Source organism: Anguilla rostrata, chromosome 2 (assembly GCF_018555375.3).
Source record: "Anguilla rostrata isolate EN2019 chromosome 2, ASM1855537v3, whole genome shotgun sequence".
In the NCBI taxonomy this organism is placed as follows: Eukaryota; Metazoa; Chordata; class Actinopteri; order Anguilliformes; family Anguillidae; genus Anguilla; species Anguilla rostrata.
The window spans coordinates 18497614-18785971 of NC_057934.1; the positions used below are offsets into that span (position 1 = coordinate 18497614).

At 44.2% G+C, this 288358-nt stretch overlaps 8 protein-coding genes and 2 long non-coding RNA genes across 22 annotated transcripts in view; 4 read left to right on the forward strand and 6 right to left on the reverse strand.

The window, feature by feature from the left end:
- LOC135247489 (PH and SEC7 domain-containing protein 1-like) overlaps positions 1-42035 on the forward strand; it is a 63773-nt gene extending 21738 nt beyond the window's left edge. For 2 of the 3 annotated variants that reach the window (XM_064320983.1, XM_064320984.1), the window contains 12 exons: positions 2273-2464; positions 2870-2950; positions 3466-3578; positions 5164-5222; positions 6248-6337; positions 21031-21074; positions 29365-29555; positions 31024-31094; positions 33501-33658; positions 35404-35548; positions 35901-36044; positions 36843-42035. In XM_064320983.1, the coding sequence (XP_064177053.1) occupies positions 2273-2464; positions 2870-2950; positions 3466-3578; positions 5164-5222; positions 6248-6337; positions 21031-21074; positions 29365-29555; positions 31024-31094; positions 33501-33658; positions 35404-35548; positions 35901-36044; positions 36843-37073 (1519 nt within the window). In that variant the 3' untranslated portion in view covers positions 37074-42035. Of the gene's footprint in view, positions 1-2272; positions 2465-2869; positions 2951-3465; positions 3579-5163; positions 5223-6247; positions 6338-13809; positions 15762-21030; positions 21075-29364; positions 29556-31023; positions 31095-33500; positions 33659-35403; positions 35549-35900; positions 36045-36842 lie in introns of those variants that run through there. The other variant, XM_064320985.1, reaches the window with a different exon arrangement.
- A 1926-nt stretch (positions 42036-43961) lies between these two features.
- On the reverse strand, positions 43962-64395 carry LOC135247490 (nuclear factor NF-kappa-B p100 subunit-like). 2 transcript variants are annotated; one of them, XM_064320987.1, is made up of 24 exons: positions 64115-64395; positions 63495-63548; positions 59702-59738; positions 59038-59119; positions 58511-58551; positions 57318-57416; positions 56680-56831; positions 56447-56553; positions 55278-55436; positions 55033-55137; positions 54267-54358; positions 53963-54101; positions 53072-53191; positions 52369-52560; positions 51590-51731; positions 51124-51238; positions 50507-50714; positions 49647-49816; positions 49238-49340; positions 48667-48893; positions 47412-47487; positions 46055-46218; positions 45433-45544; positions 43962-45169 (listed from the first exon to the last, which is right to left on the reverse strand). In XM_064320987.1, exons 2-24 carry the CDS (start codon positions 63509-63511, stop codon positions 45063-45065), a joined length of 2766 nt encoding a protein of 921 aa, XP_064177057.1. In that variant the 5' UTR covers positions 63512-63548; positions 64115-64395; the 3' UTR covers positions 43962-45062. The 2 variants fall into 2 exon arrangements, with proteins under 2 accessions (XP_064177057.1, XP_064177056.1); XM_064320986.1 differs by lacking the exon at positions 64115-64395 and adding an exon at positions 63631-64031.
- Positions 64396-78034: 13639 nt separating this feature from the next.
- Positions 78035-104851, forward strand: glud1b (glutamate dehydrogenase 1b). The gene is made up of 13 exons (XM_064320988.1): positions 78035-78618; positions 84796-84876; positions 85422-85477; positions 87033-87096; positions 88103-88197; positions 93847-94026; positions 96394-96531; positions 97091-97228; positions 98186-98266; positions 99708-99831; positions 100540-100631; positions 102643-102705; positions 103599-104851. Exons 1-13 carry the CDS (start codon positions 78219-78221, stop codon positions 103716-103718), a joined length of 1632 nt encoding a protein of 543 aa, XP_064177058.1. The 5' UTR covers positions 78035-78218; the 3' UTR covers positions 103719-104851.
- Positions 104852-106463: 1612 nt separating this feature from the next.
- LOC135247493 (uncharacterized) lies at positions 106464-108427 on the reverse strand. The gene is made up of 2 exons (XR_010328224.1): positions 108077-108427; positions 106464-107060 (listed from the first exon to the last, which is right to left on the reverse strand). It is a non-coding gene; the product is annotated as an uncharacterized LOC135247493 (long non-coding RNA).
- A 6184-nt stretch (positions 108428-114611) lies between these two features.
- sncgb (synuclein, gamma b (breast cancer-specific protein 1)) lies at positions 114612-131403 on the reverse strand. 4 transcript variants are annotated; one of them, XM_064320989.1, is made up of 7 exons: positions 131342-131403; positions 130003-130181; positions 122000-122041; positions 121407-121534; positions 120506-120523; positions 117541-117591; positions 114612-117215 (listed from the first exon to the last, which is right to left on the reverse strand). In XM_064320989.1, the coding sequence occupies exons 2-7, from the start codon at positions 130154-130156 to the stop codon at positions 117207-117209; spliced, it is 402 nt and encodes a 133-aa protein (XP_064177059.1). In that variant the 5' UTR covers positions 130157-130181; positions 131342-131403; the 3' UTR covers positions 114612-117206. The 4 variants fall into 4 exon arrangements, with proteins under 4 accessions (XP_064177059.1, XP_064177061.1, XP_064177062.1 ...); XM_064320991.1 differs by lacking the exon at positions 120506-120523 and having other exon boundaries at positions 131342-131358; XM_064320992.1 differs by lacking the exons at positions 130003-130181; positions 131342-131403 and adding an exon at positions 127700-128124.
- Positions 131404-136683: 5280 nt separating this feature from the next.
- LOC135247495 (multimerin-2-like) lies at positions 136684-153262 on the forward strand. Of its 4 annotated transcripts, none has more exons than XM_064320994.1 (8): positions 136684-136998; positions 141579-141701; positions 142314-142420; positions 144243-144323; positions 145835-145960; positions 147033-147457; positions 147979-149440; positions 150347-153262. In XM_064320994.1, the coding sequence occupies exons 1-8, from the start codon at positions 136739-136741 to the stop codon at positions 150748-150750; spliced, it is 2988 nt and encodes a 995-aa protein (XP_064177064.1). In that variant the 5' UTR covers positions 136684-136738; the 3' UTR covers positions 150751-153262. The 4 variants fall into 4 exon arrangements, with proteins under 4 accessions (XP_064177064.1, XP_064177066.1, XP_064177065.1 ...); XM_064320996.1 differs by having other exon boundaries at positions 145862-145960; XM_064320995.1 differs by having other exon boundaries at positions 144243-144321; positions 145845-145960.
- Positions 152366-191737, reverse strand: LOC135247496 (bone morphogenetic protein receptor type-1A-like). 2 transcript variants are annotated; one of them, XM_064320999.1, is made up of 14 exons: positions 191383-191737; positions 180448-180569; positions 171570-171675; positions 170552-170756; positions 163431-163605; positions 162551-162653; positions 162250-162349; positions 161394-161490; positions 160190-160325; positions 158779-158971; positions 158003-158300; positions 155431-155606; positions 154733-154863; positions 152366-154500 (listed from the first exon to the last, which is right to left on the reverse strand). In XM_064320999.1, the coding sequence occupies exons 4-14, from the start codon at positions 170616-170618 to the stop codon at positions 154375-154377; spliced, it is 1602 nt and encodes a 533-aa protein (XP_064177069.1). In that variant the 5' UTR covers positions 170619-170756; positions 171570-171675; positions 180448-180569; positions 191383-191737; the 3' UTR covers positions 152366-154374. The 2 variants fall into 2 exon arrangements, with proteins under 2 accessions (XP_064177069.1, XP_064177068.1); XM_064320998.1 differs by lacking the exon at positions 171570-171675.
- A 3494-nt stretch (positions 191738-195231) lies between these two features.
- Positions 195232-222531, reverse strand: ldb3b (LIM domain binding 3b). Of its 3 annotated transcripts, XM_064321001.1 has the most exons (10): positions 222429-222531; positions 221945-222168; positions 212203-212354; positions 205954-206029; positions 201549-201571; positions 200023-200226; positions 198844-198873; positions 196786-196952; positions 196071-196107; positions 195232-195800 (listed from the first exon to the last, which is right to left on the reverse strand). In XM_064321001.1, the coding sequence occupies exons 2-10, from the start codon at positions 222038-222040 to the stop codon at positions 195704-195706; spliced, it is 882 nt and encodes a 293-aa protein (XP_064177071.1). In that variant the 5' UTR covers positions 222041-222168; positions 222429-222531; the 3' UTR covers positions 195232-195703. The 3 variants fall into 3 exon arrangements, with proteins under 3 accessions (XP_064177071.1, XP_064177070.1, XP_064177072.1); XM_064321000.1 differs by lacking the exon at positions 222429-222531 and having other exon boundaries at positions 221945-222374; XM_064321002.1 differs by lacking the exons at positions 198844-198873; positions 200023-200226; positions 201549-201571; positions 222429-222531 and adding an exon at positions 204407-204621 and having other exon boundaries at positions 221945-222379.
- Positions 222532-237916: 15385 nt separating this feature from the next.
- LOC135247499 (melanopsin-A-like) lies at positions 237917-274650 on the reverse strand. The gene is made up of 12 exons (XM_064321003.1): positions 274576-274650; positions 274166-274328; positions 258326-258468; positions 257188-257321; positions 253014-253217; positions 251862-252033; positions 251229-251390; positions 250009-250116; positions 249151-249331; positions 247609-247773; positions 244655-244723; positions 237917-242603 (listed from the first exon to the last, which is right to left on the reverse strand). Exons 2-12 carry the CDS (start codon positions 274310-274312, stop codon positions 242382-242384), a joined length of 1707 nt encoding a protein of 568 aa, XP_064177073.1. The 5' UTR covers positions 274313-274328; positions 274576-274650; the 3' UTR covers positions 237917-242381.
- On the forward strand, positions 273316-276713 carry LOC135247500 (uncharacterized). The gene is made up of 3 exons (XR_010328225.1): positions 273316-273660; positions 273822-274461; positions 275487-276713. It is a non-coding gene; the product is annotated as an uncharacterized LOC135247500 (long non-coding RNA).
- Positions 276714-288358: the final 11645 nt, after the last annotated feature.

Here is a 288358-nt window from a genome sequence, read left to right on the forward strand (position 1 = left end):
TATATTCGTTTTCTTCTCAGTGGTTAATTTTTCTTTTTCGATGTAATGAATAACTCAGGAGCTGGTAATTAACAGAGGGTTTTTTTCTAAATTTTGTTTTATTGATGAATATTCAAAATAACCCCATGTACTGTATATGCCAAGACAAGCTTCTGTAAATTACCTGCTATTTTGGTTAAGAAGCACCATGTTAAATTTGGTAGCTATGTCTTTAGTTTTGTTCAGGAAATACGTAATTTAGAGAAAATGGCTGTTAAAGCTCATTTTGTCCTTCGTTATACTTGATGCGTCTGGTATAAACACATCTAAATGAACTATTTGAAGTTGTTCTGATAATTGTTTCTGGTATTATATGAGACTACGGTAGTTGTAGATGCTAAATATCATAATATTTTAAAATGCATCTATCCAGCCGAAATGATCCTTTTCACCTGTGGTGTCTCCCCTTAATTCCGATCCCCACACCTAGTAGCTGGGCGAATGTCTTGTTTGCGCAGGAAATGTACATCTGTCAATATGGAAATTATGAGGCTTTGTCCAGCATTGGGCCCCTCCTGGTGTTTTTGCCTGAGTGTGTTTTCATTATCGATTTATTGAGCTATTTATTGAGTCAGGCAGAGCACCTGCTGTTGGTGGAAGTCTTTAATGTGCTGTGGGCTGGAGCAGAAGATTGTTTCATTACTGTAAATGTTTGCCATAGGAATGTAATCATGTGTGATAAATGGGTCATCCAGTGTATTGAATAGCTTTGGCTAGTCTAAAGAGCATCCAACACTGTGGCCATGCTTGGTCTTGAACACCCCAAGGCTGTCCACAATAAGGAAATAAGGAAAGGCTATAATTAGTTTATAGTCCCAACTCCTTAAAAGATAACAAATCACAGTAATGGCACTACAAATCAGTACGCTAATCATCTCAATACAAGAATAATGATGTGATAAGCAGCGATGATATGGTATGTAAGGCTGTAATTCCTGCACGGATCACCCATTATGGATGTGAAAGCCCTCAGGTTAGAGCTGATAGTCTGCACATTAACCTCATATTCATTGTTTCATTTCAAATCCAATGTGCTGGAGTACAGAACCAAAACCAACAAAAATTGTGCCACTGTCCAAATACTTACAGGCAGCACTGTATATAAGATTTTGTTTTGAAATTGCGGAGAAAAAGAAAAACAGCATTTTAAAAAACCACTGAGAAAGTATTGATTTTTTAAGACATGACTCTGTTTATGCATTGTGTTGTTCTGCTGTGGCATACATTATGAATACACTGCCAAAATGTGGACTATTAAACAGCACATTAATAAGGAGTATACATTAGTGTCCTATAGACCGAACAGATTTATTAAGTTTTAAAGCACAGCTGAGCTTTTACCGCCTGTGGAACTGCGACATGTGGTGTCTGCTAATGTTCACATTTCCCATGTGTGTGTATTTTCGTTTGAGGAGTTCCAAATTTAGTACCGCAAAAAAAAAGAAAAAAAAGAAAAGATGTGTATATCAGTGAATAATTGTGATTTACTATCCGCATACTTAGTAGCTAGTAAATACCTCCATAAATGGAAATGAAGTGATGCATCCTGGGGCTAATTATATATCTAACTGTCTAACTATCCTTAGTAAATCTATCCCCTAATTTTCTTATTTACCAATATGAACACACAAACTTAAATGCTGTTATTATGATAATGATGCACGTGACTGTAATAAGTAGATTTTAAATGCGTTTTTAGAGGAACTTTGGCTCTCATTGTGTCATCTCTCTCTCAACTCATTGCTAGATAGAGACTCCTTTGTTTAGTCAGCTTCTGTTTGTCCTGAGCTGGTGGACTGCAGGGCAGAGAGAAGCCAGCAGCAGACTGCAAAGCTTTGAGAGGGCGTGCGAGCGCGCGTGTGACCCTCCTGAATGTTGCACTGATGGGTCAGGCCTACAGTTGCAACTGGGCCTGCCAAACTGGGGGAGAGAAAAGGGGAAGGAAACATTGTTTACCAAAAATGAACTAACTAGCTAGCTAGTTAGCTAACTAACTAAATAAAAAAGTAAACAAATAAAAACATACAGAAGCATTTCATCAGAGTTTAATACTAAAATACTGTGAAAAGTAAATCCCCCTCCCTCTAAAATTCAAATTCAAAGATGTGTTTTCCCAAGGTAAAACAAAGAAAATACATTTTAAACTATGCCAGCTTTTTAATAATAATAATAATAAAATAATAATAATAATAATGTTGCATATTCTCTGTCCTTGTCTTCCCCCCTCCCTCAGAGAGAGGCCCCCCCGTGCAGCGGTGGACTCTGACCTGGATCGGGACCTCAGCGAGCTGCTGGGCCTGGGGAGCACTGACACCCTGACCAATGGCAGCAAGGCTGACCTGGAAGCCGCTAAACGATTGGCCAAACGCCTCTTCACCCGGGACGGGTTCAGGAAGTCCGACGTGGCCAAACAGCTGAGCAGGAAGTGAGGACTCTGATACCATTCCCCCCCCCCCCCAAATCTGTTCTGCCTCTCAGCACACAGTATTCTATCTCTACTCATGCACAGGCCTGTACTGATGCCCCCCTTAAAGCCTGACCTAGTTTCTAATGGCAATGCCCTTCCCATCTCCCTGTTAGCAGTGTCCTGGGAGGGACCCTGATAAAAGTAATGGTTCTGTGATGGTGTAAATGAAACAGAATATGGATTTCTTGATTTGATGATGGACACACTCTAAGGAATCTCTGTCTGGGCCTCTGCTGTTTTCCCCTGCTGGAGATGCCTGAGCTGATTAGCAGGCGATCGAGTGGCGGGAGTGGCTTTGTAAATGGGGGGCGTGGTCAAAAACTGACGCCGTCTTTCTCCCTGCCTGTGCTGTTCTGCTTCCAGCAATGACTTCAGCCGCATGGTTGCCGAGGAGTACCTGCGCTTCTTCAGCTTCACGGGCATGACCCTGGACCGGGCGCTGCGGTCAGTGTTTAAACACAGTGTCATGGCTCATCTTTTGAGGCACGACATAAAAAAAACATTTATCCTGGTTTTTTTTTTTTTGCATCCAAAACAAGGTTGGGTTTCTGGCGAAGTCTATGCATGTGTATAATTTATTTCATTTTTTTCTCAACTTTTTAGCTCATTCGAATCATAGCACTTTAAATCTAGGAATGATTATTCTGTGGTTGGACTGCCATTGAGTCGTATTCCTACTCAGTGCCCTCTGGTGGTAGGCAAGCATAGGATTATACCTAGCTTGCCCAGTGGAGGGCACAAAAATATGTGAAGAACCACGTTTTGGATGGAGCGGAAGTGATCACTCTCCCTGTTTCAGGGTCTTTGGGTGTGTTTTGTTCAGTGAGAGTGAACTCTTCATCCCTGCCTCCCTCCCTCCCTGTCCCCTCCCTGTTTCAGGGTCTTTGGGTGTGTTTTGTTCAGTGAGAGTGAACTCTTCATCCCTGCCTCCCTCCCTCCCTGTCCCCTCTCTGTTTCAGGGCCTTCCTGAGTGAGTTTGCCCTGATGGGGGAGACACAGGAGCGAGAGCGTGTGCTGGCTCACTTCTCCCGAAGGTACATCTACTGCAACCCCAGCTGCACCCTGTCTGAAGGTGAGAGGGTGCCGTGTGTGTGTCTGTGTGTGTGTGTGCGTGCGCATGTGCGTGCGTGCGTATGTGCGTGTGTGCATATGTGCGTGCGTGCATACATGTGATAGAGGAAGGAGAAAGAATGGTAGAGAGAAGGTGATTTGTATTTTCAATCATTTATACATATATTTATCATTGCTAAACACTAACGTGTTTCTCACTTCAGCTACTTTTTTCCACACCACTCAATAGACCCATAACATTATATATTCTGATGGAGGATCAGTTGTTTTGTTTCCTTTAAGTGGAAATGGGATTTTCCATATGATCCTCTTACGGTATTACATTGCATCGTGCATTTGCTTGGGGAATGACCTTATCCAATGGGGGTTTAAACAGCTTATGGCTCTACACATGATCCATTTATATAGCTGGATATTTACCGTAGCAATATGTGTTAAGTACTGTGCTCAGAGGTAATATGACCCCATTTGGATCACATACTGCGACCCCCCATTCCAGCCCTTTCATATTAGCTCTGCCTCCACGACTGCCAATTTCCAATTTCAATTCGATTTCGTCATTATCCGACATTTTCTATTCTGTTAGCAAATAGCAAATACAGGGCTAATTTGATGTACTGCAAATAATGTTTTGTTTGACCTCCTAGTAACAAAATACTTTTGTCTTCACATGGACTCTTCCCTTATTGATGGTAGCAGTGTTACTGTGAGCTGTATAAATGATTTAGAGCTGATTTTGGGTGGATTCATTTCCCTCTGTGCGACCAAGTCCCTTAACGAGCGTCAGGCTTTGACAAGCTGTCATGTAGTGGGCAGCTAATGATCTCTAATCTCAGCTGCCACGGTTTCCTGTGTTTGCCTGTCTTAGAGGCCAGACTGTGGTAATTGAGTCTATATTTGGTTAGCATTCATCAGAGCTTTTGCTTCTGTCTGTGCAGACATAATTGTATAGTCTGTTTAGGAGCAGTTAGCTTGCAGAGTGGGCTAGCCTATTACTGAGGAAACTCAGGAATTTACATTTTCAAATTTTGTTATACTGCCACGTTTGGCCTTTTTGAATATTAACTCTCAATTATGTAATGTTTCATTGAAATATATTCTCTTAGATTTAACCTGATTGCTTTAGTGTTTCTTTTCTCACTAGAGTTCAACATGAGAGAATTCTGGGTGCTTGCTACAGGAATTATGATTTAATGGGCTCTTTGCTTCCCTTTCAAACATTAAAATGGGTTTTGATGGTGAAAGAACTGGCACCAGGTTTTGACTGGTATATTTTTGTGGAATGTCTTTTTATAGTGCAAAGCATTTGAAATAAACCAATTTTAATACATTATTTTCATAATGAAACTTCCACATTTCACCAATGCTTGATTGAAGCAGGCATAATTGTGCACTAGCACTACCAGACAGCATTGTTGTTTATTGTGAGAGGTGGCATTATTAATTGCCAATTTCTGACAGTATAGAATAAAATACTTTTTTGAAGGTAGTTAAAATTCCTGAAGATGCACATTTTTGTTTCATGGCCATTTTCTATATTTATTTAGATATTTATTGCTCTTTTTATCTCTTTATTTTGTTTTCAGACAGTGTCCACACCCTGACCTGTGCCCTGATGCTGCTCAACACTGATCTTCATGGGCGTGTGAGTGTCTAAAAGGGAGAGATCTAGAGGGGTGGCGGGGGGGTGGGGGGGTGAGGGATGAGATGCTTAATCAGACAGGAAGCGTTCTAGTCATGCATCATGCTACAAAATGGGGCAGCGAGGACTAATACCACAAAGGGAACTGTCATTTCTAGACGTAACATACAGTTAAATTATGAAAACAACCAACAACAAACCAATACCAGTCAATTACGAATGACGAATCCCTAATTTGCAGATTTTGATAGCTGTTCCAGTTGCAATGCGGTACTGTGATTTAGGGGTTTAAACTGCAGCTGAGCACGATGCAACTGACCCTAGATGTGCTGCTGTGGTAGACGGTAGGGAAAATTAGCCTCTAACAAATCTGTGGCCGGGCCTGGATGCAGTCTCTGGGCTCAGTCAAGGCTCACACTGTTGGTTGTGCAGACATAAATCCAGTATCCCCATTAAAACTCATGCATGTGAAGGACTATGGGTCCCCCCTCTTTCCCCCCTTTCTTCAGTGCAAAAATCTAGGGCATTCTCAGGCGCTCAGTAAGATGTGATGGAAGGTAGATGATTAATTGAGATGTTGAGCAGCTGGTCAGATGGAAAACCCGGCCCTTGAGGACTGGAGTTGGATTGGATCTGGGTGTGGAATCCAGCATCATTCCATGTGAACAGTACAAGTTGAACGGTACATGCTGAACGTTTTTTGCCTGGAGAAAGTATGCCCACACAACAGTGAGAGGGTACAAATGGGGTGCCCAATCCTATTCCTGGAGATCTACCCTCGTGTAGGTTTTCATTTCAACCCTAATTTGGCACACCCTACTAATTAGCAGCTCAACGAGATGTCGAGCTGTTGAATGAGGTGTGCCTTGTTAGGGTTGGAAAGAAAACCTACAGGATGGTGGATCTCCAGGAACAGGATTGGGAAGCCTGGACCTGAACTATGGCTGCTGTGGGATGGGAACGGAAGGAGCGGGTATGGGGTAAACTGGAGGTGCAGTGCTGGTGACCCTCTGGGCTCCCCCCACCAGAACACTGGCAAGAGGATGTCCTGCCTGCAGTTCATTGGGAACCTGGAAGGGCTGAATGATGGGCAGGAGTACCCTAAGGATCTCCTCAAGGTGAGCCAGCCACACACACACACACACATTCACAAACATACTAAGACACATACATGAATTTACAGACACACAAACGTGCATGCGCACACTCTAACACACACATGCACACACATACAAACAGATACACACACGAACGCACGCACACACATAGCCACACACACACACACACACACACACACACACACACACAGACACACACACACACACACACACACACATGCTCTGCTCTGAAACCCATGACGTCCAGCCAGCAGCTGCTTCTGTTCACTCTGCAGTCCACATTTTAATCATGCACAGACACTGGCCTGAACAGGAAACGTCATGTGTAGCTTGTGCCGATAGGCTGTTGCTGCCTGATTGGCCGGAGGGAGCCTCAGGTGCATGATGAAATGTGTACTAAAATCCCTCCCCTTTCCTAGGCAGTCATATTGAAGTAATGTGCTGCAATGGGGCGTATCCACACTCAAGAACTGTGCTTTAACAGGATGAGCCACCCAGCAGGCCACACTAATGTGATTCTTACTCATCATTGCGTGTTGATTAATCATTGACTGAGTTTCAGAAATTACGATGCGGAGCGTCTCTCTGGGCTTTTGTTACAGGCTGTAATTTCCCTCTCAGTTAATCTCTTCTGAGCTCTTGGATACTAATGGCATATTCCACCTGATTGCAGGTGCACCGCTGTGGTGCGGCTCACACTCTCCCCCGATAAACTTCACGCTGCTTGTTGATTCGATTTCGGCAACTGTAATGTGCAGTCGTGCTGCAGAGGAGCTGTGCCTTCTGGTTTGATCAAAGCGAGATCAGCTATGGGGAGCTGCTAGTGTTTCATAAAAAAACCCGAATGTCTGTGTGTGTGTATGTGCACTTGTACTGTGTGTGGTTGTGTGTGTCTGTGTTCGGGTGGGTTTGTGTGTCTTTGCGATTGTGTCGGTTTGTGTGCCTGTGTGTGTGTGTTTGTGATTGTATGTGTGCAAGTATGTGAATTATGTGTGTCTCTATGTTTGTGCGGGTTTGCGTTTGTATGCCTGGGAGTATTTGTGATTGTGCGCGTGCACGAGTATGTGCGTTTTGTGTGTGTGTAAGGGGTGTGTCTGTATGTTTGCGTGGGCTTGTGTTTGTGTGCCCGTATGTGCTTTTGTGCGAGTATGTGCTTTTGCGAGTGTGTGTGTGTGTGTCCGTTTATCTGTGTGTCAGTTACAGCTGAATGGTTTGTGCTGGCATGCATTGCTGTGCCCAGTATGGTTACCGGAATGCAATGCCAGCTGGCGGGCACAGCTGTCCCTCTGTGACTTTGCTCACACCACTGCAGCCAAGCAGGCCTTGGCCCCAGCAGCTTTTGGACTGCTTTCCAGGGATAAACAAGAGACCCTGTGGCACTGGCAGACCAGTAGGTGGTGCTGTTCCCTCAGCTGCATATACTAGAGCTCTTCATACTTTGTACCTTTAAAGAAACAGAGGCACATTTATAGTAATATTTAAATCCAACGGTTTTCCATCACATGTGATCTGAGTTGGGGCACTTTGGGCTTTCTCTTTTGTGGAGGGTAATCCAGCGAGTTCTTAAAGTGTGCGTGTACCTCTGCCTTGTAAAGAGCAGAAGGATTATGACCGGTCCTGTCGGTGCATGCTCAGAGAACTCATCGACGTTGCTGTATAATTCTCATTACTTAACATATGCAGATATCATCAGCCTACTGCTTAACTGTGGGATTAGGCTGTACTGAGAACTTTAGAATGAGCCCTTTAGCCTAGGGTTGGCATTTTATTTGCACAAAAATATAAATTATTATTATTAATAATAATAATAATAATAATAATAATAATATGGCAGCATGGAGGAGCAGTGCGTAGGACTGTTGCCTCACAGCACGACGGTAGCACATTCGAATCTCGGTCAGGGCCTTTGTGTGGGTTTCCTCTATAGTAGCTCTCCTCTTAACTCCCACAGTCCAAAGGCATGCAGGTTAGGTTAACTGGACAGTTGAAATCATCCTGGGGGTAGGAATGTGTTGTGTGGGCTCTGCGAATGATTGAGGTCCTGTCTGGGGTGTATTCCTGCCTTTCTCCCGATGTCTGCTGGGATAGGCTCCAGCTCCGAGACCGCGACAAGGAGTAAGCGGTTTAGAAAATGGATAGATAGATAGATGGATGGATGGATGGATGGATGGATAATAGCGCATGAAGGATATTTTAAAGCATTCTCACCTCTGCCTCTCTCTCTTTATCTCCCTCTCGCTCTCTCTCTCTCCCTCCCCCTCCTCCCTCCAGGCACCCATTCTTTTTTCTGTCCCTCGCATGGCGCCTCTAAAGATTTTCACCTCCCACTCTCACCTTCTCTCTCTCCTTCCGCCCATTTTGTACAATACTCTCGTCACTTCCCACTCGTTTATCATCCTTTTTGTTATCTCTCCATTTGCTTTTTCAGCCGTTTCCCGCTTTCTTTGTCATTCTCACACCCCCCCCACCCCCACCCCCTGCCCTCGTCTTTTTCTCCCTTCTTCCTCTCTTTCTCACTTCTCTGGTAATCCACCAGTTAAACGGCGACTGCTTTATCTAACTGTGCTGCTGCTCCCAGGAATCTCTGCCTATTTATCCTGCAGGCACTTTCAGTAAAGTAGTCATAGCACAATGGAACCTGCTGTTCTCTCTCTCTGTGCCTTCATCAAGAGCAGTCTCTCTCTCTCCCCCCCTCTCTCTCTCTCTCTCCCCCTCTCTCTCTCTCTCTCTCCTCTCTCTCTCTCTCTCTCCTCTTTATCTCTTTCAATACAAATTGAATTTAGATGCATGCTTTATGAGCAGGACAGTGACAAAGTAAAAGAGACAACAATCAGTAACGTTGCATAAAATAAAAATTGTGTTTCACAAGTGAGTATTTATTTACAGTGCTAATAATTACCACAAGGAAAATATGTATACCTTGACCCAAATATTGGGTCCGTTACTGCATACAATTTATATCATGTCGGTTGTGGAGCTGCAAGAAGTGTATACACACAAACACACACACACACACACACACACAAAGAATGTTTATTTCAACATACATATATGTAAGTACGCAGCATGCACTGCCAATTTGTAGATTATGTCCACCTACATAGTATATGTCGTTTTTTGCATGCATTGGTGAATATATTTTACAGTACATGTTTTTAAAAATATGGTGTGCTAAAATGCATTTTTTAAATAGAATTGAATGGTATATTATATATGAATAAATGTGCATTATGTACTATATGCATATAATATACAATATATTGAATATATCTACAGAAATTGAAGTGATATTTGTCAATTTACTGATTCTCAGTTATATTCTGCACATTTTGTCATTCTGAAAATGAAAAATTCCTTGTCTTTGCGTGGATGTTATAAATCTTCAGAGGAAAATAAACCACAGTGTGCAGAATGTTTGTTCGTTATGCATATGAAGACAAAAGGCACATCTTTGTGACATTTAGCATGTTCTGCACATGATTCAGTGATAGCATGAATCCATATAGTTACATTAGAGATTTGGCTTAGAGATGTTCAGAATTGCACGACCAAGCATACAAATTAGGAAGGTCCTGCTGTGGTTGGCAATAAATGGGTGTTGACTTTTATTTTATTAAGTCAACCAAGCATCAGGAGCATCTCTGTATGAGTTCAACTGTGTGTGCAGTCTGATTTTTATGCCCCCTCATGTGTCTTTGTGCCTGTGTGTAATTGCATATTTGTGTGTGTGTGTTTGTGTGTGTGTGTGTGAGTGTGTGTGTGTGTGTGCTTGTACGTGGTGTATGTATGTGTGTGCATGCGAGCGTGTGCATGTGTGTGTAGGTGTGCGTGTGTGTGTGTGTGTGTGTGTGTGAGTGTGTGTGAGTGTGTGTGTGTGTGTGTGTGTGTGCATGTGTGCATGTGTGTGCTACAGCTCTGCCGACGTGTGTGTTTATGTAGGTGTCTGATCATATGGCCAGTGAACCGAGTGTACAGAGGTTTTGTAGATGATTGGCTGAGTGGGTTCTAGGAGTGTAGATCAGAATACCTCAGCTGTATTTTGGTATTTATGTATGTATGTATGTATGCATGTATGTATGTATGTACAGTATGTATGCATGTATGTATGTACTGTATGCATGTATGTATGTATACTGTATGTATGTGTATGTATGTATGTTTGTTGTATGTATGTATATCAATTGTGAAGTGAAATAAAGAAACCAGACTGTTGTAACATTTGTTATCTTTTTGTGAAAGGAGTTATTTTGTGTCTGCTCAGAAGTCTTTCTCTGGGGGGTGTTCACTTTACGCAGCTTATCCTGACCTCTTGTGCTCCTGCTTGTCTGGAGTAAGTGTACCCCCTGTAGCTGCATTTTCCATTAGTCCGCCAGAGGTCTTCAGAAGATGGAGTGTGTGTGTGTGTGTGTGAGAGAGAGAGAGAGAGAGAGAGAGAGAGAGAGAGAGAGAGAGAGAGAGAGCGCAGTTAGAGTAGGGTCGTATTTGAATGAGATGAGTACAGGACTCGCTGCTTACGTCAGTAGCACTGTGCAGTCAGAGCTAGCCTCTGCACCCTGGTCCGTCTCACTACTGAAGGAGCCAAAGGGTGAAGGAAGCACTGAAATCATTTCCTTTCTTCCCTCTGAGCTGAATACCTCTTACCAGCCTCACTGGAAATGCACTTTTGGGTGGGGATTTTTGAAATGATGATTTTTGGTTTACTGCCTGCTGCAAACGTGTTGGAGACATCAGCCTGCATGGACGATGTGCTACCTGAGCAAAACTGAATGGTCCCAGTTAGTTTTGACTCCACAGAGAGCAAGACCACAGCCTTGCAGTAGATGGACCCACTTTCTGGTCCTCAACTTGCCACTCACTATGTGCCATGAATCACCTGTGTGGTTCAGACCCACAATACGATGACGAGGGCGGTGGTGGCCAAATGCGTCCTTTAAAGAGAACCGCATGAAGAATGAAATTAAAATGAAGTACGAACATTGTGTGTCCAGCCGCGTTTGTGACAATCATGGCCATCGTGAGTGCCAGCCACTTTTCTTCACCTTGGATTCAACTCGGGCAGCACAGTGGTGAAGTGGGTAGCACTGTCGCCTCACAGAAGGTGCTGGGTTCAAATCCCGGCCTGGGCCATTTTTGTGTGTTTGCGTATTCTCCCCGTGTCCGAGTGGGTTTCCTCCCACAGTCTAAATACATGCAGGTAGGCTATTTGGAGACTCTAAATTGCCCATAGGTATGAGTGTGTGAGTAAATGATGGGTGAATGGAGTGTGTAAGCTCTGCAATGGATTGGCGACCTGTCCAGGGTGTATTCCTGTCTCTCATCCAATGCACCCTGGGATAGGCTCCAGCACCCCCTGTGACCCTGAACAGGAATAAGTGGGAACAGATAATGGATGTTTTCTTCCAAAAAAAAAAAAAAACTCTGTACCCGTGTCACCATAGGCATCAATCTATGGAAGGAGGGGCATGAGTTATGGGTGATAATGACTGACCGTTAAATTTCAAAAGTGTGTGTTTTTGTGTGAAAACTGACCTCTGTAGACCATGTTTTCTCAAAGTGCAGGGCAGTAAGTATGACTGGTTTACTCGTGGTTATGAGAAAGCAACATCGCGTACGATAAAAAAAAATCCCTTTAATACTGACATTCCTCTTGAACCCTTGACTGTAACTACTTCAGCGGAAAACTCCAGCTGAATAACCGGATTAAAAATGGAAGCTTTTTCACTTTCCCCGGATAAGTATGTCCACCCGGCAGGTAGAAATACAGCAGCGTGACATGGAGCGGAGTGTGCCTGCCTCCGGCGGACAACAGCGCAAGTCTGTAGGTGGTTTTCAACGACGTAGATATAGAATCGCTCGATTGGGCGCGGACCTAGAATGGCTCGGCTGGATAATCACTTTAGCTGGGCGGTCTGTTCTTTCCTGTCCACTCTACTGCTGGTCGTGAGCGGCGTAACGTTGGAAACTGCGGGAGGGCTGCAGAAAATAGCCAGACGGTGTCCTTGGGCCGAGCAGCCTGGAGAAGAGCAGCTGTTGAGTGACGGTTGATTGAGTTCGTGCGCGCGTTTGAGGGGGGGGGGGGGCGGGCCGGCCGTGTTGAGCAGCTTTTGAGTGCGTTCACGTGATGGGAGGCCGCGCTGAGGACAGTTGGTCCCGAATCAGATCATTTTTGCATGGATTTTAACTGACCCTTTGTCTGTGGAGGAAGTGACTGTGAATGGCAGAGCTCCGGCACAGCTTGGATGCAAATGGGCCCGGGTGATGTGTGTGTGTGTTTGTGTGTGTGTGTGCCTGTATGTGTATGTGTTTGTGTGCGCACGTGTGTGCCTGTATGTGTATGTGTTTGTGTGTGTGCCTGTATGTATTTGTGTGTGTGCATGTGTATGTGTGTGTGTGTGCGCACATGCATGCGTATGTGCCTGTACATGTATGTATTTGTGTGTTTGCGTGTGCATGTGTGAGTAAGTATGTGTGTGTGAGCGTGTGTGTGTGCACATGTGCATGTATGTGTGTGTTTGTGTGTGTGTGCTTGTAGGTGTGTGTGTGTGTGTGTGTGCATGTAGGTGTGTGTTTGTGTGTGTGAGTGCACGTGTGTGTATGAGTATGTGTGTGCATGTTAGTATGCGTGTATGTGTGTGTGTGTGTGTGTGTGTGTGTGTGTGCGTTTGTTAGTGCTTGCTCTATGTGGTTATGCTTTATTCATGTGTAAATCCTCCCAGAACAGCATTTATATATATATATTTCTATTCCCATGTTATTCACATTTGTGCGTTCTCCTCTCTGTCTCCTACTTGGCTCTGCTCCTGTGGATCAGCCCCTCGAATTTCTGCCCTACATGTGTAATGCATAGGGGGACGCAGCCGGGGGATAAGGATAGATCACACTGCCCTGTCTCAAAATGTGCAGAATATGTGCGGACGTGGAGTACCTTTAGTCCTGGCAGTCTGGCCTGCTGTCGGTCTGTCACTTTCCTCCCCGAAAACCTCATTAAACTAGCCCACCTAGCTCTAGCGCTAGCTTCTGGTTCTTGAATTCTTAACCTCTTTTTTTTAATTTTATTGAATATATCTGCTGTGTATTCTCATCAGAACTGGAGTTGCTAATGACAGACTTCAAACAATGATGTGTCTTTTTTAATGGATTTTTTGTCATAATAGTCACATTAAACCTATGCATATGCACTGTTTTTTAAGATAGTTGGTCAGTTTCTTTCACACACACAAATACTGTACACACACACACACACCCACACACACACACACACACACACACACGCGCACATACCGTTCTACTGGTTTCTCCTCTCTCCCTTATTCTCTTCCTCGTCGTACCTCTCCTACCTATCTAGAGACAAGCGCTGAATGCTAATTGGCATCTCTAGGAAGGGGGGGGGGGGGTGCAAAGCTGGGAAGCTGTGATTCGCTGCTCACAGACGGAGAGAGGGGGAGAGAGATACGCATGGAGGGAGTGAGGTAGAGAGAGGGAGAGAGAGAGAGAGAGAGAGAGGGAGCGATCGCCCTCCCATCAGGTCTCTTTCTCGCTGTGATTCAAACGCTTCTCATCCGCAGAAGGGAGGACAAAAAAAAGGGAGACGGCATTTTAAAAGGACCGAGCGACGAGGACGGAAGGACTCTCAGCTCGCCCCGCGGAACACGGGATTGGGAAAGGGGAAAACCGTGTCGACGCATTAGGAGCACAAACAAGTGGATGTCCCAAAAAAAATAAAAAATTCTGGAATATTTTTTCCACCTCCTGAAAAAAAAAACCCAAAAATGAGGATCGGACAGCATTTGAAGAACCCTGCCAGATAAGAAGAGGATATACGTGTTTTGGACAGGGGTGCCGAGTAGCCTCCTTACTTCCATGGAGAGGGTCCATTTTGAACGGGTGCAACAGGATATACTCTCCCCCGTGGACAAAACCGCCAGCCTTCCTCTGGACCTGCATCCTTAGCCGGACCGTTCACTCCTCACCCGGAACTCCCTTAAGCTCACCGTGGGTTTTTAGTGGGGCTTATTTTTTGGTTTGTTTGTTTTTGTCCTTTGTGTGTGTGTGTGTGTGTTCTTTTCTGGGAGACATGACGCAACACCGAGAGGGATTTGGGAATCTCTGCTTGTGAGTGGGCGGAAGCCTCTCTCTCTCCTTCTGTCCAAGTGGTGTGTTTGCGTGGTGTGTGTATGTGCGTGCGCGTGTGCGCGCGTATTTGCGTGGTTGTGTGTGCGTGAACTTGCCTTTCCAGCTGTTTGTTTCTAGAAATTTCCATTTCCTTTCATTTGTCCAGATGCCACCACAGGTGTAACTGCCCATCTGTGTGAGTGTGTGTGTGTGTGTGTACCTGCGTGTTTGTGTTTTAGTTCTGTTCTGTGCCTGCAGGAAGTCCACAGGTGTATACAGGAGGAGCTGTGGTGCACCTGCACTTAGGACTTGGCTGTAGGGCTTACAGAGTCAAGCTGGGAAGTCACTGTGTCTTTTGGGGGTGTGAAGAATCAGTTTGCACCCTTTGGTAAACACACCTTTTGGCCCTCAGGACCAGAAAGGGGCTGTGGACACTAGAAGGCGCCCCCACACCGAGCAGCTCTGCCTGGACCTGTCCCGACAGGTCAAAGGGACACCGCCTCTCAGAATCCAGCCACAGTTCATTTAGACCCCGTGGATAAAACTGTGAAGGACCTTCAGCTGTACTAGCGTCCGTGTCTCTGCATGTATAATAAATCAATCAACGCCTAAATCAATATTTCATGTCCAGCCACTCTGCCCACAGGAGTCTTTGAGTACCGTGTGGCATTCTCTTTTTCTCAGGACCTCCCAAAGCTTCCCTGTGACTCTGGAAACAACAACTGTGGCCTAGCGCGTCTGACATCACCGTGCGCGCCCGACTAACCAAGAGCAGGCCTTCTTCTGCCTGACCGAAGGAGTACACCCCTGTCTTTGCGAATCACATCGCTTACCTGCCCCGGCTGCCGGCACTGAATCTGAGTCTTGGGAGCTGACAGGAAGAGAGATAGAGAGATAGAGAGATAGAGAGATCGGGAGAGACAGAAGGAACGAAGAAGAGTCGTCTGCCCGATCCCCGGAAGACCGGACGCCAGCTGCGAGAACCGTCAGGAAAGCGCGAGAGCGAGAGGACCCGAATTCCGCCAACCTCTCGGGGGTTCTGAGTGCCGCCTCCGCCCCAGGGCCCTGACCCGCCGCCGTCACCGCCACCGCCACCGTCGCCATGATCGGGGTGAACAGCCTGCACTCGGCGGGGCGCCTGCGGTCCCGCTCCCTCTGCTCCGTGCGCTACGGGCGTGACTTTCGGGTGATGGACCCCTTTCGCTTCCCCCGGACCCCCCGCTCGCGCTCGCTCAAGCCTCTGGTGTTCCCCGACCTGCTGGGCAAGGCCCAGGACGGCCAGAACCACCCGCAGGCCCGCAAGAGGAAAAAGGTATGGCTCTGCTCCCTAAAACGCCACGGGCTGACCCCTCACCTCACCTCTTACCTATTGTACGCACACCTGGTGAGGACAATACTGCAGCTTACATTTAACTTATAACTGTGGCTACACACACCTGATATTGATAATGTCATTTATACTCATCTTCTGGGCCATATCACCACTACACACACCTGGAGTGGAAAACTTAGGTAACGCTCACCTGTCTCACTTACTTTCTCTCTCTCTCTCTCTCTCACTCTCTCTCACACACACACATTCACACTCAGTTGGTATTGTGGTTTTGGAACACTTACAGCTTCCACCTGCGTTTGGGGTCTTATTTTGGGGCCCTTTAGGGATTTCTATTACACACACACACCTCAAAATTAACTGGAGTGCACATCCACTCACCTGTTGGTGTCTTGAGGGTCATGTATCCTGTGAGCAGCTCACTCCTGTAGTGAAACCTGCATTAGTGTGGAGGGCTGAAGCAGAGATGGCGTTGGGGGATAGCCCACTCCTAATTATCCTTTATTGTCCTACCTTTAACCTTTTGACCTTTTTAAAAAAACCAGTGTCCTCATTGACTTGGGCACTTTTAATCTTCTATGAGTGCAGTCAGCACGCTGAGTGTACCTGCCAACACAATTTGCACAGGGTTTTCAGTGAGTCTAAAAGAGGAAGATCTACATCACTGCCGTCTGGAGAAAATACTAAAATCCAATCGATTAAACCTGGTTGCCTTTCCAAAGATTACATCCCCAAATGCTGATTATGTCTGGTTTATTTATTTTTTTATTTATTTTTTTACAGTACTTGTCCTGCCTCAGAGACCGCCGTGTTGGCCTAACCCTTTCAGCGTCATTCAGGAACTTGAAACCTTTTCATCATTACTTATCGGGCTGTCAGTCACAGCTGTGTGGCATGGATGCCCACTTCAGAATTCATGGCTCAACCATATGTGGTTCTTAGATGAAGTGGACAAGGTGAAATCTGTGTGCACAGTTTCTTAACAGGTGCTTGACTCCTGCCTGTATGGCCTACTGCTCTTATAATAACTGTGTGGTCATGAGAGACCCATTTTTCCCAGCTTAAGAACGCTTTCCTCGCCAAGTCACCATTGCATGTCGATGCTGAAGTGATAATGGCTTCCTGTTGATAATCTCAAATAAATAGCTGGTTTATTGGCTGCGGGTTTTATTAGGTACATGCATTTATCTGAGATTTGAAGCAATTCGTGCTGTTTTAGTGGTTTTACATGAAAAGAAAGAATTCAATATTTGCAAGTGATTCTTTTAGCCATCTAGTGCACTTGCTGACTTAAAGGCGCAGTATGTAAGTTCTGAGAAACGAACAAGAGTGAGCTAGATTTTGAAAAAAATGTTCCACCCCCTCCCCTCTGCTCTCCCTTCAAAGCCCCTACTTCCAAACACATGCACTTTCACTGCCTGGCATCTGGGTACTGGAGAGAGAGGGCAAGAGCATTGAAAAGTAGGGAGAGAAGTGCAGCATGCCTCATTCACAGGTAGGAAAGAAAACACAACGTCATCATAATGGACATAAACAATGAACGTAGCTATAGCTTTTACTTACAGCTATGGTCTACAGCAAGCATGGTATTATCGGCAGAAATGATTGAGCTTGATGCCTGATTGATGCACAGCCAAACTTCATTTTGAATTGAACATTATTTTTGCTACAGCAAATTTCACCTACAATGTTTGTTGATAAAGTAGCTAAGTCGGCTGCACAGTTCAGGGGGATAATAAATCCCAACAGAAATTAAACAAGCAAGATAATTATCTGTCCAGCAGCAATAAAGCAAGCTCAGCATCACTTTTGAAGCCCTTCAAATCTCGGAGCTCTCACCATCACTGAAATGCCAAACTGATGTTCACTCTTATCTTGTCTCTCGCTAGGTTCAAGTCCTTTTTGGTAAAAATCTTTTATTCTTCTGTCATTTTTTTTTTCTTTCTGATTTTATCAGTATATGCTGTTGTAGGCAAAGCAGAACTGGTCATTTTGGCAAATTTTTCCCCTGGAGTTCTTATTTCATTTTGTACTAGCTTGCTATATCTATCTATTGCACTGCCTCTGCAATATCTCTGCTCTGGTCTTATCTGTGTAATCCTGCCCTGCCTGCTTTGACAGTGCTGTGAACACATAAGATGATTGACTGGCAGGTAGGGCAGCCTCCATGCAGAGAGCTGTCCTGATTGGTTGTTAAGATTCAGGCACTGTGAAATTTGGAGTGGCTGATTTCAGAGCTTGGGGCAGTCAGAGAGATGAGATATTTTTCCTAGAGATTTTAATTTATTGATATCTATAGGGATGTGAAAGAAATTTAACCAAATATACACAAACGTTTTCTAATACAAACTTACATACTGCACAATGAAGTTTCAGTAGTTCTGGTTGAGGGAAAAATGTGAAATGGATGAATGAAATGAAATATCTTGAAGAGACAAGACTATTTGATGAAGAGAACATAATATTTGGTTAGTCTGGTCATTTACCTACACACATTTTTAACAGGTTTATTTTGGTCAGAAGATCTACTTACAGTAACAAAAAATGTTTTTTTTTGGTTCATAAAAAATGTAATTGTTTTGTACAGAGCAGGTTCAAATATATGGGATCTCAGAAATGCACCGTGAGTAGAATTGGTTTAGATACTGCTATTTATAATTATTTTGCATCCCGTACTGTCCCCAAAATAGCTTGCATGGTAGTACCACTTTAAAGGAGGTTACTTCACTGCTCCTGGAGTAAGTGGTGATTCTCCACTATGGCTGTTCTGTGCTTAGGTGTGCAGTGCTTCCCCTGACCTCCTTGTGTCTTTCAGCTCACCTACTGCTGTATATCTAATGAGGACAATGTGTGTGTGCATGTACACGTGTGTGTGTGTCTGTGTGTATGTATGTGTGTGAGTGTGTGTGTGTCGGTGTGTGTTACTATGTGTTTGTATATGTGTGTGTGTGTGTGCGTGTGTGTGTATGTGTGTGTGTGTTACTATGTGTTTGTATGTGTGTGTGAGTGTATGTGTGTGTGTTTGGGGTGTTTATTTGTGTATACGTGTATGCCTGCATGCATTTATGTTTGTGTGTGGATTGGGAAAGCAGGGGATAAGTCAGTACAGCCACATCCCCCCCACCCCCCCCCCATCTCTCTCCTCATGACAAGCAATCCTCATTCCTCTCACTTATCGCTCGATTACTGTCCACTCCTACTCCTGGGACTGCTGGCTGTCAGGCCTTGCCCGATCAGTTGAGACCAGAGGCTCTCACTGGTCATCATCCCACAGGTCCTGAAAAACAGCACGGACAGTGACCAGAATCGCTGTCTAATTTAATCTCAGTAAATAGATTAGTGAGTACGTGTGTGTGTGTGTGTGTGTGTGTGTGTGTGATTGGGGGGGGTGACTCCCTCTTCCTTCCCTTTTGTTACCATTAATTGATTTGCTTTGCAGCCGCGCGTAACCAGGGCACCTTGCACAGTGTTCATTTTGATGCACTGTGTTACCCATTCATACAGCTGGATGTTTTACCAAAGCGATTCATGCCTGTGAAGTGCTGCACTCTTTGTGCCCTCAAAATGTGCTCTCTCTCGGGCAGCGAACCAACCAGCACGACCACGTCATTCGTATAACGCCGTCGCTCTTCCGCTAACTGCTCCTCTCTGTTCCTCTGTGTTCCTCTCCTTTGTGCTTGTTGTGTGTTGTTACATACACTCCTGATGTAATTACAGTTCTGTTACACTGCTGTAGATTCAGTATAACATTTTGTGCTATTTAAAACCATTGGCCCTGTTTTGTCAGTATTTTTGTATTGTAGAAGGGTTCCATTTTTGTTCATTTGTTCATTGTCCAATTCTCACAGTTGGTGGGCACAAAAAAGTGGGTATTGATTAGTATTCAAATTGTATGACTAATCATAATGAGTATTTTTATTGTGGTGGTTGTTGTTGTAGTATAAGAATAATATAGCACTATGAAATGAATTACAAGCATATCACTAAAGCTGTGTTCCTGAACAACAATAGCATAAGTACAAAGAATTAGATTAAACAGGCAACAACTGAAGCAAATGTTTTTGGAGGATGGAAATGTAGTGTGACAGCTTGGGGACAGCGTTCGAATCGGGCGAGCGCTACAGCGTCTGGTTTAGCAGACAGGGCGTCTGGTCTGCGGTCCCCCTGAATGAGCAGAGGGAGGACGTGGAAGGTGAACGGGGCGGAGGGAGAGCGGCAGAGGAGGAGGAGCGGGGAGGAGGGACGGGGAGGAGTCGCTGGTGGCGGCGGCGCTCGCGGCCGACCGGGACGCGATTGGCCGTCGTCTCGGAGACGCGCTGTCTAACGGAGCGCAGACGCGACGGCGGCGCGCCGCCCCGCGCCGGGCTAGCGGGTTTACTCGAAGCGCGGTGGATAAATCTCCCCCCGCTGTCGGGGCTGGATGTAGTCACCGGCGCGGGATGGCAGCCCCCGCTCAGGTCTTCCCCTTTTTATCGAGGGCGAGACATCGAGATGCAGCGCACGGCGCCGAGAGGAGGCCATGAATCAAAGCTACGTTTTCCTGAGCGCGTGGATGTTTTATGAATGGGTATTTATATAAATGAGATGCAGTGGCTGTTTAGAGGGCCAATTTCTCCGCTGGAATGAAATAATCAATACTTTGTATTAATGTGCTGTTATCGAGTAGCCCGTAGGCATTCTGTAGTTTGTCGGGAGGTCACGCTGCTTTATTCAGTTCTCTGAACAAAGACAAAGTTTTATCATTTCGCCTCATTATGCAATTTTCAAGGACACCTCCTTGAAATAATTAAATCAAGTGTGGGCACATTTGACAGCCCATAAGAGCCCGACTGATAAACACTTATTTGCGCAGCATTGTGGGACGTTCGGGAGGTTGTCTGTTGCATTTGCGGAGATACAGTTTGATTGATTGATTTACATCCCCTTACTCAGCCTGCTTGAAGTGTACTGCAGCAGCAGCAGTTCATAAATTCAGCTGAGGATGAGGCAGTCAGGTGTGACAGTAATTGCGACCATAGCTTGTTCTTCTCTAACACTCACACGCACACACATGCACACACACATGCGCGCATGTACTGTACACACACACACACACACATGCACGCATGCATGCACACACGCACGCTCACTCTCACACCTACCTGTGCGTGCACACACACACACACATACACCTACGTTTCGATGCACACACGCACAGGCACCTGCACACATGTGCTCACTCATTTCTGACTCTTTGTTCTTCCCACAGGCACTGTACAACTCCATTAAGAATGAGAAGCTGCAGTGGACGATGTGAGTTCCAGTGTTTATTTCTTGCTCCTGTGTCTGTGCTTGTGCGTGTGTATTTGAATCAGTCGTGGCGTCAAAGCAAACATGTATGTACGTGAATGCCTTGGTGGGGAGATGTGGTCGGTGTGTATATCTGCATACGGTAGAGTGCACTAAAATTCCAGCTTACATGCTTATGCCTGTGCTGATTATGCCTGCCTGCTTGTATGCACTTATACATTCCCTGACAACATGTGCAGATGAAATGATTCAGTGGCGAAAGTAGTTAAGCAGTGTCACTCTCAGTCCAGTACATCTTGTTCAGCAATTAAAGATCACATCCAGTACATTAAACCACATATATCACACACAGTACAGCACACCCCATATATCACACACAATGCAACACACCCCATATATCACACACAATACAACACACCCCATATATCACACACAATACAGCACACCCCATATATCACACACAATACAGCACACCCCATATATCACACACAATACAACACACCCCATATATCACTCACAATACAACACACCCCATATATCACTCACAATGCAACACACCCCATATATTTCAACCAGTACAACATACCCCATACATCAGTAATTCAGTATATCACACACACTAGATCACTCTCAGTACAGTATATTTCACTCAGTACAATACATCACACCTAGTATATCACATGCAGTGCAGTACATTACACCTAATACTGTATCACACTCAGTGTATCACACTTAGTATATTACACTGAGTATAGTACATGAAACCTAGTATATCACACTTAGTACTCTGCATTACCCATAGTATATCGCACTCTGTGCTGTACATCAAACCCAGCTGGCCGGCCGCTGGCCGCCCGTAACTGAGACGGAGCAGCCTGACGGATCAGCAGCTAGCCGCTGGCCGCCCGTGGCTGAGACGGAGCAGCCTGACGGATCAGCGGCGGCGGCAGCGCAGCTCCGGGGCACGGCGCGTTCTCCTCAGGCTCCGCTCATCCGTCACGCTCAGGCGCGCATCGATCCCCGGCGTGCGGCGTCCCGCACGCGCCCGGCCTGCGAGGTATCGATTGATGCGGATTAACAGATGCAGGTGAAAAGATGGGGAGATGAATCGAGGGAGAGAGAGAGAGGGTGAGGGAGAGCGCTGAAGAGTGAGTGAGATAGCAAGAGAGAGAGAGATAGAGCTAGAGAGAGAGACAGCCTGGCTTGTTAGGCTGATCATCACCACCACCGCTCCATGCCCTCTTCAGTGCTGTTGTAGGAGTTTGGGGGGGTAAGGGATAATGGAAATGGCCGGCCTTGGGGCCTACAGTCCATGTGGGATGTGACACAATGGGCCTGCATCCTCCTCTGCGGGTCCTATTGCCTGAAACTAAAAACTATATTAACCCAGTAACAAAGGAGCAGATGGGCAACAGCAAAAATTTTCCCTTTGATTGGTGCAACACACACACACAAACAGGATGGTTGCATTTATGTGTGCATGGGTATGGGGTCAGTGGCTTGTCTTGGAGGATTTACTTACAGTCTTTTTGTTTCCAATGTGTTTATTGATGAGGCTCCGTCAGCACTGCTGCCTGCTCTGAAGCTTGTGTGTCAAGGGCTGCTATTCTGGATTGGCTTCTGTGATGTTCAGAGCAGCAAATGAAGACTCCAGTTTTGCAGGCTTTGTTGCCATAGCTACAGTTCCATGGCTACAGTACCATAGCTACAGCTCCCCTCTCTGCAATTACCTCTCCGTAGTCAGGGCTGAAAACTGAAGGCACGCACACACACACACACACACACACACACACACACACACACCTCAATAATAAGCCCCACTTAATTGCTGTACAGCCTCCCCCCCCCCCCCCAGCATAAAAAGAGATGATATAAAAAAGTAAGATATTCACTGCTGTGCCCTTGTGTTTTAGCACTGGGTTCCCTGCAGCCTATGATGTTGATTCTGCTCTTAATGAAGCTGCTTATATATATATATATATATATTTATAGTGGTGCTGTGTTAGCCATCATAATTTGTTGTGGATGAGGTTTTCTGGCAAATTATATCAGTTTAAATGATTTTTGGGAAAAAAAAAAAAAACACGTGTAGGCATCTCTCTCACACTCGTTGCCACATGAGCAGTGTGCACTCCCTCCCCAGTTCCATTGAAAGGGGGGGGGGGGGGAGGGACAGGGAGAGATTCTCCTTCCTCTTTTCCCTGAAAGAGAAAAAGAGAGGGAGGGGGAGAGAGGGGGGAGCTCGGAGACTCGTTGCTCTTCTGTTATTCCCTTTCATTCGGTGCCTATCTTCTGCCGCCTGCTTTAATCACCCACTGTTTCCGGCCACTGTACCCCCTTCCCCCTCTCTCTCTCTCTGCTTATGATGACACAGAGCTGCAGGGAGGGAGGGTGGGTTAGAGAGAAAGTGTGAGAGATAGCAAGCGAGAGAATGTAGCGTGATGTTGATGTTATCTGTACTTTTAAAAAAAAATAATTTGTATAACGTGACAGATTTCCAGGTGGCTAATCCTGCAAAGCTTATGGGTTCCAGTGTAGGCACATGCCTCACCGTGTGGTTGGAATATCGATTGTGCTTTAAAGTAGCTCTGCATAACTAGCAGCAGCATGCCCAAGGGGGGAGGCTTTCAGTTGGCAGGATATTCCCAGTCTCTTTGCATGAGATGGGTTGGCCAGGTGCCTACAGCCCGCCTGTGCCCCCGGTGAGCAAACTGCTCTCCTGCAATTCTGCGACTGCGCAGCTCGGGCGGGGGTACTGCAGAGTGAGAAGCAGCGCACTGTCCTGCACTGTCCCCACAGACATGGGGAAAGCTGCAGCGCAGTGAAAAAGCTTGGGATAAGAAACTGTCACATGACGGTGTGTTTTCTTGAGCGATTCTGCGTCGAAACGCGAGGCAGCGTTGGGACGCTGCGTTCAGCTGCGTTCTGCCGCCCGTCAGCTGAGGCGCAGTTTGAGTGACGGGGCGGCTCTGCCCCCGCTAACCGCTGGCGTTGCCGTGACGCGGGTTCCCCGCCCGGCGTCCTCAGACCCGCTTTAATCACTCTGACGGTGCCTTAATTACACGGGACAGCCGCCCGTCTTCCACCCCTCCTCTCCTCCTCTCCTCTCCCTGTTTCCTCGTTTCCTTTCCTTCCCCTGTATCTGCTTTCCTGTTCTCTCATTTTCCCTCTCTTTATCCTCTCTTCTCTCACTTGCTTCCTTTTTTCTCCTCTTTTGCTTCTCTCCTACTCTTCCATTCTGTTTTTTTCTCCTCTCCTTTCCTGTTCCCCTCCTGTCCTCTTCTCTCCTGTCCTCTCCTCAACCCTCCTGTCCTCTGTCCTTTCCTCTCCTCTCTTGTCCTCTCCTTTACTGTCCTCCCTCTCCTCTTCTCTCCTCGTCTGCATGTGTTGGGGGTTTCAGGCCAGTCTGCAGTTACCAGGCAACAGGCAAGAACTGTACCGCACACAGTGTTCTCCAGCGCTCCTCACTGGCATGTTAGGGGTTAACTGCATTTGTGTACCATTGGCTCTTCGTAACACAGTTGAATGAGAGGGGAAGGAACCATTTTGATATTCCCTGCTCCTATTTTCAGATTCTCTTCTCTGGTGGTATTAGGCAGTCTTCGCTGCCTGTAAAATAGATTCTGTTTTATTTATTTTTAGTACAAACAAACAAAACAATGTAATGAAGAGAATTTGGGCAGAGCTGAAACAAGCTGATGTCATTATTGTGATATTTCGTTGAAGGGAGAACCAGGATGTTTTCTTCCCTTTTTTTCCCCCCCTTTCCGTTACTAAGAGCTGGGGCCGTTGCTAAGCGGAAGTCGAGTGCCTCATCGTCAGGGCGATCTCGTCTGAGAACCTCCGCTGTTACGTTGGGTTTCGCGGAACGCTGCTTGAATGGTGTTGTGCTGAAAGCCTCCCTTGTAGGGATGAAGCAGGCCATTAGCCGGGCATTAGCCGGGCATTAGCCGGCTAACCGTGTGAAGGCGCACCTAATCGCCCGCCTAATCGCAAAGCTCTTTCCACCGCTCTGTAGATTCTGCCTCTCCGCACTGATCCTAGGTCAGTGCCCGATTCCACTGATAATGTTCTCTGCTCTGGAGCAGGGGGTGGGCAGACCGAGCCTAGGTCAGATATTTGGGGAGGGTGAAAGGCACCTGGGTGCCGCGTGGCTCTGTGGTGGGACGGGAGGGGGCGGGTGCATGGCGCTCTAATTAACCGCTGCCTGAGGGTGTTGGCCGCGGCTGCCTAATTAATGGCTCGTTTAGATAAGCAGCTGCCTCTCGCTCCGCCGTGGGGCCCTGGGCGTTGGAGGAGAGCCGGGCAGGGACAGCCTCTGTTGTTTCGCACCCTTTAGACTACGCGGGGGGGCCTCCTGCACACCCGGGCGCGTCGTCGCAAACGCCCTTCGACGCGCGCCGCTACACGCGGCCTCTTTAGAACGCTCACGTGCAAAATTACACGCACCCTCCAGCGCGTTAAGACACCTCATTACCCAAGCCCTCCAGCACACTGAGGTACATCGTTACAAACGGCAATCAAAACGGAAAGAGCTTCATTAGGGACATGACAAATAGCCTTTAATTCTTATCTCATATGCCATACATTCTGAAAGGCATGCTGCTCTGTCAACTAAGAAACCAGAAGCTCTGCCTCTGAATTACATTTTTTTTAAATTTTTGGGTGAGGTTTATGCAGTGCTATTACTTTCATTTAAATCCACTGTTCTTCTTCTGGGGCCAGGATTCAATGATTTGTCCTTTGAATTACAATTAAAAGCTAGTGCTGCATCTTTTTAGAAACAAACACATTTTGACAGGTTCAGCGATGCTAAACGAAAACATTGCACATTACAAATAAAAAGCGTGGCAAAATGTAATAGCGTTGAAGGTAACAAGATCCTCCGAGATGCAGTTTAACACAAGGAACAAAGGCAGTTTCTGTGATAAAGTAGAGCATCACAAACTCGCTGCAGTAAAAAAGATTTTTTTTTTCCCCCCACCGGTCTCTGCTGTGCTTTCATTGCCCAGAGCTGCTCACAGTAAGGGATTGTGTGAAAGAGCTTCGCAGCGGGGAGGCGGGGGAGCCGGCGAAGCCGCTTGACGCTGCTCGGGGACCAGGAAGACATCAGAGCGCCTTTCAGATGAGAGCAGTCCCACATCTGAGAGGGACGCTCGCATTTCTGACCTCAAAGTGGGGGGATCGATACCGCCGAAGCCAAGCTGTGACACCCTTTTATCAGGAAACAGGACTGTTCCACAAGAGCAAAATGCTGGGGGGAAGGTGGGGGGGTGTGGGGGGGGGTTGGAGAAGACAGGATTTTTTTCAGTTAACTGAGATTTTTCGTGCCAAAAGGGAGACATTATCAACCAGAAGCTGGAAAACAAGGAACTCGAACGCAAAGATACTATCAGCCTCAGTATTGTAAGGCCAGTTTGGAGATTCACACTGAAATGAATTAAGGTTTGAATGCAGTACATTTGGTAAGATTGTATCAAGGAGAATGAGATTACTTTCTTCAGCTCCAGTTAGATTTTTTCCATGCTTTTTCCAGTGCTTTTTCACTTCCACCAAGGAGAAACAAGAAATCAGGATATCAGTGGCTATGCTTCCATTTAGTTAAGTCTCAATCGTCAATGTGGGAAAACAGACTCAAGGAGAAGGCTATTTGTTTTAATTCCATGCGTTGCTAGAAGTATAGGAGACATTGATCTGAATGCACATGTAAGACATACTCCTAAATTCAATCAAACACACACAAACAAGGGTTCATTGTTTTTTCAGCTTCTGTTAAACTAAGCAATATGTTCATAAACATTTGCCATATACCCATAAGGCTAGAATATCCAAGAAAAAACAAATAACTCCAAAAACAGTTTGTGCAGAACTGTTGTATGTGGGCCGTATATGTAAAAATATATTTTATGCTATAATGCATAGTGCAACATTGGTAAGTCAAAATACATTTTCCAGAGTAAAGACTATGTCAGCTAATAACAGCAAAGCACACAGCAAATTAATATATCAGGTATTAGGTGGCTATTTGTATTCTGCTGTGATTAATGGTGATTAAAGAGCTGAGCATTTTGACAGGTGCCATAAATACTGTATGTGTAGCTGTAGCGTGCGTTGTTGGCGTTCAGTCCTTTAGGCTTCCACCACCTACTGGCTGCAGAAGACCACCTGGTCAAAATGCTGCTAGCTAGGCTACTGTGACTGTAGCCTTTCTTTCCATGGACGTCTATGGAACACTACCGGCTCACATAGGCAGTCATGCCTAGTGCCACATAATTAATGATTAACCAGCCACGTCTTTTTTTGTTGTTGTAGAATACAGGTTGCTTGACTCGTTTTTAAAGGTTTTTAAAGAATTCATTAACAGTAAAGCACGGCAGGCCACAAAATTGACCTTGCACTGGTAATTATGAGAAGACTAGTTTTCACACAATACCACAAACGGATGACACCCTCAAGAGACAGGGGGAATCCACTAACCTTTGCAACGCACGCAACTGCTCTACCAAAGAAACAGTGACACAGTGCCCTATCTGGGTCATGCATATTTCAATTCCATTGTCTGCACACACTTCAGAGCAAAAATGACTAATTTTTATGCAAATGGTGTTCATTACCTGGTGTGCATGGTTCAAAAGATGATTGTGAGCTACAACTTTCCATAACTGTGGATTTTGTTTCGATGACCTGAAACCTGCCCATATTAGGGCACGGTCTATTTAAAAGCTCTACATTGTGTAAACTTGGTCACCGTGGAAGCTGTCATAGTAACAAGAGGAAGCTACCGCTAACCTGATGTTGTGCAAAGTTGCGGATCTTCCACATAAGGATATCCCTCTTTCTGATACAGAAATGATGTGTTGTTACAGAATTGCTTGGTGACATAGATGATGTTGAACCTGCCACGTGCTCTACCAGGTTTTTTCATTGGATGGAGACAAATATTTAGATCAACCATGCTGCTATTCCTGCACCATTATTTGTGGGCCAAATCAAAATGAATCCTTTGTAAAAGGACAAGCAGGTTTCCAAAGAATGTAATTGAATCAACGCTTACTCCGCTTCAAAAATAGTTGCGAACGAAACTAGCCTTTTATTCTTGCACATTTGGACATAAAGTAACTTCACACCAAGATCCTTCTTTGAGTTTAAAAAATTGTGCCTGGATGACTGTAACAAGGTACAGCCTCAAATGCAAGCTAGTGGAGCGGACAAGATGCAACCTGGCACAAGCCTTGCTCAAAAAATATTTTATGAAAGCTGAATTAAATGGATTGGTAAATGAATTAATGTCAAAAACACCATGTTTCACAACTGAGAAAAATAACATAATTGTACTCGTAAGTTGTGCTTATTTGATTTGCATCCATACTTCAGTGAATCAGTCATTAATATGGTATGGATAACTTTTTCAGCTTTTCTGCAATTAAGAGCTTAAGTGGAGCTACTCCATTGTGTTTTTTTTCTGGCAATTTAATGAGTTTAAGAAATTACTGCAGCTGTTGCAACAGAGGAAATGTATTTAAATATATTATCCAAACGTTTCGATGGGTGTCCGCTCATACTTGTGCATTGACATCAGCAATAAGCAGAAGAACAGATTCGTGAAGTGTCTCATTATTCCATTTGTCATTCATTAGCTTGTTTATTTTGTACTGCAGTCCCAAAATAGTAGCATTTCATTTTACAGAAGCAAAAGTCTGCTTTCTCATGGTGTGATATCTTCCTATTGCCGTGCAGCAGAGAAACAAACATTGAGCTGGATCTAGCATGCTGGGAGGTGTGACCCAAACAGAGACACGCTCGAGAAGGCAGGTGTATTTACTGCTGCCTGACTAGCCAGACATAACCCATGGTGTCAGTCACTCAGCGAGAACTGATTTTCATTTGCAACAAAATCTCACTTCCGTGGCTGTATATTTTTAACAGTAAGTAAAGCAAATCTGTTCAGCGGAGCTGGATTATTACTGGATGGTTTGCTTTGGTGTGACTGAATTGCATATGCCCTCAGCCAGTCTTTTAATATGCAGTAGATTTCTCACCATAGAATTACACTGGTCATCTGACTGAAGATGGATCCTACACAGCTAAACCAACCATTATATTACATGGATGGGGTTTTCTCATTCACTGTGGTTGCTCTGATATACCCATCCAGGTAGTATTAGGATCAATGGAACTTTCGTTGAACAGATCCCCGTGCAAACGTGGGCGATGTTTGCTTTTGGAACAATTATTGACAGCTGCATGAGGGTTTGGCTGCGTGACTCTTCTCTTTTCGTCCCTGTCTCCATAGCGATGAGGAGGAGCTACGCAAGTCGTTCTCGGAGCTGGCCGACGGGCGCTCTGACTCCGCCTCCCGCAGCATGAAGCGAGTGGACAGCGGGGGGAACGCCTTTACGGGCGTGTCCTCGCAGTCGGGCACCCTCGTCTACAAGGCGGGCTTCCTGGTCCGCAAAGTCCACGCTGATTCTGACGGAAAGAGAAGTACGTGCCTTCCCTGCTCCTAATCCACCAGTTACCTCTCCTCCTGCCCCAGTCCTTCCCTCAACCCTCCCACCCCTTCCATCCCTGCATCCTCCCAAATCCCTTTTTTTATTGATTGGAAACATTTCTTGAAAGACTTTTGCTCTTCACCTTAACAACAGTGGATCTGTAGGCACTGCAGTTATATATTTCATAATCTCAAAGCACTTTAAATTGAAGGGGGAAATCTAACCACTGTGTGTGGCCCCACCTGGGTGATGCACTGCAACCATTATTCTCTACGCTCAGCACACATCAGCTGAGGTGGAAATAGGGCAAACAAAATTAGATGGATAAAATGTAATACTTTTATTCTGCCTAGTGCCAGATTGTGGTATTTTTGTATTTTTTGTACTCTGTATATTCATCAGTGTGATTAAAAGCAAATTTGTAAGGAGCTTTAAAATACAGTACCTTGCATTCAGTTGGCCATACAATCGCCCATAGCACCAATACAAAAACAACTACAGATCAAAATACAGTTAAATTGATCTGAAAGAAAATATGAGGATGGTTAAAGCCAAATAAACTTACAGTACATATAGTACATTGAGCATATAACAAGAAACAGTGTCTCAGTGATTCTTCCAATGGGATCCAGCAGAGTTTACTGTATGTCTCTTTCAAAAATGGCGGACACGGGAAGACGCTGTTTTCATGCTTAGTTTTACATTCTAAGTTCCTTTGGCATATTCAGAACATTCACACAACAGGCAGTTATAGAAAAACAAACACATCACTTCAGTAAAGACCAATGGGAGAAACAGACTACTAAGTGTTACAAACATGGTACTGCTTACAGGTAGACACAGGTATTTGCCTTTCTCTGTAAGACTGCGTAAGACTGATATGTTTGACTGATTTGACTGCATAGGACATTAACATGATTGTGTATGAGGTTAGCATAATAATGATTGTGGTTAAGGAATAAAAGGAAACATGCAGAATGTGCTGGACAGCTGTGTCCTCTGCCTCAACCTGCCTTCTGTATGGTAGTAACCTTATAAGATAACCATGAGAGTGACCTTTGATCCTGACTTACGGTATAATGAAAGTGACCTTTAACTATGATCTTGTGTGCTGTGATAGTGAACTTTAATCATAACCATGTTTAGCATGAGAGAGATCTTTCATCATAGCCGTGCTTAGTGTGAGTGATTTTAATCGTGACTGTATGTGCCATGAAAGTGACCTTCAATCATGAACATGTGTGATATGAGTGATTTTTAATCATGATTGTATGTTCATTACATTATATGGTCGTTTAATTTGTCCCTGTGGTTCACAGAATCACAGAGCGAGGTCAAATCATATATAATCTTTTTTTATATATTGTCAAAACCACAGAGTTTGCAGTATCAGAGAGAGGTTCAATCATGTTCACAAGCATTATTGTGAGATTTGATGGGGGCTGTGTGGTGGTTTACAGCACCGAGGGGGAAGAGAGGATGGAAGACCTTTTATGCTGTGCTGAAGGGGCTGATTCTCTACCTACAGAAGGTACGTGGATGCGTCTCATGCAGGGTTGGGTGCGAGCTGTTCATGCTGCTAAAACTGTTCTTAGTGCAATCATGTGTCTTCCAGTCCAGGTAAAACCTGGAAGTGTCTATATGGACTGGTTATAATGTGGCCAGTTATACGAGACTGGTGTTTATTTTGACATATAATTTAGCCATGGTTTTAGTCTGTCTATTAATGCAGGAAACAGTTGTTGCACTCAGTCACAACTGACTGCTGGGCTGTCCGCTCAATGCAAGTGCATGTTCTTTGATATAAAAATATATTTTATTTTTATTTATATTGCTATAATGGAAAAATAAATGTTCAAAGTTCAGCATCTTGGATGTAAATTGCACTTGCACTTTTTATGCATAACTTTTAATTTTTTAAACTCTTTTCTATTCTTATTTTTATTTACTTATTTTGTTTTGTTTTTTTGTGTTTTTAAGTCTAAAACTGTCTTGAAAGTGTGTGTTTTTTTTAACTGTGTCAGTGTCTGCACTATGCTTTTATGTTGCACCAGAGAGACTGGCGAACAAGACTTTTTGCTATACTGGAATGGTATAATGACAATAAATTGAGTTGAATTGAAATTGTAGTATACTACAAGTTTTAAGTCATGCCACGTGTCTTCAATGTCTCAGACCCCAGTTGTTATGTATTCAGTGTCTTTTTTTCTCAATAGAACTTAATTCCTAATCACAATGGTGCTGACTGATTAATTGTTCTATAATGAGTGAGTCATTCGATTGGCTGCGCAACCTGTATCCATACTATTCAGTATTCAAGAGCTCAGCTTCCAGAGTGGGTGTTTTGATTCTTGCCTTATATACAAGCCAAGTGTTAATAGAAAACCATGCAAGTATGAATGAACAAATTGCAAGTTGAGTCATATTTTAAAAAAAGACTACATGTGAAAAGCAACGGAACTGAATAACATCTTTTATAAATGATATACACATTCTGTAGCTATTCATTAAGTTTACAGACAACAAATCTGTATTATTGTAGAAATTAAAAATTTTAGGGAACTTGCCATTGCTTAAGTTTCCAGATTGGTTTCCACTTGATTGCAACATAACATTACAGCAGGATCTTTCCAGAATGATCCGCCGTGGTACAGGCTCGGGGGCTGGCACGGCCCCGACGGCCCATATGGGTCTGCGATCCTGTTGCGGGCCCGTGCCAGAGCCTGGGGCTCGGTTTCAGATAAGGCTGGGCCCTTGGACAGAAACCAGCATGAAACCCGCAGGGTCCGCGTGGGTCCAGAGTTACCCACAAACGTACGGTTCGGGCCAGTCTAGTTCTGTCTTTCATACCCCTGATTTCATCCATACCTCTGTGTTTCCCTCCTGCTCTGCCCGTTAGCAAAACAACTGCGTCACAAGCACTGCGGTTCACCGCAGAAGTTATTCATCACTGCAAAATTTTATCTTATGAGAAGAATGTCAAGGATTCATTCACTCCTGTGCTTTTTCTGAATTATGATACTCGACTGGATATTATCTGTTTAGCTAACTCTGGCACTCAATGCATTGATGCACCTACTGACCTGGTGATTAATGTGCATTGTCCCTTTTAACTAAAAAAATATATATATATAAAAAAATAACAGTACTGTATATGAAGCACTCAACAACAGTAATCAGTGAATGGTTGCTTTTGAATTTGACAAGCAAGCAAGCAAGCAAACAAGATTTGTCTCTTATTTCTACACATTTAATTAAATGTTTCTTATTCTTATTAAATTTCACATCCAAGGTTTCTGTGTTCTGACATTTCATTGATCCTAAGAGGAATTCTCTTTTTCATAAAAAGTAATGATACCATTGCGTGGTGTACTTGTATAAGCCAATGTCATGGTGGAATAATCAAAGAAATGCACAACTGGCGCTGGAATGAGAGAGATGACGCATCACTAGGCATTCCTGTGCTCTGAACAAAAATTTGAGTTGATACATTTTAAACCATGTTTTTATGGCGGTTCGATTTCTTGCTGGTCACTCTCACACCCTTGTTTGCCAGAGAACATCTCAAATGTGAAAAATAGCTGCTCTGCTGTGTTAGCATCCTAAAGTGTGCAGGCAATTTTTGTGACAGTAAACTCTGCATATATTTATAAGATGCAAAGTAGGATCTCCTGCTGACGAGCCAACATTATTTTAGTGCCATCTTGAAGCTCTACCAAGGTGCATAAAAAAAGACAGCCAATCAAAGAATTCCAGCTGGTGGAAAAAAAATCTTTTTAACTCCTCATTATTAAACATTATTTTAAAAACTAACATTGCTGTGCCTGTAAGCCTTCATCAGGTACATTTTGAGACAGGCAACCGGCTCGTCTGAGAAGGGCTTGAAGATTTGTGGCCGTTAAACTTGTCTCTTCCTGCACTTTTCCGTGGGACGCAGGGTGAGTTCAGGCCGGAGAAGCAGCTCTCCCACGAGGACCTGAAAAACGCTGTGTCCATCCACCACTCCCTGGCCATGCGGGCGGCCGACTACAGCAAGAGGCCCAACGTCTTCTACCTGCGCACCGCCGACTGGAGAGTGTACCTCTTCCAGGCCCCGTGAGTCTCCGCCTCCCTGCCTTCCTCTCGGGTTTCTCGCTCTCTGGTCCATAATTACCGCTCGTAGTTTTCGCCCGGGTGAACTTTCAAGCGCACTCATCACTTTAGTGTCCTGCGGAGTATCAAAAAAAAATGTAGAAGTTAAATCACAAGGGGGATGTGGCTCCTACAAGCTCCCGGAATTGTTGTTTCCTCTGTTGAAAATGGACAAAATATTACAACTGTAGAGCTCTGTTGGGTCTCATTATAGGAGGTCCTGAGGGTAAGACCTCATGTTGCGCACGTCCAGGGTGTGAAATGATGCGAAAACAAAGAATAGGAAGGAGAGCGGTGTTGACTCCTCCCCCTTCTCACACCCGTCTTTTTTTTCTAATTTAGCAAAAAAAAAAAAACCCACTGGTACCTCTCTGACCCCCTCACACCCCCATTCTGTCATCCCCCTGCCTCTTTCATGGAGTTCAGCCAATCACATCCTCCCTGAGATGCAGCAGCCCCTCTGGGAGAAGTGAGGATGCAGGAGAAAGACCATACGCTCCTCCTGGAGAGAGATGCTCTTCTCCAACTGTGCTATTCACAGCGTACACTGTCCCAGATAATCTGTCATGTGCTGTAATCTGCGCTAGCTGTACGTGTCCAAGACGTCTCAAATATTATAGTATAGTGTAGCGTAGTACGGTATACATGGGAATGTCTGGTTGTTCACATTCACAATATTCTTTCATTTGTGAGCAATGATGGCGGTTGAATATTGGTACTTATATGAATGGATATTCACTGCATCTTGTCTGTGATATGTGAGCAGGTGACCTGCTTCATGATTGGCTTTTGGCCAGTGCGTGGTCAACCCACATGTTCTTAGTGTGATTAACTGTAAATGTGTGGGTGACCTAGATCATCAGGCATTCATAAAATTGAACAGATGCTCTTAGCCAGAGGCACTAACAGAAGTGCATACACTAAGGTTAGGCAGAGATGACACCAAGGCATTTATTAAATTCCCAACATAACATAAACTGCCATTGTAGGTCCAAGAGGAAGAGCTTTAAAGTGGCAATCCTTAATTCTTTTTTATTAAAAAGCCATGTATGATGCCTTTTCACTGGAATTTTTGTTGCAATATCAATTCAAAGTGTTTTTGGCTTCTGAAATTTCTCCTTTATATACCATTTTTCACTGCCGGTGTCTGGTGTGACAATCCCGCCAAGCATTCAAATATGACGTGAGCGCTAGAACCGTCTTTAAAAAGCGTCTTTAAATTAGATTTGGCATGTAGCTCAATATTACCGTGTTAGACAGGATTTTTAGTTGTCACTTGGCAGTCTTCTCTCTCCAAAATACACTGCTGTTGGATTATCTACTGAAAAAAATATGCACCCAGTGTTATCCTAGTAGCTTAATAGCTTAGTTTTCAGTTGAACTGGTATTTTGAGCGAGAAACTTTTGCGACCACTAGTCACCACAAATGTTGGCAAATCCCCCAAAACTAAAAAATTAAGGGTTGCTTCTTTTAGTAGCCAATGGATTTGCCTGCATAAGTAAGGGTGTTCAGCCCAGAATAAGTTCAGGATTCGAGAAGCAGTTTGAAGAGGTGAGTTTTCAGCCTGTGGCAGAAGATAGGGCTGTCCTGGCTGGTGTGGGGAGCTCATTTCACCACAGGGGGTAAAGAAGAGAAGAGTCATGGCCAGAGGTTGTAGAGTGGAGTGGTCTGTGGCCTGTGGTTAACGTGTATTCAATTCCTCTCGAAGGAACGCGGAGCAGATGCAGTCCTGGATCACTCGCATCAACACTGTGGCGGCCATGTTCTCGGCCCCGCCCTTCCCCGCGGCCATCGGCTCCCAGAAGAAGTTCAGTCGGCCGCTGCTGCCCGAGACCAGGTCCAAGCTCTCTGAGGTGCCTGCCTACACTTTCTTATACAGACCTGTGACCCTTGACCCTTGCCCCAGACCATACAGCATGGAGAAACTGTACATTTTCAATTGAGCATAGCTGGTGGTTACAGAAACAATTCAGCATTCTCTGTATTCAGTATAACTGGAATCGGGAGCAATCAGAAATCATGTTTCAGTTGCTGATGAATATTTATAGGCACCTGCTTTTTAAAAGTCAGGTTGAACATTACAGAGAGCATCAAATATCACATGCTCACAAACTCTGAGGTACTGATCCTTTGGCCCCTCCCTCAACTAACCCACATGACTCGGAGGTGGGCCATGTTATGAGCCTGCGTTTGCTTTTTTTTTAGGAGGAGCAAGTGCAATCCCATGAGGCGCGTTTTCGCACCACCTCTTCAGAGCTGGCCGAGCTGCGCTCGTACCCCCCAGACCGCAAGGTCAAAGGTCGTGAGCTGGAAGAGTACCGTCATCGAGACGAATACCTGGAGTTTGAGGTAAGAGGGGGCATTGAGTGGTCAAAGCTAAAAGAAAACATTGTTTGTATTCTCTGCTTGGAGCTTGAAAATATCATGTCTTTTTGTGGGGATTTGGTACTATTGATCCATTGTTCCAAATGGGAGATATTGATTTGAACTCGTAATTTGGTTAAACTTTAATTGGTTTCACTGCTGTGAAGCAGTGCTGACCTGAAGCTGGGTTGTGTCACAGTGTGTTAGTTTCAGTCTGCAGAGGTTTAAAGATGGATGACTGGCACATTTATCGGCTGTGCTCTTTTGTTTGTAGAGCTTTGTGCTGTTTGGACTTATTTTTAGATGCTCTGTAAAATTCAGCACCCTTTTCTGGATTCAATGAATGCATTGACTATCAGAAAATGCTCCCTAATGCACTTAATTTTCAGTCTGAGGTAATGATTGCTTATCGCAAGTTATTGAATGGTGCCTTGAATACCAGTTTCTCTGAGATCTGGACATTTATTGGGAGACCTAGTACTGAGTTCTGACAGTACTGCATATATCCAGCTGATCCTGTGTTGTGTTGCTGTAACCCTTATTCAGACAGCAGAACCAAGTCATTGGTAGAGAGTATTATTGCACGGAGCAGGATAAGCTGCATGCATTGTAAAAAATCAATGAAGTGCGGTGTTTTGGAAGAAAGGTAATCTGTTTCTCTTCCTCTGCCTTTCTTTTCTCTCCTGCACCGGCTGTCTCTCATTGCCTTTTCTTTCTCATTCTTCCTTCTTTTCTTCCCTGTATCCCTCTTGTTTTTTCCCCTTGTTTGACCCCCCCCTGCAGAAGACACGCTACGGGACGTACGCCATGCTGCTGAGGGCTAAGATCCGCTGCGGGGATGACGACCTGTCGGTGCTGGAGTCCCAGATCCTGGAGGACAGCGGGCTGCAGAGGGCTCAGTCCAGCCCCACGCTGGACCGGGACAGCAGCGTGGCCAGCAACTCCAAGAGCAGCAGCAGCAACAAGCGCAACGAGGGCCAGAGACACAGCTACAGGCAGGCCGTCAAGAAGTGAGAGGGACCGGGGGGGGGTTGGGGGGGAGGGTGCTGTTTCCCCACCCAAATTTTTCTTTGAGGTCCGAGAGGTGGGATGGCTGGGGGCCAGGACATCCGCGTGGATGTTCCCCCCCCATTCCTCCGTCTCCCGAGTCTCCTTGGCCAATAGGAGAGAGGCGGAGGTCATGTGACTGGCAGGCGTCAGCGGCGCGGATGCGGCCGTTGGCGGGAAGAGGGCCAGAGGTTTCAGGGATGTAGCTTTTGCAAGGAGGCGCTCGTAGACGGGGGACCACTTCTGATTGGACGTTCACTCACTCAGACAGCAGAAAAAAACACCCGGCTTCTCATTTCTCAACACAAAGTCTTTCTTTCATCCACCAGACAGCCCCTGACCTCTCTTTCTGCCACTCCCTTACTACACATAACTCACAATTAAGCATATATGTATGCTTATATGCTTATATGCTTATATATATATATATATATATGCTTCTATATAGATATATATACATATACATATATATATATATATATATATATACTTTTTGTTTCAAATCTTTTAAAAATGTAATCCACTTCTGTGACTTATTCCTTCTTCAAATTTAACAAAACAGTCTCTGCCTTGGAGTAGGTATGTGGACATAATAGATTGTTTTATTATTTCTTCTAAAGGCCTCGATGTTCAGGGCCCATTTTTAATTTTTTTTGCCATGGGCTCCGTTTGATGGGTGTCAGGGTGTACCTCTCGGCCTCCCCCCCCCGTCAGACCGAGGCTCTGTCTTGCCCGCAGTGGCTGGGGGAGGGGGGTCCTCTTGCTGATTAGGGCAACGAAGAGGACCCTTGGGCTGGTTCAGTGGTTAGAAGGGGCACTATGACAGCCAGGAGGACCGCGGTGCGTTTCTGCCCGACGGAACGGAGGCCAGATTGGGGGGAAATCCGCCAGAGGGGGGATTTTTTGCTGGATCGGTGTTGAGAGACGGGAGATGGTGGCTGGGCCGACTGACGCAGACTCCTGCATGCGCAACCGTCATTTCTCAGCTTCCCTCCTTCTCGTCCTTTTATCCGTCTCTCTGAGGGATAGAAGTGCTCTGTCACATCCTGGGGAGGGGAGGGGGGGGCGAGGCGGTTTGTGCCATGTGACGCAGTGGGCAGTGATGAACAAACCTGCGTTATTCTTCTCTCCTTTGCAGTGAGAGAGCTGTTTTTAAACCTTTTAACTGTCTCATTTTTGATTTCTTTCTTAAAGCATAATTGCTTGAGCTGCTTTGTTCTACTGTGAGCTTTTCACGAGTAACACTGGATATGTGCTTTTATTCTTGGCTGTTGTCTAAACAGATTGGCTTGCTTGCTTTGATGTCAGATGCTTTTTATTTAGTTATTTTTTTAAGCTTTTTACCCCCTTGATTTTCTAAAAAAAAAAAAAAAAAAAGAGAACAACGAGGAATTCTGTGCTTGATGGCTTAGCGGTTTATCTATTTTATTTATGGTTATTTGATGGCACTGTCCCCTTGGGTGAGCTGTTTATTTCTAAAAGACATGTGCGCACGTGTGTGTGTGTGTGTGTGTGTGCGCGCGCGTATGTGCGTGCGCGTGCGTGTACACGTGCGTTTAATTCCCTTGTTTATGCAGCCTGTTCTAACACTCACCAGGCAGAACCTGAATGTCTTGTTTAATCCGTTGAGCAGTTGGTTCTCGTTTGTGCCGTGAAAAGTGTGATCTTTGAAGTAGGTTTTTTAGAATCCTGTCATGTTCTTTTCAGTCAGAATGTTCAGGGGCGCTGAAATATTAGATGTACTTTGTATTTTCATTTTGTACCCCCACATAGAGGAAGACAAAGGCAACTGTCTGTGCACCTGACAGGTTTACAGACATATACAGGAATAAGTTCCTTTAAATCAGTTTCCAGGCCATTTATTTGGACATGCTTTCAGATTTTGTTGTTTTAAAATAAGACACACTATAAAACCTTTGTGGTGATTCCCTGAGGGGGATTTAAAACTTTTGACTGAATATGAAAGGAAATGTTTCACACTATTTATACATACACGTTTTTAGAAGAAAAAAACTGTGTGTGATTTTGGATATTACTATTCACTGCTTTTGGCATCGGTTTGCTTGATCATTGAACCTGGCTGTGATACAGCACACTTGTGCGATTCTTGCCTGTTGCATAAGAGCCACGTCACGTCAATGAAGCGGAGAGGCGGTAGGGCAAACGCTAGGCGGTGAGGTTATTTCAACTGCTGAATGAAAAGCCAAGTAAATAAAAGCTACCGCCGAAAAACAGGAAGAAACTATTATTGAGAGGATAATACTTTAGTGCCAGCTTAGATCACCTTGCTGTCTATGTTAACAATCAGTGTCAAATATTCACCCCCCCCCTTCCCAAATCAAAAGAAAGAAAGAAATAATATAAAAACAAATATTCAAAATCCACAGGCTGTATTTTTCTAGGAACATGCATGTTTAAGTAAAGTGATGTTAATTTTAATGCACAATATAATTATTGTTGATGCTGCAGATTTTTCTTCTATCTTTAACTTAACGTGAAAAAGTATGTGCTTTGCCTTCAGTATAATTTGCCCCTTTAAATGAAAAAGGTATTCAATGATGTAAATCTGGTAACAATCTAAATCAAGTTCATTGCACAACAACTTTACATGTGCAAGAAAATAATGTACCATTCTCTCTAATATAACATGTGAGTGTTATGAACAATGAGAAATGAAAAAGATGTTTTCGTTTTGAAATGTAACTGTTGGTGTTGTTTATTTGAAGATGTATTTATGAATGTAACAAAAATATCCAATAATAAGTAAGCATACTCAAAGCGGGTTGTATAGTCCCACAATGAGCTATTTAAGCCATGTACTACTCAGGCTCTTACTGTTCAATCATGAAATCATGTGCAGTGATGCCAACATTCTACCAGCAGAGAGCGCTGTTCTGTGGGACATTCAAACAGCCTCAGCCATACACTGCACAGCTCTGCACTGCACAAGTTTGGGGTGATCCACCAATTGGGCTGAAACTACGCGGACTGCAGCTTATTGGCCATTGACGAGGAGCACGTTGTCTGCATCATGCTGTTCAATGCATATGACGGTCCAGGACCAGTGTGTTACGCTAATGTTGAGTGGATTTGTATGGGTGACTGTGTGCGTTTTGTGTATGTGTGCATCGTGACTACTGAAAGTCTTACTTGTACTTCTTTCTTGTGAAACAGTCCAGGAATGTAATCGATTTTATTTAACCTTTTTTCTGGGTGACACAGATTATATTTGACTTTTTTCTTGGTGACACAGCTTCTATGATTCAGTCCAGGGCATGAGAATTTCAGTCAGTGCAGTAGCTATTGTACACTTGTTTCATTAGCTACTGTAAAGCTGGCTAATGCTACATTAACGGTACAACAGCTGCACTCCTGCTGGATCAAGTCTTCTGCATTTTAAGAGAAATGGGTAGTTTCACTGACACAGATTAAGCCTAGTCCTAGACTAAATTCAATTTTGAATGGAGATTCTCCATACAAAACCCTGTTGAGTCCTAGACTAACCATAATCTGTGTCTGTGACACTGGCCCTAAAGGTCTAGAATAGAGGTATGGAGGCTGCTCCAGAAGGCTGATCCTACTAACCATGTTCCCCTTCCACAACTTTTTCAGTCTTCTTCTCCTTTATCCTTCCTTTTGCTCTGCTTGCGTTTCTCCTCGCAGTTTTACTTTCCCCATCAATCTTTTTCTAACCCTTTCTTATCTGCCCAAACCCCCAAAATCTCTCTCTCTTTCTCTGTCTCTCTCTCTGCTGTGCATGGTGGCCACTGGGTCAGGATAAAGACCCTGGAACTGATGCAGTATTTCCTCTCAATGTGGACATTTTAAAGCATTTTCACTGAGCCCATGCACTGCACAGCATGCTTATGCCATTACTGGTGTGGGGAGTACTATGACTATGATTACTATGATTGTATTATGTGTAATGAGTATTATTTCTAGGGGCCCATTATTTTTTGAAAGAAAGGAACTCTTTGTAATCACTCCAACTCTGTCATCACACAAAACAGCCATGTCGAACACTGACATGATCTCGATATTTGGGGATTGTAGGAAAACGTGTTAAATGTCTTTAGAAACGTATTGTGCCCCACGGGGAAAGTGTTCCATGTAGTACCAAGCACACAGACCACCTTTATATGCCTGAATCATAAATGTGCTTGGCTACTCGTTTGCCCACAGGATATCATTGGGTGCTCGTTGAATGAACATTTCTGTGAAGGGCTGTCTGCCGAGAAACATCTACAGTATGTCTAGAAAAGTCTGCGGCGTAGTTTGTCCTTGCCGTCTGTCCGTCTGTCTCGTGGGAGGGAAAGGATGTGGCCAGGGACCATGCGCTTCGCCTTTCACGCCACCCACGCCATGACATCACAGAGCAGCCGCAGGATCTTCTCGCCGCCGGTCTCCGTGGAAACCTTTCCGACCACAGTCGCCGTGCGCTTCAATGCTCACTGCTAGTAAAATATCATTTCGCCCCCCCCCACACAGGTCCTCGATCTGCACTGAATTTAAGTAAATTTATGTAGATGTAAATACAGCACAAGATCTATCGTAGTCTCCTTTCCACTGTCATGTTTTGTGTGTTTTCAGCTAAAAAAAGGTTAATGGTATATTTTTCGGTCCATATGTTAACCATCTCTTGAATGATATTGTATTTGAATGCTGCTTTATATACAGGTGTTCTGCAGAAAATGCTCAGACAGCGCACTCAAAACTGTCAAGTAGGGTTGTTTTTTTTCCTCAGTGTTTTTAGATCGCTACGAACGTGGCTTTATTGAAAGGTTTTTACGCGGTTTGTTGGACTCACTTTAGCTGTACACTTGTCGACAGCCTGTAAAGTTTAAACTATCTGAAAAAAAAAAAGTGTTTGTATATGAGCTTTTTTGGAGGCATAAAGGAAAAAAAATAAACGAGCTTTTGAAAAAGAAACAGAGGTGCTGGTGGTTCTGCATGTAACATTTCATACTAACTTCAAGTCGGCTTGACAGGTCATATTTGTAAGCCGGCCATGCTAGCAAAGGTCATTTTGCTTTTGAGAGCAAAAGCAAAATAGCCAGCGACTCCTTGCGTTCACTCTGCAGCCATCATGTGAGCACACTTCATGTGTATTCAATGGAAGCACAGGCAGGTATGTGCCACTTAGATGGGCCAGGAGGCTCATTTGGCAATAGCGTGGTCAAGATTCAATACCAGATTGTGAGGAACATCACACCACCCACAACCTAGTGTCTTAAAGTGCAATCACTTTCTTTTTCATTAAGCCATAAGAAAAATATGAAAACTTGCATTTTCCAAACTTTTTAACAGGAAAATAATTAAATTCCCGTTTGAGGTGAAATAATGTCTGAACAGAAGAGCTAGATGACTGAGGGGTTGTGTTCCTTAACATATTCAGCTTTTCACAGACAGCCCGTACAATGGAAACACACTAGCTTTTATATAACTAGCTATCAGAACATTCAGAAATGAATTAAAAATGGCACCAACTCTAACATTGATGACACTGAAACCAAGCTGACGGCGTACATTGGGCCAATGTTGGCCAAACATAGACACTTTGATTGGCTCAATGCTGGCAAATGAGGTTGGGAGTTGGGACAACGTCATTTTGGTCATTGGACCTATGTTGGTTTGACATTGGCCTCCCTCAATGAATGAGTGAATGAATGAATGAACGAAGGAACAAATTAATGAATGAATGAAACCTGAAGTCCTTCTGGGAAAAAATAAGTTATTCTATTCTATTCCAACCCATCAGCAGCAGCCATAGATGGACCACTGTAAGCTGGCCAAAATAAGACATTTATGTCGTTTCTGAATGTATTATGTATTATGAATTGTATTAATGCTATAATGGAACGTAGATATAATTTGTAGCTTATTTAATTACTTTGCTCATTTTTTTACCGTCAAAAGTAAACATTTTTACATTTTAATGACATGTTCTTAGAAATTTCATCAATCTGATTTACATAAAAGGTTTTTTTTCCACTAGCGTTAATGGAAAACCCTGATTATACAAATAGGGTGAATGTACCTGTTGTCACTTTACCATTAGTGACTGTACCATCAGGAATGAGCGGGCACTATGGCTTGTTGTGTAAGTGACTGTGTGGGCAGGTAATTTAAGGGTTTAAGGGCAATGTAAAAATAAAGCCTAGCTGTTGAGGGAGGAACACATTATTGCTCAGATGGCATTACAAGCTAAGTTAGCAGGCTAATGTTAGGCTGTGTCGATATAGGGCGAGTTGCGAAATACCACCACCCCCCGAGTGGGATCGGGCCAATCAGAACGATGACTAACGTTAAGTGTTTGGATGGGTAACGAGCTATCGCAGTAAGCACGCCATTGGCCGCACGGTTCGTCATCAGTCGTTCGGCCAAAATTTTCAGTGTCAAAAAAAGTTAGCTTTCTAGTTAGAAAATTTTATTTCTTTTATCTGATATATAACAAACCATACCATGTCATCTTTTTGAAACCTTGATGACATTAATTTGGCGTTCACTCTGTATTGACGCCATAACTTCGCTAATTATTCCAGCTGAGCAACATCTGTGTTCCCCCTGCACTGCGATATTTTCCTTTTTAATTTCTATGAAATTGTTTTACTAAACTTGCAGCTGCTTAACCATGTTTATGCCAGAATGCCCATCTGTACCTATGGTACTATGAGTACTGGTAAGCCGGTTTGCTATCACTGATTGTTGAAAAGAACACTTAATTTGCATTGCTTTGCTAATGTTGTCAACATCCATCACCAAATCTTACAGCAGAAAGAAAGATAAGAATTGTTTGCTTTCAAGAAAAAAAACATGTAATCAAGGTCTCAAAAAGCCAAGTTCTTAATATCAGAGTACTTGTTTTCTTTGGTTCTTTATTTCTAACTATTAAAACGGATAATTTTATCTCACGGGGTCACAATGAGCCACCATACAAGTCCAGAATAAGACAAAATGTACATGCAAAATGCTAGATGCTCCAGAGAAACAGCGGACATAGATAACAGGACGTACAAATATTCTGAAAACAAATAGGACTTTAAATGCAAAAAACAAAAAAAAACAAAAAATAGAATAAAAAAATATTTAAAAAGACAAAGCAACTCTATGGACTGAAATAACTGTCTTATATGTCATATGCTCCTTACAGTATTTGCTAGAAAATAAGCATTAGTACTTATTTTAGAAGTATTTTATTCTTGTTTTGCCAATTATTTTTCACCTATTCTGACTTTTTGTTTCACTTCATTTTGATTTTGTGCTAACTATTGCACATTATAAGGTACATCAGGAAAGTACTTAAACGTGCTTTACTTATTATTATAAACATATTATTATTGTTATTGATATTATTATTATTATTATTATTATTATTATTATTATTATTATTAATGTTATTATTATTAGCCTGTAATATTAGCCTGCACTGCAAAAAGTCTTTTCTATCCTTTTGATGGTTTTAATTCTGTGATAAGACAGCAGGTACTACCTTCTACACCTAATATATTCAGTTAGCATGCACACACGTTTACCCACCATTTCCAGCACAGCCCCCGACCACTCAATATTCTCAATATGCAGTTTATACACTTCCCCCACCCTACCCAAACAAACATTTTTCTGGTTCCGAGCAGCCCTGGAGATGCTTATTCGAAACAAGCAGCCAGTTCAAATGGATCTTTCCTCTTCAGCGATCTCTGTCTCTCTAAAAATGTCACAGACTTCAGCCATACCCTAACAATGTCATCTGGTATCTACGGCAATCGCTGCTATGGCAACGCAAAATCCTCAGTCCCTCTCTCTGACAGCTCAAAACTGCGAGCTTTCACAGCAGGGGAGAGCGAGGGGCTGCTGCTGCTGTGCGGCGTCATGTGATCTCTGAAAAGGACCCAGTCCTCCTGGGGCTGCCTGAGCTGGTGCCCGATTCCTTCCCTCGCTGAGATGAAAATGGGACTGTTAGGCAAGGTGGGCCTCGACCTGGCCAAAATGCGCCTCTCTGTCTCCTTTTCCCTTGGCCAGTTCTTCTATTGACTGGCTGCCAAAGCCACTGTCCACTGTGCAATCTGAGAGAAGGAGAGCAGGAGAGAGGGAGAAAGGTAAGCAGAAGAAAGGGAGGATAGATAGTTAGTGTGGTGTTGTAGTGCAGACAAATATCATGATGTCTCAGTCTGGTGTTGTAATGCAGCAAGAAAATGTGGTGGTTTCATGGTGCAGAGAGGAAGAGTGATGTCATAGAAAGACCGGCAATGTGGTGTCATAATGCTGACAAGGCAGAGTGACATCACAGTGCAGCGAGGCACTGTGTTATCAGACTGCACAGTCATACCTGTTGTCTGTGTCTTGTCTTTCAGTTCTTTCTGACTCAACAGCTGCACCCCTTCATTCAGGCCGAGTGACTGCAGTGCCTCCACCAGCCCGTCAACACGCCCCCCACCGAACTGCAGAAACACCGTCAGACCATATAAATACAGGACAAGCGCACCCCACCCTGTACACAGTTCACACTGGGGGAATCGCCACAAGTCTATACACAAACGCCACAGAACGCATAGGGATTTTATACATCAAATGGCTGCAGGGATGTTGGTGCTCGCTGTATAAGCCTCCCAAAGAAAAGCGTACTGCTGATCTACAGTGGAGGTTTGTTCATGGGGCCATCACAACGAAGAGGCGCATTGCACAGCTTGATCTCACTAGGGGTAGTGAGGTGCTAGTGTACAGGATGGGTGAGAGAGAGAGAGAGAGAGCGATAGAGAGAGATAGATGGAGGGAGGAGAGAGAGAGAGAGAGAGAGAGGGAGGGAGGAGAGAGAGGAGAGAGAGAGAAAGAGAGAGAGAGCGAGAGAGAGAGATAGATGGAGGGAGGAGAGAGAGAGAGAGGGAGGGAGGAAGGGAGGAAGGGAGGAGAGAGAGGAGAGAGAGAGAGAAAGAGAGAGCGATAGAGCTCACCTGGTAGTTCTCCAGCAGGCTCTTGCAGGGAGACGCGCTCTCCTGGAACAGGTGCGCCAGCGTGAGCAGGCCCAGCTCCTCGGCCAGCCGCCTCCAGCACACGCCCTGCTGGCTGAGGATCTCACACAGCTGACCCAGGGTCTCGTCGTCCAGCTGGGGCACATCTGGGAAGGTCCAGCATACGCACGGTTAATATAACATGCAGCCGTATGTCCATAGCAGCAGTCAGCATGTACGGTAACTAATGTACAATATTTAATTTCGCTTACCTGCATAGGTCTGGTTTTTATAGGCTTTGCACCGAATACTTAATGTGTTACAGTTCGCTCATAGCTATCCTGACGACGTGCACTTTCTCTGCTTTGGCACAGTGGCCTTTGGAAGCTGTGTGGACATTTTTATAGCATTTGGCTAAATAAATGTACATTTCTTTGTCAGTAAAAATGACATCATGTAATTTAGCAAGCCCCACATTTTGTCTTAAGTACTGACTCGATTAATTATTCACATGCAAGAATGGTTTATTAAATGCAGCCAAGTCAAAGGATTAGTTTTGAGCCATTTAAAATGGTTTCTACTTGCCTGAATGCACAATTAGCCAAGTTATTTAGCATTTTCTAACTGCTGATTTAAGAAAAGGACTACGATGAGGTGTTTTTACAAAACTGATAAACCGCTGGTGTAAGAAATAAATGTATAAACCACAACACATTAAAAATGTATCATTAAAATTACACATAATACATAATCAGTTGATATACATGACATGAACTGCAAACAAAATAATATTGCAGTCCAACAAATCTGCAAGATGGGGGAATACTCTTAAATGGTTTTTGTGAATCCTGTTGGTGCAGTTTGATGGGATATTCAGCTTAGAAAAAGGATTAACTAAAATGGATGACTCATGTCTGAGCTGAGCACACAGGTCTTCAGGTCTTCAGGCAGTACTTAGGAGAGGGGTGTGGCTATTGCCAGGGGCGAGATAGCTCTAATAAGAGGGGTGTGGCTACTTCCAGGGGGCAGGATAGCTCTAAAGAGAGGGGTGTGGCTACTGCTAGGGGGCGGGATAGCTCTAAAGAGAGGGGTGTGGCTACTGCTAGGGGGCGGGATAGCTCTAAAGAGAGGGGTGTGGCTACTGCTAGGAGGTGGGATAGCTCTAAAGAGACGGGTGTGGCTTCTGCCAGGGGGCAGGACAGCTTTATGGAGAGGGGTGTGGCTACTGCTAGCGGGCAGGACAGCTTTATGGAGAGGGGTGTGGCTACTGCTAGGGGGCAGGACAGCTTTATGGAGAGGGGTGTGGCTACTGCCAGGAAGTGGGACAAGGGTATGTGATTAGAGGTGGGGCAACTCTTACCCTCCTCCTGTTTCTTGGGGGCCTGGGTGGGGCTTCTCGGGGCAGGAATCTGTCTGCAGTTCAGCTTATCTCTCACCTGTGGGATACAGCGTGTTACTGACACATATGCAGCTGCACTCTGACACGTTTCGTTGCCTGGTGAAGGCTTTGTTGAAATGTGTCTGATTTTTCACAGATTCACCCAGAACTTGTCATGTAATAAAATACTTTATTATTTTAACAGCCATGGAGTGCCTTCAGTTTTTAATTTCTAGTCAGTGTTTTCTTTAGACATTTATTTTTTGAATCCTTCACACTATCATCTCAAAGTAAACTAATTAAATTAGTTTCTTCCTTAAAACCATCCACCTACCTCCAGACACTATACCCAAGACACCACTGAAGGAGTTATCTTGGTAAACTGATTTTGGACATGATAATTCCTCACTATCATCAGGCTAAGCCCCAAACTGTAAAAAGGCACAAAAATCCAGCCACTACTTCAACTAAATTTGGATTCTGTACAAACTGCAGATGTATTCCAAACCTTCCATTTCCATCAAAGCTTCTTGATAAACGAGTATCTCATCAGCTTTCTTCGTTTCCACAGGCAAATTACACGTAAAACTTTTCAGTCCGAGACTAGGAAGCATCACAGTAGTGAGGCAGCCCTTGCCTCAGTAATGAATGATTTGCTTCTCTCCTGGTCCTACTTGACTAAAGTGTGTGACATTTAGAATAATATCTCTTTGTACATTTGGGCTTCAGACACACTGTTTTAAGTGTAGGCTCAAGGCTCACCTTTTTAATCAGTCCTATTGTAAAAGACGTGTGGGAAGAGTGGCTAAGGACAATAGGGCAGACAGGTGTGCTGGCTAGACAGTGCCGTCACCCTGTTACTGCATGCGAGCGCTCTGCTATCTGAGCCTGTCCCTTCCCCTCAGTTCACAGTCCACTCCAGCCCGACCCTCTCCTGGTTCAAGCCAATGCTATGACGCAACCTGGGGGCACAGATGCGTCCCCTAGCTGTTCTATCCTGCGTATTAATATACACTTCTTTGCTTGGACTGTCTATTTTACCAGTAAATTTAACACCTCCATAGTCAGCCACTATGATCATACACACACAAACACACACACGCACATACACACACACACACAGGCATGCAGTAGCCACACGTAGCCTCTCGTGCATAAAAACATACCTGCATGCACAGTCCATCTCACACTCAGGCTCACATACACAAACAAAGTTTAAACGGTAAAGGCCCCTCACCTTCTGTGACTTTGCCAGGTCGAAGGGGGTGTGGCCATGCCCCACCCTGCGGGCTTCGATTGGCTCAGAGCCGGGCGACGCCACGCGACTGCGGTCCGTGCGACGGCTTGCTGGCGGGCACGCGTCTGTCTCTCCCTCCACCCCCTCATCCTCTCCCTCGGAAGAAGACGACGAAGAGGAGGAGCTGAGGAAGAGCGGCTCATCGTTCTCCAGGTGCGTTTGGGCTCCTAAGGGAAAAACGCAGTGAACGCGCTGACGACACACTAACGACTACACATCAAGCCACCTTGCACTGTGAAACTACACACCTACACGCCAATCTCAGGTGCTCACTGGAATTTACGACAAAACAATAACCCAACATAATGTAACATTTGTAATAGCTGACCTCTACACTAAAACCACCTACACACTGTCACCGTCAACAAGTAGGTAGCCTTCCTACACACGGAAAGGACACAATTATACACCGAGCCTGCATACACACTGAATCTAGACACGGAACCCGCCTGCACACCGAATGGAGCCTGCTTCAGAAACACGCTGATCTCAGGACTGGGGATGGCCTTACCGGCGGCTACGAGCATGGAGCAGAAGGTGGGCAAGCCCTGACAGGCGGCCAGGTGCAGCGGAGTGTTCCCCCCGAATGTGCGGGCGTTCACATCCGCCTTCAGCTGCGGGGGGAGAAGGAGGAGGAGGACACTTAGCCACAGTGCGAATGTGAGATGAGAGAGGAGCAGTAAGGAGGGGAAAGACACAGGGAGCTAGTGATTAAGATTAAAGCTTAGACAGATGAACACAGATATGGAGACAAAACGCGACACACACAAACACAGACAGCCATGCAGATATGGATATACAGTCTGGCTCTCAGACACGGATGAACACAGTCATAAAAACACACCGTGAGAGACGGACGCACAGACAGACGGACGGACGGACACCTGCCGATGGACAGAAAGGGGCGGTCTGAGGCGTACCTCTGAGACGAGCAGGCAGGCCACCCTGAGGAGGTTCTCCCTCACGGCGAAGTGCAGGGCGGTGCTGCCGCTCTTCAAGTCGACGCCGTTGATCTTGGCTCCGCCGTGCACTAGCGCCCGCAGGCAACGCTCGCCCCCCTTCCGCACAGCCAAGTGCAGAGGGTAAAGTCCTGACAGGAGATAACAGCATAGCATACAGGTCAGTGACAATAGAAATCGTGCATATACAACACACAGATTCGAGAGACATTAGACATCATACGTATAGAACTTACAGACCACAGCGACATTAGAAATCATACATATATAACATACAGGGCAGGGAAACTTTTGAAAGCATTCATATATGACATACAGGAGAGCGAAACATACGAAATCATTCACATGTGGCATACAGGACAGCGAAACATTATAAATTATTCATATATAACATACAGGTCAGAGAAACATTATAAATCATACACATAAAACATACAGGTAAGAGAAACATGAGAAATCGTTCAGATATAACACGCAGGACAGAAAAACATTAGAAATTCGACATATTTAACATACATATCAGAGAAACAATAGAAATCATACATATATAACATACATGTCTTAAATCATATATACTGTATATATGAGTCTATGCCTCTCTCACTGCTAACCACAGTTTTGTGTAAATTACATGGTAACTTGCATAGCTGTGTTACAAACACATGGTTAACTCCTTAAGCCTGTGTTAGATTCTCGTGATATCTTTACAGGCCTGTGTTACACACGTATGCTGACTTTGTGACCCTGCGCCTCCCTCGCTGCGCTAACTCCGCGCTCCCGCGTCCGTCTCTGGATATCTCCGGGCACGTCTCCTTTCTCACCGTGGTAGTCGGCCGTGTTGAACAGGTGGGCGTGACGCTCTCCCAGGCGGGTCAGCAGGACGCGGAGCACGACCTCGTCCCCCAGGGCGGCCGCCAGGTGCACGACCGACCTGCCGTCGCGGTCCACGAGGGCGGGGTCTGCCCCTGCCCTCAGCAGGAAGTCCACCACCTTGTGCTGCCTCGTTATGACTGCCAAGTGCAGAGGAGTCTGGGAAAATGGAAACGCGTCCCTTCGTCAGTCCCTGAGAGACCATGCACCTTAGCAACACATCAACATGGTAGCATTTTTATGTCGGTTAGACGTCTAATCAACGTCGGCCACGGAGGTGGATATGACGTCAATTAGTGTGGCAGAAAGTTCATTTGATGCCAGTAATTCGACGAGTACAAAACACTCTTCTCTTATCGGTAGAGAAGTGGTTGTGTCATGACTCGACATCGTTCAGCCTTGCAGACATAATGCAGGTTGATCCATTTTTTGGGGGGAATACTCTACAGCGGGTCCCTCCGAAACTAGGGACCCTGAAGAAGCATGCTAAGTGGAAATATCTCTAGCCTATATCATGCTTATCTCAGACTGTCTCAGAGGAGCCTTGTCCGGTTTACATGGTGCTTACCTGGCCCAGGTGGTTGCGGGTGTCCAGGACCCTCTGCTCGGGGAAGCGGATGATGGTGTGGACCACCTGCTCCACCACCGCCGGCTGCTGGTGGATTACAGCCAGATGCAGAGGCCTGGGAGAGGCAGGAGCACAGGTGAGGCTGTGTGTGTGTGTGTGTGTGTGTGTGTGTACCTGGGCCTTGACTACAGAGAGGCTCTTACAGAGTATGAAGCTGTACTGATTATACTGTAAACATGGAACTGTAGCTATGGCACGTCTCCTTTACGACATTTTCCATGTGAGCCATTTGCCGATTTGCGGCTGTGTTGTAGCTGACTTCAACAGGCTAAATGCACATTCCCAAATCACCCTGGAGCTCACATAATCTCAAAAAGAAGCAGTCGTTTCTTGACCACCGGTCCAGGATCGACTGAGACCAGCGACCGGGGGAACGGGGGAACGGGGGAATGAGGAGCGGACTCACGTGTCTCCGTTCTCGTCCCGGGCGGGGCACAGGCGTCTCTGGACGGCCAGCAGGAGGCGCACGTCCCCGGTGCGGCAGTAGCTGAGCAGAGCTGCGGCCGTCTGCCGGGCCGCCTGATGGGCCTGAGCCTGCAGCGCAGAGGCTGAACATGGGGCGGAGGCAGAGTCACCAGTCAATATACCCGCTCAACAACATCGTACAATTTACTCCTGGGTTTAGATTCTCTTTCACTCAGGTTTTCTTTTTATCCTAATCTACGAGGTTCCAAGCACTTTTTTTAGGCTTGTCCCACGGTTGTCATTCAGGGGAACATTGACAGGCAGCTCTATCCACTGCTCGCTTTTGCAAAAGCGTCCACCAGCTGGGCCACTCAATCACTTCATCGAAGCAGTACGCCAGAAGCACAAATCAACGGATCTGGTTTGCGCTGGCGGGCGACCAGACATGGCCGATTCTGCAGACTGAAATGGCTCCCCAGCCGGGTGCTACGACCCACGTCACCCTGCGGAGCTGCTGACCACAGCCGGTAGTGACGCGGTCCAGATTTGATACCAGGCCAGAAGGCACAAACTCGACCCCAAAGTCTCAGGCTGGGTGGGTAAACTAGCCCCCCCTGCCTCTGAGTTTTTAATTTACACAGAGCCGAGTATTTCACATGAGCTTCAACCCCACAGCACTTCCTGTACAAGCACCTTCCCACGTATCGCCCTGCAGACCCACACTTCCTCCTACCCACCAACCCCTCCCACTCCCAGCAGCTCTCGGCCGGACCGCCATACCGATTCGAAGAAATGGGTGCTGCATCGGTGACCTCGTCTGCGGCGTGCCATCGGCCTGCTGCTGATTGGCCAGGGACTCCTGAGGTGGGGGCGTTCCTGACATCTGAGGCCCGCCCCCTCCAAACCCGTTTCCTAACGACCCAAAGTAACTTCCTCCATCCATGGGCGGGTTGAAATGGAAGCCCGGGTTATCTATCAGAACAAGAAGTGGATCAGCTCTATTTTGGCATTTTGCCATTTCAGGGGATTTGTCGTGCCCACACCATCAACAGCTTGTACTATAGACTTATGAAGAACCCTGAAAATAATATGGACCTAGATTCAGTCAAATTTGATCTTAACAACGTACTACTATTACTACTACTATGCTCACTCGTTTATTAGTGTATTGTACACAAGCGCACACAAAAAGCACAGTTCACAAGACCATGTAAACAGTATTTTTGGAGAGTTCATAAGAGATATGTGGATACAACATATCTGTGGTTATACTGTGAAGCTTTGCATTGTGGGATAGCAAGGAGTTTAATGAAACAAGAGCCTGAACAGATGACAGCAGTGGACGTAAAGTAATGGGAGTTTTCTGCCCAGTTCACTATTATCTGTGCTGTGGAATAAACCATTGTTAAATTTGGGTTGGTGATATCTGAATCTATTACGAGCTGCATTTCAATGACACAACACTGATTTGATAATGCCTTACCTCCTCCCCCCATGCCTCCTGGTCCTCTTCCCTGGCCACTAGCGCCCCCAGGTGGCCCCCGCCAGGGGTCGTACATGGGAGGGAGGGGCTTCTGCCTCTTGCGCAAAACTTCCTCCTTATCTAAGCAACCAATGAGGAAAAAAAAAAAAGAAACACTCAGAGACAGAAAAGGTTTCGGGTGAGAGGCAGTCACACACCCTCTGACATCATGACACTTCTGGAAGAAACCTACTCATTCCAATAACAGAAACATGTTTAATTTCTCCGTCTGCCTACACGTGTCTACACGCTTTCCGTATCAAAAACGGTATCTCTCACCATCTCACCGAAGTGGCACATTTCGAAGGTAAATAAAAACCATAATGTATTGTAGAAGAGTATGATGAACGTACACACGTCCAGAAGAGGGGGTACAGGGTAAAAAAAAGAACAGCTGAGAAAGAAGAATGTTTGTTCACACTGTTTCAATGCTATGCAAGTGTATTCTTTTTTCTTCTAACACAGTAATGAACAATAGCCAGTGCGGAACATGCAGAATTTGTGTTCGTCTTTGCAGCTAAGACTGCGGGAGGGAGGTGTGTGTTATCCTCCTGCAGGAGCTATACAGTTACCAGGCTAGTTGACAGCCCCTGCACAAGTTACAAAAATCTGGCCAACGAATCACAGAAAACATACTGAATGCAACAGGTAGCAAAATAAAAAGCTCATCTGACATTTTAAATGTACAGTTTTTAAGTAGTTTTGGACAAGAGATTCTAATTGGATCCTATGAAATACAACCAACACTGTCCACTGCGAACACGCCGCCCTGGATTTCGATTGGCTCAGTCAATTTAGTCATGAAATGCTCCTTCGCGCCTCGGTCTGGCCGTACCGGAGGAATGAGCTCACCTCGATCGTGTGGCACGTAGGTGAACTGCTTGGGTTCGCTGCAGTCGCCCCCGTTCTTCCGCCGGAGCTGCAGGAAGACGGTGACGGAGTGATCGATCTCCGTGCTGTGGTACCCGGGGGTCTTAAACACGATGGCGTACTGCAGGAAGAGAGGGGCGGGGACGTCATCGAGATGGGACAGAAGATTCGTCTACAACTGCAGTTCTGATCTCGCTAAATTTCACACACACCACTGTAGGTACATCCACGTGACGCGTGGCGTGCACACACACACACACACACACGCACACAGACAAACACACACCTGCTTATGAACGTCAGTGGGAGAGAAATCTCCAAAGGCCTCCCAGCAATCCTCTTCCTCCTCACCCTCATAGAAGCGAATCTCAATATCATCTGAGAGACACAGATAAATTGTTTCAGATAAAAAAGAACGCAATACGAAATGCAACCAAATACAAGAGAAGTCCCCATAAAACAGGCTTTAATTTTGATCATCAGGAAATAAATAAGATCAATATGAGGCACAAACTTTCTTTTGGATTCCTAAAGGGTATTGCCACCTAATGGTAAAAGCCAGACACTGCCATTACGTTGGGGGAGCTACTCATTGAGTGAGTGAGTGAGTAAGCAAGCGAGTGAGTGAATAATGCACGCGCAGTACCACTTTTTAGCTGCTTAGTCCCAGACAAAAGACACCCCTCTTTCAAAAAATTAAAACAATATTCTGCTGCCCCCTGCTGGTGTTTATGAGAGATTCTTCCATTTCCAATGGTAGTATGAAAGGTAGACATGCTCTCCAGACCAAGAAGTACATTTGTTTTACTAGGTTTTTATAAAATTTTAAAGTAATGCAGCCATTTCCCATTAAATTCAATGGCATCATCTTTCTCACTGTTCACCTTTGGGTGTTCTGCTCACTCATTTAAACTGCAACACAGATTAACACAGGAATGGTACTCTACCCAGGCATTCGGCAGCACACGTCCTATTGGCTGAAACCCTTGACCGGTAAGCCAATGGGTGTGCTCCACAGTTATTTTCTTCATGATAGCAGGCCGGTCTCTTACCCTTCTGCACCTTGTCACAGAGCAGGAAGATCTCATCACCCCCGAGCACCGAGCCGCACGTCTTATCCATGCGCGTGATCTTCAGGTTTGAGGCGTTGGGCGACTCTGTGGGGGAGACCCCAGCCAGTGTTAGCATGGCTAAACCGTACAGTGATGAACGGTCACTTAGGTGCACTGGCGCCAGGATTATGGTCAAGGCAAACAAACACGTTCAGACCGTTTAAATAGTGTCAGTCACAACTCACTGCTGTCATAGATGGGACAGGAGAAGACCGGCTTTAGGGAGAGGGTGTACCCGCCGTGGCTGTCCTGCAGGTAGGCGGTGAACTTTAACCTCACCACGTTCAGGTCCATCGACTTCCCAAGCTCTTTCGCCTCCTTCAGCACCTCCCTCTGCTCTGCGTCTGCAAAATGGGTCACGACCACGTACAAGTTAGTCATGTGCTATTGATTTCAGGAGGAAGAAGGAGCCATTGGCGCCTGTCTGCATCCAGGGTACTGATGTAGAGCTGGTGCACTCTTACAAGCAGTGTACACCTGGATGTCAAATTAGGCTGGAGTGTGAACTCTGATGCCACGTATAAAAAAGGCTGATCCGCGTAATTTTTCCTGAAGAAACCCAGGGCTTCTAACATCTGCAGCAAAACGCCGCTAATGTTTTGTGAAAGTGACGTGACTAGTGCTGTTTTTTTATGCCACATAAAACATCAGAGAGATCTGTGCGCTTTGGTGAAAAGGATCACAGAAGCTCACTGGAGTTTCCACTGCGCAGTGAACAGCTATGTGAAAATGAGCGCTTCATGTGGTGAGAGTCCCGACACAAAATGGTCGCCACGCTTTTCCCATGTGGCTGTGACACAGTCGTTTAGATTGTGGTAAACCCCCGAAACTGTAAAACCTTTTTAAGGTTGAAAGCTGCCGCACCAACACGCCCATGTCTTCCCTAGAACGCTGCCGTGTTCATGGAATAGACTAATATGTGTTGGTGTCTGTGACAGTTTCGGAGCTCTGAAGAAAGCATTTTATCGAAACGTTGAAACATTATTCTGCTCCTCTGCTGTTGCAAGTGAATACACTATATTACATTACATTACATTTCTTTGGCAAACGCTTTTATCCAAAGCGACGTACAATAAGTGCATACCAAAGGTCATTGGAACAACTACAAAACACAGGTCCGATAAGGTACAATACTCAATTTGTACAGTTATTCATTGCCATGAACACATTAAATCCAGTTCACACAGTGAACATTACTCCGACCTAACCCATGCTAAGTCAAGCTAGGAGGCATTACAAGCTACAACATCAAGACAATGATACAAGGCACAATAAGTGAATAAATAGATGTATGTGACTTTTTGCAGTCTTACTGTTGTGTGTTCGCCATTTACTTCGGTATAAGAGCTCTTACCAGTGAGCTGGCTACTGCCTCGTTTCAGTCTCTCCTTCCCCAGTCTCTCCGTCAGAACCTCCACCACCCCTTTCTTGGTGACGTGGAGAACACCCAGGTTGTTGAACCTTGACAGAGATTAGTGGGACGGGGATGGGGATGGGGATTGGGGGAAAGGGGAAGAGGGGTTGGTTAGATCAGGAATAGGGGAGAGAGGGACTGCAAGCACACTGCATCTCTGAGGCGTCTCTCACTGTGCCGTGAGGTCCTTGGGGCCCACTACGACGCCGCAGGTCCCATTCTCGTCGCAGTGCTTGCCCACCAGGCTGTGCGCGTGGACACGCGGGGGGTCAGTGTGGGTCACCAGCTGTACCTCTATCCGGGCTTGGCCCACATGGTTATTCACCTGGGCAGAGGGACAGGGGTACGACCAGTAACCACACTGCACAGTCAGTCTACCACACATAGTCACCTCATTGTGTCAAATTTCCTAACTGAGTACTAGCCCTTTAAGGCGTGAGATCACACATATGTGATTTGAATGTTCTTAAATGAGCATTCTAATGCTGATGCAACAATCACTGCTGGTAAATTGAAAACAATGGAGTTCTAGAACACAGCTTGAAGGGTATACAGTATGTTGTGTGTGCTAAAGCCTCCATGGTGTCAAAGTAGCCAATAAAGTTTATTTGCTCAGCAGATGACCTTATATGGGGGGAATTACATGCTCCCCATTACATGCATTTTAGATTTTACAACCTTCTGTTCTAGACTTCAGCACCATGTACATCATACAGAGCACAATGTGAGGACTTGTGACAGACAAAAATACAGACATGCCAGCAGGTACGCTGACAGAAGACAAGGGGGTACAGAAGTGGTTCCAGCTCACCTTCACGGTGGGGTACGTCTTCTTGTTCTTTTCGCTGGAAGCTCCGGGCAGACCTCCGTGAGAGGGGCCTTCGCACTTGTACCGAAAGCGAAACCCTCTCTGTACAACGGGGGAGAAGCCAGTGTGATTGGTGGAGACAGGTAAAGCATGGGACAAATCCCTCCCCATTTAAAACATACAGCCAGAACTCACTACCCACAGAACCAAGCCTAGAGCTTCATGTGTTTGGCAATACCAGAAGAGGGGGAGAGAAGCTCTGGGGCCTCATTTGTAAAAATGTTCTTAGGTTTATACTTGAACTTAGCCTTAAGATAATTTCCGACCGTGTGCTTACGTTCGAGTCATAAAAGATACTGAGCATAAAAAACCTTGCTTACGCAGGTTCTAAGAAGCCCATTTGTAACTTATGCACCTGTCATCTGTAAATCTCAAATTAATTAAAAATTGACGGCACCTGAACGTGCCTTACAATCAGCGATTTCCCCTTATATAATGCTAGCACAAATGAGGGTTTAGTCAGGAATAACCACGGACCAAAAGAGAAAAGCAAACTTTTTGGAAGATCATCATGCACAAAAAGGTCATTCCGGTCTCTGAAAACTCTCTCCCTTCTAAAAGCACGGTTTTCAATGTCTTCCAATAACGCAAGAACCGCCATGGTTACTTTTCTCTAATTTGACACACTATTTATAGATCGCATCCTGTTTTTAATTCAAAACACCTTTCGTCTGGCAATTAATTCCTCACACCTTTAATTGATAATTCCTATCAAATTTTTCATAAAGCTAATGCAAAGTTCACCACAGGCTTGGACGCATATGCGTCCCAAACTGCAATACCCCTACATAACCAGCAGGAAAATCACTTACGTCAAGTCTAGACTTTGCGTAGAGATAAGATCATTTCCATGTCAAAGTAAGGTTTTATAAATAACTACTTATACGTGATTTTCTGCATATGTCATACTTAAGATCTAAACAGATCGTAAGTCCATTCTATAAATGAGGCCCCAGGACATTGCTAACAGTTTTAAATGCATCACTGGTTAAATAGATTGATCCCAGACTTTGCAGGAGAAGCAGGCTACAATATATCCCATTTAACAGTTGAAACCCTTAATATTCCCTATTAAAATATGAAATTCTATGAATGCACTTCGATAACGCAATGGCAGAGAAGTGAGCAGCACTCACCTGCTTCGGCTCCTCAATGATCTGAATGTAGGGCCCATTTTCTGAAATAATAATAATAATAATAATAACAATAATAATAATAATAGCACATTGTATTTATAAAGAGCCTCACCATAAAGCACAAAAGCTCAGAGCAGTTTTGTTGTTCTAATCGAACTCTGCGTACCGCAAATGTGTCAAAATTCAAAACCAAACTAAGCTATAATGCAGTGTTGGTAAATGGAACACAGTAGCAATTAACTGATGTTCAAGAGAATTTCCTTTTTGGGGGCAAGAGTTTTGTGTCACTGATGATTTGCATTTTAAAATGCATTTCTTGGTATTTGAAGTATTTCCGAATACACTGGCCCAAAAAACACTTTGCTGTATTTGTTTTGAATGTTGAATCTTGCACAAGGCTGAGGCAAAATGTATGAGAAAATGTTCTGAAAAAATATTTGAAATAAATAGTTGAATGCATCTTTCAACCAAGCCTGAAATCTAGCCATAACAGTGCAGTGTAGTGAGAGGGTCCATAGAACTCTCACCTGTCTCCAGGTAAGGCTCAATCTTCACACTGGCTGGGTTGATTTGCTCATACAGTATGTCATCCATGTCTGACATCATCATCTGCGGGAAGGGGGACAATTACGAGAACCAATGATAAGGAGTAATTAGCCTCAGGCCCAGGTTTCTGCCCTAATATTACTCAGCATAACAGAGTGCTCTCTGGTCTACCATTCAAATCTCTCTGTTCTTACCAATCAATCAGGAATTTACACATTTTATAGAATACCTTTCTGAAGGTTGCCACAGCCTGTTTACATTTTCATTATTTCATTATTTTTGAGAATGTAGGAAGCAATAAATAAAGTTATCCTTACTCAAAATAAAAATTTTTGCCTATTAGAACAGAAACAAGAACACTGATGAGAGCAGGCTGCTCAGCAAATATTAGCATTCATTAGTTTTCATTAGGCCATGTCTGAAAACTCACCATAACATTTCACACACCAATCAGCGGTCACATTGAAATTATATTTTAAAAAACTATACAGAAATATAACTCAGCACACCTTTTCTTCTGTGAATGATAATACAGTCACTTTAGAAAATCTGAGGTAAGAAGTGTGGCCACATAGTGCTGATAGATTCTTCATAATTTTATGGTCCTTTAAATTACAGTATAGCTATATAAAAAAAAGATCTTACCTCAGGGTCTATAAAACCATAACCAGCATCTTCCATTCTAAGGGAGAAATATATGTAAATATATAAAAACCTAGCCAACAAATACAAAATAGTGTCACAAGTTTTCAACAATTATATGAAAAAGCAAATAAGAAAAATTGCATTCTCACAAAAAAATAAAAAAAACTTTATGAAAAGATCACAGGCACCACCATGAAAACAAAACAAAGTATACTTTCTGTACAGTGGAAATGCCGGTACTATAACTTGCATATGCTATGTTTGTTTCACAGTCAACAATTCAAACCCAACTATGCAATTCAAAGAAAATCTAAATGATTTCCATTAACTGATAAATACATTTCTGCAGTGGAGGAACATGTGCAGTTTGCTGCACGCTTTTCAGCATTTGTTTAAACATAACATTGCAATCATTTAGCATACACTCTTATCCAGAGACACTTAAAAGTAAATATGTGCTGCTACAGAGGAGAAAATACAATTGACATGCTCAGAATCAGTGACCATGAACAAAGTGCTAAGCTCCATTGGTTAGGCTAAGCTAAGCTGTTTATATGTGCAGTTTTCTTGATTAACCTATTCAGGCTACTCAGAGGACTAGAATGGGTTTGTGCTGAGAATTTATCTTTCGCTTTGCATTGCGCAGCACTGCACGCAGCTCTCCAGGAAGCAGGCCAGAAAGAGGAAAGCCCCAAGAATACCAGCAAAAGCCTCACATGCACTCACACACAGGTTCAAACACAGACACACGCATTCACTCACACGCAGGTACAAACACAAAAATAGTACATGCACTCTCAGGTAGAAACACAAACATGCACGCAGACAAAATCAAACTGACACACATTCACACACAAAGGTACACACGCACACAAACACACATGCACACACACAAATACAGGCTGACACAATAACGCACACATTCTAAGGCTGACACATGGACATACAGTAAACACACACACACACACACACGTAAACATATGCACAAATAAATGTAAGCACATGCCACATCACATGCATGCAGATGTTGCGCACATGTTGCTCACTTTGCCACACATTTGACTGCAATACATTGCTTGGCCGAAGGATAAAAAGGAGTATGCACTGGCATGGCCCAGTCAAAGCCTTAACCTCAAAACCACCAAGATTCTGTGGCACAACGTAAAATGTAGCCCATAACTGATAAACTTAAGAGAGCTGAAGCAAATCTGCCAAGAGGAACGGATGAAAATCACCCCCAATCAGTGTGGAAAAAACTTATGGAGACTTTCACTTTCACTAAATATTAAAGTGAAAAGTGGGACCTGAATAAGAATACAAGCATCCATCATGCTTTAGTTTTTCACCTTTTTTGCCCACTTTGGAGTAACCTATCGTCTTCATCAGCACTCACTGCTTCAACCTACTGGCTATTACTTTGGGTGTAAACAAGCACATTCTCTCCTCTGAAGCATGGGATGTCTTCTACTACAACTGCACGGCAGTTCATATGTCCAGCTGACACAGACATGAGTTAAAACCAATACCAATTCACTTGAGAGCTGTACTCTCATATTACTTAAAAAGATGACTATTTTTGAATAAATATCAGCTGAAATAAGATCAAAGATGTTATTTTCCTCCAAGGTAAGAGTTATTTGTTCTATGCACGTAGACGTAGGCTAGTTTGCAGCTTTTTACGAAAGGCATTTCAAGTCACAGGATGTAGAGTTGTTTTCGGGAGTAGGCTACATGTGGGGCCATAAGGTTTGGTAGAATTTATGCATTTATGAATTTAAGCGCTGGATGGAATTGGTAACCTGTAAAAACAGGCGGTTAGGGGAGCCACCTCTAATCCAGTCATCTCCTGAGGAAATGCAATTTTAATTTTCCGGATTTACCAGAAAAATCTGCGAGATAGCAATCTGACCTACATAATCAGAAAAGAACCTTGAGAAACAGAAAACGAGAGAGAAAAAGAGAGGTGTCGGGGAGCAGACGTACACAACCGAGAAAGGTGCAAACCGTAAAGGTGCGTGAGGAGGCGTCTATCGGAAAATCAGCTACGCTTTGCTTCCTTACTTCAGGAGGATGATGTTTGCCACTCCGTGACTCAGAGCACCAACAGGGATTTTTCTATGGGATTTTTTTTTCTCACTCTGTGCCATTGACACAGTATTGACAATAGAATTTCCAAAACTAAAATGACCCAAGCAACCACGCTCTGCATACCCCCACCCACCCACAAAAATATTACATTTGACAGCAAGGAGGTAGAGGCGTGCTTCCTTTTTTCTTAAAAATCACCTGCTAACCCTAATGCAGGTTGCCCTGTGGTTTTCTGTTGTGAGGCAACAGCTGACACTATATATTGACCTATATCCCAGGCCTTACTACCTCATCAAATGTTGTTCAGACCATCTCCTCAAAATTAGTTACCTGCTATTGAAACAACTTTGAGTCAGCTGCAGACTAAAACAACCTAATTAACTACCACCTGCCTCCAAAATCATGTCAAAAGCAATCATAACGTACAATATAGGCTACACTAATGCCTGCATTACACGTTCGTAAATCATACACAAGCATTCCTGCAATACTTTATGTAGGATGAATTGACTCATTTTGAGTAAAATTGTGTTTTTATATTTGCACATGATGTAAGTAAGGATGTCCTTTCTCTGCAGTTCAGTTGAAGCCTGGAATACATTTTTAAAACCAAAATATACCTCTAGCCACTCCAGCTGAAAGCAAAACATAGCAATTGCCTGTTATTCATGACAATAACAGAAACGAGTCACAATGAGTTTGGTGTGATCCAACAAATTGGTCTCTGGATTCCAACAATCCCAATGTTGCAGAGCAATCTTTGATAGAACAAATTTGTGTTTCAGTGCCCACCTGGTGTAATGTACACTGAAGGGTACAGGAAATTTTGCATGGTTTTAAACAATGTGGATGCTTAAGTTCATGGCCCAAATATAATACTGTACACTGACTCACTTGGGCTAAAAATAAATAAATAAATAAATAAATAAACAAACAGATTTAGTGCATTATTTTCTGTGGATTATTATTTTCACATGATTAATTAATATGATTTAGGTGACTGATGATGTGATGATTTTTAATGTTTGCTCAAATTTTGGTTTCAGGAACAAGCTGAATCTGAATTCTTTATCTGAGGGTTAAATCTGAACAAGTACTGTCACTTTACTCTTTAGTCAACAGATTCACACACAATAATGCATGCAGATACAGTTCATTATTTAAAAAACAAAAACTGATTATATATAATTTAGCTGGACATACATTATGTTCTGTTAACACAAATAAAAATTAAATATTTACAATCAGACCTCTGCCAAAGCTTCAGAAAAATTTCCCCACAACAAACAGACAACAAATGTGAACTAAATGCTCCACATACTGTTATGTGGTAAAACGAATAGAAAATCTACCTGATAATAAGGAAAATAAATGTGTTTCAGGCTAATTTAAAGGGTAGGCGTCCAATCAACATTGCTCAAACCAATGGTCTAAATATACACGATAACTAATTGCACATAAAAAGTATGATCTTACATATCGTGCATAGTCCACCAATGTGGCAAATTCCCTGAATCCCTATTATATATCGCACTGTGTATGTGTGTATTTGCAAAAAGATGACACAAGTAACTGATTATGGTCACTGTTGTATTCTGTCACATTGTCAGAATGTTTCCAAAAAGAAAGATAAAGTTTCAGAAAGGTTAGTCGGAAAATGCAAATTGGCTACATTTATCGCAACAAGATAATATATCGCACATACCCCTGTGGTCCAGACATGGTCGGAGAGATTTTCACGTCCAGTGCCTGCTTTCTCCTACAAAGCAAGCAGCAAATGACGGTCAGTGTTCGTTAAAGAATGTTTTACGATTTATGTACACATATCCCTGTATACCCACGCGGTAAGCACAGTCAAGTCAGCGATGTTTCCGGTCCAAAGTGCATAGCCCATTACAATACGTACGCCTGAATAGGCTACTCCCTGGGGACTTATTGATAGGTTTCTTAGATCCGATTGTATCATTTTTTATTTTAGATGTCCAATTTTGAAACTTTATAAATGTAACATTTCATGCAACAGACTACAATCCTACCTTACCTAGCCATCTAATTACACAATGTTCGCGCATATTGTAAATAAACACCGTAGATTTAGGTAGCTATAAGCATGCCCGACCGAATGTTAATGGTTTTCATGAAGCCCTAGTCCTACTTTCTACATCTGCGGAAAATTAATAACCATTTTCTCCTGATATTTGTTCGCCAGCTAAGTTCATTGCGTAGCCGACTTCAGCAATATTGAACTTCCAGTAATGACAGCTCCAGCTGGGCAGTTTCGTCAGCAAAAAATATTAGGCCTACGTGCCTCTTAAAATACATTACCTTCCGAAGGCTTTCCGATCAATCGAAATTATGTGTCCTTTGAAATATTACGGCTCCAATATTTCCTCAGCGTACGCACACACAGATAACTCAATCACCGTTTTGTCCCATCAGTAAAGCCTTTTTGACTGCAATGCTTTGTTGATTTTCTGTATACAACAGACCAGTCCAACGGTTGCTTGCTTATCCCTAATATTATTGACTACACTGGGGTAAAAACAAAACGGAAAGTCCCCCGGATCAGAGGGGAATTCCGGAGACACCAACGTCAATTTCCCTACCAGCCTATCGACTGTTGAGGGAACAATATCTGCATTTTCTACACCCGCCTTCCGCACAAGATACATTCGCAGGAGCTTCTTGGGCAGGGTGGGAACTTACATGTGAAGTGTTATGCCTCTACAAAATTTCCCAGGTACTCTATATTTCATCGTTAAATCCTACGTATGTACTTGCCCATAAATGTTTTTTTTTCAATGAAAGTTTTGATTTCGGTTTAGGTGGTGTAATATCGAATGCTTCCGAATATACGTTATATACAGGTTATGAACATAATCTAATTAAAACGTTATATACACTAAAACGTAAACCTTTATGTAACCCTGCAGAGACAAGTGGACAGTCCTAAAATAGAGCAACCAATAATATTGGTATTGGTATTTATTAGTAAATAACAGGTTCTGCTGTATTTGCATCAAGTGTTTTTTACACAATGAGAGAAAACAAATCAGGAATACATAGACAGTGATACAGTCAATTAAGTATCCAGTGAGTCAACTAAAAATGCAGCTCTATCACATGTGAGTCAGAATTTCATAAATGTACATATCTATATCTTGTTATCATTTACTTGAACATTCATTTATAGGCAGACATATCATGGCAGATTATGGGAATCATAATATAAACACTATCGCTTCCTAGAAACCACACGTCAGAAATGGTAAAATCAGTAATCAGTAATCAGTAACACTTAATCACTGCTCAGAGGCTATGACCCCTTGGGTGGATCCCTTTGTTTATATTAATGTAATCTCACTGTATGGGTGTGTGTGTGTGTGCATGCGTGCGTGCGCGTGTGTGCGTGCGTGCATGTGTGTGTGTGTGTGTGTGGTTGTGTGCTCTGTGTGACTTCTGCTCTCTGTCTGCGGTATTTCTGGGGGGATGAGATATTGAGAATAACGGCAGCATCCAGAGCACGGTGGCTTTACGGTGACACACAAGCACGTAAGCGGCTGCAACACCCGCTGAGCACAGCATGCCACTGTGTGAGCACAGCACACACTAGTTCACACACAGGCTCAGCCCCAAGCCATTGCCCTGTGAAGCTCTCTCTAATCGCTTGCTTCCATGGCTACACTGAGGATTAGGCAGCTATTTGTTCAGCTGCGAGTGAGAGCAATTAAGACTGTGGCTTGTCAACAGTGGCAAGATTCTGGGGATTTCAAGCCAAATTTCAAAGTTGATGTACCTCCCATAAGTATATAAATATATAACTGCAAATGTAAAAATGAGTATCCATATATAAAGTATTGCCTTTTTAGGTTAGGTGTGTAGATACACATGTGCAGTGTTTGTGATTGAATTTCAGGTGTTCTAAATATTTATTTTATATGTAACTCTGGAAAATGTTTCACTTTTTTTTAAGGAGAGAAGCTTTTTAAGGGGAAAGCAGAAGAGGTTACAGATAGAGATGAGATCACACTGAGTTGATGTTTTTGTTCTGCCAGTCTAGGCAGGGGAAAAAGTGAAAGTGAAACTCTAGTTCCTGAACCTGAACTTCCAACATGCAATGCTTCTGTCCAACAGCAGGGGCAGCAGTGACATAGTCTTGTATTTTTATTCCCAGGGAGATGGTTAGCATTCACAAGAAATCGCTCGTCAGCTAATTCTTGCTGCAGTGGCTATGGCTGCCAAGGGTCGGATCTTGTCATGTCTGCCACAATGGGCGGAGACTCTGAAAATGTTCACTGGTTCAGGTGTGGATCAAATTAATACACAAACAATAAGAAATGAAACATTTTTGTCTGCATTGGGAATATAATCTATAATTATAATCTATAATCTATATAATATAAGATATCTCATATCTGATATCATGGAATATAGTCACCTCTTTGCATCACTGGTTGTATTGTTTGGCAATAGTACAAAATCCAAAAAGAGATACTTATTTGAAGTAATGAAAAGGAACCAGCAGAGGTCAGTGTTGCTCAACAAGTTTCAAGACCACCCATTTCCTCAGAGGAACGTTTCCTTTTTTAAAACCATCCAATGGCACTGCTGCCTCTTGAGGAATCACAGCCCCCACCCCCGGCACCTGTGCTTGGGCCCTAGCCCCCTGGATCCCAGCACCCCCTACCTGCCCCCACTCTCACCCTCACCTCCACCAGTCAGAAAGCTGGTCAGATCACAACAGCACTGCTGTGTTGCACAAGTCCCAGATTCTCTGGAATTTCTAGCTACTTTGAGGAAAAACAGGAAAAACAAGTCTAGATTTCACACACACATACACACACTCACTCATTCACTCACTCACTCACTTACCTGTGGTCATTGGTAAAATATTTCAATGGCCAGTGTCATTGAAATGAGCAATTAAAAGCAAAAAAAGTTGTCTGTCAAAATTTGTGTACATTTGTGTCTTTATTAGTAGTTGTATTAATACGCTTTATCTCTGGGAGTTGTTTTTATCTGGTAAATTTAGTTTCCCCCCACGAGAGGTCTGTGACTGTGTAAAACATACTGTAGTTCAGTTATGGACACACAGTGAAAAAAGCACACATTTTTATGTCAGCATTATGAAATCCTGGTCCTAGTTGTCAAGTATCACAGTGTCCACATTCCTTGAATTTAACGGGTCTTCTTTCCAGGAAGAGAGAGGCAGTTTAATTTTTAAGCCTTACCCCTTGCCCCTCACCCATCTCCCGTCATCATCCAGGCAGTGGGTGTTGTCTGCCAGTGAACCAATGACAGGGCAGCACCGGTCCTTTGAAACATGACCATGATTGATCACGATATGCGGCAGCAGTCAGAGAAAACAGGACTGTGAGCAAGAGAGAGAGAGAGAGAGAGAACACACAGGCACACACATACGAACACACAGCCTTATACACATACAGGCTCACATACAGGCACGCATTTACACAACACATAGACCAACAGACATACACACACACACACAAAGTGCAAGTCAGTCCTTTCTGCACTGTTGAGACTCTCAAGTGAAAAGGTTCACATCTTAATCATTTTTTAATTTTAATTAAATACAATTACTGTATCCACCCGATCACATGGCTCAAATCCAGTCAATGGAGAGTATGTTATGATCAATTTATTGGCATCCACTCATTGACAAATTTCTAAGGAAGGACTTGCATATTAAATAGTTCCTGGAATAGCAGGAGAAATGAGGAACCAAACATTCATTGCAGCATTAATTGCTATATTAATATATTTAAATTGTATGAATATCTCAGAACGTGGATGTATTAATACAAATGTTCAAGCTCGAAGTTCAAGTATGATATTGAAATGCTATCTCTGGAAAATGCTAAGTCCAATTGTGCATCTGCCCATGGTCCTCCCAATCGCAATTTTTGCTGTGTCTAGATTATATCCAGGCAAGTGGGCACACCATTGCCCTTTAATGGCAGGAGTTGCTTGGGAGCCCCAATTTAATATTGTGTTATATGTATTTCCATTTGTGTAATAGCAGGTATGAGCAGTATTCCCCCTCTACACTTCTCAACATTTGACAGCTCATCCCTCTGGGCTGACTATAAGATCTATGCCGTCTTCCCCCTGACAGGTATAATCCCTAGTATCTGACATCCGCCCCTCCCCTACACCTGAGCACGCCTTCACGTGTGCGCCAGCAATTTCCAAATCGACAAGTGACCTGAATGTGCAGCCATAAAAATAGCAGACTGCAGCAGAGAACACGGAGCTGGAGCTGGAAGACACGGGGAATCTTATCGTTTACGACTCTTTGGCCTGATGAACGGACAAGGGACTGGAAACCTTCAACTTAAAGCCTCTGTACAAAAAAAAAAGGCTTCCTTTCTGTTAGCAGGACAGTCTCCACAGTACAACGTGTTGTCATGTTGGTGGTCTGGCCCAATCGACATGGAATCGTGGAATGTGTTTCTGTTTTTATTCTGTGATTTGCTCTCACTGTGATTTTACCTGCCTGTACAGCACTTTGGTCAATGTGGGTTGTATTTAAACGTGCTTTATAAATAAATTTGATTTGATTGATTTGAACAAGTGGCCTGATTATGGCCAAACCCTGCTTTTAACTGGGTAAACAGCAGTGTATGCAGTAATGCAAGCATAGAAATAAACTGGGCCTTATCTTTCATGACTACCCCTGCCTCTTCCCTGTGCGGAGACAATGAATGAACAGATACAGTCCTCTGTGTGGACTGTGACTCCACAAAGGGAGTTAAAACATTCCTCCCCCCTCCACACGTCTGATCGCTAACTTGACGCTGACCGACTTCTTAAACTCACTAATCATTAAAAGCTTATCTTCAGACCATAATTAAAACACGAAATATTTTTTAAAAATAAATATTAGCAATAAAAGCAACCACTCCCCTTCAGAGGATTAAGAAAGTTATCAAAGGATTCCGTGATATGATAATGATAAGGAATGAATGAGTGCCGAGCTGTATCTAAACACTGTATTCATGAAAGAGGTAGCAGACGCCTCCATTTCTCTTGGCTGTAGCAGCTATTCCCTGGTTTTACTTATTGAGGGCTTTATTACTGCTGTAATAAAGGTGAAGCATTAGTGAATAAATAAATGATAAGATGGGGCTTTGCACAAGATGGCTGAAAAAGAGCTATCAAAGACAATACAAGTCATTGTCAAAAACTACTGTACACTCATGTTTTACCCAGATTATAGAGGGCTTACAGCACTGTAGGCAAGTCTGTTTTTAAGCGCCCCAAAGGGCTCTGCTTCACAAAGGTTTGGTTAGCCGTGAAAAAACACACCATGAACCATTTTCAACCTATGACCCCAAGTTCTGTCAGCAGAGCTCACTTGACGTGAGCTTCAGTAATCTCCCTCATTAACCCCTTTTTCCTTTTTTCTTTTTTTTTTTTGGACGTTTTCCTTATCTTCAATCAAATAGCCAATATCAGTACAGTGACTGTGTGCTCTGCAAATGGCTTGCTTAGAAGACTATATTGCGAAAAGTTGCCGTTCTCTCCCTGGTTCCAGCACAGGGGAAGTTCTGGGTTTAATAATTATGAGATTTCTCAATAAGAGCGGCGTAAAATCTTTTGTACCAGAATCTGCAGACCTCAGATCTCGTATCTTATCTCCTCACCTGAGCATAGTCCGAGGACAGGGGCCCAGGCTACTCGTTCACTCAGAATCAGCAGGTTTTGCGGAGCAGAACCGTGGAAAAAACAGAGGTGATTCATTTCAGGACATGAAGGTCATTCCAGGCCTCCAGGTCCCCACCAAACGCCACCCCTCCTACTGTCAACAATACAAAAATGAACTTATGGTACAAAGGAATATTATGCCATATATGCTTAAACTGCCACCTACATGTTATACATAAAAATAGTAGGGGTTATTAGATTTAAAAAAATCTTTTTTCCTCCCTGCCTTTTTCTTCTTTCCTCTCCTCAACTCCCTTTCTACTTCTATCCTCCCTCCATTCTCTCTCTCTCTCTCTCTCTCACACTGCCCTTTCCTCACTCCTGTGCACAGAATGTGAGTGCTATCAGTGACAGTGACCTTTCCTTTCTAAAGGCTGTTGCATGCTGGGTAGTGCCCTTGAATGTTAGGGGCAATAAATAAAAAAACAGGTATGACATAGGTGCAACGCATGGACTCAGGTGCAGTGGATAAGGTTCATAGTGACTGTCCACACAAACAAGGGCCTGGTTAAAGGTCCTGACAGCCAGCTAGAAATAAATTATCAACCCATGCAGAAAAACTTGCACAAAAAATAACACAGGCCAGGAAATTAAATGCTCTGATTTGTTTTCATAGGAAATTAAGCAGGTGTTTATCTATTTTTTTTTACCAGTGGTGTCCTGCAAACTGCAAATATGGGAGAAGATAGCCTTTATTCCTGAAAACTTATTGTAGTGTTATTGGCTAGCATACTGGGATAACACATCTTCTTGCTATTCCTTTATACAAAAAGGATTCTTCAAAAACATCCAAAATTGTATCCAAATAAATATTTTAAAATAAAGCATTTGGTTTAAGTTTAATCTCAGAAATGAGTTGCTGATCTCTTTCTGAGAGACAGAAATGTCTGTTGCCTAAAAGCGTCTGCCAAATAAATAAATGTAACCTTATGTTTTATTACATTTGATATGATATCAGTGGTAAATATTCGGGCATGGTAGCAGAAATCTGACGAGGAGAGTTTCACGATTAAAATATTTTAAGTGGACTCCTTGGGCTAACAACAGGTTTAGGGTTAATTAAGTGCTGGAGTTGAGGAAAAATTAAGATTGGGGTTAATTATATTTAATAATTTTATTAATTTCATAATCATTTTTAGTTTTTTAAATAATTACATTCTTTCAAAAAAATTTTGTGCTTTTTAAATGTAAAAATTCTATATTTTTTAAAGATTAGGGTTACGGTTGGGTTGGAAGGTGGACATTCCAGGGTTCAGAAAGTAAAAGTCCTGCCATGTATTTCATCCACCCCTGAACTCAGCTAGCTGATTTAGCTCTACCTCCTGGCTGAAGAATGGTGCTCATTAGCAAATCCAGGTGACTGGAACAAAATCCTGGGATGAACTTTTACTTTCAGAACCTGGATTGTCCACCTCTGGGTTCAGGTTTGGGTTGGGCCAGGGGTAGGGTTAGGGTTAGTTTTAGTTTTAGGGTTCAGGAGAAATTAAGGATAGGGATAGGGTTATCATTTTTACATTTTATTTTTTAATTAAATTTTAGGATTGGGGTTAGGAGCACCTTATCAATTCACTCGGCTGAACAACGGCCTATGATTTATACCTACAGTAAATGTCCACAACCTCAGCAGAGTAGAGCGCCAAGCTCTGCAACAGTTGGCAAACAGCAATCTGTTATTAGATAATAATCTAATAACAGATTATTATTAAACCAGCAGATAAGGAGTGTGCCAAAATTACCATGGACAGAACATAATACACACACAAGGCATACATACAAATTCTTTTTAAATTGACAAATTCTTTTTATTTATGTTTAAAAACATTTTTTAAAGATTTAGTTGTTGACTTTAGACCAAATTATTATTATTTTTTATTATTAAAATAATTTTTTATTATTTTTATTATTGCGATATAAGGTCTTATATAGCCAGGCCTATTGTGAATTATTTTCAGTGAAATACATTTCAATTTCATTGAATTGAGCGTTTTCTTTTAAATTTTCACATTCTGCTGACAGAACTTGGGGTCATAGGTTGAAAATGGTTCATGGTGTGTTTTTTCACGGCTAACCAAACCTTTGTGAAGCAGAGCCCTTTGGGGTGCTTAAAAACAGACTTTCCTACAGTGCTGTAGAAAAATCCAATTTCAGTGGACTGCAAGGCCTAGCAATTAAGTTTACAGTTAGAATTGGTGTTAATGTTAGGGAAACAATAAGTGCTAGGCTGAAGGCTGGATTGGGGTTATCTTTGGAGCGAGGGACAGGTTTACTGGAAGTAATTTGTACTGGCAGACCGCAGGCAGACTATGGCACTCAATTCACCGGGGAAGGGGGGGCTGAGCTGCACCACGGCCAAGCATGGACTGGACTGTAAGGCTGCCAGTCACAATCAGCGCTGGCATGGTCTAGCATTTGGTATGTTTGTGTTCCTTCTCACTGGCGAGTATAAAAAAATACATTTTTTACCTCAATTCATCATCTATTTTTGGATGTTTTGGAGGCCTAGTTTATTTGTCAAATTTGTTTTGAATTTCCACTGTAAAACATCTTTGTGAGAGTGACTCTGTAGAAAGTTATACAAATCAAAATGAACTGAACTGACTTTCACTGAATACCAGACTGTGGGGCTCATTCACATGCTGAAATAATATCTGAAGAGGATGTGAAACAGAACAACCCCATTGCTCATTGCTGTAGTTTTCATTTTTGTCAACTTAGCAAAAGTGGGTTTTCTCATTTTAAACAGAATGATTATCCCTGAGCAGAAATAATCATATTTTGTCTCTTTCATGATGAGCACAATGTAAGAATTTAGTTTCCAGTTTTTACACTATTTGAAAGTTGTCATTTTTTATTTTGCCAATGTGAAGTTGTGATTTTAGCCTCTCAGGCTAACAAATGAGCTCATGCTGGCTTTGGATTTTGGAATCTAGTCTGGAAACCAGTTCTGTTTATGACCAATTTTCCAAAAACTGCCCACAACTGACTGCTCCCATTCTGGATAGCACTGTTAGTGTGTACGAAACCATGGCGACGACACAGAGAGGCAGTGGGCGGAGCCAAGGAGTGGGTGACAGAGCACCCCTGGCAGAGGGATCTGAGGCGGCAACGTTGACCCAGGATGCGTCATCTCTCCAGCGCGACAGCTTCCTCGGACGTCACCGCTGCCCTGGTTTACAAAAACAGTTACGCTGTCGCCATCCGTGTCCGCATTTTCCACCAACCCCCATCGTCAGTAAAAGAGCAGCAGTCCAAACATACGTTATCATATACAGATATTGTCCGACCATTGACTGGTCAGGCTTAGAGGATTGTGAAAGGATTGTAAGAAGAGGTGAACCAATGGTCTCTTTAAAAGAAAAGTTGTTATCTCCCTTGGCCCCCCACACAGGTACTATACTGTATGTCAGGGACAGTAGACCAAACTCTTGAACAACCCCTTCCCTTTCTGTTGCAAACACATTCTCTTCCTATCTTAAATAGGTGAAAAGGACAGTATCTCCACTTAGGGACAGAGTGGTATTTTTTTTCATATGGATATGGGACAGTACAAAGCAGTCACCACACACCTGTCTTTTTGTTGACCTAACTTTGAATTTACCATTTACCATGAGGCTAAGTGCATCCGCTGCTAGGTCACTGGGGTTCAGCGATACGCATCAGGCGCTGCAGAGCTTTGGACAGGCAAGCCAGTACAGGCAGTGGGAATGGTCTGCCAACTTCAGTGGACTCTATTCAGTCTCAGGAAGAAGAGTTTCCGTCATGTCAGTCATGAACATCCTACTCTTTCTGTCTTTCATCAGTCATCTGAGAGGGCACTAGGGACCCTTCATCCACCTGATTTATTATTGATTCTATATAATAGTAACCAGTGAACAAAAGTATAACTGTGAGCAATTAAGGGCCTTTGTGGATAACAGAGCAATGAATGCCATGAACAAATAGAATTGATACTGTGTGTGTGTGTGTGTGTGTGTGTGAGAGAGGAAGAGGGACAGTGGTTAGAGGGAGTAAATTGTGTGTGAAAGGGTTGACTGGTGCTAACTCAAATTAACAGGTAAGACTTCTGTAACTTTTTACAAGGATGATTAAAACTGCTGACACACTGAACAGTGTGCATGATTTTGACTGTACTGGAGAAACGGCAATAATAATAATAATAATAATCATAATAATAATAATACATGTGATTGTTGATTTCAAATAGGTTTATTCATTTTTTCCATTAATTGAATTCCTCTGGAAACTATTAAATGAACATTAAATATTAATATAAATATTCCAATGCTAGCTGTAGGACTGCTTCTAAGCCCCAATCCTCAGTCATGTCAGTTGATAGGCCATTTCAAGCAATCCAGACTTGCAGTTTGGCAAATGAGTTGGCAAATGCTTGTCTTTGTATTGCACTCAGAGCTGTTGACTTGAAACATTGTCATTTGCTAGCTAACGGTAGCTATGAAAGGAAGTCTTGCTTGCAGGTAATACTGTAAACTAGTCACAGTACCCTCATCCGAAAAGCTGTGTTTACAAAGCAGACAGAACTTTTGAACATTTTACGGTCACATTTTCCTTAGAACAAAAATGTTAATGCAATCAGATTTAATGACCCATATTTCTTCAAGCAGTTATTAGCACATAGTTAATTAATCAGACCAATTAATTAGTAGGTATAGAAGCCATATTCAGATGGCATATCTATCCAAACAAATATGCTAGTTTTCAGTGCTTTGATATGGCCCATGATTTAGACACCAGTTATAAAGGTCAGGAGGGCCTGCTATAACAATGGTAACAAGTAGAAAAACTTGTTTATCAAGGGACAGAAATAGCCCCAACAGTTTACTTCTTTGAGTCAAGTTATTCCTTTTTCAAGAAACAGACAGATCTGGTCACAGCTTGTCTTATCATAGCACACTGACCTTTTTCTGTGCAGGCCTTAAACTAGCACGCACAAACTTCCTACAAACAGTGATTAGATTTCCCTGGTATTGTAAATATTCAGTATTGCATTTTACTACAGTTTTTTTTCCACGTCAGTATATCCTCCTGAGGAACAGCACAAAAAATATGTTGTAAGTATTTGAGTATTTAAGTATCTTGGATGACAGAAACATGTTGCTGTAAAAATATTTTCAAATATATTATTCATTTTATTTTTTATTGAACGTATAGTAGAATGCATAGTAGAATATATGGTTCCTGATATTACAACCAGAAACTCATGTCCCCAAAAAATGAATATCCAGGTGGATATGGGTCATAAATGGATTATACAAACAAAATGCATGAATTTAAAAAATCTTTGCATGCCTCCCATGATACAGTATGTGTTCATATCCATCGGTATGGTACATAAATCCAAAGTTGCATTCAAAGGTGTATAGAAAGCTGTTTTCCAAGTTGTAAATGCCATTTATTTTTTTGCAATTCTTTGCTTGTAATTATTTTGCATCCCTTAGCCCTGAAATTGTATCCACCCCATTCATGCCACAAACACAAAAACAAACCCACCAGAGGGCCGCATGTGAAGTAAAAAAATGAATAAACATCCACCATGATTGAAACCAGCTGCATCTGATGGTGTCCACTGTAGAATCCTGTCTCCTGTTCAGCCCACGAGCCACATGCTTTATATGTGCTAGAACAACATGGAGAGCAACCAAAAAGCAAAATTTCTTTCTTTCTTTCTTTCTTTCTTTCTTTCTTTCTTTCTTTCTTTCTTTCTTTCTTTCTGTGGAGGCAGGTGATGTTCTGAGGGGGCTGGTGGCAGCAAGGCTCAGGGTGGAATTTGCGTACTTTTCACTTGCGCATGATTCACCAAAGTTTTTGTTATTGTGGGGGACTGATGCGGCCCTGTGTCATGTTGCTGGGGGAGGGGAGCGGAGGCGGGGCCTTCATTTTTAGTGCTTTCATTTTTAGTGCTTGCACAGTCGTGTTGCGTTTTGTTGTGATTTGTTTCTCCTTGCAGGAGTGCCAGATGATCTTGTGATTATATTTTGATCTTCACTTGTATATGTGGTGGAATAAAGATTTTTACATTTTCATTTTCTTTGTTTTCATTATATATAAAAGTAAATCATTGATTTTTTTGTGTTAATATGCAGACCACAGCACTTGCAGGAAAGGCATGACAGCTACAAGATCTGCTCTGTATTTCATTTTGACCTTTAATTATTAAGTGCCTTTCTATGATAGTGTTTTCTGCACTGCAGCAGACACACAGATAAGTGGCCAAAGTTAATGACATGGAAAACTGCAATAAGAGCAGGGCAATGGAAAAGCCTGGTGCCCCATGCCAGTGTCAGCAAACCCACTGACTTTTATGGCTATTTTATGAGAGAAAGTTAGGATTTACTCAAGAGGATTTACTGCGTGATAAGCTCAGCTCTTCCTTCACCAAGCGAGAAAGCAACAACATCCCAGGTCTGAAAAGGTAGATTTCCGCTTCCACCAGGTTCCACACAGCGAGCCCAAAATGATCCACACTGAACCTCCAGCTGTTTCACAGCTCATTCTGTCCGCAAATCCTGGATCTGTTTCTAGGGTTAATGTCCTTCGCGAGCACCACCTGTACCTGGACAGTCGTGAAAGCAGCCCCACGGTGTTTCCGCTGCAGTGAGCCAAAGGTTTTCCAGAGCAGAGCTGCTGTATGACAGGCGGCTTCAGCAGTCATTAAAGGTGTATTATTGCTTTCAAAGAATTCTATAAATAGGCGGCTGCATTTCTAAACCAGGAAGGGAAGCTAGATATGTAAATTCAGTGTGAGTTGTTTGCTTATTCTTTGGTTGTACAAAACCAGGCAAAGACATACACAACACACACACACACACACACACACAACAGCAACAACACATATACTGTACATCATGCATTCTTTACACTCCAGGATTCCTCAGCTTCTAATAGAACCAATAGATTTCATAAGGATTCCTACTGAAGGTACACCCTTCATATACCATTTACATGCCTACTGACAGGAGGAAGTGCAAACAGAGCTATAGGAAAGGATATAACTCGGTGGTGTCAATTTACCTCCTTCCTTATGCTCTCATTGTAATGACCTAATCCGTATCAAACACAATTACATTACAATTACATTATCTGCCTCTATCCGAAGAAACACATACAAAGCACTCAGTGACAAATAGTGAGTGATGTAGTGGCACAATCTAGCTTGATGTGTTCTGTCCCCTCCCTAAATGGCCCTGCTCTCTTCCTATCCTGGCCCCCTAGTGGTGAATGGGCTCCCAACAGCATTCAGGATAGCAGAAGCACTGCCCAATTTATGCTACAGATTGCAAATTCATCTAGTTACAGTAAATGGCATCTTGGCTCACTGCTGAACTCTTCGTGGATTTTGCACTTTGTGGGTTTACAAGCCATTCCAATACTAAATCTAAAACTATATGCCCTAATCCATTTGCTTCCTAATAACATGATATTTTCAATTGCCCTCTTTCACTATGGCTTTCAACATTACGTTGTAAGATTGGGTATCGACTATACCAGTACACAGTTGTGACCCTGATTACTAAAGAATTAGCACTGTTTGCTGCCTAAATCTGTATGCATGGACTCATGTTAGCTGTTAGCTAAATGCCTAAATGTAAATGTAATGATTACCATAAATATTCATCTAAGAGTTAGTCTCACATGTTTCCATTTGTTTTCTGTCAGATGACCACATGAGCACAAGGACTGTTGAACAATAAAACTAAGTAGCGACCATAGAGACTACATATAGCGACAAAGAATTGATTAAAATGTAGTTCTTAATCCTCTTCCTTTGTCTGATTTTTATTTTTCAAAACTGAAAGTTTAAGGGTTTTGTTATTGTTGTTGGTTTTCATTTGTGATTTAAGGTCTTGCTAGAAAACAAATGTTCTCCTGTCCTGGCTGTCTTTCACCTTGCATGTAAAAGTATCTGGCTTAATGTAGGCTAATGCATGCAGAAAACGTGTGTTCATTTGACTGAGTATCCTGTAAATGGAGGAAGCATCTCGACTCAGAATTGTTTAATTGACACGACGCTGATATTACTGCATCGACGGTGCATAACCCATCAAGTTTTATCCATGAAACTGTCTTTTCCCTAAATACTAAGTTAGACTATTCAGTATCATATATCTCAATGCTAATAAAAGCTATTTTTCAGGGTAGGTAGCTAGGTTTGTGGGCTATGTAAGATTATCATCATTGCAAACACCAATAAATAGAATATGTTTGGAGCTGGATTTTAGCGCAAACACGCCTGAAGTGTGGCATTTCAGAACAATTACGTAGGATATTTTCGCAGTATTGTTCTGGAGAACGGATTGAAAGAAACAAAATATACATTTCTTGGTTATTTTACCTTAAAATGTTCATTTTTGAGTTTTAATGAATCTTGAATAATTATGTTTATTTTAGTCTAATGTTACATTGTAGCCGGTTACATTTTCTGTATGAAAAAGCAGGGAGAGCTTGTCTTCTTTGACCTGCCCTCTGCTTGCTGCGAGAGCATTGCACTAGATCACGCTGCATTTTAAAGCAGGGGACGGCATGAACGCTGTCAGTTTGACACTAGACGGGACGCGAAGAGGAGGTGCTGTCTCGTTCGATTTTTCTTTTCTTCCATTCCCCCCTTGGACCCACATTGCTGTCATCTACATTATTTTTTTCTTTAGGTTTTAAATAGCACGCTAGTTACCTCATCTAGATTAAAATGTACAGGTATCTGGGGGACCTGCTCACTCGTGGAGCTAGCAGCGCTCTGGCCTCGGGATGCGTCGACTCCGTTTTACCGGCTTCCGCGTCCTTGATGCGGGTTCGCCACTACAGCGAAGCCGTAGGGGAAAAAGAAGACGACCCCAACTTCTTCAAAATGGTCGAGGGCTTCTTTGATAAAGGTGCCGCCATAGTAGAAAATAAACTGGTGGAAGACCTCAAGACCAGAGAATCGCCGGAACAGAAGAGGCATCGGGTCCGGGGAATTCTCAAGATTATCAAGCCTTGCAACCATGTTCTGAGCGTATCTTTCCCTATCAAGCGAGACAACGGCGAATGGGAAGTGGTCGAGGGCTACCGCGCCCAGCACAGTCAACACAGAACGCCCTGCAAAGGAGGTGAGTTGAACAAGCAATTCGCGGCGAGTGAAGCGACAGGCGGTGCAGTGGTTGACAGCCTACATTTAACTGGGGACTGGGGTCTTTCACTTGGACCCCGAGGGTCTCCTTAATATGCAGCCTGTCGATACGACTCCTGTGATTTTAACAGCCTCCCACTGTAACATAAAGAACGTAATGGATTTCAGCAATCGGTTTTTGTCGCATTCCCCCATTGTTTTGATAAAAATTACTCTTTTAAAAATAAAAATCATATGAATCTTAAAGAATTTCAAAGAATATGAAGTAATAGGTTGACCTTTTCCCGCACAGCCATCGCTAACCTTTATAACTACAGCAACAAAAATCAAAGAATTCTCTTGTCGCAAGTAGGGGAATTCTGCCGCTAATAAACACATTTTGGTAGCTTATATTTTGCAAGCCATCCAGTTAAGCAGTTTAGACAAATCTTGCATGTATGTGGTTAACGTAAAAATACTACTGTAATCTAAACACGATCATAACAGTCATTTTTAAATTGTATCAATTTTTGGCAAGTTTGATGCTCTTAACTTTTCTGCAAAACTTCTCAATGGCAGGTGTGCTACAACATGACAAACGCAGTAGCCTAATGTTTCTCGCCGTCAGAGTAACACTTGTGGCTCGTTTGTTGAGACTCGGATGTCCGATTTTTAATTCCATTTTGAATGGTTATAGATTTAGCATATAGGTTTTTTTCTGTTTACATTTTTTCAGGAGGAGTATGATACATTTTCTTGCCATGGCACACCCCATTCCAGACAGATCTGGTTTCAGAATGCGTGGTTGTACAGTATGTACTGTAATCAGTGAATCTAGCGATATTCGATTCCTTGGTAACATTGCTCGGTGTTGGTAGTTGCGGTAGCCTACAGAGGGTAAGGGAGCTATGACGGAACCGGGCCGGGGATCATCCTGTGCAAAATTTGTTCGGGGCTGGCCGGGATCTCATTCCAGTTTCAGGCCTGTGGCGTGACCATGCTGACTCAATCGTGCAGATGTTAATGTGATAGCCCAGCACGCTCCAGCGTGCTGGAAAAAGGGGCTCAAATATGTACGGACCAGGTGGTGTTTCCAGGAAAATGCAACATTGCCTGCGCAGTTCCGAATAGTTTTCTGCCCTGTTAACCTCCTGCTTCACGCATCTCGGATTATGACACACACTCTTCTCGGGTACATCTGATGCCAAAAACCTGCTTTTTATTTTTGGTTCGCAGGCTAATCTGTGAATGCAGGGCGCATAATTGCTGTTATTGTTCCAGAAGATAAAATAAATTTGGCCTGTTGTTGGAGCTGTCCTCATTATGTGGGTTGTTTTTCTCTCTTGGCAGCACAGCTTGAAATGCTCTCAAAAGGTAGAGGCTAATGGGCACTGTTGAAATGTGAGGGGAACAAACAGTAGTGCTTTGTTGCGGTCTGACAGTGCCGTTTGTACCCCTGAGTACATTATTTACATCATGCATCTTGCGATGGCTACCTTACACCCTCCTGGTAATGTATTTAACATACGTCCTTGTGTTTGCAATACAGGGACAAAATGTGAAGCATGTGTGCATACCTAAGAAGTGTTCTGTAAGTCCTACTGTCTGTAGACTTGGGCTGGAGAAAACCAGTTCTGAGTGAAAAATAGGCCTTGGAGGCAGTGGGCACACAGGGTGGGGGGATGGAGCACTGTATGCTGGGTAACTGAGAGGAGGGAGGGGGGGTTTTGAGGGGTGGGAGGGTGGGGCTGTAGCACAGCCAGGGTCGACTGTAATGGTGATACTGCCAGTGGGAGGGCAGTCCCAGACGCTTCTGTTCCTGTTTGTCAGTCGTACCCAGAAGCCCAGACTGAACTTTGGAGCTTGTCGAGTAATTGCCCCACTCCTCCTCCCACAGACAGCTTCGCGTGAGCTGCTCCTGAATAGCGAGCGTCGCTCTTCTGTAGTGTCGCCCGTCAGGCACGATGGAGCCATTGGAAAAGGGGCGTGGACACCTGGGAATCTCTTATCATACACGAGGGCAACGTTAATTCTCCTATGCTCAACCTTGACCTCCTACTGCCCATTTTGAGAAGCCAGGAATGATTGAGTTTGTTCAGTCACTTCAGTAGCCAGAACCATAATGTAGCTCTCCCATTGTGTGGACTGCATTTGCCCCCATGTAATGTGCTGATATTGGTGGGTCTTTCAATTTAGAGTCCAGAGCATAATATGCACATCTATGCTGGTCACAACTAAGATAAATTTTAGTACATCAGCGAGCTGCACCAGCAGCAGGTGAATTCGATTAACCGGTTTTGTTGTTTCCCCTGCACTGTTTTTCTTCTAATATATCTTTAATGTTGTTGTAGTATGTCATGAATCTAGGCTATGGTAAAAGGGCGTCTTTGAATTGCTGACTGGTATGCCATGCCCAGCGGGATTTGCTGGAAGGTGGGTCGGTTGGAACCTGGCAAATCCAGTTCCCGCAGGGACAAAAGAACCTTCCCAGAGTTCATTGTTGTGACGGGGAGCTGTGCAGTCTGCCTGCTGTCATATGGGTAGGTTTATGCAGCGATGGTAAAGATGTCTGTATTACGTACATCATACTGCATTAAATAAAAAATTTTCCTACCCCCCATTTTCCGATTCGGATTGCCCAGTTGTGTCCGTTAGCCCATCCATTCATCCAGTTGTCAGGCCCAGGACCAGGACCAGGACTAGCACGTCGTTTGAATTGAGCTAAATCAGCTGACGGCATCTAAAATCACCTGGTTAAGCTGCAGAAGCTGTGGTCCTGCAGGACCCCACGCCTGGTGCAGGTAGATCGCACACAGGTGCAGTTCAGTGAGAGGGGCATCAGTTGCTGTGCAGTGAGACAGGAAGCACCCTGTTGACCGAAACTCTCTCTCCCCGGGAAACCTTTCAGCCACGGGATAAAATGGACTGGAAGGAGGTGGAATGGTATTACCTAATCAGCCCTAGCATTTTGTGTAGCCAATTAACTCATTTAGTCAGGGTAATTGGTGGAAACAAAAACCTACACACACTTCAGCCCCCCAGGACCAAAATTTCCCACCCTGGTGCTAGAGTATCTTAGGTCTCTCATGGTTTCTTTGTTAATAACCACATTGCATTTGAACAACCCTGTAAACATTTGTCCATGAACTAAACATTTATTAATTTAGCAAGTTTAGAAACAAAGAATATTGGTTAGCTAGCTAGCTCTGTGACTTGTGGCAGGCAAGCTGGCTTTGTGTGTGTATGTACAAATCTAGACCTGCTTTTCCACAAGGTGACCCTGACTGTCAGTGAATTTGGGACTTGTGTGACACACCAGTGCCGTTGTGACCTGTCCAGTTATCTGACCAGTGGGGCAAGGAGAGGGTGCTGTGATCCAGGGGGCTAGGGTTTAAGCCCAGCTGTGGGGGGTGGGGGCTGTGACTCCTCAAGAGGCAGCGGTGCCATTGGGCGATCATAAAAAAAAATGGAAACCCTCTGTGTAGCTGTGTTTTAAATGTGTGAGTCACCGTTTCACTCTAGGTAACTTCCATTAGGGGAATGACAGTGATGGTGATGGCAAAGACGCAGTGTAATTACATAAATGCACCCTGGCTTTTACTCTGCGTCTCTCTAACTGGATTACCGCATTTCATCTTTGTTGATGCAGAGTGCGGTGGGTATCTGATTAGGTTAATTTGGGGATTATGTCTAGCTGACCTGCTGGTGTACACACCAGTGTGCCCTCCAGCTGTCTGATTTCATTAGCAGTCTGATTGCATTTATTACATTTGTGCTATAAATTGATAGAAATGGAAAAATCCTCCATTCTGGAGATATAAAGCTGTTCTTACCTAAATCTCACACGGCATACTCTGTACTGATAGCATACTAGTAGCTATTTCAATGAAAACAGTTCTATTTAAAAAATGCATTCATAAAGGATTTTAAAGCCAGAGCTTCTGTCTCGCTGTTCCTCTCCCCTCTTCCTCCTCACTCTTCCTCCTCCTCGAGGCTGCAGAGAGAGGTGCGCAGAGGGAGGATGCGGTTCTTAAGACGCCGTTTCCCGGCTGCGATGCCGCCGCTGCTGGGGCTTTTATTAATAACTGCGGTCCTCGTGGGGATTAAGAGGTCATGGCTTCTGTGTGGGGGGACTTGATTGAAACTGATCTCGGCCTGCTGCTGCAGGCACGATTTGTAATGCAGAGGCCAGCGCACGTGACCATGCGGAGTGGGAGGGGGGCGGGGTGTCCAGAGCATGAAGTCAGTTCGCTCGGTCTCTGGAGGCCCCTCTGTGATTGGCCAGGATCGTTGGCAAACCCGGTGATCCCATCGGTGGACCGAAGCAGTGCTCCTGCTGTAACATCATGCTCTGTTATGCACCCCGTGTCTCTCCACCAAAAGAAAACGAGTAAAATCTTTTTCATGTTGTCCTCCTCCCCACAGCCCTCTTCTTTTCTTTTTTTTTTATTTATTTTTTTTACTCGCCCTCTCCTGTCCACAAATGGGACACGCTCCTCTGCCTTGCGATTCGCGACGAGCCATTAGACCATCGATCCGCTCGCAGATTCGCGGCATTGGCGGTTATCCTTTTCTCTCACCCCGTAGAAGGATGGCCGAAATGACCAGTGTGCTGGTCTGACATCGCTTTAGGTGTGGTTTGATGCCAGTATGATCGTGTACCGCGTCATTTGGAATATTCTCACGTTGTCCTGTCACCTGAGGACTCTTGGCCAGTCCGCTCTCCAAATAGTCTTCGTTCCCATCTCTTACCCAGTCTGGTTAGACGTGTACATGTCACAGGGCACGTCTGCGTTCCCCTCCCCAAAATAAGGATGTCCCTCTGGAAGTTCCAGAGCTTGTTGTGGAGGGGCGCATGCTTTCTGGGCTGGATTTAGATCTGGCAGTGTAAACAGATACGAGTTAAAGGGCCTGGTGCTTGGACCGAGACAAAACTGCACACAACAGTCCATCAGCAGTCAGAGGGAAAGTGTATGATTCCTGACATATCTGAAGTAAGCTTCTGGACATACGTAAAGCTAGCTTTAACATGATTCTGGCCATGCACCAAGTTAGCTTTAACATGGTTTTAGACAAGATTAAAGCTAGCTTTAACATGATTCCAGCCATGCGCCAAGTTAGCTTTAACATGCTTTTAGACATGCATAAAGCTAGCTTTAACATGATTTTAGACCTGCGTAAAGCTAGCTTTAACATGATTCCACCCATGCGCCAAGTTAGCTTTAATGTGGTTTTAGACATGTGTAAAGCTAGTATTACCATGCTTCTGGCCATGCGTAAAACTAGCATTAACATGGTTCTCAGCATGCGTAAAGCTAGCTTTATTATGATTCTGGAGATACATAAGGCTAGCTTTAACATAATTCTAGACATGTGTAAAGGTAGCTTTAACATGATTTTGGACATGATTTTGTAAAGTTCATAAATATGCATGAGCTAGCATTGCAGATTAATCCAGTTTCGGTTCATAATACAACATCAAAGGTCATCAGAAAACCACTATCTATCCTACATTATGGTACTGGAATTCTGTAATGTGCAATACTGTATATATCAGTCAGCTTGAAACAAATATTTTAAATACAGCAAATACCTATTGAATGGGTCTAAGTGGTTGTCGTAAACATGTACAGAGAAAAGACTGAATTATGTTCTGCCTTCCATTTAGCCATTAAAGAAGCTGATCTTGGCATGAGGGGGATTTGCGTAGTTTGGCAGAACTCCACATTAGCTTGACTTAAATCACTTGTCAACTGGCAATGATGTTTTTCGCTTATCCCACAGTTTTGAACAATCAGTTGTGATTGTTGGCCAATCGCATCGCTGTTAGTTCAGGAAGGAAGGGCGAGTGCAGTTTTCTAATCTGGGCCGCGCCATGGCACAGGCAGATCCCAGGTGCTCTTCGTCCACCGAGGCGGAGAGACCTCCACGACTAGTTACGCGCCGCCTCGTCGGTCTTCTGGCCGCAGCTGTCAGGATCCGATTTGTGACCCGCGGAATGCCATGCAGCACCGAGGGCACGCGCTTCAGCTGCATGTGCTACCCAAGAGCCTGCAGCCTTGCGTAGCTTTGAGTTGAGGTTTCGCAGTGGGAGTTCACTGGTGGCAGTGTAGCGTTTTTGCCTCATGCTCCAGAGTCTCATTGACCTGTTCTCTCTCCTCCTCCTCCTCCTCCTCAGGTATCCGGTACAGCACAGAGGTGTCTGTGGATGAGGTGAAAGCCTTGGCCTCCCTGATGACCTATAAGTGCGCTGTAGTGGGTAAGTGGTCCAATGGCTCTGAGGCTTAGCACAGCCACCGGCTAAGCGAGAGAAAATGTATTTAATTTCCAAAGTTTTATTTACTTGTTCTTTTAACTCCAATTTAAAAATGAAAACGTGGACATTTCTTCTGAAAGCCAGCTTTGACATTGTGGTCAATTTTTTATTATTTTTTTGTTGCTATGATTTTTTTGTGTGGATAATTATTTGATGCAACTTGTGAACTTGTGTTCTTCATGCTCCCAAGCAGGTTAAAGTTAAAAAAGCAGCCATTTTAGTTTTCATAAACCACACCTTTCCATTTCTTACTTTGGATTGCCTTTTTCACATATTTTTTACCTGTATTATTATTATTATTGTCGTCCTGATATGCCATGACCATTATTTGCTTTGCACCAGTCAGAGAGGTTTGAGTTTGCATTGTGTTGGATTTCGGAACACCATTACTCTGTGAATGTCAGTGAGGTGTGTTGAGCCATTGCCCCAGTGACGCCGCATTGGCCGTGCTTCTGAACACCCTCATGTCGGGTCCGTTTGTTTTCCAGACGTGCCGTTCGGTGGAGCCAAGGCCGGAGTGAAAATCAACCCCAGGAACTACTCTGTAAGTGGCTCGTTGTGAGCTCTGATAAACACAGAGCCCTCATATCAGGGCATCCCCATATCAGAGCCAGACGCGGACTTCCTGTCCTCCTGTACCTCTGATCGATCTTGTACACATTACTGCACTGGCTCACAAGCGCTTGGCTAAACACCTGAGCTTAGTCATGCCCATTGCTTATTTTATTATTTTTCATATGTATGGGGGCCTGGGGCCATATAGGGTTCGTGTCAGCCATTTCGCTGATGTGGACCAATCCGATGTGAGCAAATTCCTATCTGTCGATTGGCTTGATGAAGTGTAGTGAGCGCACAGTAGCCCCGTCCACTGCGCTGCTGCCGTGTAGCCTCCCGCCCCCATCCCTGCAGTTCAGAGCGAAGGGGCCGCATTCTCTCCCTGCCGGAGGATGGCTTCTGCTGCTGCCCGCTGCCTAATGCTTCCCATATTTCCCTGCTTTTAAAATAGCTTTGGCTGTTCCGCTGCGCAGCGCACCGAGGGAAAATGGCTCGCGTCCGGAGGCGGTTGCTGTCAGTTCCATGAGCGCCGACTGTGAAAGGGAACCCCAGAAGTGAATCAAATTAATTTTCTCGAGCGAATTGGATGAATATTGAAACGACTTTGCCTCCACCCCCACAGCTTACACACTACGCTAGACTAAGATATTCGCTTGTTGTTGTTTTTTGTATGATAGATTAAGTGTGATTAAACGATGCGAGGTCTTCCCTCCCCCTTGGCTCTGTAATCCATGCATGATCCCTTATCCCGCTAATGGGACAGACATGCAGGCTACGGTTAGCCCAGATAAGAAGAGGTCCTTCTTTTCTTTTCTGCCTATTTCTTTGTTCCATCCTCCCATCTTTTCCCCTTTCTCTCCTTTTTTTTCTTTCTGGTGGCATATTCAGTCTGCCCCGGGCAAGCTCAACTCAGGCGTTGTGTTAATAACCAAGGCCAAAGGGGCGAACGGCTAAAAGACTGAAAATAGCTGGCAGGAGAGAGCACAACATTTACTTCACCCTCTAGACGTTCTCGGGCGGTCTTAGGTATTTACGAGGGATAACAATAGCAGAGCGTTGGTGTGTGAAGAGACCCTAACCCAACGGAAGTTCTCGAACTCGACATTTCGAAAGCTGAATATGCCGTTCGCCCGCCACGCACCGGAGGTGGGTAATCACCTCTCGGGCTCGCCACTTCCTGTCCCTGACGCCGCTGCGTGCTCGCTGCAGACTGCTGCCCTCGAGAGGAGCGTTTCTGAGCTTTCAGCTGGCGGTAGGATGGGAGGCTATTGGCTGAGTCAGTTCTTTTCCAGTTCGCTGCGTGTGAGCATGTCCAGAGCTGGAATGCTCTAACCTTCAGTTTTAGGAGAAAAGCTACAGTTATTAGGGAAAAAAACATATTTCTGTATTTATTTATGAATAAATCCATGCACCACTCTGCCTTCCAGAATTCTACACCACATGACAATGTCAGTGTTCTAGGCAATGGCCAGTGTGTGTCCAAGTGTGTATTCAAGCCTGTGAGCACAGTAACATAATGTTCCATGTCTTGCTCTACCGCACAGGACAATGAGCTGGAGAAGATTACTAGAAGGTTCACCATCGAGCTGGCGAAGAAGGGCTTCATTGGTGAGTTTTTGCTTCTGCTGACGCTGTTACTAATGTAACGTTTATGCAAACTTAAGATGGCTGGTTGCGTTAGGTAAGAAGTCAAAGGTCATTGAAAGTTTGTGAACACACGTTTTCCAACAACTTACAATCTCCACCTTTCCTCGCATAGCATAGCATTCATGTGAGTAAGGCTGAGAAGCCACTGAAACCAAAGTGATTTGGGTGCTGTACTTGCTTTACCAGTAAAGCTCAATGGGCATTTGAGTAGCCAAGTTTGTAACCTAGGTCAGCTGCAGGCACTGGAAGGGCTTACTGTACTGCCCCATGAATTTAGTGACAGGCCCCACAAATCCCTTTCCCCTGCTGTTTTCAGCACACGCACACACACGCACACACGCACACACACACACACACACACACACACACACACACACACACACACTCATTCTCATAGCCTGTGTGTAGAAGTGAGTGAGGCCGCCCTGTATTCAGGAAGCAGGTCCCCTCCTTTCACGTGACATTTCTTTACTGTAGTCCCCAGTCGAGCTCTGAGGGAGAGAAAGATCACGGGCTGGAATGTTGGGACTGTCCCATTGCTCAAAGCTATAAATACAGAGACAGCTCCACCCCCACCACCCTAACACTCTGCACACAGGTAGGCGTTCCGTCCTCCGAGAGAGTCACAAACAACCCCCTTCCTCCTCCCTCCCCCTTTCTCACCGCCTTCTGGCCCAGCTCCTCCAGGGATGCTGTTTTTGAAACATAAACACAGTACAAGGCAGGCAGCGGTCACGCACATGGCTGTTTGTTCAGATGCCGTGATGTTTACTTCAGACAGCAGGCCTGGCATGGGTTGAGGGTGGAGCAGGCAGGGATGGGGGATGGAGGAAGAGGAGGGCAGTGTGCTAGTGGTTTGTGAGGGCATCTGCTTGTGGTGTACGGTTGCACAGGCAGTTTCGTAAATGGCGTGACTGTGCACTGGACTGGAACAAAACTAATCCGCCCCCCCTTCCCACGCTCTCAGGACCTGGCATCGATGTCCCTGCCCCTGATATGAGCACAGGGGAGAGAGAGATGTCCTGGATCGCCGACACCTACGCCAACACTATTGCCCACAGCGTAAGTACCCATAAACACTCTTGCCTACACCAACACTATTGGCCACTGTGTAAGTACCCATAAACACTCATGGCAACCCCAACACTATTGTCCACAGCGTAAGTACCCATAAACACTCTGGCCTACGCCATCACTATTGGCCACTGTGTAAGTACCCATAAACACTCATGGCAACACCAACATTATTGTCCACAGCGTAAGTACCCATAAACACTCATGGCAACCCCAACACTATTGTCCACAGCGTAAGTACCCATAAACACTCATGGCAACCCCAACACTATTGCCCACAGCGTAAGTACCCATAAACACTCATGGCAACCCCAACACTATTGCCCACAGCGTAAGTACCCATAAACACTCATGGCAACCCCAACACTATTGCCCACAGCGTAAGTACCCATAAACACTCATGGCAACCCCAACACTATTGCCCACAGCGTAAGTACCCATAAACACTCATGGGAACACCAAAACTATTGGCCACTGTGTAAATGACTGTAATAACTCTAAGCTATGCTAATGCCATTGCCCACAGTGCTAGTTCTAAGAATATGTGATTTGAACATGTTTTTAATTTTTTTTATTTCCAGAAAACAAAAATGACCAAAAATGCATGATAAGAATTAGTAATATAAGAAATATAAGAAATTTCTGAAACAAAAAAACCAAACCAAAACAAACAAAAAAAAAAAAACAAGTGCACCCTTTACGAATGCTCAGTACAGAAACGTTTTGAAGCTAAGTGCTCATTACTTACTGAATTGAAAGCTTTTACAAAATGTATCTTCCGGAGATAAAAAACTTGTCCCATCTAGGCTTTATGAGAAATTAGGAGAAGAACAAGTTAAATGCACAGTAATGTAGAGCTAGCTTTTATATAGCGGCTCCAGAGCTATGCTAATCACATTAAAAATAAGCACAAAAAATGATCTGCATGCCCTACGATGGGTGACACTACCCTAACAGACTGCTAGCTAACTTGGATAACTGTCTATGTGGACCTTTTTTCATTCATGTTCTGAAACTGTGTGCACCAGTTGTCTGGTTTAAATAAGGAATTCAAATTCTGTTGCAACATTATGCAAGGTTATTTTTAGGATGTTTCATCGAAGACATCAAAGCTAACCGTCAATTAGGCTACGTTAAGTTGGATCATACTTCCGCTGCCGCATATTATTTAAAATTCAGTTAATTGGCCAAATTTATGTTCAGAAGTTTTAGTAGTTAACCAAGTTAATGGACCAACTAACTAATAAGCATGTTTTAGCAATGTGGACTTCCATAACAAGTCTCCATAACAACCAAAAGCTATGACTACTGCAGAATGGGCAGTGTTTCAAGTGCATGCGTTTTTAATTATGTATTTTTCATGCGTATGCAAATACTGATGGCTCACCTTTTCTTGTCAAACGGGTCACTTGCCTGTAAGAAGCTACCTATGCCACTGTCATGTTTTAGTGTACCCCTGACTGATATGGTATGCCTGTACTATTGCTCACACTGTAAGTAACCCTGATGACTGTATCTTATGAATACCTAGCAGTCATTTCCTACTGTTTGAGTAACATTTGACACAATGATGTACTTGTAGCATGGAAAAGTAGTTTCACTTTCCGGTATTAAATACGTTCATGTGTCTACACGTTTTACATACACACTTATATTCTTAGTTGTGACAGTTAAGTGGAAAGTTGAGTTGTGCTTTTTCATGCAAACTACTGTGGAAAGAAGGGGAAGGCTCGTCTAACCCCTCCGCTCAAAATGAGCGGCCCCTCTGTGGTGAAGTCACATGGAAAAATATGCAAAAAATCTTACTATGGAGTTTTTTTATGGAAAAAAGGCTTAGTCATATCCTCCTGCCATTTTAGCTCAGTGTTCTGGTTATTTTTTGCTTACTGCTTTCCTGCTAGTCTTTGGAACTGACCCATGGCAAGACCAGTTTTTTATTTTTTTTGTTCATCTATATATAGGCCATAGTATTTTATGTAAATATGTTTGCAGTGTATGTTCACTTGTTTTGTGTTCTTTTCTGTATGAACATGAAGAATTTCCGGGCATCATATTTGTGTTTTGGGGTACACGCAGGCACAGCGCCAAGTGCTAGTTTGCCGTATTTAATTTCTCTCCTTTAAAAATAATAATAATAATAATAATAATAATTGTGAATGTGTGAGATCACATTTGCCATATTTGCCAGGTTTTGTTGTTTTGGCCCATCACATTCAATGATCTGGGCTGGCCTTTTGGGAGTATTACATTGGGCTTGAAACTGCTAGAAAGCAATCCATCGCTATGGCGACCTGTGATGGCACTGGAATGTGAATATAAAACACTGCAGATATGCTGTATGCTGAACTGCTGTGCTCGTGACCACAGGGCCTACATGGGCTTAGGCATGAACTTTTTTTGTTACATCTTTAGATTTGGACTGGTCTATTATTTATTGTACTCTATTCAATTTTAATATGCTGATTATTTTTTATAATTATATGAATATAACCTTTTTTTTTTGTTTGTTCATGGTTTGACATTCAAACTATGACTACTACTATTCAGATTCATTTCTTGGTTCAAAGTTCTTCTCCTTGCTGAGGCCGCAGGGGTTTATGGGTAAACAGAGCTGTTGAGGGCAGAAGTTAAAAAGGCCCTTGCCTGTTCTCCGGCCCTTTGTACTGGGGATAGATGTACCACCCCAACCCCCACCCCCTTCCGTGTAGCTGTCTTACAGATCCCAGTGTGCCCCAGACCTGAGTTTCAAGCTCATGTTCACAGTGTCACCACTGACTGAGCCTGAATGATGAGGGATGCAGTTTCCCTTCCCGTTTTGCTGCTACTTTTCGTTTTAATGGTTTAATATGTGTAGCTGGCACTTTTTTTTTTTGCTCTATCTTTTTGTGAGAGGGTGTTTTTAAAGGAAGAACTGCATTTGGCAGGGTGCCCCCCCTCCCCTCCCCTCCCCAATAATGCTCATTACCAGAATTTCATTGCTTTTCGTTTTGCCCTGCCCCCTGGCTGCCCCTTCCAGTGTTGTCGCCATGGCAGCACAGGAAGTCCACTCAAGATTGCGCTGGACTGATCGTTCCCTGCATTGTATCCATAGTCTGCGGCAGGGTGGGGAGGTTGGGAGGGGTGGAGGGGGGCGGTGGGTGGTTATTGATATTCAGTACAAGATTTATTTTACGGGCGAGAGGGTGCACTAATGAGCATTTATTCTTTAGTAGCCGTGCGCTCCGCTACGCTTCACTGGCTGTCCTCTCTTACAACCATGGCTTTTAGGTGAGGTGAATTTGGCTAACAAACTGCCACGTTTGTTGTCATGAAAATGTTTTGAGTCTTGCATTTCAAATGATCAAATAGACATCTGGTTTTGGTTACTTCTACTGGCTTTAAAGGAAAATGTCCTGTAGTCTTCAGTGCTGAGAATATATGTGCACAGTTGTTTAGGGAAAAAAGTTCCTGAACTAGATTAATCTGCTTTCATATTACGTAAGACAAGAACCTTTGCTTCCTCATTTCATTGGCCTGTGGCTTGCAGATAACTTGCAGCAAATAGGATACTTTTCCTGTGTTCACTTTTAGGATGTTTAAACATTAATGTGGCCTTCCTTAACAGAACAGAAACTTGCTTTGGTCACTGGGCGTTCCTTTGGGCGCTGATGCATCAAGTTCCGCGCAAATGCACATCATAAAAGCCTTTGTGGGAATCACTGCGTCTGTGGGAAAACTTGCTGACAAAAAGGGAGTGATGTTTATTGAAGATCTCATAGATGTCTGATGTTACATTTCCCAAGCTGAAAAGAATTTCTGATATGCGAAGTCAAAATAATGCTGCCCGAAATGTTTTTATTTATTTATGTCTTTTTACTATGGCAACGGCAACTCTGGTGAATATGTTACCCAACGGAAAGCAATTGTCTGACTACAATGTGCGGTGAATGCGCATGCATATATAATTAGGAAATGTCTGGCAGAAAGCTTAAGATGACTAAGGCTTGTTGGAACAGAATATCCTATTTTCTTTAAATATAGGTTTGAGTGCCATTTCCTTCTTTGGCAGCAAGTCCTGTGTTCTGTTTAATCGAGCTTCCCAGCACCCTCTTCTGGTGAACAAGATGTCCTGCAGATTTACTAACGCTAACTGATAAATTAGCCTTGGTCTGTCAAGTGACAGGATTTTTCCCCCATTAGTGATGATTGGTTTCATGCTTTCCCTGCACTTCCTGTGGTGACTGGTGGGGATATTGCGTCAGTTTTGAAAGTGATTAATATAAAAAAGGAAGAAAAATGGGCATATCCCCCTCCCTGAATTCCCACACTTCCCTCCTGTGCCAGAGAAGGGGGGTAAACAACATACGTTTATGAAATCCATTTCTGTAACTCTATGACAGATCAGCTGTGACAAAGCAGTGTGCTACTGTGTAACTGAGCTGATTTGAGTTCAGCATGTACAGAATTAACTGGGATCAATCTGTCAATCAGTACTTTTTTTGTATAGCTCATTTCGTACAACTGAATGCAATGCAGTGCGCTTTACTTTGGTGAAAAATCAATAAAAACAATAAAAGCAAAAAAAACTATAAAAATCAAAAGTAAAAGAAAAATCTAATAATGTGTGAATAAAATAAAAAAGTAAATGAACTGTCAATGAATGTTGTCAGTGAAGGCTAAAATGGTGGGCAAGGCTTGAGCTGACAATGAAAAATCTCCACCATTTCAGAAAGACTGTTACTGGCTTAACTGACTGTTACTGGCTCAACTGGTTGGTGGGGCATTAGGTGTGTCAGGACTAGCTCTCAGGATGAGACGTTGACGTGACTATCCTCTATGGTGTTTAAGTGCACAAGGTTGTTCTCCCAGTTCTGTCTCTGAACATTCTAAGTGGGTTTTCCTCTGATAAAACAAGCAGACCTATGCCGGTCTGACCCTATGTCCCAATGAATGGGTGCTTGAAAATAAGCCGTGCATACTTCTGCTACCTAACCCTGCCAGTTTGGCTCTTCCTGCTACAGTGAGTCACGAGTGAGTACCTCCATTCTTACTCTCTCAGCCCCCCATCTCTCTGGCTCCGTGTAGAGCCGCAGTGACGCAAGGTCACATTGGCGAACACCTGCCACGAGCTTGCACGCGACACCATTTCGTCACTTCCACCTCACCCCAAAAATAAGTCTGCCCGCCCCACTCGCACCCCTGCCCACCCCTTCACGCGCACATGTTCGTAGCAGTGGCTGAAGGTCGATTCGCTTGTAAAACCCACCGTAGCCGTGCGGCTCCAGACAGGGAGCGCCTCCGCATGGCGAGACTTCGATTTTCCACACGTGCTTCGCCGTCCCCTCCGCCGTGAATCTTCACGTGTGGTTCGCGAAGGTCTTCGAGGTTGGACTGTACAGTTAATCAGTGGTACAGTGCATGCAAATGCGTAATTCATTTAGTTTCACTTGGTGTGCGATGGTGTCTCTTTCCTGGTCTTAATCATTCACTTCTCACCCATGTGAAGACATCGGACTCTGTTACAGAGGAACTTGAAAACTCACCCTTTACATTGACGATCTTTTGAAATGGATTTATGGACTACCACCCGCCCCCTGGAAGGTTTCGTAACCTAATCTGTTTTTTTTGCCCCGTGTGCGTGTTTGTCTGTCTTCACAGGATATCAATGCCCACGCCTGTGTGACGGGTAAGCCCATCAGCCAGGGAGGGATCCACGGCAGGATCTCTGCCACCGGTCGCGGGGTTTTCCACGGCATCGAGAACTTCATCAACGAGGCGTCTTACATGAGCCAGCTGGGCCTCACCCCCGGCTTCGCGGACAAGACTTTTGTCATTCAGGTATGGAACGCGGCGGGCACTGTGACTTCACAATAGGCAGAGGGAGGCCACTGACACCACAGGGGCTATCTTTATTGGCTGTGAGTGCAGCTGGTCCAGAGGCGCCCTTATATGGAATTTTGTCGTGTTTTGGTTGAACCCAGTTGGTTCTCAGGCCTGTGTTAGTCATGGCTTGGAAAGAATCCTCAAGGTTCCTTCAAGGATTCTTTTAAGTGGTCATGATTGCCTAAAGATTGAACATCAAACAGAAAATAGACAAAACTGTCTGAGCCCCATCTTAATGAAAGACACGTTTGGGTACCTGGTGGTAATTGTGCGTTTGTGCGTGCGTACAAACCTATCTTCACCTATTTTTGTGAATACAGAATATTTTCTTGATTTAATAAGATTGACAGCAAGCAACAAAATTTTACAGAGCAGTCTGAATCAAACGCTTGCAGCAAACATATGAGTAGCTCAGAGGGTGAAGGCAACATATTTTGTCTGTGAGAATCTCCCTCAGTCAGTGTGCTGCTGTACTGAAGCTCCCCCTGGGAAAAATAGTTTCTCTACTCTGCTGTATTACATTCTACTCTCCTCTATTCTGTTTTACTCTTCTCTATTCTACTCTCCTCTATTCTGTTTTACTCTTCTCTATTCTGCTCTACTCTGCTCTGTTCTTCTCTACTCTAGAGTAGAATAGAGAAGAGAGAAACAAAATACTCTATTCTGTTGTACTCTCCTCTGCTCTACTGTCTATTCTACTCTACTGTATTCTATTATATTCTATTTTGCTGTAATGTTCTAATCTACGCCACTGTATTCTGTTCTATTCTATTCTTTTCTATTCTGTTCTTCTCTACTCTACTCTAATCTGTTCTGTTCTACTCTCCTCTAATCTAATCTATTCTGTTCTTTTCTAATCTATTCAGTTGTGCTGTACTCTATTACTATAGACAGGCCTTTGTACTGATGCTGTAACTGGTCCTGGCAACAGAAGTCCTGCGACTGAAACATTCTTGTCTCTGCTTAACTCTGGCATCCCGGGCAGTGTTAATCGGGAGGGGGAGTTTGGAAACCCCACCGGTCACAGGCCTGAGGGATTCACCCTGCTCGGTTGCCCGGCAACTGGGCGTCACATCCTTTATGTATAACCGTGCGCGGCACCAGCTGCTCCAGACCACATCCCCTGCCAGGGTTGCCCTTGCTGGAACTCCATCAGATCATCCCAGTGGCAGATTTGCGTGACTCACGCATGTGAAGCGTGCCAGTGATGTCACTGCTGGGATTAGAGTCCTGCTTGTTTGACCCTGCCTCAGCAAATGATGCCCTTCGTTTTCTGACGCAAAGCTTTAATCTCTGGGCAGAGGTTGCGATGGTGTCTCCTGGTGTGAGTCTTTAATCTCAGGGCAGAAATCACTTGCAGATGCCTTTGCAGAAGGGCTGTTTTTATTTTTTTATTTATTTTTTTATAAGAAAACAGATGTAGGGAATTTTACACTTCAAAACAGGTGCCTCTGTAATTTTTTACTAAATAGTCATTTTCTTAGATGAAGATTCACTGATTTGCTGCAGTTGGACCAAATGGCAAAGGAGATGGTGGGTTCTTTTTGTCTTATAACAGTGAGCCAAAATGAATATATGGCCACCTGTTTAAACCGCCTCGAAGTGGTTTGATCCAGTTTAGGCCGGAACCCTCACTGGGGCACGAATGACGTCTTCTGAAGCGCAATTACAGAAGTGAAACAGCAGAGGTCCTGAGGGAAATCAGCCACAGGTCTCCTGTGTGATGACGCCAGGCTTTCAGATGTAATGAAAAGCTGTTGAACAGGGAGGAATGGCTTCAAAGAATGGGTGAACAGTTACTCTGTTTTCCCACAGGGTGGCAATATTTTTTTTTCCTGTGGTCTATGGTATGCAACCAAAAGAAATGTCCTGCCATTTATTGTAATGTATTGTATTTCCTTTTTTATTTACTTACTTGCTTACTTATTTTTTGCTTTGCTGTGTTCAGAAATTGTATGTGACATGCACACTTGGCACCAGTTATGTATATTTCCTCTGTTGCATGCACTTTTAGCAGCTTCTGAAAATATACAAGGTAGAAAAAAATAACTGCTGCAAATGTAACAGAACTGAACTGCCTCTTGCCCAATCAGCAGCAATGCTTTTTCAAACCAGGAAGAGTAAAACAGAAAAAAGAACTCATGGTGATGGTAATTGAACCATCGTCCAACGGCTCTGAAAACCTTTGTGTAGTTGTGTTCTGGGGGGCGGGGCTTGCGGCCGGTATGTTGCATGTTCAGTTCCCAGCCGGAATGCATTGAGACCCTGCAGAGAGGTCCCGTGATTATCCTGACCTGTTGCCCTACTGTCGTCCCGCTGCAGGGCTTCGGTAATGTGGGCCTGCACTCCATGCGTTACCTGCACCGCTACGGCGCCAAGTGCGTGGGCATCGGGGAGGTGGACGGAAACATCTGGAACCCCAACGGCATCGACCCCAAAGAGCTGGAGGACTACAAGCTGGTGAGAGCCCAGGCTTCTTATTTCTCTGTTCCTCCTTTTGTTCTCTTTCACTCTCACGCTATCTGTTCCCCTTCCTGGATCAGGCCCAGCTTCATGTAATTCTGAGTGGGTCGGCCAGACCGTTGTTTAGCACCGTTGTCTTGCGAGAAGGAGGTTCTGGGTTCAAGTCCCATTTGGGCTCGAGTCCCATGTTCTCCCCGTGTTCGTGTGGGTTTCCTCCGGGTGCTCCGGTTCCCCCCCCCCCACAGCTCTGGGACTACAGATTAAAAATTAGCCTCCCTGGCTAATTCTGCCACAGATGCATCACTTTTATTGATGTGCATTGCTCCTGTCAAATAAACTGATAAGTTAAATAAATAATTTGAAGTCCGCTTGCGAGTCGGTGATAAGCCTAAAAATCTGTAAACCTTAAAAGGGGTTTTGCTTGGACAGTGCTGCCTTTAGGCACTAGGAAACAATGCCACCTGTTTACTGGCCAGCGACTCAACTGATGGAAGTTAAATGCTTTATACATTGAGTTACGCATGTTTATAAACATATGCACGTTTTAACCCTGCAGCAACACGGCACGATCGTGGGCTTCCCCAACGCCACGCCGTACGAGGGCAACATCCTGGAGGCCGAGTGCAACATCCTGATCCCGGCGGCCAGCGAGAAGCAGCTGACCAGGAAGAACGCGCACAACATCAAGGCCAAGGTGAGAGGTCCCCCACGCTCACCAGTTAAACCAGTTTAGCTCAGCCTTTCTTTTCCTGTCTGCATTCCTGTGGGTGTTCCCTCTGACTGCATCCCGGCTCCTCCCCAACTATGACTATTCATCTCAAGTCAGCAAATCAGAACGCTTCTAGGTTCAACAATGACAATGACAGACGGAAGTACAAAGAGCTGAATGTCTGTTGAGTAGGTGGATTGCCACTTATTTAACTGCAGTTCTGTTCTTCTTAGGTTACATACACCCACCTTCATGAAATTTGCAATGGATACGTTAATGATCCTGTTGTTCTTTGCATTTGATTGAGGACATTGCTAAGAGGCTTGAACCATTTCAGCGGGCACAAGCCTGAATCTAGACTGAATCTAGATGTCTAGAATGGTGGAGATCTAGATTGAGAGATGTTTTAAAATAAGCGGATTAGGTTAGCTCAATTTAGCTAGATTCCCGGTAGATTTGGTTGAAATGTGAGTTTTCTAACTGTTTAGGACATTGTCAGGCTATATCCAGAAAAACCTGAGCTATATTGCAGCTACCCTGAGCAAACCTAGTTTGTTTGTCAAAACATCTATCGTCCTAGATTTCTACCCCTCTAGACGTCTAGATTACATTTAGATTCAGGCTTGTGCTCACTGGGATACAGCTCCTGTGTCATCCAGTTTCATGTCGGCCTACATACTACACGCCTACGTACTCGTAAAAGTAATTATTCTGTGGAATGTGACCGAAACCAACCATGTCACATTTGTTTTATTTGATCATACGCCAGGCTAAATGCACAGTCTAAACGGGTTCCTGTGCGTTCTATGTAATGACACACCTTGGATCCGTGGTGAGCTCCAGGCGTATTTCTGCATATCTGCCGGCTCACTGAAAGGAAGCCTGTGACGCCAGCTATGTTGAATGTAAACGCGCCCTCCCTTTACCGTGTGCCATTCGCAGATTATCGCTGAAGGCGCCAACGGACCCACCACGCCAGATGCTGACAAGATCTTCCTGGAGAGGAACATCATGGTTATCCCGGTAAGGCCCAACGACACCGAAGAACAAAATTTTAAAGTGTGCCCTGTGTGTCGGTCAATTCAGAAAAGGTACCAGAGGCCCTCCCTTTCCTCTCCAGAGTGTAATCTCCAGTCGCGCTTCTCGAGTCACCGCTGTGCGGTTGCCCACACGCTGATCTGACTCGCTTGCTTTCGCGCCAGTGTCACGTTTACGGCCCGAAGGACTCGCAGTCCTGTAGGGGGATAGCCTGTGCCATTTTAGGTCAAGGTTTATGGGCGGTAGCCTGGGGAACCTAGAACAGAAAAGTTACCCAGAGGAGGCGATCTGGCCGTAGCTTCAGGAACGCTTCCCGGTTGCGTCGGTTGTCACTGGATGGCCACCCTAGGAAGGACTGAAGTCCCGCCCTGTTGACAACATGCGATGTGTCAATCCTACCACTCAAGGGAGCATTATGACCAATAGGATTCCTGTGCCCGTCCTTTCTAGGGTGGCCTTCTAGTGACAGCCAATCGCATGAGACCCACCGGCATAGAGGGCTAAAGCGAGGGCCTAGACGATGGTCTGAAAACACCTTGCCGTGCTATGCCGGCACTGAACAGCATCAGCCACTCGCAGGCTCGCTCTCCGGGGGTTCACAGAAACTGGCGGGGGGCCCTGTTGAGCTGACGAGGCCTTCACCCTCCACCCCCCCGTCACCAAGGCGATAAGCGCGGCCGCGACGTGGCGTGCGGGCGCCTTCCTTCTCGTTCCGCCTCGTGCAGTCGGTCCAACCGCGGACGAGCGCTTCTGTACGCTTCGGCACGCTGCAGACGTCCTCCGGCCGCCCGGATTGAGCGCTCGATGACCGAAGCCTTTGTTTTCGTTCCGCTCTTCGCGTCCTCCCACGCAGCGTATGAGACCGCGTGTAAACAATGACTCACTGCTAGCACAGCTGCGCTCGCTCAGTCTTTCAAAATCAATATTTTTCCAATGGTTTCTCTCTCGTTTTATGCTTGGTTCTGAGGCATAAATATTTGGTGGGACGGAATGACATAGAAAAACGTGTTTTTAATGATAATTTTTCACTTAATTGGCAGGCGATCCGATACTAATCCGAGAATCGCGTCGTGATCGCGTGGTTGAGTAGTCATTCTCCTCCTTCGCATTCACTGCTGTCTGAAATAGGTCAGGGCATCTTACGGTGTTATAGGATTGGCTGAATTAACTGTTTATAAAAACAATTGTTCAACACTCTTAATAACATAATGTTTAGTAGTTTGGGGATATTCAGATTTTAATAAAGCTCATTTACCACAGGAAAGGCAGCAAATGAGTTTAAGCAATAATGGCGGAGAATGTGTAGTCACACTATACAAGTGTTACATTACCACGTGCACAATCATTCAGCATAGTTTAGAGGGTTAAACATTTGGTCCAGTTGCACTGACCGCGTAATTGAACGCTGAGCCTTTTCGCCTGATAGGACATGTACCTGAACGCTGGCGGCGTGACCGTGTCCTACTTCGAGTGGCTGAAGAACCTGAACCACGTCAGCTACGGCCGCCTGACCTTCAAGTACGAGAGGGATTCCAACTACCACCTGCTGAGTAAGTATGGTTCCCTCCCCACCACCCACCATCTATCTAACCCTCCCTCCAGCCCAGATGGTCACTGTTCACAGTACAGTAGTTCTCTGCCTACTTCAGTCACCAATGCCTTGCAGTTACAGCAGCCTGCCACTAGAGGTGGCTCTATACCTGATCTAAACATCTCATACACTGTTTGGCATTCACAGGCACAACTGTCTTCCTTATGCCTCAATGAAGCTTTTTTTCCCCAAATTAACTGTAAATGCCTCACCTTTATATTTGGGCACGATGTAACTCTGAGCCCTTTCCTCTATTTGACTGTATGTTAAGATGTTTAAAATGTTATTTAAAAGTTTTTATTTCTTCCAATTCTGAGGAATGTGTGACCTAACTGCAGAAGTGCTGTTACCCAGTGCACATGTTATCAGCTAAAATGCATGTCTGTTGCAAAACCATGGATCTGTGTAGCAGTGAACAGACACACATGTGTAAATGAGGAACTCCCAAGTACTGCATATGCAAAGCAGAAACTACCACATACGCACGGACCCTCCATTGATTAAGGAAATGACATCACAGAATGCACAGTGTCTTGTACTGTATAAATGTTTGTATGCAATTTTTTGCCATTTAATACTGGGTATTAACTGACAGAACTGTGCGTACTTTGTAACGGGGGGGGGGAGAATGCTGCATAAAATGACGTTCCACTCTTCCGCCTGCCAGTGTCCGTACAGGAGAGTCTGGAGAGGAAGTTTGGGAAGCAGGGCGGACCCATTCCGGTGGTCCCCACCGCCGACTTCCAGGCCAGAGTAGCTGTGAGTGACCTCCTCCTCTGCTTACCGCTGCATCCCCGTCAGCATCCCCGCCTCCGTCACCTCCTCAGCTTACCGCTGCATCCCCTCCAGCCTCCCCGCCTCCGTCACCTCCGTCACCTCTCTGTTACTGCAGATGGATAGGGAATTATGTGTGTGTGTGCGTGTGTGTGTGTGTGTGTGTGTGCGTGTGCGTGTGTGCGTGTGTGCGTGTGTGTGTGTGCGTGTGTGTGTGTGCGTGTGTGTGTGTGTGTGGGTGTGCGTGTCTGTGTGTGGGTGTGCCTGTGTGCGGGCGTGTCAGTGTGCCCGCGTGTCTGTGTGCGGGCGTGCCTGTCTGTGAGCATGCCTGTCTGTGGGCGTGTCTGTGTGCGGGTGTGTCTGCGTGTGCGTGTGCGTGTACAAGTGTGTGTCTGCGTGTGCGTGTGCGTGTGCATGTGTGTGGGTATGTAAGTAGTTCCGTCTTTAATTCATAAGTGCTTGAATGACCCCCTCATTCGTCTGAAATAGTCTGAAGTTGTTCTACCTGGTTTAGAGCTGTCGGTGCTGTGCTGTGGGACAGACGCGTCCTCTTCTTTAAGCATAAGGACATGACTAGACGCAGTAGAATGCAACTGTGCTGCTCCCCAACAGTAATTGGCTAGCCTCAGGCTGAACATGTTTTACAAAACCTGTTTCTGTTCTTGTTTGGGTGAAAGTGTTATGGCGGTAAAAGTATGCTGCCCCACCTGTTGAGCCTAATTCGTTCTTCGTCTCGTAACGCTGTCGCTGTTGTTTTGTCACGTGACAAAAACGAAGGCGTCATTTGCCGTTTGCGCTTCAGCGAATACGTTCGAGTTGAGAGCCGAAATGCTGGATGACGACTAGGCTGTTTTAGGATGTCGACCAACCGGTTCTTTGACTTTGATCAAAATCATCCGTCCCTGCGTCGTACACGTGACACTATTTCTCTTTCTTATTACTTTCTTCTGATGGTTTTTCCTCTGTCCCCCTCCATGTTTACCGACACCTGTCAACAGCAAAATAACGAAGTCGACTATGAATTTTTGTCCAATCGCGCTGCGTCAGTGTATGATGCCCAGCAGCCTTTAGTCATGTAGTTACAATCACAGACCTGAGTGAAACCTTTGGTGAATTTGCTTTTAGTGCTGCTGGTTCCCAGCTTCAGCAAGGCTCACACAAATTAAATGACTTTGTCGCCACAGGCTGATTTTTTCTAATTTGATTTTGAGGGTCAGGTTTGTGCATGGTGTTATTTCTTTTAAAGTTGTCAAGCAGGTTTTTTTTTTGTTCCTTCAATTGTCCTAAATCTGTCATCTGTCAGTTTACCTCATTTACTCTTTCTAACGCATATTGATTGACATCTTTCATGGCTTTCGTAGTTATATTTGCCTGCTTCCAATGCAGAAAAGAACGTGCCCTTAAATATGGCATCTTTTAAAAATGCCAATGCATGCACATCCAATACCAGTGAAGCTAAAGCAATTGGGTCTGAACCCTGCAGTGTATAAATACATTCTCTAATGAGGGGTGCAGACTCCATTGCCTTTACCTTCAGTGTTTATTACCGATCAGAATGGGCAAGAGCTTTGTGTGGACAGACACCGGTAATGCTAATGTTAATATGCAGTTCTTTACTTGTGCTGCAAAGCGATTTGGATGCAGCGCTAACCCTCATATAGCCCGAACGTGACCTTTGTCCAGGCCTAATTTAGCCTGCCGTGTGCCCCAGTTTAGCCATGTTTAGCCCCAATTGAGTCTATTGGGAACTGATGACACTGATCCATTGCTGGTGTTTTCATATGATAATTTAAAAAAATAATAATTTGGTCTTCAATTCCCAAGTATAAGTGTAAATGTGTCATTAGTTTTCACTCTGGTGTGCAGTTATGGCATCTGGTTGGGAGGTGAGGTGCATTTATGAGGGCATGACTCCCCACAGATAATGTTTACACTTCAACGGTGACCACCACAGATGGTAAACTCTCACTCTCTCCCTCCTCCTCCTCTCTCCTAGGGAGCCTCAGAGAAGGATATTGTGCACTCTGGTCTTGCCTACACCATGGAGAGATCTGCCAGGGTAAGTGTGAGGGGCCAAACTTGAACATCCCTAAAACGAAAGACAGCCGTTTCTTTAAGTCTGTGTTTCACTTGCTCAGTGTTCCCGCTCTCCTTGAAAAATGGCCAGTAGCTCAAATTTCAAACCAAAAAAAAACATGTTGAATTTCATATTGCTACAGGAGGTACTTGGTCAGGTGGTTTAGTTTTTGAGAGTGACATTTCGACAATCATTTTGACAGTCATGAAGAAGGATGGAATACATGTTGCACACATTATTGCATACCCTTAGTTGTGTAAACCACTTCAAAATTGTGACGTGTACGAGGGAGATTCATATACCGTGCCGAGCAGCAAGTTGAGGACGTAGCCCGCTTTATATCGGCGACCTCTGCATTTCAAGGGGTCATCACCAAAGGAACTGTCCTTTGGTGATGACCCCTTGCCTCTGGCTCGAGTGGGTCTCTCTACGCATGCCTAATGTACTCAGATCCTGTAGCGGGGCAGCCTGACATTTGCGACTCACTTCTGTTTTTCATAATTGACCTTACTGATATTTTTTATCATTCATCCTATCGATATTTTTCATTATTCATCTTATTGATATTTTTTATTATTTATCTTGGCGTTTACATGATAAGCGTGTCAAAAGAAATGAAGTGGCCACATTCCAACTTGAAAGTATAAACATACGCATTACTTAGACTAGTAAAGATGAGTTGAATTGGAATCATGCCTTTCATGGATGTTCAGAATTTTATAGTTAGGTGGGTGGAGGGGTTTGACTTTAACCATAACTAAATAAATACTGCCCCCACCTGGGCTATGCTGACCCGCCATTTTGGGCCAGAATTATCACACGTAAATGCCCGTTCTTACAGTTACCTCATTTTCTTTTGCTTCTGTTTTTTGTAGCAAATCATGCGCACAGCTCAGAAGTACAACCTGGGTCTGGACCTGAGGACGGCAGCCTACGTCAACGCCATCGAGAAGGTCTTCAAGGTGTACAACGAGGCTGGCCTGACCTTCACATAAACGAGCTGCCCCCCCTACGACCGCCACCTTCCCCCACCCAACCCCCCCCACCCAACCCCCACCCCACCCAAAATAAAATCCGCCTTCCCTCCGTCCAAGTTCCCAGCGACCCAATCCAGCCTTCGTGACATATCAAGCGTTTACATATGAAACCTCGTGCTGTCTGTACCTCGCCATAAAGAGTAGCCCACCCGCCGTGCACCCCCCCTCCACATGTGTTCCAGTGAGCGATGCCCCGCCCTCTTTCTGTAGGCCCGCCCCCGGGGGCTGACACGCTGCAGGGCTGTAGCCTCCCTTGTAGCGGCCTAGCAGCGACAGCGCAGCCTCACTGTGATTCCCAGCTGCTCCTGCGCCGCTTCCTCCCGACGCCCGACCACCGTCGGACTGTAACGCACCGCGACCGCGCCCGCTGTCCGCACGGCTTTGCCACCATTTAGCCCCGCCCCCCATCCGAGCGGCTCGAGCCAGCTGTACCACGCGCTAGTTACAGCATCTGTACGTCGTCGCCCTTGCTGTTCTATGGTTGTTATTACCGTTTTCCTTTTTCCTCATCTTTTTTTTTTTTTTAAACGTTTTTTTTCTACATCAAGCAGGCAAAAATCTAGACAACCAAAAGAGATTTTAAAGATATGGGTCCTGACAAACAGACTCCAATATCGTGGCTGAACCGCGGCCGCAGCATTCTCCATTTACAGCGCATTTTGTCACCCTGTGGGCAAAGCCATGAATCCTGAAGGACACTACTGAAGATGCCTTAGTCATAGAGGCGGGGAATTCTGTTTTTATCAGAAATATTTTCACTTATTTTAGTAAATAGCTTCAAAACCACTTGGAAAACATTTTTATTTACCCTTGACGCACACATCACCTATTGGCTCCACACCTTCATAAGTTTTCCAGTGAGGGCTAAATGGTTATGTCATCAAGCCTTATTGGCAGATATGGATAGCAAAGCCTTTTTTGGTTGCTAAATTTCATCTGGGGGTTTGTGGAAACGGTTTATTGAGCTGAGATGCATTTGGGAACAAGAGTTGTAGATCTTTTTTTTTTGGCCATGTGAGCCTTGATTTGGAAGCTGCTTTGGGGAAATTTGTATTGCCTTTTTTTGTTGACTATTAAAACTACAACAAAAACCCTGTCTGGTGTGATTCTTTGCGCAGTAGGTCTCGTTGCACATTAATCTACAACGGGTGCACAACAAGGGTCGATCCGTTTCAGGATTTTGGGCCAACTTCTCTTCTTAATTATTCAATTAGCTCAATCATATCTTGATCTGAAAATTTCATAAGCACCAGCTACAGCTGCACGCCTCAAGTGTATCCTAAAGAGTTTACTGTGCTCGGAGACGGATTGTAGCACAGTGGGTAAGGAACTGGGCTTGTAACCGAAAGGTCGCGGGTTCGATTCCCGGGTAAGGACACTGCCGTTGTACCCTTGAGCAAGGTACTTAACCTGCATTGCTTCAGTATATATCCAGCTGTATAAATGGATACAATGTAAAATGCTATGTAAAAGTTGGGTAAGTCGCTCTGGATAAGAGCGTCTGCTAAATGCCTGTAATGCTCAAGTCCAGGAGTTAACCAGCCTAGTTTACAGAGCTGTCAAAAAACAAAAACTAAGGTAATTGTTTGGAACAAAAACCAGCATGCACACCGGCCCCACCCGGGACTGGAGTTGTGCACCCCTGATCTATAAGCAATAGAGATTTTCTCTAACTAGGGCATACCTCTGCAAACAGCATTCCCCCTCGTCATTGTACAGATTGTATGCCAGCTATAACCACAGCACATTCTGTATGACTCTGTCTGGTCTTTTCCAAAGTCTTAACATGAATAGACAATCCCCTCTATTGCAGAATCCTCTATAGCAATGTCCTCATTGGGACTGTCTCCTCACTTAGATGCCAGGAGCCATTACAGTTGCATTACAGAGCCATTACTGCACACATATATGATTAGTAAACCTGGATCGAGTATTCTGGGTTTGATTTCACACCTGACTGGCTGACAGAGGAAGCTTGCATGATATTTTAAAGTGCATGAAATTATGAAGTTCGGTTCCCTAGAAATAAATAAAACATAGTAAACACTTTTATGGTTTACTTCTGATACAATTCTAGAAGAGGCTTGCCTAACTCAACATTTCCCAACCTTTTTCCTTCCGTGGCACACTTTCCAAATTTACAGAATCTCATGGCACACCACTCTCAAAAGCATAAAAAATGAATACCCTACAGCGTCAGATGTGACGTGCCAACAGTAGGCCTCAATGTTCTTTTGGGGTTTTAATTAAGCAATATGCATTTTAATGACTTTTTTTTTTTTTGCTTTTTGAATGGGATTTGTTCATTTAAGTTTTTTTAATTCATTTCAACGTTAAAATTTTTTTAAAGGATTTTCACACGGCACACCTGACCTCGCCTGACAGCACACAGAGTGTGCGGCACACCGGTTGGGAAACACTGGCCTAACTCATCTGCCAACTGCTTTGAGCGTTTTCAAACAAGAATGATTGGTGCCGATGCAGCTTGCTTGAGGTCAAATTTGCTGCATTATTGAAATGGAAAAATACTTAAATGTTTGTACCAAGAGATTTTGTGACCGAATAAAAAAATATCTAATCCCATTCACATGTGAAAATTAAAAGTTTGGAAAAACTGGAGAAATAATTAGTTGAAAATGCATCTTCGCTCTAGTCCAATAAGGTTAGCAACATTTGGCACAAACCTCACCTCACAAATATATAAATATTAAAAGAGTTTTATTTTTCAATTTATGTTAATTATGCACATTGCAGATCATACTGCGTAACATTCATTCCTGGCATGCAGCTCCTTGAGACTCCAAACATGGGTGAGGGGACGTGGTGGTGGTGGTGGTGGTCCGGACATGTTGTCATGAGTCTTTATCAGGGAGGGAGGGAGGGAGGGAGTGGTCACTTGAACAGATCCCCTCCAAATTTGGTGACTTCGTCCATGACGGAGTCTTTGGCGGCGTCGGCGGCGATGTTCCCCACCGCTCCGCTCACCATGTCACCGATGCCTGAGGGTGCACCACGGGTCAGTCAGAGGAACGCACGCTTTCCAGCCCTGGTTTTGCAACTATTTGTCATTCATTAGCAGTAAATGAACAGTAAATTAAAATGCATAAAACTGATGTGTGGGAACTGTGGTGCTGGTGTGTAATTAGTCTTAACTGTGCAATTAGTCTTAACTATGGGAGTTTCCGGTGGACAAAGAAAGACGCTGATTGGAATGGTTGAGATTACCTCCTTTTGCTGCCGGCTCTCCTGCCTGCTTTTTTCCTCCCATCATAGATCCAATTTGTTCTTTGGCTTTGACAGCTGTAGGGAAACATGAGCAAAAAATTGATTGTATGCATGCACAATATAGTGTGCGTAATATAACATATTGTTTTATCATGATTAATTGCCTATATTCAAATATATTGCAGGGATCTAGTGGTAGTACGAAGGTGCATATAATACAGGGAAACAACATTTTCTGGCATATTTTACAGAGAAGTTCACATTTTCCATTGTTAGGGTTTACTGCTGGTGCAGATTCAATTCAATTCAAAGAGCTGTATTGGCATGAAAGAAATAATGCCAAAAGCCAAAGAGTTGATATACATCAATAAAATAAGTTATAACATTTGATTGGTTACACTTGTGAGATGTATGAAGTGAGGATAGACTCTGTTGCTCCAAGACATATCTTGCCACAAAAGGGCAATTTTCAACTTTTCTTCAGGGTTTAGGTGAAGAAATCACTGTCAGCCTATAGTCAGGGACTCTCAACACTGCAATGCTACTTTAATGTGGTATTTCATTAATACGATCATATATCTCCATGTTGTAAGTTAATAATAAAAAAAACCCCAGCAAAACCCGAAAATCCAGACATAGTGAAGGCAGTGGCTGATTGTTCATTTAAAATTCATAGAAACAATTAAAATTGACCTGATGCGACTTCTCAATTCAATCTGTCAATCAATGTCACTGCTGTGGAGTTCCAGGTAAACAGGGCAGACAAGCTATAAGGGAAACGTTAACTCTTCCCACCACAAGGACAAACAGAGCAGGCTACATCCACTTTACCTGCTGTTTCTTCCTGCCAGTGCAATTTAATGAGTGGGCTTGCTTCAGCAGGCCCACTCTTGCTATCTTTCATATATCTTTTTTAAATTATCTGCACTTTCCGCCCAGTTGTTCTAGCTCTAACTAGTCCTACAGTTTTTGCACCACATTCAAACGTTTTACACCAAAATGACAGGCTAGTTCCAGACATTGTTGCTTGTATTCAGATTTTTTCAAATCCCCTGTACCTCCCTACCGTTTGCAGTCAATTAACAACTCACCTGCAGTGTCGATCACTTTATCGACCATGTTGCCACTGCCCTTGCCCTTGCTGCCGGTGAGATTTCCAATGAGGTCCATGTCTGCTGTGGTGCTCTGCTGTGGTGCTCTTTGCCTGTGTACGTCTCCTGTGATAAGGTTCAGTGTGTGAAGGTGTGTGGCAGGCTGAGAGTCTTATAGGAGTTTGTGGCCTCCTCACACCCCCCCACCCCCCCTCCCACCTCACCCCTCTTCTTGGTTCAGCCCATACCTCTGTGGGTCAGGCTGCGTAAGTAGGGTGTGATACACAGAAGCATACAAAGAGAATTACGTATGGAGACAAACACAATCGCACGAATGCCAAAACAGATGCACAATTATGCACGCGGGCATACACCGACACATGCACCCCCATAACAAAAGAATTTACTCACAGGCACAAACACACACAAAGGTGAGGGCGGGTCCTCTTCTTCAAAGTTTCAATACTGTTTGGACTTGTTTTGAATTTTAATTTAAAAACGCCCCTCAATGAAAGGCAACAGATTCCAAAAGAGGGAGTCTTTCTAATGCATTAATAGTTGTTCATCAGGAGACAGTGACCCATTCATAAACACGACTGTTTCATCATGTGCAAATGCAATAACAGACTATAGCGTAGCTAACCAGGAACAGGGAACAAAAAATAAAACAATTTGACGAGACTGTCATGTCATGCAATTTTTTTTTCTAGTTTTATCAACATATCAACTCGCTTTCATATGTGAGTTGATATGTTGGATGGATTTTGAAAGCATTTGGCCTAATTTGATATTGCTGAGCATGTAAAATAAAACAATAAACATAGGCAGACTAGAGTCCCTGTTTCTCCCTGTCCCAAAGGCAAATCAGACAAACAGAGGTAGATCACGGTACAAATTTTTTGAAAAATGCCTTGCCTCTTGCCCGCTTGAATGTCGTTGCCTGTTTTGAAGTGGAACACATTGGATTCACTGTGCTCGCCGGTGCAGTACCAACTGTTCTATCATCAACCCGGAACTCCAGGTTATATGAGAACAACTTGAAATTAATCTAAGTCAGATTAGACGGGAGGTGAAATTCATGCCAAAAAATCCGACAAGACTCTCATGTCATGCAATTTTTTTTCTGTTATCACACAACCCACCTACCCAACTTGACACAGTGACAAACGCAAACGACACAATTTATTTGCAACTAACTGATGTGTTGGGGCAGGTATAACCAATAGGACAAAAGAAAGATTCATATTTTTTCTTTTTCTGCATCATAGTTAAAATACTTCTGAATATTTCTGTTTGTCTGGCGTGTGCTACATTTACAGTGTCCAGGCTTCAGTCTGCTGTTTGGTGTGTGTGTGAGCGCATTGAATGTTCTGACGTGTGTGCTTGGATGTGTGCGAATGTGTGTGTGTTTGTGTCTGTCTGTCGTCTGCCTGCTCTGTCTGTCTGTCTGTCTGTCTATGTCTACGTCTAACAATAAACTAGTTAATCAATCAGTCTGACAGACTGATAGGTGTTACGCGTGACTCATGAAATACTGGAGATCATGGCAAAAATCAATACAACATTTGACAGACCAGCCTATATTCTTCCACAGCAGAAAGGGTGAATGGTTTAGTACGAAAACAAAATGTGGGCACAACGAGACCATAATCCACAGAAGAGCCAAAAAAGGTAGACTGGATTTTACAGCAGGCTGGGAGTTGATATGGGGTTAGGATTTCATTTACTCTAGCCAAATCAGGCACAGTGAAGACCTTGTCTGAAAAACATAGACTGAACAAAGACTGCCATCTATTTGGAGGCCCTGTTCACCTTTAATAACAATGTCCATGACAGCCCATATAAGGCATTATCACCTTCAATTCCTATATTCCTTGCTAGCATTGTAGCGCATGTGCTACAAGCACATATGTACATGAACATTATTTTTTTTTTTTTACCTTCTGTACCTTCTACTACCCTTTACTCTTCCCCTCACCCAAATTAATCCACCCTGCATCACACTCTGCTATTGTCTACCCTCCTTCTACATCCTCTTTACTGCCCTCACACAGACTCCACTGCCCTCAGCAAAATATCTATATCTATATCAACATCTATACCTATATCTATATCTACATCTACATTTATATCTATATCTATATCTACATCTACATCTACATCTACATCTACATCTACATCTACATCTACATCTACATCTATATCTATATCTATATCTATATATAATACTGTGTTATCTTCTTTGACTGTTTTCCACCCTCTGTTGTTCTGCTCCATTCTCTGCACACTCTCTCAGAGGAGCCCAGCTGCTTCTCATGTCAGTAGGGACCTGTGTACTGCTCTGTCCCCACCTAGATTATTCCCCACAGCATTGGTGCCAGGAGCCACATCAAACCATTGTCCACACCAAGCACACAGACATTCACACACTTGTACAGTGAACATGACATGAACATGACTCTCTCTCTCTCTCTCTCTCTCTCTCTCTCTCTCTCTCTCTCTCACACACACACACACACCAGGAATCAAACCCATGCACCAAGAATCAAACCCCTTCGTAAACTGGTTGTCGGGTAGCTGGATTTCATTGATGTCAGTCATTTTTGTGTTTACTTTTTTTACTGTATGTATTTTCCAGAAACAAACAATGCTCTAGATCTAGAATCTATGAATCTATAATTTTGTTTGAAGAAATTTGGAGAAACCTTAAAGTCATGTCTATCAGACTTATCCATCAGTTTTAAGCTTGTCACTTTGCTTATGTAAGCCAATGAGTCGAGTTTAATGGGATGTAGCCTAGTGTAGTTAATGTGAGGGCATTTATATCCATATTGGGTGATCCATGTAGGAAATACACCCCATTTTGAGGAACCAAAAGTGATGCAACAAATTAATATAATCTGAAATAAAGTCATTATATTTGGTACTTAATTGCAGAAATGGCTGCCTGAAGTCTGGGACCCATAGATATTACCAGATGTTGAGTATGTTCCATGATGATGCTTTGCCAGGCCTGTACTCAGCCATCTTCAGTTCCTATTTGTACGCATGTTCAATTGGATTCAGGATGGCCAATTGACTTAGTCAGTCAAGAGCATTTCACTTTTTGGCCCTGAAAAACTCCTTGTTTGCTTTAGCGGTGTGTTTGGGCTCATTGTCCTGCTGCAAAGTGGTGTCGACCAAATGAGTTTTGAGGCATTTGGTTGGACCTGAGCAGATGAAATGTTTATTTGCACTTATTTACACTATCTACACAGAATGCATCCTGCTGCCATTAGCAACCTCATCATCCATAAAGAGAGGTAAGCCAGTTCTCATAGCAGCCATACATGCCCAAGCCATAATACTACCTCCATCATGTTTCGCAGATGGGGGGTGGGGGATGTGCTTTCTTTTTCAGTTCCTTTCTTTCTTCACACTTTCCTCTTTCCATCACTTTGTACAGGTTAACTCATCTCAGCTGCCCATAAGACTTTGTTCCAGGACTCAGATTCTACTCTGGCTGTTCTGTTCATAAGGCTTACCAGTGGTTTGCGTCTTACCAGAGGTCATGCTGGCGTAGTCTTCTCTTTAAGGTTGTCTTTAACACATCCATGTTTACATCTTGGATAGTGTTTTTGATTTATTAGACAGTTCAAAACTTGTTTCTTTTTTGTCAAAATTGAAAGAATTTTTCGGTCATCCAACACAGTGGTCTTCAGTGGTCTGTCAGGTTGTTTGCTATTGCTGAGCTCACCAGTGCGTTCTTGCTTCTTAACGATGTTGTATCAAACAGCTGATTTTGACCACACACAGATCACGCAGTTGGCCAAGAAATAGCTGAGCAGCCAACTGTCCAATTACTTTCGGTCACCTAAAATTGGGCGACCACATATAAAAAAGGGCGTAATTCTTATAAGGATCACCCAATATTGCAGTAAATACCCTTAAATTAGAACTGACCTTATATTTGCTGTACTGGATGTATAAATGTACAGGAAATACAGAGTCAAAACAGAAATATTGTATCACGGCCCAAACTACTTATGAACAGCACTGTATGTGAACATATGTACTGTTTAATGTCTACCAATAAAAGTACCCATATCATACTCTGATGATGTGTCCCTGGGTACGTCACAGAGAAATACCTTTATCGGTGTTCATCTGTGCTGCCTGTCAGGTTTTGCTTCGGTTGGTTTTTTTATTCGTTTCCCTGACTCGCCTGCCATCGGTATGGGCTGTTCTTCCCTTCGCTGTGTGCGGGATCACAATTGTTGGCACATTCACCAGTATTCCAGGACCGGAGGCTTGGGCAGGGTCGTAAATTCGAAGAAAAAAAAACCGCCCTTCCAAACGAGTAAATCCACTCTGATTGTGTGCTGCGTGTACTGTACTGCGTTTTGTGTGTTTGTCGCTGCATTGTTACCATAGTTCAAAGTTCATGTATTAGCCCTATTGTACATCCCAAACTGAGTTGAACTCATAATGAATGTGAATCTGCTTATTTCCAATATTCTCATCAGAAGCAGAAACTTGGTGAAAATTAAGCCTGGAATAAAGACTTCAATGCACAGGTGTCACTGCATAATAAACAGACTGATGTAGGCCTTAATATCCCCGTTTGACAAAATTCCAAAGCTTGTGATGCTTTGGGTCATTACTCATTACCAGGGGTGTAGCACAAAATTCTGGGCCCTATGCATAAGCAGTCTCCGTGGGCCCCCTTCCTCTCTTGGTCCATGTCTCTCACGCATCATTCCAGGCTTTTCGAGGGCCCTCCCCCCATTCGGGCCCTGGGTACTCAGCCCCACTTTTCCCCCCACTACGACGCCCCTGCTCATTACCGAAATGTGGTGATTTCTGGTATAGCAGACTATGGGTATTTCACGCAAAAGGCACTGATTCCTTCAGTATCTTCTTTTTTATTGGCCCAGTTTTGTGCGTGATGAACGATATTTTACGCGCTTGCAAAAGTTTCTGGTGACATACAGACTCTTTGTTCTCTCTTGTGAGTTTAGCAGATATTTTTCCTCCCACATAAATAATACACACAAAATGAAATAAAAATATTGTTACAGTAAGGAGCAGGCCTGGTAACCTAAAGGTCACAGGTTGGATTTCCAGGTAAGACACTGCTGTTGTACCCTTGAGCAAGGTACTTAACCCTCATTGCTTCAGTATATATCTAGCTGTATAAATGGATGCAATGTCAAAGGTTTTCTGAGTCGCTCTAGACAAGAGTGTCTGCTAAATGCCTGTAATGTAATGTAATGTTAAAAATTAGAGGAAGACTCATTCCTGGAACAGAAATTTTATGGCCTGGGTTGGACAGGGTTTGTACAGGATCTGTAACATTCTGGGAATGCCGATACTCCAGGGAGGGGCTTTTTTGGGGAGGAGTGGCCTTTGGTCTAAATATGTATCTCTCTATTGTTAGAGATGTGTTTAATGACAGGTGGAAATGTACAGTAACATAGCAACGCAAATAGCTATTAAAAAAAAAACAATGCATATAATGGGTATGTGCACTGCACCCATTAATAACAACACAAATACATTTAGTTTCGTTCTAGTTTTATCTGTAAACTTGTTTTCATATGTGAGTTGATATGTTGGATGGATTTTGAATGCATTTGGCCTAACTTTATATTGCTGAGCATGTAAAATAAAATTATAAAAACAGGCAGACAGTAGACCCTGTTTCTCCCTGTCCCAAAGGCAAATCAGACACACGAAAAAGAGAGGTAGATCGCGGTGCACATTTTTTTGTAAAGGTTTTGCCTCTTGCCTGCTTTGAGTGTCGTTGCCTGTTTTGAAGTGGAATACATAATATTCACTGTGCTCGCCAGTGCAGCGCCAACTGTTGTATCAGCAACCCAGAACTCAAGGTTATATGAGAACAACCTGAACTTAATCTAAAGTCAGATTAGACAGGAAGTGAAATTCATGCACAAAAATTGTTACACAGCTGCCTCGTAAAGAAGGATTACTGTATACAATACTGAGCAGCAAGACTATAACAGGCCACTCCGCTAAAGTTTGGCCATAGGTTTAATGTGAGTATATGGTGAAAAATGTATGCATCGTTTCATTAAAATGAACAACAGAAGCAAATTTAAGTAATTATTTTATTGAAGAGCACATACTCCAAGCATCGACAAAAAAAAAAAAAAGATCTGATTTAGTTCCTCAACAATTACGTTATTGCTCAAGCTAGGCTATCACAACAAGGGGGAAAGGTGTCTGGAGCAGCCTCGTGCCTTAAGTACTTTTCTTATTGCATTGCATTGGATGGAAAATGCAATGTCTATCAATGTCTAGGGAAGAGTCTCCCTGCTGGCCCATTAATGCAACTACGTCCAGCCATCTATTTTTCTACAAGGAGTGAAAACCCAAGCCCAGCGCTACAGCATCTCTGCTTTATGAATGAAAAACCTATATAGCTTCTGTTCAGTTTGGGCAAGCACACAGCTGCTATCACTCAAAGATAAGCGTGTTCCCTGGCTTACTGTGCAGAAACGCGGACAAAGGAAGAAATAACCCCGACACGTAGTCTGGATTTCACCAAAACTGCCTTTATTTCACTTTTACAGTTTATAAAATCAGCTTGTCTGCTTCGATGCCAACTCAAACATGGTGCACATCTGTGAATGAGTGAATGCGTGTGTGTACGTATTTGCACGTGTTTGTGTGTGTGTGTGTGTGTGTATGTGTGTGTGTGTGCTGCGCCTATGCTTGATTCTGCAGATGCATGGCTAGGTAAATCAGCATGTCTTGCTACATTCGACATTAAACATTGGCTAGTTGGCTACTGCTCATAGTTTAGCCACACTTGTACAGAATGCTTAGGATAACTGCCTTATTCACACTGACAAAACAATAGGCAAAGGTGAACCATGGGCAAGTATCCAAAGGATGCGACAATGTTTTAGAAGATCCCTGGGAGGGAATGGAGCTTGTTCAAAACAAAATGCTTCTGTCCCTCACCATTTATGCAGGACACTGAGAAAACAGACACGCAAAGAGATATATTGGGTATGATAATTGGTGATGGAAATATTTGGAGGCACCATAATTTGTAAGTTGGTGCAGAGAAAAGGGGTTGTTTCCTGCAGGTTTGCTGCTGGAACTGAAATGACTGGGTCAAGGATTAACTTAAAAGGGGAGGTCCAAAAGAAGGATGCTGATCTGAGTGTTCCCCAACTCGGTTTTACAGATTTACCAAAGGTGAGACACAGGCCCTTGTCTACATCTTAATTTTCACCTCCTTGCTTAAGAGACCCCCAGAGTACCTGCCTAATCCTGCCCTGCTGGAACCTGCTGATACAAAAATAACAAGGCATATGTGTAATTAAAGCTTGTCCTATAACTGCAATTTCTGTAACTACCGTTAGACCATATGGGGGCAGTACAAATCCCAAATTATCTATAAACACACCTTTGGCAATTACAAGACTAAGAACTTTACAGCTTCGTACTGTAATCCTGATGGGAAGTGAGGCATAAACAATATCATTATTGCTGTTTTTTTCCCCCGATGTATTTTCTTTAGGAGGATGCTTCATTTATGCCCGGGATAGATAAGCTGATATTCAGCCATGACCCAGGCTCAGGCGACAGCACACGTGCAAATGAAGGAGTGTTTGTGTTCATGTGAGCGTGTGAGCGTGTGTTTGTACGTGTTATGTGAGCGCTGACACTGTAAGGCAACATGCAGTCTTTAGTTTCCAATGGTTTCAACAAAACAACTCTGCAATGTTCAAAAAGACCTGTTCTAGTCACCTAAAGCAAACACAAGACTGGGTGAGGGGCGGAACACAGTGTTGAGTGACAGGGGTCACGGGGGTCACAGGGAGGACGGGAGGGTGGGGAGGTGGCTGAGATGGCAGTTAGACATTGGGATGGAAAAGGTCTTTCTTCTGTAGGGTCAAACATACAGCCATCCCAGCATACCCCCTTGGCAGCTTACATCACCACCTCATCATAGACCCTTCTGCTCAGTTACTTCATGGATCCCGAATGGTTATTGGAGCAATGCTGTTTTTTTAAATTTTGTTTCTAAAGACGCTATTGGTTGTAATGGACCCATGTCAATGTCAGTCCTTTCCTTCCTCTCTCATTCTCCGTCAGATGGACAGGCACAACCCTGCTACGCAGAACACGTCATTTCTTCTGAGTATTCCTCTTATGAGTAACAGGGTAACAGCATTGGTGGGGTAAAATACCTGCCTCTGACAAGAGTTACCCTCTCATCTGCTACGAGGAGCAAAACTGAGATGCACACAGGTTACCTACTCGACTGACCTCCTTGCTCCTCGGCCCCTGAACGGGATTTAATTTGGGGGTCGTGTGGGAGGTGTGAGAGGGGTGACGGTTGGATTGCTGGGGGATGGTATTTTGGGCATTGAGGGTGCAGACATCAGTTAAGGAGCTCTCAATCAGTACAGTTATGCAAACGAATACACAGTAATTACAACTATTATTACTGGATAAGTCAAATATTAGTTGTCATGAATGTACATCAGCCTTCTTATCACTAAATACGGAAGCCCCTGCTTTTCGCCTGACTCAACTCACTGCTCAGTGACTCCTGTACAGTACCATTGTCACTATTCTCTTTATTTCCCAGCTGTCTCAAAACAAGTGGAGTTATTCCCTGCCAAGGGGAAAGTTTGTATGGGTGTGTGTGTCCATGTACTGTACAGAATTGTGTGTGTTTGTGTATGTGTTTGTTTGTGTGTGTGTGTGTGTGTGTCTGGATGTGTGTGTTTGAGCATGTGTGCACGTGTGCATGTCCGTGTGTGCACATGTGCGTCTGCGTGTGTCTGTGTGTGTGTGTGTATCTGTGTGAGTGTGCGTGTATTTAGGCATGTACGTGTGTGTGCGTGCACGTGAGGGGGTAAGTGTGATGTTGACATTGGTGTGTGCAGTAAATGAGGCGTTGAGACATCAATATCAGAAGACGTGGGTGGGAAAGCTACATGACGCTGAGCAGGAATATGTGGGGACTGGGATCTTTTCCATAATATCACAAAAAAATATTAGTAACATCTGTTGTCTTGGAGGGGTGAGGCAAGGTGGGAGGGGACTCCTGCTGGCGAAGGGCGGGGGACGTGGGGGTCAATGCAATTGATCCCTGGACGCAGGACTAATACCCCTATGAGAGAAAGAGAGATAGAGATAGATAGATACATAGATAGATAGATAGATAGATAGATAGATAGATAGATAGATATGAGTTAATCAAGCTACAGCAATATTATCATATCGTAAAAACTTAGAAACTGTTCATCAGTCGAAAAATGCAGTGTGTTGTATATAAAATAATAATTTCCACAGAAACAAAAATTATCCCCATTGTTCTCTAATGGCAAGAAAATAAATTTGTGAATGCATGTGTGTGTATATATGTGCGTGTGTGTGTGTGTGTGTATTCCTATATATCCCTTCACTACCGTGCGTGCCCCCCCTGCCCCACTCACCTCGCCTCCATCCCCACCTTGGTCCATGGCTCCACCGTGAGAGTAGTCACCCTATGGACACAGACAGGGGGGGGCTGCCTTAGCCAAATATCACACCCCTCCCTCCCTGCGGGACCAGAGGACACAGCCTCCCAGCAGCGCAGGGTGAGGCGAGCAGCCCAAATCTAGCGCCTTGGCCTCAAACGCGCGTCCTGCTGGCCCCTGCGCTGCAGGCAGATCCAGCCGGGCCGAGCGCTCATGAGCTCACCCTGGCATGCACAGTGCCCTGGACTGGATATGACTCTGAATCCACTGATGAACCCGCTGTCACACACTCACCGCTGGACACAGCCAGGCCAGACAGGCGGTGTTCAAATATTCAGTGATTCGAGGGATTCAAATAGGATTCGTTCGCAGGAGCAACCAAAAGCCAAAGCAGCACCGATGGGTCATCTCTGGGCCGACTCATTCACTCGGATTCAATGAGCGTTTCCCATTTACATCGACTCTCAGTTAAATGCAGGTTTCATTTTGTCCGTGAGATTTTCATTATGCCTTGTGGGTTCTGTGAGTAAACACCATAAATAGAAGAGAAAAAAAAAAATCTAACTGCATGGCTGATAAAAGTAAGGCTTGAATTTATTTGTAAATCAAAGGACAAAATGTTGATTGAATCTGGGCTATCGTCCCTCGTGGTGTTAAAAGAAACAGTATGATTGTATATATATTTTTTTTTAAATGAGATGATCCAGCTCGGTGCATGAACCGATTGCTGCATCGAGGCGTTTGGTTGAGGACAGTCTTTATGGAAGATCATTGCATGAATGCGCAATCATTCTTAACGGAAATAAACTGAGCCCTTATTTCAGCTGTTACTTCGGGTTTAAAACAGTGGTGCATCAATCCAAAGAATTCAGCAGCAGCAACTATACTCACCTCTTCATTTTAAAGTTAAAAATGAATATACAAACAGGAATTTACATGCTGAATACATCCTAATGGAATCAGGCTGTGACAAAAGAAAGAAAGAAAGAGAGAGAGAGAGAGAGAGAGAGAGAGAGAAAGATAGAAAGAAACAAAGAGAGAAAGAAGGGAGCTACGGATATAACATACTGTGCATAAGCCATCAGGGTGTTAGTGACAGAGCCTGGAGGCGAGGAAAGAGTTATTTCTCCTGCTTTAGAGGGAGAATCCGCTGGACTGCAATGCAGTTGCTTCAGAATCATGCTGAGTCACTGTAGAAGCAGGTTAATGCATTCATGCACACTGCCGTCTGTGTGCCCCAGCACCCCCAGGACCCCACCAAACACCCCCAGCAAACCTTGATTCTCCCGCCCGCCCTACGCTCTGTTTCTGTGTGCCTGTCACACCCCCCCACCCCCCGATCGACAGTTTACAGCACAAGGCAGCTTGGGGAGAGCAAGCTCACTGCGGCAAAGAGAGACTGAGAGACGGGGAAGCAGGGAGGGAGGGAGGGAGGGGGGAGGGATGCTGCGGAAAAGAGAGAGAGAGACTGGGGTGGGGGGGGGGGTGAAGACCAGATCTGTGAGATCTGTAAAGGAGACTGGGGACATAATTATGGGCAGATGTTTTTCATGGTTAAATGAAGAGGTAAAAAAAGAAGTCAGAGCGAGGAGGAGACACAATCAAACACACGTACACACACAGATGCACACACACGTACAAACACACACACACACACAGACACGCACACGCACAAACCCACACACACACACACACACACACAGAGGACAGAGACAGGCAGAGAGGCGTGAGGTTATGTTTGAGGGACTGCATCCTCCACTTCTTAAAGAAGCCTCCATTTCCCAGCATGCCCCAGCTCGAGCTGCCAGCCGACCAGCAGCGACCCTCACGTCAGTCTCACTTTTACCAAGGCCCAAAAGAGCACTGACCTTCCCCCTATGCAACCTTCCACTGCCCTTCCAGGAGCAGATATCAGCAAAAATAAGAAATAAAAATAAATCCTGCTGTGACTACAGCTGCATTATGGGTCTGACTCATCAGTGCCCCTGAAGCCGGAAACCCAATACAATGACCTTATCCGACAATGGCCAAAAAAGTGCAGTAACAAAAGACTAGATGAAAATATAGACTGAAAATCTAAACAAGGAAGCTTGTTTGTCACATAAATCTTAGAATGCAGGCCACCAGCACAGTCACCTTTTTTAGATAAGGTGCATCGCGTGGCCTAAGATTTTGGGGCAAACAAGTGTGCTTCTACTTTCATTACTGCATTTATTTAACCCAAACAACATCTCTCTCAGGCAGCACAGCAGCAGGTTAGTTTTGCAGTGAGGATGAAAAAAGCAAACACTGACGCCACCTTGTGGAGAGGTGGACTTTCTCTGAACAGCTCTAAAATGAAGTTCTTTTTGCTTCACAGAGCCAATCATTTTAAGGCTGAGTGAGTTTTAATCAGGGTATTTAGTAAGGGATTAACATTCAACTTTTGTTCTTTGGGGGCCATGGTCTCATCATTGTTTAAGTAATTTGAGATTAATCATAAATTTTGCTCAGTTGAATCTTGATTTGAATTTAGTCCTGATATACTCCGAAATACTAAATCATCTAAGAGTCAGATTTTAATGTGCAAATTACAGAGGACCCTGGTCCAGCCCAATGAATTCAGTCAGACTGATGTAGCAGGTCCCCAAAGAGCAGCATTGCATTAATTAAGGAAATTAGTTGATTCTAATTTTGGAAATGTATTATTACTGTCCAGCACAGCAGAGCCAAACCAATTAGTCCCGCCCCTGGCCCCACCTCTTCTCTTCCCTGCCCACCCCCCTCCCTCCACCCCTCCCTCAGACAGGCACCCCACCCTTGAGGAAAAGGAGACATCAGGCAGCTTAGTGGAGAGCTCTAAATGGCTGCATACTCCATGCTGTGCATTCACACCCCCCCCCCACACCCCCAATACCCCCCTCCCTCCATATTTCCAACCCCCCCCCCCAATAAAAGGCACCTCGTATGCGGCTTCCTCCTGTCCCCATCCACAATGAGGACGTTGTCCAAACGGAAAGACAGAACAGTACAGGTTAACAACAGGAACGACTCTGAAGTCTTACTCGGCCGGGAGCTCACTGAAGCTTGTGTGCACAAGCGCATCTGTTCTGTCCCCAGCCCTCTGTAAGAACAGGCTCGTTAAAATAAATGACACGTTTCACACGAGGCAAGAGGAAAATCGACCATTTCTCAACACCAACGCTCCCCAGCGCTGGTTCCAGAGAGCTGAAGGGTCTGCTGGTTTCTGTTGCTAATCCATAGACCTAGATCTCAGGGGGGTGCCCCCCCCCCAACTGTGGGAGAATATCAAATGCCCCCCACTCCAATATTATCATCTTGTATTGATTGGTAATATTACAGACCACCCCCCCCCCCTCAACCCCAGAAATCCTACAAGAAAATTCCTGTTTATTGTCACCCCTAAAGTTGAAATGAGATATTATGTTAATGCTTAAAAGTCCTTATGTTTATCAACACTTAATGAATAGATTAAAGCAGTTAGTTACACGGCTAGCTCACCACAGCAACCAACCTAGCTTCAAGGTAATGACAAAAATGGGCACACCCTGCTGCTCTCCCAGACCAGGGTCGGGGACCTCTGTGGCACACGAATCCCAGGATATTAAAGAAGATATCAGTTATGAAAAAGAGAATTAATACGAGGTTATTTTCGCCCTCTTCCTATCTCCTTTTCCAGTCTTTCTATCTCCAGGATAATTCCCTTTCGGTATTATTGCAAACTGGTTGTCTTGCCTACAGACGCCTTCCAGGGCTCACTCTGATCTAGGCTATCTTTGCGGTAGTTCCAGTAATGCCTAATTCCCCCACCCGCAGGAAAGAAGACCGCGACATCAGCTTACCGGGTTAACCAGGCCGGTCGACGCCGCCACGTTCTCCACCCCCTCCACGGTTTTCTGGGACAGATCGTTGGCGCTGGTGACCGCCGTTTCCCCCACTATGTTGGCCTGCTCGGTGGTCCTATTGGCCACTGCAGCAAGAAGAGCACTCATTGGTTAATTTGCCATTTGCCACATACAGTAACTTTTTTCCTGCTTTATGTTTTCATCTACTCTGGTGCAGGTTTGTTTAGCTTGGCTAACTTGAACCCCTCTATTCTCCCCTATGTTCCGTTACACACAGTTATCAGTTTCCTGCATTTCAATTCTGGAAATTTCATCGCAAACACAAATAACAAATATCACATGAGGTTGAAGTGCATTTTTTAAGTTTTCTTTTTGTCCTTTATTGTTTGAAAAAGACTGGCAATTTTTACCATCCATAAAACAGAACCTAAAGGTCCTTCCACATGAAGAAGACTGAGAAGCCAAGGAATGGCTATTCTGTTTATGTAGATTCTTATGAGTGCGGATTATGCTCTCATTAGCTAAAACAACTATTTGGTTTAATGCAGTATATCGTCAGTGTATAGTGCTGATGCAGCCATACAGCCTACCTGTATTTACACCCGACACCATGCCTTCCTTTGTCTTTGAGCCTGCAGAAAGAGAAGAGGAAAGAGCCCATAAACCCTCAGCGGCGATGTTTTGACTCCATTGTCTCAGAGACCAGACACTGTTTTTAAAACTAGCCATGTCCTCTCGCCGGTGACGTTCAGACGCTGGGTGATGTCATCCTGTTTTGAAAGCCTTGCGAAATGGTGCCGAGAACAACCCTTCAAGCTGGATGATATTAACCTCTTTTTTTCTGAAGTCTCTGGCCAGGTCTGAGATGGCAAACCTGAGCTCAACGTGCAATTGCATAGCAATGCAGTAAAATGGAGCACCAGTTTTTTTCATTTTATGTTTGCGAGTGTGTGTGTGTGTGTGTGTGTGTGTGTGCATGCACCCATTGGGTGAAGAAGGACAGCGTATAAGTGTGTGTCAGCCAAGTGTGTGTGCATGCAAACCACAGGGTGATTCAAGGCTTGGCCAGTGTTGATCACTACCAGTGGTCTGACTGCCGGCATGAATGTCTCAGGGTGACTGAAGTGGACGTAATCTTTCTGTCCTCAACCAAGGAGCTGCTGCACTCCTCCTCACAAAGAACCCTTCAAGGAAAAGGTCAAGGGTCAATGGCTCCTTCTCCAGAAAGTTCCATTGTTCTTGAAGGTCGCTGTCCAGCTGCAGAGAGAGCTAGCTGTGAACGTGTCTCCCGCGTCCCGCGCCGTCCTCCCGCCCCAGCTCAAAATGGCTCAAACCCACCCGTCCAAGGACCGTTGTGCTCGGAGCGGTGAGCTAATCGCGACTGTGAAAGCCCAGCTTCCATCAGACGCTCCGAGCGCACGCTGTGTCCATGTCATTGTGCCGTTCGAACAAGAGGGACTCTTCAGTGTCTCCGTGTGATGACACTTAACACGCAAAGCGACAAGAACCCTGGGGCGACTCAAACACGCAGAGCCACACAAACCTCACAGTTACACAAACATGAGAAACCACACAAACCTTGCAGTTACACAAACACGCAAAGCCACGCAGACCTCATAGTTATACAAACATGCAAAACCACACAAACCTCTAATACTAAAACACAACATACAACACATAGCCAAAACGTCATAACAACAGAAACCACAAACCTTGCAGTTACACAAACACGCAAAGCCACGCAAACCTCATAGTTACACAAACACTTAAAGCTGCACGAACCTCATAGTTACGCAAACACGCAAAACCACACAAACCTTACAGCTACACAAACACGCAAAGCCACACAAACGTCAGTGTTACACAAACACGCAAAACCACACAAACCGCGCAGTTACACAAACACGCACAGCCACATAAACCGTTGCAGTTACACAAACAGGCAAAGCCACACAAACCTTGCAGTTACACAAACACGCAAAACCACACAAACCTCACAGTTACACAAACACGCAAAGCCACACAAACCTCACAGTTACACAAACACGCAAAGCCACACGAACCTCACAGTTACACAAACACGCACAGCCACATAAACCGTTGCAGTTACACAAACAATCAAATCCACGAATCACAGCTTTGTTCCCTCGCAGGGTCGCAGCCGCTCTCTCTGGTTCACCGTGCTGCTCGTCGATGCGCGGCGACTGCCATTTTAGCCACCGGTGAAAAGGTGCTCTGCGGAGCCCGTCTAAATATACGGGCGGTATTTAACCAATTGTGCATTTAATTGGAGTAGCCAGACATAAGAGTGGCAAAGCAACACATGTGACATGTTTCGGGGCCTCCGTTTGCCAGCGATAGAAAAAAAGAAATCAATTATTTATCCGTGTCATTTCTCAAGAGCAAGCCTGACCTCTCTCTGATCTTAAAGTGAAAGTTGGCTGGGTCCCACTCTCAGCCACTCATCATAATCTCTCACAGAGGCTCAGAACACAGCCGGAGAGGGATGCGTCTGTCAACCTGTCTGTCTGTCTGTCCTTCTGCACTCCACTCCAGACGGAAGCAGAACTGAGACAGGCACACTACTCCTCAGACAGATGGTAATTCCTGGAAGGTTATTTTGAGGAGCTGGTCTGTTGCCTTCTTCAAAGATACATTGACTGCTTATCTGAGAATCACGGGAGAGTCACTGCTGTATCTCTCTGTCTCTCTGTATAGTTCACATTTTGTATTATTGAGATTTTGTCTACATGAGTAAATGGTACTTATGCAACCAGCAGAGGAGAGAGAGAGAGAGAGAGAGAGAGAGAGAAAGACAGAAAGATAGAGAGAGTCAGAGGTGCTGCCCAGAGGGAGGATGTTGCTGATGGCAAATCCTGTTCAGGCAGGCAGAATGGGATTCTATCACAGTCACGCATTAAAAAAATCATTTGTCTGTTTGTGTGTGCAAGTCTGTGTGTGTGTACATGTGTGTGTGCGTGTGGGAGTGGAACCAAAGTGCATGGCGATATAACCATCCCCCAAAACCAATGATGTGTGTGAGAGCGTGCATTTGTGCATGTGCATGTGTGTGTGTGCGTGTGAATATGTGATCTTTACCTGCACACCAACCCCAGTGAGTGAACACTGATGCACTCACTCTCTCAGGGTAGCCCTGGCAGCTCTCAGCCCATAATCCTGCAGCACACGGTCCCCCCCCCCCCACACACCCTAAGCCAAAGCGCATCAGCCCCCCACCCCACTCCCCACCCCCCGCCCCTGAAGCTCCGCAGCTCGCCCTCCCCCCCTCCCCCACCTGCCCTCGGCCGCGTGACTGCCAGACCGCCCGCAAGCAGAGCAGCTGGCCCAGCGCCCCGCCCGCACGCTCGTCTGCGTGCTGCCCCCCCCTCCCCCCCGGCTCCTCCCCCTGCTCCTCCCCCCACCCCCCCCTCCTCACGTGACAGAGGAGCGCAGGAACAGCTGCCGCACCGACACTTCGGGATTATTCCACAGCCTCGGCCCAAAATAAACAACCCCCCCCCCCCTTCTCACCGAGCACAGCATCCCAATCTCCCGTCTACATCTCTCGATTTTCCTTCGTATTTCAGCTGCTGTTTTTCCTATTTCAGTACAGTGCTCTAACTTAATCTTCTGTCTATATTTCTCCTGTTAATTTGTTTACCCATCGTGAAGCCTGGGAAAATGGTTAAGGAAAACAGAAAAGGTGGGAAAAAAAGGCAATCAGTGTCTGGCTGGAATTAATCTTGCCAAAATAACTAGGCAGCGCAGAACTCTCTCGCTTAATTGCTCTTTTCTGCCCCCTGCCCTATGCAGACCGGAGCCCCCTCTCCACGTCCCCCACTTCTCCTGAAGCGGACCCTAAATCGAGGGGCCCGCAAACGGGACAGACGCCGGGACATCCAGGGAGCTTTCAGGTCCCATATTTCCTCACCTGAGGAGAGGGTGATGCTGAAGGGAAATGAAACGTACTGCATCCAGAAGGAGAGGTACGGTCATCATTATTATAAGTCCCGCCCAAGTCCTGCTGACATCCTGATCCCCCGTTTGGCCAATTCCTCCAAACGACTCATTTCAACGACTCATTTCATTCGACTGGGGCCCTCTAAAGGTTGCGTGAATTCATTTAACCGCTGAAATTAAGATGCATTAAGAAAAATTTGATTAATAAAGGGAAATTACAATTGCCCTTATCCCCAAACCCCACCTCTATTTTTACATTTCATCTGTCTCTCTCAATGCTGGGCAGGACTTCCGTCCTCTCCAGGGTGGCCTCCTAATGGCGTCCGACAGGGTCAGAACCCCGGGATGCAGGAACGCTGGTCCCCCTCCCAAAACGACCTACAAAATGTCCCCTCCGTATAGTAACCTGCAGGCCCCGCAAAATGGCGTCCTCCAAGGGGTAGCTGACCTTGAGGGAGAAGAGGTGCACCCTGGGGGAAATGTGAACCATCTCACTGCAGAATTCTGCAGGGACTGGATGCCAACACTGTTTCCTGACGCCTCAGTACCCCCAAATCCCACTTTCGCCACCCCCATCACCTCCAGGACCCCCTGCCCTTCACTACGTCCCCAATGCTGCCCCCAAACCCCGACAACCGCAGCAGCCCCAAGGACTCGCGTCGTCTCCAACATTCCCAGCACCCTCTCTGATGTCGCATCCCCCTGTACCCTCTGTAAAGCCCCAGCCGCAGAGAGTAAGGTAGCAAGCGTGTCCGTTAGATGGTGTGACACAGGGTAGCGTGGGGGGGTGGAGGTGGAGGGGGGGAGGAGCTTGAAGCCCGCCGCGGTGCTGATGTCTGCATTCTCGGCCGCTCGCTGCAGCAAACAAAATGGATCGGGCGGTTGATTGGGTCTATCGACCGCCCGGGCCAGGCAATAACTCCCAAATTAATGGCACCGGAGTTAATCATCGAAGAACGCACTTAGACGAATCTGTGAGCGGCCCCCTCCTCCTCCTCCACCCCTTGCCTCTCTCTCTCTCTCCCTCTCCCTCTGTTTCTCTCTTCCCCCTCGCTCGTATGTTCTCTCTCTCTCTCCCTCGCGCTGTTGGCTTGCTGGAGACGGCGTGTGCTCTCCTGTGCGGACGCAGCCACGGGGCAGTGTTGTGAAGGCGCCGTGACATAACGCAGTGCGTCTCTCCGGCTCCCCCTAATGGCTGTCCGGCGACACGGCGGCGCCGTCGGGGGGAGGCTGCGTCAGATAGTGGACACGGTGGTCACGGGCGAGTGCACCCTACTGCGACAGGGGCTCTGCTTCAGGGGACAATGCGGTGGCCAGCTGCCCCGCCGTACAGTGGGCTGCACACATCATTTAAATAGAGAAATTAGTTCGTTTAGTTTCTCCATCCAATCTTTGTCTCATCTTTGACTGATCACTTCAGAATCCCAGGGAGAGTCACTGTGCTGTATTCAGGCTCTCTCTGACTCTCTCTCTCTCTCTCTCTCTCTCTCTCTCTCTGCAGTGTTTTATGCCCCATTTTGTTGTGCCCTCACAGACCAAACAGTGTCACCACACACCTGACCATTTGCAGTGTTTAAACAGGCGGATATATCCTCCAAGCCCTACCTGGATCAGGAATCAGGTTATTTCTTTCTGCAGAAAACGGGTTTTGATGTTTGCCATAGAGCACCCAGGGTCACGGCGGTATTCAAAGCAGCCGAGGACAGACTGTGCACGCCGGCTGCACTGTTTTCTCCCCTGCAGAACCTGCAGCTGATGCAGCCCGTGCCGTCACGATTTCAAGGTCGTTGCTGTCGTCACCATCAGCATCGTCACGAGCAAACGTAGCCTTTCTGGGCTCTCATACACTCCAACTTCTGAGCTCTTTCTCTCTCGATCTCTCTCTCCCCCCCTTTCTCTCACACACTCTTTCTCTCTTTCTCTCTCACATATACACACTCTCACTCTCTTTCGCTCTCACTCTCTCTCCCTCTTTCCTTCACCCCCCCCCCCTCCCCCACTCTGTCCCTCTGTCTTTCTGAGACACCACACCCCTGCTCCTTCCCTCTGCTGCAGTCCTGCAATCCTCGGGCTTGTCATTGCTCCTAACAAACAGCCACCCCCCCTCACCCCCTTAAAAAAAAAAAAAAACATGCACTACTCCTGTTACCCCAGTGCTGTCCTATTCAAGGTCCCGGAGGAGCACAGGCCAGATCCTCTCAGCAGGATGATCATCTCTCCCATTACTGCTGTGCTCTTTGGTGCACTTCTATCTTTTTCCTCGAGCAAGTTTTTCTCTGTGTGCTCAGCCCTCCCCCTCCCCCCCCCTTTCCCCGCTCACTGGTACCTACCTACATACATGACCCCTTCCTTGGTTTTGGCTGCAGCCTCCTCCACCCCGGCTTTGGTCTTCTCTGCGGCGGCTACCACCCCCTCCTTGGCCATGGAAAAGCCTTTCATAAGTACATCCATCCTGGGCTGCGGCTACCGGCTCTTCCCCTGGGCGATCGGCTGGCGCTGGAAGCGTTTCTGCGTGTGCGTTCGCTCTGCGTGTTCGCACTGCGTGCGTGCGTGTGTGTGTGTGTGTGCGTGCGTGTGCCGCTTTTCTCCGAGAGGACGCTGAACGGTCTGTGCTCCGTCGGTTCTGGTCGGGCCGAGCGAGACAGTGCGCGAAAGGGAGAGAGAGAGAGAGAGAGAGAGACGGAGCGAGAGAGGGAGAGATGAGCAGGTGGGTGCGAGCGCGGGACTCAGAAAGACGGAACCTGGTGGATGCTGCAGCGTATTTAAGTCGGACCGCCCCCCCTCTCCCTCTCCCCTCCTCCTCCCACACTCCATCATTCCCCCCCCCACCCCTGTTCTGGCTCACGCACACGGCAGACACACGCACATCCACACTGCGACGTCAGACCGACTGGCTGCATGTTTAATATGCGGGATTTGGCTGGCCCGCTTCTCATTCACTCCGTAGGAGAGGACGGAACAGAGCCGTGTCTGTACTCTGATGCCGTAACCCTCCTTTACTGTAGATGTAATGTTTTCTCATTGTATCTCCCATTGTATCAGCCCTTACGTAATGTGCGTTTTCCTCCAAGCACAAATAGACAACACTCTAAAGCAAGCATGCATACAGTACACATACAATAGCCTGGAAGCACACATAGGCATGCGTGCGTGCGCACACACACACACACACACTTGCACAAAATTATGTACATCTGTATTTCAGAAGAATCATATGCGTATGTAATGATGCAAACACAGGAATAGGATGCATGAATTCATGCAAAAACACTGACACACACATGCATGCACACATGAAATGCATGCACACATACACAGGCACACACACACGCGCACACACACACGCGCAGGCACGTACACACACATACACACACAGGCAGGCACGCACACACACACGCAGGCACGTACACACACATACATACACACACGCAGGCACGCACACACACATACACACGCAGGCACGTACACACACACACACACACACACACACGCAGGCACGCACACACACACACACACATACATACATACACAGGCACACACATGCACACACACACACACAGGAGCTGAATTTGATCCCCGGATTATCACCTCTCCGGATGTGAATTAATTTTTAACACCCTGAACTCCGAGGGGAGATGGCATCAGAAAAAAAATGGCTGCTTGTTGGATTGTGAGCAAACACCTTGTTTAGTGCAATAAAGTAGAATCAATAGACACATTTATTTGCATTTAGTGGCAGTCAGGATTCCTAACATCACGGTATGTTATTCTTTCCCAGATGCACTCTGGGGCAGAGTATTTCTCTCCCATCAGCCACTGCTTTCCAGTAAAAGTGTACCATCTGCTGAGTTTCAATAATTCATTTTAAATGGAGGCTGAACTGAAAAAGAACAGGACTCTGCAAAGAATTACACAATAATCTGCTTAATATCCTCATAGCTGTACAACAAAATATGGAGACATAAACAGTTTAGGATCCTAAAGGGAGTCATAAAGTGATTTTAGGAACAAGATTTTTAGATAAATTATGCATTATTGTCCATAATATGAATTAGCATGCTTTTAACATTGCAATAACATTGACACAATTAGATGTATTTTTAACTCATCGTAATTTAGTCAAGTTTATTTGTTTCACTTCAACCAGGAAAGTCTTGTAATCATGAAAATATTATTATATTTTATATGTGTATATTTTTTATTAGAAATGGATTTGGTGGTCACTTTTTTCCTTCTAGACAGTCCTGCTTGATAGAACACAGTCAAAACGGGAAAATAAATACACCGGTGTCTATTCTGACTAACATAAATAAATACACTTTGAATTAATGAATGCGGCCGCAGCAGATGGACTGAGCTGTGTCGTTCCATAAAGTGATAGCCTCAGATAATTGCAACGGTTCCCCTCAGGATCATCATTTCCTTGATGTGACTACAGTGATAAAATATTAACCAATCCCAGCTGTGTTTTAAAAATATGCATTTCTGACCGTGCCAGTGCTGAATGTGACCAGGAGCACCACACGGTTGTCCACAGCATCACGCAGGAAGGCGCTGGCAAGCGCGTGCATGTCTCAACCTGACCGTGGGTTGCCTTTGGTAAATCAAGCACCTGCAGTCTACCTGTACTCACTGTGTTTAAGGTGTATTCCTTCGATGCAATTAACGCTCAGGAGGTTGACTGCAGAGGGGGGAAACCAGCAGCAGACAGCATGTTTGTCTCCCCTCTCCTCGATTGACACAAGAGGTTGCAGCAAGGAGGCTGGCCCAGAAATACAACTGGGCATCCCGGATTAGGAGGCAAATAAAAATCTGGATTAAAAGGAAAAAAAAAAATAGATCAATCTGGATGAACTAAATATTAACCAATGAGGAGTCTCCAAGACTTCACATGCAAAACTGAAAACCAGTGCAAACAATATTTTGTTTGCATTATTGGCTTGATGTGACAAACGAATTATGCGTTTATCAAATTCTATAAATACGATTGTGATGCTTGGTATATGTGATGATGCATATAATAGATCATTTTCATCAATAATGAAAATTTATGCACTAAATCCTAATTATAAAGATTTGATTTGTATATAGTCATTTACTCATTTTATTTTGTAATATACTGCAAAGTAAATATTTGTAGATGCCCTTACAGTATGCTCAGATTGTGGTCAGTGTACATACAGAATCAAAAATGTGTTATGCATCTACATATTTCAAATGTTAATTGTCTAATAAGACTAAAAATGACTATTATTGATAAAATGTCATTCTTCTCCATTTCCTGAGTATAAACATGAACAAGGATATGGTAAAAGGAAAGGCTTTTCTGTACAAGAATAGAGCCTTGCATTTTTCCTTTTGACCCCTGCAAAGTAGTTGGTATACCAGAAGGCGAGCCAGGGCACTTTGATGTGCACTTGGGGATGAAGCACTTGATTAGAACACTTCTGGCTCTACCTCACTGGCTCACTGAGGTTAGAAAACACCAAGCGAAATCTGCAGCTCGCTGGAGTTCAGTTACACGCAAGGGTACTTCCTTTGGACAAAAACTTCATTGGCTAAAAACATCATTTCATTTTCATGTTATCTGCTTTCACCATGTTCAAATGCCATCTACATGCCCGCTTGTTTAAAATGTGTAGCTATGATACTTATTCTGAATGGTGAATGCAAGCTAGATTCTGTTAGACATTAACATGTCAGTGATTCTAAAATTTATGAAAATACAATGGAAGGCAATATTTGGATAATATTTTCAAGAAAAAATGTATAATCTTTTGTAAACTTCCACATACACACTTAAAATATCTATTTTAAATGACATTCTTCAAGTACTGTAAGGACACATCTATGAAAGTAGTGATAGCTTATTCAAAACCCCTGGGTGTAAAACACTTGTGTCCTAAGTCATTGAAATAGCAGGTACTTAAAGCCCAAATCTTATAAAAACCGAAGAGAAAAAGCTGACTCACTCCCAGTCCTTTCCGACAGCAGTGAATTCTGCCAGGTACGCAAATACACCACTCAGCATTTTCAGTATCCAGCAGTCTGCAGCGATGTCGCTTGCCCAGCCCCCGTCACCTCCCCCTCTCTCTCCTGATTGGCCGAGGGCCATCCCGTGAGTGCTGTGGGAACACGGGAGCTGCTCATTTGCAGGTACTCAGGGGGAAGAGGACGTGTCAATACTGGTTAATTACTTTCCATTAAAGATATGGATTAATGCATTAAAAACTGGCTTTTTTGATAGGAGTGGATTTCAGTTAATGAACGTGTGACATCTGTTAGATGCACTCCCTTCTTGTCAGTTTAAAATTATGCAGATAATTCATGCATACAATGCAGGTAAATTACTTCAGAGTAAAACTGAACTTTTAAAATGTCCAGTTCAGGCCACTTCTGTCAGCGGAGTTAATGATAGAATATTAATTATTTGAAAGGTTGACCAGACACAGTCGGTGTCAAAAAAGGAACTGCAGTCCTAAGTCCTTAGTGCTAGCAGACTTGAGAATGCAGGTGACCAGGTGTTTTAGCCACTAGGTGCTAGACATGTCACTCTTTAGAGCCTTGAGCTCATTGCCATCTGCATGCACTTAGTACAAGAACTCAGGTTATGACAAGGGCCAGGTATGGAAAGCATAATATTTCCTGACCTCTGCATCCGTTCCTGTCCTTGTTCTGGCCAGGGAAACGACTGGCTCTCACCACTAACACTGCATTGGCACATTTCTTTTGTACTTTTCCTCTGAGGCTGGTGGATGGGCTGATGTGCTCTCCCCAGCCCCAGACAATAGCAGCACTATAGTAAAGACCTGCTGCATAGCCTGATGCAATACTAATGCTAATACGACTACTACCACTACTACTTCTACTACTACCACTAGTACTTCTTCTACTACTACTACTAATATAATAATAATAATAATAATAATAATAATAATAAACCTGCAGGCACAGTCTGGGCATTGATGCACATGTTGCAGACAGCCCATGCAGAAACACAGACTCTTCCATTTGCTGCAGTTAGGTGACAGCGTGCGATGAAGAATGAGGATGATCGCATGCGATGCGCGTGGGCATGCGTGTGTTCTGAGGCCCCAGGCTCAGGAGACCGAGAAAGAGGAGGCAGGACAACTCACAGGTATGGGAGAAGAACGATTAAAGGTATCAAAGGAGGCTAATATAGCACAATATATTTAAATATAGAATTATAATAAATGGTGTAAACATTGCAATATGTTCTATATTATAAACGTATTATATATCATTATTAGACAATTAAAGAAGTCTGACCCTTCACTCGTTTGGGTTAAAAAGAAAATGTTATTGAACAAAAAAAGATGCTGATGCATTTTCAACATATGTCCATCATCAGAACCTCAGTGTTCAAAATGCATGAGCATCTTCTGCTTCAAGAAAAATATTAAGAAATTCTTTCTTTTTTTTCCCAGAAGCTCAACAAGCTGGGTTGTTTGATATCGCAAGGCTAGGCAGCAGCCTGTAGCAGGACAAATTGATTTGTCATTGATTAGGAGCAAAGCCCTGGCTAGACTTCACACGCGGTGCATCAGGAGAGCCGATCCTCTTACGGTTGAGAATGATACAGTGCAAAACATTTTTTAAAACAATGTGAATCAGTCAGGAGAGTTCACCCTGTTGGTCACCATATTGGACCCATCCATTAGTAAACTGCGGGGGGGGGGGGGGGGAGCCATGAAAATGCAACATTCCAGTGGGGGACATCCTGCTGCCTGCCGGTCTGCCGTGCCAGCTCCCTGATTGGACAATCAATCGTTCTTGGGAGCGAACCATTGGTCTCTCGGACCCACCTCATATTACATAAGAAATTGCTTGAGCTGCAGCCTGGCAGCCCTACAGCTTTTCATTGCGTTTTTAGGAGAAAACTCAAGGGACAAAAGCTGCTGCCATTTTGCAAGCTACAGTCTGATCGGAGCTGTGAAAGATCCAATTGAGCTACAAGTTTCATTTCAGATTTCAATTTTTAATTAAAAAATTTAAATAAGGTCTAGGTCACCAGTCCGCTAACAAGAGGGACCATGAGTTGAAGGTATAGTACCTACAGGCCAACTATGTTTGAAACAAGCAGATGAATAGTTTATAAAACACACTGCACTTGATTACATAGCATCCATTTTTACAGCAGGATACATACTGAAGTAATGCAGGTTAAGAACCTTGCTCAAGGGTACAATTGCAGTGTTCTACCTGGGAATCAAACCTGTAACCTATAGGTTACAAGACTAGCTCCTTATACTACACTGCCACCCTGGCAAGCCTGTACTTGCCAATGGCAAGACAATGGCAAGCCTGCACTTGTTCCCACAATGCAATACGTGCCCCTCCAAAATGAGCAGGTCTCCGATATCAATCCCAGAATCCTCCTCCCCAAATGCTTCTGCGGGGCTGTGGAAGAGAATCGGCGCGGTTTGTTTACACCCCTTGCAGAGAGCGGTGGCTCGCGGGCTACACCCTGCAGTTTCCTCCTGCCATGTCTCCAGGAAGCATAAAGTTCACTGCACACATAAAGCGAAACTGAATAAACAGCCGCACTCCAGGTCTGACGTTGAGCTGGGACCTTTGTTGTCTCGCCGTCGACCCCTGCTGGATTTCTGCCCTCCGTCACTGACAAACACAGACACGTGGCAGGTGCTCTCATTTCTTTTAAAAAAGGCTTTACTTGAAAAAAATTTGCTGTGTTTTATTTTGTTATCGCTGATTTTTCTGTCTGCATGAGCTCAGATGAATTCCAACACCACACCCTGCCCTCAAGACCTTGTAATTAGTAGGTTTCTTCCTCTTCTTGATTGGGTGCCCTGAGGTTCAACGAGCCGACAACACCTCATTCTCCCCAGCACTCCCGTCAGCGAAATGGCAGGTGGTAGCTGCGTGCTACACAGCAAGTGTACCCTCTGTGGCATACAACATGCTTAATTGTACAACTTGTGACCTGTGTGTTACATCCACAACAACTGGTCTATAACAGAACATTGGATATACTGCTGTTTCACAGGAAATCCCACGAACTGTGACTCTAGATGTTTAGGAAGAGAGCTCGGGTGATGACTATGAGTCACAGACCCTTCCTGTAATTGAATGCACTCACACACGCTCCGCTCTGTTCTCTACAAGTATTAGGGTCTTGGACATTCACTTAGGATTAGGATGAGGGTCTTGCTCACATATATTGAAGGATCAAAGGGTTCCCAGTTAGAAAAAGTCAGAATATCTAGGGTGGAAATCTAGGTTGAGAGATATTTTGACATGAACGTTTTAGGCTGACCCCAATATAGCTCAGGTTTTACACTGGATTCATCTTCCTCAGCATGAAAACTTTTACTTTGCAATCAAATTTCGCTGGGTTTTCACCAACTTTACACCTGTCCAAACGTAGGGGCTGCCTATTGTAAACATTTGCACACTCAAAATTAGCAAAATTTTTCCACATTTAGCCTTTCCAAGAGCAACGTTTTACATGAATGCATGGTTTCAAAATGCACCCCACACAAACGCCACTTCACCGACTTTTCGCCACAAAAATGTTTACTGTGTTGGGTCTTAACACTTAACAAGTGAGAACATCAGTGGGTGCGTGCTTCAGGGCTCCTCATGTGAGGCTTGAGTGTCACAGTGGAGACTTGGTCATTCTAAATTTGGGGAGAAAAATAGAAAGAAAAACAGCAAGAGACCATGGGACACATTAGACAGCAGTGAGCCTAGTGTCAAATAGTTTTTACCCACATGCGCATTCAGAAATGTAAACGTGTCATTCTGTATCAAAAGTCAACATTCTTTTGGAATTACCACAGTGCTGGCATGTTTGATTTTCAGATGGTACTCTTTTTGACATTGATTTGCTTTAATGGGCCATCTAAGTACAAGTAAAATTGAACATATAAATGTTTTGGTGCAATGCACATAATCGCTGTTTTATTAAAATGATGACCAAGCAAATAAATTAAGTAAGAAATTATTAGTATTATTATTAATAATTATTATTAAGAATGATTAATGCCTTAAAATGTAACATCTCCTGACAGTAGAGGAATCTCCCACCACACCAATGGGGTAATTTCCATTTCAGTATTTAAGCCAGTTAATTATTAATTGAGAAATGAACAGAAATTCAATTAGGGAATAGAAGAATGCCCAATGCAGCATCGCACCGAACTCTATGGCAGCGCAAACAATTCTGTTGTGTACCTGCAGCTGCCATGGTCCATCTGGGGTTGCCAGGTTGTTGCCAGGTCCTGGGAAGGGTCCTGGGCAGCATTTATGGAGTTGCCAAACAGTGGGTTGGAGGTAGTGAGGTGGGGCGCGCTGCCTTCCACAGCAGGCAGGAAGTGAACACAGGACCCGAGCAGGAAGTGGAGCACAGCCTCTCGCGTCACCTCTGAACACCTCTCTTTTTCCTTCTACTCCTCCAACGTGTCACCGTGGCTTTGCCTGTGTGATGCACTCCTCCTGGGGCGGATGTAATCTTACTAATCGAATGAAGTGTTCCTTTGCTGTGAAATGTTCTTTTGATTGCTCCTTTTGTGTAAGTATGGCACCACCTGCTGGTAACGGATCGGGAATAAGTGAATTTGAAGGTTTTATTTTCATCCCAGAATCTTCTGCTCAGTTGGTCGTGTTTATGAGAAATCGCTCCTTCAGCATCAAATCAAGTGCTGCACTGCTTGTGTCATAGCCAGAGGGAAAGGATTTATTTCTGTATGTCTTCTCACATAGGGCCTGATCTTTGGTTAGCATGTCCCTGTCTCTCTGTGTATTCCAGTTCTGGGCTGTTCCCTCACATCCACCCGACAAGACCTCTGGCCCTCTGGAACCCGTGTCACCCACGCATTTCACAACCCGAGGCGGCGGTCAGCGGGGAAAACAAATCGCACCTCCCTGACCTGGGTCACGTTTCTCACCCGTTCCTTCGCATCCAGTCTCACTTTTTTTTGCTGACTTAAACTTCCTGGACCGCGGAGGGAGGGGAGGCCTTCAGGAGAACTCCGAGGACCTGCCGAGAGAAGAAGGGGGCGGGGCTCGATGCCCCTCGCCTCCCTGAAGTGCGGTGGCATTGTTCCAGCGCTCGCAACCTTTCCACACGGGGGCCTGCCCTGGGCGGGCGGCCCGTTTCCGGGCATTGTCGAGCAGGACTTTGAAACCTTCGAGTGGCAGAGCAAGAGGAGAAGCGTGGAGGGGAGGGGAGGGGAGGGGAGGGGTGGGGGGGAAGTCCACCGGAGCTCAAAGGAGGGAAGAAGAGGGAGGGGGGGGGGCGTTTCCGAGCCTGGGAGAAGAGGCTCTTAAACGAGCGCCTGCCCCGGAAAGATCCTCAGACTGAGGGCTGAGGAGCACAGCACACGATGGCGAGGGTCCTCCTGCTCCTGCTGGGCTTTCTCCTGGAGGCGCTCTGCGACATCAGGGCTCGCGACCCTGAGGTCGAGGAGGACGGGGTTCAAGGTCACGCGGGGTGGCGGCCCCAAGGGGTCGGGACGCACGGGAACAGACCCCCCGTCCCCGGATACGGCCCTTTACCGGGGGGTCCCGTGTACCCCCACGTCGGAAGCCGAGAGGAGTCAGCGCCCCCTTCGGGGAAGTTTCAAAGCAATGGCGCGCGAACAGGGTGAGTCCTGCTTTCGCCCCGTAGATGCTATCAGTCTAGCAGATGTATTACCAGCCAAAATCTGAGACTGAATGTGTATCAGAGCGATCTGCGGCTCAGGAATGCTGGGTTTTTTTGAATGGGGGGGGGGGGGGACGCACTTTTGCGATAGTGGGAGTGTCTATCCCAGTTTCATGAGTAGTGCAAGCATGTTTCATCAAGTGGCATGTGTAACTATGGTGTGACAAAAACAGAATTCAGAGTGAAATACCTGTTGCAGGATGTGGTATTATAGACAACAAATAAATACTGGATATAATATGTATGATCATGTTAGCTTTGCAAATTATTCTGAAAAAAGTGTCTGATTTTAATACTTCCACTACTACTACTTCTAATAATAATAATAATAATAATAATAATAATAATATATTACAATTATTACATTATTATTATATTACATAAAATTGTCACTTTTGCCATCTAGTTTTATTGTTGAATGACAGTTTGGTGTCAAGTTGAACTCACATGGTCAGGATGAAGAGAAGTGATGCGTTTCACAAGCAAATGACAACACATCAAGTTCTCCTCGTTTATCCTGTATTCAACATGCAGCTGATCACTGCTGTGTTCTGGATATTAATGCCTCTGTGTGGTATGTGTCCACTGTTACTAGTCTGCATGTGTACTCACTTTGCCAGGACAAATCAATAGCAATTCACTCTCATAAGCGGAAAGCATAAAAGGGCTATATATTTCCTGTGTTGAGTGATAGGATCTGACCTTCTGACAATGCTTGGGCTGAAATCCAGCTCTGGGATGTAAAGAGGAATTGCTAGGAGCTTCCATACGCAAAGCCGTATACATTGTGGATAGGTAAGCGGCTACACACTGCACATCAACAAAATTAGTGCCATTCTGTGTCGATGCCTTGAAGAAAATATTAATTTTATTATCATGGTTAATGTTTACATTTTTCTTCAGTCTTCAGTTTGACTAAATATTTCGCTCAATGATGAGTGTGATGAAGAGCAGTGCGTCTCACCAGGCATCACCAACCCTGGTCCTGAAGAGCTGCAGGGTCTGGTAGTCATCCTTACTCAGCAATTAATTGATCAATGAATCACTTAAAGCAGTTGATTACACAGTTAGCTCGTCTCACCTATGGCTGTGAGGAGGTACAGTAACGAGAGGACCTGTAACTGTGAACTCTTCATTTGATAGGTGTTCTCTACAGACTGACTTCACCATTCTGACATCCCCCCAATAGATAAATGAGTGTACAGAGTGCATTGTAGACTCTTTGAAGTCTACAGTATGATATTTCAGTCAGCTGAGTATATAGTGCACGCGGTCTGTACTGTAGTTTACACATTTGGTTGAGTTTGGCCTGACCTACATTGTGTAATATGTGTCACATATGTGACATGGAAGTAAGTTGAGTGTATGTTTGACTCAAGCTACAGTGAGTTGTGTGTTACAAAGACAGTCTTTAGTTAGATGTATTAGGTAATGCGTGCCTTTGAATTTCCCACAGAGAAAGCTGATCTGAAATCAGTGGTAGCCCTGCTGTTTACTTAGCCTTCTGCGGGAAAGCTGGTTAGGTTAGGAGGTGGAGGGTGTCCTGTCTGTGTTCAGCCTGTGAGAAGGATGACCATGGATCAGTGGTGGTTGCCTTGACTGTGTTTCACCTTGGTGGGAAAGTTGACCTTGGATCAGTGGTGGTTATCTTGACTGTGTTTCACCTTGGTGGGAAAGTTGACCTTGGATCAGTGGTGGTTATCTTGACTGCGTTTCACCTTTGTGAGAAAGCTGACCTTGGATCAGTGGTGGTTATCTTGACTGTGTTTCACCTTGGTGGGAAAGCTGACCTTGGATCAGTGGTGGTTATCTTGACTGTGTTTCACCTTAGTGGGAAAGCTGACCTTGGATCAGTTGATGGATGTCAGCAGAAACAGGAAGGAAGCCAAAGCCTGTTTGGGCCCGGCAATACGGGACACATTTTCCATGTTAACCTTTGTTTCTGCAGTTTAACACTGGACTGCAATGCACCAGACCTTCCCAGACCTCTTGTCTTTCTCTCACTGGGACAGATTACATTTTGGGAAAGCTTGGTGCTCTAAGGGTGGGTGTACATTATATGAGTTGCAGGCTCCCCATAGTTTTTTTCTGATCGGGACCAAATCGTAAGAAAAACGTTAGGTCATGACATCCATTCCGAACTGATCCAACTGGTCCACGGGCTCCCGACTGTTTCCTGACGTCAATCGGCTTAAATTCGTCAGGTGTGAGAGGTCACGCGAACTGATTCTGTGTTTCAATTCCCGTTGACCAATCAGGAGGTGGTTCTGTGTATGATGTTTTACCTGCTGTGCTTTGCCAACGTCATCTGATCTGGTCGTGAGCTCATATAGTCCATGATATCATTCAAACTGTTGTCACAATCTGAACCTCGTTAAGTGTGAGAAGACATCCGATCTCCCAACGTCGTAACCCGTGAGATCATCGTATAATATATTCCCGCCCAAAGCTTGCTAACTAGGCCTGATATGGCTAGTGGTCCACTTCAGTACAACAGCCACATAGGCCTGAAGTCTCATGCATTTTGAAGGCCACGCATGCAGGTCCCAAACTCCCACTTATTTCAGCCAAGGCCACCGTGCTGGCATTTCAGCAGGGGGTACTGCAAATTTGGTATGACCTTTACCTGAAATGAAATGATTTTGAGAGATTTTAGACGCTCTGCGCAGGCATGAATTACATGGGGGACTTGGAAATCTGAATTTCTATCTGTGGAAGTATGTATTCTGGTCTACGGATACGCAGTGTGACTCATGTCACTTCCTGTCGGCCTTGCGCCACGCCCGTTAACTTGTTTGGCAGGGCAAGTGCTAATCTTTTCAGGATCCCTTTATCAGTGTTTAGGTAGTGGGAAAAAATAACTTGTTCATCATGTGACGTACACCTGCAAAGAACCAACGTGGATTGGTTCCAAACAAAGTCTGTTTCATGAATATTTGTTTATTATTCAAAATATTTCACTTGAAGGTTGGTTGCATGTCTGTTGTATTCGACTTACAAGTGATGAAAATGATTTGTGTAATACGTTAATTTTAATGAGAAGGAAGAAGTCTCGGCGCAATTTGTTTTCACTAATGCATATGTCACATGGTACATGTGATGGATTTAAATGGAACATGCTAAGATTTTTCAATATCTTTAAGAACTTTGAAAAAGATATATTGCAAGTTTGAAAATGATGCTTACAAATTTATTTCACTCCCAAATTGTCCCAATGACCCAGTCAGATATGATATCCAAGGCTCTCAGAGTGGGACATCTTGTCACTTAATCCTATTTACTATCTCTGAACGGCAGGGCAAAAGGTGAATATAGGCTGAATATAGTCCGTGCTTAACTGAGCACACAGCTCTAAAGAGAACAGCATTCGAATGTATGAGATTCTCTACTAAAGCAAGATCTGATGATTTCCGCACAGCGTGCACCTTGATGCAGAGTTTCACAGTCATTTCTGTGGCACTGTTCCCATATGGTTTCATTCTGAAATTTTGGGGTACGGCGAGAAGAAAAGAAGCAGAGAATGTTGAAGACGAAGAGCCTCTTTCAAAATGCTGTTCAGCAAAAAGCCCTGGCCAGCCAAATTCAAAGACCAAAGACCAAATCGCAAGTGGCTGACCAGAACTGAGCTTACTGATTTTGTATACTGTACAACAATTATCTACAATTATTGAGGTCTCTAAAAATAGTGAAGGGGCATCAAAAAATAATGGTAATGAGTTATATGTGAAAATGTGTTATGTTCTTAGCATATCTTCATATTATTTAAGAGTAGGAACCCTAAACAGTAGAGACCACATTTGATCTGGATGCAACTGTCTAGGTGAAAATAAAGAAGAATGTTCCAGATTATACTCTTTTTTTCCCCATTTATCCTTGCTGCTGGTCTTTTGAATTAATCATTGCATTTATATAGCACTTTTCCAAATGCTCAAAGTGCTTTACAATGGTGAGTGGGAACTCACCTCACCCACCGCCGATGTGTGGCACCCACCTGGGTGATGCACAGCAGCCATTTTGCGCCAGAACGCTCACCACACATTAGCTAAGGTGGAAAGGGAGAGAACATTTTTTTACCCAATTAAATCAGGAGATGATTAGGTGGCATGTTCGAGAGAGCCAGGTCAGGAATTTAGCCAGGACACCGGGGAACCCCCTGCTCTTTGTAACAAATGGCATGGGGTCTTTAATGACCACAGTGAATCAGGACCTCGGTTTAACGTCTCATCCGAAAGATGGCATCTCCAACAGCACAGTGTCCCCATCACTGCACTGGGACATTGGAGTTTATTTGACCAGAGGGACGATTGTCCCCCTGCTGACCCACCAACACCACTTCCAGCAGCAACGTAGTTTTCCCAGGTGGTCTCCCGTCCAAGTACTAACCAAGCCCACACTTGCTTAGCTACAGCCATTGAGCAGGAGCAGGAGGAGTACATGGTGGCGTGGCTGCTGGCTTTTGGGTGCAGCAGGACCGAAGGGTGGGCAGTCAACAGGCTTACCGAGTCTCCTCTCCTCTGTAGGAACTGGTGCAGCTTCGTGCACCAGCACAAGGTCACCAAAGCTGTGGTCTTGCGCCAGGAGAGTTACATAGTCAAGTCCCTGAGCCCCTGTCCCAGCGGCCCGCCCGACTGCCAGGTGGTCATGTGAGTACCTCACGCTCTGGAAGCACAATCCCACAATGCACTCCCTACCATAAAAAACAACAACAAAAAGAAAAGCAAGACTCTGATAGACGCACACCTCTGCATCATGTCACTGTCTTTACCGTCTCATTCAAAAGTGGAGAGTGCCAGCACGCTAACATGTAATTTTTTTTTCCAAATGAACATTAGCAGTGTAAACATGTACTGGTACTCCATAATCCTCCGCTGGTGCGCATTAATCCTCTCAATTATTTGTAATTGCAGCTGTAATCTCAGTCTCATTTACTCTGTTATTGTATGATTGATCAGAAGGTTGGACGGTCCTCTTTCACCTCTGGTTAAAGCAGATATATTTATATTAGTGAGGTCATATTGGGATTGGTACCTTACTACACTGTTCTGACCGCAGGTTTGCAGGTAGCAACTACATTTCCCTGATTGGCCTGACAGTTTGTATGTGTTAATACTATTCTAGAGAAAAGCTTTCACTTGCTTCCATCTGCTTCACAGAAGTAAAGCGCACTTTGAAATCTCAGCCAAATTATATGCTGCTTTGCTAAGAAGGTTTGTAAATGTTTGACAACGGCTGTTTGTGCGTGTGTGTGTTAACAGGTACAAGGTCTCTCTCAGGCCTGTATATAAAGAGGGGCAGAAGATTGTCACGTCTCTTCTGTGGCACTGCTGCCCGGGTTTTGGAGGACATAACTGTGAAGCCACCGGTACGGTGATGTCACCAAGACTCAAGCCGTTAATCACAGGAGAATCTATGTCACATGATTATGAAGCCATTTTAGCTGCTGCTTTTTTTCCCATGGAAAACTTTAAAAATACATATAATGTTAAACAAGGACCTGAACAGAATGAAAGTGAAATTTGTTGAAATTTTAAAGTTCTGGCTAAAATTGATCTAAACTACATATTTAAGCATTACTTTACTTTTAAAATATGCTGAAAATATATAGCTGCCAAACAGTGTAGTAGTTTAATTAAATTTTGCAGTAGTTTGCTGGTAGTTTATTTAAATGTTTGTAGTAGCTAGAGTAGTCAATTACTTTTTTGTCATTTTGAGGTGTAGTTAAGTACATGAACTACCAACTACTTTTGGCCCTAAAATACTGTTTCCTCAAACCTCATTGACCAAATACTGCCTATTCTCTCTCTTTTTCCTCTAATCCTGATTGGTGAGAAACATTCTGCTACTCTACATTTTCCAACAGAAAACTACCATTTGCCACACATTGCTGGTTCTCCCAGTGTATAAAAAGGCATTGCTCACGTGTCTGGACAACATGATTATGATAATTTTCTAAAGTTTGAACTACATTTTTTGAGTAACTGTAGTTTCACAAGCTACATTTCTCTGTAGGGTAGCTTTGCTGTAATTCAAATGCTTTCAGTGTGAAGTAATTGGTACTTTGTAAAACTACGCTTTCAGAGTAGATTTCCCAACACCGCTGCCCGCTAATATCAGGTTCATCTTTTGTGGAGGCATAGTGAGGTGAACTACTCTGTACGAAACCCTCTCAAGAAACCCTGCTTTGAAAATAAACAGTCATCTGGATTTGGCCTAGTACAGACTTATTCATAAATACTGCAGTTCTTAAGCCTGTTTGCTTTTCCCTAAATATGGTTTAAACATTTCTGTCATGAATAAGACCCTGCCAAGTTCCCTTCAAATACAGGGCCTCCATTTCAGGGCTCGGTGGGAAGATCTTATATAGATAGACGTATTCTGGGCTAGTCACCCATCTTCTTTATACAGTACATACAAACAACTGGTAAAATTTGGCTTGCTTACTCAGTCAGCCAGCCTTAGCTCATGCCTACTGATTTAGAATCAGGGAACATCTAATATAGACTTCCTGTGTAAGCAATGGCTATAAGCTGTAAAAGGAAATTGAGGTCTTTTTGAACCCCATATTGGATGAGTTACTGGGAGTTGCTGATCACTGGCTCACCCGAACCTGTCCAATATATACCAGTTTATATATTTGGCTCTCCAAATATTTGGTTAGTTCAAATCACTGAACCCTTGATTGCACATTACGCCTCACCTCATTTATACCCCATGGCAATAAAATATACCCTGGAGTAGAATCTACATTCTACTCTGTTCTACAGACCTGGATTGAGGTTTAAAGCACACTCATTTTCAGGGATATCGAAGCTAACAGGTGTACCGAGGGTCTGCTGCATTACTGCTCACTTGTATTACATTACACTTATTTTATCCAAAGCGACGTACAATAAGTGCGTACCGAAGGACGTTGGAATAACTACAAAACACAGGTCCGATAAGGTCCAATACTCACTATGTAACAGTTATTCAAAGCCACGAACACCTTAAGTCCAGTTCACACAGGAAACATTACTCTGACCTAACCTTCAATCTAGGATTGTATTGGTCCTTGAAATTGGGGAAACGCGGCCTTGAAAGGTCCTGTGGTCTTTGGTTCGGCAGCGTAGGCAAGCGTGGGAACCGTGGCTGAATTTTGCCTGAGAAAGCTGGGAAAGCGCCACTGTCCTCTGTGTGATTTACAGCGGCAGATGCCCGTGCCTCGGAGCCTGGGGACCGGACCGCTGGGGACCCTCGGGAGGGGCTCGGCGACGCCCAGCTGCAGGGTGGGTCCCCTGGCGCTGCCGTAGGATGTTTACCCGTTCGGAGCGGGAGGGTGGCCATACGTGTGCCCGCCGGGGGTGTGTCAGCCTGCCGCTCCTGCCCTCTCTCCCCCGCCTCTCGCCTCGCTCGCCCGGACAAACGGAGGAAGCGGCGCGCTGCGGGGAGAGGGGAACTCCGAGAGGCCGGGCGAGGGCCTTTAAATACCGCCGTGAGAAGGAAAGGGTGGGGCGGCCGGTTCTCAGGGCAACCAGAGGCATTAAGCAGAGGCATTAAGCGAGGGCGTATGAGGAAGAGAAACCCTAAACAGAGCTCACGGGTAAAACGCGCACACACACACACACACACACAAACACGCACACACCCAGACCTTTATCTCTCACACACACAATCACAAGACACGGGCATGTTTTGAATAGAAAGACATGGGCATGTTTTGAATAGAAAGACATGGGCATGTTTTGAATAGAAAGACATGGGCATGTTTTGAATAGAAAGACATGGGCATGTTTTGAATAGAAAGACATGGGCATGTTTTGAATAGATCCTAAAATTCTTGGCAGCCTTTTTTTACACAGTCAAAAACAAGGGTGGGGGGAGTGGGGGGTAAATTCCCAGGTCATTAAAGCAGCACTCTCCACACCCCTGTTGACAGCACTTCCTAAACCAGGGGTCCTCAGTGACTCATACTCATATCCTGTGAGATACGAATCTACTACAACCACTCCACCCCTCCAAGCCCAACTCGTGCCTCTTCTGCCCAGGATCTGACCCCGCCCACCGTTTCCTTCTTCCTCACCCTTGACAAGCGCATTCACAATGCTGCTACTGAAACGCCTGCTGTCACCAAACCTTTTTCGACTCGGAGATAAGGGCAAGTGGGTTGCAGTTTGACTGTGGCCTTGCTTTTGGAGTCTGCCACAGTGTTACGACCTCTAGATGTGTGCAGTAATGGTATGGCTCCCACATCACAAAGGTCAACAAAGGCGTGTACATATGGAACGTATGAGATAAGGCCAAAATGCGGGGGAAGGCGACTTCCAAGAACCAATCAGGGAGCAAGGTGAATTCACCCCAGCTGCAGGAAACTGTCCATCAGCGCATAGCCCATTTCCCCAGGGCCTGACGCTTTCCTCATTTTTTCCCCCCCATTTTTATTTGGAGCACTTTGTTTTGTTGTTTCATGACAAGGAGATTTGTGCAAAAAAAACCCCAAATCAAACACAAAATGTGCAGTTACAGGCACGTTAAAATGGGGTGAAACCAAAACAGAAAGAGTGCTAAACATGGAAGCATTGGCATCTTGGCATGCCTACGGCCATCAGTCAACTGCTGGAGTGTAGACTGGGAAGAAGGTCAATCCTACAGGCATTCTATTTGATGGATTTGAGGACTAAAAGATCCAAATGAGCGTTAATAGCATGACATGAGATATTCTCTCTCCCTCTCTGTATCTCTCCCTCCATCTCTCTCTCTCCCTCTGTATCTCTCCCTCCATCTCTCTCTCTCTGTAAAGCATCTGCTCGGGAGACACAACTCTCAGAGGACCTCAGCTGGGAACAGAGGGACTTCCAGCCTCCCGGAGACCCACTTGGAAACTCACCACACCCCGCTGTCTCTCCCCGTGACGTCAAACAGACTGGTAGGAGTCCATTTTCTGCTCCTGTGCTTTGCTTATCTATTTTCAGTGTTGTCACCAGCTTCGCATATATGAAATCTTAATTTTTAAGAATGTATTATGTATAAGTGAACCATCAATCTAAACACTGGGGAGTTCTTATGTGAGGACGTGTGCGTATGTGTGCGTGTGTTTTGGTCTACGTTTTGGTACGTGTATATGTAAATGCATGTATGCTTTCCCATGATCCCTTTCAGCTGTAATATACATGCCACACATCTTGTACCCGACACAGCAGTTTCCTTTCAACTTTGTTCAATTACTCACAAAGTGACCGTGTGTTCTCTAACGGACAATCTGGTTCTAAAGGGAATAAGTGCCACATCAGAGCAGATCGTACTGTACTTTTTCGACGGACAATGGGACATATTTCCGGCTGTTATTAAGAGCTGCAGTTCCTTCAGCAATATTACAGCCAAACTAAAAACCTGGCTTACAGCCAAATAAGCATGTAATCACTGACTTATTGACTACACTTGACCAGAATTTAATGCACATGGAGGCCTACTTTGCCCTGAATTTTCTCCCATGTCTAACCTGTCATCAGCCTGACCTAGTGTTAGTATCTGTAGTATTATTGTATGGATTGTTTGTTTGTATGTATGTATGTATGTATGTTTGTATTTAATTGTAACCTGTTTAAGGACTGCAGATGAGAATTAGCTTGAGCTAACTATAATAAAATATGTCAAATGGCAAAATGTATATTTAATATTGTACATGTTCCCTTATAAATAAAAAAGAAGGGTATAATGAATAATAATAAAAAGCATGGGTGAGGGCAGGAGTGCGGACATGGGTTGGGCTTCATCCTGGAAGCGTTTTGGGACTGTACAAAAAGTACAACAAGGGAAAAAAATGTTCTCACTTTGTGTAACAGTAGGAAATGACACAGCTTATACTTGCCTCTGCAAACAGCTCAGCAGCATATCACTCCGTTTCAGTTGAAATATTCAGTCTCGTCAAATATTATTTAACGTGGAAAGAATGGGACTGCATGTATGATCAAGGTACCCATTTTGGCTGCGTCTTCTAGGTGAGCACAGAGGGGCTGTGGCCTCTGTGCCTCTCCCTGCCCCGCCTACATCTGGGACCCCGCCCCTCCACCACACCACTGCAGCGCTGATGGCTCAACTTTCCCCCGTGCTGGACGGCTTCAACCGCACCCTGAGGCGGCTTTCCCAGGAGGTGGGGCGCCTCTCCCAAGGCCTGGCTGAGCTGCGGAGGGACCAGCAGGGCGGGGCCCCACGTAGAGGAGGAGGAGGAGGAGGAGGAGGACCTAGAGGCCACAATCTTGAGGCCCGGCTCATAGCGAGCACTAACCAGATCGGCCAGGTGAGGGCCCTGCTGAGCGCCAGGCAGAACGAGCTTGAGGGTCGACTGCAATCCCAGCATGCTGCGCTGCACCACCACCTGACCGCCTTCAAGGCCGACACCGACAGCAAGATCGGGCAAAATCAGGTGAGAACGCGAGCTAACTGGCGGCTGCTATGTTTCTCCTGGACATTCTGCACAATAACATGGGCCCCACACAGAATACCTCTCCTGATACATAAATGACATTATTTAAAGTTTAACTGACTTGCTACCCTGGTTAAGGGCAAAATCTGGACCCACAGTCCAGACTGAATCCTGACCATGCCAGTGTCGAATATGACTGATACTACACTGGAGGTGAGGCGCTTGGCAATTATAGCTCCATATATAGTGCTATAGCGCCGCCTACAGCCGCAGACTGCAAGTGCATCCTAAAGATTGTGCCATGTTCAAGTACAGGAGTGAACCAGCACAGTTTATAGAGCTGTCGGAAAACTAAACTAAAGTAAAACCAGCCTGCAGACCAGCCCTTCACAACCAGACTTGTGCACCCCCTGCATTAGACACACAGGCCAGAGGATTGGAAATAATGAAATATCCTGGTTTAGCGTGCTCAGTCAAACAGACATAGTGAATGAGAACACCTGTGCCCTGTTTACCTCCAGGCCAGCCTTCGGTCGCTGAACGCAACCTTGGAGGAGGTAATACTGAATCAGCGTCGGCTGGAGGACGCGGCGCTGGGGTGGGGCGTCGGGGGCGGAGGCGAGCCTGGGCTGGGAGCGGCCGCGTGGCAGGCCATCGGAAGGCTTCAGGCCACGGTGTCGAGCAATGGCGCCAAGGTCGCCGCCCTGGAGGGGAAATCAGAAACGGCAGTCCGCCACCTCGGGGACCTGCAGAGGGGCCTCCGGGGCCTGGAGGGGAAGCTGGCGCTGACGGGACGCGGCACCCAGGCCCACTTCAGCGACACGGCGCTGGACGTGGAGGACGCCAGGGCCGCGATGCTGGGCAGGGTGGCCGAGCTGGCCGACAACCTCACCGCCCACGGGGAGCACCTGAGCGAGCTGGACTCCGACATGCGGTACCTCCGGGAGCGGCTCGACGGTGCCGCCGCCCCGCCGGGATGCGACTGCCCCGCCCTGGCGAAGGCCGTGTCCGAGCTGCAGCGGGACGTGGCCGGCGCCGCCCGGGCGGCCGAGGAGGACCGGCGGGCCCGGGAGGAGGGCGCCGGGGGACCGGCGGGCCCTGGGGTCGGCTCGCTGTCCGACCTGCGGCAGGGGCTGCGGCAGGTCCGGGACTCTCTGGCCTCGGAGCAGGACAGGGGTCGCGCGACGGCGCTCAACGTGACCCGGCTGCAGGCCGCCCAGGAGCAGGTCCAGCGGGACGTCCTGGCCCTGCTGCGGCGGGACGGCGAGAAGACCAAGGAGATGCGCCGTCTCGCCGGCTCCTTCTCCTCGCTGCTGAAGGACGCCATCCGCCACTCCGAGGTGCTGGAGGTCCTGCTGGAGGAGGAGGTGCTGGAGTTCAAGAGGCTCCCGCCCGAGGAGCAGCGGGAGTACTCCATACCCCTGCTCCGGAGGAGGATCCTGCTCGCTCAGGAGCAGGTCGAGAGTCACGCCGTGACCCTGGCCGCTCTGGAAAGTCCCGTTGCTAACGACGACCCTTCGGGCGCCCTCGCGGAGAGGCTCAAGAGGGAGGCTGACGCGGCGTACGGCTCCGAGGACTACTCTGTCAGCGACTTCTGGAGCCTGGGGAGAGAGGTGGAGGAGCTGGAGACCAGGCTGGGCCAGCTGGAAGGTCGGAGTTGCCTCGACCGCTGCTGCAACTGCACCTCACGCACCACTACCGTTGCCCCCACAGGCCCGGCGGTGGAACTGCAGGACGAGGTTGTCACGCTGCGCAAGGAGTTGGAGGATCACCTGCATGTGTTCCGGAACCTCTTTGGCAACACGGGCGGCCTAGAGCGTTCCAACGGGACGCTGGACCTGGAAGTACTGTGGGCAGCAGTCAGGGAGAAAGAGGGGAAGAAGAAGTTTAAAAAGCAGAGGAAAGACAAGGAGAGGAGCGACCGTCACAGAGCAGAGATGGTTAACTCACGCAGTAAAAGGGAACCGGTCCCAAAGGCAGCAGGTAAAAAAATATATCAGTTTGATTTAAAGATGCCATTCACCTATAATCAGTATTTTAAAAATATATATATATCCTTTATCACAAAAAAAGGACATTTGTTTTCACATATACGTAGCCCAGTAAGTCACATAAAAACAAGGTACAGCTGCACACCATTAACTGAATAAATGGAAGATGAGAACTTCCATGACGTGAAGTGATATTGACTATTAAGATTAAAACTCACTCTGGGATATCCTGTAATATACTGCATATGCAAGACAAGGAAAAGTTCTTACTAAACCGCAAAAGCAATCCATGGTGTATATCTGTATTGAAGTTACAAGATAACTACATACTGTGAGCTTGTGGAATAAGCTTAATACATTTAATCACTGACTTAGAAAAAAAAATTAGTATTCAGATGCTCTCATTGAACCTAATAGCATACTTTTACCATTTGACACAGTAAGAATATCATGAAAGATTCAACTAAGTTGTTCAAGACTGCCTCCTTGTGGTGCCTATGAAAACTGCAAGAAGATGTACAAATTACTATATTAAGGTCTACATCATTCATATTTACAAAATATCACCAGATTGGATTGTTCAAAATAATTATTTATTATTTTCAATTTATTTCCCATCTCTGTTCTCCTACAATATGACTTGACCTTCAAGCTCAAGATATTCTGAGCATCATATTTGGGCCATCATAATGGAGTTCACATATACCTATAGTCATAAAATTTGAGCTGAATAGGTCATAATCTGTGCCTGGGTGTCTAGTCTAGGACACAGTTAGCCTCGTGCTACAGGCTGGTTGGGGTTTCTTTGGTTCCTGTTACCCGGGTTACATTTGTTCCAGGCGTTCGCAGGCAGTTTTGAACTGATCTTCTCAACCCACCCCCACCTCATCTCTCCCAGACCTCTCCCAGTTTCCCGACGCCTCCATCGCTTTCCTGGCCCGCAGCCGCGACGGTGCCGGGCGGCCCGGCCCGCTCACCTTCGAGACCGTGTCGCTGAACCGCGGGCGGGCGTACTCGGCGGGGACGGGCGTCTTCCGGGCGCCCCGCGCGGGGCTCTACCTCTTCCTGCTGACCCTGGACTTCGGCCCAGGCCCCGGCGCGGCCGTCCTGAAGAGGGACGGGGCGCCGGCGGCCACCGTGCGGCGAGGCCGCGGCGAAGCGGGCGGGGCCGTGACCCGGGTCTGCGCCCTGGAGCTGGGGCGGGGGGAGCGGGTCCACCTGGAGCTGGAGCGAGGGACCGTGGGGCCCGGAAACCCGACGGACAACGCCTTCGCCGGCCTGCTGGTCCTGGGGACCACCTGAGGAGCAACCGCCTCACACTGGGGAAAACGTGTAGTCAGCCTGTCCCCCAAACACTGACCCAAGATCAGCTTCATGCCTCCTTATTTCAAACCCTGCCATTTTGTGTATAAAGTCGGCTACTGCATGAGGATTCGAGGGACAGAATCCACCAGCTGCAGCTTTGGAATATTACCGTGCAACTGTAACGATGGTGCGAATGAGAGGGGCTAAGCAGGGCTCTACAGCGCTGCCAGTTTAGGAGAATTTGCTCTGAAAAACCGATGTGTGCTAGCTGTAAAAGTCATTCAGGAGTACATCTACCAGTTGGGATGCTTTAATGTGCTGCAAAATATTTCGACTTAGGAGCACATGCACTCCTTCGAAAAAATGGTAGCACAGAGCCCTGCTGAGATACTTTTGGGCGACTTCCACTATTACTGGGCTCCATCTTACCCAGGTCTTTCAAACGCGACCCATGGTATTAAAGGGCTTCTAGATAGTAACATCCAGAATCCAGACTGCATGTTAAGCCAGTCACTTCTCCGACCATGGGTACTACATGCACCTAGTTTAAGGCAATCTTCAGGAATTAAACTAGGGTGGGGAGAGACAATCCCATTGAGTCAGTCTGGGGTATTCATGCTGCAATGCTTTTGCTTTCCAGCAGGTGGGGGTAATACTATGCAATGCTATGACAATGCCCACCTTAAAGACTATACAAGACCGATATTTTCTGTACACCATAATATATTTATAGTAGATAGCACTCTGGTGCAGAGCATACACAATTATTTGTTTCACAAACATTTTTAAAGACACACTGTGCTTGCATTTCCTCTGTGTGATAGTGTGTACATTTAAAGCACTTTACATTTCGCTGGTTACCTGGGAGACATCAGGGACCATGATACAGTGTAAAAAGCCCACTTGGTGCTACTGGGCAAAATGAAAATATAAATAATATATATGCAGTGTTTATGACTTTTCCCTACCTTTAGCCAGGTTCAGAAAGTAAAAGTCCTCCCAATATTTTGTTCCATTTACCTGGATTTGCCAATTAGCACAATTCTTTAGGAAGAGGTGGTGCTGTTTAGTAAAATCAGCTGGCTGAGGTCATGGGTGGAAGAAACACAGAGCCAAACTTTTACTTTCTGACCCCTGGACTTTCCACCTCCGCACTAGTCTACAACTGTTAGTGTGACACTCAGCATGTCTTCATCAACAGGAGCACGTGGCTAAAGCCCCAAATGCCTGCAAATGTGCAGGACTGCAGCACCCACTTAAACAAATACAATAAATGTTTTTGTCTTCCACTCAATGTGTAGCCAGTTATGATGAAATACATGCCACCTGCATCTTCACTAACTAGTTGCAGAGTTTGACTGGTGTCTGACTGAATGCACAGTGGAAATCGATGGCATTTTGATGGGTTTTGTAAAATATTTTTTTAAACATTCACCTCTCAACTCACCTCAATCTCCCTCTGATTCATCAGTAGGATCTGGATACCAATTTGGAAACCACTGAGATGCCCTTGACTGCAGACATTCTATGTTATTTCCCATTTACCAGAGTTATAAGACCTCACGGTCTCTCTTGAACAACTCCATTGAGCAAATATGACAAGACCACAATGCTTTGTACTAAAATAAGCTTATTTAATTAAAAACTGATAAAATGGACATAATCTGTGTACTGAATGTTTCATTTTCCCTTGGTAAACATATTAAGGCACCTTTTACTTGGACCAGATGCTGTACAAAATACAAAGACGTTATAGAGGTTTAGAGGTTATTCTTATATGCATATATATAACACATAGACAAAGGGAGAGAACATACTACTACTGCTTGGGAGTCCATTAATATACACTACACATAGCTAAATTTATTTACCAACACAATGACTGTAAAACAGGTGCAAACCGTACTGCAGACATGGTTTCCAACACATGCACATTCTGCATGATTTATAGTTGTAGGGATTGTTTTTCATCTGCTGGTTTCTACAAACAAGACCAGGTTAAAACCTAGCGTATGGCTGGACCTAACACACGTGATCCGGCCGACCAATGGTGTAACTTCATCACTCACTCACTCAGTCACAGACATTCGCCTTTGTAGGGCTGGCCCTGCTGTTGCGGTCCAGCCAATAACACAAAAGCATTTGCAATCTTTGTGTGTGCCAAAATGGCTACGGGTCTTCTCAGTGAAGCTAAATTTAAAGATTTTTTGTGCCAACAGTAAAAATGAGATGGGGGCGAGGAGGTAGACAATTCACTCCTGAAACAAATCAAACATTGTCTCCTTCCAACATACTACAAAAAAAATTCAACCTTGGAGAAAATAGAAATGAGCTCAAGCAAAACTTGTTCTTGATTTTAGTTCAAATGTTTTCCATCTATGTGAGGCAATGCAGCCACTCCTAACAGTCAGTGAGACAATCATACAACTTCCTCCCAGGTTTCTCTTTTTGTTACATTTTTCCCCCAGAGCTTACATTCAAAATGTTAAATAAAATGTAGCAAATATTATGCATTGTATTTGCCTCTTTTATTACACGCTTGATTAAATTAAATTGTTATATTGTTTGTGACACACATTCAGCATTATTCACTGTGTGATTTTATCAGTAATCGGGGCTCATGTGATGTGTGTACAGACATACATACATGCATATATACACGCTACAGTCTGCCTGGACCAATCAGATTGACTTCCGGGTGCCTTTTTAAATATTCATGAAGGGGTGTGGCTGCACACAAAGCATCCATATCTAGAGTATGGCACAAGCGGAACCTGCTGTTACCACGTGGAAAATCATCAAAGGAAGTGTTGAGGACTGGAGGAAAGGGCTGGTTTTTAAACAAATGATTGTACCGTCAGTAAAACTGAGACACCAGCGTGACAGCATTTACCTACTCAAATGTGGCCTGTGCCAAGGACGGGTCTCACACACACAACCTTATTCTCCCAGCAACTTTACACTTAACAGAATTGTTTTTTTTTGACACACCGCCACCGACAGTTGTCTTCATAGAGAAGCCATTATCTTTCACTTCTGGTGAAGCTCTGTGGAATGTGAATGTGACACACGGCGAGAGTCATTTTGACGAGACCAAAGATCGCCACTCCTCATAGCTGCCAGGGGCCGACAGCGCCCAACGGGGTCGACTGCGAGGCCAAACGAAAGGCCCAGACTCGGGATCGAATGACTCCTCTCTCCGACTCGTTTCCCGCGTTCCTCCTGTGTGTGTGTGTGTGTGTGCATACATCCTCCTGCTTGATTTAACATGCGGCTTTCACAGAAAGCACTGATGTCACTCTGGTCCTCAGAGTGTGAGTTCATAAAAGGGAGGGGGAGCCTGTGCTGACAGCACTCTGGGTCCATGGGGCAACGCGCCTGACTGTCTAACATATGGTCCACAAAGTGCTGTCCAGCAGGGGGCGCCAGAGGCAGCGCCGTACACGGGGGTGGGAGGAGCCGCCACAGTCAGGTCCGCCCCTCTCCACCTCCCTCATCCCCACCCCCCTTTTTCCCTTTTCCCTTTCCTTGAGGTGAAGCCTGGATCCCTCGTAGCCGTGACATCAGAAACCACGCCCCGAGCTGGCAGTTCTGTCCGCCCGGGAGCGAAACGGACCCGCCTCATATCTTGATGTCCTGAGACTCCACCATTTTGGCGAGGGTTTTCTTCACCCGCAGGGCGGTGAGCCGGGAGGCGGGGCTCTGCGTCCAGCACTCGCACATCAGCTTCAGAACAGCCCGGAGGCACTGCGCGGGGAGGGAAGCCTGCCATTAACTTCTAATAAAGCTGCCAGGAAAAACATTTAGCTGGCTCTGTGCACACACACACGTTTCACTCAACAGCTCCACCACCTTCCCTTCTTTAATACGTGACCAGTGAAATAAAAGCAATGCTCACATTAAAATCGCTATTCTGTAAAAATAACATGAATAAATGAATAATAATATTGTTATTATTATTTCCCACAGCCGCCCCTACCTCGTCGCTGCTCCAGCGGTTGGACAGGGTGGGCCTCAGGCCCTTCACGCAAACCACTTCCCTCATATCCTCAAAGGAGGGGTCTGCCGGCACCATGCCGCTGTACGGCAGCTGGTACTCCTCTGCTATACCTGCACACAGGAGACAGAGAGTCAATAAAGCAGCAGGAGAACACACCATGGGGCGACATAGCCCAGGAGGTAAGAGCGCTTGTCTGGCAGTAGGAGGGTTGCCGGTTCGATCCCCTGCCCTGGGCATGTCAAAGTGTCCCTGAGCAAGACACCTAACCCCTAACCCCTAACTGCTCTGGTGAATGCAAGGCATCAATTGTAAAGCACTTTGGATAAAAGCGCTATATAAATGCAGTCCATTTACCATTACACCACTAAAAACAGAGCTAAAGAATGTAATAGTAACTGGCATCAGAGTAGCAGTTATGGGGACAGTAGCTGTGAAGCGGGGACACTAGTTATGGGGACTGTAGATGTTTTGTGGGGACAAAACCTGTGGGGACGGTACTTGTGGGGACAACAGCTGTCCTGTGGGGACGGTAGTTGCAGGTATAAGTGTGTAACGTGCATTTTGTGTTTGTGTGTGAGTGTGTTTTTTATTGATGTCTGTAACATGCGTTTTGGGGACAGTAGCTGTTTTGTGGGGGCAATAGTTACGGGGATAGCAGTTACAGGAACAGCACTGACCTCCCGTGACGCAGCGGCGGGCCATCTCCCAGACGATTAGGCTGTAGCTGTAGATGTCGGCCATGATGTACGCCTGGAACTGGTTCTTGTTTAGGCTGTCGTCCAGCACCTCTGGGGCCATGTATCGCCTGGTACCCACCCGCGAGCTGAGCGGGACATCCACCTCGCTGGTTTCACTGAGGGACACACACACACATGCAAATGTAACGCACACAATTTAGCCCACTACAGCTGTGTATGTGTATTGTAGTTTAGTGTACTGTATTTTACATGTACCTGCTGAAGTTAACAGCCAAACCCAGGGGTATGTATAGGTGTGTGTGCACAGACATGTATACAGTGAACTGTATTGTAATGCAGTGCAGTCTAATGTAGTATATGTATAGTGTAGTGTTATGTAATGTAGTGTAATGTAGCCTACAGTGTAGTGTAGTATAACGTGCTGTACTGAAGTGTAATGTAATGTAGTGTAATGTAGCCTACAGTGCAGTGTAGTGTAACGTGCTGTACTGAAGTGTTATGTAATGTAGTGTAATGTAGTCTACAGTGCAGTGTAGTATAACGTGCTGTACTGAAGTGTTATGTAATGTAGTGTAATGTAGTCTACAGTGTAGTGTAGTATAACGTGCTGTACTGAAGTGTAATGTAATGTAGTGTAATGTAGCCTACAGTGCAGTGTAGTATAACGTGCTGTACTGAAGTGTAATGTAATGTGGTGTAATGTAGTCTACAGTGCAGTGTAGTATAACGTGCTGTACTGAAGTGTTATGTAATGTAGTGTAATGTAGCCTACAGTGCAGTGTAGTGTAATGTGCTGTACTGAAGTGTAATGTAATGTGGTGTAATGTAGTCTACAGTGCAGTGTAGTATAACGTGCTGTACTGAAGTGTAATGTAATGTGGTGTAATGTAGTCTACAGTGCAGTGTAGTATAACGTGCTGTACTGAAGTGTTATGTAATGTAGTGTAATGTAGCCTACAGTGCAGTGTAGTATAACGTGCTGTACTGAAGTGTAATGTAATGTGGTGTAATGTAGTCTACAGTGCAGTGTAGTATAACGTGCTGTACTGAAGTGTAATGTAATGTAGTGTAATGTAGCCTACAGTGCAGTGTAGTATAATGTGGTGCAGTGTAATGTAATGTGGTGTAATGTAGTCTACAGTGCAGTGTAGTATAACGTGCTGTACTGAAGTGTTATGTAATGTAGTGTAATGTAGCCTACAGTGCAGTGTAGTGTAACGTGCTGTACTGAAGTGTTATGTAATGTAGTGTAATGTAGCCTACAGTGCAGTGTAGTGTAACGTGCTGTACTGAAGTGTTATGTAATGTAGTGTAATGTAGCCTACAGTGCAGTGTAGTATAACGTGCTGTACTGAAGTGTTATGTAATGTAGTGTAATGTAGTCTACAGTGCAGTGTAGTATAACGTGCTGTACTGAAGTGTAATGTAATGTAGTGTAATGTAGTCTACAGTGCAGTGTAGTGTAACGTGCTGTACTGAAGTGTTATGTAATGTGGTGTAATGTAGTCTACAGTGTAGTGTAGTATAACGTGCTGTACTGAAGTGTAATGTAATGTAGTGTAATGTAGCCTACAGTGCAGTGTAGTATAACGTGCTGTACTGAAGTGTAATGTAATGTAGTGTAATGTAGTCTACAGTGCAGTGTAGTATAACGTGCTGTACTGAAGTGTAATGTAATGTAGTGTAATGTAGCCTACAGTGCAGTGTAGTATAACGTGCTGTACTGAAGTGTAATGTAATGTAGTGTAATGTAGTCTACAGTGCAGTGTAGTGTAACGTGCTGTACTGAAGTGTTATGTAATGTGGTGTAATGTAGTCTACAGTGTAGTGTAGTAAACGTGCTGTACTGAAGTGTAATGTAATGTAGTGTAATGTAGCCTACAGTGCAGTGTAGTATAACGTGCTGTACTGAAGTGTAATGTAATGTAGTGTAATGTAGTCTACAGTGCAGTGTAGTATAACGTGCTGTACTGAAGTGTTATGTAATGTAGTGTAATGTAGCCTACAGTGTAGTGTAGTATAACGTGCTGTACTGAAGTGTTATGTAATGTAGTGTAATGTAGCCTACAGTGTAGGGTAGTGTAACGTGCTGTACTGAAGTGTTATGTAATGTAGTGTAATGTAGCCTACAGTGCAGTGTAGTGTAACGTGCTGTACTGAAGTGTTATGTAATGTAGTGTAATGTAGTCTACAGTGCAGTGTAGTGTAACGTGCTGTACTGAAGTGTAATGTAATGTGGTGTAATGTAGTCTACAGTGCAGTGTAGTGTAACGTGCTGTACTGAAGTGTAATGTAATGTGGTGTAATGTAGTCTACAGTACAGTGTAGTATAACGTGCTGTACTGAAGTGTAATGTAATGTAGTGTAATCTAGGCTACAATGCAGTGTAGTATAACGTGGTGCAGTGTAATGTAATGTAGTGTAATGTAACCTACAGTGCAGTGTAGTATAATGTGGTGCAGTGTAATGTAATGTAGTGTAATGTAGCCTACAGTGCAGTGTAGTATAATGTGGTGTAGTGTAATGTATACACATACACACACACACACACCTGTTGAATTTGACGGCCAGCCCCAGGTCGGCGATGCAGCAGGCGCCGTTCTTCTTGAGGAGGACGTTCTTGCTCTTGAGGTCGCGGTGGGCGATGGCGGGCTTGCCCTGCGTGCCGTAGATCTCGGTGTGCAGGTGGCAGAGGCCGCAGGCGGCGGAGTAGGCCAGCCGCAGCAGGCCGCGGCCGTCCAGCGTGGTGCAGCGCAGGTAGTCGTACAGCGAGCCGTTCTCGTGGTAGTCCGTGATGAGGAAGAGCTGCGTGAAGGCGCCTGTGCTCTTGATGTCCGCCGCGATGAACCCTGGGGGAGACAAGGGAGGAGGGGGGGGGGCGGGGTCAGCAAGCCTCGGGATGGCGTAGGGGAAAGGCTTCTACGAGCGTTTTTATTGGCTTCACATAATCTCAGGGAATCTGATTGGACTGATGCACCGCAAACACTTACGCACAGGGACACAGAACTGCACACAAAGGCTCAAATGCACAGATGCATACAGAGACACAGAGACACAAGCACACAGAAACAGACTTATGCGCAACACACACACACACACGCAAGCACCCACATACACACACACGCACACACGCACGCACGCACGCACACGCACACGCACACACGCACACACGCAGACACACACACGCAGACACACACTGCTCATGGGAAACCTTCATAACCGACAGGCCTGGCCTGACTGAACAGCCCAGGAGTGCCACGCTGGGGTGAAACGCAGCATGGCGCCTCCCTGATAAGAGAAAGGATGGACGTCTTAATAAAGCGGTACCCAGGATGTTCTCGTGTCTCATGAGGACGGTCTGGTAGATCTCCGTCTCGCGGAACCAGCTGGCCTCCTCGCGGGTGAAGAACACCTTGACGGCCACCTTCTCCCCCCGCCAGCGGCCCAGCCACACCTCGCCGTACCGGCCCTTCCCGATCTGCCGCACCATCTGGATCTGCTTGGCGATGGTGCGCTGCACCTGGGGGAGGGAGAGGGGAGGGGAGAGGGGGGCGTCAGCTCTGACCTTCGGCAATGGCACACATGTGACTAGGCGCACACTTTGACCTTCAATACAGGAAGCCGAATCCACCTCATGTTTCACTAAAACAGGGTCCAGGGGCTCCTGGAGCTCAGCTGATCTCTCCCTAGACACTTCATATATAACCACAGTTATGTGACAGAGTTCACCTGAGCCTTGCTTACAGAGAAACTGCAGAGTTCCAGCATCGTGCGTGAATTTGCGTGGGTACGCATTAATATGTAAATCATTCTGAAAGAAGGCGCGCAGCTGCCTTCCACTTCATCGCTCTGCAACCCAGCAGTCACTGCGCAGAAGGCAGCAGGATTTCTGCAGGTGGACTACAAGGTGTTCGGTGTGTGGCACGAATATCCAGCCTAGAACCCTCCCACCCTGGCCCAATGCCATGGCTGACTGTGCATGGAGGAACCCCTCTGCAGGCCTCTCACCAGTAAGGGGGGGGGCATTGCTGGATGTGACAGAAAGCTGTCTCTGAGGAGCGTAAAGTGTGTTAAACACCCTGAGCATCTCTCTCACCAGTAAGGGCATGCCTGGTGGTGGATGTGACAGTAAGCTGTGGTTCTCAGGAGGGTAAAGAGTGTGTGAAACACACAGAGTCTCTCTCACCAGTAAGGGCAGGCTCAGAGGTGGATGTGACAGAAAGACGTGTTTCTGAGGAAGGTAAAGAGTGTGTGAGACACACTGAGAGTCTCTCTCACCAGTAAGGGCAGGCCTGGTGGTGGATGTGACAGTAAGCTGTGTTTCTGAGGAGGGTAAAGAGAGTCTCTCTCACCAGTAAGGGCAGGCCTGGTGGTGGATGTGACAGTAAGCTGTGTTTCTGAAGAAGGTAAAGAGTGTGTGAGCCACCCTGAGCTTCTCTCTCACCAGTAAGGGCAGGCCCAGAGGTGGATGTGACAGTAAGCTGTTTCTGAGGAGGGTAAAGAGAGTCTCTCTCACCAGTAAGGGCAGGCCTGGTGGTGGATGTGGCAGTAAGCTGTGTTTCTGAAGAGGGTAAAGAGAGTCTCTCTCACCAGTAAGGGCAGGCCTGGTGGTGGATGTGGCAGTAAGCTGTGTTTCTGAAGAGGGTAAAGAGAGTCTCTCTCACCAGTAAGGGCAGGCCTGGTGGTGGATGTGGCAGTAAGCTGTGTTTCTGAAGAGGGTAAAGAGCGTCTCTCTCACCAGTAAGGGCAGGCCCAGCCCGCTGCCCGTGCTCGACTGGCTCATCAGGTCCTTCAGTGAGTCTCCTGCTGGGATGAAGGCCTCGTCCCGCACCAGCTCCCGCTGATACCGCCGCCTCTCCGCCTGCCACTTGTACCTGCAAAACGCATGTGCATTATACACTTATACCTGCAAAACGCATGTGCATTATACACTTATACCTGCAAAACACACATGCATGTTACACACTTATACCTGCGAAACACGTTATATACTTATACCTGCAAAGCACATGTGCATTATACACTTATACCTGCGAAACGTGCATTATACACTTATACCTGCAAAACGCATGTTATACACTTTTACCTCCAAAGCGCATGTTACACACTTTTACCTCCAAAGCGCATGTTACACACTTATACCAGCAAAACGCATGTTACACACTTATACCAGCAAAACGCATGTTACACACTTTTACCTCCAAAGCGCATGTTACACACTTTTACCTCCAAAACGCATGTTACACACTTATACCAGCAAAACGCATGTTACACACTTTTACCTCCAAAGCGCATGTTACACACTTTTACCTCCAAAACGCATGTTATACACTTTTACCTCCAAAGCGCATGTTACACACTTTTACCTCCAAAGCGCATGTTACACACTTATACCAGCAAAACGCATGTTACACACTTTTACCTCCAAAGCGCATGTTACACACTTTTACCTCCAAAACGCATGTTACACACTTATACCTCCAAAGCGCATGTTACACACTTATACCTCCAAAGCGCATGTTACACACTTTTACCTCCAAAGCGCATGTTACACACTTTTACCTCCAAAACGCATGTTACACACTTTTACCTGCAGAGCAGTTTTCCCCCCTTTGCTAAAACTGAATTTTTTTCAGTAGTCATATAGTTACTGAAGAGGGAGAATCACATCTCTATCACACCCCTGCATAAACAGTCTCTCCCCAGCTTTCCTACTGTCTTTTAAAGCAGTGCTATTTTCTTAGTTAGTACTGCAGCACAGAATCTGAACACGATCCAATATCAATTAGCCAGACACCCAGCTAGAGACACGACTCAGTCTCTCCCAGCTGAGAACGTCGTCGGCCTGAAGCTCCCCAGCACGGTAAATTAAACAGGCACATGGCCAGAGGAACACGCGGAGGGGGGAGGGCAGGTGCGCATAAAGCAGACCTAAACTGTACCTGTAATAGCAGACCACCATGACGGCGATGAGGGTGCAGCAGCAGACCGTCACCGAGATCAAAATGGCGATCCAGTGGGCGCTGGAGAACAGCGGGTCTGTGGGAACAGGAAGAAGAACATTCTCTATGTGACGTAGATCAGGGGTGGGGCTTGTGAGGTCAGGCTCTCAGCCACAGAGCTGGACGGGGGCTTCACTACACATGAACGCCTCAGTGAAAAACGGATCATTATCACACCAGCAGCAGTGACAGCGGCAGCAGTGACAGCGGCAGCAGTGACAGTGGCAGCAGTGACAGTGGCAGCAGTGACTGCAGCAGCAGTGACAGTGGCAGCAGTGACCGTGGCAGCAGTGACCGTGGCAGCAGTGACAGTGGCAGCAGTGACAGTGGTAGCAGTGACAGTGGCAGCAGTGACAGTGGTAGCAGTGACCGCGGCAGCAGTGACCGTGGCAGCAGTGACAGTGGCAGCAGTGACAGCGGTAGCAGTGACAGCGGCAGCAGTGACCGAGGCAGCAGTGACAGTGGCAGCAGTGACCGTGGCAGCAGTGACAGTGGTAGCAGTGACAGTGGTAGCAGCAGCCGGACTAGCGTGACCAGTTATATTCGCTCGAGGTGGGAACTGAACGTGGGCCTCCAACTCGCCCAAGGACTCCAAAGGCAAACAGCCCAAGGGCGAAATCGCGCCTGGCCGAGGGCGACGCCCTTATTTTGAACGGGAGGGCTGTGTCGACGGTACGGTCTCGTAACTCGCTGCGAGGCCTCTGCTTTACGGCACCTCACTGCGGTCGCTACGCAAGTAGCCAAGCTACAGCCGCTGCTTCCGCCGGCGAGTCTGACGTCAAATGCTACACCTCACCTCGTGTGACGGCCGGGGGGAGCTCGGGCTGCAGGTCCCGGTTGCAGAAGTCCGTCTGGCAGCACTGGATCGTCCGTCTGGCCTGGGCGAGCGGAGAATCCTGGGATACGGGAGGATTATTACTTTTATTGCAGCAGTCACTTAATTCCGCAATGCTAACCTTCTGAGCTAAGCGCTCTGTACGACAGAATCCATTAAATAAATAGATTTAAAATGAGACGAGCATTGCAACGATAAATCGCAAAACTGCGCTTTGTAATATACGTTATAATAAATGCGGATTTTGTTCCCCCCCGTTTACCTTGCACTGAAAGTGGGAGCCTTCGTACTTCACGCAGCCGAAGCTCAGGACGGCCTCTCCCTGCTCGTCCTCCTCTATGATGGCGAAGCACTGCCCGTTGGTCCTGAGAGGAAACGCGCGCGCGAGAGTGAGCGCACGGAATACGCAACACAGACAATCAGGGAAATGGCGTGACACCCCGAAAAGGGAAAGTCCGAAGCTGGGCACAGTGAAACTGTCATGGCATCAGTGGGGGGGGGGACTGTGGGTATGAACTGCATTTGGAAAGGATTGCCGCATCCATAGGGCTGATTTAATAACGTTAAAAAAGGTGACAAAATGCGTGGGCCTGGGAAAGTGGGTGGGCCTGCATAAGGGGGTGGACCTGTGTAAGGGGGCAGGCCTGTGTAAGGGGCGGGCCTGTGTAAGGGGCGGGCCAGTGTAAGAGGGCGGGCCTGTGTAAGGGGGCGGGCCTGCGTAAGGGGCGGGCCTGTGTAAGGGGCGGGCCTGCGTAAGGGGGCGGGCCTGTGTAAGGGGGCGGGCCTGTGTAAGGGCGGCTGTGTAAGGGGGCGGGCCATGGTAAGGGGGCGGGCCTGTGTAAGGGGGCAGGCCTGTGTAAGGGGCGGGCCTGTGTAAGGGGGCGGGCCTGTGTAAGGGGGCGGGCCTGTGTAAGGGGGCAGGCCAGCGTAAGGGGGCGGCCTGTGTAAGGGGGCGGTCTGTGTAAGGGGGCGGGCCAGCGTAAGGGGGCGGGCCTGTGTAAAGGGGCGGGCCTGTGTAAGGGGGGGGGCAGCCTAAGGGGGCGGGCCAGTGTAAGGGGGCAGGCCAGGGTAAGGGGGCGGGCCTGTGTAAGGGGGCGGGCCAGCGTAAGGGGGCGGGCCTGTGTAAGGGGGCGGATGCTCACCTGCAGGTGCTGTTGGTGGCGTCCTTGGGGCAGTGGCCAGAGCAGTAGCAGCTGAGGAACCGCGGGGCATCCTCGGGGGACAGCGTCCCGCCTTCCCCGGGCCCCGGGGCCCTCCAGGGGCCCGGACTGTGCTTCACCCCTGTGCCCTGGAGCACGTAGTCCGGGTCCTGTCCGCCTGAGGAGAGGGGAGAGAGGGGGGGGGAACGGTGAGAAGCAGGGTTCTGAACCCTAAACAGTCTGAGCGTGCGATCATCCGGGGAGGGGTACGATTTCCACTCTGTAAGAATGGAGCAGCTCAGTGCAGCATCAGGGTCAGGGGGAGAGACACTGACGGATTATTAGCCGGGAACAAGTGAGACAACCAAGCTGGCCAACAATGCAGCAGGGGGGCCAGCAAGGGTGGTGTGGGGAGAAACCACCGACTATAATGGAATCGATTTTTTCTTACTTTTAAATATATAGGCCTACATTTTTTCTAAATAGGCATCAACTGAAAATGGGCATTTGGTAGAGAAGTGAAAGAGAGAGAGAAAAGAAGGGAGCGAGAGACAGAAGGTGGGAAAGAGAAAGAGAGGATGGAAGAGAGAAAGAAAAAAGAGACAGAAAGAAAGAGCAATATGTGCTGAAACATGAGAAGGCGTCCCTCTCTCCCTCCCTCCCTCCCCATCTGCACTGCCTCCATGGTGGAGGGGGGGTGGGGGGGGGGGCACTTCCTGCAGACTCTCTCAGCACACCTTCCAGTTCAGACATGCCCATGAAAGCCCTCCAAACCTACACTTTACAAAGCTCTCTGAGCTTCTCCCGCTCCCTCCTGTCTCCAACACAGCCCACACTCCCAGCCTGGACCATTTTTACAACCATTGTGCCCCAGGGTCCTGAAAACACCGACATCTTCGCTATTTAAGATCAGCCCTGGCCTCAGTAATACACTGCTTCTTCATTTTAAGCCTGCTTCCACGCATTTAAGGCGCTGATGTTTCCGTATCAGACTCATTCGACTCTGTGAAGCCGTGAACTACGGGGAACAGGAGCCCTTTTGTAGTGCCTCAGCGCTGCCACATATCTGGAGATGGCAATCTAAATGCCAGTGGGTACGTGTACACTGCATGCCTGTATTAAAAAAATAAAAAAATGAAAAAAGTTAGGGGTGGAGTTGGGCAGAACGATAAAAGAGGAGGAGTGTGGAAAATCACAACAGCACTTCCTAAACTTACGATGTGAGAAGAATGGGGGGGGGGGGGGGGACTGCACGCATTCTTCTGCAGAACAACAAACCGCAAACTACAAAGGCCAAGAGTCCCAGAGCAAACAGCGATTAGGCAAACGGCGAGGCGGGGTCCATCGGGGCCCCAGAAAATGAACCGTAATGGGAGACAATTGGCTCCATTATCGGGGGAGCTATCTAAACCTCCGAGGCCGGGGGGGGCTTGCGGCTTTGAATCTCACAGCACTTATATCAGTGAGAAAACAGAGCAGAGATAACAGGGCTCCCACAACTTTAACCCCCCCCCCAACAACCTACCCCTACACCCCCTTACTGCACAAGCAGCCCTGTGACTGAGAAACCCCCCCCCCCCTTCCAAACTCCCAAACCCCAACAGTACTTCTTAATCTCCAGCCACATTCCGTCTAACAACAGCGCGGCCTCCCTCTGGGGGATAATGGCCTAGCTCAACACAAGTTTGCCCTTTACTGCTTATGGCCTTCTAATTTTTTGTTACAAGAAGTAAATGCTAATTATTCTTTCATTACATGTGCTTCTGACCCGGCACCCAAACAAATTTTCGTTAGTTTTCATTAGTTAGTATTTACTTCGAAATGAGTTAGAATACTGAGTTGAGCTCATCAACACCCTGCGATGCAGAACGAGGCCTCTGGCAGGGAGAGACGGCGTCCGCGTCCTTCGTCGCGGCCGCGGCGATGGAGCGGCTCGCCTTCGCTGCTCCAGGCTTCCGGTCCCGTCTCCTGAAGCTAAGTTCGGCTCGGACGACCCGTGTGAGGTGAGCTGTTACGGTCTGGTGGAGCCGACGCAGCTCGAGCCCCCTGTGGGTGGTGCCCCTGGGCCAGTCTGAGAGAGTGGGGCACAGACGGACTCTCTCAACCCTGGGGAAGGTCTACGCCTCCAATCGATGAGACCGCAGCGACAGAAGAACAGTTATGAAACACTGCATGTTTCTGCTCAATGATATTTCGGTGTTGGGCATTAAACTGTGGATGTTTCTGTTTAATGATATCTTCAGGGGGTTTAGGTCCATAACAGTGGATGCTTCTGCTTTAAATTTGTGGTCAGGGCTAAAGCAGGCCGTGTTTGTTTTATATTTATTGGATCGCGCTGCAAGGCCATTAACCAAGAAAGCCCTCGAATGCCCTTGAGGGCCCGAAGACACTGCAGGCTGGAGCCAGATCAAACACCCCAGCTCTTAAACACGAGAGCCGAGGCCCAGCTCTCCCTCCCCCATTTAAACCTCAACGCTAGGAGCAATCAAAGAAAAACACAGCCGAGCCAAGCGCTGCAACCGCTCGTGTGCGTCAGAGATCAGAAATCTTATTTTCGTTGTTAATAGAGTGTTAATCATCGACCGAAGGGAGGTTTTGAATTCATTTATCTTGCAATCTTTCAAAGTGTAGGCTTTTTGGAATGTTTTTTCCTTTTCAAAAAACTCTAGTGTTCTAGAACTCCGATGCTTAGAATGATCGGAAGTGATTGTTCCGTCAGCATGGGAATGTTCAGTGACGAACATTCTAATCGCGTATTTGCGATGCCCAACGAGCACATTAAAGCGTTCGGCCTCGTTTTGGATGGTGCCTGGGCTCAGCCGAGACGCGGGCGGTTCGCCGGTCAGGGTCAGGGTCCGCTGGAGGAGACAGGGAGGCGCGTGACGCCGGTGACGTTAACGCGGTTTCCTGTCCTGAACTCCACGCGAGCCGAAAGTCCACGTGGGTTCTCCTGCAGTCCGCGAGCTTTTGCACGGCGAGCAGCCCAAACTTCACACCCAAAAAAACATAGCAGAGAGACGAAAGAGAGGTAACCCTTAACAACAGAATGTGATGGGTGTCTCAGAGAGGATTCTGGGTACAATAAGGACATTTACAACTACAAGTTAGCAGAAGAGAGAGGGCTGACCCAGGGCTGAAACTTGTTTTTTTTTCTTTTTTAATTCTCGGGTCTTCTGAGATCCCGGTGCCTCTTAACAGAAAGGAGTCCTTGAGGAAAAGGTGGTGCTGGGAATTTCCTGTGCCTCACAGAAAGGCTTGGGTCGCCTGCTCTTAGAGCTTCGCAGAGCCTGCTTGCACATGTGGCCTGACTTTACTACTGGTGTCTCTGGAGCCTGAAGGCAAACAGTGTACATTACATTACATTACAGGCATTCAGCAGACGCTCTTATCCAGAGCGACTTACACAACTTTTTTACATAGCATTTTACATTGTATCCATTTATACAGCTGGATATATACTGAAGCAATGCAGGTTAAGTACCTTGCTCAAGGGTACAACGGCAGTGTCCTTACCCGGGAATTGAACCTACGACCTTTCGGTTACAAGCCCAGTTCCTTACCCACTGTGGTACACTCCGTCCTACAGTGTACATTCAGGCACGCACACACACACACAGACACAGACACAAGCACACACAGTAATGGAGAATCGCACACTTAAAGGCCTGCCAGCACCCTCACACACAACCAACAACAACAACCCTCAGGGCGCAGTGCTGCACGTGGCCAGCAGGAGGCTCGGCGAGCGGCTGAACGGAGGAGGAGGGGTCGGTGGGGGAGGGGGGAGGGGGTATGGGAGCCCTGGGGGCACGCGGGGTTGTCTGCTCCGCACCTTGACGAGCCTCGGCGTAGGACGTGCCAGCTGTCCTGCCCTGTTGTCAGCACAACAAAGACTAAACAAAAGATGAATAAGCGGCAGTGGGGAGGCCCATTAACCCGCTAACAGCCAATTTCACCTCTTTTGTTTCCTCCGAAAACCGTCAATGGGAGACGCCGAAGGGAACTCAAACCTGCCAGGTGGCTGGTGTTAAAAAACGGAGCTGGGGCAGGCAAAACGAACCAGCCTCCGGCTAAGATTATTATCCTTATTTTAAAGTGGGCCGCAGAAAAAAAACAAACAAATTCTTTAAGAGTTTGTGAGCGCGACCCGGGAAAGGGCATTCGGTTAGACGTGCCCGAGCTGAAGCCGTGGAGCTTTCTGCAGAAAGCGTACCAGGACGGCCGAACGCTAACTCCTCTGGTTCTGAGGCCCAGCGGCCTCCAGCAGAGGATCCTAACTCAGAGCGGGCGACCTTACGAGGGCGATTCCTGCGGGTCTGTAAACCCTGGCCTGTGTCAGACCTTCCTCCCTCCCACTCGCGCGGCTGACAGCAGCCTCACCCCCCCCTCCACCCTCCACCCTCCCCCCCCCCCACGGAAACTTCCGGAGGGCAGACGGGTGTGTGGAGCGTACGAGCTGAGCGACGAAGTCCCCGGCCGGCGCAATACAGGAAACGGTTAATGTGTCAGGGAGCGCGGGGCCGCTGACAATACAGCTCAACGAGCTTCCTGTAGCAGGGCCCGGCCGGGAGAGGCCCGGGGAGCCGGGGGAGAGGGAGGACAGCGCGCGGGGCGGGGTGAAACCAGGCAGCAGGGGGCGCTGTAAATCAAGCCCCCTGCTAACCTCAGGCCTTAGGGGAATTTTCAGGGGCATGTACCTTTTGGGAAAAAAAGAGGGGGGGGAAAAAGGAAGAAGGTGAAGGGGTGGGGAGACTGGACCGGGCCAGACCCTTAATGTCTAGCACATGGCTCCCCTGTCATCACGGCTCAGCTGAGCCCGGCTGACGCGTCGTTTGGGAGGTCCCTGCGAGATGAGGCCTGGGGCCATGCTTCCGCCCTGCCCATGCCCATGTTCGTTCGCCTACTGCTTCCCCGGCCCCTTCCACACGCGCGTTTCCTTGGTGACGGAGCGCCGTGGTGAAAGGAGCTGACGTGGTGTGGGTGACGGGGGGGGAGGAGTTAGGGAGAGGGGGCGGGCACTGCTCCTGCTACTCCTAATGACAGGGAAGAGCGTTTTTTTCCTCTGAGTAAGCTTTTTTTATTCCCTTCCTTTGGTTTCAACAGCACCGCAAATATTACACCCACTGGAGTCGGTGTGATAAAGGGGAGAAAACTGATCCTTCCAGCTCCACCACCAAACCCCCCTCTAAAGACTCCACACACCCCCTCACCCCACGGTTCAGATGACGCACAGCTCTCCTCTAGCCCCTCACTATGTTTCTTACAGGGACGGGCTCTGCTGCTTCACGGTTTTTGGTTTTCCTTGCTAACTCTGAGTCGCTGCTCTCCATACGCGCTTTCCAGAAGCCGCCACAAAAAAAAAGAGTGGACAAAACTTTTTTTTTTTAAAGCACCGTTGTCGTTTGACGGCGAGCTATTTCATTGGGCCGCAGCCCGCGATGAAAAGACACGACCGAAGAGCATCAGACACACGCTGAGGGTAGAAAAAACAAAAAAAACAAAAAACGATAACGGGGGGCGCCGGCCTCTAAACCGGTGACTTCCGTTAGAGCTGAACGCCGGGGCCAAGAACGTTTGACGTCAAACAAGTCCGAGCGCTGCCAAGAGGACCGAGCAACGCGCACTCCCCAGCATTCTGAAGGGCCGAGCCGTGTTTGTGGGGCCCGCTCGGGCCCAGCTCTGTGGAGCTGAGTAACGGAGCTCCCCAGCATTCTGAAGGGCCGAGCCGTGTCTGTGACAGCCTCTCCTGCTAGCGCCCGGCTCTGCGGAGCTGAGTAACGGAGCTCCTCAGCATTCTGAAGGGCCGAGCCGTGTTTGTGACGACCTCTCCCGCTGGGGCCCGGCTCTGCTGAGCTGAATAACGGGGCTCTGTGATCAGGGCGGTCTGAATGTCTCTGCGTTTCGGTTTCCATTGTGAGGTTATCTGGAGGGTAAACATCGTCTAAGCCAGGGGAGCGAGGGGAGCGTGGGGGAAGGGGGTGTATCTCAGCCAAATGGCTCTCAGTGGGGTGGCTGTATTCACTGAGAGCACTCAATCAAGACCCCCTACCCTCTCACGTTAGAGCAGTCAAACAGTGTGATAACACCCCTCCTCCCATCCCCCACACACACACACACACACATTCCAACACAACGCTCCACACACTTTTCCTTGCCTCTACATTCACACTCTGCTAACCTCAGACTGACCAGTCTGTCCTGATTGGTCAGGTAATGGCTAATGGCTAGTTGGAAGTGGGACAGGAAACAGCAACCATCTGCGCAAAACTCTACATGTGGAATCCTGGTGACTTTAGCGTGCGTTATGCGTAAGCAGCCATTACGGCTCCCGGCTGCAGGCCAGTACCAAGAAACGGAAGCCTATGCTACAGGCGACATTAGAAATGGCCTTACCTCGTACGAGGGGTCGGAAAGAAAGTTACTTACTGCAGCATAGATCCAGCCAAGTGACATACAGTGGTTGAGGAAATGGGCTTGTTACCAGATGACTAAACAGGCTCCATTGCCAAGACGGGGATCTAGAGCAGGACCAAGGCTGTACTATACCCATAGTGGGCCCCAGGGCAAAACTATTTAGAGGTCCTCCCCTCCTCCGTTAAATTAAATGAATGCACGTTAACAGGCATGCTAAACTATTTCCTATTTCCACCCCCACCCCACCCCTCCAATGTTCAGGGGCCCCCGGGGTTGTTCCCCGTATTGCCCAGTTGGTAACCCAGCCAACCTAACTAGCACAAAACGTTCTCACAAGGTTGCTGCCATGAAGTGGCAAAGTTATAACATTGATAAAACATTCAAGGAACATTGTGCAAGCATTTTGTGTTCAGCTGGGCTGAGCAGGACACCTTACTGCTTTAGAAGTTGCAGAAGGGAGTGTCAGTGTACTTATAGTGTAACCTCTGCTCTAACCACTAAGACTAGCAGATAGGCCTACATACTGAAAATCCACAATGTGCCAAACTTTAAAGACCAAAATCACTTCTCAATATCTTCTCCGCATTAACTGCTGCGGTAAATCTCAGACCCAAATTATATCAGAGAGACAGAGAGATAGAGACAGAGTGATAGAGATATAGAGAATGTGTGTTTTTCTAATAGTTAATGTTTTTTTAATAGGCTCTTACCTTCTGCCCGGAGTGTAAGGAAGAAGCAGGCTCCTAGAACGGTGACGTGGGCCAGAATTCCCGCCATCCCGCTAAGAAACTGGAGTTACACGGTTGGTCTGTAGGGGAGTTATCGAGGCCCCGCCCAAAGGTGGAAGGGGTGGAGCTTTATGAGAGCGCTAAAAAACTAAAGCTGTCTTCTCACTGGTTCTTCTCGTCCACAATCCTGAAACAAGAGATAACATTCAACTTTGTTAAATTTAATTCATAGCTGTGAAATCAATTCAATACCTGAAAAGGAATCAAGCGGAACTGTGCGATCACAAAAGGCTCTCTCTGGTACAAAAAAAAAAAGAAAAAAAATATTTTAAAATTTTGTTTGTTTTTTGATAATTATGAACAACACATTTTCACAAAAAGGCATTTTGGCAAAAACAAATAGCGATCGGCTACTGAAAGTAGCGGAATATCATTTCCGTTTAATGATCCCCTGGAATCGCAAACTACGATGGTCAACTTTACGAGGGTGCAAGGGAAGGGAACGAGGGAACAAAGGAAAACAGTGACTGTAGTAAGATGCATGTGAGGGGAAGGGTCAGAGGTGATAGGTCAGGGGTCGTGAGGAAAGGTCAGCCCGTGCTCTGATGAAGCCGAGTCAACCGTGACGGCTGCCTCTTCGCTCCCTCGAGCCTTTCCTCTTGATGTCACTCTCCAGTGAATCGGCGCTCGCCAGATAACATTTTAACGGGAGCCATTTGAACCGCACGCTTTTTCTCTGATGAACACCCGCAGGCAAGACGGGCTCAAATTCAGAACTGGATCCAGGAACAAAAACCAAGCCTCGGCCCCGCTGGGCTCGACCTCCTCACCCCGTGAGCTGGGCGCTCTTCCTAAACAACTAAACCCAGTAGAAATGTCTGTAGCTGTAGCTATGAGTGCTTAGCCCCTGTGCCCCCCCCACCCCCCAAATTAGGTTTGGGGAGGACCGGTGCATGTGGGGGACCGTGGCCAGTGACCTGCGGTGATCCTTATACTCCACCGTGTCAAAGCTCTCCTCCGTCCAACAGGACGAGACGGGCGAATGGCCTGCTCTTTGAGTGGGGGGGTGTTGGGTGTAGAGGGAGTTCAACAATGACGGAAGAAACCTGTGGACCAGCAGGCACCCTGTGTCATTTGAAATTTGCCACCTTGGCTGCACATCATCACCCACTTTCAGATCAGAACATTTTAAACCCCACAGCAATGGTGTGGTCTGTGGCTCCCCGGACAGAGCGAAGGACAGTGCGTGCGAATGCATGCTCACCAGAAGCACGGTCAGAAACCTATACGGGTGTGATGCCTGGGGACTATCCCTGTAGAATGGGCCTCAACATGCCAAGAGCCCCCCCCCCAACCCCCCAGGCCAGGAAGCGGATAAAGGGAAGTGTTCCCTTACCCCGTTAGCCTCCGCCCACCCCACCCATGTGGACCAACCACCCTCTACTGAAACCAAGGCTTCACTACATCAAACGAGCAGACCCTTAGCATGATGTTGTGGTGGCAATCAAGTGACCACGGTCGCTGACCCACACACAAAATGGAAGCACTGCATCACCAAGAAAGAAAAAAAAACACCTCAAGGGAAGAAAGGAAGTTAAGAGCCTGTTGTTCATCTCTGGGAGACACGCGTACTTCTCTGGTTATAATGGACAGCAGGTGAACCTGTGTGACCGTCTCTGGACTGTGGCTATAGGCAAGTGGCTACTTCACCCTGTGCAGTCTTATTCTGAGTTTTACTAAAAAAGGGAATAAAAACCTGCACCAAGAGCAGAAAACAAATCTCATTCATTTCGGGAACCCAGTGGGGGGTGAGGGGCTAGCTTCGAGATCATGGAAGATAGAGACACCACCCTAAGTGGGCTATGCCGGAGAGCATATGGGGAAACTGATCGCTGTGCGGCAGTGGGGTCCCCCCCTGTTAATTAAAAGGGAAACTCAAAGGGGGGCAAGGGGGCGCTGTTATCTGAGCCCAGATAGCATTCGCTGTGCAGTGGCCCTTTGTAGAGGATCAGCCTTGCGTGACGAAGGCAGTTCGGAGGAGAGGGTCCCTCTGATCCTCTCTTCAGATGGGGGGGGGGGGGGGTGCGTGAAACCCGAGGAGCAGCACGTTGGAGCCAGCTGTGATTCTCGAGACACGGCGGGGCCGCGTTGCAAATTCATTCCTCACGTCGGACTCGGATTTGCAACACAAGGCCTGCAAAAGCTCGACAACCTTCATATGACACGACCGAAGAGGTATGCCTGTGTACCAGCCGACGGCTTGACTTTGTTTATTAAGAATGTCAAAATATCCCGAAAAACAAATCTCATTCTCCCTCTCTCACAGACGTACACATTTCTAACTGGCTGAGGTTTCCTCACGACGGCCAGTCGACGTTTAATGCCGGATGCGCTGGAAGGACGACCGGCAATTTCTCTCATTCCAGAATGCATCTACTGGTCCAGGAACAGCAATGGGACTCCAGCTGGACGGAATCGTATCTCCTGTATCGCAGCCATCGCCTCAGCGGGCCCAGAGATGGGGAGTGAGGGGGGGGAGAAAGAGCAACGCTCCATGGAACCGTGCCAAAGTTTTGGGTATGGACAAAAAGTAGAAGATCCAGGCTCAGACGACAAAAGTCCTCCCCGGTGTTTTGTTCCAATCAACTGGATTTGCCAATTAGGACAATCCTTCAGGCAGAAGGTAGAACTATTTAGTGAAATCAGGACACGGCAGGACTTTCACTTTCTGACCCCTGGACTTTGGTATCAGGGAGGAGACAGTTTTCAAGAGGAAAGGAGTGCTCGACAGTAGATTCTTAAACATTTAGAAAAAAATTAAATTGGCAATCTTACGCATATTTCAAAAAAATAACACACTCCAAATGAGCTTATACGAGTTATCATTTAGAGCAGGGGGGTCAAACTCCAGTCCTGGAGGGCTGCAGGGTCTGCTGGTTTTTGGTGTGTTTCAGCACTCCTGATTAATTTAAGTCATTGTATTGGCTAAAGAGTCCACACAACTTCTTCTCAAGGCCTTAACTGGCTGCTGACTGAAAGGAAACCCCAAATTCCTGCAGACACCGAGGCCCTCGAGGCCTGGTGTTTGACACCCTCGGCTTAGAGAAAATGGCAGAAGCGTTCCACCCCTAGAACGAAGAGGCCTCTCACCACTGCACAATCATGGAAGAGCCAGTCAGGCATAATGCTTCAGGGACATTTTGCCTCACAGAAGTATCTAATCAAAAAAGTGTGTGAGAGCAGACGGGGGGGGGGGTTGGGGGGGGGACCGGCACCTTCCATGATGTGAAACACCACGTCCGTTTTGATTCATGCTCCAATTTCAAAATTGCTAACAGATTTATTTTTGTTTTGACTACAACTGCTCTGATTTGTGTTTATTTAGGCTTTTTAAACGCAGCTGCATTCCATAACAGTGAGCGGTGTGTCCTCCAGCCTCGGCACCGCCATTCCGTTTGATTTCCCAGCGTGGAGCAGACAATAACCCCGAGAACTGGACACAGACACACACACACACACAGCGTCCAGTAAACGCTGGCCTCCTTTAAACTCATGCTGTCACATTCCTTCAACAAAAATGTTAAAAAAAAAAAAAAAAACAAGATCGTGAAGAGATTGACTGGGGAGGGGTGTAGGCAAGACAGTAAAAACGGTGGAAAGTTTTCTTGGAAGGTGTTTCCAAGCACACCTTCTGTTTAGGTTTATGAAAATGACATGGGGGTGGGGGGTAGCGCTGACATCGCATGTTCTGACAGGGAGACTTGTGTGGGCACATGCGCCGGCATGCACGCGAGACACTCTGGCGGGTCTGTCGACGGGCCCGGGTTGCCAGTTTCCATCTCCCCCCACCCCGGTTACACAAACCCCTCAAAAAAAAAAAAAAAAAAGAAAGAATTCCTGCCAGTAATCAGTTCTGCAGTCTGCAGTCTTTCCAGTAATCCCAGCAGTGCGTCCGATCTCAGATTTCCACTTAGGAAAACTCCTCTACCAACACAGACCTGGAGCTCGATTTCACACAGCAGTCAGCCCTTCAAACAATAATCAGGCCCGAGCCAATCGACATGCACTATAATATAAACAGCTCTCTCACAATATCACTGATTGTCAACCCTGTCCTAGGGGACCTCCAGCACACATTTCTTTCCAAGCAGCATAAACATGAGCACGTTTGCATAATCTTCACTCTTTTCCATGCACACATTTTAAACAATTTACGTAGTGTCTGTTCAACAGATGGAAATCAGCAGTTTATCCAATTCCGGCACTTTGGGAATTTATTTAATTGTTGACATGGTGTGCACTGTCCTTCTCAATTATGAAATAAAGTGTCAGCAGTATTGTAACTGATGGCATTTTTAACACAATTATGATCGAAAGCGAAAAGCTAGCATTAATGGCACACTTGTGCAAATGATTGTAAGCACAATTATGACTATATTTTTATATTTTAGAATTATTTTTAGAATGACTGACAGCTTTAAATATCCAGTTAGCCAATTTGAATGAATCAATCGATTTTGACTGAAATGCTCAGTAAATGTTAAGTTCCTGAGGGGGACTAAAGTGACCTGAACACGCGGCCTTCCAGTTACAAGACCGCTTCTCTTCATACAACCCCACACCGCTGCCCATATCATGCGTTCTCCACAGCGCTACAATATGCCATCCATTCAGAGGAAGGGAGGGGCATTATAGTCCCACAGCCGGACCAGTTGGACAATTCTGGGATTCTTTTACTCTTAACAGGATTCTTACTGGCTGCAATTAGGTGTATACTGGCTCAGACACACAGACACATTCCACGACCAAACTGTCAAATATAGGGCCAACAACTGCGAAAAGTAGCCTAAAATGAGACACTGTTCATTTTACACCAATACAAATACCTCCCCTTCACCATATGCCAATATGTTTATTCGGCTACTCGATTCTAAAGGTTTCAAACATTACATGGTCTGAACAGAAGTCTGGACAGAGACAGTTTTCTTAAAGCCATGGTCCTGTCTAAGTTCTTTTCACACACTCAAAGTGTGGGGAGCCTTAATCTAACGCCAAACCAGACGTCAGTTTTTAAAACAACAGAGAAAAAGGTTCAGGCTGAAATGGTATGCAAGCACATTGTTTTGAGGCTTAGCTGACGTTTCCCCCAATACATTCCTCTTACTGCATCACGAGAAGCATGGACCAAAACATTACAGTAAAGAACATACCGTCCTACCCACAGAAGAGAGGTTGATGTGTCCCACTGTGTCACATACCAAAACAAAATGTGTGGGCACATATAAAGTTAAACGGCTTCAGGCATACATTAAATGCAGAGAATTTGCAACCAAGTGCTAGACTTCATTTCAGACTATAAAAATTTGTCGAATTTCTTTTGTCCCCAAAAAAGAGGGACTACGTATAAAAAAGGCTTTAATTTCTACATGGATCACCTCATATATATGTAAATGCCCTCAGGTTAAAGCTGACAGTCTGCTCTTTAACCTCACATTCAATGTTTTATTTCAAATCCAATGCGCTAGAGTACACAACCAAAAAGACAAAATTATATCACCGAGCCAATACTTTTGCATTTAACTGTATAATGGCTATTTCTCATACACGTCACCAAAAAATAAGAAGTGAGCAGCACTCTAAAATGACGCTGATGGCAGCATGTCAAACTGCGTCCGAGCCGGAGCTCAGGAACGTCACTAAAGCCGTACTTCGCTCTCGGACTCGGTACTGTGCGTTTCACGCGAGCGCTAATATGACACTGTGTTTTCTGTGAAAGGGCAGGAGGCGGCGAGCCCGCAGCAGCGTAAGCGGTACGACAGGGCCGAAGGAAGCGCACGAACGCAGCGCGGCCGATGGGTTTCCAGCGCGCGCGTCCCCCTTTCCCTTCCCATGGCTTCTCCTCCCGCCAGAGCAAGCGGAGGGACTCGTACGAGGCACGGTGCTCGACCTGACCGGCACCGCCCCGTTTGCGGGGTACGCTTCCTGGAGTTTCGCGCGCCCGCGACCCGACGTATCCGTCGCACGCCACGTTACGATGTGCGTCGTGTGTCGCGAGCGGCACAGGCCTGTCTCGAACGCGTTACCGCTCGTTCCTGGGTTTTTCGGCCGGGCTTTCTCGCTCGGCCAGGCGGAGGGACCGTTTCACTTCTTTATGGCGTGAACACCCCACCCCCCCCCCCAGTCTGGTGCCAGAGATCTCCTTTCGCTCTCCCTGGAGGTTCCTATGCTGGAGGCTCGGAGAGGGTGGGCTGCTTTTCCATTACCTGCTATTGCGTTCTGGGGAGTGGAGCGCTGTAAACAGTTTTTGCTGTCATCACCCTCCCCCCTCTCACACAGAGGACTGCAGTGGGGGGTGGGGGGGGTGGTGATTGGGGGGTACGGTCCCTGATCAAAGGCCGTGCCTCCAGCCTCCACCCTTGGCAAGCAGGGCCAGGTCCAGCTGTAAAGGTTACAGTCGCTCAGCACACTTCTCTCAGAGGCCTGTTCAAAGCACGTCATAAAGGACTGGCTAGCGCATGTGCCTGCCTGCCTGTCCACACACACACACATTAGCACAAACACACACACACCCACACACACACACACATTAGCACAAACACACACACACACACACACACACAGATTAGCACAAACACACACACACACACACACACACACACACACACAATTGCACAACACACACACACACACACACACACACACACACACACACACACACACACACACACACATTAGCACAAACACACACACACACACCCGCACACACACATTAGCACACACACACACACACCCGCACACACACATTAGCACAAACACACACACACACACACACACACACACACACCCGCACACACACATTAGCACAAACACACACACACACACACACACACACCCGCACACACACATTAGCACAGACACACACACACACACACACACACACACATTAGCACAAACACACACACACACACCCGCACACACACATTAGCACACACACACACACACCCACACACACCCGCACACACACATTAGCACAGACACACACACACACACACACACACACACACACATTAGCACAAACACACACACACACACACACACATTAGCACAAACACACACACACAGACACACACACCCGCACACACAAGCAACCCGCACACATGGGGCTGAATGGAGAAGCTCAGAACTACATTATAGAACACTACTGTTACCATCTTTTATGAAAGTACTGAAGTCTAACAAACAAAACAGCCAAACAAAATAAAAAGTGAAACAAAGAGAGAGAGAGACAGAGAGAGGGCCCTCCATATCACCACCCTGATGTAAACTCTGCCATGAATTCAAAGGTTTGGCATGCTGACTCACAACTCAAAATCCAAAACAAAAACACAAATATACACAGGAAGACACGCCTCCCCCTTCCAGAGCAGCCATGAAGGGGCCGTAAATGGGTGGGATTCAGTGAGGGGGGTTGGGGGTGTGGTCAGAAGAGGGGCCAATTCAGCTACACTATTCTTCTCTGCGGTCACATTCCTGGGAACTAATGTTCACATCATGTTCCTCCCCCGGACGGGGTGAGCGCATACAGTGTGGGGGAATGAGGCTGGTTCTAGCTCTACAATGTGGAAAGGGCTAGAATGAGCCAGCCTGGCCCCAGCTCTATAGGGGGAAGACCAGCCCATTCAAAATGCATGCAATTTTTTAGTGAGAAAACAGCAAGAAAACAAAGGTATAAACACCCACTGGTAGAGAGAGTAGGACTTTTTCTGGGGGGTGCCATTAACATTCTGACTAATTAGAATGGCAAAAAAACAACTTTTGTAAAAACACATTCCCAGCTTCAGTCCAAATCAGCCTCTAGTGTCAAACGGCCTCTGGATACTCTGGCCCAGCAGGTGTTCCACCATCCCCAAGAGTCTGACTGGGAAATAAAACAGGCACGCTGGGGCACATCAAACAATGCTGAGGCCAACTGAGCTACACAGTGTCACAGTAAACAATGCTGAGGCAGAATGAGCTACACTGAGCTACAGTAAACAAGACTGAGGGCCTCTGAGCTACACTGAGCCACAGTAAACAATGCTGAGGCAGAGTGAGCTACACTGAGTCACAGTAAACAATGCTGAGGCAGAGTGAGCTACACTGAGCTACAGTAAACAAGGCTGAGGCAGAGTGAGCTACACTGAGCCACAGTAAACAATGCTGAGGCAGAGTGAGCTACACTGAGCCACAGTAAACAATGCTGAGGCAGGGTGAGCTACACTGAGTCACAGTAAACAATGCTGAGGCAGAGTGTGCTATACTGAGCCACAGTAAACAATGCTGAGGGCCTCTGAGCTACACTGAGTCACAGTAAACAATGCTGAGGCACAGTGTGCTATACTGAGTCACAGTAAACAATGCTGAAGCAGTGTGCGCTATACTGAGTCACAGTACAAAATTCTGAAGGCGGGGTGAGCTACACTGAGTCACAGTAAACAAGGCTGAGGGCCTCTGAGCTACACTGAGTCACAGTAAACAATGCTGAGGCAGAGTGTGCTATACTGAGTCACAGTAAACAATGCTGAGGCAGAGTTAGCTACACTGAGACTCAGTAAACAATGCTAAGGCAGGATGAGCTACACTGAGCCACAGTAAACCATGCTAAGGCAGGATGAGCTACACTGAGCCACAGTAAACAATGCTGAGGCAGAGTGAACTACACTGAGTCACAATAAACAATGCTGAGGCATAGTGAACTTCACTGAGTCACTTGAAGAATTACACATCACTGTTGTGTGTTTTTGTGCGCTGTATGTGCGTGCATGCATGTGTCAAAACGGGCAGGAGAGAGGGAGCGAGAGACAGAGGGAGGGAGGGAAGGGGGGAGATAAAAGACTGAATAACTCCTGTCAGGCTAATAGAGCCTGATTGCATCCTTGACAGAGGGGGATGGGGGGCGGAGAGTGGAGAAAAGCAGATAAAGAGAGAGCGAGAGAGCTGGCGTGTGTCAGATCTTCCCATAGGTGCAGTGCTGATGGAGTCAGTCTGGCGCGTGAAGCCAGTCAGACTCGGAAAACATGTGGCTGTGATTGAACGAAATGGGCCCACTCGCTCCGCCCCAGCAGCGCTGGCTCTGTAAACACTCCCGAGCGCGTACGCCGTCTAGCGCTCTTCTGCCCAGTGGGAACCAAGCGCGCGGATGCGTGCACAACGCCACCTACCCCCCGTCTAAACTTTCCAGTCCCTCGCAAAAACCAAAAATCACAGAAAAATGGAAACAAACAAAGCAGTGCTGGGGACGCAGCGCAAATGCTTCAGACGGAAAACATTGGTGTCGTCGCCCAGAAATCCCCTGACCAGACGCGCTCACACAGACTTTGGCCATCTAGAGGAGCTTGTGAGAGCACACTGTGATGCATCTTTGGCTATGTTCAGAGCTAGAGTGACACAGCCCTGGTAAAATGCGAGGCCCAGAGAGTGTATGGAAATCCATACTTTCATCCAACCAAGACAGTAGAGTACTTGGGCATTCAATCTGAATTCCAGGGGCGTACAGGTTCACGCCGGAAGTTCCTGTGAACCTCAGGCTCCATACCTATCTCAAAAGCGTTTTATGATAATGCAGTAGTGGAAAAAACTAACGGTCCCAAAAGGACAGGTCCATGTCTGAACCCTACCTGACCATCCATGCATTTGTAGGATATGGGAGGGTTAGCCTATGTGTTGGAGGGAGGTACAAGTATCCTCCTTCTTACTGGCTTGCCAGGTGTGTGGGGGCCAAATAACAAACATAGAAGACCACCAATGAAACAGTTGGAGTCTACTCATTGCGAGCTGAAGCAGTACAGGCAGCAGATTTTCCTGCCTGCTCGACCGCATGTGGCAAGAGAGTGTCCTACCTCATTAAGGAGCCGAAGACATCCAGGAAGAAGGAACAGCACTGGTTGCTCTCATCTGCGTCCAGATTGATGTCATTCCAACAGTGGACGGTGAAGATCAGGCAGCACAGTACCATAAAAACCTGAGAGGTCAGAGGAAGGGGAGAGAGCACAGTTTTGTTAGGGGGGGGGGGGGGGAGTAAAAGCAGTCTGTAGCAGGCCATGGAACAAGAGCCACTTGTTGATTGCTGCAGACAGACAGGACTTCATCAGGACTGAGCCGAGCCCTACGGTTGCAGGTTCGAATCTCGGCAGTGCCAACAGCCAGTAATGACCAGAAGTCTACTGGGGTGAGATTCTCAGCTCTGCCAAAGACAGCGCGTGTTTAAGCTGGTCACGTTTTCTTGGGTTGCCACTACATGCCAACTTTGTGTCAAAAAAAACAGAAAAGTACCAGCTGCTCACATAGACAGATACATAACCAAATGTGCCAATACGCTTCTCTTCTGTAGTAAAGCATGGGCTGGAAAGTTCAATATAATTACTGCCACTCGATCTGGGAGCCAACAAGGGCCTCTGAGCCCGGCTCTCTAAATCCTGCATAGGAGAGATCCAGCCACAGTGTGTTGACTCCTCATCAGTCTTTCCTGATCACCATTAGTCAGAATCAGAATTCGTCAGAATTATAAATGCAACATCAACCAGACACATTTTCAAAGTCTGGGAATCTTGAGAGAACAGGGATAGGGGAAAAAAATAAAAAATAAAAATAGATATTATATATGTGTGTGACAAATGGTTTAATCCACAAGATAGCCTACCATTTACAAAAAGGCATGTACCTTTAAAACAAAATGGTAATAAATCAATGCCTGTGGTTGCTAGGCAACATAAAATAAAAAAGGATGACCTTCCCCCCTAAACACAAGGGTATCAGGAGTGGCAAGCAGTAGGAGCTGCATTCATCTTGTTTAGAACGGTAGTTTCAAAAACGAGTTTTACAGAGGTTATGGGTCAAAACGTCCAGATGTGCTCACAGCGTACAGACAAAGCACTACGCATGAAATGACTTCCCTCAAATTTCGCATTGCCCTTGCTTTCCATTTTAAAAGGAAATAAATGTCAAATGAATATGCACGAAACATTGCAGCGTTATTACAGTACTCGGGATAATGATGTTGCATAGCTAAAAGCCTGTGAGCCAGCCATGAATTATTTACAATGCATCTGGAGCCTTTTAAAATGCCTTTTATCAATGGCAATCAATGGTCTTATCAGTCTCGACCTACACAAGAGGCCAGTTCTGTATGGGGGTGAAAAACTACTGCAGGAACACTGTGAGACAGAGAGAATGATGAGATGAGCCAGAAGTCTTATCGAACATTACACAACACACGCACGCACGTATAAATTTAGACACTGCCCTCCCTGAATACACATTCAGTAATGGCTATAGCTACACAGGCCATCAAGGCATTTTATTGATTCATAAAAACAACAGTGGAGAGTCCCTGCTCCATTATGTATTTTTTTAATTTGTTCAGATGGAGGAAAGCAGAAAAGGTCACAAACAGAGAGGGGGGGCACAACGCAGAAACAGGGATTTTCCTGCGCAGAGAATTCTGAGGCGGCCGACTTGACTGAATTCTGCCCGTGCTGGCATGAAAAACCATTATAAGCGCAAGCGCTGTGCCCGGTGGATTCCTGCCATGCGTAACTGCAATGGCGGCATTACTCCGATGTGGCGCGGTATCTTAATCAGCACAACGCACCAGGAAAGGCACCACTGAAGAACGCAAAGCTACAGCACGTCAAAAGACAGTACAGGCATCATCTGATCATTAATGGCCGCTAAAAAAGTATAGGCTAATACGCATTACCCCCAAGATGTGGTACATCTGATCACATGACCGTGAATAAAGTCCCGTCCCTGTCATTCTGAGCCATGAAAAGCCCCTGGAGAAAGCACCCTGGACGGCCCCACGCAGGCTCCCCATGGTGATGCTTTCAATGCGCTCTATGTTAATTAGCCCACTCATTCTCTGCTTTCCATTGGTGGTTTTACAGGAAAGAACATTCGGCTGGTGTGAAATTAGACTTGCAGCATGTCTTCCAAACCGATGTGTTAAGGAGAAGCGGTTAATGAAAACGTAGCCCAATTAAAAGCACACCTCAGGCTACTGGGCTGGCAAAGTCAGGGCAACTGACCAATGGGGGGAGGGGGTTAGGCAGCAGAGCGAGTGTCCATAAGATCAGACATTCCGTCACCACTCACCAACCTGAGAGACGTCTTGACGCTTGCCCAGGACACTCAATGAGTGCTCTGCCTCGACCCAGATCAAAAGTGAACTGCCACCCACATTTTTCACACCTGACAAGGAGGGAAAACCCCCTGACAACGGTAAACTTTTACATCAAAGACAAAACACTACCTAAACACTCTTTTGTCAGACATTATTGATAAAATCACAGCAACATAATGGTGATGTGACCTTCAAGAAAATGACACTCAACAAAATCTAACCAACAAGTGATCAAACCAGCCAACAATTTTAAACATAAATCATCAAAAAACAATTTTACATTTTTCATTTTTAAACTGAACTGGATGGCAACACATGTGAAAAGCCAATTGAACCCACTGATACATGATTTTCAATACGCATTTCATGAAAAACAACAAAAACAAGAAATGAAAAAGAGTCATCAGTCCTCTTCTACAATGTTGATCCTCAGAAAGCCTGTAATCCCACCAGTATGCACAGGCAAGGTCAGACACAAATTCTCCCAAACACTTACCAAGAGAGGACTACCCCGTCATTCCACAAACCTACATGCTGCACTGCCTTAACCAAACAGCCAGGCCATTGTCTGTTAGTATGGAGCCGGTTGTGCAACCATTTTCTCTAACGCATGACAGGCGAGAAAGCAAACACACACATGCACAGAATGTAGAACAACCACACAGTCGGCAAAAAAATATACAACACACAAGTACCAAAGAAGAATATTCGAGTGAAGTGTCTGTGTGTGTGTGTTGGCTTCAGAAAGAAAGACAGCGAGCAGGGACTGCTGTAGGAAGTAGAGATCAGGCATCTGAAGACTCCATTGCTCAAGTTAATTCCAGGGGGTTTAGCAAAACCAACAGGACGGCACCGGTGCACATGAAACCCTGTAGGAGCCTGGTGAGGGCAGCGAACGTGATTGAAGTGAACAGTCAACGGTCTCTACGTGTAATTAAAAGGTGGAGAGGGAAGGCCGGGGTAACTCAGCCACACGCGCTCTTTACAGGGCTTCTGGCCCACGCCGTAACGTCCAGAGAGAAATCGAAGTGAGCTGTGCCTCTGAACCAGAAGTCTGTGGGCTAGAATCACAGGCGGAAAACCTGTGAACAAGGCAAGTGTGAACACAGCAAAAACATTCAGAGGTCTGACATCCCACAAAATGTGAAGCGTTGGACTGAGCTATGTGAAGTCAGGTTGGGCGAGACCATCCTTGAAAGAAAGGTAGGCCAATATGCCCAGCCTACTATTTAATGCTTTTGATTTCCTCTGCCCTTTTCGGTCTTCCCCTTCCCTCCCTGTGTACATCACCAGTTGTGCACCATAGCGGTCTATACTTGATCATGGTAAACCTTGTGGGCACACAGTTAGCACCCATTTCCCTGGTATAACATGTATCACAAATAAAGAGTATTGATTCATTTTCACTGGGTGACATTTTAATTTTTTCAATTTTATTTCAATTAAGCTTAAAAAAGATTAGATAACTTTAAAAAAGTTATTTTGAATACAGTCTATATGGTTACAATGTAGCCTAATACTCTAGTGTTAGACACTTCAATAAAATGGATGACGGAGGCCATATTAAGTGAAGCTCTATCGATGCAAGACACTGATCCTAGGATACCTTTCCCCCAACACTGAAAGTTAATGCTTGCAATAATTATCCAGACTCATAGTAGAAGCAGAGCACCTAAGGACATTAAAGACCAGGTTTGGCACAGTGCTAGATGCTATCTAGACAGTAAGCAAATGACATGGCTAGACAGGCTGAATGGTCTGTTCTCCTCAACATGTGATCTGGTTCTTGGAGAACTTAGTGCAATTTAAACTGGATTACCGGATTGTGCCTCTTGGTTGCAATTACGTATGCACAGTGCAGTCCGTAAGCATTTGGACAGTGACACAATCTTTGTTGTTTTGGCTCTGTACTCCAGCAGACAGGATTTGAAATGAAACAATGGATATGAGGCTGAAGTCAGCTGACTGTCAGCTTTAATTTGAGGGTATTCACATACGTATCCAGTGACTCATTTTGGAATTACAGCCATTTTTTATACAGAGTGTTGGAGTACAGAGCCAAAACAAGAAAAAATGTCACTGTCCGAATACATACACACTGCACTGTACCTAAATACATACACATAAAATATCATGTTATTCTCTGGCAAGAGACTTCAACACTGCGTATCTGTATTTGCACTCTGCTTTCCAGAGCTTTTTACGGCATGAGTGCACTCTGTCCACATTCTCCGAAATTCCTTTCCTCTAGGGGAACCTCAATCTACTCCACCTCTCCCCTGGGTGCAGCGTGTGTGAGACTCCACGACCTCAACACGCACACCGCAGGACACGGCGCTCCGCGCGCGTTAATTATCCAACCTCAACGCGTTTCCCAGATGTGCAGCAGTCACATCTGGTGCATGTTACACATTTCACGTTTCCACTGGGGGACCTCCCGGCTGCGGGGCCAACAGACGGGCCTACACCCAGTCTGCTCTGCATCGCTGGGATAAATACTGGCTTACTGTGCTGGCTGTGTGCACAGGAGGGGAGGGGGGGTTCGCTTGTGTGCAGGGTGTGGGCACCTGAGGGTGAGGGAAGGTGACACAGAAAGAGCGAGTGTGGAGGGGGAGGGCAGAGGAGAGAGAGTGACAGTGTGAATTAGGGTGGTTAGAAAGAATATAAGGAGGAAATATGAAAGGACGGGACATTTTGAGGAGACATTATGTAGGCAGCTGAAGGCAGACATTATTTCCTGCAGCTGGCCTTCTTCACACACACACACACACACACACAGACACACACAGATATATATACATACAGACACACACACACACACGAACACAGATATACATTCACACACACACAGACAAATGCATACAGACACACACACACACAAATAAAGACAGGAGACAGCAATGGGAGGAGTGTGCAATTGAGAAAAGAAAGGAGCAGAGTGAGACGAAAGGAAGAGAGACAGCTCAAGAGAGCAGCCCCGAAGCCAAGGCGAGCTGTCAGTTGCCTGCACTTGCTTATTACTCCCGTTGCACGCCTGTGTTTACTTTTCCAGCCGGGCGGACGGCCAGCGCGCGAGCTCTCGTGATTAGCTCTCAGTACCTGGCCGGCGGCTGACACGGCAAGGTACCGAGGCTCGGCTGTTTTCACAGGCGCTTTCAGCCAATCAGAGCCCTCGGCTCAGCCCCCGCCACTTCGCTCGGCCCAGTCTGAGGCGGTGGGAGAGCTCCACATCTCCACGGCGACTTGCTGGCCCTGGCGCCAGCCCGCCGTAAACTAAGACTGCATTCCCGAGCCAGGGAGAAAAAAAACACTAAACACACACACACACACACACACACACACACACACACACACACACACCACCAACACCTGGCTGACTCGAGCGCAGGGAGAGTGCTGGAATCCCACCCCCACATACGCTGCGCAGTCATGTGATCAGCCCACACTGTACGCTGGGAGTGTGGGAACTGTAGTCCCAGGATGTAGTGTACAGAGAGCTAGCGCTCCAAGCCTTGCAGGGAAAAGCCCACACACTCACACTGGCATGTTAGGTGCACTTGGCACAATTCCCAGGAAAAATTAAAATGCTGGATTTGGCCCATATTGCCTACTTCACATGGCAGAGAGAAATTTTAACAAAGTTATTTATTTATTTTTTTTTATTAAATAATGCTGCACATTACACCTTGATTCCATTTTCCCCATTATGCACTTGGGCATCAGCAAGGGGGAAAGGCTGATACAGCATAGTATTGTGATTCTTTCTTTTAGGATACAGTATATAGTTGTGAAGAGTATCATTATTTTGCCTAAATATATACACATTTTACAATGCATGTTACTTTTGTGTTATGATTTATGTTATGTTATGCAGAGGCAAAGAACCACCCTATGCGGAGTGCATTAAAATCATATAGCCGCACATCTGGCTATGGATTATCCTGTTAATACCATGCACACAAATAATTAAAACACGACCATTCGCTTATTTTTATTAGACACTTTGCATTCGAAATTAAAGGTTATTAGCAAGAAAGGTGCCATTTCCCTGGAAAAACAGGGTCAGGCTAATAACTGGAAAACAATAACTGTGACCTGTAAACTGTAAACATCGGCTCACAATACAATGGAAAGTTTACTAAATGATTTCAGCTAATGGCCCAAACCCTAACCAAACAGATACTCATTCTAGTCCATCTCCTTCTAGTCAAGTAGCAAGCCAGAGTTATGCAAGGTCTGTTGCCACTCGCGTAATTTAGTATTAAAACTCGATTTGATCTCGGGTCAAAATAGTCTCACAGCACGTCTTCCATTTTGGATAGCTAACTAGCCATTTACTCCCAACTGCTTAGAAACCTCATTGCAAAACTGTTTTCATTCAATTCAGCCCCTTTGTGATGACACTTGCTAAACTAAATATGTAACATATTTACACCAAACTGCTCAGTGTTGATGTAACTAAGATAGTTGATGTAAAACAAGTGTTGTTACATGTTATGCATACATGGTCTGAAACTACAGGCCTATACCTGCTGCTCATTTACAACTGCTGACACTGCAGTGCTGCAATAGGATGAGCAACGGAGTTCTAGACCACAGACTTCGAACTTAGAAATGAGAAAAGCCAAAAAAACCTACTTTTCAAGGTGCATCCCATCAGTACCAGGCACTTATTCACACTACTTCAATAACACAGCAACCCAGAATAATTACAGAGACTGTGCATTTGAAAAAAAAAAAAACTCAAGATTGTGAGAAAATGTCTTTACTGTATTCCAATAAAGAGGGGGGATGGATGGGAGCACAAACAAAAGGCCACCTCGATGTCACACTCGCTCCCTCTGACGGACTCTCGCACCCCTCGTGATGGTGAAATCATGGATGGCGTAAGAGCTCCGGGTTTGTAAATTGGCGAGCAGAGAGCGGAACCCGCTGGTTGGCGGTCCATTATCCTGCTTCCGCCAACAGCGGCTCAAACTGCATGCGCAGTGGGAGGGCCCATTCCATCCCTGCAATTGTCTCTTAAAATAGTTCCTTAGATATTGCTACGTGAAACGGCTCAGTCTACACTGCGCCAGGCTACGCTAAGTGTTCCGGGATACACACGAAGCAGACGGAGCGCCGCTGCTCTAGTGAAGTAGCCGCGCGGGCCCCGGCTCATCACCGTGTCAGACTTTTTTACGGACCGCCGCCGTATTGTTCGGGCTGACAAATTAACCGCCATTATTTCTGTGAATGGACTCGTTTCACAAACAGAGGGCTGAAAGAGCTGTGGCTTGCGCGGGGCGGGAACGGGTCTGAGCCGAGGTGAATGGGGGCTCCGGCGCAGCTCCAGGGCTCCGCTGTTAGCGGTTAGCGTGAAAAGGGCCGTGTTTCTCAGACGCATGGCTGGCGCTGGATGCAGGCGTGTTTGCGCCATGTAAGGAGGGCTACGGCCAGTCTGCCAGCTCCCCTTCCAAAGACGTGCGTGAGGGGCCTCTGTGTTAGACTAAGAAGGGGGGGGAGGGGGCCCTCAAATATAAGCGTTTTTCTTTCTTTAAGCCCCCAGAGAGCTCTAGCCATCCAGGCGGTGAGCAGAGGCTCAGCCACGGCGTCTGCAGCCGGAGAGCAGAGAGCAGACAGAGAACCTCAGGAGCTGAAACGCGATCCGCCCGCTCCACCCCCAAAAGAGTCGCCTCTGAGGCAACTCAATCCCTCCCCCCAGCTCTGTACTCCAAACACCATTCTGCAGGCCTGCTGGGGAGACGGCGGCATATGGCCCGGAAAGGTGAGGGGGGGGGGACACCGATTCTGATTTTCTTTTCTTTTGATAATGGTGTGTGTGTGTGTGTGTGGGGGGAAGGGGGATAAATTGCAGCGTCTACAGAGGAAATCAAATTTATTTTGCCTGTAATCGCAGCAACCACCACTCCACTCCACCCCCCGGACACCGTCCAACCATTCCCCCCTCCTGCCCCCGACCCCGAAGTTTCCCTCGTTCTCCCTGCATTGCCGTTGACTTGAGGGACTGCTGGAACGCCGGCCCCCTTGCGCTGCACTTGAAAGACTCCAGAGAGCGTTCGTTTGTCAAGCGGCAGAAGGCGAAAGAGGGGGGGGGGACGAGCCTTCAAAACAAACCCACAGGAAGTCTGCGCCTCTGGCTGTTCCAACCACGTCATGCACGCCGACCGCAATTACCTGAGCACAGGCAGGCGAGCGACTGCGAGAGGCAACCGCCAAGGCCGGTTTGAAAAACATGACTAATTCGGCACGGCTCAAACTGTGTCATCGGTCCACACTGTGACCTGGCACATTTCTCCCCCTTTTGTGCCAGTGGAGAGTAATTCTGACAAAAACAGGGAAGGCAAAAACATTTTTTTAAATGTAAACCACAAACTATTATCCTGCTGTTTTTTTTTTTGTTTTTTTTGGGGGGGGGACTAAAAGCACTAGCATTACATAGAAAGGTCATAAGTCTGGGGACTTCTAGTAGAGCTGTGACCAATATTCTTTTTTCCCTCTCAAAAAGTAGAAGAATGTACCGTCATAGTAACTAAACTCTCTCTCTCTCGTATGGATTTCCTCACCGGTAACAGCCATGGAACTCAGACCTCTGAAAGTGCGTACCTTACGGCTGAAATATGCACACCTCCTCTTTCTTTTATCTCAGCGTGGAGGTCTTACGCACAAACAGCCCTGACCCTTTTACAGCAGGTGATAGTGAATCACTGCCGTCTCAGCCAAAAAAAAGTGAGATCACCCAGACAACCCATCAGAGCAGTCTGAGCGAGTGGCACGTTTGAAACGTGGTGGAACTTTTACTCTTTGAACAAACAGGCCTGATGCAGGCCTCAGAGTAAGTCTTCTTGGGCCGTTTGGGCTGGTTTGCATTGGCTAAACTGAAGAAGGATCTCAGCTTACCGATCACCTCACTCTCACTTTCTGAACTGTGAAGAGAACAAGCAATTGCAAAGCGCTTTTATTTGCTGTGAAAAATCATAGAAGCCACTGCTGTCCAGTCTTAACCAAACAATACTTTGCATGGGTCTCTGATGTACAATGTAGCCTAATGGAGAAGCACACTTACAAGCCTGTATTTTAAACATTTCATATAAAAAGATTACTCAAATTTCTACAACCGCTTCAAGTTTTCATCGACATTCCTGCCCAAATGGACTTCAAATAAAGTGTTTTAAAACTTGTGGAAACTAAGTTGCAAACAATTTAGAAGGTTGAAAACACAACAAGTTCATTCAAAGTATCAAAAATATCTTGTCAGTTGACTGAGGTTTGAAGGACCTGCTACATTTTCCCATTCAGTGGATGATAGGCCTATATGGCAAAATGTACAATGACTTGCACGCTCATTAATACAAAAATATTTTTTCTGTTGCTTCACTGGACTCTTTAAGGATCATAAATGCAAATACTTGAAATATAGGCTACTTCTGCGTGTTGGCACCAGATTTTCCATTTGCAAAACGTATTACTATATGCACGGCTGAATTAATAAGAAAACCACAATTTTAGGATGGGCTTACGTTACAAATGCATACCTGAGCATACATAAAATGTGCCAGCATTAAAATATAAAACTTCACACAGTTTAAAAACGTTAGAAACTACAAAGACACTTCATGCTCCATAAACCAAAAATTGGAGCTTCGCATTTAAAAAATGCTTTGAACTACAACAACGGGTGACACATTTACTGCTTTTAAAACTCCACTTGCGGTGTTTTAGAGGCTTCTGGGATCACAGTCACAGTGTCTCGGTATTGATTGATAATAAATTACAAAGACGCTTCAGTTCCTTCGAAGAAACCAAAACGTGGCAAAACAGGGAGCGTCACTAAAAATAACTAAGCTTTTTTCCTCATTTACAGCGGCTCGCCAGAATATTTGGAAATTTTAACAGTTTCAATCAACCAATATTATTAGTTTCGAGCAAAATGTTGCACTAACATAAAAAAAAATAACGTCGGGGAATGAAAACATAAAAAATTCGTTACCTTTACCTTAAAATCAGCATTTATTCACTAGAAGACTCTAAAGAAATGCAAACCAATTAAATAGAACCACGCATTAAATTAACTAGTCGTACTTGTATCGTTTAACTGGCTACATGGATAAAGCACTGCCTTAAACCTTAAGCTTGTCACATCATACGGCTTGTAAGCACACTGATATTAGGAGCCTGTAAATTAACTAGTTTTGCCGCGACTATTTTGCTCGTACAAACTTCGCCTACCTCTGGCTCCAGCTTCTAGCGAACGTCGACTTATTACTGCTACCAGCACATTATGCAACGTTACAATTTTTCCGCAAACAAGACAAAGGTAAATGTAAAATTAAAATAAAGAGGATACATTAACTCCAGCCTTGGGTCACTTAAATTCTGACTTTGTTCCAGATCAACGACAGACGGCTAACTTCGGCTATTCAACTAAGTTAGCTGGTAGTTAGCGTAACGCCAACTACCCAATTATTCACCCGCAATTCGGTTCTCATAAAAATAGACATACCCAGTACCTCAAAAATACACAAAAGAATACAAACAAGAAGTCATTAAAATGTAAACGCAACATTTGGTCAACTTTTTGTTAGCCCACACAAACTTTCCCCCTCAACCGGAAAGAAAATACGTAAGTTAAAGATCCGGAATTCCCACTCACCTTTCTCGTGCAATATTCGTTTTTAAATCCGTTCTCCAAACTTAGCTGTCTTACAAGCCAAATATTTTTATTGTTGCAACTTGTACATACAACTGTAGCAACGACAGATAATTCCCATGGAAAATGTTGTATGGGGGAGCTTAAAGAAGTGCTGTGTTCCACCGTATCTTGCTTTCTTTCTCTCACTTTCGTGGCTGTGCCTCTTGCAGGGGGAACATTCCAACCAAACGCATAAACGTGATCAACTGTGTCCCGACCCCTCCAATCAGTGCAGTCCTAGCGCCCCGGACTCTTACCGAGCAGATAGCGCGAGATAGGAGCCAAGGGGATGGGAGGGAATTGTCGCTACAGCCACGATACGCCACCTACTGACCCATAGGCTATAAAATGACCACGGGGGTGCTTGGTGGGGTATTTAAAGAAGGGAGATTGATGAGGTAGCTGGCTAATTAAAAAATATATATTGTGCAACAACCTGGACTTTCAGGTTTCACGATGCAAATTTCACATTCAGTCATTTCCATGGAAACACATCTAGTCATGCCTTAAACTCAGCCTACCACATAGCAGGTAAATTTCAATTTATCATGGCAATGTACTGTAGATTTAAGTGAACAGCTCCCCCGTCAATGAAACCAGACAGCCTACGTTCTCCGTTAAAAAAAGTGATGTCACCGATTTATATACTGAATGCACTTGGATCTCTGAAAACAGCTTGGCCTACATTAAACGCCAGCTGGTCTTATTTTCCGAGTCACTTTTAACGTTGTTTTCCTAAACCTATTTTTTTCCACAGAAAGTGGTAAATGTAGGAAGAAACGAAAGCGAACGTGTCACGATAGGTTGACATAAAGATCCCCCCCCCAATTTCTTTTTTTGAAGACACCATTTACAGTCACTTTACAGCTTATGACAAATATTCACTGCCATACTGCCACGCTTATTTTAGTAATTCACATCGTTATATAGATCTAGATAGCATCAGTAGCCTAGCTTATTTGCTGCTTACAAGCCTATATACCACTCACGTATGCTGAGATAATTCTTCGACATTGTTAGAGTTATGTGACAGGTATTACCAGGTCGAGAGTCAGCTGCCCTTCGAACTGTGCTACACAGCCTCCCGTGCTTTTTCGGATTTTCATTGATTTTCATAGACTGCCCCATAGCAACCTTCTGAATTATAATTCTCAGTCTCCCTCTAGTGGTGCAACACTATAAATAACATAAATATAATATATAAATATAAATATGACTAAAATATAACAATTTGAAGTCAATTTGAAACCACTATGAAGGCATTTAATATAGCGCTGGGCCACCACAAGCTGGCAGCACAACTTCAATCCGCCATAGTATAGAATATGCCTGTGTCTGGAATTCTACATAAAGGATGGGGCACCATACTTCCACAGGAAATATTAGTTGTCCAGGCCAGTGGAAAACACAATCAGCCCAGAATTCTCCATAAATACTCAGTTAAGTCCAGGTCTGGTGAATGGGAAGGGCATGGCTTATCGATAACATTGTTATCATGCTGATCAAACCATTGGGTGACTGCACATTCTTTGTAGGTTCAGGCATTCTCATCCTGGAAGCTACCCATCCCATCTGAAATTAAATGGTGCAACATGGGATGGGATGAAAGTAATACTCAGAATAATTGAATAGTAATTATCATTGACATTGTCTTTTAAGGGGATGTGTATACTCAAATCATGCTCTGATTGTTTTTACTTTTGACAATAAATAATAATAATAATAATAATAATAATAATAGGTGGCACGATGCAGTGGGTAGCACTGTTTCCTCACAGCAAGAAGGTGTTTAGTACAAATCCCCTGGGGCCTTTATGTTCTCCCTGTGTCTGCATGGACTGTTTGCTTGTCTGTGTTTTCATGTGCCTATGTTTAGTTTGTTATTATTGATGTATTTTGTGATTTTAGCATGCTTTTATCTCCTAGCCCACCTCCCCTTCCCTTAAGTGGCTTTTGTCGCTTTTCAGGCCACCACTGTAAATAAGAATTTGTTCTTAATGACTTTCCTGGTGAAATAAAGGTGAAATAAAAAATAAAAAATAAAAAAATGGATTTCCTCTAGGTCTGTAGGTATCCTCCCACAGTCCAAAAACATGCCGGTTAGATTAATTGGAAAGTCTAAATTGCCTCTGGGTATGAGTGTGGGAGTGAATAGTGTGTGCCGTGTGGTGAACTGTCCAGGTTGTATTCCTGCCTCTCGCCCAATGCATGCTGGGATAGACTCCAGCCTCCCAGACCAGGAATAAGCAGGCACAGATAATGGATGGATGGATAATAATAATAATAATAATCATAATAATAATCATAAAAATATTAATACATAATAAATAATAATAATAAGTCCTTCCTGAAGATGCAGAGACAAAGAATGGCAGCTATCTATCCAGTTTATCTCATATTTTCTGACCCGAACAGCTGGTCCATGCTCAGTTCATGTAACCCAAATCCTACCCAATATTGATTTATTAAAAGGCTGATCCTGAGTCAGTGGCCAGGAGCTGTAATTATGTGACCCCGTAGCAGAAATGTCAGAGTACACTGACGTATTGCAATTCTTAATAAATGTCAGAGAAAAACACTCCACAGCAGACCCCAGGGAATAGCTCCATTTTTATGACACAAACTGTTTGATTATGAGGCCACATTTCTTTCAACACTAAACCTGTTTGACAGAGGCAATCTGTAGGTGAAAGAATACCATTTTTCTGGTGGGGGAGGCGGGGGTTGGGTAGGTGGGGGGGGGGGGGGGGTAGTGCTGGAGAAAGTTGCCAAATCACTGGAAACAAGAAAAGACACTGCCAAATCGGGAGCATAATTCTCAGATCGTATGACAATGGGCGAGTGTGGAGACGCGAAGGGAGAGAGAGAGTTACGTAAGACGGCTTTACGCTGGTGCCGCGGGGTGTAATCCAGATAAGCTACCCACATGTGTACCTGGGATTATGGGATTTGTAATCAGTGCTGTGTGATGATAGAAATGTAAAGGGTCTGATGAATGCCTATCATCCCACATTCAGAAGGGAAAAATGTAAATACAAGGCCAAAGCCTTCAGTGTCATTAATAACCTGGACTGCCCTGCTGTGACCTGTGATTACATGCAGTTGGTTCATATAAGGAACGAATGACTTCTTGCAGTTCTCCTCGAGCGCACGCACGCACACGGTCTTGTTGGCTACCGCTCCCACACCCTTTGGGTGTGTCACACCTGCTACCCTGTTAAAACATGCAAATCATTTTTTTTTCTCCATCTCTTGCCTTTGTTTATGCAGAAAACACAGTGGAAGAAACCTGCTTTATGTTTTGATTAGACTTGCATTAGTAAGATCACACTTTTTTTGCCAGCAGTCTAAATTGTTATTCAGTACACCTATGATTGCTTGGCTTCCAATATTCTGATAGATAAGTCAATCGATAAGCATAAAAAACAGTTTAATATGCATAAGAATATTGGATGGTGGAGAACATAGGGAATGAGACAGCTTTAGACATGAATATATTTTGCCAGGAGTCTAAATTGTTATTCAGTACACCTATTATTGTTTGGTTTCCAATATTCCAATAGAGAAGTCAATGGATAAGCATAAAAAATATTTAATATGCATACGGATATTGAATGGTGGAGAACAGAGTGAATGACACAGCTTTAGATATGCATATATACTGTCCTGCATATGAATTCAATTCTTTCTTCTTGTTCTTCATCTTAGTAGGAAAAATAGCACTAGGTGTAGTTAAAGTAGAATTAGTAAAAAATGTGAACAAGTAAAGAAATTTCCAACTTCACCCCAGAGACAAAGCTGACAAGGCTCTTGTGTGGCTCACTTCATTTAAAGTGGTATTTATTCACATTGATGAAGTCTTAATATACGGGAGAAAATACAACGTAATAAGGGAGAAAATACAATAAGTTCTTTCATAATTCTTTTTTGTACAGTAGTAATATGTTTCTTTTAGGATCAGCTGAACAACCAAAAGAGAAAAAAGAAAAAGAAAAGAGAAAGAGCAGAGCACTACATCATTGCCATGTGTTAACTGGCTGAAGGATATGTCCTTACAGTGGCGGAAGGATATAGGAACAAAAAAAAAAAAAACACAAAACAAAGTGAAGAACAAGCACTTTCAGGGCAGCGTTTCGTGTTTACTTCTGAGCTAGTCTACCACTCTAACACACATTCCAGTTGCATTTGTTCAAGTCTTCCCTTCTCTGCTCCTCTTCTTGCGCTTCTGCTCAACTTGTCTGCTTCAATGCGGTTGCTCTGTCCATCTGCCACCTTCGCGGGCTCACTCCTGCACGTTAAGGATCTGGGCCGAGAGGCCGTGATGCCACTTTCTCAACTTGGTGAATCGCGGGCCCCGGAGTTCCGTTTCAAACTTTTCCCTAAGATGTGAAGAAAGAGGGGGAAAAAAATCAAGGGGCAAGAGATGGGTTAGGGATTGTGGACTCCTTGGCTGGGGTCTTCATTAACGGTGGGGCCCACAGACTGCAAGTAACAGTCTCACTAAGTTAACAGCCTTAACAGTGACATTTTGCATTTGATTCAGTTACTGTTATAGTAACTATACCATGTGTAACAATGTTGTAATTACTTTAGGAACAAGCACTCTCCCACTGCCACAAACACTGACACTGACACTGCAGATGGCCTACCTTGATTTCCTCAGGGCCTCTTCATCTGGGTCTTGCACTAAGAGAGGGAGAGAGAGCGAAAGAGAATGAAAAGGAGAAAGAGAATGAGTACATGTTTCTGCATCCCACATCATTTATTGTTTTTTAAAACAGGATGGGTAAGGAAACATAAAAGGCCATTAAGACAGAGGAGAAGATGTTTGGAGTCACGGCTGCTGCAGCTTGCTTGCGAAGTCTCCAGCAGCCGCAACGAGGCCTTGAGATCACTGTGACTGGTGTCCTTGCAAGGCGGTGCATTATAGGACAAAGTGTCACACAGGGAGGGTGAATTTCAGTTAGGCAGGAAATCTTCTTTTTCATTTCTGTCTTCTGTCTCATTTCTCAGCGGTAGAGAGAGATGTAGAGGGAGAGGTAGAGGGAAAGAGGCAGAGGGAGAGAGAGAGAGAGAGAGAGGTAGTGGAAGAGAGGCAGAGGGAGAGAGAGGCAGAGAGAGAGAGGTAGAGGGAGAGAGAGAGAGAGGTAGTGGGAGAGAAGCAGAAGGAGAGAGGCAGGGAGAGGTAGAGGGTGAAAGGTAGAGGGAGAGAGGCAGAGGGAGAGAGAGGTAGAGGGAGAGAGGCAGAGGGAGAAAGGTAGAGTGAGAGGTAGAGGGAGAAAGGTAGAGGGAGAGAGGCAGAGGGAGAGAGAGGTAGAGGGAGAGAGGCAGAAGGAGAGAGGCAGGGAGGGAGGCTTGACTCACTGTACTCGGTGCCTGTAATGTGGGCAAGCATGCGGAAGGACTTTGACTGCAGGTTGGCGGCACGGCGGGCCCATTCGGCCAGGTCCGGGTCCTTCTCCTGATTCTTGATCACAGCCTGGTACACTGGGGAGGCACTGTCCACGAGACGGTCTTTAACGGGAAGCGTACTGCAACCACAGCGAGAGCCAACGTTAGGTGAGCGACCTTTAAGCCCAAAACTAGCCCCCATGGATCCCTGAAATAATCTTTACCATGGAGTATATTACAAACATAGAAAGAGCGGAGTTAATGTCAGGTGCATGAACTTTAACCCTGCCATCTTCCCCTATGAGAAAAAACCCACCCCACACTCCACTCCGAGACAGTCTTTGACAGGACAGGGAGCATACTACAAACACACAGAGAACCACACAGCAGTATCACAGTATCACTGACTTTTAATCTGACCCCCTGCACCTGTTGCCCCATGCAAACCCTGACAACCCTCCAGCAGCCCCCACCCCCCACCCCGCTTCAACCCAGGAAGCTGTATTGCAGATAGTCTTCCCTGCTGTCTTCCCAAACCTGTGTGCAGTGCAGCCTACCACACTTTGAAGTGCAACTTAATGACTCAAAAGAGCCTGTGAGTAGGAGCAAGCTGTGGTTTTTTCGAATGATCCTACAGTCCTGATAGTGTCTAAGAAACACTGCGTAAATGTCACTAAACCCACTCACTCGAGCCTGCAGTCGTGTGGTTTTCCTTGTGAATGAAAACGACTGCTTTACAGAACACTTTGTCAGCAGTTTTTCTGCACTGTCTGACGCAACAGTATTTATTTTTTTTGTTTTTTTCCACCCCGTGTAGGCATGTCTTTAGCAGGAGGGCAAAATAGGGACGTTTTCAGAACATTCATGCTTCAGTTAATCATAAAATTTGCAATGCCAAGCAATGCTGCGGAAGTCTGTTAAACAGTTTTTTGTGTCTTCGTGAAATGGCTGTTCCTAATGACTAAGTTAAATACTGTGTGCTACAATCTTGCTTTTGGAATGTCAGCCGCTACTTCTTCCAGCGTTTCCTAATGTTCACAGACTGTAGAAGTCAATGAAAACTGCGTGAACTCAAACTCTGTGGGCCATTGTAAATACCCTTGTGTCACATCAGCCCAAACTTTAAAATCTGTTTCTTCTTCTTGGGTATCCAGGCAACTAAGTAGTAAGTTGTAACTTATATGCGCACTTGCTGTTGGGAAATATTCTCTTTTGAGACTACAATCCATCAAATGTGCATGAGTGTTCATGACTATTGAGTTTGAAATCATCTGCCATGTGATACTTAAGGGGACCCTTGACTAACGGACTAACTAACTTGCCACAAACCGAGGTGCCTGAACAATAGAATGAATGTCATGCTCAGAGCTCCACCTTGAATCCAATCTGAAGGAAGTGCTCTACTGACAATCTGACCTGAAGCCCAGATTCTGGCCTAAAGCCATTGAAGAGAGCAGCCTGTGCAGGTGTCAGACCTTGCAGGTTATTAATGGAGTCGCAGCTGAGCAGAATGTGAATGGAATGAAAGCAGTGGGTTCTTATGACAATAAAAACCATGGATAACAGCTTGGATACTCTTCTGACAGCTAGGCTGCTCTGTTCTTCAGTTGAGTTCCTCTGTTAAAAGCCACGTGTCAATAGAACTGTGTATGTATGCATGTATGTGCATGTCTGTGTGAGTGCAATACTACTATTGGTATTGATTGCAGTGACCCTTCACCCCTGTAAACGCTGTAAAAGCACTCGTCTATTATGATGTCATCACTGCGCTAGTATGCATCACTGTGCCGGGGATTGTTTTACTCATCCACGAGGGAGAATGGAATGTGTCAGCAGAAGGATTGAGAAGAACAGTGAGGAGAGATGGAGAGGAAGAGATGGAATGATAGATAGAGAGAGAAGCGAAAAGGGAAAGATTACAGTTAGGATAAAGAGACAGTTAAAAATGGAAGAAGATAGGAAGACAGCGTTAGAGAGATAGAGACAGAGAAAGACTCGACACCAGTGTGAGATGACCGTCAGTCTACTTACGCCAGGGGAGAACCAGTTTGACCTTCCTCACTGAGTGACCAGGGCGGGGAATGGGTGGGGCCAAACCACAGAGGGGGTGGATGGGGTAAGGGGTACGAGCAGAGGGGAGAAGAAGTGAGATGGAGGGCGTGGTGTGGATGTTGGTTGGTTTGGTGAAGGAGTAGCAGAAGGGTTGGGGGTTTTGGGGAGAAAAGGAGAAGTAGACATGAGCTTGTCAATGGAATATGTCCGTTCAAGTGACATTCCTGATTAAGACATGGGATACGCATATGGATATATACACCATTCATGCAAATTTACATACATGCACACATATTGCACAGATATACGGACATGTATGTCTTTGCAGGCATAAAGACAGTCAAAAACATGTAGACAGCAGATACATAATTCAATGGAAGTAAGGTCCCTGGTTCTTACTAAAATGAAACATGGATTAATAGCAACAAAAAAAAAAAACATGCTACACATTTTCTAAAGTTGTCCATGTGTTAATTTATTTCTGTGTATTTTCAAATGGAAATATATTTGTGAAAGGAGCTTTAACTGTGAGTTAAACTATGGGTCCAGTGAAAGCAATGGGCTAATGAGATAATGACAGATATATTTATTTAATCCAGTCACAATTTTGTGAATCAGGATGATGTCATGGCTGGTTGGTGTAGAATCAACAATGGTTTAATGAGTGAATGAGTGAGTGAGTCAGTGGGTACTTCTGTGTTATGATCACACAGATAGTTGCTTATCATTGACCCTACATGAGGTGACCAAGTGTACTAGGTGTCCCCTGTGTGTTCGTAGGCTGTCAGTGTCAAGAGAAGGCCGCATCCGTCTTGGTCTCTAAAACCAACCAATCACTATACCTCCCCTTACACCTCTCAGTGGATCTCAGAGCTCTGCCATGCCCTATGGACAATTGCTGAAGATTTTAACAGATGGCACTCCTCACAAATCACACATCATGCCTGCTTAGGAATAGCCTTAGCTTGAATGTTATATGCATATCTATTACAGGTAAAATAAACAGGTTGTATCTGTGAAATTTTAAGAAACCAATAGCATGCAAACATTTTTTCCTCCAAGAAGGGGAGAAGCCAATCCCAGTTCCAGCCAAGAGCTGGTCATTGGCAGAGAACAGGAAGTTCATGCAGGCCAAGGGGGAAAAGGGGCGTGTCTTACCCAGACATTTCATTGCCTCTGGCCTGGGCCTGGCCAGCTATGGCGTCCATGATGGCGTCCTGGGAGTACATGCTAATAGGGGTGTTGTACTGGGCGTGAATTATAGTGGCCTTGCCACCCGGGCCCTTAACCTCAATTGGCTTGTGAGTGGAGAGGGCGGAGTCCTTCAGCACACTGGCGTTGAAGTTGGGAACATACTCAGTGCTGCGAAGAGGAGGTGATCACAAGGTGGCAGTGATGAGCATACGAGAGAGAGGAGAAGGTAGAGGGAGAGAGAAAGACAAAGGGATAGGATAGTAAAAGAGAAGAAGTGAGAGATAGAGATGGAGACAGAAAAATGAGCAGGAGATGAAGATAAAGAAAAGAATAAAAAAGTAAAAGATAAAGCAGAAGATAAGACGAAAAGGAAGGGATAGAATGAGAGAGGAGAACATTGTGAGAGGTTAGTTAGGCTGTGCAGGTGCAAGGTACAGCAGGAAAGGACAGCGCACATAACAAGTCTTGAAATAAGATGTAGGCACTGGTTAAGCCTTAGTACAATTTAAGACTTGACTTTAAGTATAAGCAGTATCTTCCTACCAAACTTGGCTACACTTCCATATTGTACAAATCATCCTAGTTTCTTAGTGTAACAAAGCACACTCACCTAAATGGAAAATAAATTATGAAATCCAAAATATGGGGCATACATCTTAAAGGGCATCACACTTAGGATGGTCAAATAAGTTAACATAGCATTAAACACTGAAAACGTCAACGGACACAATCACACAAACCAAAAAAAGCTTTGAGCAGAAAAACAAGCAGCTCACATCTACTGTGCCTTTGGCAAACTAACTGTAACACATGCTTATGAGGGTAGCACAGGAAATAAGGCTCTCTAAGCCATACAGGGAATTAGACTCACACGAGAGTAAAATCTTTCAGTTCATTGGCCAATCATGCCACCACACAGCCGACAGCATGCACAGCACGATCTCCACGCTATCACCAGAGAAAACCGTATGCACCACTCTTGGCATTCCTGTGGTCACATGCCACACACAGCAGTAGCTCTTGCAGTGACATCGTGCAAAAACACAACATCATAGATGTCAGCGCGTGTCACAGCAACAAAGATATTGGAGGGAATCAAAGGATCGGCCTCAAAATGATATCAAGGATATCAGAGGATAACATCAAAGATGGCCCTCAAAATCAAATAATTGTTGATGTTTCTGAACATAAAAAGCATGACACCAAAGTCATTGGAGAGTGACGTCAAAGATGTCTCAGGAAATAGCATTCCCAGAAGTGCACTCTCTCTTATGTGGAAAAGGTCACATGGTCACATGGGTTTTCCACATGGGCATGCAGCAGGCAGTGCGGTCTCAGTTCACTGGCTGGCTGAGTTTTATTGCATTTTTTTGTCAAAAAAGCAAGCCGAACGAGTTTGAAAATGAATCTGAAAGCACATGTTCATGATCAAGCACCATGCTCCACGCCACACGGTCCTAAGCACAGAGAACTCAGGAGATAATACTAACGTGGCAGCAGTGTTGGCAATGATCTGTAACAGCAACATTTAAAGAAGGAGAGAGAAAGAGAGAAAAAGAGAAAGAGAGAGAGAAAGAGAAAGAGAAATTAAAAAGAGTTTATCTTATTGTCACGTTCACTTCATGGAGTGGGAGTTTTGTTCACAAAGTTCAGGAAACATGAAGACAGAAGAGGGGAAGAAGTGTGGTGATGCTGAAGATTGCCTGTAGATTAAGGTCTGATGTATAACAGAGCACAACAGCCATCATTGGGCAACTCTTTCAGTTAACTTCACACACTGGTAAATGGTAAATGGACTGCATTTATATAGCGCTTTTATCCAAAGCACTTTACAATTGATGACTCTCATTTGCCAGAGCAGTTAGGGGTTAGGTGTCTTGCTCAAAGACACTTCGACACACCCAGGGTGGGGTTTGAACCGGCAACCTTCCAACTGCCCGACAATCGATCTTACCTCCTGAGCTATGTCGCCCCTAAACTACACACATTGATGCAGTCATCCATGTGATGGTTCAAGACCACATACACAAAAACATTGGAATTTTGACCATGACTACAAGTATTTGGGCAGGTCCCTTGGCAAAATTATGGAAGCAATTAAGGAAGTAATCTTCTGAAAAGAGAAAGCTTTATGCAGGGAGGGTATATGGAGGAGGTGCTGTTCTTCCCCATTGCCTCTATAATAAGACAGGAATGTGGAAGCAGGTCATCATCATAGCTTTGCTCCCTTGCCTGGACCTCTGAGACAGGGAAACACCAAGCTCTGTGACTGCCGATCATGTCAAATCCCTGCAAAAAAAATGTCAACCCCCCATGATTCACAGGACTCTGCTGATAGGGTTCTCACCTAAATTGAAGCTTCCCAGAGAACATTCTGTGGTGAAAAGTTGGTGAAACCGTGTCTAGGCATTCAGGGAAAAACCCAGCTATGTTTGATTGAAAAGTGAAAGTTTTATAGTCGACTAGAACATAGCCAGGCTATATCCTGGTAAAACCTGAGCTATATTGGGGTTAATCTAGTCTGTTTATGTCAAAACATCTCTCAACCAAGATTTCCACCCCTCTAGATGTCTAGATTCTGGCTTTTTTCCACTGGTTTGGCAGTGCATAACTCAAACCCTACACTGAATACACAGGCTCCCTGTAAAGTTACCCATCGCACTTTAAAATCTTGATCCTGGCTATGAAACCATTAAATGCTCTGGCTCCACTTCAGTGACCTTCTCCATTCCAAGGAATCCAGGCCAAAAGCTTATTTCAGAATCTGAAAAACATTCCTCTGGGGATCGAGCCTTCCATTTGTCGGTTCCTAAGCTCTGAACACAACACATCCACCAGCAAATCTCTGATCAAACTTTCCCTGTTCTGTATTCTTACTTACTGTGCTGCTTTTTGCACACTGGATTGTTGGCAATTTGGTTGACTTGGCCTGATCCTGTACACTGTAAACCACCCTTGGTAACTGGATAGTGCTATAGTTTTATTTATATAGAGCATTTTAGGCATTACTAAAATGTATATGCTGAGGAAATGCTCTACAAGTATACAGCAGCAAAGAATGCCCCCTGGGATCTGTGATTGAAACCTCTGCTTAAAACTACATGGTGTTGTCACACGCAGCGAGACTCTACCTTTAGCCAATAAAAATAACACAGTGTACTGTACAAGAGGAGAGAAAGGGGGAACTACTGTACTGCATCTAGGGAGGTGAGAGCATACGCAGGGGGTGTGGGCAGGGGAGTGGGTAGGGGAGTGGGTAGGGGTTGGTTTAGGATACACAGGAACTTGAGCCCTGACATTGCGGAGCCCTAAAAAGGAGCGCGAGGAACAGGTGCGCTCCTGTTTTGACGCAGCCAGAGGGAAACTCTACCACCCAGCGCTGAGGACATGCTGTGCATTGAGGAACCTCGCTGTTGCTTAGCAGCGAGGCATGAGGTCACCTGGACAGCTTACAAGTCCACAGAATCTGCAATCCTGTCTTTATTTTAGGTCGCTCCGGTTACCGCAGCGCCTCTTGCCTTCAGACTGGAGGTAGGGGGACTAATTAGACCCGTTGCAAGCGGGCTTTTCACGGGCGGTAATTGGATCTCGATTCAGCATTCTCGGTTTAAGCATTATATGGCAAAGTTCTTAATTTGAGTTCCAAATTAAGATGAAACCTGATTTTTGACTGAATGAAGTACGCGCTTTTCTAAAACCCAAAAATAAGGTATGGAATGCTACGCGACAGTGAAATAGTATCCTTCGAACAAGATGTTGTCAGGGAGACCTTTCATGTCGCCTTCTCGAGAGGAATCGGTTTCACCAAATCGGACACAGCGATAGGATGGCTGACATGTCCAAGGGGCTGTGGCAGTGAGGAATTATAAGGGCTGGTTAATATTACCCAGAGCACAGCACCTCACCTAAAGCGCATTTCTGTCCTAGTACCAGAGCCGGCTACTGGCATAAACACTCACACATTTTTATTGTACTTTATTGTTATTTATGTCTCTGCAGTGTCTGTGGTTTCCCGGTCCACGACTGGTTCCCCCGATGATCCCCCGCCCTCAGTCCGCAATCAATTCGTCCTCAAACATTCTTATTTAGGACCAGCAAACTCCTAGAGCTGGCCATGGCTCCCAAGTGACTAAATCACCATTATGAAATTACTGTGAAGTGGGAACCAATGAGTTTGGGCATATAGGTCAAAGAGCGAATGTGCTGACGTTCTCATCGCCTTCCTGCTAAAGACGCGACTGCACCACTCCAGCTGATCCTGACCAAGCTCCGCCCCCTCCCGTTTCCCTGGCACCTATCGTAGCCGCGCGGGCTACGAGGCACCCTGAACGCGCGTCTCACCACGTACCCTACAGGACCCCCTTCGGCAGAAGCCCCTCCTCCTTGCACCCCTTGAGCCAGAGCCATCTCCTCGAGCGTTTCGGCAGAGTACAGGCCGATAGGGGAGTTATACTGCTGCCTTAGCCCAGAAGCCTGCTTTCCTACAGGGCTCCGTAAAGCAGAGGACTGGGCGACGGGGCTGAACATGCTCTTTGATGGAGGGGTGGCACCAGCTTCAACATCCTGCAAGTCAGAAACTGGGTCAGTGCCCCCGTAGAGGGAAGGAAGGTTTCCCGACCAAGCTGATGTGAAATCTTTGTTCTGGTGTTTCTTCATCCGGGCTATCCTTGGGAAAAAAATGGGTTACCTAAATATACAGTAAAATGCAAAAGTATTGGGACAGGGAATGAATATGAGGTTGAAGTGTGGCCTGTCAGCTTTAACTGGAGAGCATTTATCAGGTGGTTCATGCAGGAATTTCTGCCCTTCTTCTACATAGTCCCCCCCCACATTTTCGGGGAGCAAAAGTAATTGGACTAATGAATTTCATATGAAATAAAGTCATCATATTTAGTACTTGTCTGCGACCCTTAGACATCAGCAGACGCTGGGTATGCTTCCTGATAATGCTCTGTCAGGCCTGTACTGCAGCCACCATTCGCTCCTGCTTGTTTCTGCAGCATTTTGACTTCAGTCTTGTCATCAGCAAGTGAAACAAATGAATTCAGGATGGGTGATGGACATGGCCAGTCAAGATCATTCCACTTTTTGCCCTAAAGAACTCCTTAGTAGCTTTAGCAGTACTTTTGGGGACATTGTCTTGCTGCAAGGTGAAGCACTTATGTATGTATATGCATATGCTGTGACTCTGTATTCCAGCACATTGGATTTCAAATAAAACAATGAATATGAGGTTCAATTATTCAGGCGATCCCTGCATAAAAAGGGCTGTAATTTCTACATGAGTCAACTGATATGGATGCAAATACTCTCAAATTGAAGTTGGCAGCCTGCAATTTAACCCCTTCTTCATTTTATTTCAAATCCATTGTGCTGGAGAGAGAGAGAGAGAGAGAGAGAGAGCAGAACCAGTGAAACACAGAGTGATTCATCTTGATTGACTGTCATGTTAGACAGATGGGAAATTAATTTTAGGTAGTGGTCCCATTGGGAGTAACACTCCAGATATTCACTGATGTTGCATGTGCACTCCAATTCCACTAGAGGGAACTAAGCTGACACCTGCGTTAGCTGTTAGTTAAGTCATGATCTGGCCATTTGTCTGCTCTGTGATCCTGATTTTTATTTCAATGGGATATAACACAGATGCAATTGTGTATGAGTGCCAGTATCACACTAGTTTCCTTTGGCAGGTATGATGGAAGACACACATGCACCCACACGCGCACCCAAACACACCCACACACACACACACACACACACGCACACACACAGATTCTCTCAATCTCTGCCTTTTCATTTCTCCATCTTTCTGGATGTTTCCGACCTTGTTTTCTTATTGGGCAGCACAGTGTTGGCTGCTGACACTGAATAGTGTGGTATGTTTTTTTTTACCTTCTGATGGGCGATGACCGGCATTGGGGAGTCCATTCTTGGGGTAGCCGTGGGAACAGGAGCCGGGCGCTTCGACCTAAAGCAGAGAAGCAAACACAACAATGAAAAGCCACCGACGATGGCCTTGATTACTTCAGCCAACAGCTGTGGACACAAAACAACACATTTTCAACGTACAACCAGAATCACTGGTGTCAGAAAAAAGGTTTTATTTAGCAAAACACACACTAGGCGAGGCTCTTGAGAGAGAAAGTAACCTCTCTTCAGATTGTATCTAGACTCTCCCATCACTTCTCCCTAGCATTTGTTCAAATCTTCTTTTAAGACTACATTTGGCAATAAGATACTTGAGTTTACGTGTCATGAAAGCTAATCGTACTTGCAGTATAGTCCTGTCAGCTCTTTTTGCTCTGTAAATGGCTGCATGAGCGTTATCTTTTTGTTGTTACCATTGGGATGCATGTATATACTTTTGTAAGTTGACCAGGCAAGACGGGTGTCATGCTAAAAGGATATAATGTTCTATAATTTGGTGGAGATGTTAGCGGTTGGCTTCCGTAAGGGCTACTGAATCGGGGGACTGATGAACTTTGCAGAACGGCGGATCGCTGAAACCTCCCAATCAACAGCGAGGCTAACGACCCCGCTCTGACTCGACGTGCCAGCCGCAGTGCCCCCCAGAGGCCACTCAAATTTGACACGGCACCGCGCGGCGCGTTTTACGAGAAGGCTTTCGTACTCCCGCTGTGTGAATGAGTCAGGTGCTGAGCGTTGTCCGGGGGCTTCCCCTGATTCGGCCACGGGGGCTCCCTGCGTGCGTGACCCGGTTTCCCAGCTTCTTCACCTTGCTCAGTTAGGGCCGCTGAAAACACCCATTGAGTTTGCCCTCTATGTGCCCTCGCCACCTATAACCTCGCGTAGGCTGGACTCATTCGCGGTTTACTCTCTCTCTCTCTCTCTCTCTCTGACCTTTCACAGGCTGCCATTCAGCTCCAATCACTCCATTGCTCTGTGCTGTCAACACCAGTGCCATTCTATCTATCAATTAAACCATCAAATTACACTCGGTGTAATCTCCCCTTTGAAAGATATTGCCGCTGAACATTATGAAAATGAATTCATCATTCAGTCTAGACTCACACTTTGGAAATTGCAGGTTAGGTTGAAATAAAGAGTAGTGTATTATCAGGGATGGGGAGGGGCAGGACAGAGTTTTTGGAAGCCATAGTCAATGCCAGTTGGCACTTGTTATTTTACGCTTATGGATTTGATGATGATCATGACAAAAGATGCCAGCAGGGGGGGCTCCTGAATGGCACTTTCTGTGTCGCTGCAGAATACTGTAATCAAGGGTCATTTTTTGAGGGTTTAACGTAAATGCCATGGCACAAGATATTAGTGATGAATCAAAACTTCTTTAGATAATAACTGTGAATGGGCTTTGTAGTTTTTTCAGAATTATACTTCTTTGTGTTTGAAGTGACCTTCAATTTTTTCAATTTGTGACTCTCTGAACCAATCATGGTTATTCATGCCTGTAACTGAATTGCATGTATGATTACAGAAAACTGATGTGAGATAGCCTTTCCAAAAAAAAATCTAGCTGAATGCAGCTCTTACACAAAAGGATATTACACTATGTTTTACTCATCTAAACAGTTACATTTTATAATATACATTTTCAGATAGTAAACTGTGCTTTTTGGATATTTTGAGGTTGGGAAGGAAGGGTGAGCAGTGCCGTTGAAACAAATTATAAGATAATTCTAGAGAAGTGATAAATCCATCAATAATTCCCCAAAACGCAGAGGTTGTCTCTAGGAGACAGCAGAGGAAAGAGTCAGAATGCGGCTCTTTCATCAAGGCGAACTTCCCCCCGCTCCCCTCCACTGATCGGAGTGAGCAGACACGCTCTGCAAACCCCTGCACACAACACAGCTTGGGAGACTGTGACTCTGGACATAAGTCAAAGAAAGGCTACAACCTAAAATAGGACTGTCTGCACAGCCCAATACTCGTATCCCATGATGCAGTCCTTATTACGGCCCATATTAAGTCATCTGTAATGCTAGTAGGCCGACGCTATTTACTAAGTAATCGACCGCTGATTGGCAAGCGAACATTTGGCGATGAGCTAACTTTTTATTCACAGAAAAAATCAATTCAGAATTCAGAAATGATGTTGCAAGTTTTCATCTATTTTTATCTGGCTGTCTATTTTCTTTGCCTCTAATTTTCTGGACAATCGAGCAGCGGCTTTTCCCCCAGACCACCGAAGTCAATTTGATTCCCTATAAAAAGCTAGGTCTATTTTTCAGTGGTTGGTGACAATTTATCTTTGAAAATAGCATACATTAAAAAAAATCTATTTGGATCGATTGATGGAAATTTGAGGGCCATTCCCAGCCTCATTATCTCTTGTTTACAGAGTTCGTTGGTGTGGTGAGAAGAGAGAGCGTATCCGCACACTGTTTTTCCTGCTCCCATTTGTGATTTAATGGTACACCCAGTCATGTTCCGGTTGATGTACCCGAGGAGACCTTTGAGGTCGAAACGTTGTACCATTAAATCACTTTGGGAGCATAAAAAACGGTGTGCGGATACACTCTCTCTTCTTACTAACTATTTTTTTTATCCTGCACCTGTTGGAATATTTTGGATGTGCGTGCATTCCCCCGGACTTCATTGGGGTGGTCGTCTGATTTTGGATGTCATAATGCTATTAATTTGGAGGAATCAGTACCACCTGCACCGAGGGCTTCGATTCTGGTGCGAAGCTACCGAAATACCATAGAGGCCGTATTTTCTGAATGGCCTCGTCTCTCTGGTCTGTTGCTATTGTTGCCTCGGCAACACTGCACTGATTACAGTACCTGCTTGAGTAAGCTTGGAAAATCTGTGGCTCTTTGGTGTTTATTTGTATGCAACGTTGTACATACAATTATATACAAGAGGAAACCTTTTCATCTTGAAAAATACTTTTCAATAATCTTTTTTTAATAATCTTTTTACTAATTAATAATCAAAAATTGATGAAGGTTTAGAAAACAATCTGTGTTCTTTCATCTGTTGCCCACAGGTTTAAAATATGTTCCTTGTGTGAATAAATCATTTTAGACACATGGCCCTGAATAACAGGATAACAAAACTGGGACTAACACCGCCCTAATGATAAAAATAAAATGACATCACTGCAGGTTTCGGGTCCGGTGTGTACTTGAGGTCCTCTTTCAGGTTTGACCTTAATGACACCGGGGTGACATCCTGGAGGTAAACAACGGTGACAATGGTGCATAAAGAGGTGCCTCAGAGGCTCAAAAGCGATGGCTGAGTATGGGTTAAATGGACACAGCGCTGTGGCAAAAATTCCGATGGGTGCTCTTTCTCAAACCACGCAGCAGGGAAGATTTCTGTGTCCTTTGTCCCATCTTCGTCTTTACATCCCGACTGCTAGTCTCCTCTTTTTGCAAAAGCCAACAACAACAAAAACGTAGTAACTGGTTGCATCGGTATATTCTCTAAAAGGAAAAATGTAAAGTTTGTGTCATTGAATTTCGCTTGCTCCTCAACAACCTGAGCAAAACATAGACCTCCTGAAATTAGACTGGAAAGTGCAAGACCTCTATTCATAGACCAGCTGCTATGCCTTTAGTTCAAAAAAAAAAAAAAAACGGGAAAAATTTTTGCCTGAGTTTTGAAATTATAGAGCTAGCTACAGCAAAAGCCTACACCCACACCAGACCTTTTGATTAACATTAACTTGATGAGAGACCCAGTAGCCCTGTAAGGAGGTTTTTATATTTTAATGAACCATAATGCTTGGATGATGGATGATTCATTAACTGAATTTCAGTTTGTCCAGTTATCAAAAGAATGTAATTATAACTTTCAGTAAAGATGCTCTTTCTTTTATTTTTTTTTGCTACAAAGGTATTTTTAAGTGGGCAAAATAAAGCTCTCTTCATGTTCTTCGTGTTCCTGCGTAAGTGAACTCTACTGCGGCAGTGGGCATGGAGTCTGGGCGATGGGATGGGGTGTGGGGGGGGGGGTTGGTGGAGAGCCTGGCAGAGCATGACAAATTGCTGATCTGATTAATGTTGCTGCCACAGCCAGCAAAGCCATTTATTTACCGGAATGAAAAGGGGGGGGGGGAGAAGTGAGAGAAACAAGGCTTCCCGCTGGTCGGAGAAGTCCGGGGATTTGATTAACCGTAATCTTTATTGGTAGTGTTTAAGGGTAGCCCAAGTCTTTAGATCATCAATAACATCCCCGCAGAACATTATCCTTGGTGGAGGGAAACGGGGGCAATGCTGAAATTATTTATGAGCTCACACTAACAAGGCAGAGCAAAGGATGTCATTTCAACCAGAACGCGCGCACTATAGATGAACCTCTAATGAACCTCCGGAAAACATTTATTTTCCAAAACGCATTGCTTATTGTAGTGGAGGAGGGAGCGCTCAGGCTCCGCGACAGTAATAACTAGCCGAAAGGTCTCTCGCAGTCAGAAGCCTGCAAGCGGATCCGCAAACGTATCAGGGTTAAGTTTGCAGCCAGTTTTCTTCTTGCTAAACTCCTTGCATGCCTTTTCCAGGGTCGGTGTCACATTCTGTAGGCGAAGTTCACGTGCTAAGGTCTCCGAATTCTGCTACACAGAGGGGTGCCGCATGATTATTCAGTCACCTGCACATCCTAACCCCACCGCCTAGTCCACCACATTCTGCGCCAGCCCCTCCTACTCTTGTTATGATTAATTAAGTCAAACAAATCTCCACCAGCTCTCCATCCAGAGACCCTACTGGTCTTTTATGCAGGAAGGAAGGAAATAAGAAGAAAATGAAGTGACCTCACTCTTCCGTTTATCCCAAGAATCGGTGTTAAGAGAAAGCACTAATTAATGAGACTCAGTGGAGTGGGGCAATTACTCGGGGTATGGTAACATATCTGCCTTTAGGCTTACTCCAAAACACATACTCAGTCCAAAAGCACCCAGACTAAATTGGACCCAGAGCGCGGTTTGCATTAATTAGAAATCTATGTAGCCCACTGGCAGCTTGTCTCACAAGTCGCAGGCATTTATTTTAATTGAAAATGCTGTGAGAGATAATTTCTCATAATCAGCTTTTTGAAAAAGCAGCTTTTCCATTTTCTTGATCTCTCGCATTGACATTCCTTCCGCATTGCAGCATTTCACATTTCAATTATCGCCACCTCAAATAGTTTTCATTTGTCATGTGAAACCAGACTTTAATGACAGAAAGGGATTCTTCAGGGGAGGGATGAATGGGCGATGTGAGTCACGCGCGTGACTCATCCGCGTAAACGAAGCCGCCAGACTGTCCTCCAGCGAGGCGCTTCGGCGCCCGCCTCCAGTCGCTCCGCGGGAGCTCTTCAAGCATCGCGCTCGGAAAACGACGTCGAACACGACTCCTGCTGCCTACGACACACCAGCTACGAATCCTACCTGTTCCGTATTAGCGACCGATTCACTAACGCAAAGCAAGCCACTCAACCGCTCCCAATTCGTTTGCAGAGGTCGTTAATGGTGACACAAAACAAAAGCAAACCCAATTGAGCGGAGACTTGGTGGTTACACAATATGAAGCGTGATTTGGAAGAACTTGTCCAAAAAAGTATTCAACCAGAATAAGCAGTTGGGGTGCATGGCATTGACACTATGGAGTCATGCATTGACGTTTGGCTAATTAGATGATGCCAGGTTTTATTTGTTGTACAAATTCGATGGTTTGTGTCAGGTAGTCAGAATAAGCTAATTTACAACGCCATAAATTAAGTACCAATTCAGCACCTTGGTGAAACTCCTTTTAAGGGGAGCTGTCCAATGCACTAAATTCAACAGCTTTCCATATTCTATTGCTGTGTTGGCTACAGACCATGATTTTAATAGACCTCTTACAACAAATGGGTCTTACTGGAGTGAGACACTGGCTCATGTACAATAATGTTATTTTTAGTTGCAAAGCATGACATTTTGGTCAGCCTTCATTAAATATTTTTTGAGGAAGAGTCATGCTCACACAGCCGCACACACACATACACTCACACACACACGCACGCACACACACACAAACACACTCACATGCACGCACACACACGCATACACACACAAAACAGAACAGGGGTGACACAAAATACTAACTGTAATGTGCTGCTGGTCATTCTCATGTGGGCATGTGTATGTGTATGCGTACGCGTATGCGAGCATGCGTATGTGCGTGAGCTGGGCACCTTTGCATGCTGAGTGTCAGGCTATGGGTGGCCGCCTTGATTTTGTTCTGAGCCTCCAGATGGGTCAGGCCTTCTGTGCTGATCCCGTCAATGGCCGAGATGATGTCACCAGAGCTCAGATTGCCCACCGCCGATTTGCTGCCAGGCGAGATCTGTGGACGGACAGACATTCATATTACAGGATATCGACAAGCTGCCAATGCTCTCCCAATACTGCTGTTCCTCTGCTGCTGGAAAAAATATGGTCCTTAAGAAAGTGTCCAGATAAAAGGTCAATCAATTAGCTGGCCAAACAAAGCCCCATCCATTTACCCGATTGATTGATCGATCGATCAATCAATCAATCAATCAATCAATCACTGCACCATTTAAGAATCACACAAATCATCACAACAGCAGTACAAATTCCTTGGGATCAGTTTTCAAAAGACCATTCAACAAAATATTTTATAGTGGTGTCAGCTGTTTTTTTTTTCACATATTCAAGAGTGGCAAGGCTGGGTTGGAGTGGTGGCAATTCAACTGAGATAAACCATTTGAACAGTATTAATACAAGCAATGGGATTGACTCAACACAATGAAAAAGGCTTTTTTTCCTCATAACCCCCCCACCCCCAATCCTTATTTACAGCTAGATCTGTTGAAGTTGAAGTGGCATGGCACACCCCAATCTGGAAAATCCACCTGTACTGTCCCATATCTATCAGGGGGGGGATGCACATCCATCTGTCTGCGCTCTGTCCATGGTGAGCTCCTCTGTTCTCCTGGGAGACCGAGGTGAAATCCACCTTTATTGGCCTGTCTCATAAATATCAGCACTAATTGGCAATTGGAGCTCAGGGAATTCCCCAGCAAATCTGAAAGGTTATCACTGGTGGAACATGCTTCTTCTTGATGACTCATCTTGGCATGGAGCCATTCAAAGCAATTACAGGATGATCTTTGACTGCCCCACCCCCCCACTTTCATCACAAGTTTAGCCAAATTCAGCCACCTGGTGTTTGCGCCGGTATGCCCAGTGGCTAGGCGGATATACTGATTGGTGGCCCTCATCTAAGTTCATCTGAGGGTGCAACAGAATGAAATGTTGAGTTTGAAGAAGATTGCAGGTTTCCACCCTGCTGGAAACAGAAGAGGGAGCCTAGTCATATGCAAGTCCTTTTCCTAATATTTGTTGTTGCCAGTTGTTGTATTCCCTATGACAATGGCAAATAAACAGAAGAAGAACCTTTTCTTCTGCAATGGATTGGCGACCATTGGCGATAGCCATTGCATGCCGCTATAGACTTCAGCCCCCCTCCACGACCCTGACCAGCAATGAGCAGTTCAAGAAAATGGATGGATGGAACCATCACTTTCTTCCTTTGCAGTTTATGGATGCTGAGGGACAGAGGGGTAATTTTGGTGGTGAACTGCAGAGCAGAGCAAGATAAGACACGTACGCATTCGGAAAGGAATCTGAACAGGAGGCACACACGGATAATGTGTGTCCAAACACAAGAGGTTCTCTATCAACAAAACATGGTTGAGGAACAGTGTTGCATCAAGGTATCAGTGCTGTGTTGGTGTACAGTCTAGGACATCTTTACTAAGAATAAAAGAAAGGAATTGCGTAGACCACACAGTGAGTTTGGGCGCTGCAACTGGCTACTAGACCATATCTTTTTAACCCCCACCCTAAAGGATCTCATGGGCTTGGCATTCACGCAATGAAAAGCTATCTGAATGCTGTAACAGTATAGTGATGGATTACACCCCCTAGGGTTAAAGTTTCAGCACCATATCTTAAGAGTATAGAGATTTTCACATTTCCTTCCTCTAGAGAATTTTTAATGGAAACATGTTGCCATTGCATTCTTCAGTTGTAGTATGCCTGTTCAGATGTTCATTCTATTTACATGTGCGGACAGGTTTACTGGGCCTGACAGATTTGTAACACATTAAAAATGTGCATTTTAAATCACAGTAAACCCTTCAAAGCATGACATAAGACTTATTATACAATATTTTGAGTTTTTTTTAAATCAAGTTTTCAGCTCTTTCATACAAATAATTGGTTCCCTTTGGTTATTGAATGTTTGAAAGCCATGAATATTTATAGACATGATATGATTTCAGTGTAAGTCACGCAAGCACCTTGCCCATTATCATGATATCTGCACTTAAAAGGTTGGCAACACACAATTCTTTAATGACCTCACCAAGGTTGTTTAGTGTTCAATCAAGCATTCTCCTTGAATAAACAAGATTATCTTCACAGGAATGCAAGACTTGAGAGTTGATCATTTTCAAGAAAAGAATTGAGATCAGGTAAATGTTTTGTTACTACGTGTACTCCAAATGTATCAAATATGTGTTTCATTAATTCCTAGTGAGTACTGCTCTGTAAAAGAAACTGAAGGAGGGAATGGTGCCAAGCTACATACGTACATATTTTATACCTAAATTGATGTAGCAGCCATGAAAATGACTGAGGCCGGTCTAAAATCCTTTCAAACGCTTGATTGAGCCTCGATTGAAGCCTGCTCTGAGAGCTGGATGGGCAGGGTTGTGCATTTAGTCTCATTCCACTGGGTCAGGCAAACTCAAGTGACTAACAGGTAACATGTCTGAAAGGACTTTGTCCCAGGTCTGTTTTACAATTCATTAAATATCATCAATGTGTGTGTGTGTGTGCGAGTGTGTGTGTGTGTGTGTGTGTGTGTGGACTAGCAACAGTGGGTTGCGTTAAAGAAGGGCCACATATTCCCTCAGGGCTTGTGCTGCTACCACCCTATCAATATTCATCTGGACTGGCCCAATAAAAAAAGGTGCCAGACCAGGTGAGAGCATTGATTTGATGTGCTGTGTGGCATAGTGGTTAGGGAACCGGTTCGATTCTCAGGAGGGGCACTGCCATTGTACCCTTGAGCACGGTACTTAACCAGAATCGCTTCATCCTGCTGTATAAATGTATTGCGTGTAAAAGGAAACCATGGAAGCCACTCTGGATAAAAGCGTCGGCTAAATGCAGTGCAATGAGCCCGAGCCAGAACCAGAGCTGGTGCCCCGCGTTTGGACTGAACGGCGGGGTGAAAAAAACCCAGCGCCCTGCCAGATCCATGATCCACCCGATCTGCTACAAGTACACTGACCTTCAGCTCCCTGCTAAAAACAGCTCCGCCTGTCAGCAGTGTGGCTGCTGCCTTTAATACCCCAGGCCTGGGGGGTTGGAGAGGAGGGGGGTAAGGAGGAATGTTGGCGCTTGTAGGGGCTAACAGGGCTAACATTAATGACATGTGCTATCTCACTGTAGCTACTTTTGCAGGATGGCGCTGGGGCTGTATGCTAACCCCTCCCAGTCCAGCTGGAGACCCCTCTCTCACTTCAACATTGTCCATCAGGGACAATGCTGGATTCTATTGTGAGAAATTTTTTCCAGCTTCACAAGCCTTCCCATTTCTGTTAAAGTTCTACCACAGATGCACTGCTTAGCAACAACCTTCATCAAAAAACATACTTTCAAATCAGCCTGGATACGTCCTGTCACAATCAAACCTCAAGCCTCGACTGGCACGTTGCCTGTGTGTAGTTTGGTCTTGTTGACATTTCGCTTGAAGCCATCAGCGGACTTACCACTGAACTCTCAATGGAAGGTCAGCTAGAATATTTACTGGTGATACTTGGAATGATCATGATGATCGGCCACCCTTTTGAATTTGCGTGCAGTGCATGGGCATGCATATGATAGAAGGAAAGAGTGGGGGGTTGTGTTACCACGGTTACCCAGTTTGCCCCTACACCTGACATGACCGCTGAAGAGCACAGTCACTTCACTGCTTCACGCCAATAGGTGTCATGCTAATTCTTGCAGAGGTGTGGTCATTAACACCCTAGTAAAGTCTGATTCATTTTTGTAATATCATTTTGCCGTGGAGTAACAGACATACAGTAAACTGCAGCCTCTAGTTAGCGCTGCATACTTTGGTGAGTCTTAAAATGATGCCTCCATTTTATGTCTGAGAATGAATAATGTTCATAAATGTATTTTACTGGGTTAAATTTCTTTCAGATAAAATAAACTGTGTCTATAATCTCATTTTGATAACTAACATTTCACATAAGCACTCTATTGTTGTCAATGTACTTATTGTCGAGATTTTAGATTTTGAGTCTTTTGCGTATGTTTTTAAATATGGTTCTAAAATCCAGATGGCTTAGAAAAAGGCTCATATAAGCATCTGAATGGAGGAACTATGCAGCGTGACAATGCATTTATGTTACAGTAAAAAATTAAAATAAATAATACCCTACTACGCAGAAGTCAATAAAAATTGGCTGCTTTGCAATGCTAGGGTGGTTGGGAGGAGGAGCAAAGAGGGCTGCCCCTCCTCATTGGCCACTGGCAGAGCTTCTGCTGTTCCCTAAAGCCTGGGAGCCCGTCAGGACCACAGACAGCAGCAGCTTCACTTACAGGCATGCACAGCTGAGGATGATTTGTAATCAGCTCAGGAATTTCTTGGTCCCTTAATCAGTCACTTTTTAAAGGCACAGCCTGCTTTAGTTTGGGAGAGACTTTCATGGACAACACTGGCAATAAATTGTATTTTTTGGATCATGGGATATTTTATTGTACACTGGGAGATAGTTTATTGTCCATTGGCATGACACCGGACCCTGAAATTTCATCTGCATCATCCAGAAAAAAATAACCCTCTCTCTCTCTCTCTCTCTCTCTCTCCCCTTCAAAGCCATTGGTATAATCTATTTGAAGGGTTCTCAGTTTCTTAGTTTTTTTCCACCAAACAACCAAGAAACTGTGTCCCAACTGTTGCCAGTAAGAACTATGCTACTTCAGCTCCCTGCAAAACAAGATCCAAAGTGAGAGTCCCATGTATCTGCATGACGCTGCCAAGACCACAAGCTTCTTCACATGCTATGTCCACAAACCATTAACATAATGCTACGATAAGCAGAAGCCTGTCTGCTGACCTATCACATAGTTAAGCCTGTTTTCAAGTGGCAGGACTACAAGCTTACATTGTACTGAAAATGTTAGCAAACTATTAGCCCAACAAGTGGTTAATATGACTGCAAAACCTGACGCAAACTGAAGATGCACAAAAATAGCCTGTATTTTGTTTCAGTTATTTATGAGGGTTCCCCATCAACACTGACATAAAGGTTCTGATCCCCACGGGGGAAACACGCCCTTCAGGAAAACTTCCTTTTTTTTTAAACGCCATGTCAAATCTCTTTTGCAGATGTGCCTGATCTTTGCTCTTCCCCACTACTAAAATGCCCGGTTCAGCTAATTACACCATGATTACTCAAACCTCTGTTCTTCTGTGGTTACATAGCAGAGAATCAGAATGGCCCTCTGCTGGCAAGCTACAAATGAAGACACATAACTTGTAAATGTCATAGTAAAGCATTAGGGTGAGGGTGGCTTGCCTCTGATGCAGGGTCTATAACACTTACCCAGCACCTTATGAAATCCACACTTGCACCTCCCTTTTCCATTTTATTAAAAAAATTTTAATCTTTAGGAGGTGAACAAAATCTATATGTAATTTCTCTCTTGAACCAACATGAGTCCATAAAACAAGGAGAAATTTCATCCAGCTCAAAGTCTGCTTCCTGCCATTCCATAGTGTGAATAACTTCAAGCAGCAAAACCATCTGTTTGACAAACTTATCACGAGCCGTCCGACTGCAAAGCTGACCAGATGAAATGCGATTTAATTTCTCTGCTCTGAGTTGTATCTCTATTTTAAATTTTTGACTTTAGACGCTCTCCCCGTCCACCCAAGGTAATGAACACCCAGCTAGCGCCGTTATAAATCAGATGAACAAACTGCTGATGCTGCTGTGAGAAGAAACTGATTCTGAGATGATTTTCTATTTATTTTTAGCAATGCCACATAAAATTTCATTTTAGAAGACGCTGGAACTTTATTCATTCCAGCCTGCCTGCCAAGTGAAATTTGCTACTCACTACAGTTGCCAGGATTAAAGTTTAAGGTTGGCCTTCGGTGTCCCATCTTTTTTTCTAGTATTACATGTTTTGTCATGCAAACCAGGATTGATGGTCTGATTTAAAGCACGAGAACGATACACAGGAAGGTGTTCCATGGACAAGCCGCTTCATTAAAAATGAACATGTCTATCAACATACGTCATCCCTGAAACATGCCAATTAACGGGTGTCATCACCAAAATGTTTGCAACATGACCTCAGAGAAACATCTTTGATGTCATAATGTGAACTCTTACTGCAGCATTGTGAGAATGTTACAGTAAGTTACAGTATAGTAATGTATCTAATATAAATCAGCAAAATTATTTTATTACAAATAACCTGAAGTTTAAATTGTACAATGCCAATAATAAACAAAAGCAATGGGCCCTACAAAATCAAACCACATTTTAATCAGATGTAAATTACAGAGAAATGTAAAAATATGTATTTAAATATGTATTCAGTTTCTCTTAAATCAGAACTCAATCTAGTGAGTTTCAATCACGCACAGTAATTACGATAAAATGCTTTAAATTCAGTAACTTATGCATGCATCACAGAACAATGAAAATGTGATTGTAGAATTAGCTGCTCATGGTGCACCCCTAAAATGAATTGGTTTTTTTTCTTTCTACTTTCAACTAATCAACTTCAAATTGTTGCATGGCTGAGGCGTTCATACTATGCATATTTATTGAAATAACCTCCCACAGGAGGAAAAGCAACTAGGTGTTAGTTTAAATGGATTTAATGAATAAATAAATTGTCATCTTGTTCTTAAGTGAATGCAAAATGGTGTTTCCACAAACAGTTTATTTTCTCCACAGCACAAGGCACACTGCAAATAGAGACTAACTAAAGGTAAATGGGAAACCATTTCCATTTTTCCTCATCAACCAGCGCTGATCTGCTGAATGTTTTGCCCAGGTAGAATATGCTGGTCTTCTCAATCTTTTTGTGAGGACCTTTACACAAAAAAGGTCCTCACAGTAGTATTAGAACTACAATATTTTTTCATTTTTTAATTCAGTGTGAACATGTCTTCTTGGTAGCGAAAAATCACAGCAAAACAGCTGATATGGCGACATGCATGCATGTGCAGAAGAGAAACCACTTTGGGATGAAGGAAGAGAGAGGAAGTCTGAATACATATGACTAGGGCAGACCTGGGTCAAATACATATTTGAGCCTGCCAGTATGACCTGAAGGCGGGATTTGCACTTTTTGAGAGTATTTCATTGGTTCCAATACACCAGACAAGATCAGGAAAGCGTAGAAAAGTATTTGAATACAAATCAAATACGTATTTGACCCAGGTGTGGACTAGGGCCACCAGTTTGTCTCCCCTTGTTTTCTAGCATGGTACCTGCACAAAACCTGCACCCACACCAGCCCTTTTCTGATAAGATTGGACACATTTATACTGGTTCATTTTTCTGCAGCAAAGCTCAATCCTGGTCCTGGAAATCTGCAGATCTGCTGGTTCTTTTTTTTTTCTTCTTAAGATCAGCGATTCGGACCAAAGAAACCACTGACCTGAGATAACTCCGTAGTCAACTGCTTTAACTGATCAATTGCTGAGTGCTGAGTAACAGCAAAGTCAGCAGACCATGTGGCTCTCCAGGACCAGGAGTAAGGACCAGCTACATGGTTTTTGTAGCATTTGAACTTCCATCCATGTTCGCTTTTTATCCTGATTCTCCCCATACTAGATCAACTAATTATTTTTCAATTAGGAACTCAATTGTACGATTGATCATTTTGTTGTGACGTTGGAGTGCCTGTGGGGACCCCTGGAGGATAACTATTGAAATACAAGTTTAAATCCCTGGGGGTCACATGGTGGGAATAAACTGGTGGCCCTACATATGACATAAGCATCCTCTGCTTTGGTTCATTTCCCATGCCTCACCCTGGCCATACCTCTGCACACATCCCTAACATGACTGGCACTCATTTAAGTACAATCTGAAATGTCCAAACTCTTCATTGTACCACCAATTAAAAAAGACTGATGTCTGATTATAAGTAGCGGTAACCTAATGGGGCTAGTAATCAGAAGACTGCAGGATTCCATTGTATCCTTTTAGCAATTAATTCAGCAATAGCCCTTTAAACACCATCTCACAATTAATGAGATGCACTTTTTCAATGCACAATTTAAAAACCCTTTAAATATTAATTTTAGTGTTTGCTGAGTTAAAACTTAGCAACGAGCATTGAGTTGCAGCAAGGTAAAAGACAAATTGTGATTGAGTCCATAAAGTTGAAATCCAGACCTGTGCTTGCTTTTTGTATTCAGAGGCTCTATTAATGGAAATGGAAAGATTACATGCTCTTGGATCTCAGTCAAACCAGCACTAACTTTTACAGCCAATTTTGGCCTTCAATCAAGTTCTGAAAAGCTGCCAGACGGAGAAAGTCAAACAATGTTCCACTGATATCACCCTGACAGCACAGAAGGTATGAGATCATGCACCATTGATACTATCTCAGTGAGCGGAAAAAGGTAGCCTAGCGTACATTGTTCCTGTCATGCCATAATTACATGGAAATCAAAGGACTGTAATGCTGTTCTGTTCGTCTGTTGTGGGGCATGATCGAGCTCCAGAGTTTACATGTATATGTGTGTTTTTTTCAGTCCTCAATTTGTTTGTAAATCATGTTAAATGCCATTGCAAATGTATCCTGATGAGGGCTGCAAATAACTCCCTGCATATAAATGCCCCCTAGGACTGAAATGAATTTCCATCTGAGACACAGGAACCTGAATCGGTTCCACAACTTTGGGTGCCAACTGCATACCGTTCCTCATTTATATTGATAATTTCCTCCTTGTGATAATCACACATTCTTGAAAACATTCAAATAACTAGCCTCTACTACTACCAGATGAATAAACCCCATGTTGTTTGATGGCAGACTTGGTTTTGTGGATACGCCCCACACTTACAGTATGGTCAGGCAACTTGCATTCAGACTTTAAAGGCTCAAAGATGTGTTAAAGTGTATTTCCACCTCAGCAGTCAAAAGAAGCTCAGCTTTTACTTTACAATTAACATTTAACCTCGCACAGATTAAAAATAAAGTGGAGTGAGACACAACAAGACAAGGTCGCATAAAGTTTAGTCATTTAAAAACAGAATTTCAAACTAGGCAAGCAGAAGCATCCCACCGAGTTCAATACAAGAACAAATAGCCAGAGAAAGAGGCTACTGATTTATGGAGGGAAATAGAAAATGCAAATGTAAAAATGCCTAGCTTCATCTCAATCGCATATCCTCTTACAAATATTGTTTTTCACAGAGTTCTTGCATTTGGCGCTATACATAGCCATACATTCTGTGAATGCATCTTCAAATTTCACTGTTTATTTCATTGCAGGGGGTGGGAGAGGGGGGAGGGGTGGCACTGGAAGAAGAATTTACATTACAGATATTCTAACCACTTGAATCGCAATAACAAAAATGAGAGGGACAGGACATTCTACGATGAATGATGCACAAAATGATCCCTTTGCTGTTCTCATAGCTAGACCCACAAACTCCTTATATGTGTGACGAGCTAACCCAGTTCCACGGATAATTTTGAGCACAAATAAAAAGCATGCTCACTGATGACTTAATCTACATAAATGAGGACTTGATGTCCATCAGCAAATAACCAGAATGCGAGTAGAGAAGCAGTGTGCTAGTGTAGAGGTCAGTGGCGGAGTTGCGGTTGGGTGTGGTTTGTTCTTACCCGGGAGATGGTGAGGGGCATGTTGAAGTCCTTGCCTCCTTGCAGTCTGAAGCCCCATGGTGCAGGTCCTTTGAGGGTTACAGTGTAGTTGCTCATTTTCAAAAAAATAAAAAATAAAAAATATATACGTATATTTATAAACAGATATCTTTTCTTCTAATTCTCCTCCCAGTCGTCCAGGGAAAAAAAACCAGGGAGGGGGGCCAGCGAGCACCAGGGAGCCACTGGAAGGAAAGATCGACAAATGAAACAAAAATCCCAATGGTGAGAATAGCACAGAGGAACTGAAAACAGAAAGGATGAAGAGATATTTCACACGTTCCCCGTGTAAACCCCTAGCGCTCTATTCCTTTCACTCCCTGCCCATGCAACAACAACACCCTCAGCAACCACACCAACTACTGCTTGTACACAAACCCCGCAAAATGAGAGAGAGATTGGCAGAATTGTAATAAAAGAAAAAAGGGAGAGATAGAGGTCTTGCCTGCTCGGACGGGCCGAAGTGACAGCCTAAGAATAGCCCGGTTCTGCAGAAAGCAATAGCACTCTGGCCCTGGGGGTCCTTATATGGCCTGTAAGGGGACACCCAGAATGTCAGGTCTCCATGATTCACACAGCTGATATAGCCTCTTCTTTAGCCAGACATTTCTAGTCGGCCCCCACCCACCCACCCACCCACCCACCCGCACAAACAAGGCACCTCCCACTCCTGGCCTAACCCCCCTGTCACGGTGCACTAGACGAGGGTGAGGAAACAACAGATTAACTAATTAACAGGAAAAAGGAGCTCTTACTCCTGGAACACCCCAGGTCACCTTTGACTCAACCCCAAAAGCATGCACTCCCACCCACCTGCCTATTTTTAGCTTCACCTGTGCGGCCCAAAGCATGGCATCTCAGCATTGTGAGGATATTTTGACAGGACTTTATGGGTGTGTGACAGTCCGATGTACTGACTGACAGATAGACAAGCAAATTGGGTGAATAAAAATAAAACTGTAAGAGGACGTGTGTGAAAATAGTTAGCCGTATGCTGTAAGGCAGCAGACAGAAACACAAACCTCCATCCAGCACTGCACCCAATGCAGCACATATGCTTAGAATGTAAAACACATGCTCTTAAACCAGATGGTTGTGGTTGTAAACCCCAGGCCAAGCATTGCTATTGCACATTTAACAGAGTACGTAACCTGAACTACTTCCATTAATCCCCAGGTGCATAAATAGATGACATGTGAATATTATTAGACATAAGCCTATGTAATATGCATAAAATCTGTTAATCATCTGTATAAATTGATGTAGAGGAGGACATCAGCTAAGTGAATTAATAAGTATAATTGCGGGAATGTTTATTTTTGATGCTGTCATGTTTAATTAATTTTAAGGTGAACTTTAAAAAAAGTTACTCAATGCAACTATGGCTATAACTTGAAAAATGCTGATTGGCTTTTAACCAAGGCAGGGGGAAACCTGCCAGGGTTAATTTGAGGTCTGAATGTGAGTTAAATGAGTTGGATCTCTTAAATTTTATTGCCCGTTAATTCCTTTAACTGTTGTGTTTGTAGGTGCTTATTTCCCCCCTTGCGAGTTTCATTGAAGCTCACCTTTTCTGTAATAATTTGTGGATAAAGACATTTCACCTGAAATAATTGAGTTAAATAAGGCAATGCAACACTCTTTTAATGTCAGCTCATGAGTGAAATGTATATCCAACTTGATAGTAGAAACTGAGGAATGTGGCTATGAGAAAGGCAACACGTTCCCAAAGACTGGGCCTGTGTTCTATGGCACCTCAAGTAGCCTGTCAAGAGTAGATGATGTTAAATTATCATGGGAGGCGATAACTAATGCAGTTGAATCGTGTAGCTATCAATTTAGTGGAGAGATCCACCTATGGGGAATGACATCCAGTTATGACCTCTGTAGAAGCATCCAACTGCACTGGCTCTGGCTCTGCCTGGCTCTGTCAGACAGTAGTGTGTCCAATGCTAAAGGAGGCTCCCACCCTCTTGAAAAGGCATATAGGACATGTGTGGCAAGCAGGGCAGTCTAGATGGTTCTCTTCACTCAATGTTTCAGATAACCAGGGTTATGACAGTAACTTAAAGTTCTCTTTCATCATCTCATGTTCAAGATACACCAATGGGGAAATATGAGCAGCTCCCAGATTGCCAGATATGTACCCTGGTGGACAGCACCCCAATTCACATCCTGGCACCAGATCCCCCCCTGCCACTCCCCCCCCCCCCCAGCTTCAAGTTCTGGGAGGAAGTGATAACAAGGATTCAAGAAGGTATGCCTGAAAGTCTCCGGACACCCCCAAGATCAAACTCCATCCCTCCTGGGATTGGTGGCCCAGCCAAATGTCTTCAGTTGACCATGTCAGGTATCATGTGAGTAACAGTGCTTGGACACTTGAAATATTGTCTCCTAACATGCAGAAACACTTTGTGGAGTGCCGGGAGGTGAGACTGTATCTAGGGTGTGCAGGAACTAAAACTGGTGTCCTGACTGCAGAATACAAAGGTCTTCTTTGTAGGGGAGGAGGGGGAACATGAACATGCGTCCAAGGGGCTGCCTGACCCAGATCATGCACTTAACCCCCAAATGGGGCCTGGGTCAGGCAGGCTGTTTTAGTTTAGGGTCTTTAGGGGTAGGTGGGGGTTTCTTGTGGCAAAGGATATTTTACCCCAAGGTTTGGCAGGGGGTTGCCCTGCTGGCGTGAAGTCCCCTGGGCCTTGGCCCTGCCCTGTCCTGACTGGGCTTGGCAGTTCACAGCTGGAGGTTATGAGGGCTGCATGGGTGACAGAGGGTGGAGTGTCACCTTGCGAGAAGGGAGAGTTTGAAAGCCTCGTCCTCCTTCATCAGAGCTGAGGACAGCCTGGACGGGATAAACAGGGGCACCAGCAATGTGCCTTTTCTCACTGTTGGGCAGGCCAGACAGGTTAAATCAGAGGACCCACTCACCAGCTACAGACAAAGTCATGGAGCGACTGCAGGCTTGGACACATTGGCGGAAATTATGCAATACCAGGTTGTTGAATTGACAATCTCCTGCTATAGTATAGGGAAGGGGCTCCCCTTCTCTAGTTGCTTCCCCATCTCCTCTATATGCCAAGCTTGGCAGACTAAGAGGAATGATGAGACATTTAGAGCTCTGACAGCAAGGCCTGAGGTCCTAAAGTACTAAAATCCTGGTGGATTAAAGTTGTAAAGCGTTGTATCTCATTAGGGAGGGTGGGCTAGGAGGATGCCCACCCTTTGTAGGGTTGAGGTGTCGAACTATGGAGGGTTCGACAGCTTGAGGTTCCCTTCATGGGCTGCCATGTCTTTGACTTCTAGGCCATGTATTTTGACTTCTAAACTTTGGTCGTGTTTCATGTGCTTGGTGGAGGCATGGAGAACTGGGAAATTATGTTTTCGGGGGTCTGGGAGGGCCCAGTAATTTCCCATCATAGAGCAATACAGCAGGGAGCAGGGAAAGAAGCATGGGAGAATTGGCAAGCTAGTATGTATCCTAAACCCAGTCCTGTTCAACATTAGCAAATGCAGAAAGAAGATCATATTTAAGGCATGGAGCCCCATACAGAAGAGTAGGAAGCTAGCAACAAGTGGAGCTTGTCAGCACTGCCCTAGCTTCCCAAGACTTTCATGCCCTACAGAGACAGATCCAAGGATATATCATCATGTGCACTCCAATATTTGCAAGAAACAAATATATTCACTGAGAAGGAGTAGCGTAGCAGTGTCATATATGCTCTTCCAGCAGGGTGGGAGCCTCCTTTGGCATTGGATGTACTACTGTCTGTCACAGACAGACTTGGTGCAATTGGATGCTTCTGTGGAGGTCATGATTGCATGTCATTGTCCTTAGGTGGATCTTGAACACAAGATGATGAAACAGAACTCAACATCAAACTTGGAATATTATTAACAAGTGATGTGTTCCTTCAGGAATCATCAAGCCTGCTTCCATTTTACAATAGAAATCTTGCAGTACCAACAACCCAGAGATTCATTTCAGAAAAGCATGATGCAAACAATTTGTTGCTTGCGGGTTGTAGATAAATCTACTACCACTTTAGGAAACTCACCTTCCCTTCAGAACTGGAATTCATATGACTTGTATAGAGAAGGAGAATCACGGTTAAGAGGCATTTTTCACCTTCAACAGTTATGTTTCTTCATATGTAATTTCATTATTGACAATTAAATTATTTTATTGATAGTATTAAATAGGCCACAGTATAGTTATAATTATCAACTGGAACCTACTTTTAGCTAAAGGATCGCATTGTTCATGAGTTTGTACGCTCACACTTGCTACCACTTAACCGCAGCTAGGTAGGGAAATAATTGTAGATCTACTGATTTTTCCCACAAGTTCTGTGCAGAAACTTTGCAAGATGTGTTTTGGGAATTCCATTTCTTCGTGAAAAGCTCTAATAAAAGACAAAATATTCAAATCTCTGATATTAGCTGACAACCTTAGAACTTACATTACATTACAGGCATTTGGCAGACGCTGTCATCCAGAGCGACTTACAACAAAGTGTATAACTATAACCAGGAACAAGTGTGTTGAAAACCCTAGAGGGAAGTACAGTTCCAAGTGCAGGGAGTGACCGCATAGTTTAACTTGGACCCTGTAGATTAATCTGATCAACACAAACAAAAGCAGCAACAAAGCAGATGCAAACAATAATACAAGCAATAATTAAATAGGCACGAGTGAAATAACTAAAATAAACTAAGATAAACAGCTTACCTAGCTACAAACCTAAGCTTACATAGTCAATTAGAGACTACAGGGAGGTAGGGAGGGATGGGGAGAGGTGCAGCCTGAAGAGGTGAGTCTTCAGTCATTGCTTGAAGGTGATCAGGGTCTCAGCTGTTCTGACCTCCACGGGAAGGTCATTCCACCATCGTGGAACCAGAACAGACAGGAGACCGGGAAGCGCAAGTGCGAAGAGAAGGAGGTGCCAGGCGTCCTGAGGTAGAGGAACGGAGGGGTCTGGCTGGCATGTAGGGTTTGAAGATCTTATGGAGGTATGCTGGGGCTGATCCCTTGACTGCCTGGTATTTTAGGACCAATGTTTTGAATTTGATGCGAGCCATGACAGGCAGCCAGTGGAGGGTAGTGAGCAGGGGGGTGACATGGGAGTGTCTGGGGAGGTTGAAGACCAGACGAGCTGCAACATTCTGGATGAGTTGCAGATGCCGGTAGGCCAGCCAGAAGAGAGTTGCAGTAGTCCAGGTGGGACAGTACCATTGCTTGGACCAGGAGCTGGGTTGAGTAGGTGGTGAGAAAGGGATGGATTCTCCGGATGTAGTACAGGAAGAATCTGCATGCCCGGTTTACCGCTGTGATATTCTTGGAGAGGGACAGCCTGTTGTCCATCACCACTCCGAGATTCACTGTTCTGCTCACTTTCAAAACTATTGTGAAATGTACAAGAATCAAAGGCACAGTTACGTTTTATTTTTTATGATGCTAGAAATAGAATACCCTAAAAATCAAGAAACAAAATAAACACTACACTTCCACAAAATATTTTGAACACCTCTGCTTTTATTAAACACATGTTTTGGTCAAAACAACTTTTTTCAAAACATTGCAACAACAATGTAGAGGTCCATCCTTTAAAAGTAGGTAAACCTCCAAGTGTATTCATGAATCAGAAGCATTTTATTTTTTAATGAATTGTCATTACCATTCCTAGGTACACTTGAGCATGGACAGAAGACAAGCACTTTGCATTTTAAGTAGTGAAGTTGTCTGTGACGCTAAACAGATCTCTGTGTTGGCTGATTTTAGTTACAGTACGTGCTGACTGGACCGTGTCACAAATGGTGGGCATGCGGTCGCTGAGATAACAATGGGAAAATAGGAAGCTGTTGGTCAGGTCGTGTGATAGCCATTAAGAGTGACAGCATTCCTAATTAGGCAAACTCATGGCAAGCTGCAAGGCAGGCCATTATAGTTGTCTCTCTTAGGAATTGAGTCTATACCATAAGAGAGCCGAACACAAAATGTTCCTGATTTATTGCATTTTATCACTGGTTTACTGGAGGTCTTTTTTATGATGGTTTTATTGTTCAGTTTTGTTTTATTGTGGTTTTATTTGTTTTTATTTAAAGCTTTCTTGGCCTTTTGCCCCTTTTTAGTGTCTTTTTGTAACATTGTTTTAGATTGGAGGTTATTGTTTCTGTAAATATTTTTTTTTAATAATGTTCAAATAAATCTCTCTCTCTCACTCTCTCTCTGTAAAAAAAAACATGACAGGGTAAAAGGAGTGCGATATGAATATGTTATCAGCATTTAAATGTCTTCAAAAATGAAGGCTGACACATTCATTAGAAGGACAATATCTGTCATGAGAAGCAGAAGTGTTATAAAGTGTAATTCCCCTTTAAGCTTTGTATCTGTCAAGACCTGTGTGGGAGGCTTTGGGTAGATTTTGATATGGGGGTTTTCATTCTGGGTCCAGGGTACTGTGCCAAACACAGGCATATGCTCTCTATGGTTAATTTTTTATTTGGACAAGCAAAGCTTGCAATTTGGATCACTAGGAGGAAGAAGATTACAACAAGGGGAGGTCACGGCTCTATTGCTAGTTTTCAGAGGGTGGTTTTAGAAAGTTTTGCTTATAGATCATGTGTATTTTAGTTGGACTAGTAATATAAGCACTTACAGAAAATCTGGGGGTGTTAACGAGGCTGTGTCGTCGATGATGGAGGGGGCTACAAGGTATGTTTTAAAAGAACATGATGTAATACATGGGTGGGCTGGAATGAGTTTGGCTTTTATTCTGTTTTGTTTTATTGTGTTTCTACTTATTTATTTTATTCATTGGTTTTTATCTCTGGTTCACTGGAGATCTGTTTTCTGATGGTTTTATTGTTCAATTTTGTTTTATTGTGGTTTTATTTGTTTCTACTTACAGCTTTCTTGGCCTTTTGTCTTTTTTTAGTTTCTTTTTGGAAGATTGTTATAGATTGAAGGTTATTGTTTCTGTAAATATTATTTGTAATGTTCAAATAAGAGGGACATAAAAATAAAAATCTCTCTCTTGCTACATTATTTTAGGCTGGTATAGTATTTGCTGTTCCCCCAGGCTCTGGCAGGCATCTGCGTGCTTACCTACCTGCATAATGCAGCTCAGTATTTGCCTCTGAAATGTTTAATTAGAGAAGCTATATGTGAATATGAAAAATACTCTTATGTGGCTGAATTTGTCACGTGAGAAAGTGAAGCTTTCTTCATAGCATGCATGGACGAGCTGTAAACATGTGCTGCTTAGCATTCCGGGCCAAATGTACTCCTCGCTCCACGTGTGTCTGCTATCTAGTTTTCAGATGATCACCTTTGAGCAACAGACAATATAATTTGATTGGCCAAATTTGCTCTGTTTTTATCATATGAATGTTCTCTATCCCAGCTTTCCCCTCTACAGACATCAAAAGAAATGTTGTTTGAAGCAATTAGAGGAGTTGCACAGTGGGTCTAGCAAATGAATACAAAATCCAGGGTGTCCTGGAGTTTTCTCTCCTTTAAAAATTTTTTATTACTTTAATGGCTTCTGGAGGGAACACAAAACACCCAAATTATTGTGGGCCAGAGCTCGGTGTGACCAGAGAATGCCTATCAAAGATCAGTTGGTGACAATTTATTTGAAATTGGTGACATTTGTTTGAAATAATTTATTGAAAATCTTAATGATAATGGTTGTGACTCTTCATTTTAACTCCTTGAACCCAAATAACACCTATTGGCATCATAAAACACTCCCTTAAATCTTCGTTGAATAACTATCTTATTTCTAAATGTAGGATCGTTTTCTTTTTTATTTTTTGTTATGCAGTGGAGACTTGCATCTCTCAAATGCATTTAATTGACTAACTATAAAACCATATTTGCGTTTAAAAACCACAACTACATTTAACAAAAGGCTAGCAACAGAACTAGTTGCTGAAAACACAAAGCACAGAGCACACAGCACTGCAGTTTTAATACTGCAGGAACATGTTTCAGAAATAAACATTTTCAGTAGAACTACTACTTCATGCCATACTTCATTCTAATGACGAAGATGATGATTCGAGAGGTGAAAGTGAAAGTGCGCTTTCTGGGGATGGAAATATTTATTTCTGTGAAAGACGACGTCCAACTGAGGGCGAAGTGAGACTGAAACTGATAAATTCACACTATTCGAATAGGTAACATGTTGTTTTTACAGCACATGTAATGAAATACAAACATTACTATATATACATTCCACTGCTATATTAACAATTATAACTATTGGAATATAACCATTGTTTTACAGGCATTACAAAGCCTACAGTTATATTGAAAATGTATTTGAAACATTGGGATTCATCAGGCTGTTTCTGTATTCTGCCACCTGCTTCAGTAGCTATTTAGTAGTAGTAGTTATTTATACAGGTGTTTATTTTCATAGTTATATATAATGTACATTGATTTTTATTGTGTAATTTATTATTGTTAGAAATATGTATTGTTTGGATTGATTCCAGTGTCATCAAAATAAAAGAAAACAGTTTTATTTAACCATTTCAGTTCTCAGAGCATATTTCTGCCAGATACTCTGCTGATATTTTTATACATTATGGTATGCCATCTTTTTGCAATGTAAGATGAAGTACCTGAGCGGGCAGTTTTGTTTTTGGAGATACTCAAATTAACACATTTTTTTAGCAAGCAAAAAATATTTTCTCCTCATAAAACAGGGCCTACCAATTAATCCATATTATAGCCATGCCTAAACTTGGTATTTCCAGGTGGGGACAAGTCTTGTGAAAAGAATCATGGGTTGCAAGAGGGGTTATCTCTTGGGTAAACCTGTTTAATCTGGGTAGTGGGAAAAAATGTCAAAATCACCTTAGGGCTTAAAGAGATGTGTGAGAAGATTTGTCTTTATTACACTTGTGTTGAAGTATTCAAAGTGCCGTTAAACAAGGGTGTTAGCTGTTAAAACTGCTCAATTCCTAACATATTTCACTCAATCCTCACTATCCCAACAGGAGTAATGACTGAGCAGCTGAGCTAATGAATTGAAAAGAAGTGTCACCCAACAGTGCAAAATGTTCTGGAGGAGAGTGTTTTGGCACAAGCTGACCGCATTCTGGATCACACGCATTTTACCTCTGTAGACATATAACGAGAAGGCACCAAAAATCTTAAAAGATCAATAATATTGCACACAAAAATTAGAATAACATATATCTTTTTACAAAAAATAGCATAGACAATTTGCTCAACTAAAAAAAATCCTGTTGGTACAGGATGTTTTTCTAAGGGTGGGAAAATAAAAAAATAAAAAAATGTATTCATTGCACACAGATTCAGTGTGCTCTGAATAAGAGTAATGTATTCCACTGTTTTAAAAAATCCAGTCTGTGGGCAGCTGGGTTTGTACTTTAGTTTAATGTATTGCAGAGTGCAATATATTCTAGAACCAATAGCCAATCATCTGTATGTCGCTACAAGCACACACATTTAATTATGTTTGAATACATGAGCCATGATACTATACTTATAGCCAGTCATGCCTTCCACCAACATCATATGAATTTCTCTATGTAGCCACGCTCTCCAAGGACTGGTCCATGGTACATTATAGGAAATGCTGAAATATCTTATACTGTCTATTCTGTGTGATTGTAAACTCAAAATAGCTGTACCACTATGGATTGACTATGTGTATATTGGCTATGTGAATATAATTTGTTTGCTGCATGACTGACATTGGGTACTAATACAGTCAATCAAATATTGACCCACTATTGTCAGGAGCCCAAACTCATGGAAATGAGGATGTAGATCTATTAATACCACTGAGTATTCCTAATTCGGAAAAAAAGAAAGAGATCTTGGTAAGAACTGGTGAAAAATATGCAACTATGTTGAGCTGAAGTTAATCATTATATAAAGAGCACTTAAATTAACCACTGGTGAATTCCTCTTCAATGTAGTGTAGTGATGTCCACCAGCATCGCTATTTAGATCCTGCTGGCATCTGGAAAAAATGAATCAATGCACGTAATGCAATGCAATAACAACCCCGGGAATTTCCCCATTCAGACATTTAACATGAGGATGGACTATGACCTAACTCCCTCTCTGACCACAGCCTTTCAGAGCATGGAAAATATGCAGGGCAGTCCATTGTGTTGAGATGTCTCTCGAACAGTGGATAGGTGTCTATATTTAACACACCACGTGTTTCTAATTTATTTATTTATTTTTTACAAGTTTGTAGGTGACTTCCTAGCACATAAATGAGACCAATCCTATGGTGACATGAGACTAACCATATGGTACATGACAAGGAAGGAAAAAGACTATTCCATTTGAGCCAGCAGAAAATGGCCAGCAGAAGGTTTTTGATTATTTCTTGTTCTGCTGTGTTGCAACATCAAGTTAAAATGCCGGAAGAGATGATAAGCAATTTTTGGTGCAGAAATGCACTTCATCATCTTTCATCTGTTCTACAGCACTATACATTAATTAGAGGAGCTCACTGACCTGCATAGCCTTGGCACCTATACAGCACACACACCATTCGGGGCGGCTCAATCCTTTTGCAGCTGTTGGGTAACATTCAATGCCAAACTACATTCTTTGTCCTAGAAATGGCAAACACAATTTCCAGCTTACAGGGAGTGGACAAATTACAGGTAGTGGACAAAACCTGAGAATAGTTTGGGAACAAGGGTTTTTAGTGTAAAATAGTTTTAGTGTACCAAGGGTCAATAATGTGTGGCCCCTGTGTCAAATTTGGCTCTTGCAATATTATCAGACCTACCAATGGCCTCCTATATGTAGACGTTATTTAAGGTAAAATTTTAAGATCAATTAAATATGTTCTTAATAGAGCTGGTGTTACATAACATGACATAACATAATATAACATGACATAACATATCATAACATAATGATAAGGACAGGCCATTCAGCCCAACTCTGCTGGTCATTTTCCTGACTAAATTGTGCCTTGTGCTCTGATTACCTACAGATTAGACATTATCTAACACCATATTATGTGAACATCGTGTTTTGTGAACATGAAAGAGTCCAGCCATCCCAGCCCATCTAGAGGTGCAGCAAGGAACCAAGAATCCATATTTGTGAGAGAGTGAGGAGCAGGTGAGAAACGCTGGTGATCATTGTGTAGTCCTTCTGGCTTGGACACTCAACTACCACTGCTCTATTATGGGGAAAAACAAATACAAACTGCAAATAAGACGTGGCTTTGCAATCCTGAAAAAAATATGACTGACTGTGAGACCCAGAACAACCATGTACAATCAACATCTCAGATTTTTAGTAAGAATCTGTTCAATCCTCAGACTGTAGCTACTATGTTGCTGGTCCACAGGAGCTTGTTTTCGCTGTATCATCTTAATGATAATTTTCAACAAATGGTGTTATACTTATTGTTGGGTTTTGCTAAGTCACAAATTGTGATACATAAAGCATTTGATTAATTATTTGCCAACCATTGAATAGTTAATCAGTGATAAGCAGGCAAGATGGTTTGGAAAACAATCAAAAGGTGATTGTCACTATATTTTCTTTTTTTTACGGATGTCATGGTTCCTGGTTCTACTGTTTTTCTATTTTTAAAATACAGGGGTCTCCATATTGAAACACATACCAGAGTACGTGGAGCCTAGAGTATGTGTTCTCTACACTGATGTGTTAATTATTTAACAAAAATGTGATATCAGTAAAGTCAACATTCCTTCAGTCTACCTGAAAGCAATGTAATTAGCAGATGTACTGTACAGTATTTTCTGCATGGTCCTCCAGCAGTGGCAGAGTACACCAACAGAGGGCGCCAGTACCTGGGCTGCCTCAGAGTCAGTATTGTGACCCAGAAGATCACAGGACTGTTTCAGTCTGGGAAAAATCTCAGGCTTGACACATAAACGGCCATAAACTAGAAGAGAACTGCATGTCTTTAACCTGTCAGGCCCAGTTTGAACCTTAAATTGTCTCTTGTCTCAGGGCTTTTATTTGATTTAGTTCGGAGCCCAAAGCAATTCTCTTGGGTAGAATCAGTCAGTCTTTCTTGTGTAGAGGCTGTGATTGATGTTTGTAATAGTGACCAAGGACCAGGGTAAAGGAGAACAATAACAAACAAAAGCAATAAAAAACTGCACTTAAAATTCCAGTATGTCGGAACCCAAACCACTCTAATTAGAACAATCCACGTTCAACTCAAATGGCACAAAGAATTGACAACAGAAAAAGTTAAATTGAGTGCAACAAAACTACAGCTCCGTTTGAGGGCTCCAGTCCTGTAGCATGAAATGTTTACACTCAAGTGCTAAATTAGACGTTCCATAAATTGTAACTGCTATCTAACGCTTGTTCTTTCCACAATTGTCTTCAATAATTAATCAAGGATCACTGATTAATCTTTGGATCATCAGAGCTATCATCAGCATGCCTTCTGCTGGCCCAAGCAATGCATCCCTTCTCTGCGAACTGATTGTCATAAAGAACTTATGATGCCTGCGAGTCTGAAACATGTAATCTATAGGGCCCAGTCTGTGCTCACAGTGAACAAATTAACAGACTGATTGAAGATGGTATAGTGAATATTCAATACATATAAAATATGTCTGTTTAGATTAGCAGACTGTGTTCCACTTCTTCAACAGGGATACTTGGAATTCCACTAATGCCCAGCATCAACAATCCAGAGCAAAGACCAGCCAGAATAGTCACAGAGTAATCAAAGTAATGCCCTCATGTCCATGATGAAATTGCAAATGGACGTGGGAACACATTTGTGTGCATTATTGCCTTACGGTACATTATATTACATTATGTGTAGGCGTGGCAAACACCATTATCCAGTGTGTCTAACTTTGCATATAGTAGCTTACGTTTTCTGTGCTGTACATTTATACAACCTGGATATTCTCAGACATAATTTAGGTTAAGTACATTGCCCGAGGGCACAGCCATAGAGCAGTTCAATTCCAATCAGCTCATTTATCATGATGAAATGCGATGAGCAATTAGGAACCACTGAATGGACATTGCATTCACACCCTGTCAACTATAGGCTGATTGCAACATTTTTGATTTGATTGCTTACATACCCCATCATTAATGTGGGCAAATCTCTCTCCTGAAAAAATTACATTACATGTAGAATATACTTGTGACATTTGGAACTGCATATATTTAAGCATTTTAATTCTCACATTTCCTCTGCTCCAAAGAAAACATCTATCCCATCATCTCAGGGGGATTCATTTTATCTCATAAAAAACACATTTTCAACGTACAAAAATGCCAAGTTACTCACACATACAAGACATACACTGTCTATAACTCATTCATTCAAACCGCCAAAATCTAGGTTTGTCATTAAAAGTATTGATATCAAAATGACGCCAAGTTACTGTACTACAAACAATATAGGCTATCTTGCCTCACCAAAATTAAATAAGCTGTATTCCAAAGCAATACTACCCAATGTTTCCTCAATTGTTTCAAGTCACTTAGGAATTAGTAGAACCGGAAGACTTGATAGTGGAGAATAGGAGTAGACGCATATGTCCCAGCAAGCTTTGCATATGATAAAATAACAATAGTATGAGAGAAATGAGGAGAAATTATGAAATTGAGTAGTTGAAACAATATGTTTTTAGCAGAATGGGCATGTAGGGGAAGGTTGACATGATCACAGACTATAGTGCAAAGTAAATGAAGTGACCATGAGCGAGCTGAGCTTCCTTATGGAACGGTATATATAACAGACGGTATACAGTGACAGTTGTTGAAGTGGTGGGTAAAGTAATGTGTGATAATGAGAAGGAAATCTATTGCACAGATGTGCTTTTCTCATGATGTGCTTTTCTCTACCGAAAACAAATTCCACCGGCCTTGACCGTGTGGCTAATAAACTATCTATCTATCTATCTATCTATCTGGTGTCGGTAAAATGTCCAATGGGGAGACATTTTGTTTGTGGGATAGGCGGCAGGAAAAATAAGAAGAAGAAGAAAATTCAAAATCCCCTTAGTTTGGGGCTGTATTGTGTGGACATGTGAAGTTGTTTATGAATTCTGTCTGTTGAAATGGGGTCAGAATGTACAGAATTAAATGTTTTTAAGGGCTGAGTGTCTGTGGTTGTTGCGGTTCTTTCTGTGGGGAACCCTGAAAAGTATCAAACTCTCCGTGCTGTATAGGCATGGGGCATGCCCCGCTAAGGCGTAACTTGGCGGGATGGCATACCTGCCATCCCAATTACCCTTCTGGAATGCAGTGCCAGATACCATCTATTCAGCAGAACAGGAATGAAAGGGAACAACCTCCCCTGCCTCTCTCTGAGGAATTCCACTTTATTCTGTGGCATCAGTCCTGACTGACAGCTCAGAATGTTGCATGACCTTACAGTTAGCCAATCAGTTAGCCGAGTGAGCCAATCAGCAAGATCAATCAGAGGTACACAGGGTCCGAAGTCTCTTCTGAGCGGAGCATACGGTGCTGTGAAAAAGTTCTTTTTTTCTTCTATTATTGCATATTTGTCACACAGATCTTTTAACAAAATGCAATGCTAGACAAATGGAAACTAATCAGACACAAAACACATTTTTTCAAATTATTTATTTTATTTATTTAATGAGGTCCTTTCAAAGACATGCATTTTACTCCGTTAAGTATTTCTTTTGGGCAATTCAAAGTAACTCTGAGGTCAAGATATTTATTTGACTGAAAAATAAAAACAGCAGGCCTTTGACAGAAAGAATGCAAGAAGAAGGACCAACGCACAGGGACCTCGACAGTAAACAGCCGAAGAACATGGTCTATGTGGACTGCCATACCTCACATAGAGTACTGCTGTGTGTGGTGGCGTCATTGGTTGAAATGGATAAAATACAGAAGAAGATCACCCCCTTAGGGGTTGGGTGTGGTGGTTGCAGGGGTGAGGGTAGCGAAAGTTGGCCAGTGAAAGCACATTTGAAACAACTTCACTACAGGCACATCCGTACATTGGTAAATTTGTCAATGCACCCTCATTATATAACAAGGGCTCTGAAGGGGGGAAAGACCCATTTAGGTTGACAGCGAATGGATGGTGAATGGAAAAATCACTTTCCCACTAGACGATTGCCAAGGGACTTTTGGCATTGTGGGTCCAGTCTTGTGACAATAATACAGGATTAGCAGCGTGCTAACTTTAGAAACAATTAGATTTACAAATAACCTCACACAAACATGCATTAGCTCACGCATGCACAGACATACATGTATAAAAATTGTAATTGGCTTGACAAATTTATTTATAAATAGGACATATGCACATATGAACTGTTAACAATTTGACACACATTCTAATTGCCTTGACATCCATATTTATGAATTTTAAATTAGAAAGCATATTACATATTTAAACAAGCTGAAATATTTTTACACACACACACACACACACACACACAATGTAGGAGGGTACATAAAGTACTGAAAATGGGTGTGAATAATTGTGATACATTTGAATACATTTCAAGCAAAATCTTTTCTCTATGATATTGTTTCAGTATTAAAGACTATAATTTACCTTTTTTTTAACCATATTATAGAGCCCATTACTTCTATTGTTAATTTACTCATACTAATTTACTCATCTTTCTCAAGAATGTGAATAATTTTGGAGGGCATTGCACATACAGACTATGAACCTTATGTACTTAGCACATTATGTACTTAATCTAGGTATTAGTGTGGCTGTCCTGAAAGGCTATGACAAAAAAATATGTGTTTTAAGATCAATAATTTTAACGTACATTGCTGCATCTCCTGTAAAACTTTGTAACGATAAGACCATGTGGACATCAATTCCTTTGTTAATGATTATTCGAACACCAGTGTGTATGTTCAGAAAAGCAACACAATAACCAAAATGACAAAATGAGTAATTCCTTACCTTTATTTAAAAAATGGCAGGTCATGATTTTAAATTACACCAAGATTGAAATAAAAATACAACTTACATCAGCGTAATAGACTAATTGTGCAGCTGAAGTCACTTTGACATATTGTGTGCAACAAAGGCTCTGAATTAAATGACAAATATTACAGAATGCGGTTGAAATTACTTCCCCTACTTCCACCCTGGCTTCACAAACAGTAGACACTGGATTTATGCATACAATCTGACAAGTTGTCAAAATTAGTCTGTAACAGGGACGAATACGTTAAAAGAAAGTTAATCAGCTCCAAGGAACTGTGTCATTTGTGGTATCGTAGATTTACAGTATATGGCAATGGAATGTTCTCAGTGTGTCTGACTAAAATTTTTTGTACATTACATGCAAAAACTTTCATTTGAAGTTCCAATTAAAAACAGACTGATGTCTAATGTGTAAAATGACATTCAAATGGAAATATTTAGATTTGATTTCATAGAGGAGAACTAGCTGAAGCTTTCTTATATTAAATTATAATCTAAAAGCATGGTCTTTCTTAGCCTGACAGGATTTTGTAGATGCCATAATCTTCTGCATGTTGAACCAAATAATCAGAAACTCCATTGCCCCTCCAAATTTTTGCTTTGCCCAAAATTTAAATAATAGTTCAGTCGTTCAACAGGGGAGTGCCGTTAACAGAAGTAGAAAAAGCCATCCCCTGGTTAAAATAAGGCAATTCTGTAAAATAACATAAAAGGGAACATTTTCCCTAAACAATGCAGCAGTTCTAGTATCCAATATCATATTGGCATGCTTGTCAGCATGCACGCTATAGGCAGATATCTTAAAGTGTACTTCAAGTTCAATGCACGCTTTTGATTGCCAAAGACAAAAAAAGATTGGTAGGGGAGGCTATGATGAAGAATAAATTGCTGGTAGCTGGGCTAGAGGGTGTGGTGTGATTTATGAGATATTTGCGGCGTTAACGCTAGCAGCATGCTAACAGGCAAGCTTGCTTTGGGCCATGGCCAACAAAACAATGCCAAGGACCTGCAGAGCTTTTTGAGGTTGTCAATAAAAACAGGATATTTACTGGTACAGTTAGAACAGAGGGTACTATTTTAGTTTTTGTAATATATGCGTGCAGTGTCTATGCTTATTAGCTGATATTCCAACCACAAATTAATTGATCTGACTTACACATTTAAAATAAATAAATAAATAAAAATAATTCTGCAATCTGGTTGGGTTGCTTGAATTACAGTAAAGCAATACGGGTACTCCGGTTTCCTCCCACAGTCCAAAGAAAAGCAGGTAGGCTAATTGGAGACTCTAAATTGCCCATACCTGTAGGTATGAGCAAGTGAGTGAATGGTGTGTGTGCCCTGCAATAGGTTGACACCCTGTCCAGGGTGTATTCCTGCCTCTTGCCCAATGCACGCTGGGATAGGCTCCAGCACCCCTCGCGACCCTGTCAGGTTAGGTAATGGATGGATGGATGGATTATTATACAGCAAGCAAGCTACCATAATTTAGTTACGTGGGTTTAGCTTAAATGGGACAAGTTGTACATTAAACATTTTCTAGCTGTCTGTCAGTGCATTTTGCCAATCATGAAGCAGAACGATAACATAGCTCTTTTAAGCATGTGTAGCTGATGTTGGATTAGTTGTAACAGTCACTTTATTCAGTAGTGTTGTCACTTTATTAAATTTTTGTACTTTCTTTGTTGTGATGACCTATGATCCCCTAGAGTAGTGCTTAAATTGAACCCTGTCTTTTTGGAAAAAGTACTGCCATTTCTGAATTTTAAATGATTGCGTCAAGCTAATTGGGATGCATTGATCATTCCACACTGGCTGGCCTCTCACTTAATACAGCTGGTTTCACTCAGGGCATAAAAAAACTAAGGTTATTGTGCAAACATCTTTGTTCCTAAGCTATGTTCTCACAAATGTTCATTTTATTTACATATCTTTGGTCGAGAAATCATTTCTTTAATCATTTTGCACTTACTAAAGATTCATTAGAATGTATGTAATTACTCTCGTTTAGTATGGTGTTCCTCAGAATGTCTTGTATAAAAACATGTAGCTGACATCATAATATGGACAAAGGTTTGTTTTGGCACCGTATTGCCGCATAATACATCCATCTGGGCCTCAACCATCAAGGCGCCAGGTTTGTGGAACGGGAGTAAACAAAATTGGCATAATGTCCTCTCATTGGGCCTCATTCACAAAACTTTTGTTCTTAAAAATGTTCTCATAAAAAACCAATATGGGATTCATGACACGTGCAGACCTTTGTCTTCCTCAGGTCCAGATTAATATAGTCAATGCTTACACTAGTAGACAGCTTACACAATAGACAAAAGCTGCTGGCCAAAATATGTTTGCCTCTCCAAAGAATGTTATTGCCCTCTTCCCCCAACCAAAGTGGGCTATAACCAGGGCTGTCCACTACTTTTCCATTAGAAATGAAAGGAATGGGGTTTTATTTGGATTTCGACCATTCATATTTTAATTTGGCAATTCAAGTTTTTTTTAAATTATTATAGTCATATTGCAAGTCCCAAGAAACTCTGTAACAGCTATGTATGTAACTTTGAAGCTTTAAATAATGAACCGCGTCCCAACATCTAGGTAAATTAAAGTTTGTCTTGTCGGGCGGCAGAACATATTAAAAAATTTAAACATTATATAGAAACGTTTTACATGATAATGATACAACAGTGGAATAAGACAATTCAAGTTGTTCTCCAGCAAGCCCAGCCTTTTCCCATTCTGCTTATCTGCTTCAGAAGCTGAAATACATTAGAGAGTTGACAACATGTATAAACTACGCAAGCACTAAGCACATCTTGTACATTTCGACTGTCTACATCACATTCCAAAGGACATAAAAGGTGCCATGGACAGAAATCATATTGCGTTTTACAAAAGGACATTCTACACATGCACAACGCACAAAAAAAAAAAAAAAACATTTTAATATAATATTTCAAAACATAAGGTACAAAAATATGTAATTTCCATCACTATATTCATATTGGTCAGGGTTGCTGTACTGTACCACTGTGAGGAGGGCTCATCTTATATTACATTCATACACACCCTGCACGATTGCACGTGGATACACTACAAAATGATATAAAGAATGTAACAACGCATGCTCGCACGCACGCACACCTGCGCACAAAGGAAAAAAATGACAGTAGAAAAATAAAACATTTAAAATTCAAATATTAAAATAAACTCCCCGGCCCCAATAAAATAACCTTTGTAATCACTTTCATAGGTAAACAACATTTCAGGTAAAAGTGTGGATTAGAGGAGGTGCGACAGCAGCAGGAGCTCTAAGTTGAAATCCAGTGGTTTTCTGGGGAGTGGGGGGTGGGGGGGGGGGGGCGTGGGGGCGTGGCAGTGGTGATACTGTAACAGAATTGTTATAATGAGCCTGAAATTGCCACTCCTGAAATCCAGGGGTCAATCCCTGGCTCACAGGCATCAACTGGGGAATATGCACTGCCTGTCTCAATCTGTACCCCCCCCCCCCACACACACACACACACAGTGAAAGTCCTGGGGCAGTCATGTGCACAGGCATGGCTCTAGCCTTTCAGCCATCCAGGACCGGGTGGAGGGAAGATAGCAGTTATATACTGGGGGGGGGGGTTTAAATAGCAACCGACTCTTGACTATTTTTATACATCTGGACATAACAGCCCTTTTGTCAACTCTGTAACCATGAGACCTCATTTTTAAATTGAGTGCAAGCAATGGCGTACATGCATATGCAAAATATGCTAATGTGACTGCAGTCGAGTACAAATAATAAACCTATTTACTCTTTTTGGTCAAGAACTATTAAAGCTGCCCAAAGTTGGGGGTGGGGGCGGAGGCAAGAATACTCAGCTTATGGTGGCTACTGAGCCACTGGCTAGTGTATGACCTTCTTATTTAAATCTATTGTCCTAAAGTTAGGACCGGAGGTCATGCTCAGAGAAAGCAGTTTTACTAGACTCCTGCAATGTAACAGATAAACTGTCACATTAATCTCACCCTCTCACATTCTCTTGGTCTCTCTCTCTCTCTCTCTCTCTCTCTCTCTCATCTCTGGTATTTGAGAATCTGACCAGCTGTACCAGGGAAATTTCAAAATTTACACGGCCTGCTGTCTGACCCTCCTAAATGCACAAAGTCCAGCCGGGACCAGCATTCCACTCACCGCCAACCTATCGGTTGCTTCCCCACGGGGGGTTTGCAACACACCTTTTCTGCACCTGTGCAAATGTCTTTCAGTATTACATTGAACAGGGAAAGCACAAGAAGACACAACACAGGTAGTGGCTGGAGTCATCAGGTGGAAGTAGGTATATGCTGATTACAGCCCCTTAACAACTTTGCACAATCATATATTTAAAAAAATAAATAAGTATAGCTCCGTATGAGCCAAAAAGGTGATGTGGGCTTTTTCAGATGTTTTCCACCTGACCCGTGGAAGGGAGAAGTGAACCCTGTTGGCCTCCCAGCGACTCCACGGTGACTGGCCTTGCCCCCAGTTCCCCATTGGTTGTTTTGGAGCGGGAACCATGGCTGCTTGATCTGTGCGGCAAGAGGGCTGGGCTAGACTCTGCGGTGACGAGGATGCAAGGTATCTGCCCGGAGATTGCATTAAGCCCCACCCCTTCATCAGCCTGGTCAAACCCAGAGAGGAAGAAAAGACCCAATCAAAAAACAGAGTGGTCCAGTATCCTACTCATTGCTGAGATGTTGTGAGGCTGTAAAGGCTATGACGCTGTTATTTGTTAAGTTCACATCCTGACTGGGCATGTTGTTGTTCTGACTTCAGTCCAAAAGCTTGAATACAGGAAAAATAATCACTTCAAGAATTCAGTCAGCGAACAAGGTGAGCGTGAGCATTGAAAGGCAGTGGAAAGAGCATTTGCTCTGCTTTTGGCAATGGTCATAGCTGTCCTGAAATTTAACACCTAAATTTTCCCTGAATATATAAGGCTCAATGCATTTGCTCTGCTAGGTCCCTATCGCATTTCTGTTACCATTCATTTTATCTTAACTATTACACTGGGCCAACCGGTGGAAGATGGGCTCCCCCTCTATAATATAGCCAGATTTCTCTAGTGATTTCTTCAGATCAGGGAGTTTTTTCTTGCCACTGTTTGAGTGTTTTTCTTCCCACTGGGGAGTTTTAAAAAAAATCTCAATTGCTTGCTTTTTTTTCCACTGAAGAAGGGACTTTGTGACAGAGTCTCTATAAAAAGCGCTATACAAATAAAATTGAATTGAACTACTGTCCTGAGACTCTAGAATCCACTGGTGCCCAGAGACGGTAATGCTCTCTGCTGTTCTGAAATGGTAATGCTTTCTACTGCCCTGAGACGTAATGCTCTCTGCTGTTCTGAGATGGTAATGCTCTCTGCTGTTTTGAGATGGTAATGCTCTTTGCCATTCTGAGACTGTAATGCTTTAGTGAAGACAGTAATGCTATTCCTGCAATTACGAGAAAACTCCCAAAGTCCATTAATGGAGTTTGTCTCTAGCCAATTGGCCCAGCTGAGCCACTACTTTAGACTCAATAACAAATGTTCTACTTTAAGGTTGTTTGTACACAAAGCATGCGTACAGACAATTGCATGAACAAAGGATGGATCTCAATCCGCCTGGCCTCATTGCCCTGCTGTATCATCCATGACACCAAAATGTTCTGGGTCAGTCCTCAGCCATGCCATGCTAGTGCCATCAAACTATGATTTCATGGTCATACCATAGCAGGCTTTTTGGCAACAGCAGGAGACGCTGCTTTGAGTCTAAAATGTAAATGAGCCAGGTCCTGTCCCTGTGTGTGGTGTGTGTGTGTGTGTGTGTGTGTACATATGTGTTTCCATGCCATGTCATATCAAACAGGTCTTCTAAGCAATTTCTCTCTCTCTCTTTCTCTCTCTCCTTTCTGCTTTCCATCCCTTTTTCTTATACTCTCCTATCTTTGTTTCTTCCTTTCGTGTTGCACCTGCAACAGGGCCTGCAGTCTGGGCTGGTCAATTAACGCAATAATTCCTACAGTTTTATGCATGACACGCTCAACCTTACAGTGGAAAGTCAAATGACTCACTACTTAGCTCCAATTTAGAATGCAATTTTCCAATAACCAGTACCAGAAGAGAATGAGAACCATGATGGTTGGACCCACCATGTGCTGTCAATCTTCTAGCTGCTTGAATGAAACATTGATTGGCGATTGATTCATATTAGTGATCAGGAAGCATTCTGTCCATTTGATTAGCATCAAAAACAAATCAATTCAGAAGTCAGGCAGATAGTCTGTTGGAAGCCATCATTAAGCCAGACCTTTTTTTCAATGCATGTGAGCATTGCAGTGTAAATCTCTCAGCAATCATGTGACATCCACCCCAACTTCACACTTCTACCACTTCTAATTGGCATGCGATGCTATTTGTCACTTTTCCAACGGCAATCTTTTTATTTCATTAAATACTCATGAAAGTCCAGAATGTATAATGAAATCATGTGTTTGTTGTCATTATCAACTCACTCGTTCGGCAAAACTGATTTCATCATTCAAGGACGCTCAGCTGGCTAACTCCAGTGCCAAGACAAGGAAGCATTGAAAGCTTTAGACAAAATATCCCTGGGCACTAAAATCAGATGCCATTACACAGAGGGTAGTACTGATGGGCCAGTTCAGTCCGGTCACCAATGATGTACTTACCATTAAAGGTGAACTATGACTCAGTTGGCCCACTTCAGCCATAGAGATGTCGTATGTGCCCGTAGAGGCCTGTTGGGGAGGGGCACAGTCAGGTTAGAGAACATTCCCGCGTTCCCACGGCGACACAGAGATCACACAAGTAATGCTTCTCTTCTCGCTTCACATGCAACCAAGTCAGACCACAAAAACAGAATCAATACTTTGTATCCTCCTTTTGGAGTTTTAGTTTTGTGCCATTATTCACCAGGACCACGTTGTGGTTATCATTTCTGCATTCTGAGATTATGGTGTCAAAGCCTCACTCACTACCTGGCTGACTCACTGACCCATTGTCTCAGTAAGTGGCTCTCTGGCAAACTCATTCACTGAACAACTTGGTCACCACCTTTTACAGTGGGACTGAGTGGAAGACAGTGGAGGACAGTACCCCGTTTCACCACTAGATGGCTGAAAGGGACATCAGAGCAGATATAAACCCTGAACATTGCTTTAAGTTGTGGTCTCTCTCTCCCAGAAAACAGAGTAGGGCAGATGTTCTGGGAAGAGTTTCCAGAGACAGGCTCTCCATTTGAATTGCGTATTAATGATACGTTATTTGTCAGGAGAAACAGTGAGCTCCCTCAAACGTGGACATGGTACCCAGGTTCGAGGTGAAGGGGGGAGTTTTCATCGCCGGTACTTGGTGGTGGCCACCAGCGCAATCCCGCAGTGAAAGAAGTGTGTTCAGGGATTATCTCAAAGATCATACCAGATTAGTCCAGGAAAGAATTAAACCTCACTATAATCGCACAATAATGGAGTCTCTCTTCTCTCTCTCCCTCACGCTCTCTCTCTCTCTCTCTCTGCCTCCCTCCCTCGTCTGGCCCTCTCGTATTCCGTCCTCTCCGAACCTGGCCCCCATACTGACCTGGAACTTCAGTGCTGCTATTGTGAGCTGGTACTTTATTGGTGTGTGTGTGTGGGGGGGTCAAGTACCCAGCAAGACATAACATTTTGTTCCTGATCCCGTTGTTCCTGCTGTTCCCTGTTTGTCCGGTGCCAATCGGGAGGGTTCTTTCGCCTTGTGACGCTTCTCATGATCACATCGTGACAGCGCTAGTGCGCCTCGACCGTGCAGCACAGCCAAAAAAACACGGGGGCCTGAACGAGCCACAGTCTCCAGGCTAGCCTGAAGTGCTCATGGCACAACAAAAGAGCATTCATTAATTGAGAGGACTGGCAAATGGAAAACAGTTGGATGGCAACAAGAAATACTGGAGTCCCCCAGACCATAAATAATCTTGCAGATGGCTTCCCACGTATGTTCAGCATCATTCAAAAATATTTAATGGCCCGGTTTCCCCAGCACACAAAAAAAAAAATTGCAAGGGGAATTGACGATGACAGTGGAAATAATTCAGAAGAATTTAATTATATGGACCAGGAGCAGCAGTCCAACGCTAATAGGCCGGGTTCCTTAGATTGCTCGAGTGATAATGCCCCCAGAAAGTAATGGTGATTTAAAACCACACGCACATTCTCTCAGTCCCACCGCAGCGCAAGCAGGCTGTGCGGAGGTTCTATCAATGAACCTCATTGACAAGATCACTTTCGTCTCCCGGGTTGCCAGATCAAAGCAGGAAGCAGAACGTCTCTGGGAGCAGCGATTGTCAGATTAGCACGAAGGAAGCATGACAAAGAAATATTTGTTTTGCGAGGGAAAAATATTCCCCGCACTCATTATAATTATTAATTTGCTTAGCATATGTTCTCATCTAGGGCAGTGTATATTTTTGCATATCAACCATTCATAATGCAGGACATTTTCTGTTGAGTTAATGCATGCTAAAAATAAGGGATTCTGACCTTGCAAGAAAAAATAAATCTTTATCTGTTAAATGTGTATTTTAGTGACACATGGAAATACGCTGCCTCCACACACAGGAGCTTGGAACAGATATCCAAGATTGTTTGAGGTTGCATGGATGGCTTCAAACTGCACAGTCCTTTGCTGTTTAGTCAAAGAAAGTTTTAGTGCATTACACACTTTTATTTGCAGTATGTGCACACTAAAGCAACACTGCAAATATGGATTTAAATCATGACTACATGTTGAGAGTCCTTTAATATATATTTTAAAAGAAAAAGTTTTCATAAAGGTTAATGTTGCTAGGTTGTGCGATAAGTGCTCTTGCCTTCCAGAGGGATAAAAACAATAAATATTGGTGTTCCTTATTTCTGGCAGTGCACAGTTCAAAGTTACACCTTGTGACTGCTAATAACACAATGTTATTTCCCAGGTTTTGTTCCCTTGGGAAACAAGAATTAATTCATTTTGGAAGCCAGTTCCCTGTCGAATGTTCAAGGGCCTAAGGAGTGAAATTTGAAAATCTCTTCCTGAATGAGCCAGTTCATCTGTAACTGTGCCACAATGTACCTAAGATTGTTTATTTTTGCTCGAGTTCAGGGGGGTATTTCACAAAGCAGTGCCCTGTTTTGTGAAGCAGGATTACTCAGTTAGCAGGATAACTACACTGAGTAAAACCTGGAGCCTTCCCAAATCTGGAAAAAGGACTGAAGTAAAAAAGAGTTTGTCGGGATTTTACTCAGCGCATATTCTAGTTAACTCAGTAATCCTGCTTCCTGAAACAGGAGGATTGAAATCCGACTGTTTCTATCAAAGTTTTTGCTGCAGCACTTGGTTGAAGGCCTGCTTAAAGATTAATATAGGCTTCAATTATTCACTTAGAAAACTAGTGCTTTTTGAAAATGTATTTTACTGTACAAGACATCCATCAGATGCTTCTCAGATATTTTACCACACACCCTTGCTTTGCCCCACCTGTTCCATCCGCTTCTGTATTTCCTCACCTCCAAATCTTTCCCCTTTGGTCACAGAGACCAATTCTGGCTCCTCCTACACGCCACCTATGCCCCGCCCATTCATGCCGGGAGGTGGAGCTAGCGTCCATTACCTTCTCGCAGATCCCCAGCTCCCGGCCCTTCATCTTGGCCTTGAGAGAGTTGGCGGGCTTGCACTGGGGCATCTCCTGCGTGTACTTCCGGGTGTCGCTGGAGACCTGCCGGCTGGCGGGGTGCGACCCCATGCTGGAGAGTTCCGCCTCCGTGTCCGTCCAGCCCTGAAACAGAGATCGAGTGCCAAGTCCAACCAGAAGCATCGCTGCGGCATGCATTACGTCCCGCTTCACCTTTCGGGCGCCATTTTGTGTTCTTGTTACGCCTTCCACTTTAGGTGTATTCACACTTGATGCCTTTGTTCAATGAGATAGAGGGAAAAAAAATAAAAATACTCCTTTTCTGCTCGTAATAGCTGGGATTATGTTTCAAAATACTTATTCCTCATTTATTTCATTTTTCCCAATTAGGGAAAAAACCTTGTAATCGAGGAGCAGGTCAGAAGAGTGTATTCATTGCATTAAATATGGAAGGACAATTCATACACAGCTGGCACAGAACACTGTAGGCATCCAGCTCACCAAAAGATCCTATGGTGAAAATTGAGACAGAGGAAAATCCTGCTGACTAAATTCTTCCCTCATTGGACGAAGGAAAGCAAACATCAGGACACAGAGGAAAATGGACAGACAGTCCTGATGAGTGTGTGTGTGTGTGTGTGCGCGTGTGCGTATGTGTATGTGAGTGTGTTATGCTATGGTATATTACAAGTATTCCATATTATCATTACAGTCAATTACATGATACTCTACCACGGTGGTCTCCAACCCTGGTCCTGGAGAGCTACAGGGTCTGCTGGTTTTTGTTTTCACCTTAAAATTAGCACCCAATTGAGACCCAAGACACCAGGTTAGTTGAGTTAACTGTGTAATCAACTGCTCTAATTGATTCATGAAGTGCAGAGTCACTATGAAAACCAGCAGACCATGGAACTCTCCAGGACCAGGGTTGGCTGCTCTACCATGTATAAACTGCAGTTAAAGTGTGTGTAGTGTTTATTAGTACTTCAGTACTGTATGGTTCCATAATGTGTGCTTTGAAGTCAGAGCCAGAGAAAACAATTGAATGAAAATGTTTCCTGTTTTCTGTAAATCTGTCCATACAGTATACAGTACATGCTTTATCTGTTCATCATTTAAATCCCCTCCCCTGCTATCTTTCTTTCTGTCCCTCATTCCCTCAGATATGTTGATATGCTCACCCCTTACATGAACTCTGTACAACCCCATAATCTATGAGATCACACACCCCAAATACAGGTAATGTACACAGGATAGCACCATAAATATAGTCACCATACACAGTCCAGTACACACAGGCTGCAGGGTCACACCCAAAATATGAGCGGTAATTACATGTACTGTAAAATATATCACATGTACAGAGGCTGTTCATCACCCTCTGATGTTGCTAATACGCTATGCTGTACTGTGATGTATTGCAGTAATTGTAATGCCTGTGTTTGTTTTGCGACGCTAGACCGATTTTCCTCAAGGGAACACAATAAATGAATTTATGGGCCGTCAGCCACGCCCACGTACAGACTCGCTGTCGGAGACGGATGAGAGGCGGGGCTTGACGCTGCGCTGGTTGCTGTTCTCAGAGCACTGGCTGGTGACGGTGAAGCGGCGCGTGGACATGAAGCTGCTGCTGGCAAAGCGGTCCCTGCTCGGCACGCACAGGATCACGCCCAGACACGGGATGTACTTAGCAATGGCTGACCTGAGGGGGGGGAGAGAGAGAGAGAGAGTGAGGGATAGAGAGATAGAGAGAGAGAGAGAGAGAGAGAGAGAGAGAGAGAGAGAGAGAGAGAGACTGGTTAGAAGATCTGTTTCATATGATATGGCATGGAAACACATAAAAGATATGTACACATGCACACACATCACACACACACACACACACACACACATCTTTCACACACACACACACACACACACAAAGAGGGCCAGGGCATGGCTCATTAATATTCTGGACCCACTGTTGCTGCCAAAAAGCCTGCTACAAACTATAACCATGAAATCTTAATGGCACCAGCATGGCATGGCTGGGCATTAACCCAGAACCTTGTGGTGTCACCGGGGATACAGAAGGTCAATGAGGCCACACAATTTGTGCACCACTTAACAGAAAGGAAATTAGCTTGGAGCTACACAGTGTTTTGTGGGTCAAAGCAGTCACCTCTGAAATGGAGATGCCAGATTGAATTAGCCTATCAGGTGACAGCATAGAAGGAGTGTCAGAGAGTGCTTTACTTTGCAGAAGCATTTCATCATGCAACGTGTCAGTATTTTGGCATCCATTCCGTGTACATTATAAGTAATTACATATTTTGGGTTAACTGGACCGTCACCCTGTGTGTGGTGACTATATTCGAGGTGCTATCCTGCATGCATTACCTGTATTTGGGGTGTGTGATGGCGTAGATTATGGGGTTGTGGATGGCTGAGGCCTTGGCTATCACCGCTGGTACAGAGTTCATGTAAGGGGTGAGCATATCAGCATATCTGAGGGAGAGAGGGACAGAAAGATAATAGATAGCAGGGGTGGGGATTTAAATGATGAACAGATAAAGCATGTAGACAAATTGAGAGATTTACAGAAAACAGGAAACATTTTCATTCAGTTGTGCTCTCTGGCTCTGACTTCAAAGCACACATTATGGAACCATACAGCACTAAAGTACTAATAAAAACTACACACAATTTAACTGCAGTTCATACATGGTAGAGTGTTGCGCAATTGACTGTAATGCATTTTATAATGATAAAATGAAATACTTGTTATGAAGAACCTCATAACACACATACACATATGCACATGCACACGCACACACACATACACATGCAATAAACTTTTTTGTGTCACACGCTACAGGGCTCAGAATGCACAGTGCATTAACCTGGTTCTCAGTGGCAAGGCTGTATGTGTATGTGCGCTAAGGGGAAATCAGGGAGAGTGGATTGCACAGATTAATCTCCTGAGAGTAATGGGTGAAATGTACACTATTACCCTTTAATGGTGATGAGCCTACAGATAAATCAGGTCTGCTATTAACCTCATACAGAAACACAGGCATTTGCAGATACTGCATACCTTCTGCACGCCAGGTGATTTACTGAAAAGGTCATTCAGAAATCTGAAAATTTTCTTTACACCATCTCAACATGTTGTTGCAATATCATGGCAACCACCAATGAGGGGTTAATTTGTCTGATCTATCTGTCTTTCTATCTGTCTGTCTATCAATCTTTATCTATGACAGTACTTTGCAGGTTGCACAGATAAGCAGATTGAAGCTCTTTGCTCCAAGGTAACATCCTGGAACAGATACATACTGTACAACATGTTTTACTATAGGTTTTGTTTTACTACAGGTTTTACTATACTAAGCAAAAGACCGTAAATTCAAGCTGTAAGAGAAAGTGTTAGTGTGGTAATGACTTACTATGACAGCAAGTGGCAGCGTTACTTTCGATATATGAGAGTAGAACTCCATGAATGAAACACGGTTGTAAAATACTACTGCAGTGAGAGACAATGTTATGATGCTGAAAAGACAGTGTTACTATGGCAGCAGGATCTACATTGTTGCTGTGGAAACATGACAAATTTTTACCCTGCGAAAGCTGTCAGGGCAACACAGGAGTAGGGGGACCAGGATATGACGTAGAGTAGGATGACGATGAGGGCGATCTTCGCCATTTTCCACTCGTTCTTCATGCGGTGGAATTTCTTAATTGAGTCTTTGGTGTTGTCCCCAGTAATCTTACCCACCGCCCTGCAATACACACACACACACACACACACACACACAGACATAACCACATACACATAACCACATACACAAAAACACAAACACGTGCACATACACACACACACACACACACACACAAACATATAACCACACATACACACAGGCAAACACACACACACACACACACACACACACAAACATATAACCACACATACACAAAGAGGCAAACACACACACGCACACACACACAAACATATAACCACACATACACAAAGAGACAAACACGTGCACACACACACACATAAACATATAACCACACAAATACAAAGAGGCAAACACACACACACACAGACAGAGAGAGGGAGCAAGAGAGTGAAACAGAGAGAGAAAAACACATACACAGAGACTTTAACAAACTACTGTAACGAATGAATATTATGCATAAGCCATAAGGGCCCATAAAATGACTGCAGCTCAAGGGGGGCGGAAGCTCACATGTTCGTGTCGCGGATGGCGCGGAAGATGAAGACGTAGCAGTAGATGATGATGAAGAGGGGGATGAAGAATACGAAGGTGAACAGCAGCATGGTGTAGGCGCGCACCGAGGGGCTGAAGGTCATGTAGTCCCAGGAGCAGGAGGTGAGCAGGCCCTCCGGGACATAGGCACCTGTGGGATGGGAGACAAGGCGCTACACTCAGAACCCTTCGTTTCTTACCAACCAATAAGGATTTCTTCCTGTCTTTGCGACCCCTCTTTACATTGGTTCTTGTGTACATCTCTCCCACCTGCATTCATGACAAAATTACTCTTCTGGCCGCTGTAATATGTGTTCCAGCTGCTTATCCCAAACAAGTACCTTAACAGATTCATGGAAGTGCGTGGAGACCTGATTTTCCAAAAATCAGTCACCATCAACAATGGAAATACAACCATTTCTTAAAAATAAACGGTTGCATAGGCAGTGAAGCAGATGACAAGAGCTGCTTATTTTGCATAATTACAAGGACAAGGATAACCCTGCCAGCACCCTACCTTCTTAGGTGATGCTACACCCAATCATGTCCCACCGTGGAATCAATGCCAGAGCATAGGGTGCATCACTACACTGAGACCCAACTCTTTAGCAGGACAAAGACCCTGGGCAGCTCATTCAGCCCATGTATGTTAAACTATGTTTTCTTAATTTGCAGAATTAGATAACACGGTGTGCATTCATTGGCTATATAGTATTGTATGATTTTACATTTATTTTACAACAGCAAACTGAGTAAAAAGTTAGAGCTAAAGTTAAAGATAGAAAATGAACAACTGACGTTTTGGCAAAAAGCCAATGCATGCACATCAGAGTACTGCTGGTAGTCCCCATATGGTAAATGGACTGCATTTATATAGCGCTTTTATCCAAAGCGCTTTACAATTGATGCCTCTCATTCGCCAGAGCAGTTAGGGGTTAGGTGTCTTGCTCAAGGACACTTCGACACGCCCAGGGTGGGGTTTGAACTGGCAACCCTCCGACTGCCAGACAATCGGTCTTACCTCCTGAGCTATGTCGCCCCTTCACCACAACATCCAAGTCACAAGGAATATCGTGATAGACAGTATACGACATGTACCCTTCTACCACCCCTCCCCTTGCTGTCACTCACTCCAACCAAAGAAAGGGGGCAGGCTCCACCCCATGGAGTAGACCCAGCTGGCAGCCAGGATAAGCATGGCGCGTCTCCGTGACATCACCCCGATGGAGGCCAGCGGGCGCGTGATCACGAAGTATCGGTCCAGGGCGATGACCGTGAGGGTGATCATGGAGCAGATCCCGAAAAGAGCGCCACAGAATGCATACAGCTCGCAGCCTGCCGGGACAGGACAGAGGGAAGGACAGGTCAGCACGCAGTTCGAACACGGCCATTCTGGATCAGAATGGAATAGCACTGTGCAACAATCAAATTATATGACACTGTAACTTTAAAGGGGAATTGCACCGTGAAATAGACTTTTACTTGTACAAGAGTGGCTGTCCTCTTGAATAAAATGAGCTCTCAGCCAGCTCTCTACCAGTAGTGAGTGCAGAGACATAGCCCCCAAATTACTGTGAATGCTCCAGGTACCTGCTTTACTAAAGACTACAACAGGCGGGCATTTATAGTCAATGGGTGGGTGTCAGACAACATCAGACACAGGTTGCCATTCCTACTGAATACAAATGGAGAGGCTGGGCATTAATACTTGGATGGAGAGAGGGTAACATTACTTACTAGCAGGCTAGCCACCAAAGAAAGAAAATCCAGGTTTATCTGTTCATTTCAGTTTATTTTACTGTAAAGTCCTAATAAAAAGATAATGCCACTTCAGTGGGGAAAATCGCATGGGTTTAATGCAATGATTTGATTAACTCTGATTTGCACTGGTGACTCATAGCGAGTTATTTCAAACAAAGTCACAACTTGCAATATTTGGTTATAATAAAGCTGGGCAAAATTAAAGGCGTGGCTGACATTCCCTCATAAGAAATATTAACAAAAGTGTTCAAAAACACAATTACATACCACACTTTAAAATGAGCTATGTTGTTTGAGGTAGAATTCCCCCCTTTAAATAGAAGTTGGATCGTTATGTTAACATATTTGCCCCAGTGTGAAGGGCCCAAGGGGATGAGTGTAGGAGTGTGTTCAGACTTCAGAAACACAAGTTTACTTTAGTTTCTCAAACAGTATAAGGAACATGTTTTCAGTTATCTTAATCTGCACCTCTCTAAACCTAGTAGTCTGACATCATCAATTACCCACAACTCTTCTGCTCAAACAAATAAACGTATAACGTATAACCACGTATAAACAGCAAACATTCTTTGATGTGAACAGACAAGCCCTGTGGTGATCCCTACAAACAGAATTAATGCACGTCATAAAAAATAGATGCCCCTGGATCAACAGCACCTGACGGCACCTCATAATTACAGGGAAACTGAGAGCGTGCGTAGAGGAAGGGATTTGATACTCTGGTACTACGACAAACTGAGCATGCAGCCCAAATCAATAGATACATTTCTTTCATCTACCAGATATGAAATATCTGCAAGTGCAGAAATGCTTCATAATTTACATCCAAGCCCTTCTGGCCTTGTGGAGGGCCCTGCTGATTAGATTCCAGGACTGGTCCCTGCTGGATGTTCCTGTCGAAGGCTCACACACACACTGGCACACACGCATTGCTGGCTTCATTCAGCTCTTTTGCGCTAGTCGTACCGGGGTTTTGCTGGAGAGGGAACAAATTCCTCAGCCCACTTCTGAATCTTGTACGGTTCTACGATCATACAATCAGGTAACTTTCTGAAATAAGGAGACTGTGCTAGGAGGTGTTAATAATGAACTGTTTAACTCTAGCCGTCCGACAGGCAAAATCTACTCAAGTTCATTTGTTTCCCCAAATGCATTTATCTATGTATCTGTTTTTGTTTCCAACTGCAAAGTACTGAGTGTTAAATGAACTCTGGTAGTTTATTTAACTCAGAGTTCATTTGAGCCTTGTATGGGCTAAAATAGCAATCATTTATTAGTAACGAGAACTTTATTGGAGTTGAGACAATGCTGAGGTCTTTTTGAGTGCACTGAATGAACAGTAAGTACATTATGCACAACGCGTAATACACTCCATCATTTCCATTTTTGGACCCCGTGACCGCATTCAGCCACGGCCATCAGAGATTGGAGACGGTTTTTTTTTTTAACACCTTAACTAATTCATAATCACTTTAAATGCTGGAATTTGGTGCCAGAGGGCCTGCAATTGGGAAAAATGAAACGCACGGGGACATTCACATGTTCTGCAGGCTGGATTTGGGTCATGCCATTTTCGGCTCAGAACCAACAGATCCACTCCCCAGCAATTAAAGAGTAAAAAAAAGGAGGTATGTTTTTAACAATGTGGAATTACACTCTGAAGTGGGACTGCGAGGTGTTAGAGAGGAAGACAAACGACCCAGAACCAAAAAAAATAAAAAATAAAAAAAACCCGACCCTGACCCGACCCTCCACTCTGTCGACCTGCAGCTAACGTGTTTAGGAAAAGAGGATGGATGATTTTTTTTGTGAAAGCGCTACAGCGGTGATCAAAGGCTTTTTCGGCACTCAAACAAATGAGGAGGGCAAAGAGCGACAAGGGGCAGCGTTTGAGCCAAAGCTGGTCGAACGAAACGACTTTAGCTAAGAGTTCCCAACGATCCAGCTGTCAAATCGAATAATCGGAAAACATTTTATTTTAGCCCTAAATGTACACCTTTGACAAGGTTTCTCTTCCCCTGCACCCTCGCTATGTGGCCTGCAAAGCCAAATGTCGAGCTGGACTTTAATCTCTGTCCTGGAAACACCATTTTTCACCCCTCGCGCCACTTTCACATTCACATTGGTTTATGACCCCGTACTGAGGGTCATTTTTCACCATTAAGCAATGGCAGGCATTAGGGTAATCCCCATCCTCTAGGCAGGCAGCGCTGTCCCTCAGAAAGGCCAGTATACAGCCACATTCTACACGGCACCCTAAACGTCACATTCTCTGTTCCTACGAGGTCTTTCCTGAAAGGCCGCGCACCCTGGTCTTTAGTGGTGTAGGGTCAGTCACTGCATCTTCCACCAGTTTCGGTGCGGATTTTATATAGAGCTCAAAAACTACGAACAGGCAGTCTGTAGCGCATACGGGAAATGAACTGCCCCTGTCTCCATCAGTGCTGCGATCAATCAATCAATCAACCAATCAGTCGTCTCCTCTCGCCTCCTTTTCGTTTAAGCTCGGCGGAGCTCCCCAGAGCTCTGGGGAGCGCTGAGGCAGGAGATCAATGGCGCTCCTTTCGGGCGTCTGCTTAAGAAGCGGAATCGCGGCTCCTCCGCCCGTGGCCGGGGGGGGGGGAGATGAAGACGTGCGCGTTAGCCGCGGAGCGAAAGCCGGCGATGGGAGTGGTCTTTGAAGCCGGGCGCCGGCCTCCACCCGGGCCGCGCGCCGCGTGCGTCAATGCCCTCGCTAATTTCCGGCGACGGCCCTCGACGGGGCGCTTCCCGGTTATCAGCAAGTGTTCCCGAAGAAAGGACAGCGCCAGGCCCTTATCGGTCAGCCTGCCCTCGTGTTATCCGCTAATCCCACTTCCGCAGTTCAAAGCACTGCACGCGAGAAAAGCGCTCTGACAAATTGGAAAGGTGGCAAAATGGCATCTTTTCTTTGATGTGGAAGGGCTTACAGGTTCCGCTATCGATTGGTCACCACTTCAGGGTGGGAAAAAAAGGGATGAGGAAGAGGAGTTCTGCACAAAATTCAGTTTTTATACAATCAGTCTACGTGATGCATGTATACCGTTTACAGAAGACATTTTGTAACAGCATAAACTAATTAAACTGCTCTAAAGCAAGTTTTTTGAAAGATCTGACCTTTGAAAGATTTCGAAAGATAACGATATCGAATATTGAGTCCAGAGTTAAAAAAAAAAAAAGACTGCTCAATCAAATCATACGTTATTATGGACGCACTCCGTTCATTTGTTAACTGTTGGTTTGATGTGAACTGTGATTCTCATGCTAATTTTTTCAAATTGACCAGGCTGCTCTTCTCATTAGTGAAAATCGAAACATCTGTCTTAGATCACTCATTGTGTCTCTTTCCATTTCATTGCTTTCCAATCTAAATGGTTTAGTCATACACAGTACCTTTTAAAAATAAATAATGAAATAAATAAATCCATCCTGTGTTCATTCCTCTGAGTAAGACATATGAAACCCCACCCACCCCACCATTTTTGCAATCCTTCAGATTTTTTACTTTAGACTACTGGAAATGTACCTTTCTCACTGAAGATCCACCGTTTGTGCATGCTGGTGATGAAGAAAATGGGCGTCTGGGTAATGCACATGAGGAAGTCCGTGACAGCCAGATTAATGATGAACATGTTAGCGGGCGTCCTAAGACTGCGGCTCCTGTACATGCACACACACACACAATACAAAATGAGAGGGAGAGACAGCTATAGCCTTTTTAATGAATTCATCCTGATGGACTGTGTAGAATGTTTACTTTGGCTTACTTATTTTAAAGATTACTTCATTTAAAAGAAGTCAAGTTGCACTGGGTCAGTTGGGCCACCATGAATACTCTATCTGTTCTGAAGCAGTGCACTTTGACACTGATGTCATTCTTCAAGTGTAGCTTAGCGGCAGCATTTCTAAAAACACACGTGAAACTTTACAATTAATTGTCTAAGTTGTCCAAGTTAAGATTCTCTGAACTTTACACAATGCTCTTGAAATTTGTTTTCACACAACATTTTTCACATTTTTCAGGCTGTCACATGGTCTGTGTATGGAGGCCTTGAAGTCATCGAGCATATCAGGGAATTGGAGGTGTCAAGAAGATAGAAAGCTTTCGTGCCAGAGAATAAGTTACTGACTGGCCTACAGAGAATTCCACCCTGTCGTTAGCATGAAGGGAGTGTGGCACAAGTGCAGACCCCTAAAAAGAGTGCTGGCCTGGCCACACTACTTAACCTAAACCACTCTAGTTCTATTCAATATCCATCTATGAAACTGAACAGTGAGTAAATTTGGGAGCCAGTGACTCTTTTCTACATAAAATAGCATCTAATTTTGAATTTTAACGATCCACACGGTTCTAAAGTAGATATATATCTCCAGCTGACTACTACTAGTAGCATGTGGACACCTGGCATGTCACTGTGTAGAACCTGGTGGTAAATATGTTAGCCCTGGCTGACATAAACACATGTCCCATTGCAGAGGATTCCTGGTCCTTTGATGTCCAAGCTACTGAACCCAAAATGTGCTCACAGTGAGTGCCACTATTGACGCCCCTGCTCAGGACCTAATGTACCACAAGCTCTTTTTCCGTTGGATAATGTCATGTAATACCTTCATGTCTTGCGTGACTGGAAAGGCCTGAGGCCATCAGATGGACGGGGCCGTACCTGCAGAAGGCATACATGACCAGGAAGTTCCCCACCATGCCGGTGATGCCGACAGCCAGAATGACTGAGCCGATGATATAGTGGGCGTGGTCTGGCACATCCACCGTGGGGAAAGGGTGGCGGGACTCTTGCACCATCGCCACCTGCAGAGAGACAAGTGGATTTACATGAAACATGATGACAGAACAGACCCAGCTAACTATTTTTGGTTCATAGTACATTTCAAAAATATTAGGATAAAGTCTAGCATGTACATTTATCTAGTTTTCATAATGTTCCTTAAAGATTATTTATAAGTCACAAGAAGCAGTGCAGAAATTGTCTTGGAATATTATTACGTTTTATTATTCCAGTTTATAAAAGGATAGCCACTGTTAATTTCATCTGGGAGGTTAGCAGAGCTGAAAAATCCTGGTTCACAAAATTAAAGTCTTCCCCAGATTTTCATTTCAATCACCTGGATTTGCTAATTAGGTAAGGAAGTAGAACTAAATAATTAAATCAACTGGCATGGGTGGAGGAAACACAAGGCAGGATTTTTATTTTCTGACCCCCTCTAGTAGTTGTGTTTGACATATAAGCATGGCTTATATCATAAACACTCATAAATGTTAAAAACACAAACCATACAATAGGTTATTTAAGGTTTGGAGAAACAAGCAAGAGAGAGCAAGATTTTGAAAAAAAATCAGGCACAATACATTATATTATGCGGAGGACGGAGTGTGGCACAGTGGGTAAGGAACTGCGCTTGTAACCGAAAGGTCGCAGGTTCGATTCCCGGGTAAGGACACTGCCGTTGTACCCTTGAGCAAGGTACTTAACCTGCATTGCTTCAGTATATATATCCAGCTGTATAAAATGGATACAATGTAAAAATGCTATGTAAAAAGTTGTGTAAGTCGCTCTGGATAAGAGCGTCTGCTAAATGCCTGTAATGTAATGTAATATTAATATATTTGTACATGATTAATTCATGTTAACAACTAAATTAGTTAATGCCAATTCATGTGACCCTATTGTAAAATGTTTCCCACCGCCCACCAGTATATTTTCATGCAACATGCCCAGAACATTCTTCTGTGCTTCTGTGTCTCTGACATAACTTCTTTGAGGCAATAAATAATTTCTATAAATGGTTGAAAAAGAACAGTTTGATGTAGAGGCAGATATGAATACAGAAGTCAATACAATCTCATAAGGAAGTCCCATCGATTGGAAGTATAATAAACCTTACAGTATGAAAATGGACTGAAACAGTATGGAAGTCCCATCGACTGAAAGTATAATAAACCTTACAGTACGAAAAAGAAGAAAACAGGCCTCAGTGTTCCCTCCCTAGTGAGGGATGTGGGAGACAAGGCCACTTAATGACAGCAGGAAAGAGGGATTAGCAGAGGGGTCAGAGGGGGGCTTTACATCTGCTCCCAAGTCTCATCTCATGTCCAATATATCTGTCAGGAGGCATCCCAGTTAAAAAGAAAAAAAAACTGATTGTCGGATGAACTGAGTTTGAACACCACACAGAGCTAAAGATAAAGCTTTTATCGATGCCACAGAGGGCTTTGTGGAAAGGTGGAAAAATGTAACTGTGGTTAAGGCTGTGACTTAGCCTACTCAGGACACCATGCTCTGCAGCTAAGGAATTACTTCCAAGACACCGCTGAGCCCTTTTCCCCTCCATATTGGACATTGCACATTCTTTGTGACATGACAGCAATGCGTGCTAACCACAAGGGTATTTTACAGGGTGAGTAGTAAAAAGAGGGCACTGTCTACCCTGTAAACAAACCGACTTTGTCACAACTCACAAGTGTCTATAGTCTATTGGTATAAATTTTACTTTTTGTTGTTAAGTATGCTCATTATATTTTACATGATTGAGATGTATTTTGAAATTAAACTGTAACCTCCGACACATTGGCTGGTATTGAATTTTGGAACTGTATTTAGGTATGGGACACAAAATTTGAATAAACAGGCCTTTATAGCCATCAGCCATTTAAACATTTCCAATACTAATCAATGGGGCACAGAAGGTACAGTAATACTCAGAGGCTTGCTTCCAAAGTGTTTACCTGGACAAAGTGTCCACTCCTACTTAGGTAGACTCCCAGCTGTACACCATTCATCAGAACTGAGATGACCTGCATATACTATTCAACAAGTTCACACTGTTCACGTTATATCTATATATTCACCTGGAAACACCTCATCCCTGGTATAATTTCACCTACACCTTAAATCTGGTCTGAGATCACCTGTGTGGACTTTAGTGCATCTGTGCACACCTTACAATACACCTTACATGCGGTCTCAGATCACTTATATAGGTAATTTACCAGGTGAAACCAACATTACCAGGACTCCTTGTCATTCCTAATTCAACAGGTAAAATCAAGCAGGGATTTTAAACCACTGGGCCAGTTTTTCTTTTTTGGATTTGATCCATCATGGCACCCAGCACAGTGCATTACAGACATGCAGTTAGCAGCTAAACTCCACAGGATGTGGCGTCTATATGTGACCCAGATAACATAATGTACATTCTCCAATAGGTTTAAACCGCTGACCTAATTCTACTTATATCCTGATGTTCTGTGCACTGCCTGCATGCATGACTACATGCTGCTTAAAGGCCAAAGTCACCGCGTTTACATAACTGGCTCCTTTCAACAAATTCCAATTGAGTTCAAACATTCTGTTGAACTGATTATAAATAAAGGCAGTAGAGAATTAGTGTTTATAATCCTTGTTTTCCAACAGAGAACATTTTTTTTCTTTCATTAATCCTGCCGTTATTAGCGAAGCATGTTAGGGTTGTTCACAGAATATCATTTATTGGTGATAAAACTATGGCCCTCTGACTACCTGCTTGCTTTCTTCACATGCTTCCGCCTCCCTGCCCTTGTTATGCTCCCAGATTTAGCAATATGAAGGAAGAAGTCATAGAGAACCAAGAAGAAATTACAATAGGCCTGAGTGTCATAAATGGATGGTTGTAATGGTGGCTTGATATGCATACATTTTCTGTGGCTGTTTTCTGTATGGAAGAAGTCTGAATTTCAGTGGACTGCACCTTTTGCATCTCCAGCATAGATTAGCCAAATGTGCTCTTAGCGCCAGCAAGACATTCCACTGCCTACCCACAAGGCTATGCACCTAAAACAACAAAAGGGTGAAATGCACTAGTTTCAGCAGTAAACACAAAGGCCCATACAACTGCTGCAACTGAACGGCAGGATCAGCCTTAATGGAGAATCATGACGAACAAAATCTGGTCAATACATGACAGGTCAATACTGGCTGTGGGTCACCCTCTGTTTAAGGCTATAATATACACCCATTACAGAGACATTACAGTATGCAGGAAGCACCTTCAAATAGCTTGCCCCCATCGTGATGGCAACCTGCTTGTACTGGCTCCAAAGCATGAACTGGTGATCTGTGGACACCACAATCATTCACAAAATAAAAAATAAAAATAAACAGCCCTTCCACACATATGTCCAGTCAAGGGGAGGCAGGAGTGTTCAGGACTTATACACCATGTATCACGCAGTATCGGTTGGTTGGTGACAGAAGTCTCTTCATTGACAGCAACTGCTGAGTGCCAGTGTGTCACCCACTATGACGTAAACATAGGCATATATTGGTGCTATTGGCCTATTTCTAACCAAAATGGACAGTCTGGAGTGCCAACTTTTACATGAGTGTTTTATATTAAGCTAGGACTACTGAACCTCCCCCACCATATGCAACTACTTTTTCATCAACTATGTATAAATATGTTTTTCTAATTCCACAACTTTAAGTTCACTATGTACTGAGACTATACAATGACCGCCTATCATTTGTTGCCTATTCATTGCATTTCATGTAGGTTAGTTATGCTACTTTCCATTAATGAAATGCCTATTTATCATTAAATTTATTTTTGAAAATTTTAATATTGAAAATATATTTCATAGTCATAAAAATTATTTTTCATAAATAATTATGGTTATGGTAAATAAAAATGGTTAATTATATAAATTCATTCTTGCCTATTCAAATTTTGAAATTGCTTCGGTTATCATGCTTATTTTAATTCAAATGGTTTCAAACTACCAAAGTATGGCAACTGTGCATATCCATGCAGTCTCACCCAATGCAAACCAGTCTTCAGGGTCGCAGTGTCAACGTTGTTTTAAAACCTTGTTTCAACATTTTAACAATGTTGACATAGTGCCACAGAATACCAGTGTGCTTTGGTTGGAAAAACACAGCTGGTGTACTTCAGTGTACCTCCACAACTACGTCTGTGAGTGTTCATGAGTAACTGTGGCAAAATATTTGGAAAGAGACATTGCTGTTGAGTTTTTCAAAAATATTTTTTTGTCACATTGAGCACCACACACATTTGCCCATTGAGGTCTGATGTATCATGATGAGCTGCAGCAGATATCTAGAATACTCATCAAATCTCAGAGAAACTATCTGGTTGGATAGATAGCACTCTGTGTCAGGGGTTCGAGGGGTTGGACCCAGGCGCAGAGTAAAAAAAACACAGGAGACTCCAAAAGGGAAATTCAAACAAAGACTTTACTAAATAAACAGGGAACAAACAAAGGGCCACGAGCGGCAAAACCATAAACACAAAAAGATTCTTAAGAACCTAAAAAAAAACAAAACAGAACACAGGCAGGGCAGAATACAGGCAGGACAGAATACACACAAGCAGGAATGCAGGCAGAAACAAAGTCAGAAACACACAACGCACAAGCAGGACCGAAGCGGGCAGAATACATACATTCAGAAATGAACACAAGTAGGAAACAAACACAAGGAACCAGCACCCGAGTCAAGGGGACAAAGAACTTAAATAGACAGGGGGTAACAAGGCACAGGTGAACTCAAAAAACAATCAAACCAGAAAAGGAGGGGATAACAAGACACAGGTGGGAACAATGATAGAATAACGAGGAAAACAATGGAAAACAATGGAAAACAATAATACAATTAACAGGGGGGAGCAGGACACAAAACAGAAGTGCCGCCATCTGGCGGCCCAACAAAAGAAACACAGGCAGGAAAACACAGAACCATGACACTCTGGGTATATTTAATTTTTGGGTGTCCCTGAAAACTAAAAGACGCAATTGAAAAATAGTGCATGGTGGTATATATAGAACCCAAGGAGACAGGAGACGTCTAATCAGTATAATCTCGGTCCAGATGCCCAAAGTATCCAAGCCTGGCTGAAATAGAGATAAGAGTTTAAAATGAAATGGCATTAGGAGGATCATCTGTTTCAGAGATTGGTGGGAAAAGGAATAACCAAAGAGTTTCCCTGCTCCAAGACCAGAGGCTCTCCCTCCATTTTTTTTTTATAAGGCTACAATACATGCTTCAAAGCAGCAAATCACGTGAGAAGCTGTGATGTCAAAGCACATAGGCAGACTCAAGGTCTTCACCAATGTGTTCCCAGTGGAAATTACTGGGTGCTGATTAGAAAGTGTATGTTTGTATTTCAGATTTTCTTATGTATTATGCAAAGCTACATAGAGAATGTTCACTGTCAAAAAAGCATTATATTTCAGGTCTTTTCATTATTAGTGCATAAAGTATCCCATCTGTTAATGTTGGCTTGATATACTGTAATACATATACAGTGTATAAATGCAGATGGGCAAGCCTATGTAAATCATTCTATTTCCAAGCAACCTTGAGGGTCTAGTTTGCTTTCCTTCCAGCTAAAATCATGTTCCGGAGGTTTTTACATTGTGGCTGATAAGAAATGGTTGCTCTTGTCTTTTTTCTTATTGAATTTGTTGTTTTTTTCATTTGTTTCCTCTCTTTGGACCCAATAATCGAAATGATGGCTGCTTGAAAATGTCAGAAAAGGCAGACATCGAAAGTAGGCAAGTGAGCTACAAGGCAGTCCGTTGACAGCGACACGGTTGTTGTAGCTTTGGCTCTGTTCTCCAGCACTTTTGATTTATAATGAAAACAATGAATACGGAGTGCATACAGCCAGCTTTCATCTGATGGTATTTACATGGCTATCTGGTGATCCTTGTAGGAATTACAGCCCTTTTTATTCACGGGCCCTCCATTTTAGGGGACAAAAATAGTTGGATAATTGGCTGGTAATTTTTCTTTTTTTACTTGGCCAGCTGTGTGTCTTTGTGTCATTAGTTCATGCACAAAAAGCTAACAAAAGGTCTAGAGTTGATTCGAGGTGAGACATTTGCATTTGTTGTCTCTCAACATGAGGACCAAAGAAGCATCAATGCCAGTAAAGCAAGGCCATCATGAAGCTGAGTAATCAGAATAAATTAATCAGAGACATAGCCAAAACATTGGATCTGTCAAAATCAACTGTTGGGCACACTGAAGCAAGCATACACTTGCTTTACTTGTTTGTGAGCTCAGCAATAACAAACAACCTGGCAGACTATGGAAGACCACTGTTGTGGATGACTGGAGAATGCTTTCTATTCAGCTGTTTTCAACTGTTGACCCGATCAAGAACACTCTCCAGGATGTAGGCATAGCTGTTACAAAGACTACCATAAAGCGAAGACTACACCAGCATAACCTCAGAGGGGTTCACCACAAGATGCAAACCACTTGGTAAGCCTCAAGAACAGAACAAGAAAAAAAAACAAAAAAAAACTTCACAGTTCTGGAACAAAGTCTTAAGGACAGATTAAACCAACATTAACCTGTACCAAAGTGAAGGGAGGAAAGAAAGGAACTGCTCATGATCCAATGCATGCCACCTCAGCTGTGAAACATGGTGGAGGTAGTGTTATGGCTTGAGCATGTATTCACTGTTTCCTTTCAAATCCAATATGCTGGAGTACAGAGCCAAACCAGCTAAACTTGTGTCACTCTCCAAATACTTACAGACATCGTTTAAGAGGTGAAATAATGAGGTTGTCTGTTTATTGGAACACTGCACTAATCATCACACAGAGGCATACAGAGCTCCAGCAAGTGCAGGCAACGGACAAATGAACAGGAATCCTGGCTACGGCTACGGCTTCTTGTCTTCTGCTTACAGTACGCTACTTAAAGTGTTGTATTGTACACAGCAACATGTTTGGACATATCTGGGCATTGGCCATTTTAATCATTGCTGCCTGAAATCAACGTTGGTAGAAACACTGACCTTTAGTTCTGTTCTTGCAGCAAGAGCATGCGCACAGGTCCTGAAATATATAATACGTCACACAGTAAAAAAAAAAAAAAAAAATACACTGTATTGCGTGCTAACATAAAAGCATTCCAACATGAAAGAACATGAGGGATTGTTCTGATGGCGACAAGTGTGTTGGAAAATGGGGTTGCAGCAGGGCTTACCGCAGATTTATTGTCATGGATTGCAGCACATGACAATTGCTCCAAACATTCGCTCTGGAGATGGAGTAAGGGATCATTCATTCTTTTCTGTGGATGGATAAGGCAGGGACAATGGCCCAAGGGCCCTGTCAACCAGCCTGTACAATAGCTCAAAGTGTCAGGCCCCGGGCCCTCACTTTCAATAATACCGTATTTCTGTCCACACGTCATTAATGCACACACACACACAAAGCACACACACACATTAATGCTTAACAGGGCACACATGCACACACACACACACACACACACACACGTTCACACATAAACACACGCACAGTTTACAAACATGCCTACAGCTGTCTTTTTAGTCTTTGTTTGTAGAACGCCTCAGTTTACAATCCAGGCAGTCATCTACTGAGGGATACCAGGAGACGACAGGGTCGTGTTTAAATGACACTGGTTCAGACTGGTTTCGACTGGGGCAACTGGCAGGAAGTCAATGCAGTTCCCCTGGGAGACAAAGATAAGTTCTCACTGTGGGTGTGTCCTCGCTTGATCAATAACTAGATCAGTTTTGGCTCCCACACAGAGGCTGTGCTGGACACACACACGCTGGCTGTCTGTGAGAGGAACACGGATAACATGCATAGAACAGAGCATGGTCACATTTCCATGGTAGTTTCCACCATCTCTAATCAAAATATAACCTCCACCACTGGAGTTTTGACAGTCCACAGAATGTAATAATATTGTATAAGAGACATAATGTTGTTATTATGATATAAAATACACAGTAGTAAATGTAAGAGATTATTATAAGACCAACCATTTCATGATTGATGACAAAGACCAAACTTCATTGTGTGTGTGTGTGTGTGTGTGTGTGTGTGTGTATATATATATATACATATATGTGTGTGTGTGTGTGTGAAAAAGAGAATGTGAAAAGGGAGAGAGAAAAGTAAGAAAAGAAAAGAAATGTAGTATGAATGGGGAGAGGGACCACATTTCTGATTGTCTGGCCAAATGGCTGTAAACAGTATAAAATGGAAACTGTGAAATGTACCCCTTAATCTGTCAAATAAAGTTTAAGAGGAGCAGATACACATTAAGTACAGGCTAAAACTGTCCTCATATAACTAGAAATTATCAGTACTCAACCTTGACAGGAAATTCAAGCATCAACAAGGACAGTGGAAACATCTTTCATACAAAAATCATGTTAAATCTCAACTGTTAAATCTGGTAAACAATCTAAATTACGTTGCCCTTCTAAATGTTGACAAATCAGTTTGGTGAGCCGAAAGTTACCCTGCATTTGTTTCCTACATCGCACAAAGCTAGCTACAGCAGAAGCAACTCAGTATTGATGTTTAGCAGCAGAAGGCTATGCCAAGCATCAATAGTGAATTGCTTGCACAAACAGACCACAAGAAAGATCACATGTGGTGCGGGCATTTTAACTGCCCACAGGCTTAGACAGTATGTACATGTCATTTTGAATGGAAAATAAATGCTAGCGAATGCAAGTGATTATTACAGTCATAGAATGCTTCATTTGATTCAATCTTTTCTATTCATGTCAATGACTACTTCATTTAACACCAAAGTGGTGTTACGCTGTAAAATCTATTTATTGATTTCATGGCTGTCTTAAATGTCAGTATTTGTCTCTTTGTGCATTGACATCTTAATTCTTGTTGCCGTTTTCAATTAGTTTTTTTTACACAGTTGAGAAGCTTTGGTGAATAAAACATTGTTTTTATTTTAAATATAGGCAAAAGTGAACAAAATGAAAACCAAATGACCAGTCATTATTATTGCAGTGTTCTTAATATGTTCTTATGCGCTGGACTGAGTGCAGTATAAAAACGTTACCAGGGTTACAGTTGAGGGGGGAAATCCTCTCCTCTAAAAGATTTCCTTCTTTCTGAATCCTACAGTGAGCCAAAGACCCTTATATAATTTACAAAGGGTCTGGGTCTTAAGGAAGCCTTACTGTAGCCTTTATATAATAAGAAAATAATATAGCTCTATTGGGATAAGATTTTGGTTGTGAAGAATGGAGGATGAATTGGGGAAGTTCCCATGCAAGCGGTAATGTAACCCCCCAACTCGGTTTTCTGGTTCCCTGATTTTAACCTTTATTCCCAACCCATCCCCCTAGTCCAACCCAAAACATGACCTTATCCAAAACCAAACCTCAACCTCGAACTCTAACCCCAAACCCCTATTCCCTTAGGGAAACTTAATTCCCCCCCCCACCCCAAAAAACCATGATCAGGAGGGCAAATGGCAGCTGTGAGCCAGTTAAGTCCTCTTCGTGAAACTTCTTTAGGAATTTGCATCATAATTGAATTAATTTTACTAATTCAATCGGAATTTAAATTGTAAATATTGTGCATTACATAAGACAATCAGTGCCCCATGAACCAAGAGTCCCTGGACTATGCACTGAATCCTCTAATCGCCCTAAAACTCCCATGTCAAATTTTAAATCAGTAACTGTCTAATGCATATACCAGGAAACTTCATAAGTAGGATTGGTTTATCAGGCATCTTGATAGTGCAAACTTTTAAACAAAGCTGTGATCCAAACTGACCTATTTTAGGCCACTGGAAATTCCCTTGCTCCACTCTCTGAAAGCTGATACACAAAATACAGATTTTTAAATAGATGAGAGACATTACATAAGGCTCACTGGGCTTCTATCAGAGTTATTGCTTATGATATTAAAGCCTTTATATGGAGTACTCTGACAAATATAACTAAATCCGTTTTTCTACAGTCCAAAGAGGCCCAGGGACATGAGGAACTGGGCCAAGGAATATTCAAGAATATGGGTGAAATGGCAAGAATTTCACTCCGAATGATTCGCTTGCCTGGGCCTAAGTTCAACAGAGTTCTCATGCAATTAGAACACATCGACCAGGGCATATGTAAAAAAAGACCAAAAAAAACCCCCCCAAAAAACAAACAATCCTGGATTGAGCTGACAGCAGTTCCTAAACTGGGCTCTGTGAGAAAGTGCCAGGGGGTGTTCAGCATAATGGATTAATTTTTAAAAACATGTTGTTTATATCTCCATATTTATAAACTGACACAGATTGTCCTTTCAGATTGAGTAAGCCAGGGCTAGTTTATAATAGGGTATACCCTCAGCTAGAGGATAGTAATTTGGGAGTCCCTGGGTTAAGGAAGTGAATGGCTGCCATGTTGGATAGCTGTATCCCTGAGAAACCACAATCACAAGTTCGCTGTACAGTATATGGAAGTGTCAGTTATATAAGCAATCTTGAATAAGTGCTTCCACTTAGTGAATACATCCAGTACATACAACAGCGGTGTGTAATAACACTGGGGCCTCAATCAGCATCGAAGAAAGTCGTCTATTTGGTCCTCCGCACGCTCTGATCAATGATTAGTAAATATTTTTCAGAATGACGTGGGAATAAAGGCGGTACTGCCACATTCTATTGCACTGCAGTCTTGAAACTAAGAAACAGTAATGGGCAGGGCATATTTTAGTCATATCTCATTGTTATTGGCCTATTCAGTAAGCCAAATTAATGCTGGGACAACTCATTCATTAAAGCTGCTTTGAAGCTTGTAAACGTTCATGTGTGGGTGCTGAATAAAGAAGTTACATTTTAAACAGTAACCATTTTATCGAGATGGGTGGATGGACGGATGGATGACGGATGGATGGATGGATGGATGGTCCTCACACAGAGCTCAGGGTATCTGCACCCTGAAGTCACTCGCCCACACACTTGTGCCGTCGCAAGAATTGAATCTTTGTAGGCCTCGCAAGCCAGAGGCAAGTCTGTGTCTACAAAGATAGATAGCGATCTGTACAGAGCCACACTTCTGGCGGAAAAAAGTAGCGCCTCTACTGCAGTCTCTTTGTACGTATGTGTATAACTGTTAGCACAAAGGAAAGGTTAAAACCTTATTCTGGAGTCAGATAACTGAAAACAGTAAATTAATCCTGTTCCAGTAGCACCAGGCAAGACTACACAGTTCCTTCGTTACTCAGACACTTCCGCTGTTTGGTGTGCCTGAGGGGACTCTTACAGCCGGATAAGCGTAGTTCTCTGTTCAAGTGGTAATATTAGAAATGGGTTTGAACTTCAGTGACCCCTGGCCTGCCAGTAGGTGGCAATGCAACCAGGCCTTGTGGGAGTCGTCCACTGACAGCTTTCATAAAGCACATTTCACGAAACATACCTGTACTTTCAATCAAGCAATTCTTGAAAAAGGAGAAACACATACACAGTTACTCACACAAACACACACGCACACAAACTTACAAAGCTCACACATCCACACTTACAAAACCCTTTTTGCATATGCTCCCTTACCCAGCTTTCTTTAAGAACTTAACTATAGAAGGGTCATGTGTGAATGGGGGCTGGAGAAAATTTTGCTCAGGAAATTTGCCAGCTCAAGAAATCGGAACATCTTCAGAAATGTGAACAAAGCTGTAATATTCCCAGATGAAGTGCGCAAAACTCAACTTGTCATGTTGTTTCCTTCTGAGAAAGTACTGTATATGGAGCATGTACACCATATACATGATAACATACAATAGTTTACAAAATTCATAGTAATTGCCAAGCTACTTAGTGAACATTAGCTTTTTAAATTAAGTTAAGAACATCATACCTCGCTGGGACTGTGCCTACACATCCTGGCTATTCTCTTGACATACTTGCTTAGGTTATTTGGAGTACTTGACAGTTGGCTACAGACAAACGCTCTCACACAGACTGGCAGACAGAAGAAATGCTATGACATAGCACTGGGGAAAAATGCTGAGACATCCCCAGAAATGCTGACATAATGCACACAAGAAATGCTACGATTCACGAAATCTCACACGCAAACACACACACACACGCGCACACACACACATGCTTGCATGTGTCTATGACTGAGGTCTTTTCATCTCTGATGGAGTGAACAGAAGCATATAATTTGGGGCAAACAGCTTTAAACTACACTGGGTTCATTATGCAATTAAATCATTTCTGGCTAGTCACTCTTCCAAACCCTTCTGCATGTGATGTTGCAGAATAATCCTCTCCAAAAGTGAGGAACCAGTCTTTTCATGAATACAAGAGTCAGCCATATATGGGGATGATGTTGGACAACTATGTTCCCCCTGCTCTCACCCCTTCTTATGACATCACCTTACTTTGCTTTGCAAATGTGGAGGAGGATGAAAGAAATTATATGCTGAGAAATGGGAATGACTAACTGCTACTGGTCATCATTTTCTTTTATCTGGACAATAGATAGATGACACTTCTCTCACAATAGAGAAGAGCATATCTTTTTAAAAAAACTCATAAAATAATGAAATTGTAAGTGATACAGCTGAAGTGGACAATAATTCAATTCAATTAAATCTAAATTTAAAAAGCTTAAATGAGCCTTCTGATTAGAATGCTAGTGCAGTAACTTTTAAGGTTCTTTGGACATGTTATTTGAAATGAAACACTATTGTCTCTTGACTTTCTGATTGTTGCATAACATAATTATTATAATAAAATGTACTCGAGTAAATTAATTCTAATGGCTGATTAATGATTAATATAGCACATTTATTGTTAACTTTGCCATGGCTGAAATCACTACAGTACTTGTCAGAAAAGCTCCCGGCAGTAAGTAAAGAGATTCTTCAGGGTTATGGAATTGCACTAAAAAAGCAAATTGGGATACCAATCACAATTAAATTCAACATACACATTTGAATTGCTCACTGGGATTCAAGGACTATAGACGTAGCGAAAAATTTTAGATTAAATGTGGTCACCTTGTAAACCCAGGCTCTTCATAGCCATTCACCCTTATAGAGCGTCTGCATTCTCCAGTACTCCAGTTCTCCTGACCCAAGTCGACTAATACAAGCTGTCACATGCAGATACTGAGACGGAGACACAAAGTGAAGGTGAGGTGGGTGTGGTCTGGTACGCCTCCCAAGTTGATGTATTGACCTCTCAGCTATTGATGTAATGCATTGACCTCTCAGCTATTGTAGCTGCAGCCTGTACAATAGCCTTCACTACTTAAAAACGTGACATGGACAGGTAAAAGTTGACTGAATCTGAAATCTGAATTTAATGTCAGCAAGAAGTTGGTATGTACAGGAGAGCCCTCGTATGGCTCTGCTTTTTTTAGCTGTCCTGCTCAGACACACTTCTGACATTGAAAGAATACCAATCCTTTCAATACCAATTACTCGATCCTTCTCGCGGAAGACTCTGCTGTGGGGACTCTGGGGAGAGTGTCTGATATCACAGTATAATTGGCAAAATCCTGCCCTGGGCACCTCACGTAATCTCCCCAATAGACCGAGGCCACCTACTGTTTTGTAGGCACTACTACGCCCCGAAGTTCCTCCCGCAAACAGTAGCAAGAGAAGATATCATATTGTTGTTGCTGAACTAATTCAACTCTGCTTTAAATGGGCAGGACGATTAAAGAAATTTCATGCTCTCTTTGCGTGCACTTGTGTGTGTATGTGAGAAAGAGAGAGCAAGTGTGGATGATTGTGTATCTATGGGTGTGTGTATGAAAGTATATGCACACAGTATGTGTCTGTGTGGGTAAGTCTGTGTATATACACTTAAAGTTATAAGTTTATGTGTAGCTGCATGTGTCTGAGGGTATGCGTATGAAAGAGTGTATGTGTGCGTGTGTGTGAGAGAGAGAGAGACAGAGAGAGAAAATTTATGCTTGCATGTGTGCATGCTTGCATATCTGTGTGAAAACATGCATGTATGTGCATGTGTATCTATTTGTGCGTATACAAGAGTGTGTGTCACTGACTAAACTGACTGTACACACATTTCCAAGTGGAAAGATGTGTTACTTTCTTTTGAAGCTCAGACAGCTGATTTAACTAAATGCCTTGCATAATGCAATTGCTGCCTGTAAGGCCAATAAGTTTGTATGGTGCATTAGGGGAAACTACAAAGTGCACTAAAATAATCACAGAGCAATTATGACAAACATTCATCCAAACTGTGCTACGGAGGATGCTCCCCACAGTAACCTTGTTAGTGTAACATCACATTCTGTCCCCGGACTTCCTCTCATGTGTGTATTCTTTAGATTGATTTACTCTCTGTCAGAAGCTGCCTCTGCTTCTGTTCCATAGTATGAAATATGCCATTAGAGAATTAATTCTACAGACATTGATATAAAAGCTTCATATAACATACATCTTAACATCTTGAAACAGATGGATTTTAGCATATGTTGCCAGAATTATACTTCAGTCAAGAAGTTTATAAGAAATAAAAAAGGATGTTTAAACAAATAATACAAATATAACCTATAACCAGCTTAATATCCATACAGAACAGAAAACTGTGTTCAGCTTCATAAAAATATTAAACTGCCAATGGTGGATGTCCCCCCCCCCCCCCAAAGTGACATATCTGATGGTTTTTCTTCCACAATTCATTATTCCGCAGTTCATTGTTGAGCCATGGCATATGCCTTATCTGTAAAATGCGACGGCAGAAATGCCTCGTGCAAATCTTACAGTGCAAGTCTGTCTAATATTCTTGGTAGAAACATCTAATTCTCTTATGATTTGATTCGCAGCAATAGCCTGCTTCTAGAATAGTTAATAGTCCTCGGTTATTTCAGCATAGTTCCCTATAACAGCACGGTCGAACAGGTAAAAAGGCAGTATTTGAGTTGGCAAGCATAAGCACCAATTCATATAACACCTTGAGGTTAGTAACTGACCTGTCTATAAGCGTTTACAATTGAACCGAGTAGCCTATGTCCGGCTGTCTCTTGCGCACGAAACCGCTGCAGCCTACATATTGCCTCAAGATCTAAAGTCCGTAGTGCAATAGCCTTCTGCTGGACAGAAGTCCACTGATTCACACAGGACGCTTGCACGTCTACTCTGAAAAAACGGTCTCACGTGACCAAAACAACGTAAACACAACAATATGATCAAAAATACCCACACGCGGTGAGTACTTATATTACAACGTGGGGTACTCTACAACAACATGAAAATACGAGTTACCTTCCTGAAAACTTTATCACAAACCGTAAGGGTAGAATGGACACGGAATTCTAAAATCCCACGTTAAATACATTTTCTTCTTCCATTCCATCATTTCGGTGCAGGGTTGAACGTACTCTGCACTTCAGGGAATCTCGACCGGGAAACGCTTGAAAGAAGCAGGCACTGACGAACAGGCGGAAATTCATTCACAGGCAAGAGCGTGTCGTGAATCTACTGAAAGCTTGAACCGCTGGTTTTCACCCAATATTGCGTATGATAACAGTTAACGGGATCATTGCGCATTCACAAATTAGTTATCGGACTCAAACTGCAAACTACCTGGATGAGTGCTACACCACGCTTATCACTTTAAAGAAGTGCACTATGCCCCTCGTTGTACCCAAGCGGAGGGGCAGAGACAGTCATAGCGGCAGAAAATAGACGGTCAGAAACATCAGGCACTCACTGTGGTGGAAAACGGCGGGCGGTCCACTAGCTTGTAGGCGTTGACTTCGCTGTAGTTCCAAGGGGCCACCGTGTCCACTACGGGGCCAGCGGTGCCGTTTAGGTCCCGAGGGGAATCCCTTCTGAAACTTTGCAGTGCGTCCATCATCCCGCAGTGGACGAGTCTAAAAACAAAAACAAAAAAAACAAAAAAAACAGAATGAAATCAGGGTTTTCATTTATATTGCTTTTATTCTGCTGTTTCTCTATAGTTTGAGAGGAAATTGTTACAGAAGGAGAGGGAAGTCACTTCCACTGGTAGGTGATAAAAAGTTATCTGCTTCCAGTGAGAATGCTTGTGTGAATGTGTGTGTGTGTTTGTGTGTAGGTATGTGTGTGTGTGCAGGAGTATATTCCACAACTGTAGAGCACCTTGATCAAACAGCCTCACAGATCCTGTCCACAGACCATCTGCACTCCGCTGAAGTCATTCATCCCTCTGGTGTGTGATACAGAGGACCTCCTACTCGCGCTCGGTGGCTAACCCCCCCCCCCCCCCAACCTCATCCGTCATGCTCTCTCACTGACTCTCTCTTTCTCCCTGCATTCTTCTTACCCCTCTGTCTATCTCTCTCTCCCTCACCTTTTTTTCTTTTTTCCTTCACCACCACCCCCCCCCACACACACACACACACGCACACACGCACACACGCACACACACACACAGACACACAGTGTTCCTTTTCAGCTTTAATTTACTGAACTATACCCACACGTAGAACACTGGCAATTGATATGCATGCAGGTGTGTGTGTGTGTGTATGTTGCTTTCGGAAGCATTCATAGCCATGTCATTTCCTGGGATGTGGGTGTGCATGTGCTTTGTCTATTCATATATATTTTCTTGTTTGTTTATGCCTTGCTGGTAGCTGTAACTGTCAAGATGATGTCGTGAGTATTTAGAGTCGGATGAAGTAATCCTTTCATTAAAATGGAACAAAATGAATAGATACATTAGATATCTAGTAATTAAAATATGGGATGGAGTCCCAAAAGCTGAAGGTTTGAATTCCTTCGGTAATTATGTAGTGCATGTGCGGGGTGGGTCACAGGAATGCAGGACATTGGGGGGAAGTAGAGTAGATTATGAGGACAGAGAAGCTTAGCTTTTTTCTGTAAGTCTACATATAAAATGTAATAAAGGGACTAACACAGATATCCCATGTTATTTATACATTATATTTAGTCTTTTCCTCGAATTATGATTTATGAAAAGCAATGCGCTCCGAATGTCTCATGTTGTGATCTTCTTACCCTGTGCTTATTCTGTGTTGTTAATTCAGCTTTCCAGTGTCATGAGACTGACCCGCCCACCCTGCTGACTGAGTGCTGTGCAGGAACCAGCTGAGTCAAAGGATGCTGACCTCTGAAAAATCTGAAGAAGAAATATGAGCAACAAGATAAAGCACTCTTTAATGAGCTCATTATCCTGATAATAAAACACTCAGTTCCTGACTAAATGCTGTAGATGAAGAACTTACCTTGTAATGCTGAGTTTCTAAGTTTGAAGGTTCGGAGAGACGTTGTTGTACTTTTGAGGGACTTGTTCTACCCAGACACTATCCCGTTGCTCTGGATGGTCAGAATCAGCTCATGGGGTGCTCTGAGTCATTTTGAGTCAATTTAAATTTATTTTACCATGCTTCTTTCTCCTAAAAATTCCCAGGCTGTTCACTGTCTGCCCTGAAAAATGTGTACGTAAGGACACTGACAATCAGTGTGATACAGTGCATGTCACAGTCAATTTACTGTGACTTTAAACTCCTCCAGTCTAATAAAATGGTTAAGTTATAGTTCTTTTTGTATTAAGCATACCTAAAGCCTTTCATCCCTATTTCAACTATATTTGTTATTTATTTTTATTTGTTAAATAGATATGTGGACAGATTGCCTTAAAATAAAATGAACCAATGGCTTGGGTGCCGGACAGACATTGAGGACCAGTATACTTCCATGTAATTTGCAATGATGAGCAAATTAGCCTGATGAAATAACGAGTGACATGATAAACAGTATCCAATAAGGAGAGATGAGACTGAAACATTTGCGTAGAGAATGTCTCTATTTTGAAGTACAGGGAAGAAAGTGGCTGTATCAAATATATTATCATATATTTTGTAAATTTTTGATTTATTGTACCAAAACCAAAAAAAATTTTACCATGTGCAATTATCATTTTAATGGCCCTTTCTTCTCTCATGGACATTTGGTATGAACCATTTATGTAAATGTATGAAACAGTTAAAAACATTTACTAAGTGAAAGAAAAAACAATTACATGCATGGCAATGGTAACGGGGTTAAACATTTACTAAGTAGGGGTAAATGTTTCAAACATTCCCAGTAAGAAGAATAAACTTTCATCATGATAGGCTAATTATTCCATCATAGCTTGTGCACTGCAGGTAAAACACTGGCTAGGTTTAGCAATTTATCTCTCTCTCTCTCTCTCTCTCTCTCTCTCTCTCTCTCTCTCTCCCTTCTCTCTGTCTACTGTAATTCTTAATATTTTTTTAAAATATTAAAGATATTAAAAATCTGTTCTCTATAAATAGTGAGCCTACAGCCAGATATTTCTTTATGATTTCATAGATAGTGTATGATTACTTATTTGTTTAATTTCGGTGTTGTAATAATTTTTAAAATATAAACATATTGCTATATGATTTGGAGTTAGTTTTGAGTTGCTGGTTTTCACCAGTTTATTCCACCTGTTTGATTAACCCATTGATTAATTTAGAGGTTTGAATGGTAATTATTATCTTTAAATAAAGTGAATCATCCATCCATCCATTATCTAACCCGCTTATTCCTGGTTAGGTTCAGAGGGGGTGTTGGAGCCTGTCCCAGCATGCATTGGGCAAGAGGACAGGTCACTTGTCCATCGCAGGTCACACACATTATTCACTAACACACTCATACCTAGTGTAACCTGACCTGCATGCCTTTGTACTGTGGGAGGAAACTGGAGCACCCGGAGGAAACCCACACTGACACAGGGAGAACATGCAACAAAAAACTACAGAATAGAACATTTTTAATCAATCATTTAAATGTCTAATATGTATACCATTAGATGTCATCTGCTTATTGTTTCCTTGGGGTATTTCTCATTGAGGCAACCTGTTGTAAGGGAATTACTGGATTCACTGTTCCTACACCCTAGATTTAACTAAATCCTATTTAGCCAGCAACATTCGCACACACAACAACGCACTCTCCATTCACTCACACACTCACCTATGGGCAATTTAGAGTCTCCAATTTGCCTACCTGCATGTCTTTGGACTGTGGAAGGAAACCAGAGTACCCAAAGGACACGTAGACATGGGGAGAACATGCGAACTCCACACAGACCAGGCCACATTAGAACCCCAAACCTCTTGCTGTGGGGCGACAGTGCTACCCACTGCACCACCATTATTTTGAATTTTGAATAAAGTTGATGGAATAATGTGTTCATGTAATTGATCATATTAAATTACAACTTCAGATCACGACGACGGTGAGGATGCTATATGTCAATTTGTTCATCCCTGGAACAGTCTGGATTTGATATTAGATCATGGGGCCAATCCACACACTGGAGCCCATTACACTGGCATTATGCCACCAGTTAGGAAGAGGATTACATTTATTTGGCAGACGCTTTTATCCAAAGCGACGTACAACAAGTGCATTTCATGGTCATAGACAACTGCTAAACACAGGTTCAGTAAGGTACAATACTTATTTTGTACAGCTATTTCTAGCCAAGAACACAGTTTAGTTCACACAGTGAACACTATTCAGACCTAACCTCTGCAAAGCCAACTAGGCAGAAGAATAAGCTACAGTATACAAATACAAATTACCAAAAAGTGCTGGGATGGGGCAGCATGTAACAAGTGTCATGAAAAAAAAGGGGGGGGGGGGGAGATTTAAAGTGAAATACACAGCGTGGTGGTGGTTAGTCTAGGTATAGTCTGAAGAGAGTCTTCAGGCCACGGCGGAAGATGGGTAGTGAGGGGGAGGTTCGGAGAGGGACGGGGAGATCGTTCCACCACTGGGGAGCTAGGGTGGAGAAGCTCTGTGATCCCTTTGGGCGGGTGGGAGGGGTTACATGGCGCCCTGCTGCCGCAGAGCGGAGTGGTCGAGTAGGCACATAGAATTGAGTCATGTCCTGCAAGTAGATGGGGGCTGTCCTGTTGGCGGCAGTGTAGGTAAGGGTCAGGGCTTTGAACCGGATCCTGGCAGCGACCGGTAGCCAGTGGAGTGATCGCAGCAGAGGAGTGATGTGGGAGAATTTGGGAAGGTTGTAGATGAGTCGGGCAGTGGCATTCTGGGCATTCTGAATCATCTGTAGTGGCTGTATGGCACAAGCTGGCAGGATCTCACAGGGCTGCCACAAATGAGGTAGGGTCTGCTCTGGAGTTAACCAGGTACTAAGCTGGCTCAACAGGGCCACCACAGAGCTCCCAAAACCTACTGCAAATAGCAATTTACTGATTCATGCCATTCAGTAAGGATACATAATGTGTGCATAATATGTACATAATGATTACACGTTTCTTTCAAGGTCGCCAAATCTGTGAAATGCACTCATGTAAGGAACTCATTTGTAGGGAGGGGGATCATGTGATGTGTGCATTTGTGTGTGTGTGTGTGTGTGTGTGAGAGAGAGAGATGAAAAATGACCAATATCACAACTGTTTCTGTGTGGGTAACAACTTTCTTATCACAGTAACCACCTGGGTCTGTGTATATAGATTAATATAATCCATAGTATTAAAATGTATTATTATTTACAGTATTTTTATGCAAAGCTTAAAAATGTAATTACTGGTTTTCCCTTGTTGCACACTTTCTGTGGCCACATGGTCTCATACCATTCTAATAATCCAACATGAAACTAATTTGAAATTTAATTAAGATACATAGTGAGCAGTAGAATAGATTTGTACAGTAGATTTTCACATCCTGCCTCTTCCAATGTGACCCATTCCTTAAGGCAAATCCTGAGACCTCGTTGGTCACCATGAGGTTATTATGTCAATGGTATTAAGTTATTTCGTAATGCAAATACTGAGGACAAAGTCTTTGTTTATTCATTTGTAAGGCCCTCTATGCTTAGTGCTCCTCCATCAATGCTTCCATTTGTTGTTCTTATTGGACTGATACGATTACAACCAGACTTATAAAGGCCAAAATCTAGAATTTTCTCAAATGTGAAAGGGGCTGTTGTTAATCCTAATGCCTGTTGTTCTTGTGAATTTGAACTAAGTGCCCCACACCAAAGCTTTAACTAGCATTTCAAATCCGACTTGACCATGGCTGGAGATTTACAATCCAGTTCACTGGGGGAACGTGGAACTGACATGGGGTGGGGGAGTCAAAATATTTTTCATGTTGGTCTGTTGTAGTTCTCAGTACACATATCTGCTGATTTCACAACTGCGACGTAAATGTAGTTCATTGCCCACGATTACCCCAGATTGTACCCAGTCAGACAATCCGGCAATCCCTGGGCAATAGCACGGTCAACAGTGCACTCGCAGTAGTTTCAGCCACAGTCAGCAGTGGCTGCATTTGGTATCAACGCTCTTTGGGATTCACCAGGCTACTCAACTCTTGGAGTTCATGTTAATACTTAGCCTGCAGCCACACAGGAAGAAGTAAGCATTACGATGATAAGAAATAAACAAACACAGAAGTCATTATGTTCTGCCTCGGTGCATATGCCTCTATGAACGTGAGCACTTTGCTGAGATTGTTCTCTCTCTGCGTGCGACTCAGACCAGTGCCAATAAGCACTTGTAGTGATTCTGCATTTTTTCTTCTCTATGTTAATGCAATCTGAGTTGAACTTTTAATGCTCTGTGTGTCGCGTCATGAAGCGGTAGGGCGCACAGGGTGCCTTATTCGCACCGAAACGGGTGCCTTCGTTAGAGACTCGCCTCTATATGTCTTTAAATACATCTGAGCTAATGCCCTTTTATGGGTTCACATTCCTGACTGATTCCTAGAAAAAAAAAAACAATCAGGGTCAAGAAGTTCCTGATCACATTTCCTTGGAAATGTGATCAGGATTTCCGCACAGGCAATTTTCCTTAACGGATATGATGAAAGCGGGGATTTGGAAGCGAGCATCTGCACGGCGAGAAGCTCTCTCACATTAGGGCCCGCCCAGACTGGCCAATGGACTCAAGCTCCAGATTAAAGCCACAGCGCTGCCCTCCCATGTTATAAGGATTTAGAGGAATGGGGAGATTACCATTAAACTGAGAGGTAGGATTTTTTAGATTCAATGTTAATCCCACTGTAATCTGGCCCCAAAGCATCCTTCAGAAGTACAAGCACATGTTAGACAGCAGCATTTCCCTTTGGTAAATAAAAGGGACAGATTGATACAACAAACTGAAAATATGAGTTGGGCTGTCCATGCGTAAGAGGGCTTGTGCTGGAAAACTAACACCAGATCTTAAGAAATTCTTTACTAGATCATGCTATGCTGCTTTTTTAATTGGTAAAATAACACACCGAACGTAAGATGGCCGACTCTTGGCATTTAACTTGGAACTGACTCTATGGACTTTGTATACAGCACAAATGTATTAAGGAAAATGGCAATGAGTTCATTTCTGATGTCATGTGGAAACTCATCATAGGCAGAGAGCAATCAAGCTTAAAAGGTGAAGGACTGGGTGGGGGGTGGGAGGTGTCTTGTGAATAGCACATTCCCGATTGAGTGGCCATTGATTGGCTGGATCACAACCTGACTGTCCCAGTGCTACATTGCCTATTACTTTGAACTCCTGAGTCAACACTCTTACACCACCCCCCTCCACTAGATACATCTTTCCAGTTTGGAACGTCTAATTGCCTCTGTGCTCTGGAGTGGAAATGTCCATTGGTAAATCAGGAAGTCCGCTGTGTTCTCTTCACTTTGCAATCTGCCCGCTGAGCTTGGGGACTTGCTATTGAGCAATGAGGTCAGGGGAAGCTCTGCTGCACAAAAGTCCTGCATCTCTCCCTGGATAAAGCTATCTATGGTTTGCTTTTTCCTGTGGGACTTCCAGTCAGAACAGAGTTTCCTCAACCTCATCCAAGTCCTCCAATTACTTACTGGTCTTTCATGGGTATTAAGCTGCCCTAGACGTAGTCACTATGGTTGATGCATCTGAATTAAATGTAATATTCTCAGTGATGAAAGGGCCAATATTATGTCTATGGTAGCTTGCATTTCACCCCCAGGATGATATACACTGTAATACCTCAATACACTGAAGAAAATTCACATGTGAAAAATTTGTTGCTGCTCCAAGACATTACTCCTTAACACTGCTTATCTCACAAGTTGAGATGACATGTATGCTTGAAAGTTCAGGAATAGTGGAATGGGGCAAGGGTGGGGATGGAAAAACAGAAATGATTTTGTGTGCAGTTTTGTGGGTTTTTCTGTAACTGTATGCAGGGGAGATGCTGGTATCCAGTCCAAGAGGTGAATTCTCTGTAGTCCCTCTGTGTTATGAGAAGTTTCTCATCATAAGCATTCCAACAGAACATCCAGTTTCAATGCGTGGTGGCAATATTCCAGATCTAATTTGGGTACACAATGACCTTTTCTTTTTATACAAATTAAAATTTTATTGCAGTATTCCATCTTAACAAAACAAAAGGTTCAAAGTTTTGGCTTACTCCAAATATCAGAAGCCCATTTCTCCTTCAGCTTCATATAAATAAGTTCCTTCAACTGACAAATGAGAGACACACACAGAATGTGCAGGGAAAGCTAGCTGCGCCCAAGAGTTCTGTTTCGGTGTACTCTGGAAACGACCTGAAGACGACCATTGATAGGAGATGTGAAGATGACCTCTTGCACTTTTTTGTTTTTGCTCTTTTACTGCATGCATGTGCACAATTACTGTAGTAAACTTATTGAATTTGCATGTTGTAGCCTATTTTGTAGGTTATGCTATTGCTGCTAATTTGTATCTTTGCATAAGATTTGGTACAATGTACAAAGATTTAATGTACATTACTAGCCCATATAGCCTAGTCTCATTACATCTTGCAGGAAGTGACTATTCCATTAATAAGTCAAAATAATTTTTGAGACAAACCAGATGTTTCAGCAGTTTTTAAAAAAAGGACTTCATTATTTTCTGGAGTTTGCAGACTTGGTAATGAGTTCCAGCCTGCCATTGCTTGAAACAATTAGAATTTTCTCCATTTGAACTTGTTCTATGTTTAGGTAGAAGGAAGAATGCCTTGTGGAGTAATTGTGTCTGAGCTGAAGGGCAGATTCTTATTAGAGTGTTTCTGGACATTTTGTTATGAAGATGTTCTTTAGAAACAAAGTAATGAGTAATTAATTCTGTTTTAACAACCAGTTCAAGCTATTATGCATTATTTGTGACTACGTCCTTTCAGATCAGCAGATCGTAGTTGCCGTTTCATTGTAGTCAGGGGAACTGGTTTCTCTCTAGTTGCATTTGGTTCTTCCTGTAGCTGTGGTGCAGTTTCACAATAGTTTCTCTTGAAAGACAACACAGGATATTTGTCTTCTTCCACTTGATCTTCCTTGTTTTCTCCTGTTAACAGTCCTGCCCCTCAGCAGGACCCTACTGAACACTGAACCTGGAAATCTTATAGAATAAAAGTATTAGGCTACCTGTAGTTAAAAACAACCCAACTTAACGTAGATTAGATTTCATTCAATTTAATTACCCCTCCACCTCCCTTCTACCACTCCATCTCCCAATTTGCAAAATGATTGGATAGATTTACAATAATTAATTTAAGTGTAATTAAAGCCAAATAAGACTTTTTCAAGGAATGTCGGGTCTTAGGTTATTTTTAAGTTAAAGTCATCTTTTTATGTTATTGTAGGCATTAATTAAAAAATGTCTGTTCTTTGGTTTATTGTTCAATAAATGTGCATATATTCACTGATTTCTTCTCTTCCGGAAGTAAAAAAAGAAAAGAAAACTACTGGTGGCCTAATACGTTTGGCTTATACTGTACATTCCAGATAAATTCACAGGGCACCCACCCCATGTCACTCATGTTGGACCAAGCCAGAGAAAACTTATGCACCCTGAAAAAATATCTCATTGCCTTGTTTTGAATTATTTTGCAGAATTGGATATTTCTTACGATTTCAAACATCAGTGGCACAATCCAAGATTGGGCATAAACAAGCTTGATACATCATAAAATTGGAGAAGCTTATATATATATTTAGCTTTTCTTGGATTTGGTGCGGGGGGGGGGGGGGGTGGAAGTGGAAGACAGCTGTACAGAGTGAAGAAGGAAGAAGGAAGGAAATTCTCTGGGGTCTCCCAATGTTATGAGAAGTGTCTGTAAGTGATTGCATCTTTTTTTTCTCACCATATTCCCAGCTAATTCTCAGTTCCCACAACATTCCTGGACAATTAACGGTGAAAACAGAGCCTGTTTGTTTATTTTCTCGGAAGTCCCTTGAACATTACTTTTAACACAAGGAACACTGCAGATGGCCTTTGAATGCCATTAAGTTAAACGCTATTCGTTTAAAAAAATATTTTTTTGATGCTTGATGTCGTAACGTTATCGCAAAACCAAATAGGAAGCTAACCCAAATGTTCTCAGACATTCTTGAATGTTTTGCTTTAGCTGGATTACACTCATATTAATTCATTTGCGGAAACTTCTGTTTAGAGCAACTTAAAGTGAAAGGCATTTTAACTTTAGTGTTGTGACAACATTAAAGATTCAAAACTCAGCGAAACATACTTAACAAAAACAGTGGCATGTTTAGTGTTTATTAGAACTTTCTAACTTTTATAGTACTTTTTAGTTTCTATAAAAACGTTTTAACACTACACTAATAAATATGCCTTACTTAATTATTAATAATAGTACAATACCTATTTCTTTTAATAGATGCTCATGTCCAGAGATACTTACAATGTCATAATAGCAATAACTACTCGAAAACAAATAGCACAGCGATTGACATTTAGAAGATTGAATCAGCTAAAATATAAGCAGCCATCCATTAGTCAGCATACTATTTCTAATAACTGTCCTTTAAATCAGCATGTGTGCATCATAATACCACGAACATGGAGCTTATATGACAGAGTTCACCTCACCATGGCTGTGAGATGCTGAGATCTCGCAGCAGGAAGTGAATTACCACAGAGATTGGATTGTTTCATGTTTCCTTGCCCCAATAATTGTCTTCCCACTCCAGGATAAATGAAGGACCATGTTCTTCAGACCCGAGAGCCACCGGGGAATGATCTGGCGATCGAAATTCTGAGAACAGTCAAGGAAGGTGTTCTGCAAGCACGTCCCAAGTTCTTAGAACTGTCTCCATTCAGCATCTGGGAAGCGTGTATTCAAACATTCTAAGAACAGGCTGTGTTGTATGTTGGGAAATCCTATGAGCTGCATTCTATTGATTTTCTGTGTTATGGATTCTGGAGGCTTGGATGCATACCTGGACTCAAAGGTGTGCGTGCAGCTGCCCAGATTACACCAGCAGTTGATCTTCTTACGGCAAGATATTTTTTTTATGGACATGTTTTATACTTGATTAAAAATACAACTGCTGTGGAAGACATAACCTTTCAATCAATGAAAAAAGAATTGAAAGAGTTCATAGTTGGTTGGGAAAGGTAGTGCTATGCTTACATTCAGAATTTTGATTGGAGCATTATATCCATTTACACATAGGGTTTCACATGTCTTTGGAAGGCTGTGTTATAATGCCTCTCTGGAACCTTGGTGCAGACGTTCTTGTGCATGCACGCTCTCATATGCCTGTGGCACCTTTTTGACTATTAGTTATCTTCCTTAGATATCATAGTTTTTCAGTTAGATGACGAGATTGAAACTTCCTTGTCCATCATATTCACAAGTTGTGTGATTTTTCTATCTTTGCACGACTATCATTCCTAATTTTGGTAAGTTGCTATGGCAGTGACAAGAAGCGCATTACATAATCCTGGCAAGATATTGGCATTGTGAAGAAGCCCATGGAAGGGACAATGAAGAGGTGACATTAATAATAGTATACAGGGAAATAAGTGTTAAGAGAATAAAGTGTATGAGTGCTGTAAGGTACACAGAAAAATATTTTAGTGGGTTTCTTGCAAAGGTGATTCTCTTAAATACAAAATAACTTCAGATATTGGCATATAAAAATCTTTTGCATACCTGATGTTTTGTATCCCAATGTGGATAACGTTGGCAAGACACACTGGCAAGAGACAGGCAGGGATTGTCCTCCTCTTGGGCTTCAGTCAGGTCTTCAGTAGGAATCTTCAGCACCACAGACAGCGGCATCCTTGCCTATAGACAGCCATGCCATTGTATCACTTCAGTGGCTCCTCAAACTTTATAATTATTATTATTATTGTTATTATTATTATTAATAATACTTATTATTATATTAATATTAATAATAATAATATTGTTGTTAAGAGGCCATACTTGTGCATCTGAATTAAACATACTTATTTGATCATTTATTTATGCTTATAATAACAGAGAAATATGCAGACATTTAAATGTATATTCTTTATGTTATAATAACCATTATGTTTCATGATTCATATTCCTAGTAATATTAATAATTTATTCATTTTGTATTTTTTTCCCCCCAAAGTAATCAGACCAAAGCATTGCAAATTAACAGTTAGTGTTAGTGAATGTTAGTGAATGTGTTTTCTTAAGAAGGACATGAAAATATTTATGCTTCTGTGCATTGATGAATTCTTAGTGTGCTTTAAGTGCTGTACTTTAAATATGCTTTTAAGAAGAGTGGGATTTTTTTTCTCCCAAGCCATTTACTTGGTTTAATCTTTCCAGGAATAATCTTAAAACACAAATTAAGAATTAAGTGTTCCCTGCAGACGAAAAAAAAAAAAAAACCCATCAAAAACAACAACAATAATAATAATAATAATATAACTTCTTGTATAACAGGAAAATAAAAGGGATGGTTTCCATGCCCATGCTGAGATATCTGGGACCACAATCCCTGTACAGATAAAATATCAATATCGATGTTACATAGTAATCATTTGTGCATCAGAGGTAAATGTCAACTTCATCTCTGGAGTACAAATAATAATAATCCTGCTGAAACACAGGAGAACAATGCAATATAGAAACACATTTATTCAGGTCATTGTCGGTGCTCCAGTTTGCCCGTGCCTGCTGGGGCCAGATGTTGTGACCCGCCCCCCCAAGGTTATTTCGGTTTGACACTGAATGATGTGAGGGTGACATCACTCTTCCTGATAGTGGTGGGCGGAGCCACCTCGCACTGTCACCAGTTTGCATCAGCCAAACAGAGGCCTCGGCACCCCGGGACCAGGAGAAGAAAGGACCACGGTGAAGAAAGGAGGCTCATTTGGTATGCATGACCATTGTGACGTAACAGTTTTATGCTATGCTCCTTATCTTAAAAAGAACAGGTCAATTCGGCGTTACTTTGAAAGATAACATCACAAAACTGACAGTTTATTTGTGTACCATTTATGCCTGTGTTTAATGATAACTATCATTTGTATAAATTTGAATAATAATAACTATATTTGCATATCAATTGTATACAGAGACGTTAGTACTGATGTGTTCTGTTTACATTTACAGGCATTCAGTAGATGCTCTCATCCAGAGTGACTTACACAACTTTTACATGGCATTTAAATTGCATCAATTTATACAGCTAGATATATACTGAACTAATGCAGTGCATAAATACCTTGCTCAAGGGTACAACGGCAGTACCCTACCTGGGAATCAAACCTGTGACCTTTAGGTTACAAGACCAGTTCCTAACCCATTATACTATATTGCCATAATTTTGGAGGATGACAGGTCATCAATACATAAACGTATGTGCCATCTTGAGCCAGTGTAATCTTACAGAAACTTTCAAACCTCAGCTCTTGCGTCCGCCAGCAAGCTCTAATCTTCTATTATTGTGAAATTATTTATGACCTAAGCAGGGATATCGCCATCCAGGGAAATTTTAAAAGACTTCCATTCACACATTTATTCTTCACTTAATCCTCGGAAGAGTACAAGTGCAGTGCCCAGCAACACTGCGACAACTATTCCACACCATCCTCTATGGCTGAAGCCCACTCATTCGAGGCTGGTTGGTTAATGTCCAAATATATTTTTACCTGAACACTGCAAGCCAGTTGCATATGTCAGTACACGTATTTGTTGAGTGGTGTTGGGGAAAGAAGTGCACAAACAATGAACAGCTGCTTTGTTCAGGCAAGAACGTTCCTTTTCATGTGAATCAATGCATTTCATTTTTCAGAACAGCTGATTTTAAGATTATCCAATGTCACTAAACAAAGTAAATTGCACTCCTTTGCATTCAACAACAATTCAAGCACTGGTTTATATGTTAAGGTAAGCCACACTCATGTTAAACTCACTGGACCAAACAAGATGAACACACCACTATAGGCCCATTAATGTCTGTTTATTTGATTGCACTTTTTTTTGAGTGACAACTCATTTGCTGTTTATAATGGAGTGAATGGCACATCTTTTTCTAATGTTACTTAATTTATTTTCACACACGGCTGTGTGTTGGTGAAGGAAGATTATTTCAAATCTGTTAAGATTAATGACCTGTTAATGACATGTATATTACAACGAAATGTTGAATAATGACGTTACGTTGTTTGTATTGGAATTTTCAGTTATGCAGAGAAATGAGTAAAATGTTATTTAAGAAAGGCTTTATTTGACACATGCATATACATGTACATACAGTGAAATGCATCCTCTGCATTTAACCCATCCTAATTACTTAGGAGCAGTGGCCAGCCACAGTGCAGCGCCCGGGGGCTAACTTTAGTTCCGAGGCCAGTGCCTTGATCAAGGGTAACGGGCAGGATAATTATTGGGTACATGCATATTATTATTATTATTGGGTACATGCATATTATTATTATTATTTTTAAATATTCATCATCATGGCTTAAAGAATGCTGTTCTGGTGTTCTTTACAATTGCTGATAATGTGGCACTCAGGTTTCATAAACTAAAGCAAGAAAATACACTTTCAAGTTCAGAGGCTAAACATATAAACAGATTATGTGTCACAATTAAAGCATTTATCACATTATAGCAATTATCACAAGTATAAACA

Coding starts and splice junctions, on each gene's coding strand:
- LOC135247496 (XM_064320998.1), bottom strand. CDS start 170,618: ATGGCGGGAATTCTGGCCCACGTCACCGTTCTAGGAGCCTGCTTCTTC. Junction 163,606..170,551: donor CCTTACACTCCGGGCAGAAG/GTAAGAGCCTAT, acceptor CCCTCTCCTCAG/GCGGACAGGACCCGGACTAC. Junction 154,501..154,732: donor ACCGCTGGAGCAGCGACGAG/GTAGGGGCGGCT, acceptor CTCCCCGCGCAG/TGCCTCCGGGCTGTTCTGAA.
- sncgb (XM_064320989.1), bottom strand. CDS start 130,156: ATGCCCAGTTGTATTTCTGGGCCAGCCTCCTTGCTGCAACCTCTTGTG. Junction 122,042..130,002: donor AGGAATACACCTTAAACACA/GTGAGTACAGGT, acceptor CTCTTTCTGCAG/GCTCAAAGACAAAGGAAGGC. Junction 121,535..121,999: donor GGTGTCGGGTGTAAATACAG/GTAGGCTGTATG, acceptor TTCTTGCTGCAG/TGGCCAATAGGACCACCGAG.
- glud1b (XM_064320988.1), top strand. CDS start 78,219: ATGTACAGGTATCTGGGGGACCTGCTCACTCGTGGAGCTAGCAGCGCT. Junction 94,027..96,393: donor ACAAGACTTTTGTCATTCAG/GTATGGAACGCG, acceptor GTCCCGCTGCAG/GGCTTCGGTAATGTGGGCCT. Junction 99,832..100,539: donor TTCCAACTACCACCTGCTGA/GTAAGTATGGTT, acceptor TCCGCCTGCCAG/TGTCCGTACAGGAGAGTCTG.
- ldb3b (XM_064321001.1), bottom strand. CDS start 222,040: ATGAGCAACTACACTGTAACCCTCAAAGGACCTGCACCATGGGGCTTC. Junction 206,030..212,202: donor CTGACACTCAGCATGCAAAG/GTGCCCAGCTCA, acceptor TCTCTGCTTTAG/GTCGAAGCGCCCGGCTCCTG. Junction 196,108..196,785: donor CATTACAGGCACCGAGTACA/GTGAGTCAAGCC, acceptor TCCCTCTCTTAG/TGCAAGACCCAGATGAAGAG.
- LOC135247499 (XM_064321003.1), bottom strand. CDS start 274,312: ATGATGGACGCACTGCAAAGTTTCAGAAGGGATTCCCCTCGGGACCTA. Junction 251,391..251,861: donor GCCATCCGCGACACGAACAT/GTGAGCTTCCGC, acceptor TGTGTATTGCAG/GGCGGTGGGTAAGATTACTG. Junction 244,724..247,608: donor AGCTGGGGATCTGCGAGAAG/GTAATGGACGCT, acceptor CCTCCCCAACAG/GCCTCTACGGGCACATACGA.
- LOC135247495 (XM_064320994.1), top strand. CDS start 136,739: ATGGCGAGGGTCCTCCTGCTCCTGCTGGGCTTTCTCCTGGAGGCGCTC. Junction 136,999..141,578: donor AGCAATGGCGCGCGAACAGG/GTGAGTCCTGCT, acceptor TCTCCTCTGTAG/GAACTGGTGCAGCTTCGTGC. Junction 141,702..142,313: donor CCCGACTGCCAGGTGGTCAT/GTGAGTACCTCA, acceptor GTGTGTTAACAG/GTACAAGGTCTCTCTCAGGC.
- LOC135247490 (XM_064320986.1), bottom strand. CDS start 63,755: ATGATACAATCGGATCTAAGAAACCTATCAATAAGTCCCCAGGGAGTA. Junction 56,554..56,679: donor CCCAAGGACCTCACGGCACA/GTGAGAGACGCC, acceptor ATCTCTGTCAAG/GTTCAACAACCTGGGTGTTC. Junction 45,170..45,432: donor AGACAAGACACAGACAACAG/GTATGACTGTGC, acceptor TCCTTCTCTCAG/ATTGCACAGTGGACAGTGGC.